The sequence below is a fragment of the Haliotis asinina genome, chromosome 11 (assembly GCF_037392515.1).
Source record: "Haliotis asinina isolate JCU_RB_2024 chromosome 11, JCU_Hal_asi_v2, whole genome shotgun sequence".
Lineage (NCBI taxonomy): Eukaryota > Metazoa > Mollusca > Gastropoda > Lepetellida > Haliotidae > Haliotis > Haliotis asinina.
Genome location: NC_090290.1, coordinates 13,757,311 through 14,045,668, shown reverse-complemented (window position 1 = coordinate 14,045,668; position 288,358 = coordinate 13,757,311). Strand labels below are relative to the sequence as shown.

Below are 288,358 nucleotides of genomic sequence, written 5' to 3'. Positions count from 1 at the left end.
TAAAGAAAGTAAATAATTTAAAGGTATGCTTGAATGGCCTGTGGTTACTGCTTTACTCAATGTCCAAATGTGAAAAGTAAACCACCGCCCCTGGTTTTACTTTATTTTTGGCAAAAAACAACAACAAAAAACGTTTTAGAGTCAGAATTTGACAGACGTTTCACAGATATTAGCAGCATTTAGGTCGGCCATAAACGTCAAGTAAGCAGCACTACCAGTACAGACAATCTTGGCATTTGAATTATTTGTTGGAATTTCAAGAAATCATCCATGGTAGACGTGTCGCTAATGCTAATGTTGCTATGCTGATGGCAAATGTATGTTATTTGCTTTTAATCATCATACAAATATTATTGCTACTGTCACATAACAGAACTAATTGATCAACGGCACTCACAATAAATTTCCTGAAATAAACATTATTTTTAGGAGTTATATTTATTTACAATAACAATCGTAAATGAAAACAAACTATAAGTAATATTTTTTTTTATTTTCGAATGATTTGCAAATTTCAAGTCTCACAAACAGCGACGTGCTATAAGTAATATATATCACCGGTAAATATTAGATGTTATGATATGATGTAAAGATGTGCTATAAGTAAACATCTAGCATTAATAAGAATAAGAAGTTTGGATAACATGTGGAGACATGATATAAGAAAACACATACCACTGATACATACAAAATGATGTGATAACACGTAAAGACATGCTATAAGTAGATATATATCCCTTGTAAATACAAAATGATGTGATAACACGTAAAGACATGCTATAAGTAGATATATATCCCTAGTAAATACTACATCTTGTGATAACATGTAAAGACATGTTGTAAGTAAACATATATCATCGGTAAATATTAGTACATATTAGATTAGTGACATGGATTTATTTTGAAAATCACAAGCTTATTGTGAGATTTACGTCTAATTTCGAAATGGAAATTCATATGTCATTGTAAAATCTGCACTCAAACAGGAACTGGTCTCATCAACACAATGACAGGAAGGATGGGGGTGGGGGTTGCTAGCATGTGTCATGCTGTGGTAAGTGCAACACCGGAGGTCGGTCAGAAGGTTCTTGTCAATTATCAGTTACTTGGATCTGGTCTGCTGTCCTTGACCAGCTTGTACGTTATGTTCCTCAACAATGCTGTTATGGTTTCGCAGTTATCTGAATCACTCTTCTTCCTCCAGTCCTTGCTGGGATGCAGTCATGTGATGCTGAGACGATGTATCTGTTACAATATTGTGAAGTTGTACACTGAGACTGATATCAGCAGGTGTCTGGGACAGGGAGTCCTGGGATAAACAGATGACTGGGACAGGGAGTCCTGGCATAAACAGATGTCTGGAAAGGAGACACGGAGGACTGGCAACAACCGGTGTCTGGGACAGGGAGACCTGACATCAACAGGTGTCTGGGACAGTGGACAGGGGTACTGACATCAACAGGTGTCTGGGACAGGGACGACTGACATAAACACATGTCTGGGACAAAGAGGGCTGACATCAACAGGTGTCTGAGACAGGGCCTGGCATGAACAGGAGTCTGGGACGGAGACAGAGAGGATTGATATCAACAGGTGTCTGGGACAGGGAGGACTGACATATACAGGTGTATATTGAAAGGGGACATCAACTATCTGGGACAGGAGACAGGGAGGACTGACATCAATAGGGACAGGGAGAATTGGCATCAACAGGTGTCTGGGACAGGGAGTCCTGACATAAACAGATGTCTGGAAAAGGGGACATCAAGTGTCTGGGACTGGAGACAGGGAAGACTGGAATAAACGGGTGCCTGGGACATTCGACGTGGTTAACTCCCAGACTGACGAATTCGTTTAGAAAGGACCTGTGTTAATTGCATGGTGGTCCATCTAGATACACCGCTGTTGTCAACATGATCACTACCACCACCGTCGTCATCATCATCATAATTATCACCACTGCTATGAGTAGTATTAAAATATATGCATCAACTCTGAATTATAAACACACTAAATGAGCCAGACACTTATCACCGACTCTAGCTGAGCTATCTCCCTCTCCGTGACAACCGACAAAGACCACAGCAGCTGCAAGGTACTCTGAAGGGTGTTACATCCTGGTCCCCTCTTTTCCACCACCCGGTGCAATGACACCTCAAACTGATTGACGTGACACCTTGACTACATTAGAGGGAACCCTGCGCTATTGCTACACAGCACGAGTTCAGCAAGGGTTCAAGTGCTTTCATTTTCCCATCGTTTTATTCATTTTGGCATGCAAATATTTACGAAATTATTAGTAAAACATGTTGAAATTCTAAACATGTCTAGGTTATGGTGATAACGTATTTAGATGACGCTTTAGCTGCGAGGCAATTGTTCGTTTCACGTGGTCAGATGATACACCGGTGCTGTTTTCACCTCGAGCTTCATGATGTACACATTTATAAAGCAAACGTTTACAGTTGCAGTTAATCCGACAGTGTGTATAGCATGGAAAGGAAACAAGACATTCAGTAATGTGAATTCGATTCTGTCATTTATTGTAACTTATGTTACATGATGGATAAGTCGGGATGGCTCTAAGAGTGTGGGTTCGAATCCCGGATGAAACTCAACTTAACATAAGTGCTAGCATCTGTGCTTTACTAGCAATGTGTAATCCCAAATATATCATATGTTACATTTGTAACTGTCTAAATGGAATAGTGTAATCACAATATATATATTTCATTACGAGAGTGTTATGCAGAAATTCTGCGTTCGAGTGAAATGGAGTGACTGAGTCACAGTCAGGATGATTTGGGTGAGGCTTTACAAATCTCCGTTCTCCAGACCATCATAACGTGAATGATGCAGATACTGGCACTCACGGTGGCCACGTCGGATTATTTGGTAACAGTTTGACCATACAGTGTATAGAGTCTGCGATGGACCTTTGATTGTAGGGAAAAGAATACATGGTACTACATATATAAAAAATCTCCGTTTCCTCTGTGCCACGATCTAGATCTTGTTTCTTCACTGAACGTCTGTTGTTACGTATTTTAAAAAGAAACACAGTTTAAGAAAACGTTCTTGTCTGGAAGAACTACACAGCCGAGTTTTATACCAATACACCCAGAACGTCACGCTCTGTGCATTGATGTGATTACAAACTTTAATGAAACAATACAATTTCCGAATTGAATTTTGTGAAACAAACCAACCGTTGGTCATCGCTTGATAAATAATGTCACGAATGTTTCAGGAATGCTTCAAGATTAACACATGCCCAAATATATCTTAATTACATGTCTATATATGTCTTGCCACATGTTGGGCAGCGGAGTAGTCTAATGGTTAAAGCGTTCAATCGTCACGCAGAAGACCTGGGTTCGATTCCTCACATGGCTGCAATGTGTGAAGGTCATTTCTAGCGTTCCATCGCCGTGATGTTGCTGGTATAGTGTTAAGGTGGCGTAAAACCATACTCACTCACTCACTCACTCACTCTTAACATATGTCTATATATTTTCTTAACACGTCGATATATATCTTAACACACACACACACACACACACACACACACACACACACACACATATATATATATATATATATATATATATATATATATATATATATATATATATATATATATATATATATATATATATATCTTAGTGGTATGTTTTTCTCATGCGCTCCCTGACAGTGTTTGTATACTCGCTGATAAAGTCGTCGAATAATACAACAAAACTGTTCTTCATCTTCTGTCGTTTAAAGAACTCCCTTTCTCTTCAGAGAAGAAATGGATCAAATGTGAGCCTATTAACTCCAGGAAAGCAGATATGTACTTCTAGCTTTACAACAACCTGAGTAAAAACATGTAGCCTCAGCTGTACATTCGGAAAGTCAACGTATATAAAACATACACTATATTATCCCACAGGTACAACTTAACAAGCTCCTTCTACCGTAGATGCGTCTCCGCTGCGGTATGTTAACCCCCTATGTGTTTATGAGTAACAGGCTGCGTTTGTTTGTCGGGCACTTGGTCTTTTCCCTCAGCTCTCCAGTCCACGTGCTCCCCGTGTAATCGATAGCTATGTTATTTGTTCGTCATTCAGCGCATCTCAGTATTGATCTGCAACATATTGTGCATTTATTAATATGAATAGGCTGTCAGTTTACAACCAAACCCAAATGTTCGCCTTTCCATGTAACTGCAGCCTCGATCAAGGTTTAAAAATCAATCCTGACGTCTACATGAAACCACACGGCGTGGACTGACGGAGGAGTCGAGCTGACAGCCGTGATGATGTCGACGACGTTCAGTTCACAAAATAAACAGCCAATCAGGATTCTTGACACATTCACGTGGGAGTTGTTTACTCTGAGGTCCGCGCGAGTGGCTTCAAGTACTACGGGATCCTTTGCAATTCATGTCGGTGGATTAATAAGGCAAGCTCTCCCAGGTTTAGTGCAATTACTATAGGAAACCTGGCCTGATTGTAATTCCGGGTCTTCTTTCTTAACAATTGCTGGGTCATCTTGGGTTTTGCACCAACGATGGCCTCATCCGTAGAGTACAATGAAAAGCGTGCCCGATCGTGCGCTGGTTTGTTTAAAACTCTTTGGATGTCCTCTTCCATTTTAGCGGAAAGATAGACACTTTGTGTATTAACAGACGTCGTAATATGAGAAGTCACGCCTTACAAGACACCATCATAAATTTGCACTTGTCTTCTTATGCAGCCAAGCTCTAGGTTTCAACTGAGCCCTTAACAGACTGCGAGTTCTTCACAATGGCTGATTTTTAATGTATTGGCAAAACCGAAAAAGAGAGCAATTCATATAAAACTCTTTTTATGACAGTTGGGTTTCACAATTAAACTCAATAAGGGAGGACAGAATCAAGATGGTGTAGGATCGATGGCCGCTGCGGCAACAGGTTTGCTGGCATATTCCATACGGCCCCACGAACAAAGGGTCACCCAGAGGCGAGGGGAAGGGGCGCCATGCTTTACATTATATTATTTATTAATTAAACTTCCTTTACAGAAAGACGTCAAATATCAGCTGAAATGAGTGATGGAATTGAATAATGGTATATATGAAGGCAGCATAGTAGTAGCAATGGTAGAAGTGGCAACAGCATCAACAGCGGTAGTAGTAGCGGCTTCAGTAGTGGTAGTAGTAGTAGTAGTAGTAGTAGTAGTAGTAGTAGCAGCAGCAGCAGTAATAGTGATGGTGGCACTAACTAGTAGTAACAGCAGTAGTGGTAGTCGCAGCAATAGTAGTAGTAGTAGCAGTAGTAGCAGCACGAGCAATAGCAGTTTTAGTAGTAGTGGTAGTAGTAGCAGCAGCAATTGTAGTAACGGCAGCAGCAGCAGCAGCAGCAGTAACAGTAGTAGTAGTAGTAGTAGTAGTAGTAGTAGTAGTAGTAGTAGTGGTGGTGGTAGTGGTGGTGGTGGTGGTGGTGGTGGTAGTAGTAGTAGTAGTAGTAGTAGTAGTAGTAGTAGTAGTAGTAGTAGTAAGGGGAGGAGCAGGGGAGACAAAAGGGGTGGGAATAGGGTAGGGGTATAGTTCAAGGGAATGTTCAAATTAAATCAAAACTTCAATATGACGCCTATTATATGATTCACAAGGGACCTAAAAACATTGAAAAACAATAAATTCACACAACAGGTTGCTCGTCAAGGTTTTTCTGCTTCAACTCCATTCAAAGAATACCCTCAATATTTCAGCCCACCTGTTCCAAAGATTGGCCTCGCGGGGAAGAACGTTGTGCTGTAATGAATGAACAATCAAACCGCATTCAAACTCCGGTGCTAAAAGGTGGAGAGCAGTACCGTACTTTCTCGGTGTAACGTAACATCTCGCAGCAATTTATGCATGTCATTTGTCAAGTCACAATGCCACCGTCAAGTTTACAAACCATAGCTGGAGAGGTTCAAAAGCATAAAAACTCCAGCAAAATAAATCTGGAATTTTGAAAGCGCTGTATTGTCCCCTCCGGCTCGGCAAATGTTGAATGCTTTCCACCACATCAGCTAGGTTTTTAAATGAAATACTTGAGATTTTCAACGCGTCCAAAGCTAGGGTCCCTCCTCGCATTTATTGCTACGTTGAAGGTGATAGACTAACGTTGAAGGGCGGAAGACAACAAAACATTCCTGTCTGGCGTAGTGAGCAGATAGCGCAGTCAATCATAATCACGCGTTACGGGGTTGTGTGCTCGAATCAGAATACCTCAATGTCGTTTATTACATTTGTAATAGCGCATTTTTTTACTTAATGCAATAGCATATGAAGAGACGGGTAACTGTCATATAAAGTCCCTGATTAGAACAATATGGTATTAAAGTTGTCCTGTACAGACATTACCTGATGGGTACGTATCTCCAGAAATAAGGGCGCCATGTGTAGGCCTTTGTCGTTTTTATCCTGCTTTCCGGTTTGTTTGGATATATTCAATGGATGGCAGTAAACCGTCCTTAATAAGGGATAAATATATCGGTACGTTCCAGCAAATCTGGCACTATGTCGTTGATTCCAAGTCACTACTACTTAAGAAACACAATGAAGCTACTTCAACCTGGGACACATCTTTCAATGTTATCTGACAGGACGTGGAGAAACACGATCATGTTACTACAACCTTAGAAACATCTTTCAGTGTTATCTGACAGAACGTGGAGAAACACGGTCAAGCTACTACAACCCGAGACACATGTTTCAATTTTATCTGACAGAACGTGGAGAACCACGGTCAAGCTACTTCAACCTGAGACACATCTTTCAATGTTATCTTACAGAACGTGGAGAAACATGATGAAGCCCCTACAGTCTTAGACACATCTTTCAATGTTATCTGACAGAACGTGGAGAAATACGGTGAAGCCCTTACAATCTTAGACACATCTCTCAGTGTTATATGACAGAACGTGGAGAAACACGATGAAGCCCCTACAATCTTAGACACATCTGTCAGTGTTATCTGACAGAACGTGGAGAAACAGGATAAAGCCCCTACAATCTTAGACACATCTCTCAGTGTCATCTGACAGAACGTGGAGTAAAAGGGTGAAGCTACTACAATCTTAGACACATCTCTCAGTGTCATCTGACAGAACGTGGAGAAACACGGTCAAGCTACTACAATCTTAGACACATCTTTCAATGGTATCTTGAGAGAGCGTGAAGAAATAATAGGTCTTAATTGAGGGGGTGTTATAAACTGTAAATGTTTTAAGCATGGCCCTGTACTGATCCATGGAGCTGTTTCCAGTCTGCTGTTGCAAAAAGTAAGACGAATTTCCCTTTCTGCTTCTCTGACGATACATTAATGATCAAATTATGTATCAAAAATATATCTGCCAGAAAATGTTGGCCTTTTCATGCAACTGCTGCCTCGATCATTGTTTGAAACTATTCGTGACGTCTCCAGGAAACCACGCGGTGCGGACTGACGGAGGAAAAAATTATGTCTGCCAGTAAAAGTTGTGCAATATACCAGGCTACAAATGTTCATACTATATAACTGTCCCTAACAATGGAGTTCTGTTGGAAGGTGTATCGCAATACAGTGGTCGGTACATGAAAACAGAAAACTTGGTGTTACAACGAGATACTGTGCTTGTGTTTTGTAAGCATGTAGTTACGCATCACGTCAGTACTACTTGTGTGTAAATGTCAGTGCTTGGTGAATACATATCAGTACTACTTGTGTGTAAATGTCAGTGCTTGGTGAATACATATCAGTACTACTTGTGTGTAAATGTCAGTGCTTGGTGAATACATATCAGTACTACTTGTGTGTAAATGTCAGTGCTTGGTGAATACATATCAATACTACTTGTGTGTAAATGTCAGTGCTTGGTGAATACATATCAGTACTACTTCTGTGTATATGTCAGTGCTTGGTGAATACACATCAGTACTACTTGTGTGTAAATGTCAGTGCTTGGTGAATACATATCAGTACTACATGTGTGTAAATGTCAGTGCTTGGTGAATACATATCAGTACTACTTGTGTGTAAATGTCAGTGCTTGGTGAATACATATCAGTACTACTTGTGTGTGAATGTCAGTGCTTGGTGAATACATATCAGTACTACTTGTTTGTAAATGTCAGTGCTTGGTGAATGCATATCAGTACTACTTGTGTGTAAATGTCAGTACTTGGTGAATACATATCAATACTACTTCTGTGTAAATGTCAGTGCTTGGTGAATACATATCAGTACTACTTGTGTGTAAATGTCAGTACTTGGTGAATGCATATCAGTACTACTTGTGTGTAAATGTCAGTGCTTGGTGAATACATATCAGTACTACATGTGTGTAAATGTCAGTACTTGGTGAATACATATCAGTACTACTTCTGTGTAAATGTCAGTGCTTGGTGAATACATATCAGTACTACTTGTGTGTAAATGTCAGTGCTTGGTGAATGCATATCAGTACTACTTGTGTGTAAATGTCAGTGCTTGGTGAATACATATCAGTACCACTTGTGTGTAAATGTCAGTACTTGGTGAATACATATCAGTACTACTTGTGTGTGAATGTCAGTACTTGGTGAATACATATCAGTACTACATGTGTGCAAATGTCAGTGCTTGGTGAATACATATCAGTACTACTTATGTGTAAATGTCAGTACTTGGTGAATACATATCAGTACTACATGTGTGTAAATGTCAGTGCTTGGTGAATACATATCAGTACTACTTGTGTGTGAATGTGAGTGCTTGGTGAATACATATCAGTACTACTTGTGTGTGAATGTCAGTACTTGGTGAATGCATATCAGTACTACATGTGTGTAAATGTCAGTGCTTGGTGAATACATATCAGTACTACTTGTGTGTAAATGTCAGTACTTGGTGAATACATATCAGTACTACATGTGTGTAAATGTCAGTGCTTGGTGAATACATATCAGTACTACTTGTGTGTAAATGTCAGTACTTGGTGAATACATATCAGTACTACATGTGTGTAAATGTCAGTGCTTGGTGAATACATATCAGTACTACTTCTGTGTAAATGTCAGTGCTTGGTGAATACATATCAGTACTACTTGTGTGTAAATGTCAGTGCTTGGTGAATGCATATCAGTACTACTTGTGTGTAAATGTCAGTGCTTGGTGAATACATATCAGTACTACTTGTGTGTAAATGTGAGTGCTTGGTGAATACATATCAGTACTACTTGTGTGTAAATGTCAGTACTTGGTGAATACATATCAGTACTACTTGTTTGCAAATGTCCGAACTACTCATCTGTAAATGCTAATACGACTTACCTGTAAATGTCAGTACCCGGTGTGTAAATGTCAGTAGCCAATGTGTAAATGTCAGGACTCGGTGTATAAATCTCAGTACTTGTTATGTAAATGTCAGTACTTGTGAGTAACGTCAGTACTTATCGTGAGTTAATGTCAGTACTTTTTGTGTGTAATGTCAGTACTTTTTATGTCAGTACTTTTTGTGAGTAATTTCAGTACTTTTTGTGTATAATGTCAGTACTTTCTATATGAAATGTCATTACTATTTGTGTGTAATGTCAGTACTTTGTGTTTTTAATATCAGTACTGTTTATGTGCGATGTCAGTACTGGTGCGTGTGTTACTGCCAGCATACTTTCTGTGTGTTTTGTTAGTCATTTTTCTGTGTAATGTCAGTACCTCTGTGCAAATGTCAGTACTTGGTGTTTGCAAATGTCAGTACTTGTGTGTAGATGTCAGCACGTCCTTTCTTGCCTTATGCACTTGGTTCGGTACATGGCAGTGAGGCCCCATTGCTCCTTTTAGAATACTACCTATTATACATAAATATATCGGTAAATCCAATTGATTTGAACAAGTAAATGAAATTCACAACAACCATGTCTAGATGCTAAACAAATCTTCGTCAGCACATATTATAAATAATGGCACAATGTGTTTAACGGTAGTCTGTCGTACAGACCCTGAAGTATATATATCAAAGAAAGCCCACGCAAGTCTAGAAAATGTGGCATGTCTAGCTTTCCTTAGCTTCAAAAATGAAGAAAGTCTCAGGGCTCCATTTCATTATATTATTTTTTTTCACTATGAACGTTTTTTCAGTAAAATATGTTCATTTCAGAGACTAGCTGTTAGTCTAGTTTAACGGTTAAAATGGTTATTGTGATATTCTCTTTAAATAGTTTATTTTATGCACACACAAAATGTTGACAAATTGGATGGCGCAATCAGTCTTAGTGTTGATTGTGTCAGACTTAATGTTTGATTGTGTCAGACTTATTGTGTGATTGTGTGAGACGCCATGTGTGATTGTGTCAGACATAGCGTGTGATTGTGTCAGACGTAGTGTGTGGTTGTGTCAGACTCAGTGTGTGATGGTATCAGACTTGATGTGTGATTATGTCAGACTCATCGTGTCAATGTGTCAGAATCGGTGTGTGATTTTGTCAGACTTAATGTATGATTGTGTCATATTACTGAAGTTATTAAATTTCATTGTAATGAATACGTTCCAAGGACGATTATACTTAAGACATGCTCTGCACGTCCGGACGCCATGCTCGTCACCATACGGCTCCAAAGTGACGTAAAATTTTAACTTACTCACTCACTCCAGTCGCCATGACAAAGTGTCAGCATCGTAAAAAGTGTAAAGTCGCTAGAACTGTGTCATGTTCTGGTTGATCTGTAGTGAGTGAAATAACATTTAACATTCAAAGACTCAAAATGTAAACGATAAGAATCATTACTAAAGAGAGAATCAATTATGTGTTGTTTGAACGAACTTTGGAAATATTAAATCGCAAGTTTCTCACAAAAGCTGTTTCATACATTACCATCGTCAAATTGCATTCGTTTGTGTACCTATTGCTTCATACATACTAACTACAGCTACTTAGATTTTGTTTGGATTTGTGAAAGAACAGCCATAGTACACAGAATATTAAACACAGTCGCAAAAATTAATCTTCTGAGTGTTGCAAATCGTTGCAAAATATCTGCTCCGGCTATTAGTTTTTTTCCAAAAAAATGCACGAACCGGTTTCGTTCGGGAAATATAATTATGGTAGTTAGACGCAATTACGTTGTCTAGAAAGTACTGTTTCATTCAAAAGTGGCCGAACCACTGCCTCTTAATTTTTGTGCATGGGCAGACAGACCGGGGATCTCGTCACATCGCTAAGCAAGCGGAACGATACATTTGTTAGAGGTAGAAATCATATAGTTCGCTTCGAACTCGTAAAAAGGGCTTGTAATAAGTAGTGGCACTGCTTTAAAAGAATTCATTTCCGATTTTAGTCAAGCTTAATCAAAACACCGGATACCGTCAATTAGTACGTGTAACCGCTCGCAATCCAGCTGCCTAGCAATGCTTTGCCCTGTACAAAACACTGCCTAGCACTGACGGCTCATTTCTACATGATGCCAGACCAACAGCTATTTAGAAACCGTTTAAGAAATTTTTACCCTTTTGCGAATGATGCGTTTTGCATCCAACCCTACCCCGTGCCACAAAGAAGACAAGCACAAAACCCGCTGGTGTCCCTTTCAAATTGTAAAGACTTCCAACTTTTTATTAGTTCTGACAAACGCCAGACCGACATAAGAAATGTGTCAACTACCCGGGTGGCGACCTCCGTGACCTTTCTACACAGGGTTTGCTTGTGGTATTAAAGCCCAATTAGCGTTGCCGTTCCACCAAACAAACAGCCACCAACGTTAAACACTTCGTATGGAAGTTCGGCCTATAATAAAGCCACGTATTTCATTAAGTTTTCTTTCGGTTCCGAGTTAAAGCGGTTTAAGACAAGGGGCAAATTTACTGCCTGACGCCTGATCCCTATGTACTTGTGTTAGGAGCGCGACCGTTCGTCAAACGCTGCTTCCGTAACTTACGCGTAATTTGAGTCACGTGCTTACGGTCAGAGAAGCCGAGATTAAAATGGCTCGGAAAAGACGAAACGGCGATTACGTCCACGTGCCGAGAAGAATGGCTGTCCTAAACGCTCCATGCATCGAACTCTCCGCAGATTAAAACTCAAGGTTTTCGTATTGTTTCTAAAGACTAGGGAAACATATTCTATTCCGACACGTCTGATGTTTTATTTGTGCTCGACGCTCAGAATACAGCGGATTGTTGGACAAAGCATTAAAAAGAAAAAAATATTGCCTGAGGTTCCCAATTATGCCGATCGACGCAGAATGACATAAAATCGGCTCCAGAAACGTCATGGAAGGTTTGGGATGCTGTCGAAATGCAAATCAACGCACTCACGATTTGAACCTAAATGTGCGCGCACATCCGTATACAATGTCTTGCATTAGAAGCAATGTTGAACTGTTCGCTTGGTCTTCTTGGATAGTTCACCTTACGCAGCACGAGGCGGAACACCTACCCCCGATATCCCGTGGGGCGGTGGTTGGCGAGGAACATTGTGCAGTCATGTCAGTCTGTAAAAACCCGTGCACTAATTCTAGATATACATAAAACGGCTGTAGAGCATACTGAAGCAGGAAAATTCAGTATTCACATTACGCACAAATAACTATCAAAATAATCTGGAATTCTATTAGCAAAACAGTAAAGTGCTGCAATAAGTGAGTTTACTTTATACCTCCGCTTGCAAAACACCATGTCTAGTCTTGAAGAATAGTGACTTTTTTATGAATATATAACATCTTTATTCTGTGTAGGCGACGTTTCCGTGTAGATTCTAATGTCGTTATTCGCCAATACAGAATTAAGAGGTTATATACCCATACAAATAATCCATTTACTCAGTTTCTGCAATGGCAATCAAAGAAGTCACGTTTAGTCTTTCCCAACACAGTACATTCCATCTAGATATATGATAAATTTCTGTTTACTATAGCTGAGACTTACGGAAAGCGAGTTCATTACTCCTTTTTTTGAAACAACGACTGGAAATGTTAATTTTTATAAAGTAGTCTCTAACAATGGCAATATTTCTAAAAATTACAATAAATTTGAGTGACAAAACTAGTATGTGTTCGACTTGTATGGTGTAGGAGACATCTTGAGTCACCAGTCGCCCATTCGCTGTTGAAACAATGACGTAATTAATAACCAATCAGCCTGCAGGTGCGATGAGGACCGACACCAGTTTATTACTTGAGCAATGCACGTGCAGAAACACGTGTTGCACGTGCGATAGCACCGTCTAACCACTAGCCAAATACGAAGTAAATAAGTTTGATTAACGCGAATCATTTTTCGGATGTATTTTATCTGTAACCATAAAATTCCCTTTAGTTTGTTAAGTCATTAGATATTTCAGTTTCTCTTATGTCAATTTACACATGAATTCGACACGCTGAGCAATGATCTTGATTTATCACTTCTGTGATGTCGGACAATGAAGTTATGTTTAATATCTGACCGCAAAATAATAACTTTTATGCGTCTCTTTACGCAGACTTGCTATTCTTGTTGACTCACCTGGCCCAAGCGCCACAGAACGCCAGTGTTGGTCGTTGTTGACAATCCTCTGTCCCCGCTCAACCGTAAAATATCTGCATCTTCGACTCCAAAACCCATTGAAGCACGTATATGTAATTATGCATGGGTCATCACCCTGATAATCTGCGTGAAGGTTTCTTCTAAAGACCCAAGCAATTTTTGACTGCGATCGCTTCAAACGAACACTAAGGTCAATTGTGGAAATTGTTAGACTTGGTGTCGGTCTTTATTTTGACTGCACATTTGTCAGTTTGATGCCCTGCGCTAGCCACAAGTGGAGTAGGGGCGTGTATGCAAGCTGCCTGACCACAAGAAAAATAGGCCAGTGTACAAATCTGTTTCTGTGTTCATTGTGGCTCTGTGTATACAACGCTACCCTTTCATTTGCATTTGCTATTGCTCCGTCCGTCGAAGCCCGTCAGGCTTTTCTTTATCTTCATTTCGTTTTTGTAATACTTCCTCTTTCATACACTGTGTCTAGTTTTGCTCCATTATTTCATTCATTTTTCTTGATACTGGTCGTTTTCATGCAAATCTTCATCTCACAGCATCTGATAATGTGTTATTTTGCTTTCGCTTGTTGCCTTAGCAACACAGAAGCTCAATTTCATAGTGCCCCAACGTTACCTCCATACAGTATATTGTAAAACGATATATTAATGTCAGTGTTTATACGAACGTGATTGATGTTAAAATCTGTATTATTTCACACGTCAGCTAGTGACCTGAATCGCTCGGATGTCTCCTATAAAGAAGATTCCTCCATAGGGGCTCCAGCGACTGCAAGCGCCTTCGGGTAACCCACATCTTCGTGAATGAAAAGTTCTAGTACTTGAAGCGCTTCAGGCAAGTCGTCATGGATCGGTTATCTCCCTTTGTCTCCCTGACAATGAAGTCGGAATGCCCGTATGTGCATGTGACCGCATTTCAATTACAGTTTTTGAAGGGTGGAATACAATTATTCAGTTTATAAATCCGAGCCTGTGACATCCCCGCTTTAAACGTTCCGCCGCAATGATTACCTGAAATATGTTTCGGAGGTTTAATTACGTAGTATTTTTTATTATTGTTCTGTCTTTGTAATTTCTTTGATAAATTCTGATAAACCTGCCCTTTGATAAATGGCGAACATTGATAATGACGTGACGCTGTGTAAAAAGAGCTCACAATGACCACATGGAAAGAAAAAACGCAGAACATCAAATGGCCAAAAAGCGGATGTGCATGCTGTTAAATACATTTGCCTGCCACGGTAGTGTCCATAGTTTTCCTATAATGGCTGGTGTGTTCCATTCAATGAGTTGAGAACATTAGAACATATAGTTCCGGTGAGCTGACAGTTCTATAAAACGCAAGCGAGGGAGAGACGAACCTTGTCGGAACCCTGACAGCAATGTTTAACAAGAGTCTATACAGTGTGTCGGTCACGGGTAGTTTCAGTCAGGTGTAATTAAGGCAGAAAGCTTGACGTTTTCGTGACTCATTCCCCTGATGAATTAAAGCAAACTCTTTCCTTACGCATTGGTATTGACACGCTATCAATAATTTTGCAATTATACTTATAAATGGCTCATTTGAATCGCGAACTTTATGACGTCTTACAAACTTGCACCTACAATGTTAGAACAAGCGTATCGTGACACCTTTTGTATCGCGAAGAGCAGAATTTGTTCAGCATGCAGGACTGAGGCCCAAATCATGCAAGTGCAAATGCACGTACAATCAGAGGGAATACACTGTGTACATAAATGCTTAAGTTCGCAACACTCACACACGCGCGCGCACACGCACACGCACGCACATTAGACAATCCTTTATAACCTATTCAATGTCTAACGGTTATTGTAGTCACATTCATTTGTTTTGTCAGATTGTGCAAGCCAGAATTTACATAGCATCTAGGGTTGTGGTCATTCTGGCTACCGTAAAACAATCTGTTAAAACACCCACTGATTTTGTTTTTAAAAAAACAGCGCTGTGGAGTCAAACAGTCAACTATACACCATACACGTCAACCACAGGACGAGTCGGTATTTATGAATCATTATCAAATAGTGTTGACACCAGCTGTTCGTAAAATGATGCAGTCACCGTTAGTGTTGACACGAGATGTTCATGAAATGATGCATTCACTGCCAGTATTGACACGATATGTTCGTTAAATGATTCATTCACCGTTAGTGTTGACATGTGATGTTCATGAAATGATGCATTCACTGTTAGTTTTGACACCAAGTGCTCGGGAAATGATGCATGCACCGTTAGTGTTGACACGAAACATTTTTGAAATGATGCATTCATCGTTAGTGTTGACACGTGATGTTCATGAAATGATGCATTCACTGTTAGTGTTGACAATAAGTGTTCGTGAAATGATCCATTCACCACTAGTGATGACACGAGATGTTCGTAAAATAATGCATTCACCGTTAGTGTTGACACGAAACGTTCTTGAAATGATGCATTCACAGTTAGTGGTGACACGAGATGTTCGTAAAATAATGCATTCACCGTTAGTGTTGACACGAAACGTTCTTGAAATGATGCATTCACAGTTAGTGTTGACACGATATGTTCGTCAAATAATGCATTCAGTGTTAGTGTGGACCACAAGTGTTCCTTAAATTATGCATTCACCGTTCGTGTTGACATCAGCTGTAGATATCTTGCCGCATTTTATAGACTTTTTTGGATATATTTGCTTCGGGTTCGACAGACTACCATGGCAGATGCTACAAGGTAATTCAATTGTTCACTTAAAACAAGAGCTCATATGGTATAAATCAGAACAGGGCACAGCCAAAGAGTGATGGTAAAAATACTCAAAATAATTTGTTCACATCTTTCTGCAAAGTTGTATCGAAACTTCCCAAAGTTACAAAATATGATTCTCGAAACATGTTTTCATGTGGTGTAATGTGCTTTTTCCTTTAACCCACATAATCCGACAAATACGGTTCAGCTCGGAAACATGCATGAATATAAAATATACATGAAAAAACGTTTGAAAACGCATTAATAGAACCATTAATAAAACCATTAATGTGTCATGAACGAACTCGACTGATTGTTTATCTGGCGTCCAATGTTCATTATAGAGTAAACATTCTAAAAATACGCTGGGCCTTGGATTAACAAAAGTCAACTGTAGCGGCAACAGCTCATAACAGAATTCGTTTTTAAAGAACGAAAAACATAAACATGCAACGAACCATGGAGAATGTCGTAATTAAAAGGCCCCCAAATCATGACGGTAAAACTCCACAATGATCAAGCTGACTGATTGGATTCGATGAACACATAAACTCCGTTGATTTTTAATAATGCGCGTGGTAACATATTTTGTATTGATGTATACCTCGCAGTGTCACATTTGGTTGGCCGGGCCGAGTGAAAATACCGTATTCACTCAGGGAAAGCATCGTCCGTCGAAGCCCGTCAGGCTTTACTTTATCTTCATTTCGTTTTTATAATACTTCCTCTTTCATACTATGTGGCTAGTTTTGCTCCATTGTTTTATTCATGTTTCTTGATACTGGTCGTTTTCATGCAAATCCTTTCATGCACTCCCTTTTGACAGCTGACTGTATTTTTTAATATGATGGCGATACCGTTAGCTTCACATCGCCCTCTTTGTGACTTGACATATGGCCTCTCTATAGCCGGGATATCGCTGAGTGCGGCGTAAAACTAAACTCACTCACTCTCTCAATTGACATATGTAGCATACTACTCTGTGTTGACGCATAAACATAAGAAAACACATGGGACCACCTTCACACCGCTGGCAGCGCTGTACGACAATACTGAAGTCAGATATATGGAAACATCGTCCAGGACACATAAGGCAGGGAATACTACTATATGCGAAAAAATTGAAATAGTAATAATACCATAGAGTAAATGATGTTCTGAGCCTCCCACACACATTCGCTGATTCGGACTGGGGGTCCTGTCCCTGTTGTCCATGCCCCGTCCATCCGTCAGTGACAACTGTATGTCCTTAAATGTTTTCTTGGAGCGAGAGAACTAAACCTATAATGCATTTGTAGCTGTTTCACTTCGGTAAATAATGATATGCCGATTTGAGCATTCATCATTATATTCACATTGTTTCCTAAACATTATCGGTGGTGATATTAGTAGTAGTAGTAGTAGAAGCAGTAGTAGGGGTAGTAGCAGGAGGAGGTGTAATAGTAGTAGTGGTAGTGGTAGCAGTAGTACTTGTATTAGTGGTAGTAGTAGTAGTAGTGGTGGTGGTGGTGGTGGCAGTAGTAGTAGTAGTAGTAGTAGTAGTAGTAGTAGTAGTAGTAGTAGTGGTGTGGTGGTGGTGGTAGTAGTAGTAGTAGTAGTAGTAGTAGTAGTAGTAGTAGTAGTAGTAGTAGTAGTAGTAGTAGTAGTAGTAGTAGTAGTAGTAGTAGTAGTAGTAGTAGTAGTAGTAGTAGTAGTAGTAGTAGTAGTAGTAGTAGTACCACCACCACCACCATCATCATACCAGTTGTCTTGTCACAGACGTCATAGCAAACGTTTAGTTTTGTCTCCCGTTGCAAAATAACAGTTGTTCAGCCTGGTTTATTAGGGGGGGTGCGGTACTGTACATACAGTTAGCAATCGATCTCATTTGAATTTAAGAATTCCGGCTGTCGCACGCAGATCAAGCTGACGTCACATATCGAAGCAACAGCTGTCTGCCATTGTTTTGATGTGTCCGCAGATCGACTGGCCTGCTACCGCCATACCGCTGTCTAGACAACACACTCTTGATTCAGCCTAGCCTGTTTATGGTTATTCAGTCCACTCTAACTTCATACTAATCGAAATTGTTGGAAAACCAGAGTCACTCTGAATCAGATACAGACATATCTGCGTTCGGTGTTGTACTGCACAGGCCCGGGTACAAATTACACTTGTCTTCTTATACGGGCCCGGGTACATATATCTACTTGTCTTCTTCCACGGACCAGGGTGCAGGTATACCGTTGCCTTCTTCCACGGGCCTGAGTATACATATACACTTGTATAGATATATATACTTGTCTTCTTCCACGGGCCTGAATATACATATACACTTGTATAGATATATATACTTGTCTTCTTCCAAGGGACTGAGTATACATATACACTTGTATAGATATATATACTTGTCTTCTTCCACGGGCCTGAATATACATATACACTTGTATAGATATATATACTTGTCTTCTTCCACGGGACTGAGTATACATATACACTTGTATAGATATATATACTTGTCTTCTTCCACGGGTCTGGATACATAGTACTACTTGTTTTCTTCCACGGTACAGGGTACATATATATACTTGTCTGTTTCCACGGGACAGGGTACAGAGCTACTTGTCTTCCTCCACGGGCCTTGCTACAGACATATACTTGTCTTCTTCCACGAGCCTGCGCACCGTGCACTTCTCTTCTTCAGCGGGCCTTGCTACAGATTTACACTCGTCTTCTTCCAAGAGCCTGGGCACAGTACATTTGTCTTCTTCCACGAGCTCGGGTACAAATACTTCTACTAATGTAAGATTTACTTCTACTAAAACAATCGCAGTTACTCCGTTTACTTCAAATAATGCAATATTTACTTCTACTTAAACAACATTTACTTCTGTTAAGGCAATATTTACTTCTGCCGATGGAATAATTACTTCTATTTACTTCTACAAGTGCAATATTTAATTCTATTTCCTTCATCTTCTATATACTAAAGCAATATTTATCTTTAGTACCACTAAACCAATCATTATTACTTCATTCACTTCAAATACTGGTTTAATTTGACCAGTAACTCATAAAAACGTTACTAACACTTCATGACTTCTTCTACTGCTATATTTAGTTCTACCAACAACATCAATTTCTACCAGTACAATTTCCTTCTGTAATAACATTAAGCTCTAATTTTTCAAAGATTTGTACCGTTTAAGAAAGCAATGCCAATTGAGAACACAATGCCGTTTGGACTCCACTGCCTTTGTGCGCTGGCGATTAGGTGTCTGACCCAGAGAGTGTGGGTTCGATTCCGGTCTGGGACCCAACCCAATAAACACTTCAATCACTTGAATACTAGTGATACTCCCTCGCCATCACTTTTCGTATATGTTGAGTTAGTTTCTACTCAGCACGCAGCTCGGTCAGAAGGACCTCTTTACCCAAACGCGAGTGAATTAGTTTGGACTAACTAACCTAAAAACGTCACTTTACAACAAAAGTTCCATTTAAAAAGTTGGAATTGTGTTAAGTCAACTGGACGTCCTCCGAGGCGTATATAGACGGATATATCACCTACAGAACAACTAGATTATTATCCGCGCTCCAATGTTCGGGACCAATCATAATGAGTAATTGCCTGTTGCGGGGAATTAACTAAACGTGTTGTTTTTACACGCGGATTCAACGTGGAAATAGAGGCAATTGTTCTGTGTAGGGAATGTGTAAACTCCGCACTTGGAGAGGTCGCCACAACCTGTTGCCGCCCAGGTTCAACACTAATTAGGCCTCCCCCGGGAACAAGCAGCCCTAATAAACAAAGCCGCTGGAGGGGAGATGGAGAGGAGTGGGGGAGGGCGTGGCAGAGCTGGAGGCAGGAGACATGGGCTGATGGGTTCGTCGGGGCGTTAACACTTCTCTGTAGATGCAGTTGTAGCCGAGTTGCTGCCGTAGTAGTACATCTGCACTATCAGGGGAGACAACCACGTCTCCGCCGCATCAATTGGTTTCAGTTGTATTGGGTTCAGCATGATGGCGCTAGTCGGAATTGTACAGTCCAGTCTGCTTCAGACTTTTATCTGGAACTATTGCATCTACAATTACATCTACATCTGCTTGTACACCGACACCTACTATTTCTTCTGCATCTAGTACATTTACATGTACTGTTACATCTACCACGACATCTACTTCTGCTGCCTCCCCTACATCTACCACGACATTTACTTCTGCTGCCTCCTCTACATCTACTGTCACATTTACTTCTACTACTTCCTCTACATCTACCACGACATTTACTTCTGCTGCCTCCTCTACATCTACTGTCACATTTACTTCTGCTGCCTCCTCTACATCTACTGTCACATTTACTTCTACTACTTCCTCTACATCTACCACGACATCTACTTCTGCTGCCTCCCCTACATCTACCACGACATCTACTTCTACTTCTTCCTCTACATCTACTGTCACATTTACTTCTACTACTTCCTCTACATCTACCACGACATTTACTTCTACTGCCTCCTCTACATCTACTGTCACATTTACATCTACTACTTCCTCTACATCTACCACGACATTTACTTCTACTGCCTCCTCTACATCTACTGTCACATTTACTTCTACTGCCTCCTCTACATCTACTGTCACATTTACTTCTACTACCTCCTCTACATCTACCACGACATTTTACATCTACAGCTTCCTCTACATCTACCACGACATTTACTTCTGCTGCCTCCTCTACATGTACCACGACATTTACTTCTGCTGCCTCCTCTACTACATCTACTGTCACATTTACTTCTGCTGCCTCCTCTACATCTACTGTCACATTTACTTCTACTACTTCCTCTACATGTACCACGACATTTACTTCTACTGCCTCCTCTACATCTACTGTCACATTTACTTCTGCTGCCTCCTCTACTACATCTACTGTCACATTTACTTCTACTACCTCCTCTACATCTACTGTCATATTTACTTCTGCTGCCTCCTCTACATGTACCACGACATTTACTTCTGCTGCCTCCTCTACTACATCTACTGTCACATTTACTTCTGCTGCCTCCTCTACATCTACTGTCACATTTACTTCTACTACTTCCTCTACATCTACCACAACATTTACTTCTGCTGCCTCCTCTACATGTACCACGACATTTACTTCTGCTGCCTCCTCTACTACATCTACTGTCACATTTACTTCTGCTGCCTCCTCTACATCTACTGTCACATTTACTTCTACTACTTCCTCTACATCTACCACAACATTTACTTCTACTTCTTCCTCTACATCTACTGTCACATTTACTTCTGCTGCCTCCCCTACATCTACCACGACATTTACTTCTGCTGCCTCCTCTACATCTACCACGACATTTACTTCTGCTGCCTCCTCTACATCTACCACGACATTTACTTCTGCTGCTTCCTCTACATCTACCACGACATCTACTTCTACTACCTCCCCTACATCTACTGTCACACTTAGTTCTACTAATTCCTCTACCCACTACTTCCTCGACATCTACTGTGACATTTACTTCTACTACTTCCTCTACATCTACTACGACATTTACTTCTACAGCTTCCTCTACATCTACTACGAAAATTACTTCTGCATATACCATATTTACATTAACTTCTCCATCTACATTTACATCTACCACGACATTTACTACTACTTCTGCATCTACTGCATTTACATCTACCACAACATTTATTACTACTTCTGCATCTACTGCATTTACATCTACCACGACATTTACTACTACTTCTGCATCTACTACATTTACATCTACCACGACATTCACTACTACTTCTGCATCTACTGCATTTACATCTACCACGACATTCACTACTACTTCTGCATCTACTACATTTACATCTACCACGACATTCACTACTACTTCTGCATCTACTACATTTACATCTACCACGACATTTACTACTACTTCTGCATCTACTACATTTACATCTACCACGACATTTACTACCACTTCTGCATCTACTGCATTTACATCTACCACGACATTCACTACTACTTCTGCATCTACTACATTTACATCTACCACGACATTTACTACCACTTCTGCATCTACTACATTTACATCTACCACGACATTCACTACTACTTCTGCATCTACTGCATTTACATCTACCACGACATTTACTACTACTTCTGCATCTACTGCATTTACATCTACCACGACATTTACTACTACTTCTGCATCTACTACATTTACATCTACCACGACATTTACTACCACTTCTTCATCTACTACATTTACATCTACCACGACATTTACTACCACTTCTGCATCTACTACATTTACATCTACCACGACATTTACTACTACTTCTGCATCTATTACATTAACATCTACCACGACATTTACTACTACTTCTGCATCTACTGCATTTACATCTACCACGACATTTACTACTACTTCTGCATCTACTACATTTACATCTACCACGACAATTACTACCACTTCTGCATCTACTACATTTACATCTACCACGACATTTACTACTACTACTGCATCTACTGCATTTACATCTACCACGACATTTACTACTACTTCTGCATCTACTACATTTACATCTACCACGACATTTACTACCACTTCTGCATCTACTACATTTACATCTACCACGACATTTACTACTACTTCTGCATCTACTACATTTACATCTACCACGACATTTACTACTACTTCTGCATCTACTACATTTACATTTACCACGACATTTACTACTACTTCTGCATCTACATTTACATCTACCACGACATTTACTACTACTTCTGCATCTACTACATTTACATCTACCACGACATTTACTACCACTTCTGCATCTACTACATTTACATCTACCACGACATTTACTACTACTTCTGCATCTACTACATTTACATCTACCACGACATTAACTACTACTTCTGCATCTACTACATTTACATCTACCACGACATTTACTACTACTTCTGCATCTACTACATTTACATCTACCACGACATTTACTACTACTTCTGCATCTACTGCATTTACATCTACCACGACATTTACTACTACTTCTGCATCTACTACATTTACATCTACCACGACATTTACTACCACTTCTGCATCTACTACATTTACATCTACCACGACATTTACTACTACTTCTGCATCTACTGCATTTACATCTACCACGACATTTACTACTACTTCTGCATCTACTACATTTACATCTACCACGACATTTACTACTACTTCTGCATCTACATTTACATCTACCACGACATTTACTACTACTTCTGCATCTACTACATTTACATCTACCACGACATTTACTACCACTTCTGCATCTACTACATTTACATCTACCACGACATTTACTACTACTTCTGCATCTACTGCATTTACATCTACCACGACATTTACTACTACTTCTGCATCTACTACATTTACATATACCACGACATTTACTACTACTTCTGCATCTACTACATTTACATCTACCACGACATTTACTACTACTACTGCATCTACTACATTTACATTTACCACGACATTTACTACTACTTCTGCATCTACTACATTTACATCTACCACGACATTTACTACTACTTCTGCATCTACTGCATTTACATCTACCACGATATTTACTACTACTTCTGCATCTACTACATTTACATCTACCACGACATTTACTACTACTTCTGCATCTACTGCATTTACATCTACCACGACATTTACTACTACTTCTGCATCTACTACATTTACATCTACCACGACATTTACTACTACTACTGCATCTACTGCATTTACATCTACCACGACATTTACTACTACTACTGCATCTACTGCATTTACATCTACCACGACATTTACTACTACTTCTGCATCTACTACATTTACATTTACCACGACATTTACTACTACTACTGCATCTACTACATTTACATCTACTACGACATTTACTACTACTTCTGCATCTACTGCATTTACATCTACCACGACATTTACTACTACTACTGCATCTACTACATTTACATTTACCACGACATTTACTACTACTTCTGCATCTACTACATTTACATCTACCACGACATTTACTACTACTACTGCATCTACTACATTTACATTTACCACGACATTTACTACTACTTCTGCATCTACTGCATTTACATCTACCACGACATTTACTACTACTACTGCATCTACTACATTTACATCTACTACGACATTTACTACTACTTCTGCATCTACTGCATTTACATCTACCACGACATTTACTACTACTACTGCATCTACTACATTTACATTTACCACGACATTTACTACCACTTCTGCATCTACTACATTTACATCTACTACGACATTTACTACTACTACTGCATCTACTACATTTACATCTACCACGACATTTACTACCACTTCTGCATCTACTACATTTACATCTACTACAACATTTACTACTACTTCTGCATCTACTGCATTTACATCTACCACGACATTTACTACTACTTCTGCATCTACTGCATTTACATCTACCACGACATTTACTACTACTACTGCATCTACTACATTTACATTTACCACGACATTCACTACCACTTCTGCATCTACTACATTTACATCTACCACGACATTTACTACTACTTCTGCATCTACTACATTTACATCTACCACGACATTTACTACTACTTCTGCATCTACTACATTTACATCTACCACGACATTTACTACTACTACTGCATCTACTACATTTACATCTACCACGACATTTACTACTACTTCTGCATCTACTACATTTACATCTACCACGACATTTACTACTACTTCTGCATCTACTACATTTACATCTACCACGACATTCACTACTACTTCTGCATCTACTACATGTACATCTACCACGACATTTACTACTACTTCTGCATCTACTACATTTACATTTACCACGACATTTACTACTACTACTGCATCTACTACATTTACATCTACCACGACATTTACTACTACTTCTGCATCTACTACATTTACATCTACCACGACATTCACTACTACTACTGCATCTACTACATTTACATCTACTACGACATTTACTACTACTTCTGCATCTACTGCATTTACATCTACCACGACATTCACTACTACTTCTGCATCTACTGCATTTACATCTACCACGACATTTACTACTACTTCTGCATCTACTACATTTACATCTACCACGACATTTACTACTACTTCTGCATCTACTACATTTACATCTACCACGACATTTACTACTACTTCTGCATCTACTACATTTACATCTACCACGACATTTACTACTACTTCTGCATCTACTACATTTACATCTACCACGACATTTACTACTACTACTGCATCTACTACATTTACATCTACCACGACATTTACTACTACTACTGCATCTACTACATTTACATCTACCACGACATTTACTACTACTTCTGCATCTACTGCATTTACATCTACCACGACATTTACTACTACTACTGCATCTACTGCATTTACATCTACCACGACATTTACTACTACTACTGCATCTACTACATTTACATCTACCACGACATTTACTACTACTTCTGCATCTATTACATTTACATCTACCACGACATTTACTACTACTACTGCATCTACTACATTTACATCTACCACGATATTTACTACTACTTCTGCATCTACTACATTTACATCTACCACGACATTTACTACTACTTCTGCATCTACTGCATTTACATCTACCACGACATTTACTACTACTTCTGCATCTACTACATTTACATCTACCACGACATTTACTACTACTACTGCATCTACTACATTTACATCTACCACGACATTTACTACTACTTCTGCATCTATTACATTTACATCTACCACGACATTTACTACTACTTCTGCATCTACTACATTTACATCTACCACGACATTTACTACTACTTCTGCATCTACTACATTTACATCTACCACGACATTTACTACTACTTCTGCATCTACTACATTTACATCTACCACGACATTTACTACTACTACTGCATCTACTACATTTACATCTACCACGACATTTACTACTACTTCTGCATCTACTACATTTACATCTACCACAACATTTACTACTACTTCTGCATCTACTACATTTACATCTACCACGACATTTACTACCACTTCTGCATCTACTACATTTACATCTACCACGACATTTACAACTACTTCTGCATCTACTACATTTACATCTACCACGACATTTACAACCACTTCTGCATCTACTACATTTACATTTACCACGACATTTACTACTACTTCTGCATCTACATTTACATCTACCACGACATTTACTACTACTTCTGCATCTACTACATTTACATCTACCACGACATTTACTACTACTTCTGCATCTACTACATTTACATCTACCACGACATTTACTACCACTTCTGCATCTACTACATTTACATCTACCACGACATTTACTACTACTTCTGCATCGACATTTACATCTACCACGACATTTACTACTACTTCTGCATCTACTACATTTACATCTACCACGACATTTACTACCACTTCTGCATCTACTACATTTACATCTACCACGACATTTACTACTACTTCTGCATCTACTGCATTTACATCTACCACGACATTTACTACTACTTCTGCATCTACTACATTTACATATACCACGACATTTACTACTACTTCTGCATCTACTACATTTACATCTACCACGACATTTACTACTACTACTGCATCTACTACATTTACATTTACCACGACATTTACTACTACTTCTGCATCTACTACATTTACATCTACCACGACATTTACTACTACTTCTGCATCTACTGCATTTACATCTACCACGACATTTACTACTACTTCTGCATCTACTACATTTACATCTACCACGACATTTACTACTACTTCTGCATCTACTGCATTTACATCTACCACGACATTTACTACTACTTCTGCATCTACTACATTTACATCTACCACGACATTTACTACTACTTCTGCATCTACTACATTTACATCTACCACGACATTTACTACTACTACTGCATCTACTGCATTTACATCTACCACGACATTTACTACTACTTCTGCATCTACTACATTTACATTTACCACGACATTTACTACTACTACTGCATCTACTACATTTACATCTACTACGACATTTACTACTACTTCTGCATCTACTGCATTTACATCTACCACGACATTTACTACTACTACTGCATCTACTACATTTACATTTACCACGACATTTACTACTACTACTGCATCTACTACATTTACATCTACCACGACATTTACTACTACTACTGCATCTACTACATTTACATTTACCACGACATTTACTACTACTTCTGCATCTACTACATTTACATCTACCACGACATTCACTACTACTTCTGCATCTACTGCATTTACATCTACCACGACATTTACTACTACTTCTGCATCTACTGCATTTACATCTACCACGACATTTACTACTACTTCTGCATCTACTGCATTTACATCTACCACGACATTTACTACTACTTCTGCATCTACTACATTTACATCTACCACGACATTTACTACCACTTCTGCATCTACTACATTTACATCTACCACGACATTCACTAATACTTCTGCATCTACTACATTTACATCTACCACGACATTTACTACTACTTCTGCATCTATTACATTAACATCTACCACGACATTTACTACTACTTCTGCATCTACTACATTTACATCTACCACGACATTTACTACTACTTCTGCATCTACTACATTTACATCTACTACGACATTTACTACTACTTCTGCATCTACTACATTTACATCTACTACGACATTTACTACTACTTCTGCATCTACTACATTTACATCTACCACGACATTTACTACTACTTCTGCATCTACTACATTTACATCTACCACGACATTTACTACTACTTCTGCATCTACTGCATTTACATCTACCACGACATTTACTACTACTTCTGCATTTACATCTACCACGACATTTACTACTACTTCTACATCTACTGCATTTACATTTACCACGACATTTACTACTACTACTGCATCTACTACATTTACATCTACCACGACATTTACTACTACTTCTGCATCTACTACATTTACATCTACCACGACATTTACTACTACTTCTGCATCTACTACATTTACATCTACCACGACATTTACTACTACTACTGCATCTACTACATTTACATCTACCACGACATTTACTACTACTTCTGCATCTATTACATTTACATCTACCACGACATTTACTACTACTACTGCATCTACTACATTTACATCTACCACGATATTTACTACTACTTCTGCATCTACTACATTTACATCTACCACGACATTTACTACTACTTCTGCATCTACTGCATTTACATCTACCACGACATTTACTACTACTTCTGCATCTACTACATTTACATCTACCACGACATTTACTACTACTTCTGCATCTACTACATTTACATCTACCACGACATTTACTACCACTTCTGCATCTACTGCATTTACATCTACCACGACATTTACTACTACTTCTGCATCTACTGCATTTACATCTACCACGACATTTACTACTACTTCTGCATCTACTGCATTTACATCTACCACGACATTTACTACTACTACTGCATCTACTACATTTACATCTACCACGACATTTACTACTACTACTGCATCTACTACATTTACATCTACCACGACATTTACTACTACTTCTGCATCTATTACATTTACATCTACCACGACATTTACTACTACTTCTGCATCTACTACATTTACATCTACCACGACATTTACTACTACTTCTGCATCTACTACATTTACATCTACCACGACATTTACTACTACTTCTGCATCTACATTTACATCTACCACGACATTTACTACTACTACTGCATCTACTACATTTACATCTACCACGACATTTACTACTACTTCTGCATCTACTACATTTACATCTACCACAACATTTACTACTACTTCTGCATCTACTACATTTACATCTACCACGACATTTACTACCACTTCTGCATCTACTACATTTACATCTACCACGACATTTACTACTACTTCTGCATCTACTACATTTACATCTACCACGACATTTACAACCACTTCTGCATCTACTACATTTACATTTACCACGACATTTACTACTACTTCTGCATCTACATTTACATCTACCACGACATTTACTACTACTTCTGCATCTACTACATTTACATCTACCACGACATTTACTACTACTTCTGCATCTACTACATTTACATCTACCACGACATTTACTACCACTTCTGCATCTACTACATTTACATCTACCACGACATTTACTACTACTTCTGCATCTACTACATTTACATCTACCACGACATTTACTACTACTTCTGCATCTACTACATTTACATCTACCACGACATTTACTACTACTTCTGCATCTACTACATTTACATCTACCACGACATTTACTACTACTTCTGCATCGACATTTACATCTACCACGACATTTACTACTACTTCTGCATCTACTACATTTACATCTACCACGACATTTACTACCACTTCTGCATCTACTACATTTACATCTACCACGACATTTACTACTACTTCTGCATCTACTGCATTTACATCTACCACGACATTTACTACTACTTCTGCATCTACTACATTTACATATACCACGACATTTACTACTACTTCTGCATCTACTACATTTACATCTACCACGACATTTACTACTACTACTGCATCTACTACATTTACATTTACCACGACATTTACTACTACTTCTGCATCTACTACATTTACATCTACCACGACATTTACTACTACTTCTGCATCTACTACATTTACATCTACCACGATATTTACTACTACTTCTGCATCTACTACATTTACATCTACCACGACATTTACTACTACTTCTGCATCTACTGCATTTACATCTACCACGACATTTACTACTACTTCTGCATCTACTACATTTACATCTACCACGACATTTACTACTACTTCTGCATCTACTACATTTACATCTACCACGACATTTACTACTACTACTGCATCTACTGCATTTACATCTACCACGACATTTACTACTACTTCTGCATCTACTACATTTACATTTACCACGACATTTACTACTACTACTGCATCTACTACATTTACATCTACCACGACATTTACTACTACTTCTGCATCTACTGCATTTACATCTACCACGACATTTACTACTACTACTGCATCTACTACATTTACATTTACCACGACATTTACTACTACTACTGCATCTACTACATTTACATCTACCACGACATTTACTACTACTACTGCATCTACTACATTTACATCTACCACGACATTTACTACTACTTCTGCATCTACTACATTTACATCTACCACGACATTCACTACTACTTCTGCATCTACTGCATTTACATCTACCACGACATTTACTACTACTTCTGCATCTACTGCATTTACATCTACCACGACATTTACTACTACTTCTGCATCTACTGCATTTACATCTACCACGACATTTACTACTACTTCTGCATCTACTACATTTACATCTACCACGACATTTACTACCACTTCTGCATCTACTACATTTACATCTACCACGACATTCACTAATACTTCTGCATCTACTACATTTACATCTACCACGACATTTACTACTACTTCTGCATCTATTACATTAACATCTACCACGACATTTACTACTACTTCTGCATCTACTACATTTACATCTACCACGACATTTACTACTACTTCTGCATCTACTACATTTACATCTACTACGACATTTACTACTACTTCTGCATCTACTACATTTACATCTACTACGACATTTACTACTACTTCTGCATCTACTACATTTACATCTACCACGACATTTACTACTACTTCTGCATCTACTACATTTACATCTACCACGACATTTACTACTACTTCAGCATCTACTGCATTTACATCTACCACGACATTTACTACTACTTCTGCATCTACTACATTTACATCTACCACGACAATTACTACTACTTCTACATCTACTGCATTTACATTTACCACGACATTTACTACTACTACTGCATCTACTACATTTACATCTACCACAACATTTACTACTACTTCTGCATCTACTACATTTACATCTACCACGACAATTACTACTACTTCTACATCTACTGCATTTACATTTACCACGACATTTACTACTACTTCTGCATCTACTGCATTTACATCTACCACGACATTTACTACTACTTCTGCATCTACTACATTTACATCTACCACGACAATTACTACTACTTCTACATCTACTGCATTTACATTTACCACGACATTTACTACTACTACTGCATCTACTACATTTACATCTACCACAACATTTACTACTACTTCTGCATCTACTACATTTACATCTACCACGACATTTACTACTACTACTGCATCTACTACATTTACATCTACCACGACATTTACTACTACTTCTGCATCTATTACATTTACATCTACCACGACATTTACTACTACTACTGCATCTACTACATTTACATCTACCACGATATTTACTACTACTTCTGCATCTACTACATTTACATCTACCACGACATTTACTACTACTTCTGCATCTACTGCATTTACATCTACCACGACATTTACTACTACTTCTGCATCTACTACATTTACATCTACCACGACATTTACTACTACTTCTGCATCGACATTTACATCTACCACGACATTTACTACTACTTCTGCATCTACTACATTTACATCTACCACGACATTTACTACCACTTCTGCATCTACTGCATTTACATCTACCACGACATTTACTACTACTTCTGCATCTACTGCATTTACATCTACCACGACATTTACTACTACTACTGCATCTACTACATTTACATCTACCACGACATTTACTACTACTACTGCATCTACTACATTTACATCTACCACGACATTTACTACTACTTCTGCATCTATTACATTTACATCTACCACGACATTTACTACTACTTCTGCATCTACTACATTTACATCTACCACGACATTTACTACTACTTCTGCATCTACTACATTTACATCTACCACGACATTTACTACTACTTCTGCATCTACATTTACATCTACCACGACATTTACTACTACTACTGCATCTACTACATTTACATCTACCACGACATTTACTACTACTTCTGCATCTACTACATTTACATCTACCACAACATTTACTACTACTTCTGCATCTACTACATTTACATCTACCACGACATTTACTACCACTTCTGCATCTACTACATTTACATCTACCACGACATTTACTACTACTTCTGCATCTACTACATTTACATCTACCACGACATTTACAACCACTTCTGCATCTACTACATTTACATTTACCACGACATTTACTACTACTTCTGCATCTACATTTACATCTACCACGACATTTACTACTACTTCTGCATCTACTACATTTACATCTACCACGACATTTACTACTACTTCTGCATCTACTACATTTACATCTACCACGACATTTACTACCACTTCTGCATCTACTACATTTACATCTACCACGACATTTACTACTACTTCTGCATCTACTACATTTACATCTACCACGACATTTACTACTACTTCTGCATCTACTACATTTACATCTACCACGACATTTACTACTACTTCTGCATCTACTACATTTACATCTACCACGACATTTACTACTACTTCTGCATCGACATTTACATCTACCACGACATTTACTACTACTTCTGCATCTACTACATTTACATCTACCACGACATTTACTACCACTTCTGCATCTACTACATTTACATCTACCACGACATTTACTACTACTTCTGCATCTACTGCATTTACATCTACCACGACATTTACTACTACTTCTGCATCTACTACATTTACATATACCACGACATTTACTACTACTTCTGCATCTACTACATTTACATCTACCACGACATTTACTACTACTACTGCATCTACTACATTTACATTTACCACGACATTTACTACTACTTCTGCATCTACTACATTTACATCTACCACGACATTTACTACTACTTCTGCATCTACTGCATTTACATCTACCACGATATTTACTACTACTTCTGCATCTACTACATTTACATCTACCACGACATTTACTACTACTTCTGCATCTACTGCATTTACATCTACCACGACATTTACTACTACTTCTGCATCTACTACATTTACATCTACCACGACATTTACTACTACTTCTGCATCTACTACATTTACATCTACCACGACATTTACTACTACTACTGCATCTACTGCATTTACATCTACCACGACATTTACTACTACTTCTGCATCTACTACATTTACATTTACCACGACATTTACTACTACTACTGCATCTACTACATTTACATCTACTACGACATTTACTACTACTTCTGCATCTACTGCATTTACATCTACCACGACATTTACTACTACTACTGCATCTACTACATTTACATTTACCACGACATTTACTACTACTACTGCATCTACTACATTTACATCTACCACGACATTTACTACTACTACTGCATCTACTACATTTACATTTACCACGACATTTACTACTACTTCTGCATCTACTGCATTTACATCTACCACGACATTTACTACTACTACTGCATCTACTACATTTACATCTACTACGACATTTACTACTACTTCTGCATCTACTGCATTTACATCTACCACGACATTTACTACTACTACTGCATCTACCACATTTACTTTTACCACGACATTTACTACCACTTCTGCATCTACTACATTTACATCTACTACGACATTTACTACTACTACTGCATCTACTACATTTACATCTACCACGACATTTACTACTACTTCTGCATCTACTGCATTTACATCTACTACAACATTTACTACTACTTCTGCATCTACTACATTTACATCTACCACGACATTTACTACTACTTCTGCATCTACTGCATTTACATCTACCACGACATTTACTACTACTACTGCATCTACTACATTTACATCTACCACGACATTTACTACTACTTCTGCATCTACTACATTTACATTTACCACGACATTTACTACTACTACTGCATCTACTACATTTACATCTACTACGACATTTACTACTACTTCTGCATCTACTGCATTTACATCTACCACGACATTTACTACTACTACTGCATCTACTACATTTACATTTACCACGACATTTACTACTACTACTGCATCTACTACATTTACATCTACCACGACATTTACTACTACTACTGCATCTACTACATTTACATTTACCACGACATTTACTACTACTTCTGCATCTACTGCATTTACATCTACCACGACATTTACTACTACTACTGCATCTACTACATTTACATCTACTACGACATTTACTACTACTTCTGCATCTACTGCATTTACATCTACCACGACATTTACTACTACTACTGCATCTACCACATTTACTTTTACCACGACATTTACTACCACTTCTGCATCTACTACATTTACATCTACTACGACATTTACTACTACTACTGCATCTACTACATTTACATCTACCACGACATTTACTACTACTTCTGCATCTACTGCATTTACATCTACTACAACATTTACTACTACTTCTGCATCTACTGCATTTACATCTACCACGACATTTACTACTACTTCTGCATCTACTGCATTTACATCTACCACGACATTTACTACTACTACTGCATCTACTACATTTACATTTACCACGACATTTACTACCACTTCTGCATCTACTACATTTACATCTACTACGACATTTACTACTACTACTGCATCTACTACATTTACATCTACCACGACATTTACTACTACTACTGCATCTACTACATTTACATCTACTACAACATTTACTACTACTTCTGCATCTACTGCATTTACATCTACCACGACATTTACTACTACTTCTGCATCTACTGCATTTACATCTACCACGACATTTACTACTACTTCTGCATCTACTACATTTACATCTACCACGACATTTACTACTACTTCTGCATCTACTGCATTTACATCTACCACGACATTTACTACTACTTCTGCATCTACTGCATTTACATCTACCACGACATTTACTACTACTTCTGCATCTACTACATTTACATCTACCACGACATTTACTACTACTTCTACATCTACTGCATTTACATTTACCACGACATTTACTACTACTACTGCATCTACTACATTTACATCTACCACAACATTTACTACTACTTCTGCATCTACTACATTTACATCTACCACGACATTTACTACCACTTCTGCATCTACTACATGTACATCTACCACGACATTTACTACTACTTCTGCATCTACTACATTTACATCTACCACGACATTTACAACCACTTCTGCATCTACTACATTTACATTTACCACGACATTTACTACTACTTCTGCATCTACATTTACATCTACCACGACATTTACTACTACTTCTGCATCTACTACATTTACATCTACCACGACATTTACTACTACTTCTACATCTACTACATTTACATCTACCACGACATTTACTACCACTTCTGCATCTACTACATTTACATCTACCACGACATTTACTACTACTTCTGCATCTACTACATTTACATCTACCACGACATTTACTACTACTTCTGCATCTACTACATTTACATCTACCACGACATTTACTACCACTTCTGCATCTACTACATTTACATCTACCACGACATTTACTACTACTTCTGCATCTACTGCATTTACATCTACCACGACATTTACTACTACTTCTGCATCTACTACATTTACATATACCACGACATTTACTACTACTTCTGCATCTACTACATTTACATCTACCACGACATTTACTACTACTACTGCATCTACTACATTTACATTTACCACGACATTTACTACTACTTCTGCATCTACTACATTTACATCTACCACGACATTTACTACTACTTCTGCATCTACTGCATTTACATCTACCACGATATTTACTACTACTTCTCAATCTACTACATTTACATCTACCACGACATTTACTACTACTTCTGCATCTACTGCATTTACATCTACCACGACATTTACTACTACTTCTGCATCTACTACATTTACATCTACCACGACATTTACTACTACTTCTGCATCTACTACATTTACATCTACCACGACATTTACTACTACTACTGCATCTACTGCATTTACATCTACCACGACATTTACTACTACTTCTGCATCTACTACATTTACATTTACCACGACATTTACTACTACTACTGCATCTACTGCATTTACATCTACTACGACATTTACTACTACTTCTGCATCTACTGCATTTACATCTACCACGACATTTACTACTACTACTGCATCTACTACATTTACATTTACCACGACATTTACTACTACTACTGCATCTACTACATTTACATCTACCACGACATTTACTACTACTACTGCATCTACTACATTTACATCTACCACGACATTTACTACTACTTCTGCATCTACTGCATTTACATCTACCACGACATTTACTACTACTACTGCATCTACCACATTTACATTTACCACGACATTTACTACCACTTCTGCATCTACTACATTTACATCTACTACGACATTTACTACTACTACTGCATCTACTACATTTACATCTACCACGACATTTACTACCACTTCTGCATCTACTACATTTACATCTACTACAACATTTACTACTACTTTTGCATCTACTGCATTTACATCTACCACGACATTTACTACTACTTCTGCATCTACTGCATTTACATCTACCACGACATTTACTACTACTACTGCATCTACTACATTTACATTTACCACGACATTTACTACCACTTCTGCATCTACTACATTTACATCTACTACGACATTTACTACTACTACTGCATCTACTACATTTACATCTACCACGACATTTACTACTACTACTGCATCTACTACATTTACATCTACTACAACATTTACTACTACTTCTGCATCTACTGCATTTACATCTACCACGACATTTACTACTACTTCTGCATCTACTGCATTTACATCTACCACGACATTTACTACTACTTCTGCATCTACTACATTTACATCTACCACGACATTTACTACTACTTCTGCATCTACTGCATTTACATTTACCACGACATTTACTACTACTACTGCATCTACTACATTTACATCTACCACGACATTTACTACTACTACTGCATCTACTACATTTACATCTACTACAACATTTACTACTACTTCTGCATCTACTGCATTTACATCTACCACGACATTTACTACTACTTCTGCATCTACTGCATTTACATCTACCACGACATTTACTACTACTTCTGCATCTACTACATTTACATCTACCACGACATTTACTACTACTTCTGCATCTACTGCATTTACATCTACCACGACATTTACTACTACTTCTGCATCTACTGCATTTACATCTACCACGACATTTACTACTACTTCTGCATCTACTACATTTACATCTACCACGACATTTACTACTACTTCTACATCTACTGCATTTACATTTACCACGACATTTACTACTACTACTGCATCTACTACATTTACATCTACCACAACATTTACTACTACTTCTGCATCTACTACATTTACATCTACCACGACATTTACTACCACTTCTGCATCTACTACATGTACATCTACCACGACATTTACTACTACTTCTGCATCTACTACATTTACATCTACCACGACATTTACAACCACTTCTGCATCTACTACATTTACATTTACCACGACATTTACTACTACTTCTGCATCTACATTTACATCTACCACGACATTTACTACTACTTCTGCATCTACTACATTTACATCTACCACGACATTTACTACTACTTCTACATCTACTACATTTACATCTACCACGACATTTACTACCACTTCTGCATCTACTACATTTACATCTACCACGACATTTACTACTACTTCTGCATCTACTACATTTACATCTACCACGACATTTACTACTACTTCTGCATCTACTACATTTACATCTACCACGACATTTACTACTACTTCTGCATCTACTACATTTACATCTACCACGACATTTACTACTACTTCTGCATCGACATTTACATCTACCACGACATTTACTACTACTTCTGCATCTACTACATTTACATCTACCACGACATTTACTACCACTTCTGCATCTACTACATTTACATCTACCACGACATTTACTACTACTTCTGCATCTACTGCATTTACATCTACCACGACATTTACTACTACTTCTGCATCTACTACATTTACATATACCACGACATTTACTACTACTTCTGCATCTACTACATTTACATCTACCACGACATTTACTACTACTACTGCATCTACTACATTTACATTTACCACGACATTTACTACTACTTCTGCATCTACTACATTTACATCTACCACGACATTTACTACTACTTCTGCATCTACTGCATTTACATCTACCACGATATTTACTACTACTTCTCAATCTACTACATTTACATCTACCACGACATTTACTACTACTTCTGCATCTACTGCATTTACATCTACCACGACATTTACTACTACTTCTGCATCTACTACATTTACATCTACCACGACATTTACTACTACTTCTGCATCTACTACATTTACATCTACCACGACATTTACTACTACTACTGCATCTACTGCATTTACATCTACCACGACATTTACTACTACTTCTGCATCTACTACATTTACATTTACCACGACATTTACTACTACTACTGCATCTACTGCATTTACATCTACTACGACATTTACTACTACTTCTGCATCTACTGCATTTACATCTACCACGACATTTACTACTACTACTGCATCTACTACATTTACATTTACCACGACATTTACTACTACTACTGCATCTACTACATTTACATCTACCACGACATTTACTACTACTACTGCATCTACTACATTTACATTTACCACGACATTTACTACTACTTCTGCATCTACTGCATTTACATCTACCACGACATTTACTACTACTACTGCATCTACCACATTTACATTTACCACGACATTTACTACCACTTCTGCATCTACTACATTTACATCTACTACGACATTTACTACTACTACTGCATCTACTACATTTACATCTACCACGACATTTACTACCACTTCTGCATCTACTACATTTACATCTACTACAACATTTACTACTACTTCTGCATCTACTGCATTTACATCTACCACGACATTTACTACTACTTCTGCATCTACTGCATTTACATCTACCACGACATTTACTACTACTACTGCATCTACTACATTTACATTTACCACGACATTTACTACCACTTCTGCATCTACTACATTTACATCTACCACGACATTTACTACTACTACTGCATCTACTACATTTACATTTACCACGACATTTACTACTACTACTGCATCTACTACATTTACATCTACCACGACATTTACTACTACTACTGCATCTACTACATTTACATTTACCACGACATTTACTACTACTTCTGCATCTACTGCATTTACATCTACCACGACATTTACTACTACTACTGCATCTACTACATTTACATCTACTACGACATTTACTACTACTTCTGCATCTACTGCATTTACATCTACCACGACATTTACTACTACTACTGCATCTACCACATTTACTTTTACCACGACATTTACTACCACTTCTGCATCTACTACATTTACATCTACTACGACATTTACTACTACTACTGCATCTACTACATTTACATCTACCACGACATTTACTACTACTTCTGCATCTACTGCATTTACATCTACTACAACATTTACTACTACTTCTGCATCTACTGCATTTACATCTACCACGACATTTACTACTACTTCTGCATCTACTGCATTTACATCTACCACGACATTTACTACTACTACTGCATCTACTACATTTACATTTACCACGACATTTACTACCACTTCTGCATCTACTACATTTACATCTACTACGACATTTACTACTACTACTGCATCTACTACATTTACATCTACCACGACATTTACTACTACTACTGCATCTACTACATTTACATCTACTACAACATTTACTACTACTTCTGCATCTACTGCATTTACATCTACCACGACATTTACTACTACTTCTGCATCTACTGCATTTACATCTACCACGACATTTACTACTACTTCTGCATCTACTACATTTACATCTACCACGACATTTACTACTACTTCTGCATCTACTGCATTTACATCTACCACGACATTTACTACTACTTCTGCATCTACTGCATTTACATCTACCACGACATTTACTACTACTTCTGCATCTACTACATTTACATCTACCACGACATTTACTACTACTTCTACATCTACTGCATTTACATTTACCACGACATTTACTACTACTACTGCATCTACTACATTTACATCTACCACAACATTTACTACTACTTCTGCATCTACTACATTTACATCTACCACGACATTTACTACCACTTCTGCATCTACTACATGTACATCTACCACGACATTTACTACTACTTCTGCATCTACTACATTTACATCTACCACGACATTTACAACCACTTCTGCATCTACTACATTTACATTTACCACGACATTTACTACTACTTCTGCATCTACATTTACATCTACCACGACATTTACTACTACTTCTGCATCTACTACATTTACATCTACCACGACATTTACTACTACTTCTACATCTACTACATTTACATCTACCACGACATTTACTACCACTTCTGCATCTACTACATTTACATCTACCACGACATTTACTACTACTTCTGCATCTACTACATTTACATCTACCACGACATTTACTACTACTTCTGCATCTACTACATTTACATCTACCACGACATTTACTACTACTTCTGCATCTACTACATTTACATCTACCACGACATTTACTACTACTTCTGCATCGACATTTACATCTACCACGACATTTACTACTACTTCTGCATCTACTACATTTACATCTACCACGACATTTACTACCACTTCTGCATCTACTACATTTACATCTACCACGACATTTACTACTACTTCTGCATCTACTGCATTTACATCTACCACGACATTTACTACTACTTCTGCATCTACTACATTTACATATACCACGACATTTACTACTACTTCTGCATCTACTACATTTACATCTACCACGACATTTACTACTACTACTGCATCTACTACATTTACATTTACCACGACATTTACTACTACTTCTGCATCTACTACATTTACATCTACCACGACATTTACTACTACTTCTGCATCTACTGCATTTACATCTACCACGATATTTACTACTACTTCTCAATCTACTACATTTACATCTACCACGACATTTACTACTACTTCTGCATCTACTGCATTTACATCTACCACGACATTTACTACTACTTCTGCATCTACTACATTTACATCTACCACGACATTTACTACTACTTCTGCATCTACTACATTTACATCTACCACGACATTTACTACTACTACTGCATCTACTGCATTTACATCTACCACGACATTTACTACTACTTCTGCATCTACTACATTTACATTTACCACGACATTTACTACTACTACTGCATCTACTGCATTTACATCTACTACGACATTTACTACTACTTCTGCATCTACTGCATTTACATCTACCACGACATTTACTACTACTACTGCATCTACTACATTTACATTTACCACGACATTTACTACTACTACTGCATCTACTACATTTACATCTACCACGACATTTACTACTACTACTGCATCTACTACATTTACATTTACCACGACATTTACTACTACTTCTGCATCTACTGCATTTACATCTACCACGACATTTACTACTACTACTGCATCTACCACATTTACATTTACCACGACATTTACTACCACTTCTGCATCTACTACATTTACATCTACTACGACATTTACTACTACTACTGCATCTACTACATTTACATCTACCACGACATTTACTACCACTTCTGCATCTACTACATTTACATCTACTACAACATTTACTACTACTTCTGCATCTACTGCATTTACATCTACCACGACATTTACTACTACTTCTGCATCTACTGCATTTACATCTACCACGACATTTACTACTACTACTGCATCTACTACATTTACATTTACCACGACATTTACTACCACTTCTGCATCTACTACATTTACATCTACTACGACATTTACTACTACTACTGCATCTACTACATTTACATCTACCACGACATTTACTACTACTACTGCATCTACTACATTTACATCTACTACAACATTTACTAGTACTTCTGCATCTACTGCATTTACATCTACCACGACATTTACTACTACTTCTGCATCTACTGCATTTACATCTACCACGACATTTACTACTACTTCTGCATCTACTACATTTACATCTACCACGACATTTACTACTACTTCTGCATCTACTGCATTTACATTTACCACGACATTTACTACTACTACTGCATCTACTACATTTACATCTACCACGACATTCACTACTACTTCTGCATCTACTACATTTACATCTACCACGACATTTACTACTACTTCTGCATCTACTGCATTTACATCTACCACGACATTTACTACTACTTCTGCATCTACTGCATTTACATCTACCACGACATTTACTACTACTACTGCATCTACTACATTTACATCTACTACGACATTTACTACTACTTCTGCATCTACTGCATTTACATCTACCACGACATTTACTACTACTTCTGCATCTACTACATTTACATCTACCACGACATTCACTACTACTTCTGCATCTACTACATTTACATCTACCACGACATTTACTACTACTTCTGCATCTACTACATTTACATCTACCACGACATTTACTACTACTTCTCAATCTACTACATTTACATCTACCACGACATTTACTACTACTACTGCATCTACTACATTTACATCTACCACGACATTTACTACTACTACTGCATCTACTACATTTACATCTACTACGACATTTACTACTACTTCTGCATCTACTGCATTTACATCTACCACGACATTTACTACTACTACTGCATCTACTACATTTACATCTACTACGACATTTACTACTACTTCTGCATCTACTGCATTTACATCTACCACGACATTTACTACTACTTCTGCATCTACTACATGTACATCTACCACGACATTTACTACTACTTCTGCATCTACTACATTTACATTTACCACGACATTTACTACTACTACTGCATCTACTACATTTACATCTACTACGACATTTACTACTACTTCTGCATCTACTACATTTACATCTACCACGACATTTACTACTACTTCTGCATCTACTACATTTACATCTACCACGACATTTACTACTACTTCTGCATCTACTGCATTTACATCTACCACGACATTTACTACTACTTCTGCATCTACTACATTTACATCTACCACGACATTCACTACTACTTCTGCATCTACTGCATTTACATCTACCACGACATTTACTACTACTTCTGCATCTACTACATTTACATCTACCACGACATTTACTACTACTTCTGCATCTACTACATTTACATCTACCACGACATTTACTACTACTTCTGCATCTACTACATTTACATCTACCACGACATTTACTACTACTTCTGCATCTACTACATTTACATCTACCACGACATTTACTACTACTACTGCATCTACTACATTTACATCTACCACGACATTTACTACTACTACTGCATCTACTACATTTACATCTACTACGACATTTACTACTACTTCTGCATCTACTACATTTACATCTACCACGACATTTACTACTACTACTGCATCTACTACATTTACATCTACCACGACATTTACTACTACTTCTGCATCTACTACATTTACATCTACCACGACATTTACTACTACTACTGCATCTACTACATTTACATCTACCACGACATTTACTACTACTACTGCATCTACTACATTTACATCTACTACGACATTTACTACTACTTCTGCATCTACTGCATTTACATCTACTACGACATTTACTACTACTTCTGCATCTACTACATTTACATCTACTACGACATTTACTACTACTTCTGCATGTACTGCATTTACATCTACTACGACATTTACTACTACTTCTGCATCTACTACATTTACATCTACTACGACATTTACTACTACTTCTGCATCTACTGCATTTACATTTACCACGACATTTACTACTACTTCTGCATCTACTACATTTACATCTACCACGACATTTACTACTACTACTGCATCTACTACATTTACATCTACTACGACATTTACTACTACTTCTGCATCTACTGCATTTACATTTACCACGACATTTACTACTACTTCTGCATCTACTACATTTACATTTACCACGACATTTACTACTACTTCTGCATCTACTGCATTTACATCTACCACGACATTTACTACTACTTCTGCATCTACTGCATTTACATTTACCACGACATTTACTACTACTTCTGCATCTACTATATTTACATTTACCACGACATTTACTACTACTTCTGCATCTACTGCATTTACATTTACCACGACATTTACTACTACTTCTGCATCTACTGCATTTACATTTACCACGACATTTACTACTACTTCTGCATCTACTACATTTACATCTACCACGACATTTACTACTACTTCTGCATCTACTACATTTACCTCTACCACGACATTTACTACTACTACTGCATCTACTGCATTTACATCTACCACGACATTTACTACTACTTCTGCATCTACTACATTTACATCTACCACGACATTTACTACTACTTCTGCATCTACTACATTTACATTTACCACGACATTTACTACTACTACTGCATCTACTGCATTTACATTTACCACGACATTTACTACTACTACTGCATCTACTGCATTTACATTTACCACGACATTTACTACTACTACTGCATCTACTGCATTTACATTTACCACGACATTTACTACTACTTCTGCATCTACTGCATTTACATTTACCACGACATTTACTACTACTTCTGCATCTACTACATTTACATTTACCACGACATTTACTACTACTACTGCATCTACTGCATTTACATCTACTACGACATTTACTACTACTTCTGCATCTACTGCATTTACATCTACCACGACATTTACTACTACTACTGCATCTACTACATTTACATTTACCACGACATTTACTACTACTACTGCATCTACTACATTTACATCTACCACGACATTTACTACTACTACTGCATCTACTACATTTACATTTACCACGACATTTACTACTACTTCTGCATCTACTGCATTTACATCTACCACGACATTTACTACTACTACTGCATCTACCACATTTACATTTACCACGACATTTACTACCACTTCTGCATCTACTACATTTACATCTACTACGACATTTACTACTACTACTGCATCTACTACATTTACATCTACCACGACATTTACTACCACTTCTGCATCTACTACATTTACATCTACTACAACATTTACTACTACTTCTGCATCTACTGCATTTACATCTACCACGACATTTACTACTACTTCTGCATCTACTGCATTTACATCTACCACGACATTTACTACTACTACTGCATCTACTGCATTTACATTTACCACGACATTTACTACCACTTCTGCATCTACTACATTTACATCTACTACGACATTTACTACTACTACTGCATCTACTACATTTACATCTACCACGACATTTACTACTACTACTGCATCTACTACATTTACATCTACTACAACATTTACTACTACTTCTGCATCTACTGCATTTACATCTACCACGACATTTACTACTACTTCTGCATCTACTGCATTTACATCTACCACGACATTTACTACTACTTCTGCATCTACTACATTTACATCTACCACGACATTTACTACTACTTCTGCATCTACTGCATTTACATTTACCACGACATTTACTACTACTACTGCATCTACTACATTTACATCTACCACGACATTCACTACTACTTCTGCATCTACTACATTTACATCTACCACGACATTTACTACTACTTCTGCATCTACTGCATTTACATCTACCACGACATTTACTACTACTTCTGCATCTACTGCATTTACATCTACCACGACATTTACTACTACTACTGCATCTACTACATTTACATCTACTACGACATTTACTACTACTTCTGCATCTACTGCATTTACATCTACCACGACATTTACTACTACTTCTGCATCTACTACATTTACATCTACCACGACATTCACTACTACTTCTGCATCTACTACATTTACATCTACCACGACATTTACTACTACTTCTGCATCTACTACATTTACATCTACCACGACATTTACTACTACTTCTCAATCTACTACATTTACATCTACCACGACATTTACTACTACTACTGCATCTACTACATTTACATCTACCACGACATTTACTACTACTACTGCATCTACTACATTTACATCTACTACGACATTTACTACTACTTCTGCATCTACTGCATTTACATCTACCACGACATTTACTACTACTACTGCATCTACTACATTTACATCTACTACGACATTTACTACTACTTCTGCATCTACTGCATTTACATCTACCACGACATTTACTACTACTTCTGCATCTACTACATGTACATCTACCACGACATTTACTACTACTTCTGCATCTACTACATTTACATTTACCACGACATTTACTACTACTACTGCATCTACTACATTTACATCTACTACGACATTTACTACTACTTCTGCATCTACTACATTTACATCTACCACGACATTTACTACTACTTCTGCATCTACTACATTTACATCTACCACGACATTTACTACTACTTCTGCATCTACTGCATTTACATCTACCACGACATTTACTACTACTTCTGCATCTACTACATTTACATCTACCACGACATTCACTACTACTTCTGCATCTACTGCATTTACATCTACCACGACATTTACTACTACTTCTGCATCTACTACATTTACATCTACCACGACATTTACTACTACTTCTGCATCTACTACATTTACATCTACCACGACATTTACTACTACTTCTGCATCTACTACATTTACATCTACCACGACATTTACTACTACTTCTGCATCTACTACATTTACATCTACCACGACGTTTACTACTACTACTGCATCTACTACATTTACATCTACCACGACATTTACTACTACTACTGCATCTACTACATTTACATCTACTACGACATTTACTACTACTTCTGCATCTACTACATTTACATCTACCACGACATTTACTACTACTACTGCATCTACTACATTTACATCTACCACGACATTTACTACTACTTCTGCATCTACTACATTTACATCTACCACGACATTTACTACTACTACTGCATCTACTACATTTACATCTACCACGACATTTACTACTACTACTGCATCTACTACATTTACATCTACTACGACATTTACTACTACTTCTGCATCTACTGCATTTACATCTACTACGACATTTACTACTACTTCTGCATCTACTACATTTACATCTACTACGACATTTACTACTACTTCTGCATGTACTGCATTTACATCTACTACGACATTTACTACTACTTCTGCATCTACTACATTTACATCTACTACGACACTTACTACTACTTCTGCATCTACTGCATTTACATTTACCACGACATTTACTACTACTTCTGCATCTACTACATTTACATCTACCACGACATTTACTACTACTACTGCATCTACTACATTTACATCTACTACGACATTTACTACTACTTCTGCATCTACTGCATTTACATTTACCACGACATTTACTACTACTTCTGCATCTACTACATTTACATTTACCACGACATTTACTACTACTTCTGCATCTACTGCATTTACATCTACCACGACATTTACTACTACTTCTGCATCTACTGCATTTACATTTACCACGACATTTACTACTACTTCTGCATCTACTATATTTACATTTACCACGACATTTACTACTACTTCTGCATCTACTGCATTTACATTTACCACGACAATTACTACTACTTCTGCATCTACTGCATTTACATTTACCACGACATTTACTACTACTTCTGCATCTACTACATTTACATCTACCACGACATTTACTACTACTTCTGCATCTACTACATTTACCTCTACCACGACATTTACTACTACTACTGCATCTACTGCATTTACATCTACCACGACATTTACTACTACTTCTGCATCTACTACATTTACATCTACCACGACATTTACTACTACTTCTGCTTCTACTACATTTACATCTACCACGACATTTACTACTACTACTGCATCTACTACATTTACATCTACTACGACATTTACTACTACTTCTGCATCTACTGCATTTACATCTACCACGACATTTACTACTACTTCTGCATCTACTACATGTACATCTACCACGACATTTACTACTACTTCTGCATCTACTACATTTACATTTACCACGACATTTACTACTACTACTGCATCTACTACATTTACATCTACTACGACATTTACTACTACTTCTGCATCTACTACATTTACATCTACCACGACATTCACTACTACTACTGCATCTACTACATTTACATCTACGACGACATTTACTACTACTTCTGCATCTACTGCATTTACATCTACCACGACATTTACTACTACTTCTGCATCTACTACATTTACATCTACCACGACATTCACTACTACTTCTGCATCTACTGCATTTACATCTACCACGACATTTACTACTACTTCTGCATCTACTACATTTACATCTACCACGACATTTACTACTACTTCTCCATCTACTACATTTACATCTACCACGACATTTACTACTACTTCTGCATCTACTACATTTACATCTACCACGACATTTACTACTACTTCTGCATCTACTACATTTACATCTACCACGACATTTACTTCTACTTCTGCATCTACTGCGTTTACATTTACCACGACATTTACTACTACTTCTGCATCTACTGCATTTACATTTACCACGACATTTACTACTACTTCTGCATCTACTACATTTACATCTACCACGACATTTACTACTACTTCTGCATCTACTACATTTACCTCTACCACGACATTTACTACTACTACTGCATCTACTGCATTTACATCTACCACGACATTTACTACTACTACTGCATCTACTACATTTACATCTACCACGACATTTACTACTACTTCTGCATCTACTACATTTACATCTACCACGACATTTACTACTACTACTGCATCTACTGCATTTACATCTACCACGACATTTACTACTACTTCTGCATCTACTACATTTACATTTACCACGACATTTACTACTACTTCTGCATCTACTACATTTACATTTACCACGACATTTACTACTACTTCTGCATCTACTACATTTACCTCTACCACGACATTTACTACTACTACTGCATCTACTGCATTTACATCTACCACGACATTTACTACTACTTCTGCATCTACTACATTTACATCTACCACGACATTTACTACTACTTCTGCATCTACTACATTTACCTCTACCACGACATTTACTACTACTTCTGCATCTACTGCATTTACATTTACCACGACATTTACTACTACTTCTGCATCTACTACATTTACATCTACCACGACATTTACTACTACTTCTGCATCTACTACATTTACATTTACCACGACATTTACTACTACTTCTGCATCTACTACATTTACATTTACCACGACATTTACTACTACTTCTGCATCTACTACATTTACCTCTACCACGACATTTACTACTACTACTGCATCTACTGCATTTACATCTACCACGACATTTACTACTACTTCTGCATCTACTACATTTACATCTACCACGACATTTACTACTACTTCTGCATCTACTACATTTACCTCTACCACGACATTTACTACTACTTCTGCATCTACTGCATTTACATTTACCACGACATTTACTACTACTTCTGCATCTACTGCATTTACATTTACCACGACATTTACTACTACTTCTGCATCTACTACATTTACATCTACCACGACATTTACTACTACTTCTGCATCTACTACATTTACATCTACCACGACATTTACTACTACTTCTGCATCTACTGCATTTACATTTACCACGACATTTACTACTACTTCTGCATCTACTACATTTACATCTACCACGACATTTACCACTACTTCTGCATCTACTACATTTACCTCTACCACGACATTTACTACTACTACTGCATCTACTGCATTTACATCTACCACGACATTTACTACTACTTCTGCATCTACTACATTTACATCTACCACGACATTTACTACTACTTCTGCATCTACTACATTTACATCTACCACGACATTTACTACTACTACTGCATCTACTGCATTTACATCTACCACGACATTTACTACTACTTCTGCATCTACTACATTTAAATCTACTACGACATTTACTACTACTACTGCATCTACTACATTTACATTTACCACGACATTTACTACTACTTCTGCGTCTACTACATTTACATCTACCACGACATTTACTACTACTTCTGCATCTACTGCATTTACATCTACCACGACATTTACTACTACTTCTGCATCTACTGCATTTACATCTACCACGACATTTACTACTACTTCTGCATCTACTACATTTACATCTACCACGACATTTACTACTACTACTGCATCTACTACATTTACATCTACCACGACATTTACTACTACTTCTGCATCTACTACATTTACATCTACCACGACATTTACTACTACTACTGCATCTACTACATTTACATCTACCACGACATTTACTACTACTACTGCATCTACTACATTTACATCTACCACGACATTTACTACTACTTCTGCATCTACTACATTTACATCTACCACGACATTTACTACTACTTCTGCATCTACTACATTTACATCTACCACGACATTTACTACTTCTTCTGCATCTACTACATTTACATCTACCACGACATTTACTACTACTTCTGCATCTACTACATTTACATCTACCACGACATTTACTACTACTTCTGCATCTACTACATTTACATCTACACTCACCGCTAATTCTACATCTGCTGCTACGACTTTTTCTTCATCTAATTTTCATTTATTTCTACATCTACTTTCATACTTTCTTCACCCTCTCCCACCTCTACTTCTAAACAGCTTAAAGTATCGGTGGTCTGACTTAGTTGACTATGTGATGACTCCTCGACATTGTGTATCCTCGCTCACAATATCAATCACCGGATTGACTGGTCCAGAAACTGTCGTAGAACTGAAATATTGTTCAGTACGGCATGGAGAATGATGTTCTTCATCGAAGTAACGTCTGCTTCCTTCAACCATATAGACTCAGGTCAAGTTTTGGTCCTAGTCCGAGGAATTTACTGCACTCGGCTTCGGTCCAGCTACACCAGTTGGTAGCCTAATGGTAACAACTCGTAATGCAAAAGACCTGGTTTCGACTCCAAGTGAATATGAACGTCAAAACGACGTAACTTTAAGTGCGACGTACCGTAACGACATACTTGCAGCATAAGCATTACGCCGTGTTTCTGAATCACTGTACCTTATTGCCAGGAACGCTGTGTTCATTGTCCACTATACGTAGTTACCACGTACATTGTGTTCGTGAGTTAGTGAGGATACCAGGCACATTGTGTTTAGAATCACAATAAGATAACGACGACACCAGGTACATTGTGTTTAGAATCACAATAAGATAATGACGACACCAGGTACATTGTGTTTAGAATCACAATAAGATAATGACGACACCAGGTACATTGTGTTTAGAATCACAATAAGGTAATGAGGACACCAGGCACATTGTGTTTAGAATCACAATAAGATAATGACGACACCAGGCACATTGTGTTTAGAATCACAATAAGTTAATGATGACACCAGGTACATTGTGTTTAGAATTACAAAAAGATAATGACGACACCAGGTACATTGTGTTTAGAATCACAATAAGATATTGACGACACCAGGCACATTGTGTTTAGAATCACAATCAGATAATGACGACACCAGGTACATTGTGTTTAGAATCACTATAAGATAATGACGACACCAGGTACATTGTGTTTAGAATCACAATAAGATAATGACGACACCAGGCACATTGTGTTTAGAATCACTATAGATAATGACGATACCAGGCACATTGTGTTTAGAATCACAATAAGATAATGACGACACCAGGCACATTGTGTTTAGAGTCACTGTCACATATTTCTGAACAAGAACCAATGTTATGGTACAGGAAAAGGTACAGTGAAAAAATGAGTATTTTACAAGATGTAAGATATATTGCACTAATTGACATTTTCCTAACAACATTTAAATAGAATCGGCACACACACATACAGTAACTCTGAGGGGTGGCTATATGGAATACCTACTGAATTACGTATGGTTCTTCATTTCTTTCTCATTTCTTGTACTCAACAATGTTTCGAATTTATGATATTAAGGAAATTTTGTAGATTCATTTGAGATCAGTTGGGATCCGGATTCCTAGAAAACTTAACAGAAAAAACTGGAAGTGGAATTCATCTGCTGTAGGTGGTGACAGGATGTGGAATTCACCTGCTGTATGTGGTGTCAGGAAGTGGAATTCATCTGCTATATGTGGCTGCAGGAGGTGGAATTCATCTGCTGTATGTGGTGACATACACTGTTTGCACTGTTTCTCTACACCAAGCCAACGGCCATCTTCTACGAGTTCTATATTTCTGGACAGGATATTACATTTGTTTAAATGAAAGAATAAAGTTTTCACATGTAGAGATAGCCTTAACATAATACACTTTGTGACTTTTTTCGAAGTCAGATTTCCAGTTTTGATAGAATTATATTTGGGTTCCCTTCTACCTGAGTAGTTAGTATTGGCTTGAAATACGTAAATCATACAATAGAATGGGTAGGCCAGAGAACTAAAGTAATTGCTTCACATTATATTTGTCCAGACATGTTGTTTTTAATTATAAGATACAAAATATAGATAAGAAAACTTACAGATAACTTGGGGAATCACTATTGTTATGAGAGTGAAATTTGTATTATCATGGATAATACTGTGATAGTTATCATTGGGTCGAAATGTTCAGAGTTTTGAGTGATGTTTATTATGGGTCACATCATATGTTTTCAGTGGCAACAGCATTTTAGCGGCACGCCTTTTCAGGTAGCGTTTTAGAGTTGCCGCCCTTTAGGAACTCATCCTTATGTGAGTGTATGTTCTGACTGTTGGTAAACACGAAGGCCGATCGCGAAGTTTCCATACTTCGCTGGAATGCTCAAGAATAAGTGACTGTGTATATACAGGCTGCAGCTGGTTGTTGAATAATGACACACTCACACACACGGACTTACGGAGTTGTGTTGAAATTGCGTCATCATTCGGCCTACCTACATCTGTCTGCCTCTTCGTCAACACTTGACCTACCTTCAAGACCGCTCGGTGTGAAACATTTAGTAGAACCGTTTCTCACTGAAAACCACGACAATGATGAGTTAATATTGTATTTGTGAGCCATTACTTTAGATTTTATTCAATCGCATTGTACTAGAAACCTCAATAGTGAATCGTTGTATCTTGCTATTTGTCTGTTCATTGTATATAATTGAATATTTCATTTTGCTGGTTCATAGGGGATTTCTGATACCGTTTTCTCACGGCAAATTATTAACCCTAACACTATACCGTAACGCTAGCAGGTATATTTTGTTTAGAATGGGCATATCGTGGTGCGAAAGGTGAGTGTGTCATGTATATGATCGTAGTACCCATTTAAATCTATCTATCCTAATCTCCCTCGCCTGCTCTGACAAGCCCGGAACAGCTACTGCTGTTTCAAGCATATACCGTTACCTCACACAGAAGACACACACCGTTACCTCTCACTGACGACATACACCATTACCTCATACAGAAGACACGCAACGTTACCTCATAGAGAAAACACACACCGTTACCTTACACAGAAAAACATACACCATTACCTCACACAGAGAACATGCACTGTTACCTGACACAGAAGACATACACCGTTACCTTACACCGAACAAACGTATGGACAACGAGAAATCCAGACGGTTATAGACTTACACGGTTGAATCACACCAAACAAACCCATGGACAACAACAAATCCAGGCGGTTATAGACTTACACGGTTGAATCACACCAAACAAACCCATGGACAAGAAATCCAGGCGGTTATAGACTTACACGGTTGAATCACACCAAACAAACCCATGGACAAGAAATCCAGGCGGTTATAGACTTAAACAGTTGAATCACACCAAACAAACCCGTGGACAACAAGAAATCCAGGCGGTTATAGACTTACACGGTTGAATCACACCAAACAAACCCATGGACAACAAGAAATCCAGGCGGTTATAGACTTACACGGTTGAATCACACCAAACAAACCCGTGGACAACAAGAAATCCAGGCGGTTATAGATTTACACGGCTGAATCACACCAAACAAACCCATGGACAATAAGAAATCCAGGCGGTTATAGACTTACACGGTTGAATCACACCAAACAAACCCGTGGACAACAAGAAATCCAGGCGGTTATAGACTTACACGGCTGAATCACACCAAACAAACCCATGGACAACAAGAAATCCAGGCGGTTATAGATTTACACGGTTGAATCACACCAAACAAACCCATGGACAACAAGAAATCCAGGCGGTTATAGACTTACACGGTTGAATCACACCAAACAAACCCGTGGACAACAAGAAATCCAGGCGGTTATAGACTTACACGGTTGAATCACACCAAACAAACCCGTGGACAACAAGAAATCCAGGCGGTTATAGACTTACACGGTTGAATCACACCAAACAAACCCATGGACAACAAGAAATCCAGGCGGTTATAGATTTACACGGTTGAATCACACCAAACAAACCCATGGACAACAAGAAATCCAGGCGGAAGTGCATGACTACAATAATAATCATCATCCCTGATACATCTGCTTGCTCTGAGATCAGTCACGTATTTGATATTTTCGTATATCCAACTGAATATTTTATCATTTTTCTTCAACAAACGAGTAGCTAGTCTTTTCTTTGAAGCCGTGAGCGTTAAACTGACTATTTTCACGAAGCACGGCGGTTGAGGGGCAAATACATGCAGTGGGGTAAATACATTGATTTGTTCGCGTCTGTATCCGTACTGCACTAAGATAAAATATACCTCTAAAATGTCTATTCAAAATTGAATAGATTACTACAAGGCGGGAACAAATACTTTAATAACAGTTTCTTATTTTTCAGCTTCATTTTACTAATTTAATTTAATTTTTTGCGATTTTCCATATGATTTTAGACATTTTTAATATATTTGTCCTTCATTTTGTATTCTAAGATGTTTTTTATTCGTTCCAATGGGTACGCTCTGAGGAATTTCTGGAGAATACAAATCAAAAGGTTACTGAACCCAACGTTGTAAATCTGCTAACTAATATATAAAGACAAGATAGGTCAAAGCACACTACCTTGGCCTATCAATGTTCATTTGAATGTCCATTGAATCATAACACAGTCCATATCAGTCCACCACTGGTGAACAAGACCATAATGATTTATTACACGCATATTTAATCTCTTTTTCACCTTGGGAATGAATTAGGTGGTGTCAGTATTTCTAACAGGGTCACAAAAGTATTTCATTCACCGCTGTCATCAACGACAAGAACTCCTCTGTCAGCCATGAACGATTTACGCTGGAAGATCGGGAACATTAATGACATAGTTCGACCACAACGTTCCATGTGAAATGTAACGAAAACAAACACATTTGAAAAGAAAGATCGATTGTGGGTGACTTGATCGCCACAGAAAGCAGATGCAGAGTGCTGAATATTATAAAACCCTCACAGTATATATCATAAGAGTACCCAAGGCCCCACAAGCATTCTGCCTCTAATCCTATTCATGAGAGGAGTTATTAAAGTGCACTGGAAGCCGACTAGTTCTAAAACCCATGTCGGATTCTCAAAATAAGGCACACAACGTGTCACAATGACATTGGACAACAAAGGGGAGATAATAAAGAGTTACTTCCTTTGAAGAATTCAACCAATGAAAACGTAGTTTACAAAAGACAAGCCGTAAAAAGTCAGCGTGCTAGTGAAAGGCCCCACGGGAGTCCTGCAGCGAGTTTAACGCGTTCCCAGTTTCTTCGTGTTTACTCCATTACAAGGCAAATTGCCACTTTTAACTGTCGGGAAACTAAGCCGGAATTAAACTGAGGAGTTTCACGCAAAGAAAATGACAGATTGTTAGATGTGAACCGAACGTAAGAATTGTTCTGACATTTGATGGCATTTCTGATCCTGGTGTGTAAGATCATAGCGAGGATCACAAATACGGTCTGTGGTCGTAATGTATGTAGGTAATTATTTTTGCGTACGCCTCGTTAAGGAGCATTTATGAGTAGTAACAACTTCTCATAGGTATCGTGTTGCCGCGAGCCACTGCTTCAGTCTCGCCATGGCGGGACACACATGTTGCCCTCTTGAATAATGGCCTTGAGGTGTGTAACTTTCAACGGTTTGTATGACCTTGGACAATATATCATTTGTATCTGCAGCCAGTTATGGTAAAGGGTTCATATTTATACCCAGCTGTTAATACTACTTATGGAAAGTTCATGAGTGGAATTTTAATTTACACATGCTTAATATTTTCATACGTCAGCGTAATAGTGGTAATTGTAACAGAAATAGTAGCGCACAATTCCCGTGTGTACAAATGGCAGGACAGGTTTCAAGGATTATCTTATACGTGGGACTGTATGACACAGTTCCCGTGTGTACAAATGACAGGACAGGTTTCAAGGATTATGTTATACATAGGACTGTATGACACAGTTCCCGTGTGTTCAAATGACAGGACAGGTTTCAAGGATTATGTTATACGTGGGACTGTATGACACAGTTCCCGTGTGTTCAAATGACAGGGAAGGTTTCAAGGATCATCTTATACATAGGACTGTATGACACAGTTCCCGTGTGTTCAAATGGCAGGACAGGTTTCAAGGATTATGTTATACAAAGGACTGTATGACACAGTTCCCGTGTGTACAAATGACAGGACAGGTTTCAAGGATTATGTTATACGTGGGACTGTATGACACAGTTCCCGTGTGTACAAATGACAGGACAGGTTTCAAGGATTATGTTATACATAGGACTGTATGACACAGTTCCCGTGTGTTCAAATGACAGGACAGGTTTCAAGGATTATGTTATACGTGGGACTGTATGACACAGTTTCCGTGTGTACAAATGGCAGGGAAGGTTTCAAGGATTATGTTATACATAGGACTGTATGACACAGTTCCCGTGTGTACAAATGACAGGACAGGTTTCAAGGATTATGTTATACATAGGACTGTATGACACAGTTCCCGTGTGTTCAAATGACAGGACAGGTTTCAAGGATTATGTTATACGTGGGACTGTATGACACAGTTCCCGTGTGTTCAAATGGCAGGGAAGGTTTCAAGGATCATCTTATACATAGGACTGTATGACACAGTTCCCGTGTGTACAAATGACAGGACAGGTTTCAAGGATTATGTTATACATAGGACTGTATGACACAGTTCCCGTGTGTTCAAATGACAGGACAGGTTTCAAGGATCATCTTATACATAGGACTGTATGACACAGTTCCCGTGTGTACAAATGACAGGACAGGTTTCAAGGATTATGTTATACATAGGACTGTATGACACAGTTCCCGTGTGTACAAATGACAGGGAAGGTTTCAAGGATCATCTTATACATAGGACTGTATGACACAGTTCCCGTGTGTACAAATGACAGGACAGGTTTCAAGGATCATCTTATACATAGGACTGTATGACACAGTTCCCGTGTGTACAAATGACAGGACAGGTTTCAAGGATTATGTTATACGTGGGACTGTATGACACAGTTCCCGTGTGTACAAATGACAGGGAAGGTTTCAAGGATCATCTTATACATAGGACTGTATGACACAGTTCCCGTGTGTACAAATGACAGGACAGGTTTCAAGGATTATGTTATACGTGGGACTGTATGACACAGTTCCCGTGTGTACAAATGACAGAACAGGTTTCAAGGATTATGTTATACATAGGACTGTATGACACAGTTCCCGTGTGTACAAATGACAGGACAGGTTTCAAGGATTATGTTATACATAGGACTGTATGACACAGTTCCCGTGTGTACAAATGACAGGACAGGTTTCAAGGATCATCTTATACATAGGACTGTATGACACAGTTCCCGTGTGTTGAAATGACAGGACAGGTTTCAAGGATTATGTTATACATAGGACTGTATGACACAGTTCCCGTGTGTACAAATGACAGGGAAGGTTTCAAGGATCATCTTATACATAGGACTGTATGACACAGTTCCCGTGTGTACAAATGACAGGACAGGTTTCAAGGATCATCTTATACATAGGACTGTATGACACAGTTCCCGTGTGTACAAATGACAGGACAGGTTTCAAGGATTATGTTATACGTGGGACTGTATGACACAGTTCCCGTGTGTACAAATGACAGGGAAGGTTTCAAGGATTATGTTATACATAGGACTGTATGACACAGTTCCCGTGTGTACAAATGACAGGACAGGTTTCAAGGATTATGTTATACGTGGGACTGTATGACACAGTTCCCGTGTGTACAAATGACAGAACAGGTTTCAAGGATTATGTTATACATAGGACTGTATGACACAGTTCCCGTGTGTACAAATGACAGGACAGGTTTCAAGGATTATGTTTTACATAGGACTGTATGACACAGTTCCCGTGTGTTCAAATGACAGGACAGGTTTCAAGGATTATGTTATACGTGGGACTGTATGACACAGTTCCCGTGTGTACAAATGGCAGGGAAGGTTTCAAGGATTATGTTATACATAGGACTGTATGACACAGTTCCCGTGTGTACAAATGACAGGACAGGTTTCAAGGATTATGTTACACATAGGACTGTATGACACAGTTCCCGTGTGTTCAAATGACAGGACAGGTTTCAAGGATTATGTTATACATAGGACTGTATGACACAGTTCCAGTGTGTACAAATGACAGGACAGGTTTCAAGGATCATCTTATACATAGGACTGTATGACACAGTTCCCGTGTGTTCAAATGACAGGACAGGTTTCAAGGATTATGTTATACGTGGGACTGTATGACACAGTTCCCGTGTGTTCAAATGGCAGGGAAGGTTTCAAGGATCATCTTATACATAGGACTGTATGACACAGTTCCCGTGTGTACAAATGACAGGACAGGTTTCAAGGATTATGTTATACGTGGGACTGTATGACACAGTTCCCGTGTGTTCAAATGACAGGACAGGTTTCAAGGATTATGTTATACGTGGGACTGTATGACACAGTTCCCGTGTGTTCAAATGGCAGGGAAGGTTTCAAGGATCATCTTATACATAGGACTGTATGACACAGTTCCCGTGTGTACAAATAACAGGACAGGTTTCAAGGATTATGTTATACATAGGACTGTATGACACAGTTCCCGTGTGTACAAATGACAGGACAGGTTTCAAGGATCATCTTATACATAGGACTGTATGACACAGTTCCCGTGTGTTCAAATGACAGGACAGGTTTCAAGGATTATGTTATACATAGGACTGTATGACACAGTTCCCGTGTGTACAAATGACAGGGAAGGTTTCAAGGATCATCTTATACATAGGACTGTATGACACAGTTCCCGTGTGTACAAATGACAGGACAGGTTTCAAGGATCATCTTATACATAGGACTGTATGACACAGTTCCCGTGTGTACAAATGACAGGACAGGTTTCAAGGATTATGTTATACGTGGGACTGTATGACACAGTTCCCGTGTGTTGAAATGACAGGACAGGTTTCAAGGATTATGTTATACATAGGACTGTATGACACAGTTCCCGTGTGTTCAAATGGCAGGGAAGGTTTCAAGGATCATCTTATACATAGGACTGTATGACACAGTTCCCGTGTGTACAAATGACAGGACAGGTTTCAAGGATTATGTTATACATAGGACTGTATGACACAGTTCCCGTGTGTACAAATGACAGGACAGGTTTCAAGGATTATGTTATACGTGGGACTGTATGACACAGTTCCCGTGTGTACAAATGGCAGGGAAGGTTTCAAGGATCATCTTATACATAGGACTGTATGACACAGTTCCCGTGTGTTCAAATGACAGGACAGGTTTCAAGGATTATGTTATACATAGGACTGTATGACACAGTTCCCGTGTGTACAAATGACAGGACAGGTTTCAAGGATTATGTTATACATAGGACTGTATGACACAGTTCCCGTGTGTACAAATGGCAGGGAAGGTTTCAAGGATCATCTTATACATAGGACTGTATGACACAGTTCCCGTGTGTTCAAATGGCAGGGAAGGTTTCAAGGATTATGTTATACATAGGACTGTATGACACAGTTCCCGTGTGTACAAATGACAGGACAGGTTTCAAGGATTATGTTATACAAAGGACTGTATGACACAGTTCCCGTGTGTACAAATGGCAGGGAAGGTTTCAAGGATCATCTTATACATAGGACTGTATGACACAGTTCCCGTGTGTACAAATGACAGGACAGGTTTCAAGGATTATGTTATACATAGGACTGTATGACACAGTTCCCGTGTGTACAAATGACAGGACAGGTTTCAAGGATTATGTTATACATAGGACTGTATGACACAGTTCCCGTGTGTACAAATGGCAGGGAAGATTTCAAGGATCATCTTATACATAGGACTGTATGACACAGTTCCCGTGTGTACAAATGACAGGACAGGTTTCAAGGATTATGTTATACATAGGACTGTATGACACAGTTCCCGTGTGTACAATTGACAGGACAGGTTTCAAGGATTATGTTATACATAGGACTGTATGACACAGTTCCCGTGTGTTCAAATGACAGGACAGGTTTCAAGGTTTATGTTATACATAGGACTGTATGACACAGTTCCCGTGTGTACAAATGGCAGGACAGGTTTCAAGGATCATCTTATACATAGGACTGTATGACACAGTTCCCGTGTGTACAAATGACAGGACAGGTTTCAAGGATCATCTTATACATAGGACTGTATGACACAGTTCCCGTGTGTTCAAATGACAGGACAGGTTTCAAGGATTATGTTATACATGAGACGGTGTGCCACAATTACTGTATGTACAAATGACAGGGTAGCTGTAAAGATTGACGTATTTCACCGTACGACAGAGTGAAGATGTACAGAGTGACGTATTTCACTGTACGACAAAGTGAAGATGTACAGAGTGACGTATTTCACTGTACGACAAAGTGAAGATGTACAGAGTAACGTATTTCACTTTAAAGTAGAGTGAAGATGTACAGAGTGACGTATATGGTTGTCACTGGCACGTCACGCTTGGTTTCAAGCTGTTACAATAGTTAATCGAAATTCTGTTTCAACTTCAACCAAGGGGTATTATATAATTACAAAACATATTAATCATATGACAAACTCCCCACTCGTGTAGACACTCGATAGCAGTAAGCGAACGATTTAACCAAAGACGATCGCCATTGCGAAAGGTTTATTTCTGACTGCGCTGCGAATTGGTGAAGCACGTGTCCGGTTCGCGAGCTGAGCACCGACAGCACAATGCGAGATCGGCAGTCGCAGCCTTGTTTCAGTTTTAGAAAAAAGACGAGAAAATGAATCGTTCATTTCTCCCATTTCATGATCGGTATTAAACGTTAATGGCCCTTCCGATGTTTGTATGAACAAAATGGCAGCCGGAGACCAAGGGCGACCAGACGACACTTTAAACTGGCCGCCGTATTTGCCACGTGGTTTGTTTTTACGAAACTCTGAGAGGGGAGAACAAAAAAAAACTACATACGCGATACCATGCGTATGCAAATTAGGAAGGTCATGCGTGTGCGAATCGTCGGTTTATTCGCCGCGGAGCTGCGGTCGGCACGTGTAGATTGGTAGTAATTTTCTATGCTGTGTCCGTAAAGGAGGCTGCAGATATCAGGTGCATTAGACTGCCGGCAAACCTTAAGTAAACACACGTGGTAGCGGGATAATTAGTCCTATACCTAGCGAAGCCCTTGCCAAAAAAATCTGGTACAGCAGACATTTTGTTAAACATAATCTAATCGTGTAGACTGAAGAACGGAGACATCATCTTCAAGCAGGAGCGGCAAGAGTCAACGAGAAGCCAGCCAGTGGAAGTTTGTTGGACATGGTTCTGACTTATGTTATGCCTCTTCTTCGCATTTCCTTGGGATTATTCACCTAGGAAAATAGATGGACAATTGAAGAAAATGGCCCAGTAATAGAGGCTTATCTGCATCCATCTGGACTTAAGTTCGAATCCCTTCAAAGAGAATATCACAAAGTTGTTTGAAGAAAGATTTAATAGTTATCCTTAAAATATTACAAAACCATGACGTGTCCTTGATTTTACAAAGTCACCTGTAAAAAGATGTTCTGTTGCAGTTAGTGAAGAAATATAAAATAATTAATAACAAAAAATGAAGAAAATGCTGATCGAACTCGTTGATTCTAGGCTTAGACGTCGTATTGGAGATTTTGAGTCTAAAGGACATTTAAACCTCATCTAGACGCCTATTAGACGTCTTGTGCCTGTTGCGGTAGCAAGCCAATCTTTTTCGTGTTAGCAGTGAGTGAGTGAATGAGTGAGTTTAGTTTTACGCCGCACCCAGCGATAGTCCAGCTATATGGCGGCGGTCTGTGAATAATCGAGTCTGAACCAGACAATCCAGTGATCAACAACATGACCATCGACCCGTGCAATTGGGAACCGATGACATGTGTCAACCAAGTCAGCGAGCCTGACCACCCGATCCCGTTAGTCGCCTCTTACGACAAGCATAGTTGCCTTTTATAGCAAGCATGGGTTGCTGAAGGCCTATTCTACCCCGGGACCATCACGGGTCATCGTGTAAGCAAAATAGGTTGGAAAGTTTTATTCTTAAAATAGCATCGAGGGCTTGACCAACCTTTTTAGCAACAATCATGTTTAATCATGTCCACACACGTAAAACAAGGTCAATTAGAACAGTCAAATATAGTCCTTCCTACAATATTATGTATACGACCGTGAATAAGAAGGGCCTAAGTATGTATCCCTGACGCACGTCTAGTGGGGAATCGATCAACATCGGACCGATCCGCCGAACAACGGTTCTTATTGTCCCGGTGGCGGTGGGGTAGCAAAGTGGTTAAAGTGTTAGCTCGTCACGCTGAAGACACTGGTTGATTTTCCTCATGGGTACAAAGTGTGAAGACCAGTTCTGGTGTCCCCCGCCGTGATATTGCTGGAATACTGCTAAAAACCCAACTCACTCACCCACTCGTAATGAGCCGATGTACGTTCATATACACATGCATGCTATCCATGCTATGCAATCCAGTTTGTACATTACATACTGACAGTTGTGAAATTTGTGGGGAAGTTTGGGGAGTCGCACGTTACACCTTTGATCCCATTTCGACGAAACCTCAGGAACCCGGATGTGTGCAACATATGTCGTATTGATCCCAAAAACTATTAAGAAACGTGAAATCACACAAATTGTATAAAGGTGACACAGGAATGTTATAAATACCACTTTTGATGTTCAACTACTCATTACATCCGTTTCCAGCTTAACATATCGGAACAAGTGTTCGATCAAATTTCATTTCAAATGTGTTTTCAAGCTTACACTGCTGGTGTTGTTGTTTTGTTGTTGTTTTTTGTTGTTTTTTTTACAGCGCTGATGGTATCATTGTGTTGGTAATCTGGTGGTTGCATGCAACCCAAACAAACATGTGTCACTTGAAGAGTACTTCAACCTAGCGTGTTATTTAAAAACGCATCGTGCAATGAATACGTGACTATTATTGAAGAGAGTAAGATACTTACTAATATCAATGAATAATTCTACAAAGTTATATAGTGCACACATCCATAACGGCACATCTTATTGTCAAACTCAACTCCCTGGGGAACATACATCTCACACTGCCACAAGGTTCACAGTGTTATTGCGGCTTTCCAAAACTTACGAGGTACCAATTCACAGCTGGATTATGTACTGTACACAAGAGGTTGTGGCAACACTGAAAGAGTCTGCACACACAGCTGACTCCAAGGTTTTTACAACCGGTCGCAGGTGGACTCGATCCCGGCACCTCATGCTCACTGGATCACTAGCCTGGCGCCTTAGACAGCCCGCCCAACACGTTCCTTCTTTTTTTCACATATTAATTAATAGCCATATATACTTCACTTGATGTAATCTGAAAACCCAGATGTATATCGGTGTGCTTTAGCCGTGTATAACATTTTCCTTTCCATGCACTTGACAATTATTTCATTTTTCATATATTTAACAAACAAAAATACTTTCTTAATCTCGTCACAACAATTTGTGTGCCGTGACGATATGTTTCAGTGATCAGGTTTATAAAGTAGTGCTCAAAAGAAAGTATACGATGTGCTTAACCGAGCCGAAAAGAAACCAAAAGCATACATAAATTCGATTTATTAACCTGTTTTGCCGCATGTTGCCTACGAGAATATCTATACGTATGACATTTAATTATGACAGTTGTTTCTCTCGTAACGACATCTGGCATCTTCATCTGGCAAAGGATTGGAATGCTGGTCAGATCAAAAGAGTATCCCCATAACACAGCCTACCCATTACTGCGATCCCGTTATTGTCCACCCATTATTGTCCCCTCGTTATTACTTAACGTTATTGCTTATTTAACGTATCGTTACTGCCTGCCCGTCATTACTTGCGGGAGCAGTATCAACCCGAAGATAACGTCGTGACCAAAACAGAAGTAGTGACAACATATGTGTGATGTCGTGACCAACACAGCAACGGTGACAACCTGTGTATGATGTCGTGACCAACACAGCAGCAGTGACAACCTGTGGATGATGTCATGACCAACACAGCATCAGTGTCAACATGTGGATGGTGTCGTGACCAACACAGCAGCAGTGTCAACCTGTAGATAATGTCATGACCAACACAGCATCAGTGTCAATCTGTGGGTGATGTCATGACCAACACGCAAGCAGTGACAACCTGTGGATGATGTCATGGCCAACACAGCAGCAGTGTCAACCTGTAGATAATGTCATGACCAACACAGCATCAGTGTCAATCTGTGGGTGATGTCATGACCAACACGCAAGCAGTGCCAACCTGTGGATGATGTCATGGCCAACACAGCAGCAGTGTCAACATGTGGGTGATGTCGTGACCAACCCAGCATTAGTGTCAACCTGTGGGTAATGTCGTGGCCAACACAGCATCAGTGTCAACGTGTGGGTGATGTCATGACCAACACGCAAACAGTGACAACCTGTGGGTGATGTCATGACCAACACATCATCATTGTCAACCCATAGATGATGTCACGACCAACTCAGCATCAGTGTCAACCTGTAGATGATGTCATGACTAACACTGCAGCAGTGACAATCTATGGATGCGGTCCTGTCGTGATAAAAAAAGGCAGCATTATCAACCTGCGGTTGCGGCCGTGTGTGTCATTATGCTATATGGAGTCTGTTCCGGCAGGTATCCCAGACTAACGAGCCCCTGACCATGACATTTTGATTCCTGATTATGAGCAGTTACAACCCTACTACATTCACGCTCTGTCGGGTCGAGTCGGGGAACCACTAAATCATTAACACGAAACCTCAGAGACCCTGACCTTGGGTTTATCATGGAACATCCTACCACCAGCAAACTCAGATTAAAATCAAATTATTACTCCCTGATTGAACACTGGGGCATCCGATACTTGCACAATAGTGAATTTCCAATGATATACTGACGTGACACCGCCATGGCGTTGTCAGCTACCTCCCACCTGAAGAGTGTTCAGAGTTTATCATGATGACTGCTTGACCCGCTTCCAGCAAAGATGGAGGAGTTTGCCCCGTCCAGATTCTAAACTCTTTCATGTGATGGATATCTCGAGGAGATGCGATGGCGTTATTGTCAGTTCACAGTTTTTATGTTAAATTAACTAGGTTCTCCCTTTGTCCTGCTTCTGCGCCAATAAGGGCGAGCGTGCGTCAATTGTTTCACAGAAGAGGGGTATTCAGTTAGGATATACGAACTGCTCTAGGCGATAAAAATCGCCGTGCTTTATTTAGGCGAACCAAAACCGGCATATAGCCATCTCGCGATATTCTCCATATTGACGATTAAGTGAAAAGTATCCCGCATGTTCATTGAAGCGGTTTCTGTGAATGTCTGGTGATCAAGTTCGCCTGCAGTGTTCGGCTGAACAATGGCACATCCACCTTATCTCTCCTCCAACAGACATTCAATATTAGGTAGGTTTCACCACAGCTCGCGCAAATCGTTTTATTGACACGTGACTGAAATAGACACTAGAGCCACACTTATGATAGATCAGTCATCTTCAAGGGCAGCACAATGACTAACTCCGGGGAACTCAGGATTTACATTCAGTAGACTAATTGTTGTTGTATTCAACTTCCCCATACACTTTTTTCTGGTGTAATTTCTGTTGCTTTTGTTAAACATTGAGAACACTTTGCCTGTCACTCTGGATGACTTTATAAGGTGAATGTCGACCTGCTCCTGAATGACGCCCTGCTGCTGTGTTGGTTTGTCAGATTCAGCGCGTTGACACTTTGTAAGTTGAAGATAGTTGTATATGTTTAGATTACAGTAGATATTCAGTGGAAGGGATATGAACAGTCATTGGCGACAGTTATTGTGTTTGTTTATTGTAACAGTTGGCGTGTGTTTCAGATCTGTGCGTGCGGACGGTTCGCAAAAACACATCTCACTACATGCTAAAGAACACAAGCATAAAAAAGTATGCGTTTTTACCGTCTGCAGGGTAATATGAGCAGTTGTTGTCATTTGGATTCCAGGTGGTAGTTAGGCAGCATCTTCAGTTGATTCAAGTAATTATCTTCTTTGAGTGGTATTTTAGAAGTTGGGAAGTGTAATATGGAACAAACTTCATGGAGAACACCTTCTTATTCGTGGGTGCAAAATGTCGATACAGATTCTTGTACCGTTGTATTGACTATAACACAAAGTTTGTTCTATATAGTAAGGTATTCCAATTATTAGTAAAACAGAAACTTAGGAATTTAAGAAGTTCTGAAGATAAATGAAGATAGTGAGTGAGTCAGTTTAGTTTACCTCGCGCTCAGCAATATTCAACCTGTAAGGCGGTAGAACCAAAGACAGACCAACTTGAAGTAAACAGAAACACCAAAGATGAATTAGACATTTCTCTTTCTTTAACACTAGTGCTGTTCCTTCTGACCAGCTCCAAACCATTTTAATACACACAGTGAAGAATGTACAATCAAAGCTGTCTAATCCGGCTCTCATCAGGAATGAAGAAATAGTCCGGTTTAGACAGTGCGCTGGATTGTAGAGCTGGTGATAAATGTACAAGCCATGGGTGGAGCTGAGATTTTATGCTGGTGTTGACAACTTGCCGGATTGGACAGATACCGGTTCTGACAGGTTCCACTGTATACGGCATGAACATTGGTGGCGTGACGATGCATCGATGGATGGACCTATTCAAAGTTTTACAGTGAATCGATCAAAAGTTTTGTATATCAGGATACGATACGTCAAATGAGCCACGACAACGCAGGCGGAATTTGGTCAAATTTCTTCAAAATTGGTTTCGTTTTGATGTCAAGGTGTTCATATGCATTGGGGTTAAAATTTCAGTATCAGTGTATTTTAAGTATCAGTGTATTTTAAGTATCAGTGTATTTTAAGTATCAGTGTATCAGTGTATTTTAAGTATCAGTGTATTTTAAGTATCAGTGTATTTTAAGTACCAATGTATTTTAAGTATTTTAAGTATCAGTGTATTTTAAGTATCAATGTATTTTAAGTATCAGTGTATTTTAAGTATCAGTGTATTTTAAGTATCAGTGTATTTTAAGTATCAATGTATAACACTTTGGCAATGTATCATTGTGGCCAAAATATTTCAGTATCGTGATATACCGTATCGCAGCTTCAAAACATAATACTTTGGCAATGTACCGTTGTGGCCAAAATATTTCAGTATCGTGATATATCGTATCGCAGCTTCAAAGCACAATACTTTGGCAATGTATCATTGTGGCCAAAATATTTCAGTATCGTGATATACCGTATCGCAGCTTCAAAACATAATACTTTGGCAATGTATCATTGTGGCCAAAATATTTCAGTATCGTGATATATCGTATCGCACGATGTATGATAATACTAGCACTATTGTGACATTTCATAAATCTTTACAAACAACTGAACATCCTGTTATCGTTACAGAGAGGATCCGGGATATATGTTTTAACAATTATACTGAAAGGGACACATTGCCGGATGATTACCGACAAGGGCGTGATACAGACGCGTGCCAGGGCGTGGTGGGTGTATGCTTGAGCCAATCAGTGCTGCCTACAATAGAGGACGAATACGTTTCGAGGACTTCCGTGTAAGAGAGATCTGAGCAGAATGACATGTATCAGCGTGTTGTATGACTTTGTCCATGAAAAATGATTTGCTAATTACAGCAGCTATCTCCACGTTGTGTTTTGTTGGCTAGTAAATATCCTCTTTCAGGAAAAAAATACTTGTAGACTAACCTAAGACACTTATCCTTTTGAGTAATATATCTATACATGCTGAACACGCCATGTTATTTCCTGCTGTTTTTTTTTGTTTTTTGTTTTTTTTTTATTACAGGATATTTATATAGCACACATGTCCATTCACCTAGTGCTTGCTCAAGGCGCTGGTATATGGTTCCCTCGATCACTGGATGTCAGTCTCAACGTCACATCGTATTATCAATCTCAACTCCCTGGGGTGTATACAACTCTTGCTGCCACTAGGCGCAGTTGTTGTGGCACTCTCATCCTAACGAGGTACCCACTCACAGCTGGGTGGACTGGGACACATACTCACAATACAGTTTACTGCACGTTGCTGTACCCGGAACTTGGTGTATGCACGTATTCATGTGGCCACCATCTGGCCATATACTAACGGATCCGTGGGTTCCTTTAAGTGCACAGGATTGAGTACTGTACACGAGGGGTTGTGGCAACACTGAAAGAGTCTGCACACATTGTTGACGCCAAGGTTTTTACACTCGGTCACAGGTGGGCTCGATCCCTTCGCCTCAATCTAGCTGGATCACTAGCCTGGCGCTTTAACCAGCCCGCCCACCTTGCCCACCTCGCCCACCTCGCCCACCTCGCCCCTCACTATTTCGTAGTGACTATAACACTCCATCGTGATAACCTCGGTATCACACCACGACGTTCTAATATGAAATTGTTGAAGACAGTATTGACTATATCACCGCAGCGTGATAACCTGGTATGACAGCACGACGCCCTAAGGTGTTATTGTTGAACACAGTATTGTCTATAACATCTGATGAACATCTGAACATTTCAACATCTGATGTCTCGTATAAATGTCTCGTTTTGTCTGCCAACATCACCTTCTACAATACCCCAGATCATCTCGATGGGGTTCAAGTCACAATGATAAGGGGAAAGACGAAGAATATCATGTCAATGTGCATGCAACAGTTTGTCCACGTTGTAGACAGGTTTGGTCTTATTCAGCTTGATGGCGTCGTAGAGTACAGGCTTTGTTGCTTTTGTTGAAGAGGGAACAGTGTTTGTCTGCAACCAAGTTATCATTTCTCCTTTCATTGAGTTTGACGTTGGCATCTTCGTGTTCAGATCCTGCACACTGTGGTAAGAGGCGTTGTCCATGACGATGAGGGACTTCTTTGGGAGAGCTGGAAGAAGCTGTTTCTTCTTCCACTCCAATACCACTGTGCCATTCATTTCTCTATGATAGTCCCTGTTGTCCTTGGATTTCGAGCGGAAGACCAATTCACATGCCGGCAGGAATCCTTCAATGCCACATCCGGCTTGTAAAATGATTAGTCTCTCTCCTTTGCCAAGAGGGAGTTCCCGTGACGTCTTGGTGTCAGAAACAACCCACTGGCGTTGTGCCGTATGACAGGTATTCATCCCGGTCTCATCAAGGTAGAAAATCTCGTATCCCTCTTCTCTCTTCTTTTTGATGGTGAAAAGGTAATTGGTTCTTAATGAGACGACATCATTTCTCTGGCAAAAAAAACAACATGTCTTGTCTCTCCTGAGATCTTCTTGGAGCAATGCTACAAGATGCTTCCAAGGACAACGTTTGGACACAACCAACGATGTTCTTTCTTTACGTATGATTTCAATACTCTTAATGAAATGAAAATGTTTTCTGCCAAACAGTCCTCTGGCATTTCTTAAAATGTCCTTTTGAAAACTGTCAAGTTTATTAACTGAAATTGTCCTTGAGACGACCCCTTTACTTGTTTTGTCCATTTCGCTTCTGCAAAATGTATATCAGTTTCCTTTCAGTAACACCAAGGGCCTTGGCGGATCTCTTCGGATATTTAGAAATTCTCATATTTATTATTACTTATGTTTTCGTTATAGTCGATTATTTCTGAATTATAGACCCGTAGAATAGGCCTTCAGCAACCCATGCTTGCTATAAAAGGCGACTATGTTTGTCGTAGGAGGCGACTAACGGGATCGGGTGGTCAGGCTCACTGACTTGGTTGACACATGTCATTGGTTCCCAATTGCGCAGATCGATGGTCATGTTGTTGATCACTGGATCGTCTGGTTCAGACTCGATTATTTACAGACCACCGCCATATAGCTGGAATATTGCTGAGTGTGGCGTAAAACTGAACTCACTCATTCCAAAAGCTGGCACATGCACGTCAGGGACGGAAATCATTCACGGGTCACATTTCCTCATCTGACGAGTTCCATTTGGTCACGGTGCCAGGCAATTCTGGACTGTCATACAAGACACTGAGAACAGATGACCTTCACCTTGATATGCAAATTTGAACGATGATCTGTTGACTATATGATTCATTACATTACTTTTGAAAACGTTTGTGCATTATTCACATTATCAACATACACATTATATATCATATACTATGGCCTTCAACAACCCATACTTGTCTGCTAGTGGAATCGAGTGGTCAGGCTTGCTGACTTGTCATCGTATCCTGATTGCGTTAATCGGTGCTCGTAGTGTTATCACTGGATTGTCTGGTCCACGCTCCAATTTTACAGACCGCTGCCATATATTGCTTTGTGACGCCTTAAACACCAACAAAACAAACCAAACCAGAAAATACATTATAATGTACACATTCTTTTATATATATTATATTGTTGTAAACATTATCTCATGTACATTGCATTGCTTTACACATTATTCATATACACTGTCTTGCTCTACACATTATTTCATATACATTGTTGTAAACATTATCTTAAGTACATTGCATTGCTGTACACATTATTCACACAATTGTTCTTATTGTACACACTATTTTATATACATTATATTGTTGTAAACATTATCTTATGTACATTGCATTGCTTTAAATATTATTCATACACATTTTCTTGTTGTACACATTATTTTATGTACATTGTATTGTTGTAAACATTATCTCATGTACATTGCATTGCTCTACACATTATTCATATACATTGTCTTGTTATAGACATTATTTTATTTACATTGTTGTAAACATTATCTTATGTACATTGCAGTACTGTACATATTATTCGTAAACATTGTCTTCTTGTACACATCATTTTATATACAATATATTGTTGTACACATCACAGTGTATGTATTGTATTATATACATAATTCTGTATGCATTATGTTACATACACTGTATTGTATTCACTATATTGCGTACAATATACTACCGCACACATTATTTTATGTGCGGCATTTACGTGCATTATATTTATAGCATACATTATAGTGTACACATTATTTTGTACATATTGTATTTATATACATTACATTGTTCACCTTATATTCTATACAATATAATTTACACATTATATATCATGCAATATATTTAGAAACATTACTTTTTATTGATTTTATTGTGCAAATTATGTTATGAGAGGTATATTGTATAGTTACATTTTTGTCGTTGTGAGTAAAACTTGGTCTGTGTGATGCCTTTACAGGTGAAAATATTGATAGTAAACTCCCTTAGTAGCGTCAGGATCCGTTTTAAATCCGCTTTCATCCTTGAAAGTAGTTTCATTTTGTCCTCTTCACGATATCCCTGCCACGCATTTCCTTGTCATGATGAAAGATAGGTACAGTCTGAAATTCTGTGATGTAGCGAAAATTCATTTTAAACTCAACTCACTCAATCTGAGACCAGAGAAAAAGAATTTCATTTTCTTTACGACAACATGCCTTTGCATCATTGTGTTATTTTAGCGATATGTGATGTAAGAAAGGGAAATAATCCTGATTGAAGAGGCCTCAGTTATCGTTGGACTACTGTTCATTGTAAGTGATGTTATACATCATTTGTTCCTTTGTGATAAAGAAATGCGATCACGTTTTGATATCAATAACAGTGCCTTTTATCGGAGGATGCATTGTATTTTTTCTATTTCCATGTAACGACTTTGTCAACACGCCCCTTTGGCCGTAGCGCACAAACAGTTGAATGGCGTGCTGCAAAGTATCATCAGTTATACATTTAAACATCTCACCGACACTGGTGGAATATTAACACCATTCGTTACGCTCAGATGTATAAAAAACGTTGACGATCCAGAACAAAGATAGATACACGATTACCAAGTTACATCGTCCAGTGACACCTTGTTTGATCTCCAGTCACGGACATAAATCACAGCGACCGAACTTACTGGTCGAAATGAAACTGACCCTGTCATTACGGCTGTAGGTTGGCGTTCAGCAGGTGTGAGAGATTGCCCGGGGAGTTTACGATCATCTGTTTACTTTAGTCCTGCTTTATGGCAATCTCGACCCCGGTGGTTTAAAAATCATTCATGAAAGCCAACTTGAATTGTAATCCAACGGAGGGGCTTAGCCATAGAATCAAGTTCGACTTGTGCCACGTGCCGGATTAACTTTCGTTTCGAAAGGTAGCCCAGTCCTTTTGTGAAATAGGTCTGAGGCAAGGTTGACTTCTCTCTTCGTATTTTTTAATGAATCACGCTTATTAACAGACCCACCGCGGTCTGCTGGGGTCACTTTAGTATCAGATTGAGCACGAATGACCAAATGAGTGGGGCGACGGTGTCCAATGGCGGGATCGGCTTGAGGTGTATGAATAATACATGTAGAGATTGCGCCTCGCAGGAAATCCGCGCTGCAAATAATACCATGGTCAACTTCTTGAATATGCAAAACAAACGCATGTTATTGGGTCAATTCTTCCAGTGCATGTGTTATTGTCCTACGCTGTGACTCCCTGTGACGCTGCTCAGCCATTCACCTTGGAGACTTAGTGACGACTAGAACCAGGGATAATCTACTACACTAGTTAGAGTCTCCCTGCTATAAGCTGTAGAAGTAATCACCAACTTGTTTACCGTACTCATTACCTCCGTGAGCTCATGCATCACGCTTAGATCAAGAAATTCCAAAGGTTACAAGTACGTGCATTTATTGAAAACACTTTTGAAATCTAATTTATCAATCGAGGTGATAAAGATCAAAGTCGATTCCAATCGCCAAAATCATGCACACGTTGCATTTTTGATAGAATTCATATTACCCTTGAATCAACGCCGCATTGTAGTGTAGTTATTCAATCAGCATGTTGTCATACCCAGATTGTTCCAGAGCTGTACAGGTAATGTATGCATATCTGACATTTTGAATGAAATCTTAATTGAATCAGCACTGAGAAGGACCCTGTAGTGTGTTTTCTTTTCAATTACTGAAACATTATTTCTGTTTACGGACTTGCGTGTAATCCTGAAAAGCTTAATGTGCTCTGTGCTGCGGATACAGTCACGAAGCTGTCCCATACGATTGTTTTCCTCAACAGCTGCAACCTCTCTCGGATATAATGGACCTTGTACTCACTCGGGAACCCAACCCTCGTTTGTAATCAGAATTCCTATTTTCGATAAAGCGAGCGATGTTGAAAGAATGCTCATGTATACATGGACTGTGTTGGAAACAAGTGGTTGTCAGACAGAGCAGCCTTCTGAGAGAAATATACTTGAGGGAAGATAGAAGTAAATCGTGGACAATGTAGCAGTTTAATGAAATGCAGTTTAATTTAATGAAAAACCGTTTGTTTAATAATGGATTATGCATTTTTGTTGTTGCTCTTGTTGTAGGGTTTGGGGGGGGGGGGGTTAGTTGGGTTGTTTTTATTATTATTATTATTGTTTTTATTTTTGTTTGTTTGTTTTGTTTTGTTTTGCTTCGTGGAGGGGGTGGGGTTATGGATGGGGTTTATTTGTTTTGGTCGGGGGGAGGGAGGCGGGGTCTGAAATATCTACACGTGTACAGATACTAGTACGTAGACAAACATATTTGTGTGGAACTTGTCATTGACATTCTGCTTTTTTCTGCGTTTTTAATAAGGACACTGAAAGAGTTACTAAATATAAACATGTTGTATGGAAATATGTAATGGTGCTCTTAATGCGTCAGTAAAACTTTATTGCAGATATTTCCAGCTGGCAACACCATTTGGTTTCCACGCTAAATGTCCCCAACAAAGCCAAGTGGCAGTATCGGATATCACCGACAGCATTTCCAAACTGGCTGCAACATTTAGTTGCCACACTCAATGTCCATAACAAAAGTTCAATAGAATATATCAAACGCATATCAAAGTCATAAATATAGCTTGTGACACTGTGCTATAGTTAGATGGCTGCTGGCCAGTTCACCGTGTCGACTATAAAGGCAGGCAGACCGGAACGTTATGTATCCCTGCATCACTGTCCACCAGGCTCACCATGTTAAACTACCATATATATGTGAGAGGTCTGTACATGTATTCCCTAAAGTCGCAACACAAGTTTGTATTTCTTGGGGTCGCAATGCACGTTTGTATTCCCTAAAGTCGCATCGCAAGTTTGTATTCCCTAGGGTCGCAACACAAGTTTGAACTACCTAAGGTCGTAGAACATGTTTGTATTTCCTAGGGTCGCAATACAAGTTTGTATTCCCTTGAGTCGCAGTACAAGTTTGCATTCCCTAGAGTTGCAATACAAGTTTGTATTTCAAGCGGTCGCAATACAAGTTTGTATTCCCAAGAGTCGCAATGCAAGTTTGTATTTTCTAGGTTCGCAATACAAGTTTGTATTTCCAAAGGTCGCAATACAAGTGACTGAGTAAGGTTTAATGACGGTTTTAGCAGTATTCCTACAATGTCACCACCACAATTATTCTTGGAAATTGTGTTCTACGACGTGACGTATGGGCGTTTGAATTCACAGGCTACACCATAAACCTTTAGATATTGCATAGTGAGCAGTTTGGGTTTATCACCGAATACAGGTTAGCTCTGGGTCTGTAACGGCGGTAACAGGACGTCTTATTAATTAACCGTATCTCTGTTGCTGAAATAGTTTCGTGGGGCTGTCACTATAGTCACATGGTCCTGGCCACTGACTAAACAATGAGATTAGTAAATTCGACGGTTTGACAACGTGCGTCGCTGGCAGTTGGCACCGCCAGGTAAAATGTCCTGAAACACTTACTGTCCGCCACAAGATACACATGCTCGATGATCGTGAGGTCAAACAAATTACGAGTACCTGTAATCTGATTCAAAGCAAACAGTTCTTTCCTTGACTCGATCCTGACAGTACTCTCAATCACACGTCGCCTCATTTCAATGCCTCCTTTCCCACTCTTCCTGTTACAGATACCCTCAGAAGGTAACAGGCGATCCACACCTAGAACCAACACCCCACCACACTCTACAAGACCTCCCCCGACGCGTGCATTCACCCTCCTACACCCTACCCCACCCATAACTACACCCCTCAATCCCACCCTACCATCAACTACACCCCAGTCTTCTCATCTCATCTATATCTCTCAACCCAGTCCCTACAACTATTCACACCCTCAACTCTGTTCCACGTCTATTCACATCGCTCACTGCTGCCCCCACATCTATTCACATCGCTCACTGCTGCCCCCACATCTATTCACATCGCTCACTGCTGCCCCCACATCTATTCACATCGCTCACTGCTGCCCCCACATCTATTCACATCGCTCACTGCTGCCCCCACATCTATTCACATCGCTTAATTCTGTCCTCCACACCTTCAATCCTGCCCTCAAATCTATTCAGAACCACAATCCTGTCCCACATATATTCACACCCCTCAATCCTGTCACACGTGTACAGCTATTCACGCCCCTCAATCCTGCCTAAGATCTATTCACACCCTCAGTCCTGTCCAACATCTATTCATACTCATCAATCCTGCACCCTCTTCTATTCACACCGCTCAGTAATGCCCCAACATATATAACACCCCTCCATCCTGTCCCCACATATATTCACATTGCTCAGTCCTGGCCCCACATATATTCACTCCCCTTAATCCTGCCCCATAGCCGAACACACACGCAAATATGATAGAGAGACGCGCCACAAAGTCCCAAGTGGTCGAGTTTATTCCTCTACAACCAGCTTCGTCAAGAGCCACTAAATTGCCCCCAAAAAGATCCCGTTTACTCCACAAAATCCGACCCAAAAATGAAAATCATGATCACCCATTGACTTAACTCAGGTGGCCGACCCAAGTCAATAACTCTGTGACTGAAGGGACAGAAACAAACATGCCGGATTATCATGGCCCCTTGTCTGGCCTTGGCTGTATGGCAACCGTGTACATGCCATTGGAGACAAGTGGCGCCCTACTCCAAATGCGAGCAGTCCAGCTTTTCTACAACACATGTTGTGCATTTAAATATCCGGTTTGTCCCAACTATATATTTTAGTCATTATCTTTCAATTTATTTCATTTCTATACTAACGATGTTAAAGTGCTTGGATCTTGCATGCTTGGAAGAGTGTCTGGTGATGTGCACAGTCATCGAGTCACAACCTACAATCCTTGTCCGATATCACCCTATCCACAACAATCCCCGACAGATATCACTCAATCGACCACAACAATCCCCGACAGATATCACCCAATTCACCACAACAATCCCCGACAGATATCACCCAATCGACCACAACAATCCCCGACAGATATCACTCAATCGACCACAACAATCCCCGACAGATATCACTCAATCAACCACAACAATCCCCGACAGACGTTACTCAATCCACCAAAACAATTCCCGACAGATATCGACTCGCCTACAGTCCGCGACAGATATTCCGCTTGTTTAACACTACGTCCGACATATCACGGCGGGTAATTCGGGGTTTTAACACTGCAGCCGCGATTGGAATCGAACCCGGTCCTTCAATGAAGCAATCAAAGGGTTTAACCACGAATTGTTCTATTTTGTTGATTTCCGTTATCGACCCAAAAGAAAAGATCATCTAAAGCGTCGTTATGAGGTTTGCTTACGACATCCAGCAGCACTATAGCTTACAATCGCAGTTATACAGAAAAGGTTGTATTTGCAGCAGGGATACAGTATGTTGTGTGGAGCGGTGCCTGCGCGCGCCAAGAGGAGGGACAGTGGGCGTGCAGGGGCGGACTGTTGCAGACGCCTGCTCCACGGAAGAGAATTAATGACTGATGATACAGAGGACTAAAGGTTGCAGGCAAAGTGACTGCCTCGTACCGAGAATGTTTACGTCATCACAATGTACATTCTTCATGTCTGAGGCAATTTGACTTTCTTCCCTAACTGGGAATTCTTCCCTGAACCCGTTCCTTGTGTATAGAGCGTCCGAGCACTTGTGTCCAACACACAGTCAGAAATGGATTTTCAATATGGATATGAATTCTTGCCGTTTTTCAACTATTCAAGTGGTATTTTTTTTCCCAATGGGCAGTCATATCCTTAATTTACTGCCGGCATCAGACGTCCAGTCACTTCACTCCCGGCATCAGTGTCCAGTCACTTTACTGCCAACATAACTTGTCCATTCACTTTACTGTCGGCATCAGTGGTCCAGTCACTTTACTGTCGACATCAGTGGTCCAGTCTCTTTACTGCCTACATCAGGTGTCCAGTCACTTTACTGCCGGCGTCAGTGATCCAGTCACTTCACTCCCGGCATCAGTGTCCAGTCTCTTTACTGCCACCATAACTTGTCCAGTCACTTTACTGTCGGCATCAGGTGTCCAGTTACTTTAGTGCCGGCATCAGTGGTCCAGTCACTTTACTCTCGGCATCAGCGGTCCAGTCTCTTTACTGCCGACATCACTTGTCCAGTAACTTCACTGCCGGCATCAGTGATCCAGTCACTTTACTGCCGGCATCAGTGATCCAGTCACTTCACTCCCGGCATCAGTGTCCAGTCTCTCTACTGTCACCATAACTTGTCCAGTCACTTTACTGTCGGCATCAGGTGTCCAGTCATTTTACTGCCGGCATCAGTGATCCAGTCACTTTACTGTCGACATCAATGGTCCAGTAACGCCACTGTCGGCATCAGTGGTCCAGTTACTTTAGTGCCGACATCAGTGCTCCAGTCACTTTACTCTCGGCATCAGTGGTCCAGTCTCTTTACTGCCGACATCACTTGTCCAGTAACTTCACTGCCGGCATCAGTGGTCCAGTCACTTTAGTGTCGACATCAGTGGTCCAGTCACTTAACTGCCGGCATCAATGGTCCAGTAACTTCACTGTCGGCATCAGTGGTCCAGTTACTTTAGTGCCGGTATCAGTGGTCCAGTCACTTTACTCTCGGCATCAGTGGTCCAGTCACTTTACTGTCGGCATTAGTGGTCCAGTCACTTTACTGTCGACATCAGTGGTCCAGTCACTTTACTGTCGACATCAGTGGTCCAATCACTTTACTGTCGACATCAGTGGTCCAGTCACTTTACTGTCGACATCAGTGGTCCAGTCACTTTATGTTTCGTTTGTTTGTTTGAAGAAACGGTTTCATCTGCTGAAGCATGGAGTTACAGGCGTCGGATATGTAGCAAGTTTATACACGTTTTACACTAATGTTTGATCGTTCAGCAATACAGGTGCATGGAAACTCGTTGTGACTGTTTTGACCTGGTTCATGCCCTGTCATGGTTATTCTTTAATATACCCTAGTATGATCAGATACAATCCCTCAGTGATACGTAGCAATATTCACCATGACGTATACTATGTGTGATAAAGCCTTTTAGAGGCCCTGTGTAGAGTTGTCTCCCTTCCATGGGCCCCAGTCCCTGTGTAGAGTTGTCTCCCTTCCACGCTGCCGGGTCCCTCTGTAGCGTTGTCTTTCATCCACTTGCCTAAGTCCCTTGTCTCCCTTAGGTGGGATCCAGTCCCCGGGTAGAGTTGTGTCACTTAGATGTGTTCCAATAGTCTTTCTGCCTTTTTGGTTGTTGTAAGCGACATTTTAACCGGAAGTCGCCATTTTACCGGACAAGCGTCCCTAGCAACATGCTTGTGAAACACTGGTGTTACGGCCTCTGTCGGTCTGATTCGCGGTATTTGAACTCGTCAAGCAGTGGCATCTTTTTCATACCATTCCCTAAACCGAGGAAGAATTTAGAAAAATGTAAAAAGTGGATTTCTCTTTGCGGACGGAAGAATTTTACCATCGAAAAAGTCAGGAAGGAGACTTATATTTGCAGCCAGCACTTCGTCGGAGGAAACGGACCAACTGAAGGTAATGATTCAAATGCACTTTCAAATATCGTATTTGCATTTTCAGATTAAATCTGACTCTATGTAATTCACGACGTGCTCATGTTTGGTTCATTGACGGAATATCCTGATCTTTTGTCAGCCTTGTCGCAAGATGTCCTACCACCGAAGGCACGAAATCCTAGGAAGAGACTGAGGCTTCAACCAGTAAATTATTACGCTATTTGCTCTCCAAAAACGTTCTCATCAATATTTACATAGTAACATCATCATTGATTACATTTTATTCACTGAATATTATCACACTGATACTCACTGAAGTGCAGTAGCTATTTTAAAATATGCTGCTGGGTTCAACCATTCATATAATTTTTGTAGAATATTCATGTATTGCCTGAGTATTCCATTTTGACAATTATCCAGCAATGTAAACTAGTAGAGGTCTAAATTATTTGAGTTTATCTTCTCTTTATTAAAAAGGGCCCACTGCATGAACTCCAACTAAATGTGCCTACCCCTGAGGAACAAGATGAACGGAACATAGTGCCAACATCACCATCTGACAACTTCCATGACTACTTTGAAGTTTTCAGTGAAGATCATCAAGGTAAGTAGTCAAAGTAACTTGTCCTGATAAATCACAAAGCTAATTATCATTCTTTCATGAAGTATAATAATTTGATATTGGTTCAAATGTAATACTGTACTGACCAAATTGAAACAGATATTTGGTAATAGTGTATGTCTAATAGGTGATACACGTCTGCAGTTTTCGTTGTATGGAAAGCCAAGCTGCACTGATGAGTCCTGGCGGGACGAAACGTGGTAAAGAGAACAGAATGCAATTTGAAGTAACTGATTCATTGTAACATTGATGAAGCGTTGATATTAAATATTACAAGTTCACTTGTTTCAGATGCAAGCACTACAGTGGATGCATGCACACTGACAGAAATTAACATGGATGATGTGCTTAGGTACAGTGATGCAGAAATAAAAGAGCCCAGAATTCTGAAAAGGAATGATTTCATACGGACCATACAAAGTGATGATGACACCTGCACATTCTACACTGGTACTTATTACAATATTAAATTCAATATAAGTTACCTTTTTTTGAAGTCTATCTTGTTAGTCCAAAATGGCGATCATAAATTTAACCAACATTTTTTAGACCTTTGGCATGGTAACCAAAAATCAACAGGGTCGTTGGTTGATGGTATTTGTTGAAAATGGTAATCAATGCTGTTATAAGTAATCATTTTGAAAATATATAAGAGAATAAATTATATATATTTACACAGGTCTGACTACATCTCTTTTTACCATCATCCTGAATCTGTTGATGCCGAAAGCCATGAAACTGAACTACTGGCGTGGATCGGGCACTGCTGGCTTAACAGTAATTACATTAAATTGTCCAATAGCTAAAATATCAAAAATGTAAGGCTGATGATGTTCATCACAGTGAAGGTTATCATAAGAAAGAAGCTCATTAGCTTGAGTGACTTGTTACAGTAGAGTGAAAAAACTGTATATCTAACAATCTAAAATGAATCACTTGGAAACCATTATTTCTGGTGAATGTTATTGAGTTTTAGACACATACTATGAATGATGTAACATCTGTTTCAGGAGGACCATGCTCAAACAACTGGGAGGAGAGGACGTCCTCGGGTCTTGACCCTTACAGAGGAGTTACTTCTCACCTTAGCGAGGCTCAGACGGGGATTTGACTCTGAAGTTTTAGCTTATCTATTTCAAATTGATAACTCGTCTGTCAGCAGAATTTTCACTACTTGGATTTCTTTTATGTACCATGAACTTCAATTCCTAGTATCTTGGCCAACTCGGTATCAAGTAAATTCATGCTTACCTAAGTGCTTTAAATATTTTCCTAAGACCAGAGTAATTATTGACTGCACAGAATTTTTCATTCAAAAAACCAAGTCTTGCTTCCTCTGAGAGTCACATGGTCCCAATACAAGCACCACAACACTGTAAAGTCATTGGTTGCTGTATCCCCATCTGGTACATTTGTTTTTCTCTCAAATCTGTATACAGGTTCAATATCAGACAGGAAGATTGTCCAACCGTCTGGTTTCCTGGACAAACTTGAGTACGGAGATGACATCATGGCTGACAGAGGGTTTTTAATACGTGATTTACTTACTAAAAGAATGTGCACTCTTAACATACCACCATTTTCTATGGGTAAGCAGTTGAAACCAAAAGCAGTAGCTAAGACAAGGAGAAGTGCCAGTTCACGCATTCACGTTGAACGTGCCATAGGAAGGCTTAAAAAGTTTCAGATCTTTCAAAGAGTTATTCCACTCAGACTTAAGAGTATTTTGGATCAAATGCAATTTGTATGTGCAGCACTGTGCAACCTCGACAAGAAACTTGTGAAATGATGTTAGGAAGCATTAAAAGGAACAAATCCCTTTAAGCAGATTATGTTTATGTAAACTGAATCCTATTATGTCAAATTTATGTAAGCTGTGTGAACAGATACTGTAAGACTTCTTTCTTATGAAACAGGTTTAGCTTGTTAATCATCTGGCTAAAAAATGTTTCATCAAATTCAGTTTTGACAACAACAATGCCTTGATTAGTCATAATCACCAATTCACCATACTTAAAACCATAAAGACCAAGGTGGCCCTGAGTCTGATGATAATATGGGCAGTCACTGGTCATCACCCAATCTTCACTGTCATCAACCTGCTTACAATATTTCATCTTAGCAACCTCTTTAGGATGTTTATTCCTCAGTGAGTATGGACACTCTATTTCCAATACTCTGTCAGCATGACATTTACATGTAAAAACACGATCAACACTGCATCCTAAAGCAGGATATGATGGGTAGCCGTCTGCTGTAAATGGGTCTGTCACCGAAGATGGAACTCCAAGGTTACGAAGCTTTTCGGTGAAATCATAGTGCGTGTGCAATAAGTCGGGATCTTCAGTTAAATTTAAGCATTTTGCAGCATTAGCTAACTGTAATAATCGGGACACCTGCAGTTTACGGGTCCCTGCCTTCGGCAGTCACCCGGAAGTAGAATGTATTCTATAGTAACGTGTACGCTCCGAGCGCGTCATATATATAAGAAAAGCACGCGAGAGCGGGCTGATCTCCGTTAGGAGGCATTTTAGACGAATTTAGAGGTCATTTTCGTGTTTACTGGCAAAAGTTTAGTTTAAAACTTCGTCTGAAAGACGAGAGTTTTAAACACGAATTTTAGTAATACTCCAAAACATTAAACGAGTCGTTAGTAATCAAAGGGAAATCCTCATGACGTTCCTTTTCTCTGATTGGTCAAATGTGGACGCACGTGTCGAATGTTCCAAATAAGGTAGTGGGTTACTAGGAATGCCACAACTTGAATGAGATGGGATATGTGCATGCGACAGTAAATCATGATAAGGAATTTGTGAAAGCAGACAATGGTGTGTGCACAAATAAAACTGAGAGTACGTCTAAAGTGGTGAAAGCGTCCCTGCCCAGGTATGGAACTGCGAAAGGATTGTTTGATAGTTCATCGTGAGGTAAAAATATTTACGTTGTTTTGATGATCCTTTTGTAACATTTCTTGCGTTTATCCGCCGTGCGTTTGACCCCCCCAAAAAACCATGCATACTTTAATGATTTAAATTCAAAATAAAGAAAATGGTGTTCAGGATTCGCATAAATTTAATGCAAGCGGAGGTTTGTTCTTGTAATGTAAGTGAAGCGTTTTGATATTAGACATCAAATAAACTTACCTCTTTTTGTTTATTAGGAATAGAAAAGAAATGATAAGTAATATGTAAAAATAATGTAGGGGGGCACCTGCCCCCCTAAAACCCCCCATTCTGTTGAAATATGAGATTGCAAAAAAATCATACAGTCGGTTAGCACTGGGAAATTGTATCGTTATCTTATAAAATGAATAAACACTGCAATTGGCAATACCATGACATAATACTGACCCTAAAATAATGTTGAGGAATGAAGGTCTTGAGCTGATTCTCGATTATAACCCAAAGGTAATTTAATAGGTCAAACAAGGCCATAAAAAAGCGGCAGTTACTCGCCTGAGTAAACAAAAAATGGCGTCAGCGTTAGTGCTCGCTTCGATGTAAATATGGCTTCTGCGCATGTCTGTCACGTACACTTCCGGGGACCCGTAAAGTGCAGTTTACCCTAATAATCCTTCTCTATTGTAGCCAGTGACTGAAATTCCGCTTTCGCGTAGATATTTCTGTAATTGAGCAACTGTCAAACAAGCAAACGATCGGCTGTCATCCATGTTTGTTTACCTTGGATACCGTAGATGTCCGGTCAAAAGGGAGGTAACTCTAGTTCGATCATTTTGGCAGAAGGTCTATTCTTGTGCAGAGATGTTTCCTTTAGATGGGCCATAGTTACTCAGTAGAGGTGTCTCCTTTCAATGTGCCAGAGTCAATATGTACAGTCATTTGCCTCAGACATGCCCCATTTTCGGAGTAGAGTCGTCTCCCTTACATGTGCCCTGATCCCTATGTAGAGTTGTCTCCCTTCCATGTGCGAAAGTCCTTGCGTAGAGTTCTCTCCCTTAGATCCCTGATCCGTTGGTCGTGGTTCGAATCACTGTTCTATGGTGTCCTTCCCATCTGTAGCAGATACGTCTGTATCTAAGGCACAGTTCAAAACAGTGACTAGTCCAGCTCACCCACTCACTGAGTCACTCACTCACATCTGTAGGCCATATGAAGAACTTTACACATATTACAACAATGGTTGAACTTGTTAGAATATGAAGATAAATTTCAATTTTCATGAAGTCTACTAGTTATACTTTTAACAGGTTTATAGTAAGGTCAGTTAAAACGTGGTTGAAATATGTTGAAATCAATGTTTCAGCGCGTCCAATTTGCGTAGATCGCTGTTCATATTGCCAATCACTAGATTCTGTCTGTAACTGTGTCTGAAACAACACCCACTCCACACCAACCAGGGGCCTTTACCGTCATACTACTTTGATTACAGAGAGGGAGAAGTAAAACAAACATTGACAACATTTAACAGCAATACAACCACCGCCACAACAACGGACACCACCCAACAGCAATACAACCACCGCCCCAACAACGGACACCACCCAACAGCAATACAACCACCGCCACAACAACGGACACCACCCAACAGCAATACAACCACTGCCACAACAACGGACACCACCCAACAGCAATGCATCCACCGCCACAACAACGGACACCACCCAACAGCAATGCAACCACCGCCACAACAACGGACACCACCCAACAGCAATGCAACCACCGCCACAACCACGTACAATATCCAAGAGCAATACAACCACCGCCACATAACTAACTGTCCTTGTATCTCATAGTTTATACAGAACTGACTGTCCTTGTATCTCACAGTTTATACAGAACTGACTGTCCTTGTATCTCACAGTTTATACAGAACTGACTGTCCTTGTATTTCATAGTTTATACAGAACTGACTGTCCTTGTAATTCATAGTTTATGCAAAACTGACTGTCCTTGTATTTCATAGTTTATGCAGAACTGACTGTCCTTGTATTTCATAGTTTATACAGAACTAACTGTCCTTGTATTTCATAGTTTATGCAGAACTGACTGTCCTTGTATTTCATAGTTTATGCAGAACTGACTGTCCTTGTATTTCATAGTTTATGCAGAACTGACTGTCCTTGTATTTCATAGTTTATGCAGAACTAACTGTCCTTGTATTTCATAGTTTATACATAACTGACTGTCCTTGTATTTTATAGTTTATACATAACTGACTGTCCTTCTATCTCACAGTTTATACAGCACTGACTGTCCTTGTATTTCATAGTTTATACAGAACTGACTGTCCTTGTATTTTAAAATTTATACAGAATTGACTGTCCTTGTATTTTATAGTTTATACAGAACCGACTGTCCTTGTATTTCATAGTTTACACAGAACTAACTGCTCTTTGTAGTCTTACAGAACTGTGTACCCTTGCATTTTGTATTTTATACAGAAATATGTACCCTTGTATTTCTTAGTTTATGCAGAATTGTGTACCCGTGTATTTCTAGTTTGTACAGAACTGTGTACCATTCAGCTTTGTAGTACTGTGTATCCTTGCATTTTGCAGTCTGAACCTCACCGTGTGTATTTTGTAATCTGTATAGCACAATATACACCTGTAGTTTGTAGTCTGTATAGCCACATGTACCCGTGTATTTTGAAGTCTATATAGCAGTACGTACAAGTGTAGTTTGAAGTCACTATTGCAGTATGTACCCATGTATTTTGTAGTCTGTATAGCAGTATGTACCCGTGTATTATGTCGTCTGTATAGCAGTATATACCCGTGTATTTTGTAATCTGTATAGCAGTATCTACCCGGGTATTTTGTAATCTGTAAAGCAGTATGTACCCGTGTATTTTGTAGTCTGTATAGCAGTATGTACCCGTGTATTTAGTAATCTGTATAGCAGTATGTACCTGTGTATTATGTAGTCTCTATAGCAGAATGTAACCGTGTATTTTGTAATCTGTAATCTCTATGTACCCGTGTATTTTGTAGTCTGTATAGCAGTATGTACCCGTGTATCATCTAATCTGTATACCAGTATGCACCCGTGTATTTTGTAATCTCTATAGCAGTGTGTACCCGTGTATTTTGTAATCTGTATAGCAGGATGTAACCATGCATCTTGTGATCTGTGTTGCAGTATGTACCCGTGTATTTTTTAATCTGTGTTGCAGTATGTACCCGTGTATTTTGTAGTTTCTACAGCAGTATGTACCGTGTATTTTATGGTTTCTATAGCATTATGTACCCGTGTATTATGTCGTCTCTACAGCAGTATGTAACCGTGTATTTTGTAGTCTGTATAGCACTATGTACCCGTGTATTTTGTAATCTGTATAGCAGTATGTACCCGTGTGTTTTGTAACCTGTATAGCAGTATGTACCCGTGTATTTTGTAATCTGTGTAGCAGTATGTAACCGTGTATTTTGTAGTCTCTACAGCAGTGTGTACCCGTGGATTTTGTAGTCTGTATAGCAGCATGTACCCGTGTATTTTGTAATCTGTAAAGCAGTATGTACCCTTGTATTATTTAGTCACTATAGCAGTATGTAACCGTGTATTTTCTAATCTGTATAGCAGTGTGTACCCGTGGATTTTGTAGTCTGTATAGCAGTATGTACCCGTGTATTTTGTAATCTGTAAAGCAGTATGTACCCGTGAATTTTGTAATCTGTACAGCAGTATGTACCCGTGTATTTTGTAGTCTCTATAACAGTATGTACCTGTGTAGTCTATATTAAATGTTCTACTTTGGCCACCGAGGAACCATTAAATGATACACGAAAAAACGAGCAGGTGCTTGCGTCTCTGTTTGCAGCCAGCATACTCCACTCCATCAATCATCAAGCAAAACAGAAAATACGATCAAACTAATTTCAAACGTTAAATTTCATATTCGACGGAAGATATGTTCTTTTCAAATTGTACAAGAAAAGTTAAAACGAAATTATTTACTGTTAATCTTCATCAGCTATGGTTTAATTGTTTGGTTTGTTGAGGGGTGATAATGTGTCTTTCTATCCCTGTAAAACGGAATGACGGCTTCCGATACAAAGTATCGACTCGGGCGACCCTGAACACCTACTGAACAACCTGTCAGCAAATAAATCGTCATAAAAGTGTTAAAACAGCGGTAAAGTTTCAAAATGAACCCTGAAAGTGATTGTTTCAAAATGAAACAGACTGAAACGTTTTCACCCAAGAATCCCAGTGTAAGTGGAATTCGGTAATGCTATATTGAACAATCGACAGTATCTACTGCTTTCCTCCTAACACCGTCTGAAGTTGTTGAGTGTGAGAAAGTGACACCTCACCATATTCCTATCCTGGCCTGAATTAGTGGCAACCTCCGACATTGCATCTCGTATAACAGTAATCTTCACTTCACGATGCTAATAGCTAACCTGATTTTACAGTTACAACGGTACGCGTTTAGCCCGAGTGCTGGAAACGCCCCGTTCCATGCCTAAAAGCAGCGCCAAAACGCTGCTAACAGCACTTCCCGCTTCAACCTGGCCTGGGCTCTATAGCCGGGCGGCAAATTCAAAACTTTGTCAAACTTCGGCCGTGCTCTGCAAGCTTGAAAGCTTCGCGTTGTATTTTGGCGGCTCTTTAAAAAGTGTAGGAAACTTTCAGTTGCTGTAAATTTGCCCAAAGATAATAGAATGGGCAGCTGAGGCTATTTTTTTCTCATTTCATTCAAACCGCTACAATTACCTTAAAACTCAACTCTCTGCAGGCAATTGATAATGCCGCGATTTCTGATATTAAACCCAAAAAAATACCCCTCTTTGAACACCTTGTCGAATACAACCCTATACTAACAAAGACTGCTTTGGAAGGGGAGTTAAAAGGTTGTTTTTACCGATTGTGAGGCGTAAAAAATGTCATGCATAAATTTATGAAAGGAAAAGATTTTACCATACTACCCAACATTTCTTTTAGCATGAAGAGGGCGTCACTCGCATTGGGACTACTTTTCATGGTATGATTTCGTCCAAAATGTTGTTTTTTATGTCTTCAACAGCTGAATTCTAATTGTATGCGTCTCACAACATCGTTAGATCAAATGACACGTCAAACAAACGATTATAATTTCCACATGAGAATGGAGATTAACCATTTCGCTTCGATGCTTGTCCAAGTTTTTCACAATAATTCCTGACTTTTTCCTCAGCTACAGCTGAGAATCGAATTTGACTAAATTGAAATATGCTAATAATATAATACGTCTACTCGTGGGCTACAAGCACCTTGACTGCCTTACAGAAATGACAGCTTTCGGAAACTCTTAGAGGTTAGTTAATGCATGGTCACGAGAACAGAAAATGCCTCTTTAAGAGAAAAACCATCTTGTTTCAGGATCACATCTGTCTGAGGACATGTGTGACTAGAAAATAAAACCACGTCCACCTAATCTGCAGATTGAACTGAGACAGCAGCATTTAACCGTTAGATCGGAGGACCACAGCAGCATCCCAGAATAATCCCAGAATACGTCATCGTCAGCCACCATCCTCTCAGACCCAAACATGCTTCCATAGAAAACTTTCTGTCTTTCTTATCGCATGTGAGCATATGTTTCTTTTCGTCCTTAGTTCCCCTTTTCTCAACTTCTAGACACCCATAATGCATGCTGCGCATGTGCATATCATACGCTCATTGCTTTGTTTCCGGAATTCTCCTGAACCATCAAGAACGGAAATGTACCGTGGAATAAAGAATGTTATGTAAATTGCTAATGTCAACTTTTACACAAGAAAAGTGATACTTACAGTGCACGTGAGTTGTCAGCAACAAAGGTGCGTTAGTGCTTCTACACTGTTAGACCCTTACATGAGATAATATTAGAGTTACGCCCCTTTACAAGAGGTACAGCTGGCGACCATTCTATAGGGCCATTAGGAAGTGTCGACCATATCAGCCAAATTGTCAGTACTACAACGGTTTTGAGAGATCGCCACTTGAAAACTAACAAAACGGTGTGAAATATATTTAATTTGAAACAGATTGAATGTTTGTTATGTTAATTTCAATATTTCATAATGATATTCATGGAATCACGGCAAACAAATGTTGCGATCGGTATGTTGATGTTGGAATAACTCGCATAGTTTTCTTTTCAATGACAAGCTGCATATTGTTTGTCAACGGCAATTAATGCAAGACAGACAAGTAGAACCACAACAACAGTCAGTCCTACTGCCAGCTTCTCTGTGTCGCCACTCAACGCTAGGTGGCGTGCAAAGTTTAAAAGCTTTTGGTCATATAATGACTCCCCTAGCGGGAACGTCATGCTTACAAGTTGGGTACCACCCAATCCTTTCATACTTTACAAGTTAGTCTGTCATTGGACAGATTAAGTACAGTAATATTAAAAAATCGAGTGATTTTAATTTTTTTTAAAAGCATACGTTTGTCACAGCTGTAGTGGTCACGTCATCACAGCCGCCGCAATTAGTTTTGAAGAGTTATTTCCCTTGAAGGCCATGCGGAGGTGGGACTAATAGTGCCCTGCTCCCTTGGCTTACCAGTGTGATGATGTGTGCTTTACAGGACGCGAAGAAATGGAAGCACAGTTATTTTCAAAGCCAACTCATTCGCCCATCATGACAGCCTATGGGCGTATGCCTGCAGGAGTTGTCGTCAAGAAGCTGTTTTCGTATTAGCGAGTGAGTGCGTATATCACGGCGGGGGACACCGGAAATAGGATTCACACACTGTGACCATGTAGAGAAACGAACCCGGGCCATCGTGAAAAGCGGATGCTTTAACCACTAGACGCACAGAACACGTACACATGTCGCTGCTAGAATAGAAGACAGGGAACCGGTTGGCCATTTTGAAAGCAAAGTCGGTTCCATGCGGACAGTCTGTGGAGGTGAGACAAACTGGTTCGAGTTGCTAACCAAGACGCATTCAATATATGCAGGCGCGACTGACCATGCGTCAAACGGCTGGACCTCGGGTTTGACTCGGTGACAGGGAATAGCCGCTGTTGATTTATTTGCCCGTGTCGTAATAGACGTGATAGTTGTAGCTGTGGAAGACGTGGGTAGTAGAAACAAGTAGAACTTGTAGCAGAGGCTGGTTGAAACTGTATGTGTGGGTGTTGTGGACGTGGTTGTAGGAGCTGTTGTAGACGTGGGTTTAGAAGGTGTATTAGACGTGGTTGTAGAAAACTGTAGGTGTGGGTGTTATGGACGTGGTTGTAGAAGCTGTTGTAGACGTGGGTTTAGAAGGTGTATTAGACGTGGTTGTAGAAAACTGTAGTAGACGAGTGTAGAAGGTGTATTAGACGTGGTTGTAGAAAACTGTAGGTGTGGGTGTTATGGACGTGGTTGTAGAAGCTGTTGTAGACGTGGGTTTAGAAGGTGTATTAGACGTGGTTGTAGAAAACTGTAGTAGACGAGTGTAGAAGGTGTATTAGACGTGGTTGTAGAAAACTGTAGGTGTGGGTGTTATGGACGTGGTTGTAGAAGCTGTTGTAGACGTGGGTTTAGAAGGTGTATTAGACGTGGTTGTAGAAAACTGTAGTAGACGAGTGTAGAAGGTGTATTAGACATGGTTGTAGAAAACTGTAGGTGTGGGTGTTATGGACGTGGTTGTAGAAGCTGTTGTAGACGTGGGTTTAGAAGGTGTATTAGACGTAGTTGTAGAAAACTGTAGTAGACGAGTGTAGAAGGTGTATTAGACGTGGTTGTAGAAAACTGTAGGTGTGGGTGTTATGGACGTGGTTGTAGAAGCTGTTGTAGACGTGGGTTTAGAAGGTGTATTAGACGTAGTTGTAGAAAACTGTAGTAGACGAGTGTAGAAGGTGTATTAGACGTGGTTGTAGAAAACTGTAGGTGTGGGTGTTATGGACGTGGTTGTAGGAGCTGTTGTAGACGTGGGTTTAGAAGGTGTATTAGACGTGGTTGTAGAAAACTGTAGTAGACGAGTGTAGAAGGTGTATTAGACATGGTTGTAGAAGCTTTGGTAGACGACTGTAGAAGGTGTATTAGACATGGTTGTAGGAGCTGTTGTAGACGTGGGCGTAGAAGGTGTATTAGACGTGGTTGTAGAAACTGTAGTAGACGAGTGTACAAGGTGTATTAGACATGGTTGTAGAAGCCGTGGTAGACGGGTGTAGAAGGTGTATAAGACGTGGTTGTAGAAGTTGTAGTAGACGAGTGTAGAAGGTGTATTAACCATGGTTGTAGAAGCTGTGGGAGACGAGTGTAGAAGGTGTATTAGACGTGGTTGTAGAAGCTGTGGGAGACGAGTGTAGAAGATGTATTAGACGTGGTTGTAGAAACTGTGGGAGACGACTGTAGAAGGTGTAATAGACGTGGTTGTAGAAACTGTAGTAGACGAGAGTAGAAGGTGTATTAGACGTGGTTGTAGAAGCTGTAGTAGACGGGTGTAGAGGGTGTATTACACGTGGTTGTAGAAACTGTAGTAGACGAGTGTAGAAAGTGTATTAGACGTGGTTGTGGAAACTGTAGTAGGCGAGTGTAGAAGGTGTAATAGACGTGGTTGTAGAAACTGTGGTAGACGAGTGTAGAAGGTGTATTAGACGTGGTTGTAGAAGCTGTAGTAGACGGGTGTAGAAAGTGTATTAGACGTGGTTGTAGAAGCTGTAGTAGACGAGTGTAGAAGCTGTATTAGACGTGGTTGTAGAAACTCTAGTAGACGAGTGTAGAAAGTGTATTAGACATGGTTGTAGAAGCTGTGGCAGACGAGCGTAGAAGGTGTATTAGACGTGGTTGTAGAAGCTGTGGGAGACGAGTGTAGAAGATGTATTAGACGTGGTCGTAGAAACTGTGGGAGACGACTGTAGAAGGTGTATTAGACGTGGTTGTAGAAACTTTAGTAGACGAGAGTAGAAGGTGTAATAGATGTGGTTGTAGAAGATGTAGTAGACGTGTGTAGAGGGTGTATTAGACGTGGTTGTAAAATCTGTAGTAGACGGGTGTAGAAAGTGTATTAACCATGGTTGTAGAAGCTGTGGCAGACGAGTGTAGAAAGTGTATTAGACGTGGTTGTAGAAGCTGTGGGAGACGAGTGTAGAAGATGTATTAGACGTGGTCGTAGAAACTGTGGGAGACGACTGTAGAAGGTGTATTAGACGTGGTCGTAGAAGCTGTAGTAGACGAGAGTAGAAGGTGTATTAGACGTGGTTGTAGAAGCTGTAGTAGTCGAGTGTAGAGGGTGGATTAGATGTGGTTGTAGAAGCTGTAGTAGTCGAGTGTCGAAAGTGTATTAGACGTGGTTGTGGAAACTAGTAGGCGAGTGTAGAAGGTGTATTAGACGTGTTTGTAGAAGCTGTGGGAGACGAGTGTAGAAGATGTATTAGACGTGGTCGTAGAAATTGTGGGAGACGACTGTAGAAGGTGTATTAGACGTGGTTGTAGAAACTGTAGTAGACGAGAGTAGAAGGTGTATTAGACATGGTTGTAGAAGCTGTAGTAGACGAGTGTAGAGGGTGTATTAGACGTGGTTGTAGAAACAGTAGTAGGCGAGTGTAGAAGGTGTATTAGACGTGGTTGTAGAAACTGTAGTAGACGAGTGTAGAAAGTGTATTAGACGTGGTTGTAGAAACTGTAGTAGGCGAGTGTAGAAAGTGTATTAGACGTGGTTGTGGAAACTGTAGTAGGCGAGTGTAGAGGGTGTATTAGACGTGGTTGTAGAAACTGTAGTAGGCGAGTGTAGAAAGTGTATTAGACGTGGTTGTAGAAACTGTAGTAGACGAGTGTAGAAGGTGTATTAGACGTGGTTGTAAAATATGTAGTAGACGGGTGTAGAAGGTGTATTAACCATGGTTGTAGAAGCTGTGGCAGACGAGTGTAGAAAGTGTATTAGACGTGGTTGTAGAAGCTGTGGGAGACGAGTGTAGAAGATGTATTAGACGTGGTCGTAGAAACTGTGGGAGACGACTGTAGAAGGTGTATTAGACGTGGGTGTAGAAGCTGTGGGAGACGAGAGTAGAAGGTGTATTAGACGTGGTTGTAGAAGCTGTAGTAGACGAGTGTAGAGGGTGTATTAGACGTGGTTGTAGAAGCTGTAGTAGTCAAGTGTCGAAAGTGTATTAGACGTGGTTGTGGAAACTAGTAGGCGAGTGTAGAAGGTGTATTAGACGTGGTTGTAGAATCTGTAGTAGACGAGTGTAGAAAGTGTATTAGACGTGGTTGTAGAAGCTGTGGGAGACGAGTGTAGAAGATGTATTAGACGTGGTCGTAGAAATTGTGGGAGACGACTATAGAAGGTGTATTAGACGTGGTTGTAGAAACTGTAGTAGACGAGAGTAGAAGGTGTATTAGACGTGGTTGTAGAAGCTGTAGTAGACGAGTGTAGAGGCTGTATTAGACGTGGTTGTAGAAACAGTAGTAGGCGAGTGTAGAAGGTGTATTAGACGTGGTTGTAGAAACTGTAGTAGACGAGTGTAGAAGGTGTATTAGACGTGGTTGTAAAATCTGTAGTAGACGGGTGTAGAAGGTGTATTAGACATGGTTGTAGAAGCTGTGGCAGACGAGCGTAGAAGGTGTATTAGACGTGGTTGTAGAAGCTGTGGGAGACGAGTGTAGAAGATGTATTAGACGTGGTTGTAGAAACTGTAGTAGACGAGAGTAGAAGGTGTATTAGACGTGGTTGTAGAAGCTGTAGTAGACGAGTGTAGAGGCTGTATTAGACGTGGTTGTAGAAGCTGTAGTAGTCGAGTGTCGAAAGTGTATTAGACGTGGTTGTGGAAACTAGTAGGTGAGTGGTTGTAGAAGTTACCAAATACTTGTAATAGTAGGTGTAAATAGTGTAAGAGGTGTGGGTGTAATATTTGAAATTACCCAGTACTTGTTAAAGTAGGAGTAGAGAGAGCAGTGGACATGGGTGAAATACCTGAAGTTACCAAATACTTGTAATAGTAGGTGTAGATAGTGTAAGAGGCTTTGGTGTAATATAGAAGTTACCAAATACTTGTAATAGTAGGTGTAAATAGTGTAAGAGGTGTGGATGTAATATTTGAAATTACCCAGTACTTGTTAAAGTAGGAGTAGAGAGAGCAGTGGACATGGGTGAAATACCTGAAGTTACCAAATACTTGTAATAGTAGGTGTAGATAGTGTAAGAGGCTTGGGTGTAATATAGAAGTTACCAAATACTTGTAATAGTAGGTGTAAATAGTGTAAGAGGTGTGGATGTAATATTTGAAATTACCCAGTACTTGTTAAAGTAGGAGTAGAGAGAGCAGTGGACATGGGTGAAATACCTGAAGTTACCAAATACTTGTAATAGTAGGTGTAGATAGTGTAAGAGGCTTGGGTGTAATATAGAAGTTACCAAATACTTGTAATAGTAGGTGTAGATAGTGTAAGAGGCTTGGGTGTAATATAGAAGTTACCAAATACTTGTAATAGTAGGTGTAGATAGTGTAAGAGGCTTGGGTGAAATACCTGAAGTTACCAAATACTTGTAATAGTAGGTGTAGATAGTGTAAGAGGCTTGGGTGTAATATAGAAGTTACCAAATACTTGTAGTAGTAGGTGTAGATAGTGTAAGAGGCTTGGGTGTAATATAGAAGTTACCAAATACTTGTAGTAGTAGGTGTAGATAGTGTAAGAGGCTTTGGTGTAATATAGAAGTTACCAAATACTTGTAGTAGTAGGTGTAGATAGTGTAAGAGGCTTGGGTGTAATATAGAAGTTACCAAATACTTGTAATAGTAGGTGTATATAGTGTAAGAGGCTTGGGTGTAATATAGAAGTTACCAAGTAATTGTTATAGAAGCTGTAGAAACTGTAGGATCTACCCGGTAATCGTTATTGTGGGGGTACACGAACACTTCAGAAAGAGCTGCACATTGACGAAAACGATAATGAAAACGTGATTGAAATTTAGGTATTGGGTACACTCGGTGTACTGGTACTAGCAGTAGTAGTAGTAGTAGTAGTAGTAGTAGTAGTAGCAGCAGCAGCTGGAGTAGTAGTAGTAGTAGTAGCAGCAGCAGCAGCAGCAGCAGCAGCAGCAGCAGCAGCAGTAGTAGTAGTAGTAGTAGTAGTAGTAGTAGTAGGCGGAAGCAGCAGGAGATAACTGTCAAGACTAGCATGCTTAGTTAATCCCAAGGCACACATACTTAAGTAATCTCAAGACCCACGTCGTTTGATAACTATGAGGGCACGCATGCCTAGATACCTCTCAAGATCACACATGTTAAAATAAGTCAAAACACACAAGGTTAGATAACCCTAAAGGCACACATGCTTAGATAACTCTCAAGATACACATCTCAAGACAACACTGTTTAGGTCAAGAGACAGAAGTTGTTTGTTACCATAAGAAATCTGGGACAAAAAAACCTCGACACGGCTGTTAGTGCAAGAAAGATATAAGACATATTATGTGTGTCTCACAGCGACGCTACTAACATCCGTCAGCGACCGATGTGTCTGGCGACCACGGTGACAGCTAACAACGTTATGAACTACAGCTTGTCATAACACTACAAAGAGTACCAACTTACAACACAATTTACCAGATGTTTGGGTGTTCGCGTGTTGCGTTCAGCGTAACCGAACACAAAAAGCATTTTCTTCTGCTGCACCTTGCCCGTTACAATCAAAACACCCACCCCCGCGTTCACTGAGTGTTGTGACGTGTACAATGGGGTTTGTACTACCCCTGCTAATAGCCTACACACTAGCGCACGACTTCAGACCTCGGTGTTTCCTGGAAACTCCTTGCGAGTGTAGGCGATTGTACGGGTGCAAGTCACGGCCGCTACTCCAACATCAGCTGATGTCAACAACCATACCGCTTCTTTCACAAACATGTTAAGGTGTAAAGTGTAACATTGTGAGTAACTTGAACGAAACTTAAATTTTGAAATGCCAAAGTGATTGTTCTATGCCAGACACGACATCAATGCAATTTAAAACATTCATTTTAACAAAACTATTGCAACGGGCTAGCCATGAAAACAGCGTTAGCTGCTTAGAAACGCATGTGTGTTGCATTCTCAAATACGTTTCTCGGAGGCATAGTTAGATGAAACGATGTACGCCCACACACACAGATACAAATCACTGCTGTACCCTCAGCAATAGAATGTCTTGTTCATAGACAGTGCCGCAGACACTAGAAATAGCTAGCAATCAGTCTATTTCAGGAAATGTAACACGTTATATTACAAAACTCTGTCTCTGCTTCTACTTCTTCTTCACTTCTCCTTCTGATCCAGCTTTTCTTCTTCTACTCTTCTATTTCTGCTTTTCTCCTTCTTCTTCCTCCTCCGTCCTTCTTCTTCCTCATCCTTTTCCTTCTGCCTCATCCTTCTTCACTTCACCTTCTGCCTCATTCTTCTTCTTCCTCGTCCTTTTGCCTCATCCTTCATCTTCCTCATCCTTTTCCTTCTGCGTCATCCTTCTTTTTCCTTCTACTTCTGTCTCATCTTTCTTCATCCTCAATCTTCTGCCTCACCCTTCTTCCTCACTCTTCTGTCTCATCCTTCTTCCTCACTCTTCTGTCTCACCCTTCTTCCTCACTCTTCTGCCTCACCCTTCTTCCTTTACCTGCGTCATCCTTCTTCCTAATCTTTCTCCTTCCTTCCCCTTTTGCCCCACCCTTCTTCTTCCGTTTCCTTCTGCCTCATCCTTCTTCTACATCTTCTGTTCTTCTATTTTTCCAGATCTCCTTCTCAACCCATTATACTCCTTCATCCTCTTTCAACTTTTTCTTTCTCTGTCATCCCTTTTTGTTCCCCTCCCCCTTCCCCATTTGCCTTCTTCTTTATCCTCTTTTTCTTTCATCCTCCTACTCTCATCTTCATCCGTGTTTTCATACAACATGAAGGACCAAACCAGCCACAGATTGATATTATCAACCAAGTGACAGCTTGATACTCAGATCCTGCCCCACCCCACCCCCACCCCCACCCCCACCCCCACCCCCATGTGTTGCTGAGGACATCTTCAAGAACTGACTCCCCACGCGCTTACAAGTAACCTACCCGTGACAGATACAATGACTCGGGACCAACTGCGTCATAATGTATAAAAGTACAAAACCTCCGCGTTGTTGTACTAAACACCATGGCCAGATGTACAACATACAGGCAGAGAGAGCCACCAAAGAAGACCATTTCTAAAAAACAATATTTTTTCACTTTGTGAAATTTCCTTTTCAGAGAGCCCATTGATCCCAAATTCAAAGTCGTTAGTATGATGTGATTAAAGTCACTTATTAGTTTGAATTTATCCGAATTTAGTAGTATTTTGCAACCTACTGCGTCGTGCTTTATGCAGATGAAGATGTGTTGCTGCGCGCCGTCAATAGATGGCGCTGCCTTATGACGATTTCATTTGGCCAGATCTGCGAAGGGTGAAAGGCCCTTTCGGGAAAGTACTTCTCTTTTGGAATCGCTTGAATGAAAATGGGATTTAAGTTGTTACCTTTTAGTTGTTTTGTATTATGGGCGTTTATGTTGGACTAATTCAGAGGCACCATGGTGTGGTAATCGGGGAAATTAAAACTTCCCGACCAGTCGACCATAAGTGCAGAGTTACAGTTGGAGCATAGCCACTGGTAAACCCAGCCTTTCAACCCTGACGGAGGTCACGGCATCATGTGAACACTGGCTTTTGTCATGAAATACTAAACTGCCAGATCTTACCTGTGACGTTGTATGGTCGGTGGATGAGTCGATCTCTGTCACTTTGTTTAGTGTTGAAGGTGATGGGATGTCACGTAGTATACCCTCCAACACGTATAGCCTGTAACAGCAAGGAGAATATACTCTCTAACAACAAGGAGAGTATACCCAATAACAACAAGGGAAGTATAATCACTAACAACAAGGGATGTCACGCAGTATACCCTCTAACACGTATAGCCTCTAACAACAAGGAGAATATACTCTCCAACAACAAGGAGAGTATGCCCAATAACAAGGGAAGTATAATCACTAACAACAAGGAGAGTATACTCTCCAACAACAAGGTGAGTATACTCTCTAACAACAAGGGGAATGTAAACTCTAACAACAAGGTGAGTATACTCTCCAACAAGGTGAGTATACTCTCTAACAACAAGGTGAGTATACTCTCTAACAACAAGGTGAGTATACCCTCTAACAACAAGAGAAGTATACTCTCTAACAACAAGGGGAATATAAACTCTAACAACAAGGAGAGTATACTCTCCAACAACAAGGTGAGTATACTCTCCAACAACAAGGGGAGTATACTCTCCAACAACAAGGAGAGTATACTCTCTAACAACAAGAGGAGTATACTCTCCAACAACAAGGTGAGTATACTCTCTAACAACAATGTGAGTATACTCTCCAACAACAAGGTGAGTATACTCTCTAACAACAATGTGAGTATACTCTCCAACAACAAGGTGAGTATACTCTCTAACAACAAGGAGAGTATACTCTCCAACAACAAGGGAAGTATACTCTCTAACAACAAGGTGAGTATACTCTCTAACAACAAGGTGAGTATACTCCCTAACAACAAGGTGAGTATACCCTCTAACAACAAGGGAAGTATACTCTCTAACAACAAGGGGAATATAAACTCTAACAACAAGGGGAGTATACGCTCCAACAACAAGGAGAGTATACTCTCCAACAAGAAGGTGAGTATACTCTCCAACAACAAGGTGAGTATACTCTCTAACAACAAGGGGAGTATACTCTCCAACAACAAGGTGAGTATACTCTCCAACAAGGTGAGTATACTCTCTAACAACAAGGTGAGTATACTCTCCAACAACAAGGTGAGTGTAATCTTTATCAACAAGGGGAGTATAATCTCTAACAACAAAGGGAGAATAGTCTGTAACAACAAGAGAAGTATACTGACAACAAGGTGAGTATACTCTCTAACAACAAGGGGAGTATCCTAAGTAACAGCAATGGGAGTACACCCTCTAACAACAAGGGGAGTATACTCTCTACCAACAAGGGGAGTATACTCTCTACCAACCAGGGGAGTATACTCTCTACCAACAAGGGGAGTATACTCTCTACCAACAAGGGAAGTATAGTCTCTAACAGCACCTCGAGTTCACCCTCTAAAAACAAGGTAAGTACACCCTCAAGCAAAAAGGCGAGTATACTCTCTAACAGCAAGGAGAGTAAACCCTCTTACAACAAGGGGAGTACACTGTCTAACAACAAGGGATGTACACTGTCTAGCAACAAGGAGAATATAATCTCTAACAACAAGGGGAATACACCCTCTAACAAAAAGAGGAGTACACTCTCTAACAACAAGGGGAGCATACCCTGTTACCACAAGGAGAGTATACCCTCTAACAACAAGGGGAGTATACTCTCTAACAACAAGGGGAGTATACTCTCTAACAACAAGCTGAGCATGCTCTCCAACAACAAGGAATTTCGAACAAGGCACGCTTGTGATTCAGCTGTTTTCTATGGTTTCTTTAAAAAAAAACTTAATGATCTTTCACTTGTTGAAAAGAACATTTGCACATTCAGCACAATTTTCCATCTGATTGTAGCTCACCTGGCCCAAAGCCAAATATTGGTTTTAACACTGATTACGCAAAATCAGATGTGGATTGGGAACATTATTTTTTTCCAAAACCTATGGTTAAAAAATATTCCATCCACGCATTCAGCCCTAAGTATTTTTTTGTCACTGTGAAGTGCTTGTATGTTTGGTTTAAGGCCGAACGCGCCCACACTTCTCTGTTGCCGCGCCAGTCATCCGGACATCTCTACTAAATGCATACAAAGGCTCCCCACTGAAACACCTTCCACCTTGAAGAGCTGTCTGTCAAGCGACGAATACATCGCCAAAGAAACAACAACTCCAATGAAAGTGGTCCTTTGTATGCACGCACGGTCTTTAATACACACAACAAAAACTTTCATAAACCGTTTTCAAAATGGCCGCCATGGCAGATATGACATAGCGAACAATGTCCTCGAATCATGGGTCCTGAAAGGGGTTTGTTTGTAGAAGGTAAAGGAAAAAACAAGATGAAAACTTCACAAGGCCATAACTAAGTAATTATGTGTTGTTTGTGTTCCTTGGGTGAAATCTTAGGTACTACACTCCCTAACGGTTAGGGAATATAAGTTACTTCTGTATTTACTTAAATAACGGTTAGGGAATATAAGTTACTTCTGTATTTACTTAAATAACGGTTAGGAAATACAAGTTATTTCAGTATATGTTTAAATAACGGTTATAACAGGTTGTGAAGTAGAGACAATTGATTCATAAAAATCACACTTCCGAATCGACGTGGTAAAAAACAAATCCAAACCGACTTAGAAAACTGACATGTGATTGGTTGATTTAGACTGAGAGGTCAAAGGGTGCTGTTGATTCACACGACTCATGACATGGAAAGGCAGAAAGGTATTGCGTCAAGAAAGGTCGGAGTTTAATGAAACTATCAGTTGACGTCGTCCTCGAAATGGATGGGTTACTGCATCTCATTTACACCAGTATATGTCAGGACGAAGGAAACAAGACAAAAATGCAGCTCATGGGAAGATAATGATACAGAAAAGGATTGTTTGAATAATCCAGAAAATTCATGGAAAATATGTTAGATGTCAGGGTTTCAACGTCATGAGTCCAGAATGTGATGGTTTTCCTTAGGCATTGCATCTCCACTTTACCCAGTCCCTAGAGTTATATATGACCCGTCTTTACATAGATATCTCCGTCCTACATTATCTGATATACACTTACTGATTGAATGCATTTTTTGCAAAGTAAAAATGACATGGCTAGTGTTTAGTTGAGCCATGGCTAAAGAAGGTTATAAAGGAATAGTTTGGGCATTCTAGCTTGGAACTATGACGGAAAGCAAGTGGATGCTCTAGGCACGGGTCTGTCAAGTAATGGGGATCCTATGCTTCCTGGTGATTCAGTAAAACGCGACTGGCACTCGCTCACTCACCCATTCACTCGTTAGCTCACTCACTCACTTGTTAGCTCACCCACTGATTCACTCACTCACTCGTTAGCTCACCCACTCCCTCATTCACTCGTTAGATCACTTACTCGATAGCTCACCCACTCACTCGATGGCTCAACCACTGACCCGGTCACTGACTCGTTAGCTAAACCACTCACTCGATCACTCACTCCTTACCTCACCCACTCACTCAATCGTTACCTCACCCACTCACTCACTCGATAGCTCACCCACTCACTCGCTCACTCGTTACCTCACCCACTCACTCGATAGCTCAACCACCCACTCATTCACTCGTTACCTCACCCGCTCACTCGCTCACTCTTTAGCTCACCCACTCATTCATTCACTCGTTACCTCACCCACTCACTTACTCGACTGCTTAACCACTCACTCGCTCGCTCACTCGTTAGCTCACCAACTCACCCACTCATTCACTCACCCACCCACTCATTCATTCACTCGTAAACTCATCCACTCTCTCTCATTCACTCGTTACCTCACCCACTCACTCACTCGATAGCTCAACCATTCACTCGCTCACCCGTTAGCTCACCCACTCATTCATTCACCCGTTACCTCACCCACTCACTCACTCGACTGTTTAACCACTCACTCGCTCACTCACTCGTTAGGTCACCCACTCACCCATTCACCCACCCACCCTCTCATTCATTCACTCGTAAACTCATCAACTCACTCACTCCCTCTCTCACTCATTCACTCGTTACCTCACCCACTCACTCGATAGCTCAACCACCCACTCGCTCACTCGTTAGCTCACCCACTCATTCATTCACCCGTTACCTCACCCACTCACTTACTCGACTGCTTAACCACTCACTCGCTCACTCAATCGTTAGGTCTCCCACTCACCCACTCACTCATTCACCCACCCACCCTCTCATTCATTCACTCGTAAACTCATCCACTCACTCACTCCCTCTCTCACTCATTCACTCGTTACCTCACCCACTCACTCGATAGCTCAACCACTCACTCGTTAGCTCACCCACTTATTCATTAACTCGTTACCTCACCCACTCACTTACTCGACTGCTTAACCACTCACTCGCTCACTCACTCGTTAGGTCACCCACACACCCTCTCATTCATTCACTCGTAAACTCATCCACTCACTCACTCCCTCTCTCACTCATTCACTCGTTACCTCACCCACTCACTCGATAGCTCACCCACTCACTCGCTCACTCGTTACCTCACCCACTCATTCGATAGCTCAACCACCCACTCATTCACTCGTTACTTCACCCGCTCACTCGTTAGCTCACCCACTCATTCATTCACTCGTTACCTCACCCACTCACTTACTCGACTGCTTAACCACTCACTCGCTCACTCACTCGTTAGCTCACCAACTCACCCACTCATTCACTCACCTATCCAATCATTCATTCACTCGTAAACTCATCCGCTCTCTCACTCATTCACTCGTTACCTCACCCACTCACTCACTCGATAGCTCAACCACTCACTCGCTCACTCGTTAGCTCACCCACTCATTCGTTACCTCACCCACTCACTCGACTGCTTAACCACTCTCACTCGTTAGGTCACCCACTCACTCACCCATCCACTCATTCATTCACTCGTAAACTCATCCACTCACTCACTCCCTCTCACTCATTCACTCGTTACCTCACCCACTCGATAGCTCAACCACTCACTCGCTCACTCGTTAGCTCACCCACTCATTCATTCACTCGTTACCTCACCTACTCACTCGACTGCTTAACCACCCACTCACCCACTCATTCACTCACCCACCCACTCATTCATTCATTAACTCATCCACTCACTCACTCACTCACTCCCTCACTCATTCACTCGTTACCTCACCCACTCACTTGATCGCTCATTCACTCGTGTCATTTGCATTGCGTAGAAATAGACACAATCATCATCGCATGGGCGATAGTTATCTATCTCACGTTCTCTCATCAGAAACAAAGCAAACAGCGGCCTGCAGCCTCAAGTCACAAATACGATCAACCACAGGAAAGCCAATATTTGGAGATGATGTGATAAGATGTCTCGCCGAATCCGCCAACGGTCATGTCGTCACTCGGCTTAATTTCTCAGCGACGTTAGTCCACGCGATCGAAAAGGAAGTACACCCCAAGGTCACCGCGCACGCGTCAAACGCATCTGATATCGCCGTTGTCTGTCTCATTTTACGGATTGCTTGTATAACGGTCGCACTTCCTCGTCTCATGTATTAACAGGACTGGCACACTAACAGTGTTCATGGTGTTTGCACGTGGTCGCGTGCTAGCCGTTTATGTGGTGAGAGGGCGGGGTAGAGGGGCCTGTAGGGGGGTATGAGGTAGTGTTGTGGGGCTCGTGACTGTCTCGCGCGGCGCACGCGCTGGTGGACGTGGCTGCAGTCACTGTCACCCTGACATCGCTGGTTTGATAATTTGTGTCGTGTAGGGATTGTTTTGGGGTGGGGAGCAGGGATGTTACTGTCACCCTGACATCGCTGGGTAGATCGTCTGTATCGTGTAGGGGTTGTTTTCGGTGGGGAGCAGGGGTGTCACTATCACCCTGAAATCGCTGGGTAGATCGTCTGTATCGTGTAGGGGTTGTTTTCGGTGGGGAGCAGGGGTGTCACTATCACCCTGAAAGTGCTGGGTAGATTGTCTGTATTGTGTAGGGGTTGTTTTCGGTGGGGAGCAGGGGTGTCACTATCACCCTGAAATCGCTGGATAGATCGTCTGTATCGTGTAGGGGTTGTTTTCGGTGGGGAGCAGGGGTGTCACTATCACCCTGACATCGCTGGGTAGATCGTCTGTATCGTGTAGGGGTTGTTTTCGGTGGGGAGCAGGGGTGTCACTATCACCCTGAAATCGCTGGGTAGATCGTCTGTATCGTGTAGGGAGTGTTTTGGGGTGTGGAGAAGTGACCCTTCGGTAACGATTGTCAGGACAAGGAAAGTATGCCGAGTTGTAGTCGAGGTCGGTGGGGTGAGGAGGGGTTGGGGGAATGGGGTGGATGTTGAGGTGTCATGTGTAACAAACCGAAAACAACGTCATCCAGGTCCTGTTAGTAAATCACCTCACGATTAGCATGTTGTCACTGTGAGGTTAAAGTGAGTGAGTGAGTGAGTGAGTGAGTGAGTGAGTGAGTGAGTGAGTGAGTGAGTGAGTGAGTGAGTGAGTGAGTGAGTGAGTGAGTGAGTGAGTGAGTGAGTGAGTTTAGTTTTACGACAAGCACAATCACTTTTTACCTTTTATGGCAAGCGTTGGTTGCTGAAGTCCAATTCTACCCGTATCGTATCTGAAGTTAATGAATCAGCCAGGTTTTATAGTTTATAGTCTGTAGCAGATTTATATTTCCCTTTAGAAGTTTAAACTTACTCATGTTAGCCATGGTATCGTGTTTTTAAATATTCTAACTTTGGTCTAAAGCGGTTCAAAAGGCAGGTATATAGTTCCTTATTCCCCAATATGGTATCAGCTTTTGAGACATTAAAAGACTGATAAAATTGCTTTATGTTCAGTGTACGGGCTATCACGGCTCTTTTCACCAATTCATACATGAATAATTAGTCTTTCGAAGAGCCATTTGTTTAGATTTGGCAGAGATCGGAATGGATGGTTTACCTTAGGTAATGGGAATAACATAAAAACCACATTTCTTCCGTATCGGGACCAAATGTTCAACGAGTTTTTCGTTGTAGTTTATACAACTATATTATCAAGATCAATATCGAAATGTATTCCCAGAAGAGTCAAATCTGTTTGTGACCAGTCGAAATTCCATTCTTTACACATCTTATATCGAGATCTCTGTTTGGAGATATTAGTTTGTTTTATCTACGTTGACTTTCAATCCTGAAAACACGTGAAAATAAAGCATTCAAGCTGCAAAGAGGCTTTCTCTGATCCATCTGATGTAAGAGATGTATCATTTGCGAAATGTGCTACATGTGCTACATTTCCAAGTTCAGTCCCATATTTGTTTCTTTGTCTTGTTTCTGTTTTTTTTTTTGTTTTTTTTTTTTGTTTTTTTTTTTTTTGTTGTTTTTTTCTTGGTGGGTGGGTGTGTGTGTGTGTTGGGGGGGGGGGGGGTGTTGGTGTTTTTGTTTGTTTGTTTGTTCGTTTGTTTGTTTTGGGGTTTTTTTTGTTCTTGTTGTTGTTTCACTTAATAATTCTCAGGAATTCTACACACAACAGAAAGGTGTATGGCGCTAGTGGGTCCCAGTCGCGGCATCCCCGATCTATTTTAAAAGGAGTTAATAAAAGGATGGAACACTAACACCGAGCCGCCATATAGCTGTAATATGGCTGTGCTAACAATCAAACAAACAAACACAAGTCACGTTATTACGTTTTCACGTGTTCTCTTGAACGCGGTATCGCGAAGTTAGAACACTTCACTATCAAGACTATACCAACGACAACCCCGTGTATTCTCTTCCTGTGTGTCCTCCTCAGTTCCCCCTCCCCAGACATACAAATAGCCACCTGTTCTGATAGGCCTCATATGTCACATTCCAAACCGGATAAAAGGCAATACAATCATTACGCCTAAATAGCAATAATGAACGACTTGACCGGAAGTAGTCATCAAGTGTACCACGTGGTCGCGTGGAGATACCTTAATCAGTTTGAAATGGACATGGTTTCTTAATTTTTAAATTCCTTTCATCTTCGATAAGACCTGGTAGTAAACTTGCTTATATCGCCACGGGGGAAGTCGTAAAACAACCCAACTGAAGCCGGCCATGCGACGGGTACATTAAAACCACTCATTCGTATCTCGGACCATTTCAGTTTTCTATGTCGAGATAATGTCTGCCATGGAGGAGGGCCAAGCGGCGGAAAGTCGTTTAGAAAAATGCTAAAGTACAGTTTGAATATGCCCGTTGGCTTTATGTCTATGAACACATCAACACGATCTGACAAATTGGTAAATTGGCCCTCCTTTCATTGCTGTGGGTTGGAGCCTTTGGGCGCTCGGAGCATGTTCGCTGTGATTCAGCTTCCCGAAACTGTTGAATTAGATCTACGAGAAGATATCCAAATTCACTGGCGTACATCGGCCATGCCACGTTAAGTTTTAGGTTCCACTAATCGGGTGGATCAAACGGAGCAATAACCGGAAATGCTGGTTTTGTTGTGGTTTGGGTTGTTTTTATGTAATTAAGAGTTAAGTGTTGATGTTAAGGTAAACCCGGTTATGATACAGCGCGAACACCGCTTTGATGTACTATATATTTAATCACTCGGATTTACTCGGTGACCTGTGATCATGCGATGTTCCGATAGGTTTAGCTGTACTGGGTGTTGCGTGTGAGACGTACCTCATAGCCAGATCCAGAACTACAGTTCAAAGAGACGGCAGAACAAACTACCCAGTTCCCTCATTACCTTATTCCAGGGAAGAATGCAGGTCCACAACAACCTGTGCTGGTTGCTAGATGCAACTAAGCGAATAAGGTGGTCAGGCTTGATGATCAACGTGTTCGACTGCATATCACAGTTTGATTCGGTGCTCTTGACGTCAGCCACTGGTTTGTCACCGAGTCGGTTAGTTACAGTTAGTTCATAATGACTCGGGTAGTTACATTTACTTGATGCTTACTCCGGTAGTTACAGTTCATGCAAACTCGTGTGGTTATAGTTAGTTCATACAGACTCGGGTAGTTACAGTTCATACAGACTCGGGTAGTTACAGTTCATGCAGACTCGGGTAGTTACAGTTCATACAGACAGGGGTAGTTACAGTTCATACAGACTCGGGTAGTTACAGTTCATGCAGACTCGGGTACTTACAGTTAGTTCATAAAGACTGGAGTAGTTACAGTTCATACAGACTCGGGTAGTTACAGTTCATGCAGACTCGGGTACTTACAGTTAGTTCATAAAGACTGGAGTAGTTACAGTTCATACAGACTCGGGTACTTACAGTTAGTTCATAAAGACTGGAGTAGTTACAATTCATACAGACTCGGGTAGTTACAGTTCATGCAGACTCGGGTACTTACAGTTAGTTCATAAAGACTGGAGTAGTTACAGTTCATACAGACTCGGGTAGTTACAGATCATGCAGACTCGGGTACTTACAGTTAGTTCATAAAGACTGGGGTAGTTACAGTTCATACAGACTCGGGTAGTTACACACTCTCTTCACACAGCTAGATTATTAGTGCTGAGTGCGGCGTTCACAAAGTACAAACACGCAGCTTCTGAATCGCTTACACACTGGACAAAATAAGTTAAAAATATTGTTGTGTTTATGACTGACATTTCATCAGCATGTCAATGAATAAATACATCATCACTGGTAATTTCAAAATTGCGTGTGGGTTTGGGTGGGGTCCCGTATGATAGAGGAGGCAGAACATGCAGCTCTCGATAACCTTGTCTAACTCACTTTGTATCTACGTTCTGCAGTATATTCTTCCCTCACGATGTGGGAGTATTGTAGCGTTTCCATGTTATGTAAATGTTAGTTCCGTCGATGTTACCAGCGAATGCAGTTTTAGATGTAAACGCCAGTGTCGAGTCGTCATGTAGCACAATAAAGAGTGTATAGGGGACACCGTTTCGGTGTATCTCACAGAACACCGCGCCAGGCGACAGCAAGTAACGCGATATCAGGAACCGTACACAATGATAATGAATTACAATTAATTTTGTTTTTTGATATATCTTCACATCAAATGTAAATCCAAACCAGTTCGTTTTTATAGCTAAATGCACCTGCGTACAATTAGATGGGACACATCAACGACCAAGTCGTAAATCTACTTTTTCAGCCCGTGTTGATAAATTTGACCCGAAAATAGGACCTGGTCATCGATAGTGTAGGTGGACCTGATGCAGGTGGGTGGGGTGAGGTTACATACATTAATCTAACTGAGATGTACTGGACCCTTTGATGTCGCCGACACCCATTGTCACCCCGCCAAGGATCGCCACTACCCTCGCAATAAAACGATTTGTCGCGCAGTGAATCCGTACCGGTTCAGATCTCATTATGTCAAAATTAAGCCGTGGTTTAGCCCTAAAATGATTTCATTATCAACAATAAAGTGTTCCTGCTGGTCGCCCGTTGTACTGTGAACCTATACTTCCCTATAACACAAGTCCTAATTAACCTCTCTGCGAGTCTTTTGTTTGACCACATTGGGTTTTGCTTTTTTGATCACAGATAGAAAAAAATGTTTTCAATCAGTGTACCGTTTAAGATCTTCTATCTTCGATAGATGGCGTCCATATAGCTTTAGGGGAGATAACTCTTTTATGTTCTGGACTAACGAGAGGTTTTTGGCGCTATGTAACTACCGTTAATGAGCTGTTCAGTAGATACGTAGATGAACCGCGTTTAACCAGACACTTCGCTGTCTCCTTCAACCTATCTGTCCAGATATCTGTGAGTGTTAATCTAGTTTCATCCTTAAATTTAGAAAGTAAATAGGAACAAGAAACAGATGTCTCCTGACGTTCTTTGTTTTCGCAAAGAGACGATTGCTTCTTGTGCCGATTTTCCATCATGTGAAACGCGTTTATAATACCACTGATACAGCAAGGATTTAACGCCAAGTGGCAAATTCGGCCAGAACTGATACAGCGATTGTACTCGTGGTGGCAGTCAGTGCGATATACACGTTTCAAAAACAGAAAAAGAGACTCATAGGAGTTAGAATATCGGGTTCATGTATATGCTGCCAAAACAGTACAAATACACAATTTCTTTCCAAAATATCATTTTTGTATGACCGTACACAGCTTCAGTGCCCAACGTTTTCCCTTGTTATAGAAGCGATTGAAGACTATATGCCAAAACGTCATGAAGAAAACATGGAAAGCTTAAAAAGGTGCAAGTAAGAGAAAAAGCCTGCGGTATCGATCACTATAAAAAGGCAAAGGTAGTGGTTTAATTCGTCATTCATTTTCGCCACAGGCCGCCTCCAAGCTAGAGAGTCGTGGTGTACAGTTACACGACATTTCAGTGTTCATCAGAGCACCATATCTCGCCTTTGGGATCGTTTCCTACTGTCCAATTCAGCGCAAGATCGCCCAAAGAAACGGTCGTTCAAGAGTTACCACCAATCCAGGAGCGTTAAATCCGGGTTCTTCATCCTCTTCTTGCCAAAGCCGTCCGTGGTTTGAGAACCATTTCCGACCAAATCGTCAGGAATCGACTGCCTGAAGTGTGAATTCGACCAAGGACAGTTGCCTCCCCTATGTCGGGAGACTACCATCGCTGTAATCTCTTTAGCCTGACGAACAAACCCTGAAGCAAATATATCCAAGAAATCCAAGAAAATGTGGCAGGACTAAATTCCCTTAGCTCCTTTTCATTATATTACCTTTTTAAACTATAAACCTTTTTTTTCAATTAAATATGTTCATTTCAGAGTATAGTTGTTAGTCTAGAATCTCTTGAACTGGTGATGAGTACGGAACTTGCACAATAAAAACTGGAGACGATTCTGGTTCAGTTTTAGCTCTCTAAATCTATCTATATTTGATACAATGGGGTTTCAGCTCTGTAAATATATCTATATTTGATATGAGGAGGTTTCCGCTCTGTAAATATATCTATATTTGATATGAAGAGGTTTTAGCTCTCAAAATATGTCTACATTTGATGCAAGGAGGTTTTAGCTCTCTAAATATATCTATATTTGATGCAAGGAGGTTATTGATATAAGGAGGTTTCAGCTCTTTAAATATATCTGTATTTAATATGAGGAGGTTTCCGCTCTGTAAATATATCTATATTTGATATGAAGAGGTTTTAGCTCTCAAAATATTTCTATATTTGATACAAGGAGGTTTCTCCTCTGTAAATATATCTATATTTGATAGGAGGAGGTTTTAGTTCTCTAAATACATCTATATTTGAAACAAGGAAGTTTCAGCTCTTTAAATGTATCTATATTTCATATGAGGTTTTAGCTCTCTAAATATATCAATTTTTGATGTGAGGAGGTTTTGATTCTGGAAAGATACATGTATCTATATTTGATATAAGGAGGTTCCAGATGTGTGTGTGTGTGTGTGTGTGTGTGTGTGTGTGTGTGTGTGTGTGTGTGTGTGTGTGTGTGTGTGTGTGTGTGTGTGTGTGTGTGTGTGTGTGTGTGTGTTTGATACAAGGAGGTTTTAGCTCTGTACGTGCGAAATAGGGAGGTTTTAGCTCTTTAATTGCAACTGTTTTTGATACAGGGTGGTTTCAGCTCACATAAATATGATACATACTTGGCAGACAGAGTAGTTTTGTCTATACTCTGCTTTTTTGGATATGAAACACATTCTGGTAAATATTGCTGCCACCTTTAATACACCTAAACCTCTACATACCGCAACCTAACTAAGAGATATATGCACACTGTGACATATATATCTACTGACACTGTGTATTGCAGGGTGGGGAAAGGGTGGAGATATTGCGGGGGCAGGGTGGAGATAGGGTGGAGACAGGTCAGGAACAGGGTGGGGAAAGGGTGTAGACAGTGGTGGATACATGGTGGGGATAGGGTGGAGACAGGTCAGGAACAGGGTGGGGAAAGGGTGTAGACAGTGGGTGGATACATGGTGGGGATAGGGTGGGGAAAGGGTGGAGACAGGACCCTGACAGGGTGGAGACAGTATGGGGACAGGGTCCAGTCAGGTGAGGAAAGGGTTGAGATAGGATGGAGACAAGGTGGGAAAAGGGTATAGACAGGTGGGGAAAGGGTTGACAGTGTGGAGATAGGGTGGGACAGGGTGGAGACAGGTGGGGAAAGGGTTGACAGTGTGGAGATAGGGTGGGACAGGGTGGAGACAGGTGGGGAGAGGGTTGACAGTGTCGAGATAGGGTGGGACAGGGTGGAGACAGGTGGGGAAAGGGTTGACAGTGTGGAGATAGGGTGGGACAGGGTGGAGACAGGACCCTGACAGGGTGGAGATAGGGTGGGACAGGGTGGAGACAGGACCCTGACAGGTTGGAGATGGGGTGGGGACAGGGTTCAGTCAGGTGAGGAAAGGGTTGAGATAGGATGGAGACAGGGTGGGGAAAGGGTATAGACAGGTGGGGAAAGGGTTGACAGTGTGGAGATAGGGTGGGGTCAGGGTGGAGGCAGGTGGGGAAAGGATTGACACAATGTGGAGATAGGGTGGGGTCAGGGTGGAGGCAGGTGGGGGGAGGTTGGAGACAGGGCGGAGATAGGGTTGGGACAGGTGAGAAAGGCTGGAGTGGGGACAGGATGGAGAGGCACAGACAGCATACGGGAATTCACTGAGCTAGTCTATATCTGTAACGCTTGTTGGCTGAGTGTTTTTGTTTGTTAAAGTTCGTTACATAATTTCATTGCTTATTTTTCTGTATTACCAAAACTCTTCCCCCAAACCCTCTCGAAGGTCCAACCGGCCTTATTCATCACAAACAAAATCAGATGTCGAAAAAAAATTCGCGTTTGAAATAGGAAACCTTCGCTACGATAAAATCAATCTCATTTCTCTCGCCATACAAAGCGTCTCAACTGGTCATAATGAATTCAGGTCAAGGGTCATCACGCCCCGGATGTTATCAAGAGTAGTGGAAAATTGTCCGTTAACTGACAAAAAACAATGGAGGCCAGGTGTGAAGATTCGTCAATCCTCTTTCAGCTAGAGACTGAGACGGCCTTGTATCTCCCTGCACGGGAGTCGCAGAATTAATTAAATTTGTCGATATGGTTTTTGCTAATTAGTTGAAAGAGCGTGAGTTTTGCACGCGTGCTGACAGGAGAGCGAAACAATCCCCGAATAGCTAGAAGCAGGTGACACTCATAGAAAACACCACCAAAACGTGGACGCCGGTGAAGACATTCAGTGTCCTCTGAAATAAAAAAATGTCCGTAGGACGTCCAAACTTAAATGAAAGGTCCGTTTGTGGCTGATGCGGGCTGCACTTCAGCCTGGGAATGAGGGGATACAACTGGATTCAATAATCAACATCGATTCATCACTGATGTAAATTGGCCTGTCAAACAATATTCTTCAACGCGCGTCTATTATCTCCCTGCCAGGTAAATATCGTTGTAACACACTCATCGCAATCGCATGATCGGACAAAGGAATTTCATTTTGTGATCTTCTCAATAGTGCCGAATCGTGAGTGGGTGGTCCGAATCAGTTAGATCTGTGACGTCATCAAGACTTCCTTGTCCTAGCACGATCCACTCAATAGCTTTATGAGATACTATGTCATGTTTTTTACCTTTGAAAATATGGAGCGACGGCGTCAGCCAGCCGTGCTTGCAAAGCGTTATTCGACTCAAAGCAGGTGTTGCACATATCAGGATGCGACTGACGTCATAAATAACGGTGGTTTGAACGACGTCAACGTAGACCCGTTACAACATTCGAAACACTTTTGTGTTTAATGGTTATGGTGGGGGCTACTGCGCCGTAAAGTGAAAAGAATTGTGGAGAGATTATCCCTTTTTTTATGTTACACCATTTCTAAATGGAACGCTCCATTTTCATTGGTTAGTGTCTGGTATCCCTGACATAATCTTCCACACTACAACTGTGTCCTACATTACCGCATCTCCCACACTACAACTGTCTCCTACATTACCGTATCTCCCACACTACAACTGTCTCCTACCATACCGTATCTCCCACTATACAGACAGCTGTCTCCTACATTACCGCATCTCCCACACTAAAACTGTCTCCTACATTACCGTATCTCCCACACTACAACTGTCTCCTACATTACCGTATCTCCCACACTGCATCTGTCTCCTAAATTACTGTATCTCCCACAGTGCAACTGTCTCTTACAATACCGTATCTCCCACACTACAACTGTCTCTTACATTACCGTATCTCCCACACTACAACTGTCACCTACATTGCCGTATCTCCTACACTACAACTGTCTCCTACATTACTGTATGTCCCACACTACAACTGTCTCCCACATTACTCTATCTCCCACACTACAGACAGCTGTCTCCAACATTACCGTATCTCCCACACTACAACTGTCTCCTACATTACTGTATGTCCCACACTACAACTGTCTCCCACATTACTCTATCTCCCACACTACAGAGAGCTGTCTCCTACATTACCGTATCTCCCACACTACAACTGTCTCCTACATTACTGTATGTCCCACACTACAACTGTCTCCCACATTACTCTATCTCCCACACTACAGAGAGCTGTCTCCTACATTACCGTATCTCCCACACTACAGACAGCTGTCTCCTACATTACCGTATCTCCCACACTACAGACAGCTGTCTCCTACATTACCGTATCTCCAATTCTAACCTATCTACAACACTAGCCTATCTCCAACATTTACCTCTCTCTAACACTAACAGAAACGTTGACATTTCCTTCAGCTTGGAGACTAAAACTTCGAGTTTTCAAGATCTTAACCCTGTATACTGTGACTGTAAATTAGGTCTAAATCTTCAAAGACAATGCAACGTTATAATCATAAAAGAATAACACATAACATTGTTTAATCTGTCGGTAACATAATCATAACGGATCCGGGTACTGACACGGGTATTCGGGTCCAGTTTATTACCCACACGTCCCGGGTATCTGTGCTACCCGTCCCAGCCCAAGACTATGTCGCTATATCAGTGTATTATTCACCTGAAGAAGAGACTAGAATCTGTCTCGAAACGTTGTGATCTTGTATAATAAAGAAGTTGAACCATGAAGCACTTTTAGTTTGATTCATCCAACTTCTTAATGCCTTTGAAACAAGCTATATCAGTGGGTAACAATTTTAACAAAGATATGACGTATAGTTCGTCCGACTACATAGCTCATGCCTGCCCGTGCACACAGGCCACAGCTGACTGAACAGTCGAAGGGAGGTAACTGCAAATATTGCAGATTTCCACCATTCCATGATGCCTTGTATGACCATGCCGTATGTGTTCACCTATTAATATATAGAGAGAACTTGCTTACTGTCACTGCGCGATACCAGTATGTCACGCCCAAAACGTATAAGTGGAATATCTAATTTGCTGTGGTGGGAATGTGGCCGAATGAAAAAACTGGCTCACACACTAACTCATCTCTATCAGTTGATACTGTATATATAGTTTGACGCCGCATTCAGCAGTGTTCGAACTATAATGCCGGCAGTCTGTAAATAATCGACTCTGGACCAGACAATCCACTGATCAACATCATGAGCATCGATATGCACAAATGGGGACCAATGTCAACCAAGTCAGCGAGTCTGACCACCAGATCCCGTTAGTCTTATGAAAAGCATGGGTTACTGAAGATACATTCTACCCCGGGTCTTCTCGGGTTAGGTCGTATACTCTAGACACTAATGTGGACGTTCCGCATCAGGTTCAGGGACAGGCATTGTATGGATACACCACTGATGTGTGATTTCCTGTTTGGAATATTGTTATCCCTCTATGGTGTCCAATACACCTTTCCACAAAACTCTGGTAAGCCTAAGATCTCGTAACTTTTCTCGTAGCATTTGCACCTCCTATGTTACAGTATGCCAGGTACAAATGCTACGAGAAAAGTTACAAGATCTTTGGCTTACCAGAGTTTTGTGAAACGGGCCCCTGGTTGGCATTAATATAAACCATCACTTAGCTGTACATTCATAGTGTGTGTGAGTTTAGTATTACACTTCTTTCAGCAATATTCCAGCAAAATCATCCCAAGGGATACCAGAAATGCGATTCACACATTGTACCCATATGTAAAATTGAACCCAGATCTTCAGCATGACAAGCAAACAATTTAACCACTAGGCTACCCTACTGCCTCACACCCATTGAGAGACAATGGGTTAACCTGATGGTGTTTGCTCCTCACACCAATGATCCAGGTTCCACTCCCCACATGGGTACAATGAGTGACACCCATATCTGGAGTCCCCCCAGTGATATTGCTGGAATATTGCTAAAAAAGGTGTAAAACTAACCTCACTCCCTACACATCCACCACTGAACTACTGGCCTTGTGTAATAAATGACTGTCTGTACATGTGAGTACCCTGTTTATTCATGAAGGGCAATGTTTATTGTTTATGGAAGGAAGAAACATTTGTTGTTGTTTATCTATGAACTTTATGTTGTTAATTCAGAACAGTGACACTGAAAGTACATGTATGAGAGAATCTCAAAAACAATATCCACGTTGATCGTTATTGACTTCAAATACACAAGAAATACCTTGCTAAGTTAGTTATTGTAATGAGTAAATAATACTGTAACATCACAGTGGCCACTTGTGTTTCCACTTATATCAACTTGAGTGAGTGAGCTTAGTTTTATGCAGCACTCAGCAATACCCCAGCTATATAGCAGTGGCCTGAAGAAAAATCGAGTCTGGACCAGACATTCCAGTGATCAACAGCATGAGCATTGATCTGTGCAATTGAGAGTGGATGGCATGTGTCAACCAAGTCAGCAAGCTTGACCACCTGATATTAGTCACCTCTTATGACAAGCATGAGTTACTGAAGATCAAGTTTCTACCCCGGATCTTCAGGGGTCCTGCAGTGGAGGATGTGACCCAAGTCTGCATCACAACAGCAGGGAGATAAAATACCCAGACCATGGAAGATGAACAACAGAACTATTTGTAACTGTGAAAATAATAGTTTATTTAATAGGCATGTTATGTACTATACAAGAAATGCCATTTCACATACGAGAACCAGGTCCTCCAGTGAATCAGAAGCTATGGCGGATGAATACAAGGTACAGTGGGCATATAACACATATCACAGAAAGTAGTGCGACGGATTGGACTGAAGTTTGTGAATACACTGTCTTTGTGATGAAAATGACATATATAAATTGTCAATTATCATCAAAAGCAGCTCAAATTCCTTATACATTGGAAGGAAATGACAAGCTACTCCTGAATATCATCTGAAACTACTAATATTCCATACAAAGATATTTCTTTCTGAAACTATGTCTGTGAAGCATGCCTTGGGGTAGGTATTGCAGTGGCACATTTCCTTATTTCTAAACAACAGCTAAATAAATACATATGTAAATCAAAATCAACAGAATCAACATTTTCAGGCAGAATACAGTATGACCCTTTAACGCATTCACTAAGACATGTCTTCTCCCATAGCATACACTATTTTCAATTTTACTTATATCGAGTTTAGTTCAGTTCAGATCCACTTAGAAAATAGATCATGACATATAAGTCTGAAACTGGACACATTTTTTTTTTTATAAAAAGACAAGTCAGGGTCTGTCATATCACTAAAACATGCATAAAGCTTACTCACATGTACAGGCACTTACCCCTAATCTTACAGCTGCTCCATTTACTTACAGCTGCTTCATTTCAATACCAGATGCGTATCTATAATTGTACTAGGAGTTACTTGGGATTTGGCCACGTAACAGAAACTGACTTGAGTCTGGCGAGGACGATACAGTATTTACTCAGTGTATGAAATAAAGCCCATCCGGCTGCCCGAGATGGGCTAGATTTCTGGCAGAAGGTCTAAATTTACAGCTAGCCAGCCTAATGGTCTGGTAAATTTTGTAGATGTTCCATATACCTGAGTAAATTCAACATATCCTGGTGTCTGGTTTTGTTGAACCCTCTTTGGGCTGGTTACATTTTTAAGTTACCACGCCTGATGTCTTGCTGGGTTTTTGGCTTATTCCAAGCACAGATGTACCTGTAGTATTCCTAATGGTGAGTACTATGTCCAACTACAAAAATATCCATATCCAAACTTCTAAAAATATCAACCCAATCAGAAATGCTCTACATTTTGGCTTCCATTCACCGTTTTTGGCACAAACAAACATGGACTTCCATGGAGGTCCAAACTAAACTGTTTCTCATAAAACTGTTGAATACTTGTCACCGAACACAACATTAAAATGCATTTCTACTTATCAACAAAATAAATTAAAATACATATTTTTACAAGGACATCAACAAAAACTATGGCATTTATTATGAAATATACAACAAAAATTATCAAATATAAATATTTGTATGTTTTGAAAACTTTCCTCAGTACTAAAAACAGGTGACTTGACAAATCTGTCTAAACATGCACACCTTAAACAGGTTTCCAGATGACAGTACCCACTGTTAAATAAGATGCAGAACAGCTAAGAGTAGAATGGTACAGGTACAATGTACGTAAAAGCAAGAGTCTCCTGTTTAAAACATCAGATTAACACATGAATCGGACAAAGTCAAGTCTCATTAATCTGACACTATCTGTTGCACAACAAATTGTCGCATTTACAAGGATGTCAGACTAAATAAATGAGACTAAGTTACGTTTATTGAATTTGTAACCAACACATGAGTCGGATAAAGCCGACTGTCAGAAAAACAGAGGTCAGATTAATGGGACTTGGCTGTATTTAATATAAAATCTGTAAATCTCTTAAGACTTTAACCTTCCACTTAAAACTCAGTTCAAACTGAATCTGCAAATTTTCAACATACTTACTGTTGATTTGTTGTCAACAAAACCATAACAAATACATCCTGAATGTACATTAAAAGAACATTGTTGGTGAATTAACTCAGCTACAACAGTCTTGATTATAACAATGTAACTCACCTTATTAACACATTACATTTCTCACTGTAAACATATCTCTGATTTTATAGAACCAGTTATCAGTTTTCCAGTCATTTGTAGTGATAACTCCTGTATTTCAGCACTCATCTTAATAATAATGACACAGAAAGGAAGAAGTAGTACGGGCAACAGAACACATGCAGCCTCAACATATTTTGGGAAGGGTCTGGTTTGGTAGAGTATCTCTCCTGCCATAAACATCTCACATTTCTGCCAGTAACGTCTTGTTGGATCATTGTCTAACTCCATATATTTCACTTCGACACAATTCAGAAACTGAATCCTGCTCAGATTGCCCTACACTGGGAGCTGACACTGCTGGTGTCTTGATGGAGCCATCACTGAGCATGATGATGTATTGGAGGTGATGTATACAGGATTCAGTTGTAGTCTACGATGTCTCCGAGTTGGTGCTGGTGTTGTGCATGTTGCTGCTGTTATCTCCATGCTGTCGTTCTGCTTGGGCTGGAACCTGGGGAGATGTCAAGTCATTGTCAATCCTTAAATATTAAAGCAAAGATCCCATACAGTATATCCAAACCAAGATTATACACTGGTTATTCAAGCAAAGATTTGGCACATTCTAGACATGTTTCCATTTCCTAGACAAACATGGTTGGAAATGGTCAATCAAAAACTCAACTAAGTATTACGTAATCAGGGTGACCTTCGTGTTGTAAAAAACAAAAACATTTCTGTGTTCAGACGAACTAAGTCTCACACGATCAAATCTATGAAACTTGTTCTTTGAAATCTACTGCTGAGCAATCAAGAGTCTAACTTTCTAGGGCATTCCAGCCAAGAAATAATTCCAATTCATGGAATTGGATGATGCCAGCACTGGATATGGTACCTACCACTGTTGTAACTTCCAAGGCGGGATTGAAGATTCTCTAATCGGTGAAGGAAGTCATCCGTCGATTCGTCTGCAGTTGTGGCCCGCGTCATGGGGTGACTTCGATATGTGCTTAAGGTAACACTGGTATTATTTTGAAGCAGACGTCTGCAGGACAAAAATTTCCTTTTATTACACCGTAAATGGGGTCAACATGAAACCTGAAACTATGCTCCACATATCCTAGCCTTGCAAAGGTACATAAGTCTGTGAGCACAGCCAATAACAGTCTCATGATGACATTATAAAAGAAAACTGTCGACAAAGACAATGATGATTGAGTTTTGATGAACAAGATCTCATACAAATGTTACTTAACAATAGCATAGCAACACACCACCCTATCCAAACTACTCGTAACTTTTGCCCTATTCAGCCCCCCAAGCCCTGCCCAATCAATCCACCTCACACACACACGACCTGTAACTTCTCACCTTCAAGCATTGGTATCCTGGTGGGCGGTGTTGAAAACTGGTGTCTAGTGTCTCCCATCCCTGCCCCACCCAACTAACCCACCTCACACACACGACCTGCAATTATTTACATTCTAGCATTGATATCTCCGGTGCATGGTGTTGAAAACTGGCATCTAGCATCTTCCACCCCTGCCCCGCCCAACCAACCAAACCCACATACATGGCAGGTAACTTCTTACCTTCTAGCACTGGAGGAAGGAGATCTGTCGTAAGTAGTCTGACTAGCACTGGTATCTTTAGTGGGTGGTGTTGTAAACTGGCGTCTAGTAGCACCTGCACTGGAGGACTGGCGGTATGGGTTAGCTACATCACCATTTAACACCAATAGAGGTTCAGTTGATGATCTCGGTAGATCAGGAATTCTTGACATTGAGGGAAAGTACCTCGGTGAGGCAGCTGGCTGGGGTGATGTGTATGTCGATGATGTGTAACCTGAAATTTACTTCAATAATTATTCTGTTTTCCAACTTATGATACCTTGCACGATAATTGTGACAATGCACAAAATCAGCTGGTATCAACTGAACAAAGCATGACAGTATGAGTTCACCACAAGATGACAATCATAACACATTGTGTTAACTTTTCTCATATGTGACGAAGACATCCATGAATCATAGCCCGTCTGACAAAGCCTCAGTAAGTTATGGTCATCTCAGAGCAACAGGTTCATATTTCGAAAGAATGCAACTCCAAAACTTCTCAGTATTATATCTACACCAGTAAATTATTTACTTTAATTTTACACATTAGTGATTATACTCAGGATTTGAAAGTTTCGATTTGGGGAGGACAAAAACTTTCCTTTCCATTACTGGACTGTATGATATTTCAGTGTATCAGAGACATGGCATGTTGTCAAGCTGTTGCTTCCTAGCTGCTTCAACTTACCAACATTCATGTTGACACGCCCACTCACAACAGGGGAACCCACTCTGATTGCACGTCGCCACTTGCGGACCATGAATCTCATTCTGAAACACAAAACAATGAGCACATCCATCACTTGATTCATCCCCACACCTTGGTTCTGTCACTGGTGAACTGGCCTCTAAAAGTTTTCGAGATATAGATACTATCATCCTTGATTTCTCCTGGATATATGTTCTGATAAATCATCACTAAGCCCTGGATGCATCTACCTCCCTTTACACTCTCACAGCAGCCAATCAGCTAAGCTGCTGTTACAAACGAGCTTGCCAGTGTGAAAAATGATGGCAGTCACAGCTGGAAGGTTTGTTTGAGAGTGACTCAGATTTTGAGGGAAAATCATACAGACAAATCGACAGGTCTGAAACATCAAAAACATATACAGTTGACTAATTCAGACCAGCTTGGGACCAAGTTAAATGTCTGAATTAGACAGCAGTCCGATTTACACAGAAATTTCCTACAAAGAATGATTCCGTCAGGACCAAAAGTTCAGTCTGGTATATACAGCAATCCGAGAATGACAGAATCCAGTTTGGACAGAAAGCACTGTAAGCATGAACTCCTATCTCTTTCAGAGAACCACTGCATTGTTTGTGTTGCCAACTTAAATTGGTCAGATAATTTAAGAAGTGAAAGTGAGTTGTGACTGGTCTAACTTTCCACTGTAGACACCTGATTGGATAAAAAGCCAGTCAAGGGAGGTAATGAAGTTATCAGGTTGAAACAGATGCATCAAGGATATAGAGGAGGCTTATCGGAAATTATTCCCTGGAGACATCCATCATGTACACGTACTAATAAGTAACTAAGACACTTGTGTCAATTATGTATGCACGTCGAAAACTATATTTGACTTAATACATAAAGAACAGAAGGTGGCAGAGTGTTTTCTGACCTTGATTGGAAAGTGCTGTTATTAAAGAGTTTGGAAACCTTTGTGCGCATACCATATGCGACGGATGTGTCAGTAGAAGCATGTATCTGTTACATTTTAAGCAGTTATTTCCCTTTACCTTGCTTCTAATCATACTTCATGACATTTTGGACACACAATCATCCTTGGGTAACCCCTAGCAAGAGTTATCTCCCTTATCAAATTTAATTTGTGTGCTGTTTTAAACGAAATAATGTTGATACCCTCTGGAAAGATATTGTTTGCTACTATTTTTGAGCTTAAATCTAGAGTGAATTCATAAAAATTCACTTTGTGAATAAATCTTGTTATTATAACTATAAAAAAAATCCATCAATGAAGCAATATTTTTTTTTAATTTCCTGCTATTTTAGAAGTTAATCAAGGTGACAAATCCTAGATACTGCCTTGAAAATTGATTTTTCTGCTTTATTTAATATCAATACTAAAGTAACCACACATCAAAGAACTAAAGTAAACAATTTACTATCAAGAGAACTCTTATTGACATATTGCTTTTTACAGACAGATCCACAAGCCACCTGTTGTGGTGACTAGGTATTTTTATTACATAAATGGATTATGGACATATTCTTCTACAAAATTATACCAAAATTAGCAATTCCTTGAATTTTTTATATTTTGTATCCAAACTCATTAAAACTGTGGAGCTTCAGTAATCTGACTGTACAGACAGTAACAGCAATAAAGACAAGAACAACATGTACCTTGCTATAGCAATGATGACACGGGCAGCACTTCGGAAGAGACTAAAAAGGCGGGAGTGTCTGCTGCGTCGCCGTGCGTCGATGTCAGAGGGGTAGCCGCCCATCTGGGCTATCAGCATCAATGTCTCCTGCTCACAGTCCTGGTAGCCCCCAAGCAACATCAGCAGGTAGCGCTTCTGATACACCAGAGCCTTGCGGAAACTCTCCGATCTCAGGAACTTGCCATACAATCGCTGCATCTGTCATTGAAACCACAAGGGTATATGTAAGAAAATCTTACCAAATGGTGTGTGAAATGAAAATGGAAGGTAACACACTTGTTTGAATTGCAAAGGTGACACTGATCCTCACCTTGTCTCTATCTGCTTCCGTGAGATATCCATCGGAGTCGAGCTGACTTCTGACAAGACGAATTTCAGACTGCAGTCTTCCCACCTCCCGCTCTGCAGTGTCCAAGGACATCTGCAGAGACAACCTCTCATTGGCCCAGGACATCCGGTCCTGGAGGTACCGCTCCTCTTCCTCCTCCTCAGTCCTCCTCACCTGAGACATAGGAACATCAGTCTTCATTACACCAGTGGCACTGGCTCACATGACTCATATCTGTATAGGCTGACAAAATTTTATCTCTAATCTGTAATGTAGATCCCAACCTTGACCAGTCTCTTAGTCCTGACCAATGACCCAACTAAACACTGATATCACATATCTGTGATTGACACTTAAATTCTAACCTTGACCCAGACATAGGATTCAGTTTCAAGACCCTAGTATCCAGATCAGCAGGTACACCAAGACCCAGGATTCACTTACAAGACCTCATACCCACATATCCATGAAGGCTTAGATTGACCCATATTCCCATGCAGACCCAGATCTAGGATTCAACTACAAGACCCAGTACCCTATTTCTGCACACATCCAGATGCAGGTTCCAGTTGTAAGACCCTTGTACCCAGATCTCCATGTAGACCAAGATCCAGCTACTAGGCCATCAGACCCAGACACAGGATGTGCACCGGTCACCGGAGTTAGCAACGAGACCCTCAGATTCAGATCTCCACAGAGACCCAGATACAGAATCCAGCTACAAGACCCTCAGACCAAGATCTCCACATACATCATGACACAAGGCCCTTGGACTCAGATCTCCGTGTAGACCAAGATCCAGCTACTAGGCCATCAGACCCAGACACAGGATGTACACTGGACACCGGACACCGGACACTTGAGTTAGCAACGAGACCCTCAGATTCAGATCTCCACAGAGACCCAGATACAGAATCCAGCTACAAGACCCTCAGACCAAGATCTCCACATACACCATGACACAGGATTCAGCTACAAGACCCTTGGACTCAGATCTCCATATGTACATCCAGATACAGGACTCAGCTTTAAGACCCTGGTATCCAAATCCCCACTAGACATAAACCAAACAGTTGGTTACCTGTGTCTGTCTGCCCTGTCTCCGCAGGCGGGCAATGTCCTCTTCCATGGCATCCAGGGTCACTCGGAGCTCTTCCTTCTCCTGACACACCCGCTTGAGGAACAGCGTCAACTCTGCATTGTGCTGCACTATCCGCTCATTGGCCAGCTGACCGGCTGAAGCACTGGCTCGGACCTGCATCACACAACATACATGATCATCACTGGTACTGATCAAGGATGGCACCAACAGACCAACACATCACAGAATTAAACTGGCAGAAGAATACATCTATTTAATATTTCATACGTTCATGCTAACACGTAGTATCCAATATAGACATAGCATCACACCAAAGCCACAAGCAAACCAGGATCTGCCTGCTGTTACCATTTACTCAAAGAAACAAACAGTTCTGCGACACATGTGATCAAAATGGACAAACACTTTTTTTAAAAATAGAAATGGATGTTGGTATAGGTGATATGTGATTGCGTGAAGAAACATGAAACATTTAGTAATTCCATCAAGTTGGCTGGCCTGTGTCAGAGGTAGAGTGTAGACCACAGGGTAGATTCCATGAAAGACTAGCTAATCCTGGAACTCACCTCGCTAGACTCCAGTGGCTGCTGCAGTTGTTTCATATCCTCCAGTACTTCCTGGATGTCGGCCACATAGTTTGATGTTGTATCCACAATGGCGTCCACTTCATCCCCTCCTTGACGGCGACGTGGTGTCAGGTTGGCATCATCTTGCATGCGCAGGGCCAGGAACTCTAGTCGTTGCACCAGGTTATCAAAGTTGTCTTTCCTCAATGTCTGGGAGCCATCAACACTGCCCCTACCATTGGCTGCAGCAGCTGACAGCTTAGGAAGAGTGAAGAGGATGCTCAGTAATGATGAAATGCTCAGAGAAAATATCAATGGCTTAGTCTGGTTTTCAAATTTTAACAAAATTCAAGCAATATCATGGCAAGGGACATCAGAACTGGGCTTCACATACTGTATTCATGAGGAGCATCAAAACCTGGTCTAATGATGACTGAGCACTTTCACAGTACACTATTTACATTCTCCAAATCAGCTCTTTTTGCACGTAACCTACAGCTTCACGTTATAAGTACTTTTGAGGGTGGTATGTACAGGTACACCGGTACTGGTGACTTAACTCTTAAGGGACTAATAGGGATCACAACATGCATCCAAGACTTCATGACTGTCATAAAAATATTCCTACCAGCTGAAACCCATAGCCACATCAGCACAAACTGTTTGTAAGGTAACTTAAAAGATGGATCCACTGTAACATTACCCAGGAAAATCCAACATGCCTTCAGATGGCTAAGGCAGTGGCTAGCATTTCTTACTGCATCCACCCAACTCCACACCACCGCTGCCCTAGTGAAAGATTAGTACCGAAACATTCAAAATGCACTCTCCTTACCCTGTCACTATGGTCTGTGGTTTGACGAGCTGTTGCAGTGAGTCTCAGTCTGTCCAGCTCGTGCCTGGTCTGGAGCTCTTTGCTACGGACATCGTCCAGCTGCAGCTGGGTGTCCTGCACCTTGTCTGTCAGTCGGTCAGTCTCCAGCTCCAGCTCATGCTGAAACAGTCACTCAAGTAGCCAGGCTGGATTCTAATGGTAGAGACGTGCAAACTGCATGGTAATTTATCACAAAAACAATGACCCTTTTAATAATGACATTGTCATGCAACCCATGAGAAGAAAATGTCTGACAACATTCCGGACAAATAAGTCAACACCTTCTTACCAATTTAATCTTCAGTTCATCCCTCTCACGTTCCAGATCTCGGACAGTTTTGCGTGATGCTGCCTGTTGTCCATCTGAACGCAATAGGTTCTCATTTTCTCTCTGTTTGAGGACCTTCACCTCCTCGTGGAGTTGTTCCATCTGGTTCTGGAACGTCTTTATTGTCTCGTTCTCAAACTCAACTTGTCTTTTCAGCTCTGTCTTCTCAACCTTTGTGAAAATAATGATACATTTAAAACCAGCTATTTCTTTGCAATTTCCAGTCTCATCTCACCAACTGATAACTTTTCTAACATTGGTGTCATTACATTCTGAACAAACATTATTTCATGAGGTCTGTTAGTAATTCATTCTCACTCTAATCATCCATCAGCTTATCTCCACATTTCATCCCGCAACCCACCTGTAAATCATCAGCATCCCTTTTCAGCTGTCGGTTTACAGCTCTCTCGTGCTCCAGTGTCTGTCTCATGTTCTCCCGCTCTGTCTCTAGCATCTCACTCACACTCATCAGCTTCTGTCTCTCTCGGGACAGCGAGCGATGGAGGTCCTCCACCTTTTCCTGCTCTGACCTCAGACGTGCTTCCATGTCCTCAATCACACCTCGGTCCTGACTGCTGGCCTCCTTGTGATTTTTTCTCTCTGACTCTAGCGTTGTCCTTAGTCGAGTTGAAGCTTGTCGTTCCTCTTCCAAGTTTCTAATCAGGCAACAAAATTACTTTCTTTACACCCAAACAACATACAAAGAGATAAATCTTTAAATATAATCATTTAACACACACCTGCTTTGTGCGTTATATCATCATTTGTAGGTGTCAAGATTGTTTAGTTAAGAGTCAAAATCAGGTTTTAATTGATTAGCAGAAATAACAATAAAGGACTGGTGTCATGAGTAGTGCTTGATAGTTCAATCACCTATGATTATGTTTATATTACGTTTTAATCAACTGCATGCGATGGTAGCGTAACCGTAGGCAAAGCAGGCGGGTGGGATACACACACCAGCTTTGTCATGATATATTGTACTGTGAAGTATATTGAGTAGGGATTATCTCGAAAACAATATTTTTTAAATCTTCAATCCTCGTAAAGACACGAGGGCTGGTGGTAGTGAGAGTCAGCAACTTTGTACATAAAACTATTTAAAAAATCTTTGGGGGAGGCAGCCTTGATTTTATACATGACATGTAGATAGCTCACTCACATTGTACAGGTACATACTGAACATGCTTCTCCATGATACAAATCATTATCAATTCTGATAGTCAAAAGATAGAGAGGATTGATACCACACATCTACATGACAGCTTCAGCACTGCAGCACATTCTGGTCCTAAACTGTCAAACAGTGAGATGAACAATCTGAAACAAACCTACCGACTCAGATCATCAACTTTTCCTCTCTCAGCCTCAAGAGACAACTTGAGTTGAGCCACCTGTGCATCAGACTCAGTCTGCACAGAACGTATCTTCCGGCGCTCTCCCTCCAGTTCCTGCTGGACAGCATGTTTGGCGGAACGCTCCTGTTCTGTCTGTCGTGAACACTCAACACGTTTCTCTCTCTCACGCTCCAGTTCAATACGCAGTTGCTGAAACAAGGAAAAAGTGAGGATGAGTTTGGTGCATACAGTTGTAGGCTATAGAGAACAGAGATCACTACCTCCACAAATCAGCTCAACATGTAAGTTGTAGATATTACTATACAAGTGGCACATCAGAGATCACTACCTTACCAAATCACCTCTTCATATAAGTTGTAGGTATTACCAAACAAGTGGAAAATCAGAGATCACTACCTCCACAAATCGGCTCTCCTTCTCCAGGTAGTCCTTGTTGTGTGATCGGAGGTCGGTGACCTGCGAGTTGAGCAGGACACACTTCCTCCTCTCAGATTCCAGGAGTTCTGACAGACGACTGTTCTTGGTCCTCTCCTCTTCAAGAGCATCTCTGCAAACATAGAGAGACATATGCAAATACAGGTCGAAATATGCTAACATAGGTCGACAAACACAACTACAGGTCGATATATGCAAATACACAACATGTTATTCATGACATACTTCTGAAAACATCATTTTCTTCAAAAGCAGCTTCATTAACAATTTTCAGGAAATCATCAAAAGTATTTAACCTCAGACATCACAGAGCTAACACTCCTTACCACAGAATCCGGAGCTATATCATGCAGTATAAGATATAAACTGTAACATAACCTTCCTACGCAGTGTTGTAATATCAGCTACCACTGATCCATACCTGACCACAAACACTGGCACATACTTAATATCATCCTGGGGACATGTTACCCAGCATTCCATATTTCCTGGCATCTCCTGACCGATATTGCATCCAGCTGCATCACAACTGCATCAATCTTGAATAAATATCATCTAACTCACACACATTCACTGGTAATATACCACACAAAACCCCTGGTAAACAATCTGAAATATAGCCTCATGACACTCGATAAATACAAGTTGAAAAAAGTATTCACAACATCAGAACTTCATGCTTCACACTCCAGATCATGACATACACACATGACATATGTCCATGCAACATGGCAATAATGTCATGACATGACAAAAACCTCAAAACCATACTTGAACATGTCCACAAAGACAACTAAAACTTGAGATTGTATCTACAACAAAACACTCTTATTAGCTGAAACACAAATGTCACAAATATTCCCCAGAGGAATACATAAACAAAGAAATGATAAAACAGTATAAACCTTTTAACATGCTTGTTATATGATAGAAAAGGGGTTATAGGGGAAATATGGACATCCAAGAAGAATCCACTTGGCATAAAAGGGCTGGCTGATTAACACTTCTGATGTTATGAGCTAATGGTCAAACCAGGATGTACTGAGGACTTTCATGACCAGCTGACTAATGGCCGGACCACAAAGTACCGAGGACATTTATGCCTAGCTGACAAGTGGCTCAACCATGAGGTACTGAGAACCTTTATGACTAGCTGACTAGTGGCCAAACTGAGAGGTGCTGAGAATATTCAGGCTTACCAGTGGCCGAACCACAAAAGCCAAAAGACGAAGTAGACACGACCTTTATGACTAGCTGACTAGTGGCCAAAAGACAAAGTAGACATGACCTTTATGACTAGCTGACTAGTGGCCAAACCACGAAGTAGACACCACTTTTATGACTAGCTGACTAGTGGCCAAAAGACAAAGTAGACGCAACCTTTATGACTAGCTGACCAGTGGCCGAACAACAACGTACTGAGGATTTCATGAGCAGCTGTACCATGAAGAACTGAGGACTACATGACCAGCTGACTAGTGGCTAAACCATGAGGCACTGAGAACCTTCATGACTAGCTGACTAGTGGCCAAACTGAGAGGTATTGAGAACCTTTATGACTAGCTGACTAGTGACCAAACCACAAAGTACCAAGGATCTTCATGACTACAGCTGCCCTTAGGGATATAATACACATAAACCTCATGACCAGGGGCCCGTTTCACAAAACTCTCGTAAGCCTAAGATCTCGTAAGTTTTCTCATAGCCATTGTACCTCCTATACTGAAACACGGGAGCTACGGATGCTACGAGAAAAGTTACGAGATCTTAGGCTTACGAGAGTTTCGTGAAACAGGCCCCAGGTTACAACCCATGCATAAACAGTCTGTTGAGTACAGAGTTATAAAGAGCCTGTTGAGTATGGAGCTATAAAGAGCCTATTCAGTATGGAGCAATAATGAGCCTGTTGAGTACGAAGCCATACACAGCCTCCTGGATACAGGGCTATGCAGGGCATGTTGAGTACGAAGCCTGTTCAGTAGAGCTATACAGAGCCTGTTGAGTACGGAGCTATAAAGAGTCTGTTGAGTATGGAGCTTTAGAGAGCCTGTTGAGTATGAAGCCATACACAGCCTCCTGGATACAGGGCTATGCAGGGCATGTTGAGTATGAAGCCTGTTCAGTAGAGCTATACACAGCCTGTTGAGTACGGAGCTATAAAGAGCCTGTTGAGTATGGAGCTATAGACAGCCTGTTGAGTACGAAGCCATACACAGCCTGGTGGATACAGGGCTATGCAGGGCATGTTGAGTACAAAGCCTGTTGGGTAGAGCTATACAGAGCCTGTTCAGTACAGAACCATACAACCTCCGTTGACCCCATCAGCCATCAATATGGACATCTTGTTAAAGTATTCAACCCTGGTGTAGGTCAGTGTGCAAGAGCACCCGCTCCCAATGAATGCTAGGTCAAGTTTGTTAATAACAACAGGTTTGTGTTAATAACATAACCAGGAATAACAGTGTTAAACATAACTAAGTCATGTGCTTCATGTGATTGGTTGGGGTTAGGTGGGGGGAGAGTTACTGTTGACCTTACACAATGTCTGAGAGAGTGTCTACCATCCATAGGAGTAACGCATTTGGTATTTCTTTCACATTTCTACCAGAATACAACAGCTGTTTAAGATGATATATAAACTGTATTCCATTGAACAGCTTAAACTATATCAAGTCAAAGCAATTCCCTTGGCCAGATTTCTCTGTTGTGCTACTTGAAGTACATGACAACAGCCTTCATCTAACCCACATCAGATTCTCCAATGACCGACACAATGAGCATCAATCCATGATGTCGAGGTGACATTTAGACCCAACATGTAGGGTAATTCATCTACTCCCACAAGGATTACAATATTCCCAATGATGAATTCCAACCAGTGAAGCTCATTTCTGGTGTTTCCTGCCGTGATATTGCTGAAATATTGCTAAACGCACCACAAACCCAAACCTTCAGACTATTTCAAAGTACATATAGTCATATACAGCTCCACTGTGGACAACAATCAGTCTGACGGAAGTATTACACCACTACAGCTATTCCCCTGCAACACTAGGTACATCAGTGGCACGTCCAACAAGGACTGATAAACACAAGACACCTGGGGGCATGCAAGGTTGAAAGGCAGGCAACTTACATCACTGTGTTCCATATCTCCCTGTGTGGAGAAGATGGGTTAGGAGAATAAGTAAACACAACAGAAAAAGCATAGAGAAATACAATACTGAGACCACTTCACCATAATAATGGTCTCGTTTGTTACAAATTGCACTTTTATTTGGTCTTATTTTTACGGGCAGCAACTTCAAGCAGTCTCCCCCCACCCACAACTTCCCATCCCTCATCCCACACTAAATCCATGACACCCAGAACACTTAACCCCTGACTATGTATGTAGACAAAGGACACAAGGTATGTACATACGTGACAGAGATGAATCGGTTGTGTTCTCGCTCCAGGGCGTCCCTGGCTTTAGACAGTTGTATCTGCACAGTGGACAGTTCCCCCTGAATCTCCAGACTGGTGTTTTTCTCCCGGGACAGCTCTGTGGACACCTCCCGGACCCGCTGCCTCTCCAGGTCCAAACTGGTCTTCAGGTCATCCTGAATCACCTTCTCCTGCTGAAGCTTGTACTCCAGGACTTGGACTGTGTGGGACAGAGCAAGATAGCAGATGGATAATCAGACAGTTTATCAATGTTACATGGAAACACAAGGACCAAGATTAAAAACACACATTCGTGTCATTCAGTGGTTCTATACAGAGTTTTCTGGAATAGCAAAAGTCAAACATTTCATCTGAAACTTGCATGACATGTATTAATACCAGCACCTTGAGCAAGCAATAGTTGCATGGATATGTGCGCTATATAAATATCCAATAATAAATAAATAAATAAACCTGCAGCCTCTCCTGATCACCTAAGTCACAAAGTCACCAAGAATCCCTCAGTCACCAAGACTCTTGCTCAAACTCCATTCTCAAAAGAAACAATCGACTATTGTTTTGTGGAACCACCAGCTAACTTTTACCACTAGGTTCACACTTTATCCAAGACACCCTTAAGTGTTTACATGGAAAACATACTTTCTCGCTGCTGTTGCCGCTCCCTTTTGGCACTCTGGTCCTCCAGGGAGGAGATGGTGGCATTGTATTCCTGCTGCTGGATGTCAGTCCGTTGCCGCGTCTCACTCGCCTTCTTCCGCAACGCCTCGATCTCTGTCAGCATGGACTGCCGGTCGGCGTGGTGAAGTTGGTCGAGCGCTGACCGATGGAGAGCCTCCTGGAATATACAATACAAAAACGTGAATACAGAGGTCAAGACGGCGTACCAATGTTGCAATGATGACAGAAATTATCATACCACTGGCATGTGGCATGTGGTCCTGTGCATACAGCTCAGGTCATAACTAAGTTGAAGGTAAGCAATGATGAGCACAGATGGTTTTTGGATGGGTGACAGTGTTTGTCATCTTGATTTCTGACAGTGTCTAAGACTTCAGTCCTGCCTTACAACAAAGTACATGTGACACAGGTGGTCTCAAGTGAGGTTGTTCAAAATTGCCTCTGTTCCCCAAACAGAAAGTGGGTACCTGGTGGGGCAAGTCATGTGACAAATAACCTTCTAGTGCATCACAGGCAGCTTTGATCATCCGGGGTAATAACGCATTTGTGCTTTGAGCACATCACTGACAGTCAGTATCACTTTGTCAGTCACTACTGCAGTACCAATACTTTCAGGTTTGCCAATCATAAACTGAGGACAGACAAATTTCATTGTTTCAAGAATATTGCTGCACACTGTATTTCAAACAAGCTTGAAACTAAAGCAGTAATTACATACGGCCAACCATCAAGAAAACACTGCCGCAGGAAAGCAACAATGGTACCATCTTTCATTGAAAAAAAATGGTTAGGAATGCAGTTCTGGAAGTGCATGATCATTACAGTAAAGACAGACGGCCAATAATTAATGGAGTGAGGACAGTTTGTTTGGGTATTTTGGGATTGTTTTCATAAAATCCTGAATCCCAAAACAATCAGTAACTTCAAATAAGCGGCTTGACATAAAGATGTGACTACCTGATCAGAGATTCTCTGCTCGAGTCTCCTGGTGCTGGGATCAGCGTCAGGGGCGTGAGTCACCACGTATGTCCGCAGTTCAGCCAGGACCGCCTCACGCTCCTTGTCAAACAGTCCACACACTGCTGCCAGCAGGTCCCCTCGCCAGTCTTCTTCAGCCTCACACTACAACATAAGCAGTCTCCTAACATGGGAGATACAGTCAAAGTTTTCCCAGGTCAGCAATGGTCACTCTATTAAGTTCAGGTAGTTTGTTTTTCACTTTGTAGTCAGGTGCTGTATCCCCATGTCAAGCAAACACTCCTACACAATTAATGTGTCATGCTGATATCTATACCATCAAATACCCTGTTCATGTGACACACAGACACCTTCCCTGTCTATAAGTCATGCTGACATGTACCCTGTCCTTGTGACACAAAGACACCTACTCTGTCCATGTGACACAAAGACACCTACCCTTTCTATCATGCTGACATCTACCCTGTCCATGTGACTCACACACCTACCCTGTCTCTACATCATGCTGACACTTACCCTGTCCATGTGATGCAAAGACACCTACCCTGTCTGTGTGACACACAGACACATAACTGTTCATGTAACACCTACTCTGTCCTGGTGACATGGAGACACCTTTCCTGTAAATGTGATACCGGGACACCTATCCTGTCCATCATCACAAACACACCTACTTTCAATGTATATCAAAGACACTTACCCTGTCAACATTGTTGACTTTATGCACCCTGGCCAGAAGGTCCTTTAAAGAGTTGATGGTGGCTAGCAATGTCTCACGTTCTCTTTCCCAGGCTTGTCGTACAGCATCAATATCGATGTCACCCCTCAGGTGGTCATGTGACATGTGTCGCTGAAGAAACTGGAGTTCGGAAAGAGTCAGCACATGGACACCTTTCTTGTGCAGGCGGCTCAGCAGCACCTGAAACAACAGCCATGTGGACAGCGCTGTTACAGATGTTGCTGTACAGATGGCAGCATGTACAGTTCAGTGCTGTAGGCCAAGGACAGAGTCACACCAGCAAAGACTCATGAGGGGAATTTGTTATTTTGTTTACACTGAATTGTGCATTCAGCAATATGACAGCAGTTTCCTACCAGTCCGAGTGTAACATTCACGTTCATCCTACCTGTAGTTTAGTGGATATAGCACCAGGTGGAGCTGTGTCGATGCTAGCGGTGTCGGTGACGCTGGTGGTGTCTGAGTCGTCTCCAGCCGGTCCATCCAGCTGTTCCACGAGACGGTTGTCCATCAGTTCCGTCTGCTGGATGTCAGAGATCAGACTCTGCCTCAGTTCGGTCACAGATGCATCATCTCGCACTGGAAGGTAACAATATTCCACATCATGACATGATGTGAAAGACTATTTACACAGCAGTGGAAATTATGCTACTCTGGATAATAGACACCTAACATATTAACTTGTAGTCATTTCTTTAGTTGTGTTCAATATGCCTTATAAAAGCAACACATCCCTTCATCTGCCTCCCATTTCAAACAGTTTCTCTCCATCCCTCCTTTTGTGCCATCCATCAGTTTACTCTCAATAACCCTCTATCACACTCTCCTCTGCTCCACATCATACTTCCTTCAGCCTACTCACCAATGCCTTCATCCCGAACAAGGTCCATCTCCTGCTTGTGTTCAGCTATCAGTCGGTTGATCTCTGTCTTGTGCTGTTTCTCCAGGTTCTGCTTCTGCTCAGCAAGGACGGCCTGCATCTTGCGATCATGGAGCTGACGGAGTTGCTTGATCTCATCCTCATGTCGGAGCTGCAGTGTGGTGAGCTGTGACTCTGCGTCCATCTTGAGTCGCTCCTGGACATCCCGGATGTGGTTCTTGTGTTCCTCGGACAGCTCCTCTCTGAGCTCCATCACTTTCTGCAGGAGAGGAAAAACAGTGAGTTGTGATGCTGTTTTAAGTCTTGCAGTCATATCATGGCATGTTCAACAGGTGAAGAATGTTTGAGACATTTACAATGTTAGAAAAACAACAACATGTATTAATGTATTAACACATTCAGAGTTTCTGGGACAGACGGTGCAACTAGGTCAGTAAATGACAGTACCCAGATAACTGCAGCACCTAAGATGACGGCAGCAACTGCAGCATCTAAGATGACTGAAGCACCTAAGATGACTGAAGCATCTAAGATGACTGAAGCACCTAAGATGACTGAAGCATCTAAGATGACTGAAGCAACTGCAGCCTCTAAGATGACTGCAGCACCTAAGATGACTGCAGCACCTAAGATGACTGCAGCACCTAAGATGACTGAGGCACCTAAGATGACTGCAGCACCTAAGATGACTGAAGCATCTAAGATGACTGCAGCACCTAAGATGACTGAAGCGCCTAAGATGACTGAAGCATCTAAGATGACTGAAGCACCTAAGATGACTGAAGCATCTAAGATGACTGAAGCAACTGCAGCCTCTAAGATGACTGCAGCACCTAAGATGACTGCAGCACCTAAGATGACTGCAGCACCTAAGATGACTGAGGCACCTAAGATGACTGAAGCATCTAAGATGACTGCAGCACCTAAGATGACTGAAGCACCTAAGATGACTGAAGCATCTAAGATGACTGAAGCACCTAAGATGACTGCAGCACCTAAGATGACTGAGGCACCTAAGATGACTGAAGCATCTAAGATGACTGCAGCACCTAAGATGACTGAAGCACCTAAGATGACTGAAGCATCTAAGATGACTGAAGCACCTAAGATGACTGAAGCATCTAAGATGACTGAAGCAACTGCAGCCTCTAAGATGACTGCAGCACCTAAGATGACTGCAGCACCTAAGATGACTGCAGCACCTAAGATGACTGAGGCACCTAAGATGACTGCAGCACCTAAGATGACTGAAGCATCTAAGATGACTGCAGCACCTAAGATGACTGAAGCACCTAAGATGACTGAAGCATCTAAGATGACTGAAGCATCTAAGATGACTGCAGCACCTAAGATGACTGAGGCACCTAAGATGACTGCAGCACCTAAGATGACTGAGGCACCTAAGATGACTGCAGCACCTAAGATGACTGAAGCATCTAAGATGACTGCAGCACCTAAGATGACTGAAGCACCTAAGATGACTGAAGCATCTAAGATGACTGAAGCACCTAAGATGACTGCAGCACCTAAGATGACTGAGGCACCTAAGATGACTGAAGCATCTAAGATGACTGCAGCACCTAAGATGACTGAAGCACCTAAGATGACTGAAGCATCTAAGATGACTGAAGCACCTAAGATGACTGAAGCATCTAAGATGACTGAAGCAACTGCAGCCTCTAAGATGACTGCAGCACCTAAGATGACTGCAGCACCTAAGATGACTGCAGCACCTAAGATGACTGAGGCACCTAAGATGACTGCAGCACCTAAGATGACTGAAGCATCTAAGATGACTGCAGCACCTAAGATGACTGAAGCGCCTAAGATGACTGAAGCAACTGCAGCACCTAAGATGACTGAAGCGCCTAAGATGACTGCAGCACCTAAGATGACTGAAGCACCTAAGATGACTGAAAGAGAGATTGATTACACAAAGGCTTCAAGGAACTACATTCAGGGTGAACTGCAAACCCTCTAGATCACTAGGCTACCTTTGGCCACAGGTTAGTGCATCGTTATAGAGTGCTACTTCATATGTCAAACAGATCCTGACAGTGAACTAAAAACTAGCAACACTATTTCCCTTTTACTTTACTCTGAAGCTTCTTACCTTAACAAAATCTCTCGATGACATAGAAGCCGTTGTCTTAAATAGCTGAAGCTCTTCTTTCAAGTGGGCTACCTCCCGCCGAAGATTACGAGCATCTTCCCCAAGTCTCAAAGGCGATTGGTCGTCCTCCGTAGCACTGCCCTCTGGTGTTCGATCAAGGAAATCACCGCTGTGATGGATTTCTGCAAGTGCTGATTTCGCTTTCCGTAGTTCGTGCCTCAGATGACGTATCTGTTGCTCACTTTCAGGAGGAGTTGCCTCCCTTGCACTGGAATACCGCTGAGATTCAGTTGTACGAACTGCATGTATTTCAGTATCCCTTTGAAGGAGAGTTTCGTTTAATTCATCAATTTCAGCTTGTAGAAGTTGGTTCTTCTTGTCACGTTCCTAAATGTTAAGAAAAAAAAGAAACATGATTTAGATGAGAAAGACAAAACATATGACATTAGATACTTGTATGCTTCGCTACTGAATATTTGAACACCCTATATTACTGGCAAACAAGGATAAGTTGACAGAGGCCCATATAAGCTGCATATCCAGGTAAAATATGCTAAGAAAATTTCAAATGACACAATGAAAAATACTTGCTGCCTACCAATTACACATTTAAAAATAAATTTATTTAAAATAAATAAAGGATTAGAATATATTTATTAAAATAGCTACCCTGATTAAAAGGACACTGATTGCTATCAAGTTGTACTGATAGTACAGGACTAGTGTTGTACTGTCAGTATAGGATGAGTAATTTTTACAAAATCATTTCCATTACATTTAAGTGGGTTTTGATTAGGTATGACATAAGGTAGTACATACCTGCTTAGCAAACGTACTCAGTGACATATACGCAGGAGAGAAAAATGACTGAAATACCCACATATTTGAATGTAGTGGGTAACGGAAAATGAAATACCCACTCAACATTCATGATAGCCACTCCAAAGAAATACAGCAGGTACAGTACCCATACGAGCTAAATCTTACCTGGAGCTCTGAGATTAGCATGACCTGACAAAGGACCTATATTAGCATGTATGAGTGCCCCCTACTGGTGCTCGCCATTTGAGCAAAAGGATCCAAGGTTGTACGCCGACCACGTGAAGGTCTTATGAGCAAGGAGTGTGCAGCTACACTGCACATACACTAACTTACATCTGATCGACCTTTCACAAACCAAATGGTTTGCTCATTGCTGCGCACTGCCTTCTTCTTGTAAATGTGTTCTGTGTCGGACCAACTTATCCTTGTTTGACAGTTGATCTGTATACTACATGCCTGTGACATTACATTACAACACTACTCCAGTGAGGGACTTACTGCCTGTGTGAGCAGCACCTCAGAGAGAGCAGGGAAATTAACCAACCAGGTGAAACTTACCTGTATAGGTGTGCGTATGTATCTGACTTTTAAATGAAGCTAAATACAGAATGAAGTAGATTCTGGAAACTTCTTCAGTGTTCATAACAATGAATCATTGCTATTTCTTATCCCTGAATCTTCCTAGCCCTTTGACTGACAGGATACAAGATAACCCCATAGTTGATACAGTAATGCATGCGGGATAATACTTCAAATACTAGGTAACTGAAGACTTGATACAGCATAAGATACCGAGGAATGCTTAAGTATTGGACACCTAGTACTTGGTACGAAACTGACCTGAATCTCTTGCTGCAGTGATGTTATTAGTGTTTTCACATCTCCATCCCCTCGGTCCTGGGACAACCATTGCTCTAGCTGCTTGCGAACTACTGACAACTCCTTGTTCTTGGAGTTCAGTTCCTGCTTCTGTTGGCGGACAAGACTCTCCACTTCGTGTAGACGTGACCTGATAAACAGGAAGATAGAGGTGAGGTGAGGCGAGGCGAGGTGAGGCAAGGTGAGGTAAGGTGAGGTGAGGTGAGGTAGGGGTGAGGTAAGGTGAGGTGAGGAGATGTGATGTGATATGACATAAGGTGAAACAGAGTCATCAAGATTGAACTAAAATAGTTACATGCATGAACACGAGTGAACACTAGTTGTGGCTAATGATGGTTTGTTGACATACCAGCCTGCAGTGTGACACTGATTACACACCCTGATACAGAGTAAAACAGTCCTTGTGTTGCCCCTTTAATACAAGTGCCAAGGCAGGGCAACATACAATACCATGTTTGTGAAATATCCCAGGGATCAACCCACAAATTGCATCACTTTAACCATAAATGATCATTCCAATATATAAACTGTCATTATCAACATCAATGTCTGTACTTCCAGTACATCAGGAACAAGATGGTTGTCAGCAGTGTCTGGAATAGTGTCACCCTGCATTCACTGATATCAACACTACTGTTCTTATCTTCAAACTTGTACATTCCATTTTTCATTTCATTAAAAACAGGAAAGGACATGACCCTCTCACACTTAACCTCAGACACATCCTCATGTACAAATCACTGTAATGATTGTGACCACAATATGAAGCTAATGGTGAAGCTAATGCTTTCTCGTCTTCTTGCGTAAAAGGAGAGGTGGCTTAGTGGGCTAGATCTCTGCTTTTGTGCTCGGTGTTGAGGTGCCTGACCCTGAGAGAGTTGGTTTGAAGCAGAATGTGTACTTTACTAAGAAAGAGCTATCCCAAACATAGCATATGTTACATCAGACAACTTCCTAAATGGCATTTTGTATTGATGCTACAGGAGAATAAAAAATGGACTTCACACTGAGTGCATTAGCCACTGAGTCTATCACTTCACAAGTGTTTGATCCTCATTCAACAGTCTTTTCAAACATTTGTAAAATGTCTGAATTCAAAAAAGTAGGATGTTAAACAGATATTAATGAAACAATAATAATGAATTTCAGAAATGTACAAAGGAATTGAGCAACTGCTCGTGACTTGAGGATGATCACCTGAACAAATGACTCTCTCGCCTCCAGTTGTTCAATGCTGGTTCCGACTCTGATCGAGTCATCAACTGATGATCCTCGTCAAAGTCCAATGGCAGAGAGCTTGACAGCTGATCTCGCTGCGTATTGGTCAGTTCAAATGAAGTCTGCTTCAGCTTCTCCTCCGTCTCACGTAAGTCCTTCAATGCCTTCTCATGTTCTGCTTCAACAGTCCGAAGCTGAGATGACTTGACCTCGAGCTCCTCTTCCGTTGCTGTTAAAGCTGTTGAAAGACGCTCAAGATCCTCATCTTTCTCCCGTAACTCTAGTGACAGTTCATACACTTCCTGCTGCGTGTCCTCTAGGGCTCGGTTCACTTCCTCTTGTGACTGGCTACTGGTGTCAGGCCGAGGCTGTGCAAATTTAAATATGGACTTGTTACTTGTTACAAAACTATACTTCTAAACTGAGTTTGATATGAATCATAGTTATTACTGTTTGTCAAAGTTGGTTTTCTTCAGAAGCTCTCAGGTAATGTTCACATCATGTATAAAACCCAACTAAAATTGTTTTTGCAAATTCTTTTAGTCATCTCTTACTAAAAAATGTGATTTACAGAATCATTTAATGAATAGCTAGATGGTTCATCACTAAATCAATTATCATAAAATCTGTACTTGCAGAAAATTCCCAACGTAAATGCTCTGAACCAAAGTTGGAATTCCAATGAGATTCTGATTTTAACTAGAAAATATCTTGGCCAATATTACAGTTTATAGTCTGTCATAACAACTTTCGGGACACCCTTTCGGTCAAATATCTACCAAATGCCATATACATACATCTTAATGACACCCTTTGATGTAATAAGAAAACAGGAGTTTTAAAATTGTTGGTCACTTGGAGGAAAAGGTAATTAGTTTTGTGTGGTTTGGTGTTAAGAGACAAGTGGTATGCGCAGTAAATGCAAAGCAAAATAAAAAAAGTGAAATTTTTCTCAGGCATCAGTGCGTCACTTTTATTTGTGCGCATAATATTTTTTTATTGTCATCTAAAAATAATAATTTTGAATCCTGATCATCCATTAGTCCAGCATAAGAATGAGACTCAGTAAGAAAGAGTGACTGAATCTCATTAATACGTGCTAAACTTCCCAAAGCTGTATTTCTGAGAAAAAATAAAAATAAAAATGTGTCCCCCCACATCACTTTTTTTTCTAGTAAAAATTATTTAAAAAGTCTTCCTGCCCTAATCACTTTTGAAAAACATGCCCAAGAAACATTTACTTTTTTTATGCAGCCCAACAGCTTACAGGTTAGGTGAGCGCACAGTTCACATGCATGACCTCAGGGTAACAGTTACAGGTTCACATGTCTACATCAAGGGAACGTCTCAAAAGCAATGATAACAAAAAGAATTACTTAGTCACTGTTTCACAACCCTGCTTCAAAATCAGAGCTACCAATGTCAGTGTCATCAGCAGAGTCTAGATTCATCAAGATGGGTTGGGTTTGATTTTGGGATGGTCCCTAAAAGACTACTGTCAATTACCTGATCAAGGGAGATAATATAAAGTGTTGACCGCTTCATTTGTAATACAGATACTGTTCTTTCTGTAAAATTGGTGATAGACTGTAAAGTATATCCTCTTCATTCTTGAAAAACTATACACATTCATGATCAGATCAAAGTTTGCATATATCTTTGCTTAGCATGGGGAAATTGTTCTGAGGATCATGCATATGAATTGTGGTCTGACATAACCCATGGGTGGTTACGTTTACTGCAACTACACCCTGTGTCTTTACATAAGAACATACACAAATTTTAATAATAGTTACTTAAGTAACATCTTCCCCCAATAAACCAATAAAGTTAAAACTATTTTCTCTTATTAACTCAAAGGGGATAATTCGGATCTACATTAATGGCATTTGGTCAGCTGGCAACAGGACACAAACTCAAGCTATTAGTCATAACATAATACAGATGTTTGAACATTTCTAAAGTGCCTAATAAGTCATGGCCTTGCTCTTTATAAAGAAAAGAAAAACTCATTTCCTTAACTCTGTGGCAAATGGCTGAAGGATTACTAGCAATCCATGTTCATAAACATCCAAAAAGAATAGAGTGATCTCCCCTGTACAGGTACAGTGTGACATGGAAACATTCACAAAAACACCAAAACTGTGTATCCCTAAATGCACAATGATATATCGCTTGTGCTGATATCAGGTGAATGAGCAGATTCCACAAATACAGTTATGCAACATACTCAATATTTTACAACACAACATATTATACACCAAAACTGTGTATCCCTAAATGCACAATGATATATTGCTTGTGCTGATATCAGGTGAATGAGCAGATTCCATAAATACAGTTATGCAACATACTCAATATTTTATGACACAACATATTATCAACAGTATCTGAAAGATTAAAATACACAAAAATCAGCAAATGGCACCTGACTTGTATGATAACATGAATCTTTGTCAAGCAAATCTTTTATCTGCAATCTTATCTTAACCACCCTATCATCTCTATGCTGTGAAACCCCAACCACCACCAACCACCACCAACCACTGCTTACACGTCAACCTCAAATCCCAACCTCACCCAACTCACTGCAGATTCCATCATCCACACAAACAAACATGAACACAAAGTCAACTGAAATCTTTTTAACTCAATCAGAAAATATGTGTTTCACACAACTTTGAACAGACACCTCAAATTATCTAAAAAACAAACATTAAACACACACAAAATAACCCACCCAGCACACACTTGTGAAGTGAAAACATTCCAATATTCATATACAAGACACACTGGTCCAGCAACTGAGGACTGACAGGCGACCAGCCACTAGTTTCTGCCATACCACAGCCTCAGTGGTTGTCTGCCTCAGAGTATGCAGTAACTCTACAGCTATGTCTGGCTGACCTACAATGTGGATGTTGTGTCTCCTAAGCAGCTATTTATATACACTGCCTCTGAATCACACCTCACTGTAAAGCAGCAATGGCAGAATGCCACCACTGCCTCAACATAAGACATGTGAAATGTCAAACGTGATGAGGAAAATATTCCCAAATAATTGATCAAATTGTCAGTTGGATTATGAATATGAAATTAAACATTTGAATTTTTGAAATAAGGTTGGGGCACTATTATTACTTAGTGTTATTATGAAACTTTATGTTATGAAATATTAATTCTATGAAACAAATGTTGATAACAGTCCAGAAACAGTTACATAACATTTTTCAGCCATACTAATATAACCATCACCTTTAGCAGATGAATATTCAACGATCTTATAAATCTGTTAGGAAGTAATAAATAAGACCACAAACTATTCATTAGTGTGTTATAATGACATAAACATACAGAGCAAGGCCACATTCCTCAAAGCGATCGCAAAACTAAGATGACCATAACACCCTTACTTCACCATGACTGTCGTATGCAAAGACCGTATTGAGGAATGTGGTCCAGGGCTAATATATCAAAGACGCCCAGCATCGCTAACACTGCCAAGGCAAGTTATGAGTTTTTGGTTCTTCTTCCATGTTAACAAGACATAACAGTGTTTTCCTGCCAAGGTAAAGAAATAACTTGCCACAGACAGCAGCAGGTGCTTGACTTCTCAATGAAAGACTTAAAGATGCAGCTCACTCAATCAGCCATCCACCCAACCCACTCAATCAGCCATCCACCCATCTGCTCATCCACCAATCCATTCACCCACACGTTCCACTTGACGATATCTCAAGACAGCTAAGTCTAGACCACCACATGCATCTCAATCCATATCCCCATTTCCTAATAAACCATTTACATATTTTTCTCAAAATAAGTAACTTCTTAAAAGATTTAGGCTTCATTTTGTGAAACATTACATATGCAATATAAACTCAGCCCGACACTAATGTCTTCCTTACCATAATGACTACAACTACAACTACTGTCGAACCCCTGACGTCCCGGGGTAGAATAGGCCTTCAGCAACCCATGCTTGCCATAAATAGGTGACTATGCTTGTTGTAAGAGGTGACTATCAGGATCGGGTGGTCAGACTCGCTGACTTGGTTGACACATCATCGGTTCCCAATTGCCCAGGTCGATGCTCATGCTGTTGATCACTGGATTGTCTGGTCTGGACTCGATTATTTACAGACTGCCACGATATAGCTGGAATATTGCTGAGTGCAGCGTAAAACTAAATTCACTCACTCACTCACTCACTCAGACCATTGGAGTTAGGACAGTCATAGCATTAAAACTGTGCTCACTCATTTCAATCTTCTGCAGTTGTAACATAATGAGACTACTGCTACACTTCCCCATTGAAGGCTTACTTGTGGGCAAATAAGTTACCATTGATGTTTAAAAAATGTGTCTTTTGTTGTGGACCATCGTTGGATGTCCCCTCTGTTTCTACATTATGTTAAAAAAAAATTACATTTTTCATGTATTTTTCTTGAATTTTAATTTATGTAGAAAAAGGTCCCAGTGGCCACAATCCCATAGGTAGAAATTAGTAGATAGATAATTAGGTCTGCGCATGAGGAAGCTGGAGTTGACATTATGAGCCCCATAACTTTGGGATACAGCATAAAACAAGGCACCATACATCAGTACCTGTTCCAAGTTAGTCAAGAAAAGACCATCCTCGATATCTCCTGGGTATATGTTCCGATAAGTCTCCACTATACTCTGGATGCATCTACGGCTCTGCCCAATAAATTTATTACCTCCCTTTGCTGGCTCCGCTTCCCACAGTAGCCAATCAGCTAGGCCGCCATTATAACCGAGCTTGCCAGTGTCAACAAAGATAGCGGTCGCTAAGGTCTGCACGCAGTGCGACGCAGGTTTTAGGGAGCTCACACAAACAAATTGACAGGTCTGAAACTTTAAAACAACATACGCAAGAACTCCTTCTACCTCTTCCAGAGATCCTCTGCATAATTACTGTTGCCAAGTACAATCAGTTAGATAATTTAAAAAACGAAAGTGACTTGTGATTGGTTCGCTCAACTTCCCAGCATAGACACCTGATTGGATCAAAAGACAGCCAAGGGAGGTAATAAATTTATCAGGCAGAGCCGTAGATGCGTCCAGGGTATAGTGGAGACATATCGAAACGTATACAGTGGAGATATTGAGGATGAGAAAAGACATGCTGATGACCTATCCTAACAAAGGGGGCACTCACAGAAAGAGATGTTAAAACTCTGCTTCACTACAGGGGTTACAATCATCTCAGCACTGAGATTGCTTTGAGGTTTTCAAAATTCAGGTCAGCAAAACTAAGATACTCACTCAGTTTAAATAGAACTCAAACTTGTCTTACCTTTCCCTTATCAAAGAGAGCTTTGAGTTGTTCGTCTCTTTCGGTCAGCTGCACCAGTGTCTGCTCCAGACTTGTTTCAGCAGCCAGAAGCTTCTCCTTCGTCTTGTCCAACTCAGCCGAGATCTCCCTCACCTTCTGCTGTGTCTCGGCCAAGACTCCCATGTCCGGCTGACTCTCCTGGATCTGGTGGATCCTAAGGATCTCCTCCTCCAACTTTCCAGCCTCCTCCCTCATCTGCTGTTTCAGGTCCTCGTACTTGGCCTCCAGTTCTTCAATCCTCAGGTCCTTCACCTGGACCTGCTGCTGTAGGATGGCCAGACCTTCTGTCTCCAGCTGCTGTTTCAGTTCTGTACACAGAGATTCTAGTTCTGTCATCCTTTGTTCCTTTTCTTCAATCTCCTTCTGAAGGTCTCTCAAATGCACACTTTCCTCTGAATCAATCTTTCTTGAACTTATGTCTGTTTCCTTATCTTTGAGTTCTTGTTTCAGTTTTGCAATGAGTTCTTCCTTCTCTGATAGTTCATTCTTATCATAATCTAACTTCTCCAAATATTCTTGCTTTTCCTCCAACTTTGTCTCTAGATCTATGACAGTCTGTTCCAACATGATCTTATCAGTAAGAAGTTGGTCATAGAGTTCTGTCTTCTCACTCAACAGTTTCCTAAGATCTGACTTTGCTGGAGTGGCTTCAGAATTTTCTAAACTCAATCTTGCCAACAACTGTTCTTTCTCTTGTAGCGCTTCTTCAAGTTCATTTATCTTCATATTCAAATCTTCCACAATATTCCGCGTTTCATTGGCACTGTCCACATCACCTTCTATGCTGCAGTCTCTTTCAGCAGGGACACCTTCAACATCATCAGCAAGAGTAACAACTATTGCATCTTCTTCCACAGCCTCACCGCCATCAATTCCAGAAGCATCTCTCCCTCTCAGTCTTGACTCAAGGTCTTCAACCTTCAGCCTCAGTTCTTCAACTTGTCTTCCTTCAATGCTCTTCTTCTCCTCCTCCAGCTCAGCAATTCTACTCTGAAGTCTCTCCACCTGTCCTGCTTCCTCCTGACCAGCCTTCTGCTCCTCAATCTGGTCCTCCTTCTCCTGTAGTTTGCCCCGGGCATCATTCAACTCCTTTTGCTGCTCACTCAGTCTCTCTTTCAGCTCCTCTACTTCAGCTTGAACACTGTCCAGCTTCTCTTCTTTCTGGGAGAGTTCTTCCTGGAGCTGACTAACGCTGACCGAGCTAGACTCCTTCTCCTGTCCATCTCCATGACTGAATTCTGCAGACTGACTCTCAAACTTCTGTTGAAGAAGTCTGAACTCTTCTTCTAAGTTCTGTTTAGCAAGTTGTACTCCATCCAGGGCTGCTTCACTATCAGCTAGCTGTTGACGAACTGTGGACAGCTCAGCACCTATGGCATCCTGTTTAAAGACAAAAAATCTCTCTAAAGATGTGAAACAAATTTGCATACCAGTAACAGATTATACAGTGTGTTACCTGTAACTAATGTTATGTGTTAATTGTAACTGATGTTATGATGAGTTATCTGTAACTGATGCTATGTGATAATTGGAACTGATGTTACGATGTGTGCTACCTGTAACTCATGTTATGATATGTGTTACCTATAACTGATGTCCAGACCTGTGTTACCTGTAACTTAAGTTCAGTCATGTGTTACCTGTAACTAACGTTCAGACATATGTTACCCATAACTGAAGTTTAGATATGTGTTACCAGTAACTGATGTTCAGATGTGTTACCTGTAACTTATGTTCAGACATGTGTTACGCATAACTAAAGTTTAGATATGTGTTACCTGTAACTAATGTTCAGACATGTGTTACCCGTAACTGAAGTTTAGATATGTGTTACCTGTAACTAATGTTCAGACATGTGTTACCCGTAATTTAAGTTCAGATATGAGTTACCTTTAACTAATGTTCAGACATGTGTTACTCGTAACTTAAGTTCAGATATGTATTACCTGTAACTAATGTTCAGACGTGTTACTCGTAACTTAAGTTCAGATATGTATTACCTGTAACTAATGTTCAGACATGTGTTACCCGTAACTTAAGTTCAGGTCTATATTACCTGTAACTAATGTTCAGACTTGTGTTACTCGTAACTTAAGTTCTGATATGTGTTACCTGAAAATGATGTTCAGATGTCTTACCTGTAACTCAAGTTTCTCGTTCAGGACATAAAGCTCTTCTTCCTTCTCCTCGATGATGTTCACCTTCGCCTGAACTGTCTTCCTGAGACTAACAAGCTCAGCCTCATATTTATCCTGGAAAACACACAACCATATTCTTTCATACTTTACACTGCTTAGTTTAGTCTGTCAATCAAATCACTTGAACACAGGTTTTATTTCAGGCAATCAGCCAGATTCCTTCAAAATAGCCCTGATTTGATTTTCTTGTTCTTCTATTATCTTTTAAACAGGTTGTAGTGTAAGACACACCTGGAAAGACATGTATGAACCTACTCATGAACACAGATAATCTAAAGGTGAGTGAGTGATTATGTTTTTACACCACCTTTAGCAACATTCCAGCCATATGACAACAGGTGACAACAGGTGACACCAGAGACGAGTTTCAATCATTACACCCATGTGGTGAATCACAGGTCTTCAGCATGTGACATAGCTAGGTCACCCACCTCCCCTTATTATATTATAAAGAAGGTAGGTAAATACTTCTACCCAGCACACCTGTAAATCAGAGGTGGCTCCCTCTGGTGGTACACGGGACTCTGTCAGTTCTCGTGTGAGTGTCTCAATCTCTTTCTCTTTCTCTTCTAGCATGGACTGGACAGTGTCAAAGTCTTTCTGCAGCTCAGTCTGAAAGTGTTATTTTGCATACATGCATCAATCTGTGTGTTATAATAAAAAAGTAGACGAAATTACAAGTGTAAAACACGCACAATTTTCAGTTTTCAGAAGATATTTTAGGAATGAATCATTTAGGCCAACTTTTAAATGGGTCAAGATGTGCATAAGCAGAAAAAAATTAATAAGATTCTTAGAAGGATAGGACATAAAGTATCAACATACATTTAAAAAGCAGTGTAAGATAAAGTCATGTGTCAAACCATCAGTGCGACTGGCACAGATATAACATCAATGGGGTAACTGTAAACTTTCAAGGCAATCATCGGGAGAATGTCATATCAAGTTAGAGACATTTTGTCACCAGAAGGTAAGCAGAATTAAAAACATGATATACGGTGATAATAAACAAAATAGCTGGCAGAAGCAGTGTTGCAAAAGAGTTACTCATTACGCATAATTGTCCATTAACACAACACCTGGCTCAGCCTACTTACAATGTACTACACCAGTGAATAAATCAGTGTGCACTAAGTTAAATTCTCAAGCCACTGGGGAGTATACCACCCACTCCAAAAATCTTTAGCTCGACTAGTTTCATATCCTGGTCTACTACTGCTGTGACCTGAGTAACTGTACATGCAGGCTACAGAATACATTGGATTATTCCAAGCAAGCTTCAGTCTATGTTAACAGTGCAAGGAGAGGTACTAACACTAGTGGTGGGAATTGGTTGAAATCTCGTAAGTGATGATTTGGCACAAACAGGATTAAAAAAAAATAGAATTAACTTTTCTTATTACTTTCTAATATGGCTTCACACATTGTACTCATGTGTGGAATCAAACCTGGGTCTTCAGCATGACAAGTTAACAATTTCACCAACAGACTACCCCACTGTCCCCCAAAACACTGCCATCAAGTACATCAAGTACATTTTCACATTACTCACTGTACTCAAACTTTACCAAGTGCTCCATACACACAAAGGGAAATCCATAATTGAAAGTTTTCCAGAAAGCATGTCCATACATTTCCAGAAAGTCTCTCAGTGATTTGAAGACAGATCATGGCTGGGATTTTATTCAGATTCAAACAGAGCCCCAATCACGTCTCCCACCCTCAACACAGGGAAGTCCTGACAATGGCTTCCTCAGATCTGATTTTTGGAGCTCTCTTAACACTAAGATGGTCATAAGTTACTGCTAATGTATGGCACTTATGGCTATCTCTGCAGTAAGAGAGCCCAGAAAATCTAAGCCCTGATGACCACTGCTTGTTTATGAGCTTCCATCTGACAGATTCATCTCAAATTCAACCAGGCCGCAAAACGTCATGCCATACAAACATTTACTCTATCCTACAAAAGTGGTTTATTCAGACACTTGAAAATACACCTTCGCACCAATACTGAATGAGTCAAGTTCCAATCTTCCAAATGCATTAACTCTTCGGACATATCTTCCCAGCATATGAATCATAATTTGCAGATCATTCTCAAAAATCATGCAAAAACAGATTCAATTTAAGCAACATACCTCACAAGACCTCAGCTTTCTAACTTCCCAAGTTGAACGAAATAATTGCCAAGGAATACTCCAAGAGGCCATCCTCAGAGAGAACTGGCACCAGCATGCAGACAGTTGGGAGAGAGAAGCAAACAGTGGGGGACAGAGATAGAGGGACTACAAAGGCTGACCAGCAGATGACCATACCACCCCCTGGGGGGCACCTTGCATGCAGTGCTAGCTACAGGCTTGCTACACATCTATACAGTGGCCATGTCTGGCTTCTCATTCAACTGAATGCATCTTAGATATATCATCAGGTAATAAATCTCTGTCAGCGATTCACACGAAATTTGAGTCACATCACTTGAAAATATTATTTATCCCCCCGACTGAAGACTACCGAGATTAAACGAATCTCAACCTCATATTTTACTTCATATGTACCTATTTTGAAAAAATAATTTGGTAAGTAATTAATCAATGATTGTATGCACTGAAATATGATGGAACCTTTGACAATAATTTCTGTGATATTTATCATAACACGCATCATCAATAGCACAGGTCAGATCATGGGTCACTTTAAAATACACGTTCGTTTTGTTTGATTTTTCAACAAATATTTTTGGTGTAAATAACATGATATTTTCTATACGTAATGTCAAAGGATTTCATAATTATATTTTTATGGCGAAGCTTATCATTTTTTCAGTTTTGTTGATTTTTTAATATGTTGATTTCTGACATTTTCCTGACAAATCTATAGCCTTGAAAGAAAAGCATTGAGCGCCCAGAAGCCACGATGAAAATGAAAGCTCAATGTGGGAAGCACCTCCAACCCAACTGTTGTACATACTTCCTGAACATCTGAGAGGATATATGCTTGTACTTAACTCTGCACAACCTTGATAGAGATTACTGATTGGCTACATCTGGCTTGTACATTGCCTGTCTATTTACCTGCCTGTGATATGTACCCCATGGGATGGTGATAATCACTGTAGCACACAGATGTTGTATAACCAGCTGATACAACAGAGGCTGTGGTTACACAGATTAATGTCAGTTCTATCTGGGGGTAACAGTGTGTTAATGTGATGGGGCTTGAAGTAATGATTGAATCATGAATGGTGGTTCCAGTAATTCTGTTGAAAAAATTCTCATCGCTTCACAAACATGTTGTTTCACTTCATAAAATTATCTTTCAGGAAATGTTTCCGGAATGTATAAGTAAAGCTTCATATCCAAACGCTTAGGGCCACTGAATTGGAAGTTTCAAAGTTTATTCAGTTAATTCTTAACTCAAATATAAAAATATGACACCTTAATATTTTAGCAACATATATTTTAACACATTGTGTTTCATATTTCTTCTTTATTAATATCTGTATGAGACTCAAGTTCTGTCACTTATTTACACTTTATCAGAATGAATGTTATAAATCCTCATAAACCATTGATCCAAACAAATATGTACTTATATCCCAGCAGCAGATATGCACCATAATCAAACATTCACATACATGAAGTAGACCCATTCATCAGATACGAAACTCAAAGTTTTCGTATTCATTATTCATAGAAGTTTAAATACAACCAATATTTCCATATTACAGTTTTGCTATTCAATCAGTCAGTCTGTCATGATGTAAGATTACCTTCAGTCTATTACAACATCACAAAAGAATCGCGTGGTCCTTGACTTCTTTTTATTAGCATATTTTTCCATGTGTCAAGGAAACTCTAAATATTCACTTGCCAAATATTCCTATTGCTTGACCAACCAACACACTTGTCTCAGGGAAAAATCTACTCTGAGGCTTGCAAAAGAACAGAACAGAACATATTAAAATTTGCTTTTATGGACAAAATGAAGAGCATTTGTCATCCTAAAACTGAATCAGCCAATTATAAAGGTTCAAACTAATAGCATGCTGGAAGTGACCCTAGTTCTACTTTCACTAATGATCAGCTACCTTAGACTTACGCAACCTTAGTGCAGTGTTAAAGAATGGGAGTTACAGTTCACCTTAGTAAACTTTGCTTTGTGAAAGGAGCCCCAGATGGGGAATACAACAGCATGTTAATTCACTTAGCATCAGAGGCAAGCCAGAGCACTTTAAGTCTTAGATATTTACCACTTCAGCAAATTCTACAAGCAAGGCCACATGGTGTCCACTGACCACGAAATCATATTGGGGAAATTTGAGATTCAAACTACCTGCCTGTTGTCACGTGAGACCCAATCATAATCTGGATAAAACAGTTGTGGACTAACACAGACAATACTCTGGTGGACAAACTGATCTAGAGTTTTTGAAATGACATCCTTTCTGTAGTACAAAGTTCCCCTGAATGAGAAACAGACCTACTATGATGCAAAACATCCAACAGTGTTGTTATGCCCTACAGTGGAAGAATGGACAGACATCCACATAGACACCAGTACCTGGAAGCTGCTGAGGGACTTGATCTCATCCTGGAATGCATCTACTTGGATGTTCACCTGCTCCAGAGCAAGCTGTTTGTGATCTCGTTCCTCTTGAAGGTGGAGAAGCTCTGACTCTAGCTCATTGAAATGAGCCGCCAGAGTCTCCCTGGCCTCATTTGCCTCATTCAGAGCAGCCTGAACTTCCTCAAGTTGCCTCTGCAGTTCTTCACTGTTCTTGTCACTTTGAAGGTTAAGTTTTTCTTCTGCCTCTATCAAGGATTCCGGAACCTCATCTGGAGCAGCCACCAGAGCTTCTGGTGCTTCCTTCAATTGTGTCTGCTCATCAGTGCCAGGTTTCAGCTGTAACTTCTCATTAGCATCATTTAAAGCTTGCTGAACCTCCTGAAGCTTCTGTTCATTATCTCTGTCCTGAGCAATAGTCTTTTCTATAGATTCTTGCAAAGAAACCCTTGTTTCTTCCAGCTCTTTCTGAAGCATTGCCAGTTCCTCACTGTGCTCAGCATGTACCTTGTCCAGAGCATCTTTCACAGCTTGCTGATTTTCCTCAACTGTCTGCTGAAGTTCAATGTCTTGAGTTGCAAGCTTCTCTTCAGCTGCTTTTAATGAATTGTGGGCTTCTTCCAGTTCTTTCTGAAGCTCAGAGTGCTTGTCATTATTCTCAGCTGTTAAGTGCTCCTGAGCATATCTCAGAGCTTGTTGAGCCTCTTCAAGTTCTTCCCTGAGCTCATCAACATCACCCTTCTCAGTTAATTTTTCTTCTGCTTCCCTCAAAGCCTCCTTTGATTCCTTTAAGTCTTTCAGGAGTTCACTATTCTGAGCACTGGTGTTTTCCAAAGCCTCCTGCGCCTTCTGTAGGTCTGTCTGCAACTCATCAATCTGTGCATTGGATCTCAGTTGGTCCTGAGCCTCCTTGAGATCCAGCTTAGTCTGTTCCAGCTCCCTCTGGAGACTCTCCAACTGGTCCTTCTCCCGAGACTCCTCAACTTTGCCCTCAAGACCCTGATCCTGGTTCTTATGGGCATCCTTAAGAGCTGTCTGAGCTGATTCCAGTTCTTTCTCAAGCTGTTTCACTTTTTCCCCCATTTCACTCTTTAAACTGATTTTCTCTGCCTCAATTTCTGTGAGAGCTAACTGTGATGTTTCAAGCTCCTTCCTCAAATCGGACATTTCATCCTCTTTCTGAGCTATGGTTTCCTCCAATTCCTGCTGGAAGTTGGTCTGAAATCAAGTCAGTTGTTGACCAAAATATACCTCTAATTGAATGTTACTCAGTAGCAAAAAACTTTCATTTAGATCTCCTTCATTATCTCTTATTCCTAAACTCCTTTGACAAAAGTGATAACCAAACATTTAATACTTCTAAAGTGAGTATTCACAGTTTCAGACAAAAATCTGCTAACATTCATTTCTAAAACCAAGCTCAACCAAACACCCAAAGGGAGATGATTCTAAAATAAACCATTAAAGACTAAGTTAACCCACACACCAAACTAGAGGGTGAATATTCTATGCTGAATTAGAACAGGCAACCACCACCACAGCCAAAGAGAAAAGCCTCACCTTCTCTGTGAAGGATGACTCAAGTAGACTTCTGTCTGCATCTGTCAGGGACATGTCCCCAAGGAACTGACTGCCTTGGTTGGCTGATGACAGTCTCTCCTGCAACTCAGTTATTGTGTCAGACTTCTGGCGTAACTCTTCTCGAAGCAGTTCCATTTCATCATTCTGAATGAAATTTGATCAATGAAAATATTAAATTCAACCAACAATAAATAAACTAATTGGAACTCATTGTGTTTCACTTCCAGTTTTTGTGTATATCACTGACAGCACTCTTCTTGATTATAACATTCACAACAAACTGAGATCCAAGTAGTTAATCAACACATATACTGTTCTGATCAATTTAACTGCAATCAATGCAGTTGTTGCCTTCTTTTCCATATTCTCTCCCTTCAGAAGCCTGCATTCATCCATTAATGTACACACTCCTCACTCCTTCCTTCCTTCCCTCCCTCCCACACACCCTGCACCTAGGACGTCTTTCACCAAGTCACCAACCTCTCTAACACTGTCATCAATGATGGAGGTCGCCTCCAGCGCCATCTGAAGCTGACCGATCTGCTCCGTTAAGTCATCGATCTCCCGGTTCTTCTCGTCCAGCAGGTCTTGTGCTAGGCGTGGCAGTCCAATGTCAACTGAATCCTCCTGATGACCGAGGAGCTTCTCCACCTCCGCCTGCACACAATAAGAGAGTGAGTCCCTGAATCTGAGTTAACCTGTGTGATGCCTTGCTTTCCACATTAAGAGAACACGTCTGTTTCTCATTCACTTCAACTAGTGAATATGTTCAGTAGTTAACTATTGTTCTACAGTGATCACACAGACATACCTTGAGATGAGCATTCTCCTCTCTGGCCTTGGTTGCTGGGTCTGCAGTGCGGTGTGGTGTGCTCTCGTTAAGCTCAGCCCGGAGTCGCTGGACTTCCGTCTCCTTCTCCTGTAGCTTCTGCTTCAGTCCGTCCTTCTGCTCCTGGAGACTAGTCACCTGCATCATCATCATCATCATCATCATCATCATCATCACCATCATCATCATCATCATCATCATCACTACTGTAGAGTACTAGTACAAAATTGCTCTCAGTGCAGTACTATACACACCCCATCAGTACTCATAACACACCTGTGCACATTTGGATCACAGCTGTGAACTCCAGAACACATCCTATCACTTCATAGCACATCCAATCACAGCAGTACACATCCTATCACAGCAGTACACATCCTATCACAGCAGTACACATCCCATTACAGCAGTACACATCCAATCACAGCAGTACACATTCTATCACAGCAATTCACATGCTTGTTGTATGAGGCAACAAAGGGATCGAGTGGTCAGGCTCACTGACTTGGTTGACATCAGTTCCCAATTGTGCAGATTGATGCTCATGCTGTTGATCACTGGATTGTCTGGTCCAGATTTGATTATTTACAGACCGCTGCCATATAGCTGGAATATTGCTGTGTGTGGCGTAAAACTGAACTCACTCACACATCCTATCAGTACATCTCCCCTTCACCAACCTCCTCCTCCTTCATCTCCAGTGACTCTCTCTCCACCGCAAGCCTCTCCCTCAACTGTGACGTGTGCGTTGCTGTGGGTGCCTCTCCTCCATAGTGCCGCATGTCATCCAGCTGGTTCCTGAGAGCTGAGATCTGCAGGAGCTGCTCCCTCACCTGCTGCTGGAGGACATCCTTCTCCAGGACAAGTTCCTGCAGGCAGACAGAACCAGTTTCACACAGCACATCACTTATATTGATGCTTGTTAGGAACATTGTGTAGATTGATTTCTGCATTCTGCCAATAGAGCCTTGTATCACAGCATTACATCAGAAGTGGTGTTCAAATTGACTTCAAAACAAAAATATATCATTTTCCAATCATATCACTGCCATAGATATCAGTTTGTGGGAATCCAACCAGGCCTATGACATAGTTTACGTATGTGAATAGTTTTTACTGACATGGCAAGCATATTCTTCCACTATTTGGCCATGTACCTCAATCATAACAAAACATCATGTCCTTGACATCTCATTTCTTTACAAAATCATCTTTGAAAGTACAATACCAATCCCACACAAATGACAGTCGTACTTACCTCTTGAGTCTTCTTTGTCTTCTCCAGTTCTTCCTCCAGGGTTATCTGTCTCCTCAATGGACTGCGCCGGTCTGGAGACATCACAGCAGGTTTATTGAGAGGCTGCTCGGCAGTAGAGTTCAATGAGCTGTCCGACGTTTCATCTGTCACTGACCGGAATGACAACTGGTTCTCCAATCTCACTATTTTCTATAAACATCAAAAGTGATGTTAGTGTGAGATAAAACATATGCACATCATACCAGTCAATGTTTAATGGGAACACGTTTATCAGAGATGCTCCAGTCAACATGTTTATCAGAGATGCTCCAGTCAATGTCTAATGGGAACATGTTTATCAGAGATGATCAAGTAAATGTTGGGACTGTATGTTACACAGCAGTCAGCTGTATTCCAGCTCTATCACAGCAGTCTGTCACCTCTTGTAAACAGTCTGTCACTGAATGACTCAGAGGCTCAGAGCTGGGGATGGATCCAAGAAAGCAGATTAATGAAGCAGAGAACCCGATAGGGTTTTCACTACCACAGAGCTCTATTTTGTGCTCTACTGGTGCAACCCAATACTAGAAAGTGCAACTCTGTTATTAGCCAAACTTGCACCTAGTGCAAGTCAGTTTTTGAGAAAAATGAACAATCAGTCTAACAAGCATAAGCATGTCAGCTCATTTTCTTTTAAACTACTGAACCGAAACATTGCTATTTAATGACACGTCACGGCTATGACACCTCTTGTAAACAGGGATCAGCTGCGTTTGTGTTGCTATGGTTTCATGAGTACTACATCACAGAAGTATGTTTAAGTGCACCGAAACCTCTGATGTTCTAACACACTATGTTGCAACTGGACTTTGGCTGATGCAGCTTGGTTTTGATCTCAGGTTGCACCTGGTGCAAGCAGGTTAACATCTATTAAATCAAGCCCTGCACAATCTGAGTAAGTTGATATTAGTAGTAATATCCACGAAGAAGACGGTGAGATAATATTTAATATTCATCAGACACTATGTTAAACACAATAAATTAGTTCAATACTACACAAGCACATATTATCTTTTATAGGCACAGTAATTTCACACTAACCCTTAGCCATTCTATCAACAGATAATCAGATATCATTTCCTTTCACACAAGAAATATTTTCTATGAAAGATCTATCCATTCTGGATAATAACTGAGTATTTATTCAAAATTATCTTCAAGATGAGGACCCACCTGCTTCAGCTCATGCTCCAAGGCAGCTCTCTCATCCACTTCCTTCTCGAGTTGCGTCACCCACTCCTTCAGTTCAGAGGCTGTCAGCTCCTTGTCTTGAAGTACAAGACGTAATCTGCGGGTCTGCTCATCTAGCTCCCCTTCCACAGCCAGACGATCTTGAAGCTGCTCAGACAAATCCTGCACCTGCAAGACAGAGCTTCAGTCAGACACAACACATCCCTGGTCAGACACCTTACAGCTTGAGACAGACCACACCACACCTCTGGTAAGACACCACATACCCCTGTCAGACACCACACATCCTGGTCAGACACCTTACAGGTTTGGCAAGACACCACACATCTGGTCAGACACGACACAACTCTGGTCAAACATCACAAAACACAGATTTTCTTCTTTTCCAAATTGATGGAAGTCGTGACAGATGGAGAAGTACAGGTCCCTACCTCCCTCTGAAGCCTGCCCTGGGCACTCGTCTTCTTGTCATGGTCCTGCAGCATCTCCTGGAGCCGCTCCACCTCCCGCTGGTACTCCTCCCGCTCCTGTTCCCGCTCCCCAGACTGTTCCTGTACAACACAATGAGTTCACCATCAGGGAGAAACCAAGCTGGAATATGTCCACAGCACAACAGTCTTAACTGTCAGATACTGAAACCTCCCTACAATCAAACTGAATGGATGTGCCACATTAATGATTATTGCAATAAGGATATACAGTCAAGAATTTGTACTAGCCTGGGCCTATGGCGGTTTTATGTAGCATGTGCAATGTGACACACTGATGCAGTTTATAATGGACACCACACTTTGTCACAGTATACAAATTACAGTCACTTCATATCTTCTGAATGACAAGCATCAGGTTGACCAGCAAGAAGTGTCATGATTTAAAGTCTCCAGGTGAGAACCATGCAGAAATCAAACCATTCTCCAGGCAGACACTTCAGTCTCTTGTCAACAGAGATGGTGTTACACAAACAAAACCAATAACAGCGACAACTCAGACAGGGTATTCGTAAGAGTGTCTGAGAGAAGATATCCAGGTGATAACAGTAACAATCACAAGACGTTAATGTCCACCTACCGCCAGGAACTGTTTGGATGCTTTCAGCTGCCTCTCCACATTGTCCAACTGGAGACGGAGGTCCTCAATCTCCTCCCTCTTGCGCTCCATGTCTTGTTCATGGATCCGCTCCATCTCCTCCAGACCAAGCTCCAACTCCTGGATCCGTGACTGGCTCCGGTCAAACTGGTGCCTGGTCTGTTTCTCCAGCTCCTGCCTCTGCACAGTCAAACTGGTCACCTCCCGGAGCAGGGCTAGTAGCAGACATGACAATCACAACCATGTTCATGGACAAGCAAGAGAGTCCACAGTCATCATCAGAATGTTGTCTCAAAGCACATCCATGTTCACAGCTTAAAAGTATTTCTACATGTAAGTCAGAAGTCTATATCATACTAACTGTGTTTTGTCATCATCAGATTGTGAGTCTGAAAGCACACCCACAATCACAGCTTTGGAGTAATTCTGGAAGTAAGTCAGAAGTCTGTATCATACTAAATGCGTTTGAGTCACTACCAGAAAGTCAACCTCATAAAAACATCCTGATTCACAAAGACAGTTTTGAAGTCAAAGAGTCTGAAATCTACATCACATTAAACATCACTGCAGCCTTTGTACCTAGAGATCTGCAGAATAGTGGCTACATTGTTAACTGTCATGTCAAAAGACCCCAGTTTGAGTCAACATTTAGTGGTGTCTCTAGCCCTTTTGAGTTCTTGTCATTGTCAGGATGTCAACGTTTGGAGCAGGACCGTATTCATGAAGACAACTTAACCTCCAGCCTGTCATAAGCTTATACTCAACTAAAAAAGTTTCTGTAATTGTCAGAATGTCAACTGAAGCAGGACCACTATCACAAAACCATATGTGCTTGAAGAATGTCCTAATCGACAATAAGGTATACAAGTTCTGACTATCATATGTATGGTCACCTCATGGAAGAAAACGAAATTCACAGTCACCTTTGCTCCAAGGCTGTTGTGTATCAAAGCATACATGAGTTACTGCCTTTTATATTGCTGTTTATTAATCATACCCAATGAGGAACGCCGGACAATATCTGACAGCCTAGTCTGGTCATGTGGAGACAGTGTCTGTTATCAATGTGAAAGCATCTACAACTTCAATGAGTGTCCAAGAAAATAATATCTAAAGGGAGGTGTACTCCACACGAAGTTGAGAATGGAAATTTGTGCTTTGACAAGTGTAATGATGTGCATAAGCAATTACTGAATGGTACTTGGTGCATTACAGATTGGCCGATGAGTATGACAGAATGATGGTGGTGTCTGGTTGAAACACAAAGTAGGTTGGAGACAAAACATGCTGTGTTTACACTGATGGAAAACTTAGAGTGAAGTCACAATGGGTGTGAAGTTTGGGCTGTGGGTGTGTTCAGGATCTTTCAGACTGAGGGTATGTATATATTACTTTCCTCATGCTAACATACATATGGATGACAGAAGTGGATTGTACTGATGATGCATATCTGCCAAACAACATAATGGAGATGTAGTTTATCTTCTTGAAGCAGTGAAGGTCATATGACAGTCTGAAACTGTCCACTCACAATTCCTGCTGACAGAAGGACACAAAACACATGAGTCAAACGGTGCACTGAAAATAAACTTGTCCACTCTGTCATGTCTAATGTCACAACAGCCCTGTCAACTCTGTCATGTCTAATGTCACAACAGTCCTGTCCACTCTCTCATGTCCAATGTCACAACTGCCCTGTCCACTCTGTCATGTCTAATGTCACAACAGCCCTGTCCGCTCTGTCATGTCTAATGTCACAACAGCCCCGTCAACTCTGTCAGGTCTAATGCCACAACAGTCCTGTCCACTCTCCCATATCTAATGTCACAACAGCCCTGTCCGCTCTGTCATGTCTAATGTCACAACAGCCCTGTCAACTCTGTCATGTCTTATGTCACAATAGCCCTGTCAACTCTGTCATGTCTAATGTCACAACAGCCCCGTCAACTCTGTCATGTCTAATGTCACAACAGCCCTGTCCACTCTGTCATGTCTAATGTCACAACAGCCCCATCAACTCTCTCATGTCTAATACCACAACAGTCCTGTCTAGTTTTTCATGTCTAATGTCACAACAGCGCTGTCAACTCATGCATGTCTAATGTCACAATATTAACCCTGTCCATTCGCACCTGTTAATGTCACAACAGCCCTATCTACCCTCTCATGTCTAATGTCTCATGCCCCATCAACTCTCTCCTGTTATTGTCACAATAACTATGTTAAGTCTAGTCCTTTCGAAGAGGATTCTATTGTTCACTTCAAATCTGTGGAATGAGATACATAATCGACACAGATTTAATGGCAATGTGCAGATGGGTGTGGGTGCAAAATGGGACATAACACAACACAGCAAGCACAACACAGCACATGGGCAGCATGCAATATTACCACCCTCCCTCCTGTATGCTCTATCTCTAGATCTACATACTGTATACTGATATTAGGGTACAATCATTACTGCAGCTGTGCAGAACAAGATGTATGTGCTACTATATTCATACAAAAGTTGACATTACAAATACATGTGTGAGTAACACCTGATAAGCCTAGTTTAATGTCCTTTTTTTCGATACAATCTACCGAGAATATTCTTCTATACAAATTTGATACACTGATATCAACAAAACTGGCATAGTATTATGTGTGGTACCTGGTCAGTCCAATATTGTGTCCAATAGTCACGCCTAGATATGCTCCCATAGATAAATGTACTCGAGTTTACTACAGCACCTGACCTACCCATCTATCGGTGAATGGACAAGATCTACAGCACCTGATCTATGCATCTACAGATGAATGTACAAGACACTGTTGCACCTGATTCACCTGTCTATAGATCAATGTACAAGAGTCATAGCACCTGATCTACCTGTCTACAGATAAAGGTACAAGAACCATAGCACCTATAGATGAATGTACAAGAGCTATAGAACCATATCTATCTGTCTATGGATGAATGTACCAGAGCTACAGCACCTCATAGGTAGTCTATACAAATCGGTTATAAAGCCAAATGCAGGTGTTAAAAGCTTGCTTGGACTTACATGCTGGCAGACAATGGAGACAGAACATGGATGGATGGATGGATGGATGGATGGATGGATGGATGGATGGATGAATGGATGGATGTACATGAGACCTAGGACCATAAGGCCAAATAGTGGGTGATGATCACATTTACATGTTTCATCCTACACTCTATACAAACCCAAACAAGAAATTCCTAGAAATTACCAACCTGTTTTTTTTCTTTTCTGTTTGTTTCTTGTTTTCAAAATTTGTTTTAATCATTTAAAAGCTACATGGAGAGCAATGAATACCTCCACCACCAATAACATCAATTGCCGAATGATATTCATCTACTATTATTGTTAAGGCTCTCGGTGTTTCATCACCCAAATCCTAATCTGAACCCCTCTACTCCTGACTACAAACTCCTCCCAATTTCTTACGAGACCATTTCTAAAATATTCCCCTTGAAATGACGTCTTCTTCATTGAAAGATTTCTGTGTTAAGTACATTTAGTTCATAATTTATATGTCCTGCTTATCTCTTACCAATTATATCTGTTAACATGTTGGTTACGTGAAACACAAAAATAAAAACTGTTTTCCTAACAACAACTGCCTGTGTGAACCCACCTGCTGGAGTGTCGGACAACTCGGTGGGCATCGAGACTGTCGCTGTATTTGAAAAGCAATCATGCATGAAGACAATGAGAAACAAACTGTGCTACTAATGATACAACAGAAGTGATCAAACTAATAATCCCTTAATGAGTTTTACTGATGCTATCCCTTAAGGAGTTTTACTGAAACTATCCCCCTTCATGTTGAAAATCTGGAGATACCAGAAGGACCACCAATTCCATGACACCAAAGTTAAAACTGATTACAACTTTGAACATTAGATGAGGGTTACTCAAAATAACTCTGTGACATAAAAGTTCCAGCATACTCAGTTCTCACAGAATATTTAAGAAAAGTATATTTCAGCATTCATTGAAAAGTATAAAATTTGTAACATACAAAGATTACCATCACATTGATTACTGATTTGATCACTTCGTAGAAACAGATCATACCTACAATAAATACAACAAACTAAATACCAAATCTATACAGACAAACACTGTTGTGTAGAGCTTTAGAACTTGGATATGTCGAGGTCGCTTGTGTGGAAGTAACAGCTTTATTTCAGCAATAGTCATCATTTGTGTCCCTTCAACTTCGACGCAACAGTGATGATCTGTATGTCACTAAAATACTTTACTTCAGAATATTAGTATTTCTCTATTATGAATGACATGTAAAATTAGTACTTGATAGAAATTCCAAGTAAAGTACTGACTATATGATTCATACTTCCAACCAAGCATGGATACAATATACGTCATGCAGCAGGGTTAGAGATAATATCAACAAGCATTACATGCCAACAAAAGCTGATTCATGCAAAGCAAGCAGAACTATTAATGCTGAGGGGCCAATACGTGAGTTAAACAAGGGTATGTACTAAGTCCATATTTATTAAAATTAAATGCAGCTACTCTGAGTTCAAGCATGCAGATGCCATAGATAGTCTATGGTATTATATAACTGTGTGCTAGTGCTTTAGTGAAAAGGGCGGGAAGTTCAGTGAATATTCATATCTGGCATAAGGAACACAGGACAGGCATTATAGTTATCACTGGTTCCAACATGCAACGTCTTAGGAGGATATATGCCACAGGTTATTGAGAGGAATATATGGGAAAAAATACTAGCTTCGCATAACATATAACATAATACCATCACAATAAAATTACAGTTTACCCAATCAATGTTTGGATAGTATAAAACTTAGTTTGAATTTTCAATTTAGATCACATCTTATTACTCAATGTCAATTTCTAACATAAAAATAAAAACCAAAGTGGAACTCTTTACTACAAGCAACCAGAAACTGCTCAGTCATACTGCCCCTTTCCAAAATTGTTCAAATGTTATTTTCCAAACCATTCAAGATTACTACTTATAATTGCAAAAATATTAACAGCATCTCCATGCTAAATTTTAACAAATTCAAAATAACAATGTACATATATAAAATGTATACATAACAAAAAATACAATCCTTTATAAATGTTGGTGCTTACCCCTTGAGTGATACATTTTAACAAGTTAACAAGAACAAACACTCTAGCACTGTGTGAGAAGTCGGATTAACTAAAGGTGCACTGTAACAGAACCCATTACCATAACACATTGAACAGTCCTCACTGGACTGACAATACTACACTAAACCATCCAAAGGTCAAGAGCTGTTACTCTGGAAGAAAATCCAAAACACCTTAATACACTCACAAAATCACAAAATGTACAGTATATACTTGACACAATATTTTAAATAAGATGCAAGAATTTCCACAAATGATATCTAACAATAAGTGAGACAAATAAACACACTTGGCCTACAACTGCCCAGCTCATACAAGCTAAAGGAACATGTTGTAAGTCTAAAAACACTGTGATCTCCACTGTCTACCAGGACTTCCTACATACCAGACAGTCTGAAGAAAATGACCTACTTTCAAGGTGTTTAACAACAGACAAGATTTGAAGAGCTCAAGATAATCCCAAGGAAAAAATGCATACTCAACAACCACAGCCATTGTATCAAGTTTATCCTCCAAAGAACACTGACAAATCAAGCTGAAGATGAACTACTGAACATTCTTCTAATTTCCAGATTCCCAACATCCTGGTTCCTGAAAGGGGGATAACTCTAACAACATTTCAGCTGTATTGAATATCTTGAATATCTTGACAGTTCAACGTCTCTTCAGAAGTAAACTAAATGGAAATACAAAGCAGTTATATGTAAATCCCAAAATGATATGGACATTCTGACGAGCCCGGAAAGTCTTATATGGGATGTTGTCAAGTGTACCATCACCAGAGGGCAGGTATAAGGATGAAAGGGTACAAGGCAAGAAGCTGACTACACTGACCATCTACAGGTGAAATAATGTCATCAGTAAATCAGTTACAAACTTCAATTATAAACAACACGATCTATTAAAAAAACATCTTGTTCTGTTTTACTGTGCAAGAGACTGAACTGTTATTTCAAGTTCTACGATTACTGAAAAGTTAATTAAGGGTCTGCATGAAAATGAAGGTGCAATTTACGAGTGAAGTAAGACGTAAAAACAGGATTTTGTTGATGGACATGAACCAAAAGAGCAACTAAAAGCAAATTCTACGTTTGGAGCAGCTAGTGCAGCAGCTTATTGCCTTATAAGCAGCATATATAAACCTGCATAGTGACTCCAAGTCAAACCTTTCACCAACTCTCTCTCCAAACAGGAACCTCAAATTTATTCAAATGAGTCACCACTTGAGAATATGCTCAGAAAATTAAAGAATTTCGTTGATTTGCCAGTGAGACTTTGTTTCCAAAACTGGGCAACAATAGTAAACTAGAACAATTGTGCAGATTCATCACTGAGTGTGCTCAGAGAGATTAGTCAGGTTGCTGCTCAGATGGTGGTTCTCCAATGACCAAATGTAACCTGAGTTAGTAAAACATGCAAACCTTTGAGTCACACCAGCCTTAGAGAATATAACCCAATAAATCCTGATGAACATCTGGAGAGAAAGGAGGAAAGATTTGTCTTAGCCATGCCATACAGTGACCTTGAAATGACCCTCAACCCTTACCTCTGACCTTTGATCCTGTCATCACCACAGCAGCCAATGAACTTGACTGAAAATTTCTAAAATTCTAAAAACAGAAGTCTACAAACTGAATAACAAGACAGTAGCTATTACATTTGTCTTTCACCAGTACCTATAGACGATCTGAACAAGCTTGGCAGACACTGAAAAGCTTCAGATCTCATCTAATGGGCAGGTTTGGTTATCATGTGGCCACGTGAGTGCATATGGTCATAAGCACTGCCAGCAAGTGAAGTATGAGAGAACCACATACTCCTGAATGACAATATTTCAGGTCTGCTGGTAGTTCTGAAATGCAGCTGTATGTGGTGCTTAGCTAAGCTCTCAGTCTATGTCACAACCAAACAGTTGGTGCTACAGCAACAGTGTATTGGCTGGTAAGCTTTCATCAGTTCAAGTGATGCTACTTTGCTTCTTGCCCAGACAACAGTGAAGCCACCAGGCAAAGCTCTCATATAGACAGCTACGACAAGCTGTGTAACCATCTTGTCCACATGTCAATTACTGATCTTGGAACAGTTGTGATATTTCAGAATTCTTTGGGTCTGACCTGAAATACTGATCACCTTGTAAAAGACACATTATTGTCACAGTGTTGCCCAATTCATTGTCATGTGAAAGTAACGCCTATATATATCCACGAGAACTGTCCCCTTGTTACTGACTCTGCAGCTTTACTACTAATATATTCACTATACAAGGCTGTGGTTTCATTTCAAGTGACATTATTGTCCGGATCAAACCTATCTCTTTCTTCCCTTCAGAAATCACACAAATTGTTTGTCATTTTAATCTTTATTGACCTCTCCAACACCACGAAAGTGAACTTCTACAGTTACCATGGAAATGGGAATATGGATCTGTTGTAAGTTAACTCAAAACGATCTCTATTTTGATTGTTAAATATCACTGACTTGCAGACTATGCAATACGAGGAACAAAATAACAAGTATTAACATTGTAAATAGACGCTGTGTAAAGCTTTCCAACATTAAATATTGTCAACAGTAGTAAATGATAAATAGTCATCAAAAATATAACACATATTGCAATAAAATGTCATAAAATAGAAGTCACAAACAACCATCTGTGTGCAACAAATGCTTCAATATTGACCAATGTGGGAGCGGACAGTAAAATCCCAGTCAACTAAAACCCGCAAACAGTGTATATCTACATGAACAACTATTATGAACAAGGATATTCTCAGCAATAAAACTAGTACACGTGCACCTTTAGCTTCCAAGTACTCAGTGATAACGTAAAACAAAAAGAAAATTAAAAATGATCCGTTTTGGCCATTATGGCAAGTCAACCACATTTCTGTGACAATAGATCCAGAATGATATATTATGTACAAACATGAATATAAATGCCTTATCATCAGGCATCATCACACCAAAAGTTCAAAGTTCATAAGTTCAAAAGTCACTGGCCATTTGCAGCCAATCACGTAAGAGGTAAGCACCAACAAAGACACCAAAGGGCAGAAGAAGGAATTTGTAGTCACGGAAACCTTGAGTCTCCTGGCCAACGTTTTCTCGCAGGATCTGTTCCTGTCGATCAACAGACTCTTGTCGGGACTGGATCTCATGGTGGGAGTTTTGGAATTCATGCAGCTTGTTTCGCGTGGTCTCAAGGTCAAGGGCAAGTCCTTGTCGTTGTTCCTCCAGAGACTCTAGCTTCTGCTCCAGTGCGTCCCTCTCCGTGGCGTATCCTGATATCAAGCCTGAACAAAAGAATCTCACATGTACAACAACACGGTGTTAGTAGCGGAAGAGTTTAGCCACTGGTCATAACAGTTAGACGCCATCCCTTGCACATTTTGGAACTGTTGTCACCCACCCTACTATTTATCATAAAGGTCCATCCAATGCTACACATGCCTGGAAGTTTGATGATACTAAAGTGCCCACTCGAAATCATCCCATCCCTTCTTCATACATCCAACCCTACACTTGTGCTGCTATAGGAACCATGAACAACATCCTCACCAAATAATCCATTACCTATCGTCCCCAATATTCTCAACAAACACCACACATTAACAACTACCAAAACATCTACCCCTACCTCTACCCTAACCAATTTCTACTTCCTCCAAACCCATATTTGTGCCTTTGAACATGTTCAGTCCCAGAGATTGATACCTTTCCCAACATCAAATTCCCTCCCTAGCGAAGTACTCCATGTTAACATCATACCAACATTACACATACTCATTAACACTGAACCAACAGATAACTCACACCCAGCATTAACATCCCACAACAAGGCAGGCAGGCAGCCATCCAACTTACACCAAAGATTATCCTACAACTGATCCCCAACTCCATCCATTCTCCCAACTCAAAGCTAGCCCCTCCAATCCCGCACCTTCTGCCTTGTGTAGCTCCAGTGACAGGTACTCCTTGGCAGCGACCTCCTCACGAAGTCGGTCATCAATGTCAGTGCAGCGAGCCTGCAGGACCTCGGCCTCAGTGCTGCGAGTGGCCAGAGTGTCAACCAGCTCCTGCTGGGTATGCTTAGCCTCCATCAACTGCTGAGTCGTCTTCTCGATCATCTCCAGCAGGTTGTTCACAGAGGTCTGCAACCTCCCACGGGCATCTGGAAGAAAGGAACAATGTTGTTCAGGGGTAAGAGCTTCGTGGCTTCTGCATCTCTGATTGAATGAATAGTAGTTACAGTCAGGATCAAAGCATTTGAAACTATGAGGCCAAACTTGACTCTTGGATCCATTCTAAGTACAATCAAGGTGAAGATTTGTTACAGTAAGCAGAAGCACTTGACTTCTAGCAAGTGGTTAAAGACTCAGACTGTAGTTAACTGATGTTTTAGCAATATTCCAACTATGTCAATTTGGAGAAACTATTATTTACTCCAGTGTGGTGGAAAAAGACCTTCAAGATGACCACATTCTCCTTAACACGGCAGCCTTCCATTTTAATGTAAGCAAGATAAATATTCATTAACAAGTCTCCACAACACAAGACAGCATAGATCTAAGTTCCAAAACATTTCCAACCTGAGAGAATCTCCTCTCCCTCCGCATCAAGTTCCGGTCCTGTGAAGATGCTCTCGGTGAGTCTCTGGGACAGATCCAGCCCCTCGTCTGTGTTGCTGGACAGAATGCTCGTCTCCTCCAGAGCGGTGCTGTCCTGGCTCGTGTCAGCTGAACAAGATTACCAGTGTGTTAACAACAACATGGGGCAGAATGCTGGTGTAGTTCAACTAACAATACAAAGTCTGAGCTGAACCAAACCATGTGGCCAATGACATTTCAGATATATTTCAGATGACTGTACAGAAAAGAATTGTTGAGTCTGTGGAGTTTAAGAAAGTGCAATGATCACACTGAAAAAAAACAAGACTACAAAGATGACCTTGAGAAAAATCCAGGCAACACAAGCACAACCTTACGTTGGGACTGTGAGACTCACCTCTGTCGCCTCTAGGTGATGAAGCTCTGGCTCCAAATTCATGTCCTCGACTTTCTCGATGCACATCAGCATCAGAGCCCCGTCTGTCTTCCCGAGGTGTTCCACTGGACGGCCTTGACCTTGTTCCTGACTGGTTGACCAGTCGTGTCAGTTTCTTGTTGATGATGTCTTCAACTGACACATAGTTCTTGACAGAATCTGTCAGTACTTGGAGGAGACGGTCATTGGCATTTTGCACTGCATCCCTGAAGTGAATCATCACAATGTTCATATACAACAAGTGAGGACAGCTGGCTGTGTGTCAGTGTCAGATGATAGAAGCCCCTAAAGCAGCCAATTCTACAGTAGTGGATTTCAAGTGATCAATGACTATGTTCAACAACTGGAAAACTTCAGAACATTAACTGCAGTCAGAACAGGACAGTTTCAGTTGCATGTGTCTGATGAAGAAACTGCAAACCTTTCAGCACTAATCCTGTCCAAGTCACCCCGGAGCATCATGACTAAGTTGCCCTCCTCCTCCGCCTCCCGAGCTCTCCTTCCTGTCAGCGTCTGCTCCTCACTCTCCACAGTCTCCAGCCGAGCCTGCAACTCCTTCACCTTCTTCTCCAGCTGAAGCAGTACAATAAACACCCTGATCCTTTGCACAACCTCTTGGTGATCCAAGACTAGCCATTATGCTAATGCTTGTTGCAAGACTGACTTCATGGTTCTGCCAGACACGGTCTGCACTAACTAGCTTCAGACTAACAGGGTGTTTGTTCAGACGAACAGCGTCTACACTAACTACCTTCACACTAATAGGGTGTAAACAACTTTGTTCAGACGAACAGGGTCTGCACTAACGAGCTTCAGACTAACAGGTCTTCACTAACTAGCTTCAGACTAACAGGGTCTACACTAACTACCCTCAGACAAACAAGGTCTGCGGTCAGCACTAACTAGCTTCAGACTAACAGGGCCTGCACTAACTACCTTCAGACTAACAGGCCTGCACTAACTACCTTCAGACTAACAGGGCCTGCACTAACTACCTTCAGACTAACAGGCCTGCACTAACTACCTTCAGACTAACAGGTCTGCATTAACTAGCTTCAGACTAACAGGGTCTGCACTAACTACCCTCAGACAAACAAGGTCTGCGGTCAGCACTAACTACCTTCAGACTAACAGGGTCTGCACTAATTACCTTCAGACTGACAGGGTCTGCACTAACTACCTTCAGACTAACAGGTCTGCACTAACTACCTTCAGACTAACAGGTCTGCACTAACTAGCTTCAGACAGAATCTGCACAAAGAAGGTTTAGACGAAAAGTGTCTGCTTGACTAGCTTCAGACTAAGAGGGTCTGTACAACCTACATTCAGACACACAGGGTTCAGACTAACTTGGCTCAGACAACAAAGGCCTGTACTGTATACTGATTTACCTGAAGGATCCTTTCCTCTTTTTCCTTCATCTCCTCAACAGACACAATCGGGGGAATACCTCGCACAACTTCAGCAAAGGACCGTGTTGCCAGCATCTCATCTGGGGTGCTGCCTCTGCTCACCTCGGCTTCAGAGGCTGGATCCCTCGGGGTGCTCTTCATCATGAAGTCCCCCTCAGTGCCAGACACCTCACTCTCCATGGTTGAGTCAAGATCTGTTGCACTCAGCTGTAGAAATGAAAGGCACGGTGTTAAAAATATAATCTCTCCAAACCCCCTGAAAGTCTAAACTTTTGTAATACTTGTTTCTAAAGATCTAAAAGTGTCTCAGGATTTATGCTGCTTTCAGCAATATTTCAGCAATATCAAAGTGGGGGGACACTAAAAATGGGCTTTACACAATTCACTTTAGTGAGGAATCAAACCAAGCCTTCCTGAGCTTTCAAAAAACTATTTCTGGTCATAGACAGAGCTGATAAGACTGACGCCCAAGCCATTAAACATGAAGTAAAAACATCCACTCACGAGTGGTGTTGTCTGTGTAGGTAGGACTACCTCCGACACTTCTCTCATTGCCTCTCTCAGTCCCTCATTCTGGTCGTCCTGGTCATGGGATTCCTGGCGCTGAACAGAGCTCTGGAAAGTCTGAAGGAAAACAGGACATGAGTGACACTCAGACCCACTTTAACAAGTCTGCAGTATTTTCAATTTCAAATTGTTATATCTGTTGAGTGTGTGAGAGTTTTACTCCGCTTTTACCCATATTTTAGCACTATCATGGCGTAGGACACCATACCTGGACTTCACACATTGTATCCGTGTTGTTAATCGAACCTGGGTCTTCGGTGTGACGAGCGAACGCTTTAACAACAAGGCTACCCCACAGCCCCAGTAGCTGTTGAATATCAACATTTACTTACTTATCCCTGCATTGCAGTACTTAGGGTACTCTTTAGGTCATTGTTCCTTATTAATAAACACAAACACATTACCTGCTGTTGTCTGACCAGTTGGTCAATCTGCTGTTGGAGCTTTTCTAACTCTGCCTGGTGTGACTCAGACAGACGTGTCTCTCGGTCTTGCAACTCCCTCTGGTGGGCAGTCTCCAACTCAGCCTTGACTGCCTCAGTATCCAGGACAGCAGCAGACAGCTCATCCTCATGGGTAGCCTTTAGCTCTGGAAGAAAATGACATTAGATAATGTACACTTCAACATTCCAAGTCAACATCAGACTTCAGACAATGGTTCATTCCTTGTGGAACACACGCTATGTTCCACTAGAAGGATAACAGTTCCATTACTATCACATACTACCAGGTACCCATTTACTGATGTGTGAACATACTGCGAACACAGTCACTTACCAAAATTCCCCCCATACCTTCTGCAGTTCCATTTGCCAATCAAGTAGGTCTCAGTGCAACATAGTACTACAGTGTGACAAGTAACTGGTAAATACTCAAGTACTGGCTAAATGAACCTGTGACTGATAGCATGAGCAATTATTAATTTAATCAGGCAAGATCCTTATTCAGATACTTTCAACAACTAACAAATGATATGGTTCCCATAAGAAATAAAGCATTCAAACATTAAGTCACCAACCAGAGATTACACAGTCAGTTCAAAGAACTGGCAAAGCAAAAATAGAAAACACTGTCACACACCTTCAAATTTCTTCCTCCACTGGTTTTCCATTTCCTCCAGCTCTTGTTTGTATCTGTCTGTCAGATCAGGATGTCCTGGCTTCCCATCTGAACCATCATTCTCTCCATCCTGTGTCTTCCTCTCACCATCACCATTCTTAGCATCAGATTCTGTGTTTAGCCGTGTGGCTTTCTCCAGTTCTTCTGCATGCTGTTGCTTGAGCTGTTGAACTTCAGCATCCCGTTGTGAGATGAGCTGGTCCTTCAGCTGCTGAAGTTCGCCCTCCTGCTTGGCCTTTAGCTCCTCGGCCTCCTGGGTCCGGTCAGCCATGAAATTGTCCATCATCTTACGGTGACGCTCCATGAACCGCGTCTGCAACAGAGTGAGCGAATGAGTGAGTTAAATTTAAGTTGAATGTCATTTATCTCCCTTACCTTGCTGTAAAAGGAAAGTCCAGAGTGATGCAGAAAAGCTTGGTAAAACTAAAGGACATAATTCAGCAGAGTGAGCTATGGCACCTTATTGACCTTGCGACCTCATCATTCAATACTGGAATCCCACTGACATGACACATACAGAGAATTCAACTGAGCGTTAATCTGCCTCGGTGATAATCTGTCCTTCCTTGTCACAAGTACTTTCACGCTATAATTACCCATCATGATATTTAAATATAAGAATCTAAAATGATTCTGACATTTACCCTTTTATATGAGGGAGAGAGGTTGGATCTTGTCTGTTTCAAGTCCAGAATTCAGGGAATTTACCACAAGGCACAATCCAACTACATACTGATTCCACGATAGTAAAAAGGTTGGACAGAAATGGATTTCCTGTAAGGAATATGAAATGAACCATTCCAAAATTAAGCATTAATAATCATTTCAGATTCATTTTTATCAAATCAAGTATACTTCCTATCAAAAGTTTTCACTCACTAGAGAAAATGTAGCCACTTAATACAGGCAACTGTTCTGAACTTAATTTCGTAAACTATTCAATACTGTTTAAAGATACTGTTTACACATAAACTGATGCATTGTAAAACAAACTTGTAAGGTTGAAAAGATCAGATAGAGTTTAATAAATGATAAAAATTAGTGAAAATTGGAAAATTCTAACAAAACTTCACATCAAAATGCTGCTGTTCACATGCACGATATTTGGAATTGCTTTTCAGCAATTTGGTGCAACATATCTGCATAAAGTTTACAGTTGGTTTCCCCAAGTTAGTGGAGAAATCAATCTTTTATGTAACCATATATATACATGACATATAGTGAACGTTTTAAGTGAGTTTAAACTTTTGATGGGAAGTATATCATAAAGCAAATGATACAAGATATCTGACAAGTAGTTTGGCAATGGGACAAGGAGTTCCCAGAGGTGCGGTCTGTTCTGGGATACTTTGATGCTTGAAATGAGTTGTGTTTATTTCCACACAGGAATGACTTTCAAATGTTTATTTTCACTGGACTGGAAAAGAGAATGACGCTAATATCTGGATTTGTGTTTTGTGAATTGGATGACAAAACTATTTCATGTTTTTGTGCCAATGAATGGATGAAGTTACAAGGAGCAATGGAGAATTCAGCAGCAAATCACAATGGACACCAGCTATCCAGCTTGAAAGAGAAGCCACATTTCCATGCCGGTTGGGTGTAACCCTGAGATCAGAGATAGTCACACAACTGTCACACTTGTATACCATATAAACACTGGCCATTAAATATGATCAGACTCATACAAAACAGTCATGGTGGGCGTGGAGATTTATGTCTCTGAGATAAGTAAACTTGTCAACAGACATAACTGTCAACCATAAGGGCTAGTCCACAGCCTTGTTCTGTTTATTGCTTTATTGCAAAAACAACCCTATTCAAGCTGATTACACTCAATGCCAGCAACATTCCAAGAGCATTGATCTTATAACACTGTAGACTTCACGACTGCACATTAACAGAAATGTCTAATAAATTATTGAGTTTAATTCTATACTGCGTTCAGCATTATTCAAGCCAAATTGTCATTTGTAATTCTGATAAGATAAGTATGACTCAAAATAAATGCTGACTTCTCATGAAATTCTAAAAATGTCACACTGTGTTAAAGTTTCACACATGCTTTTTTAACAGAGTTAAATGTTTCAACCATTTAATTCATGCATTTCCTGGTGCTGTCAGTTTCACCAAGGTTAGCTTGATGTTGGACAATGGAAATCCGATTTGAACAGCCCCTTAACTAACCCTATCTCTAAACCTAACCCTAACCTAATCCTAACCCAGACAGAAAGACCTTATAGAACTGTTCCTGGAGTCTATTTGGTCAGCCCAATCAGTAACCTTATACCCCTAAATATAGAAAATGATTGCTACATTTTAAAGATCATTGTGGAAAAAAGGTATGTCACTGTGACTGACGTAATTTAACATTGATATTTTTATGAAGCCAATAGTTCAAACAAAGAAACTGAAAATCAATGAATGAACATTCTAGATAACTGAATGCATTTGTGTGTCTCTTCTGTATCAGATCTGTTTAAGTTCTGTATTAGTTATGCATAAGTTGAACCAAGTTATAAGTCTTCATGTTACGGGTGACCACTGAATAATTGATCTGTCAACTAGCAACACCTGGCTTAGCTCTACTGATATAACGGATGATACTAGGAATAATCCAGCATCGTTACACTTAGTACATACAGGTAAAACCTCATTACATGCAGATAAAACCTCACAACATACAAATAAAACCTCACTTACTACATACAGGTAAAACTTCACTACATACAGATAAACCTTCACTACATACAGGTAAAAACTTAGTACATACAGGTAAAAGCTCACTATGCACAGGTAAAACCAGGATTAACTTCTGCACTGAGAAACCTTGAGCATATCTGTCATCACTGTGATCATTACTGCAACCATCATCATTATCACCATCAACAGCAGCAGCAGATACCCTCATGTTAGAAGTATTCATGTTTTCATTTTGAATCGTAAGGGTTTGACGGGAAAATCTACTAATCGTGTGTTGTGGCATATTATAATCATTACATGAATTGCATCCCAGGTTTCATGACAATCGCGTGGTGATTGGAAAAAAGGTCAGAGAAAAAATGTCATGGAAAAAGGTCATGCAGATGATAGTGTTGCGATCTGTGCATTTTATGATGTCATGCATTTTACTTGAATAATTACTTTAATTTTGTTAGGTTCAAATGTGGTTCAGACAAATTTATGTACTGCTATTGACAATATTATGATGACTTTTAAATAGCTTATTAATTTTGCCCTTTTTTGAGTTTTTCACTATTTTCCTACCCAAATCTATTACTTTTTTCCTATACATTTTCTACAACCTGACAAGTATCCTCCAAACACCATATACATGTATCTAACACTAACCTGCCATCTCCAAGTCCAGTGTGTATGTACAACCCTCCAGCCCTGACCACTGACCACTGAATGTCACAGTGACCTGATCGTGACAACACTTGTCCCAATTAACAGTTAACTCATAGGGCTAATTATCATAGAGCCTTGTTTATCACAATCACTCAATTGGTAGTAATTACAACAAGATGCTAATCCCTGGAGGACAATGTGACAAGTACTGTAAGCCACAAACGAGCAAACTGTGCCATACTTCATTACACGGGAGCTAATCCTAGTCAGGTGACCTGGGCATGATAAGCCTTGATCCAGTGACCATACCATCATGCTGTAATTAGCTCTGCCGGAAGTGGTCATTAAGACACACAGCAATGAGGTCTAACCAGCTTACTGTGGGATTACAGACAGGGCAACAACAAGTAGCATCAATTGGAGTGACAAAAACCGAGGATCAAACAAACAACTGCAAGCTCTCTAGGAAGATACTGAGGGCACCGGACAACTGGCCGTCATCATATTATACTAGAATGTTAGATGGGGTTGTCTCTGAGGGGGAATAACTTGGTGTGTCACAGCATCAACACCCACACCCACACCCACACCCACACCCACACCCACACCCACACCCACACCCACACCCACACCCACACCCACACCCACACCCACACCCACACCCACACCCACCATCAGCTAACTGTTCACACAGTGCTTCTTAAACAAATCTACCAGATTATAACCTGTGTGATGCTTACACTGCAATACTACATGAACAATGTAAGTAAACGATGCTAATAATGTTTTTTAGCGGCATTCAGTTGTTATACATGACCTAGATCTGTTCTGGATGAATCTTCTTTCAATTCTTTGACAGAATACATTTCACCAGATTCTGATTTTCACCTGATACAGGTTTTCCTATCCAGGTTGTTATTGCAGATATACACAACATGATGCAACTTGCTCCAGTTCACCTCATGAAGGGGTCTGCAAGGACCCTGAAACATTGTGTGCCAAAGACTTAAAAGAAGATTTATCCATAACAGATCTTGGTGATGCTAATGTGGTTATCATGAATGCATGTATATATTTGAGCACTATTATGTACAGTGTTTACTAATCCTCTAACTTACCTTCAGTGACTATCTCCATTTGAACCATTTCATGATGAATCCCAGCACTGACCCAACTGACTACTCCCAGTGACCAACAGACACAAACATCAATAACATTGTCAATACAACACAAGAAACCATTATGACATTCCTCCTAAATCCACGGGGTAATCAGATCTGTTTGTCTGTCCCACACAAAACCTGCCCTGTCGTGTGACCTCTCCACAGTGCTACACTCAAGCAGCTTGTTTGTAAGTACTGCTACTACACTGGTCATAATCTAGGATCTCTCCACACAGGGTCTGCCTGCAGTTGGTGGGGGATAGTAGTGGTGGGGCATGGTGGTGGGGGATAGTAGTGGTGGGGTCTGGTGGTGGGGGATAGTAGTGGTGGGGTCCGGTGGTGGGGGACAGTAGTGGTGGGGCATGGTGGTGGGGCATAGTTCCAAAAATTATTTGTGTTCGATCATGAGGAAATGTGATCGATTGCTTGGTCATTTGGTCACTGCAACCAACCTTCCATTATTTCAATAAATCGGAACACCTTTAGTGGGGGGCCAGTAGTGGTGGGGCCAGTGGTAGGGGCCAGTAGTGGTGGGACATCAGTTGTGACGATACAGAAATTTCACAATACAATGGGTATCACGCTATCTTGGAACTGTATGTTTTGATTAGATGCATATCATGATGCTAGTGCTTTTCTTTGAAAGATTTACTTTGATAGCAAGCAACAGGGTCCATCTTGACATTAACATCAATTTCCAAATGGAACTTAACAATTTTAAGGTGAACAATGCATACCACAGTACAAAAAAAGTATTAATATAGTTATCATCAGATAAAGTATCACAATTGTCGATACTACGATATATCGTCACAGCTCTAGCAGTGTTGTGGTTCTTGCATGTGGTTGTGCTCCAGACCAGACTAATGCCATCCAGTGGAGTCTTGTCCACCATAAATCGGCAAAGTACCTAACACTCACCAAAATGATTGACAGTTCTTTTCACCTTGGAATATTTCCCATACTGATCTAAATTTGAAATTATTTTGAAATAATTACAAAGAATTATTCAAATTAATTCAAAGCTATTTGATATTACTTTATTCTCAGATTCACAAAACCTCATAATACATTAATGTCAACTTGGTAACCAAAAACGGTTTCCAAAACTGCCGGAACACTGAGTAATATCAGGTCAGTGGGACGGACACAAACACGCTTCATTCTTAGGCTGTCCTCCTCAAAGTGTCAGTGATACAATTACACCACATAACAGTTTCTATATTGACTAACACTGATTACAGTCGTCTTCAAGTGAGTCTTCCATTTACCTTCAATGTGACTGACACTTGGAATTATGGGAAATCAATGATACGAGGCCAGACTTGGATCGGGTGATAAGTCAACGATAAGTACTGAGGTTAACAAGTTTGTATTTCAGAGTTTGTGTGAAGATCAGGTTTCTTGTACTCAGTAGATATAATTGTGTTCTTTGCTTTACAGTTCAGTGCTGTAGGTGTGAGAAGATAAGCTTGACTTCAGACAGCAGTAAAACTGTTTGTTGTGATTGAGTATTTAACATGGCACTCACAATATTCCTGGTACATGAGCATGGTTTGAAAACAATTAGTTCCACCTGAGTATGGTTTGTAAACGATAAAGTCTCCCTGAGCATGGTCTGTAAACAATAAGGTCTACATGAGCATGGTCTGTAAACAATAAGGTCTCCCTGAGCATGGTCTGTAAGGAATCAGGGCTACATGAGCTGTAAACAATCAGGTCTTCATGAGCTGTAAAAACTCAGGTCTACATGAACATGGTCCATAAACAATCAGGTCTACATGAGCTGTAAACAGGTCTACATGAGCTGTAAAATGCTAGGTCTACATGAGCATGGTCTGTAAACAATCAGGTCTACATGAGCATGGTCTGTAAACAATCAGGTCTACATGAGCATGTTCCATAAACAATCAGGTCTACATGAGCATGGTCTGTAAACAATCAGGTCTACATGAGCATGGTCTGTAAACAATCAAGTCTACATGAGCATGGTCTGTAAACAATCAGGTCTACATGAGCATGGTCCGTAAACAATCAGGTCTACATGAGCTGTAAACAGGTCTACATGAGCTGTAAAATGTTAGGTCCACATGAGCATTGTCTGTAAACAATCAAGTCTACATGAGCATGGTCTGTAAACAATAAGGTCTACATGAACATGATCTGTAAACAATCAGGTCTACATGAGCATGGTTTGTAAACAATCAGGTCTACATGAGCATGGTCTGTAAACAATCAGGTCTACATGAACAAGGTCTGTAAACAATCAAGTCTACATGAGCATGGTCTGTAAACAATCAGGTCTACATGAACATGGTCTGTAAACAATCAGGTCTACATGAGCATTGTGTGTAAAGAGTCAGGTCTACATGAGCTGTAAACAATAAGGTCTACATCACATGAACCAGTGATAGATAGTAGGAGCACAAGCCTACATAAGGAGTGGAGCCTCACTGTCACTCTTAGAAAGACAAACACAGGTTGATAAAGATCTTTCATTCAGATATGACTACCAGTCATAAGGTCATAAAGTAGGTGAGTGTAATTCTGTAATAATATCCTCTATTTCTCTGTAATGAGAATCAAATATAAGCCTTCAGTAATATGGGGACTACTCAGGATCAGTGAAGACTTCACGTGGTAACCACTCTCCTACCCAGAGTTTAATGCCATAATTTGTCACATGGTACAAAATCAAATCAAGATCTGGCAACATAGATGATGTGTAAATATGCATGCATTCTAAGAATCACACTGCCCAAGTTCTGGTAGACAGTCTACATAACTACACAAAACAATATGATCAGAGCAGCAACAACATATCTGTTTACAAACAAGATAAATATCTGGCCTTGTGACAGGCAAACTAGCATCAGGATAGGTCAGGAGGAGGTTATATACCCTGCCATCCGTTACTTTCTAAATTAAAAGTGGGTCTGTGAATAAACTAAAAGACCATTTGCTATCCAACTATGGGTCAGTGAACAAGCCATGCAACTGTCTGTTATCGACTGTGGGTCTGTGAACAAGCTTCACAAAGATCTGGTATCTGACTGTGGATCTGTGAACAAGCTACACAACAATCTGGTATCTGTGCGTCATGAACAAGCTACACAACTATCTGTTCTCCAACTGTGGGTCTGTGAACAAGCCACACAACGATCTGGTATGTGACGGCATGTCAGTGAACAAGCTACGCAACAATATCTGACTGTGGGTCCGTGAACAAGTGTCACTCTCTCTCTCTCTAGCTCACACGCTCACTCGCACGCACACACGCACCTGTTATCTGACTATGGTGTGTGAACAAGTTATACAACATTTTGGTATCTCACTGTGGGTCTATAAGCTACATGACTGACTCACCCTCTCTGACTCCAGCGTCTCAGTGAACTCTTGCTGCATCAACTGCTTGGACAGCTCGAGCTGCTGGTCGTACTTCTCCTTCAGCAGCTCCTCGTCATCCATTTCTACAACAGTGAGTCACATAGTGATGTTGTACAGTCAGCAGAATCCAGGCACATCACAACAACTTGACAGCAAACTCTCGGTCAGACAAACCAGTGGTCAACAGATTGTGCAACAATGTGCATCAGAGTATAATAAGAGAGTGAGCTGAGATTAACACAAACAGAATTTCTGTTTGACATCAACTGGACATTCAGTGAAACCCAAAGTGATGTAGATCTTCAATGTTTACAAATTTACGAACACCAACCAGCATGGGTTTAGTAAATACACCTAGAAATATATAAGGGTGAATCTGAGATTTGAACAGGGGTGGTAAACATCAGTCTGGTCCAGCACTGTGTCCACCATCTCATCAGCTTCTACAAGCATTGAGGATGAGGAACATGATCAGCATTGATATCTACGAACGATCAAATTTTATTTGGCTCAACATACAAGAGCAAAATATCACTCACCAGAAACAAATTTGTCATTTCTTTCCCTTTCTTCATCTAACTGCAGCTGAAGATTCTCTATGTCCTGATGATGCTTCTTGGAAAGTTCATCTCGCTCAGATTGTAATTTCTCTAACTCTGCCTCCAAAGACCTAATCCTTGATTCTAGCTGTATTGTAACATCAGTGTTAGAATCGGCTGTAGCTTCACTCACGTCAGGAATAGCATCAACACCATCCTCAACAACATCCACAGCAACAGCCGTGGTGGCACTTGAAATTCCACCTGAGGAACTCAAGTCACTGTCACATGTGTTTACTGGGGCTGACTGCTGAACGATTGTCTCAACAGTAGTTACTTCCCTTGACACTATATCACCACTGACTTGTTGATTAAATTCCAAGTTCTTCACGTTTTCTTCATGTATTGTCTGTAATTCCGCAGCTTGCCGTTTAAGTTCAATTTCCAGCTGAACTTTGAACTCTGACTGTAGAGTTTCGATTTCCACTTTGTTTTCATGTTCAAGATCATGTCGAAGCGACTCCAGCTCCTGTTTGTGGGAGTGTTCAAGCTCTTCCAGCTTCGTGATGAGCTCATGCTTGTCTTGGGAGTAATCCACACTACTGGAGTCATCACTCCTGATATCCTTCTCTTGCAACTCATTCAAATATTTCTCCTTTTCATCCTCAATGTTCTGAAGCATTTTCTCCTTTTCTGCAACAACCATCTGAAGATCCTCGATAACTTTCTCCTTGTCAGAAACAACCATCTTGATGTCCTCAACATCCTTCTCCCGATCAGTCACAACACTCTGGAGCTCCAAAATCGTATTCACTTTTTCAGAGAGTTCAGAATTCAAATCACTAATTCTCTTTTCTTGTTCATTTAACTGATCTTTCAGAAGTTTCACTTCCTCAGTTGAATCTCTTGATCGTATTTTCTCCTCCTCAAGCAATCTTTCTAAGTCACTGATCTTGACATCCCGTTCTTGAACCAGCTTCTCCATATCTGACAGTCTTGAAACAGACTTGGTGGCTCCACGTGGTGATTCAGCAGCAGACGACTCATCACTGTCAGTGATAACAGTCAACATGGTTGTCCGCTGCACGTACGCTCGCTCTTTAGCAAGTTTCTCAGACTCTCTTGAATCCGACAAGTTTTCAGAATCTCTATCAGTGCTGGCTAACATATTGCTGAGCTGTGTTTCATACTTAGTCCTCAAATCAGCGATTTCATCAGAGTATGTTTTCTCTATTTCTTGCACATGTTTCTCATAATACATCCTCAAGTTTTCAAGCTCTTTGGTTTGCTCTTCTTGAGTTCGAATCTTTTCCTTGTCAGACTCTACAGACAAAAACAGTAAAGATAATACTATTCCTGCACTTTCACAACCAAGTCAGGACCAGACAACCCAGTGGTTGATATCAAGAGCACTATGACAGGTCATTAAGTCTGAACAACGCATGCTAAAACTGTGACAAAACATTTTACAACCTTTGTTTACATAATCTAAATCAAGAATTTATAATTATGTAATAGAGATCATTACCTAATATTATTTTCACTAAGTCCTACGGCCTCGAGGTAATATCAATAGCACTTCACAGCATTTAAATATTTATTTAACAACACAGCACTGAACAATACAGGAACAAAGGTTAGTTTAGTATCTTAAAATATAAAAACAGCACAAACTGACAAGAAACAGAAACAAGGCTGAGGTTTTTCATTTATCTCCCCTGTATCCATGACAACAAAATGGCTGCAACTGAGTATGCTAACGTTAACACTGACTTCAATAAATAGAAAACAAGGTGTTATGTACGATCAATGCCTCATCCCTTATCCCCTAGTATACTACAATACAATGTTTAGGTGACCCCCCAATATTACACACCTGTTGTCAGTGCTAGTTTCTCCTGGAACGTCCGGACTTGGTTTTCATATTGCGCCTGCAGTGTCTCCATCTCCTGCTGCAACAGCGCCACCTGCTCTGACTGTGATGTGACACCCTGTGTTCGTGACTGCAACATCGTCTCATACTCTGATAACATCTGACTTCTCAGCTGCGAGATCTCTTCTCGCTGACTCTCAAGAAGATTTCGTATTGCTGAAACCAAGTCAAAGGGACATAACTCATGGTAAGAGGCTTGAGCAACTTGGAATACACTTCTAAGAGTAAATGTGCTTCCTTCAGTTTGATATTGCACAGAAATCAAATTGAGAGGGTTCAAACTGGGAACTGCTATGAAACAGCAACCAATCAAACATATTAACTCCTGAAGATCAGGGTCTCCTTTCGCAAAGCACTAAGGTGATCATACGTCACTAAGGTAACCTTAGTCAAATGTTAAGAATGGGAGTTTAACCTTAGTAAGGGTGCTTCATGAAAGGCACCCCATGGAGACAAACATACTCAGAGATGACTAGTGTGAAAGTGTGATCAGGCCACGGTAGAAAAATAGTCAGGGTCCAGACTTAAATGATCAGAGACTCTCATCGTACAGCATGAGTTAGTGAGTTTAGTTTGACGCTGCACCCAGTAATATTCCAGCCATATGGCGGTGGTCTGTAAATAACCAAGACCGGACCCGACAATCAAGTGATCAACAGCACAGATGTTTTTGGTGGCAAACATGGGCTGCTGAAGACCATCATCACGTCTCTTACAGCTGGAAGAATGCAGAGTGTGGAACACAACAAATAAACAAAACATATATTAAATGCATCCAACTAAGAAGAATCTTACATCATGTTTCGAATCATAACATCTTATATCTGACCACTGAAGTTACCTTCTGAAGTAGTGGGGATAGTAAGGTCACTTGGGTCACCACCAGGGGGCGTTTCAAGGTCACGGAGTACCTGCAGTTCCAACTGCTCATTGATCCTCTGAAAGACAAACCAAGAAATCCAAGTTATCGTCAAACATTATTGTCTTCAATCCATAATCATTATCCTGGACATATTGATCACCTTGACATCGTTAACATGATGCTAAAACACATCTTACACTATCAATGACTTAACAAGCAGAAATACAACCAGCGTATTTTAATCCCATGATGCCAAAACTAGAAGTTAAATCTTTAGTACCTAGCTGCTGCCATAATCAACTATCACTGGGATGCACATTTACACAGCTGGAAATATCAACAGAAATCTGATTACTATTACCCTACCCCAAATTAATCAACAGTGTAATCACACAAACAGACAACATATCAATAAGTTAACTATCTAAGAAGTAAATGCAGGTTCAGGAAACTGGAAATTCCTCACTGACAGTATCTCTGTGGTCTGACACATGCTGCACACTCACCTGAACCAGCTGTTGGTATCTGTGAGTGAGTCTCTCATCCACTGGACCTATCCCTGACATAGCACCTGGGGCTGGACACAAAAACATTGGGTGAATTACATGCTAGGAACACAGGGCATGATTTAGTGATTTCCACTTATGGTTTCAAACTGCAAATAGACTTGGCTTTCATTTTATATCTGCTCATAACGTAGCTATTAAATTTCACAGTGATAGTAAAGTAGAGCTATTGTTCTTTGAAATTTATCACTCTTCCATAAACAGTCCAGTAAACATTAACATGAAACATTTTGTCAAAAAATCAGGGCACGTGGAAAATCAGTCAGGACAAGTTACTTTCTTAAAGTCACTTGCCCTGTGTTAAGTGGCTTTCAAAAAGATTTTTGAACTCATGAGAAGCTATACCACATCATGACAACACCTACTAGTATCTGACTGGCTGTGGGACGTTGTTTCCACATTAGTCAGTCGTTCTTTGGTAAGTGTTTGATGAAGATCGGCGATGTGGGCAGCGTGCTCCGCCTCCAGCTCTGACCGCACCAGGTTCAGCTGACTTGTGTGGATCTGCTCCATCGCCACCTTCATCGCTTTCACCTGCAGGTCCACTTCATCCTGGAGAACAAGGGAGGTAGGAAGATGGTGAGGTAGGGAGATGGTGAGTCAGGGTGGGTGGGTGAGTTGAGTGGTAAGTGAGAGGATCAATGGATGAGAAAGATGGTGGGTGAGTTGGTCAGTGGATGAGTGGGTTAGTGGTTGCGTGACAGGTAGGTTAGTGGGTATGTGAGAGGGAAAATGTACACAAAGAGTTTTCTTTTTCTTATGTGAACCACTCATTTTTCATACAATGAACGTATAACCCACATAATAAGTGCTGAAATACTATGCCATTATGAAGCCACTGTTTGCGGATGTAAACAAGTCACAGTCAACACCCTTTGATTCTGACGTAATTGCTGCCAGACTGGTCTCCTGTCTAGTCCCAAAGTCAAAAGACGTAAATACTGACACTAATCACGTGAAAACACAGATGTAAAAATATGAACGAAGCATTACAACTGAAAGTGTAAGCAGCAAGATAGAAATGATCATTGGTATTTTCATTCATAACCTCACCTCAATGAAATTGTAAAATGTGTCTAAAAATGTTGACGTTCATATGACGTCACTATCGGGAAGCGACTTTCTCAAAATGGCATGTTCATCAACATGGGTGCGAAGGATGTTTGGAAAGAAATTTTCATTGGTTTAAGCAACGTATATGCATAAATGTGACATGTAAGCAGTCCGACACATTCTAACAATCTGCTGATTGTTATTTTCGTTTTGTTTTCTTTGTGATCAGGGGCAATAGGGAGAAGTGCCCACATCTTTGTGTGTGAGTTTACATCAGTCATGGCGTAACACTTACGGAATCTAAGATACATTGTGCTGAATGGTGGAAATAATTGGAATACACACGTTTTTATTTCACTATCTCTACCATGCTTTTCCGATGTATGTTCTAAAATGTATAAGCAAGTTCATGCAACGAGGAGGCAAACAGATCAATCGCAGTATGAGAAAAACAATACACAGTGTACAATCTGAGATGGCTGATACATTTGTCTAGATTTCACTGAGACACTTGGTTTTGGTGACAAAGACCATGTGTCATTTCATTTTGAACTGTATGAGGAATTCAAGGATTCATAGAAGGAAGATGGTTTTGAATTATAGTTGTGAAGTAATGGCAAAACATAATGGACATACGTGTGACGTGATTTTGTAAACACACATGCTGAAAGTCCACTTTGACGTTTGTGCAGGTGCAGAAACATTCTTAGTGATTCTCGGTTCTTAAACGATGCTTCAGAACGATCATTGGTGATTTGGCCAGACAATAAAAATGATAGTGTTTTCTCTGTTATTCATGGTGTTTCACTGTGGTCATAGAACTCTCGGTTCATCATAATGTAGACACTCTGAATCAATATAACGCAACAAGAGTCATCCCCATGGCCCCCACATATTTGAAAGAACATATCATCTGACAGTTACTTGATGCATTTTTGGACTAAGTTTGAATCATTCCCTTGGAAATCAAGAAAATAAATATGACACATCTGTAAATAGCAAGAGGCAACACTCTGGGGTCTACCTCACATATCTACCAAGTTTTGAAGAAAGATATTAAGAATTTTCAAGTTGTGCTCTGGAAACGAAGCCCATCCTTCCTTTTTGAGACTACATAAAAATCATTTCCATGGAAGCCGAGAAAAATAAAAATGACAAAAATCTGTAAAGAGCAAAAGGCACCATGTCAAGATCTGTCATATATCTGTCAAGTTTTGCATAAAGATATTAAGAAGTTTTCACGTTGTGCTTCCAGAAACAAAGGTCACTCCTTCCCTTCAGACTAAGTCTGTATCTTTTCCACAGAAACCAAGAAAAATAAAAGTGACAAAAATATGCAAATAGCAAAAGGCACCACTTTAACTTATGTTTGATATATCAACCAAATTTTGTTGAAAGATATCGAATGTTTTTTCAGTTGAAAACGAAGAACCAAGGATAAAAATCAGTCAGAATTTAAGAACTCAGCATCAAACAAATATAGCAAGACTAAGTCTGATGTGGATATCAAACACACCAAGAGAAGATGGCAGATGAAGGTACTGACCCTGTTATCATGTTTGGCCTTTTGGATCTGTCGGTGAGTGAGCTCAGAGATCTGTGTCAACACAGTATCCAACAAAGCCGCCTTCTCCTCCGCCAACTCTTCTCGCAGCCGGGCAACACTCTGTGCCAACATTTGCAAATATCATAGTGAGAAATAAATAATCTGTTCATTGCCTTGCTGTCATAATTTAAATACTTAACTGTTCATTTTGCTGGACAAAAGAAGAAACTACAAAGAAAATCTCTTATGTGTTTTCAAGCAGATTTAACAGGACACTGTGGACCTACTCCACTCAGTGACACCATCAACACTGTTACCTGTTGGTGTTGTTCCTGTAGCTGCAAGTCCTGCTGGGAGTTGCGGTCCCGCTCTGCATCCAGTTCACCTTGTAAAGCCGCCATCTGAGATTCATGCTGAACCCGTAGTGACTCCAGCTGGAACAGAACACCAGTTTATTAAAGTTATTAAATGACCATTGGAACTGTTGTGTACACTCCCCTCCTCCCGCTTTATCAAATAGCTGTATCCTGTATAACTGCCTCCCCATCACTGCACTACCTTCTACACTGTGCCATCCACTGAAGTGGTAACAGTCACCACCAATACCTTTGTGTACGTCCACAGTAGAGATGTTTAATAGCAGCTGATCAGGCATGTATGAGTGTTGGTGTCTACCTGTAGTCAATCAATACATGTCAGTATCCTTCACCTCTGTAACTTACCCCAGCTCAATGGTGTTTCACCAGACATGACATGAAGGTAACATAGTCTATACATCTAGAAGCTCATCATATTGTAATGGTAACTTATCCCATCTCAACAGTGTCCCATTTGACACAACACGTTGGTAACAGTCCGTTCAACCAAAAGCTTATCACTTATCCATCCTCAACGGTTCCCCCCTGGACACAACACGTCAGTAACAGTCCGTACATCAAGAAGCTCATCATTGTCACAGTAACTTATCCATCCTCAATGGTGCCCCCCAAACACAACACGTTATTAACAATCCGGACATCGAAAAGCTAATCATTTGGTGCATCAAAGACAACATCACCAAACAAATCACTTATTTTCTATGAGTGCCCTGTTTTCTGCGTGCTTTCTCCTCCTTTACACAGACAATGGTGACCCTCCTGATTGTATGAATATATGGATCTCTAAATGTGCAATCAGATTCCTATTCATAATTGTTGGGAAAATGTTGACATATATTTGAAGCTTATTTCAAGGTATCACCATGCGATGTGTAACAGACCTTATTTTAAGCACAGGTTAGTGATACGAAACTATGACAAGTAGCAAACTACTTCTGATGTGAAAGGATCTGAGGTCCACTCATGCCAAACCTAGTTCCAAGTTTGTTGTAAAAATATGTACCATATTTCAAACATATTTAATCTCAAGAAAATATAATATGAGTTTCAAAACAAGAAATGACAAGGACAGAAACCAGGAAAGTGAAAAACAATTATCACCAAAAATGACAGACCCTCTATCTAAAGTTCAAGGTCATGAGTTGAATAGTTGCGTGCTGGTATGATTACCATCATTTTAACTTATCTGTGCTCTGCTGACCTCTAAACTATGGCAACTCATGTTTTATCAAATCAGGCTGTTTAAGACGAAGACATTGTTATCTTTTATTGGAAAGCATTAAACTACGACACTACTACTACTATTCTTCAGTGAACAGCTGAACACAGCAGCCAACTTGTTGAGAAACTCTGGTGGGCACACACAAACCTATGTCTGAAACAAAACCAGAGCTATAACTGCAAGAAAGGACACGATGTATGTTTAAAGCCACAACGTCATAAGATAAATAAACCAGTTTGTCCATACAAAACCCAACAGTGCACCACCTGAGTCCAGTCTAGTACAAGAAGCAACATATGGACTATGATATCGCAAGATTTCACCCAGAGCATTTCTATAAGACTCTATGTGCCACATTTCCTTCTGAAAAGCCTTAAATTTCAATTTCTGACTTGTTACGCGCAGTGAGTAAAGTATGACCAGGAATACATTCCTATAACAGAACAAAACAAATCAATTAACTTTCAGTGTCTGGCAAGGTAAAACATTATCGTAATTTAAGTCTGTTTCATTCACATACTTTGCATGATAAGCCAAACCAAATGAAATTATTTAAAATACAAGCCTCTGTTAAGTCAATGACAGCTGATGTAATGGGTCTCTACAGGAAACTATTGTTTTTTAGGGCATTACTTCCTGCCCGACAGGAAGTCAATATCAACATTCCTGATGACATGTATCATTATAACACTTCGACTAGCAATCTCACAACAGTCATTTCTATTTGGTCATGCACTGTCACTTTCTCATTTTCATTGTTATGATTATAACACACAGGCTGATTGTTGATATCACAATTACTGTTGCACATATTACATGCATATTGTACAAACTGCATGTAAACAATATTGCCTTGTTAGTATTACTATCACTTATCCAACATTATCACTTACATACAATTTTCAAAGATATTAAATCTGCATATTGCAAAATATACTTTTCTCCCATTTATTTAATATTTTCCTTGAATATGTATGTGGTACATTAAGAGATATACATCAACTAAAATTATTTAGTCAAGTTCTATCAACAAATCATACACAATTAATGTCAACATGTTTACATGCATTATTTTCAATGCAGAAAAACAAAAAATCTAAAATCAAAACAACTCTACCACAGCTGACATTCAAGTGACAATCACACAAACAGTACTGAAGTCACCCACAGGAATATTTCTTTATAATGCCATGTGTGCAGTATATATCATGGGGCTGTTTCTGTAGACGTGGGTACCTTTGTGTTGACAGTGTAAGTGTGTGTCAGAGTGTGTGAGAGTAGAGAGCCCCCACTCCCACATTGCAGCCAGACAGGTGCTATTTACATGCAAACTGCCAATCAAACAGTGTGTGGGACCACTGTCATTCCCAGATATACATGCAATGTACATGAAGGCAATCTCTTCAGTGCCATATCATGGCTTGGTGGTCACAGGCATGCAATCAATATGTGATTCTACATGGACAAACCACACACTTCTCCAACCATTTCACCGACTGTTTCTTTGTTGGGCAAAATTAGGCATATATTTCAAAGGCATCATCCATTCCTGACAACATAAAATATCACTGTCTTGCACGTCTAAAAAATGAGGCCTGTTTACCTGCAAGCGACATGTTTAAATAACACCTTCCACTCAGTCTCCCGCTCAACTTGAAATACATGCTTGAATGGCCGACCTCAGTGACGTTTCCAAACAAACCCCTTTATAACGCGTCTCTATTCGTCACAGCTATTACACCACTCAACGCACACAGTCAGGATCCGACAAGCATGTAAACTTGAGGGTTGATATCTCTGTATTCCTTTCCACACGTCAAGATAAGAATCTCTACATGTCAGGCATGATACTAATATTGGTGTTATAATGAGGTATTGTCAATAGTCGCTACTGGAGATCTAGATTACGAAGGATCTAATTTGCAGCCAACTAAATTATTCAGGTGTAGTCCGTTTTCTCCCAGGTAAGCCACTGTGTGCCATTGCAAGGTACGTCTATTACCTAATTAAACTGGACACTAGAACGCGACTTCCTCCTGTCTACTGAGATGTACGTAACAACACATTTCCATACACAAGGGACTTTCTAACAATAATTACAGACTATCATGCAGAAATGATTACGAACACTAATGAAGATATGGGCCTTGATATGTGTACTCTATACATATCCTATAATAATATGTTTATATTGAAATTTAATATCTTTAATGAATACACTTGATGACTGAAGATCCCAATGAAATGAAACTTATTCATTCCCAGCCGAGTTGGTCAATAGCACGGTAGCTGAATGGTTCAAGTTTCAGTGTCTACCTACGGTATGATTGTCACAATGTCAGTGAATATCCCATCTAAATACAGCAGGGACTTCAAAGTGACTTCAAGAAAGTGACTTGTCCTGACTAATTTTCCACTTGCCTGGGTTTCCATGACATAATGATCATGATGAAATTATGACAGAATAAATCAACACAGTATTTGCTGTTAATGTTTACTGGACTATTTATCAAAAAGTGATCAGTAGCAAAGAAAGATAACCCTACATTATTATCATTGCAAAATTTAATAGATACATTTTGAGCAGAAATGAAATGAAATCCAAGATTATTTGCTGTCTGAAACTCTCAGCAGAAATAATCAAGTAGTCCATGGACAAGTCAGACACCATTATCTGATTGCCCAAAATGCAAACTGACTTGTAATGGGCATCAGGCATGGGATTTTGAGCACCTGAAATATTTAGTGATTCTATCGAAACTAACAAAGTTACAAAACTGTTTTACTAAAATAAACTAACAAGTTGGAATTATCACCGTCTGTTCTTCTTACCTGATCTTATCACAAGCATTCAAAGATTTGTCACTTCCACTACTTTTCTAACTTCGTTTAAATCATTTTAGGAAAATCTAGTAGCTACCTGACTAAATACTACATGTACCTTTTGTTCAGACGCCTCCACGACCAGCCCCTCTGGTATCCATCGCACAAAAAATCCTTCATTTTGACTCAATGAAATTGACAATAATTCATCCATTGTCAATATCAGAAGTACATTTCACATAATCGACAGCCACAGATCAACAAAACTTGCCATGCTGATGTACACCACTGCTGGTCCTAGGCAGGGACCTCAAATGTTGCATTTGGGGCTTGGCTGAAGTACCATAGTGAACAATCAATTATTGATCTGTGGATAATCAATAAATCGTGCCCTCTGAACTGTATCAGTCAGTCTTCTGACAGTTCACATACTGAAACTGACCATGGAAGGAAGTTTGTCACCAGCTAGGAGAAAAGTGAAATCACAGGAGGGTAAATCTTTCTCCAAGTCTTCACAAATAAATCCAGATATGCTGGTCAGTTGTATCAACAGGTCGTTCTAAATAAACATAAATGTAATACTAACATCAAATATGTGAAACCAAACTAAACCTTTCAAACAGCATGTGGTTGGGAGTCATTTCCTTGTCCAATCAATGCAAGTTTTACACACTGATTAAAAACAGGCATGACATCCTTATCTACTGACTCTGTACGGGGGTGAACTCAGTACCTGCAGCCTGGCTTCTATACTACATGGCCACACCATGACACTGCTCCTCTACAAAATGGCTTCTCTTCGACAAGGCTTCCCCAAAAACATGCATCTCTACATCCTTGCCTTTCTACGACATGGCTTCATCTCCAAAATAAGGACTAAGGCTGATGCTGGTATGAAGACTTTCTCTCCAAACAAAGATGCTAATATCTCAGCATAAATACATTCAAACTATTTACACCATAATCAACAATTCCATTACATGCATGAAGAAATACCAATGGTCTTTTTTTTTTTTAAATCTCATCAATTTCTTGTGAATGACTGAGAATATGTTATTAATAGTTAAATGCATCTGCCTATTCAGGCAATAACATACTATCAGTTGATGAATCAGAGAACATATATGGCCAATAAATAAGCATTTGATTATTAAGACCATAGTCAGTCATTAATTACATTGTATCTATGCAGAGACATTCACCTTTTTTCACAAATCTTGCCTATTTCCTGCAAGCTCAGCTGATGAGAGGGAAGATCATTTTCCTTCCCTAGATCATTAGTTATGATTTCCTTATGTGACACTGAAGACAGAGAGTGTCTTGCCAGATGAGGCCTGTGCTATTTATCAACCACAAATACCAGTATTTCAAGATATTATGTGACTGATGTACTCATGCGTCCATCCTCAAAACACTACTTCCCACCTTAGCCAAAAAATAGGGGGCAGAAATTCTGACTGTCCAAACTTCAAACTTTAAAATAACACCTTCAGTAATTCACAAGTGTCAGACATAATTTGATAAGAACAATGACAATAGATAAATATTATTTACTATATTGTAACATACGTTGCTGGAGTTGATACATCGTACAGTCATACCATCATCTGGAAGGAATAGGACAGTATACTCATTTCTAAAATATGTCCTCATGTATAACAAAACTCTTTGAATTTCACAGATACCAGAATCAGAACCTGTGTCCCTGTCACAGGACTTTTGTTGCTATCAGTCAAATAACATAAACTCCATACATGGTCTCCAAGAATTGTGCACATTCCAACTACTCCATGAATCTTGCTTGACCACAGCATTGGTCTGAGGCACTGCCCAGTCATAACCTCCCCATCAACTGGACACCAACCACCTCGTTGACCAGTTCACGTAATAATGCGTCTACATTGTATGTGGGGGATTATTGATTTGGCTAGACCGGAACTCTTCATTTGAATGAGGCAGAAAATGTAGGATGCGTGCGTACTCACAAAAACTTGCCAATCAATATTTTTGACTAGGGAGGTGCCACAACACCAATTCCACCAAAGTCCCTTGTCGACAAATTGAGGTTTACGAAAATAGTTACATCTTTCTTCAAGGCAAGTTTCAGAACTTGTAAACTAAGTTGATAATCTCAATTCTTCACTTAAGTCGTGGCACATATTGATTTTTCATAATTTTTTTAACACTGCCACCAATGTGTCACAGAAGCAGGAGGTTGCCATCTCCTTGAAGAAGGAATATTATTAGATGAGACCCAAGACAGGCATTGTCAGGGTTGAGAGGTCAAGTGTGTATCAGGGATGCTGCATGTATTTCCAGACAATTGCTCCACACGAGAGAAGCTGGATCCATAGAAGACAGTGATCCCGTCACCATCATCATCACAACAAAGGACAGGTCAACATGACATTGCTTCGAAATGCTCACAAAACTTTTTAACTATCAAAACTATATGGAAATTACTCAAAGCAATCCAATTTCTTACAAACCATAAGTTTTCATGAGGCAAATAAATCAAGATACTAGGGCTTTTCAATGGGACGTTTTTAGAACCCTGAAGCCAACTATTAAATTAACAATATTTATGTCTAACAATTTCAAAATGATTTCATTATGGAAATCTGAAGATGACAATGGAAGATATGAAGCCACATGACATTATTTCCTGAGTTAAGCAAATCATGATGATGCAAACCAATAAATTCCTCCTCTTGTCGAAACTCCAAAGGTCAAGGTCAATACCCTGATTCACATATGTAGGAACTTGATGTCAAATCCCGTTACAATCAATATTTGTTTCCCCAACCTTAAAAGCTAACACATAAACTGCAGCGAATTATGTCAGGATGATTCAATATTTCAAAGTAAAATGAATCCAGACAATGAATTCTTCAAAGTACCAAAGCATTTCAGTTCAATGCACTACTCCTGGGGTTCTGGTCAACTACTGACCACTGACCACTGACCACCAGCAGCTAACAACATTATGCAGAGATTTATTTCAATTCTTACTCAATGGCACCAATGGCAACGACAACCAAAAGACTCTACAGCAGACGCCAACAAGAACGGCCATGTTATATCATCTCTGCTCTACGGATTCGTTATTAAATATTCAGCAAATTACCAGTAGTGGGCTACCTTGGTCTCTGAAGCCAAACCAACAGAACAGGTGGGGTTTAATTAAGGCTGAAATTAACATGCACACCTCTTGATGCGCTGACAGCAACAAACTAATGACATTCTTTGCCCAATAAGTGTCATGAATCATGGATGTGAAGGAATAATCAGATCTAAGTACATCTCCACCAACCAGGACCAGATCTGACATATTCTGATGTAGTCATCATACGAAAGAACTGAATGCACTATTTTTTCGTTATATGATCAATGAGTCCTAACATTGAGACATAACAACATTGCTGCCTAAAATTTGTGAGGATTCAAACATGGGATTGTGGACTAATGCTTAGTTTGAATATATGTCATTTTGAATTGAAAAGCAGCCCCAGGGAGAGATTCAGCACCTAAGAAAGATCTAGATGTGCCTCATATAGGGCTTAACAATGGGGAAAGGGCTGGGCAGAAAGGAAAAAAATGCAGTTCACTGACTCCAGGGGTTTCTGCATGATGAACAAACACTTGTACTATCCCAGTTCTGTAGTCTGCTTGGGCACAGGACCCTGCACCACAGTCCTAAATGTCTTCACATCATGACTGTTACCAATCTTCATCATGTGAGTCGCGAACAGTTAAGCTCAAAGACCTTGATGTAACTGTGATGTTGTTAGAGGCGGCAAACATAACCCCCCATACTCCTTCAGTTCGGGCATCCTGTCCACCATGCTGGTCAGTCCCTACATGTACCATCTGTATTATGGGACTCCTGGTACTTACCATACAATGCTGGATGAAAGTTAATCATTTCTGTGCTCATAAATATTCTGTCAACACACCTGTCCACACAGTCACATTAATTACCCACAATGCCCAGCAGCACTAAACCAGTATAGCAGACAGAGGTAGATTTGCCAAAGAACAAATCCTAATATTTCTGACCATCATTATCATGGCGTGTATGCTGTAACATTATTATCACAGAAATAAAACTGCATTCACTCAATCAGTGATTCAGGACACCAAAGACTCACAGTATGGAAATGAATAAAACTGACAGCAAACTCCCCTAAGTATGCAACTTGAGGTGTCACAATACCACAAGTAGCATCTTGTATACCTTAGTACATTAGGCCAGACCAATTTTAGTTCTTGTTTTACTGATCCATCTACCGTATTTTTTCAAAAGTAAAAACAAAATATAAATTACTTTTATTTGCTCAAAAAATAAAATCCTAATGTTTTTATTTACTAAAAACGTAAACTCACTAGGAAATACTTTTTAGGTTGTTTTTTTAGCCATATTCACTTCATATATTGTCAAAAATAAAATGCTTTCAGCATTCAGAAGGAATACTGCATGTAGTTTGGAAATTTTATTTTTATTTTTTTCCCGGCCTGCCATTAGGTTTTCAAAGGACAAAAATCCGTAAAACAAGAAATAGAATTGGTCTGGCCTTACATACATCTGACAAACTCATGAAGATGATGTCAAGACTCCAATTCAGACTAAAACATCAACTGGTTCCAAGACTGGCAGTTACACAAAAAAATGGTCCAGCTCTGTACCAGACACAGACACAGATACACAGCTACTCATTACAAATGCAAGTATGCAAATGTATTTACCTTCAGCATTTGTTTTGACAGAAAACATGAACAACATACTGCTCTGCTTACGTTCCTATACCAACAAGAGTATTTTTACTTCACAAACAAATGTCCACCTATTTGCTATTTATTTCCAAGGCCACAAGGATCAGAATGTCGTGCTTATTATCACCCAATCACAGCCCAAGGCAAAAACGTCTACCACGGTAACCTACAGCAGGTAGACAGGGCAACACCATTGTCAGTATTAGCCTCCGAGACCTGACAGAATATACAGGATTCCTACTGAAGTCTAGAATCATTTAAAGTTTGGATTGCCTAAAAACTACTAATTGCTTGATCAGCATTCTAGAAGTTTGTGAGTTAAATATGAAACACAAAACTTTATGGGTATCATCCATATAAGGGTATGTTTCATTTATGGATTGCCTCAGCTCTAGAAAAAAAATTGTTCTGTGACCCTTTTGTTTTGTGGTTTATTTCTGGGAATCAATGTCAGTTCCCTTTCATCATCATCATCATCATCATCATCATCATCATCATCATCATCAGTCCACAGTCCAAGTCCATCACACATACATACAAAGTATTTGTAAACATGCAAAACACCACTGTTTCCATCAATCTGTGTTTGTTATAGACGTTTCTATTAGGAAAGGGATGGATTAGGAAAGGGATGATTGGATTGGATCCAAATTACTGTATGTAGGAAAAAGAATTTGTCTACAAGAATAATACATTTCCAGCCTTAAATAGAAAGGATGAGGTGATTTACCATCACATTTAGCCCCAGCTGGAACCACAAGCACCATGTCCTAAGGAACAATGAGTGGTGTAATTACCAACCCAAGCTTCTCATGACGTCATGAGGTGACATGGCCAAGAGCATGACATGTTCATTAAAGGAGCATGTTTTGTGGCCCCCAGGGTATGTTAAGATATGACTAACAAACAAGTTACAAGTGCAGCATGATATGGCCCACAGATATAGTGGCATGACCTGCATCCTACCCAGAGGGGGCATGCTGAGTGAGAGAGAGTGAGTTCAATATGCTGGCGGAACACTTTCACTTGCTAATCTACCTATGCAAAGAACTTGAGTTGGATTTTTACCTGACACCATCCTTGATAATCTCCTTGGTATATGTTCCAACAAATCTCCAATACTGCCCTGGATGCATCTACAGCCCAATAAGTTTATTACCTCCCTTGGCTCCTGCACATTCTCACAGTAGGCAATCAGCTATGCCACGGTACAACTGAGTTCACCAGTGTCATCAAAGATAGAGGTCACAATCATGAAGGTTTGTTTGCAGTCCGACTCAGATTTGGGACAAAATGATACAAACACATTGACAGGTCTGAAACTAAAAAAATATATACAAGTACTCCTTCCACCCCTATCAGAGTACCTCTGTATCAATTGTTTCCAAGTTTAATTGGTTAGATGATTTAAGAAGCGACATTGGCCTGTGATTGGTTCGCTCAACTTCCCAGCACAGACACGATTGGATAAAAAAACAGCCAAAGTGAGGTAATAAAATCATCAGGCCGAGCCGGCTAGATGCAACCAGGGTATATAGTGGAAACATATCAGAACATAAACCCTGGAGATTATCAAGGATGACCTGACTCTGACAATACACTTTCTTTACAATCAGATGAACATATTTTTGACTCGTATAATTACTTTATAAAGAAAACTAACCATCACTGTGATAATCCATGCTGTCAAACATAAATGTATCCATGAGACTCACTACAGTATGCACAATAAGGACACAACATGGTCTTTCATAACTTCCAAACTTATTTGTTAGTTGAAAATGTTATGAAGGTTTGACTGTCAATGAATAAATAAGTAAACAAAAGACTTATATTTCAAGTACTTCATCATGAGACTATTTCTTCATTCACGTATGCACAATGCAAGACAAATATCAACCTGCACAAATAAACACTGGATATTTCTCTGTCCAAACCTTGTTTGATTTCCAAAATATTTCGCAGGTTACAAAATGTTTAGAACACAACCACCCAGATCACTTATCAAGCTTATGACAAGAGATGTATTGCACCTTGTCCAAACACAAGCACATGACCCACCCTCAACCCAGGTTCCAACTGAAAGAAGCCCTACATTCTCATAATGACAAGTAACACCTGACCTTTGACCCCAATACTTTCAATCCATTGCCATACATAAGTCAAGTCACTCAGCTCCAACTGTGAAATGTGCATTGATCTTGTGAGTGATATGCCATGATTGAAATGTATATTGACAGGCTAAGATTGACATGTTTGGGCGTGTGACAGGCCAGGTACACACTTAGTGAGCATGATTTGTTTGCATTGATAAACATGGCACCAAGCCTGCTGCACTAAGGCATCACAGACTAAAATATGGCTCATGAATGACATCACCTCCAGTCCTAGTCTCCCAACTAGCAAGTTACCTCCACTCAGTGTCTATTGTTAAGTTTACAGTACTGATCTGACTGATATATGAGGAAACAGTCAGTGTGTCGGTGACAAGTTGGATGTGTTAATTCAAGAGTGTCTCCATATAAACTGCACACAAAATTGCAGCTTCTGGGTGTGTAAAACATTCTGCCTAGACCTGCAAATAATCAATGTATAAATAAATATCAACAAATTTTTAAGCGTCAACGTCAGAGGATCCTGTCATGAATAAGGGATGTAACTCTAGACCCTATGATGTAGCATGGCATGAAAGAACCAGAGATCAGTCAGCACCTCAAACAACCAAATCACATTATCATTGAACATTTCAAAAATTCTCCTATTCTTGTAGCGTTACTGCACTGTTATCTGACTAACTGTAACCTGCCTAGGATCATATCAAGACCAGTAACGATACACATTCTGGACAATCATGAAACACAGTATGTAATTCACAAATCTACTTACTTGTTCCATGTGCAATCAGCTGACAGTAACCAGATTGCCTTGCAGTTGTAAGCAGTTCTGGACTTACTGTTTATCTCTATTAACAACAGGGCATTTGCGTCACTCTTTCCTGGTAAGGTCATTACTTATAATGAATTACATCTTGATATTACTGCACCACATAAGCCTATCAAATCCATTTGATGGCCTCACATGTGTGGATCAATAATAAAGTACTGTTTGAAATAAAAAAAAAGCAACTCTTTCCTTTTCACATTCATCTCTACAGTTATTGTAGTGATATGTGAAAGTGTTAAATATGCGAGTCACGTTACATTTGGTGAAACTACAGTCTCAGTGGTAGGGAGACAGGAAATGCAAAAGATGGACCTGACTAAGGACAGATTAGTGTAGAAATGTACTTTGTATAAAGGGGTTAACACAGACCTCTGTACAAATGAGCAAACACAGACCTCTGTACATGTAGGGTAATGCAGACATCTGTACCAGCTGGCTAACACAGATCTCTGTATAAGTGGGTTAATGCAGACCTTTGTACAAGTGTGCTAACACACACCTCTGTACAAGTGGGCAAACACAGATCTCTGTACAGGTGGGCAAACACAGACCTCTGTAAAAGTAGGCTAACACAGACCTCAGGTCAAGCAGGCTAACACAGACCTCTGTAAAAGTAGGCTAACACAGACTTCAGGCCAAGCAGGCTAACACAGACCTCAGGTCAAGCAGGCTAACACAGACCTCAGGTCAAGCAGGCTAACACAGACCTCAGGTCAAGCAGGCTAACAGACCTCTGTACAAGAAAGCTTACCCAGTCCTCTTTACAAGCAGGTTATGAAACACAGGGGCATGGTGTGGCACCTGTATGTACAGATTGCATCTCTGTCACTTGTGTATCACGAATATTGTGACATTTATAATTCTCAGTATGGCTCAGAATCAAGTCTTCAGCTGGCACAAGAGTTTTCAGCTGGCACCAGTATTTCTTTGTGCCATATTATCAAATGACAATTATACAAATTAAAACATGCAGGTAGCTTAAACTGACATGCACAGTATTTTTCAACAAGTTTCAAAAATTATTTTTCTTACAGGTCTGTAATCATAATGTTCATTATTAGATAAAAGACAACCAATTTAATTCTGAGTGTTTATTTCATGTTTCAGGTTCATCAGCTGAGCCCAGCACAGTATGGGAGGAGACTGATGCAGGCATAGAGACATTTACCTGTTGGTGACACCCAAGCCCTGAGCAATGTTCTGGCAAACCAGTGAACATATTATAATCATAACAGCTCTGGGCTTATGTAGCAGATGCAGTAAATGAGGATGGTTTAAACAGCTTCAAGTAGCGAAACAGATATAGATGCTCTGAAAGAGTTATCTGCACCTGTGTGCCAAATAGCAAATGGTTCGCTAGTCCGTTGCTAGTAAATATCCAGTTAAGCCAAAAAAAATCTGGCTACTGAATTTTCATGTAGGCATTTTGTAAATATATTACTCTCTATAACTTGTTTGTGTAATCTTTTGCTACATTCAAATGCTAGGCTTGTGAATTACTTTCTGGGCTAGTAACTTCATGCATAGCTAGCCCAGCTGACTGGCAAAAGTAGGAAACTATTTCGCACACTGATCTAAACACATGTGACACTGAAATGCAGATGATGTAAAACACACTTAAGTCACGGTCTGTTGTCCACATACAACCTTGAGTCTAGCAACATGATATAAACATCCATATTACACCCAATATCATGAAATCATGATGTAACAAAGTGTCATATCACCCACTGGAGCCATACGACAAATGACAGTTGTCAAGATCAACCGTGGTTGCTACATGTGTACACATTCATCTCTCACAATCCTGTCCAGCAATCAATGAAAGCAGTGATGTCACGACAATAGCAAATCGGATAGATTACACAAACTGCATCGAAACACTTACATTACAGAAATATGACCAAAACCCTGTGTAATGACGCCAGAGGTGAAAGTGTCCAAGCATGCTACCGCATGCTGGCAAACTATCGAGGTCGACGTCAGGTAGGTGTGGAATAGGTAAAGTGGATAACAGATTGATCTCTCCCTCTCAACGCTTCAATGACCTACAGTCACACCAACTTGGAGGAACAGTTTCTTTGATAGGGGCTAGTCAGTAACACTTAGTAGCCCTAACTGTGGATGAGTCATTGCAATTAGATCTGTTTCTGTCATTGGTCTACAGTTGATCCAGCTTGCAAACATTGGGAATATGCATGGTCAGGGCCAGTCAGTAATTTACAGCAGCCACTACAAGGGATAGTGATCAGGTGCACTGTGTGAGTGAGGCAACTTTGATTGTATCTTTCAAACAATCCAACTGAACTGAAAGCAGCAAAGAAATCAATTGTATGTGGTTTAAAATGTTTTAGTGTTATCTACAGTGATAATGAACAGTGCAACAAATCTCATCACTAAAATAAGTTCTATAACAAACACTAATGATCAAATATATTAGACACATCCCCATATGTCCCCCTAAAACCCAAATACTATATTAGATGGAGATGAAATAAGTTTTCATCAAAGACACAGATATGTATAAACCTTTGTCATCAATTCAAACCCTGAAAGATTCCTACACCAGGATGTGAAGCTGTCATATGGGCCACCTCACTTAAAATCTCACTTACAATGTTACAGTAACTTTATTTACTACTGTATCCATGGTAACAGAAATCAAACATAATTCAATCACAGTAAGCTCAAGTGCAAACACAAGCAAGTCAAATGCAGGGCATTTCCATCCCATCTTGATGTGACTGTAGACCACAAACATGAGTTACGTGAGGTAAGCTTGGTGGACACAAATTCACAATAACATGTGGGTAGCGTACATTATTCACACGCCCCTTCACAATACCCAGTCCACTGTGAGGTTGTTGTAGGGTTTCTCTACATACAAGATTAGTTGTACGACAAATAACTTCAATTTAGTACATCTGAAACCCAAGATTTATACACTGCATGCTATTCTATTCTTTATGTTTACATCACATGCGACATCTTGATCTGCTTTGAAATGTACATGTCAATGTTGACACAATACACCACAAACAAAACACTCAGAATAAAGAACTCTTCTTGACACTGGACATCCATACACGACACATGTCAAGTACCCATTCATCTTGCATACATTCAGACTATAACATCTATCAAACCAGATCAAAACTAACCAGAAGATCAGTTATTGTTTTGAAAGGGAATTGACAATTTCCATGACCATGCGTTAGTCAATCATGTCACCATTTAACATCCTTCACATTACTGCCATTTCATTGTCAATACTATAAATTATTTGTACCATGTAAGTCCTCTCTATAACAACGTCGCAGTATTAGAAGTGTGTCAACCAAGTATCATTCTCGAGCAGATTTTGAAGGGAGAAGGTGGCACGGCAAGATGGGGCCAATGTAGTTTCTGGTCGGTTAACACATCGATACAGCAAGGCCACAAATATGCAGTGGAGCTTTGAGGATTAATTGACATAATCAAAGAATCTATCATAATTTCTTCTGATAAAATTTCTCAAATACAAAAACTTGTACCACTGTTACCCATTGTTAATCGTCCTAAGCATGACGCTGTGCAAATTATCCACCTGAGGGGGCCAATTATAATCTGTCCATTAAGTACACAGGTTTCCGTGTCCCTAACTTATTCAATTGATTACCTACTGAACTCTTTAGAAAAAATACACACACACATGCAATAGTATGGCCTGAACGAAATGCCATATTCAACATAATGAGAGTCTTATCGGTGTTGAACACATTGACAAAGTGGAGGTGCAAATTCAAACCATAATAGATCTGACAACAATGAACAAACTCTGTCTAAACATGAAACTGTAGTTTGACAATAGTAACTATACAAATATATACCAAATCTTTGATGAGCATTTAGAAGTGGAATGCATAAGAAATGCAAGACTTATCAATGTGATCTTCTTTATTGTCAATAACACTATTGTGGTATTCAAAATAACAAATGTATGAGTCAGTTTAGTTTCAGGCCACTTTTAGCAATATTCCTGCAAAATCACAGCAGGGAACACCAGAAATGGGTTTCACTATTGTACACATGTGGGGAATCGAACCCAGATTTTTGGCGTGATGAGCAAACACTTGGCTACCCTACCAACCCTATATTCACAATACAGAAATAGACATCATTAAATCCATAAATATTGCTTCTGTTTCTAAGTGTCCTCAGTCTAGACCACATAATGACTGCTCTGGAGCCCTAGGGAACTCAATGGGGCTGCTGAGACATTCACTGAAAAGTGCTTGTTGGTGCATTCATTGTATGTAACTTGAAATATACCGTGTTTTTATCACTTTCCAAATCAAAACAAAAACAAAACCTTTCTTGAGGTGCACAGTTACACTGAACTGTCTGTACATGCTGCCAACTTTAATGTGTGATACTACTAACTTTCATCATTTCAGAAAGCAGACGTCACAAATCAACGTTTTGCAAAGAATTCAGAAAACATGGGAACACAATCTTTAGTTTTAAAAACTTGGTTTAACTCAGGTCTGTTTAAAATACAGTGCATGGCCTATTTTAATTTGGCTTGAAATTAGAAACATATTTTGAAGAAACCTAATTTACAGGTTAAGTACATACACTACCATTACTGTGTATCCCAAAAATAGAAAAACAGACATATCTACTATATGCCTCTCAAAACCTTATCAGGTGTATCTTTACATCAGGCAAAAATGAGAGCTATCAAACTACCCTTGCAACAGAACCCATGAAGACATGTGGCACTGCCTTGGATACACCTACAAATCAGCAAGGTAAGCAGGTACTGAGTATGCAGTATCAATACTGTCACAATATTGTCACATCTGTTGCAATAGTATGTTTGAACAACAGAGATACTACTGCAAAAGATGTAAAAACCCCAGCTAGTCACATGACATATACAAGCACGCTCATCAAACATAACACAGATGTACATGTAAGTATAGCAAATTAAAACATGTTACCTGAGTTAATGATCACATTCAATGCACATCCAGTCATACTAAGAAAGTGAACTACCTTCCACTTACACCAGTAACTTGTGGAACAAATCCTCACCACGTAGATAAATCAGAAATGTCAACCCAGCCTATCATAGCTGCAGACCTCTCGTCAATTTCTCCATTTAGCCTATCACCATGAAGTGTGACTGTTGTCAATCAGGAATCTATTGCAAACAATCTACAGCCATTTGCCCATTGTGACAGCCAAACAAACCCAGGAGCTGTAGCACCAGATCCCCCGGTAGAAAGGCCCCCATGTAACACAAGCCTTTATCCCCCGTCACACCTTTCAGTGAAATACACACTGATCATTCACTCGTCAATAACTTGTCAATAGATCATTTGTACAAAGTAAGGACCCCTGGGTAGTGGCTCCACTGAGAAATGCCTCGCTGGTCTACAGATCTGTGATACAGACCCAGCAGATTTACCTGGGGAATATATGACTGGCTGATCTACAGATCTGCACTACAGACCCAGCAGAATATACTGAAGAAAAAATGCCTGAATGGCCTACAATTCCACTCTAAAGACCCAGCAGAACATAGGGTAGAATAAATGTCTGAATGATCTACAAATCCATTCTACAGACCCAGCAGAATATAGAGTAGAATAAATGGTTGAATGATCTACAGATCTGCTCTACAGACCCAGCAGAATATACTGAAGAAAAAATGCCTGAATGGCCTACAATTCCACTCTAAAGACCCAGCAGAATATAGAGTAGAATAAATGGTTGAATGATCTACAAATCCATTCTACAGACCCAGCAGAATATAGAGTAGAATAAATGGTTGAATGATCTACAAATCTGCTCTAAAGACCCAGCAGAATATAGAGTAGAATAAATGGTTGAATGATCTACAAATCCATTCTACAGACCCAGCAGAATATAGAGTAGAATAAATGGTTGAATGATCTACAGATCTGCTCTACAGACCCAGCAGAATATACTGAAGAAAAAATGCCTGAATGGCCTACAATTCCACTCTAAAGACCCAGCAGAATATAGAGTAGAATAAATGGTTGAATGATCTACAAATCCATTCTACAGACCCAGCAGAATATAGAGTAGAATAAATGGTTGAATGATCTACAAATCTGCTCTAAAGACCCAGCAGAATATAGAGTAGAATAAATGGTTGAATGATCTACAAATCCATTCTACAGACCCAGCAGAATATAGAGTAGAATAAATGGTTGAATGATCTACAAATCTGCTCTACAGTGTGAGTGAGTGAGTGAGTTTAGTTTTACGTCGCACTTAGCAATATTCCAGCTATATGGCGACGGTCTGTAAATAATCGAGTCTGGACCAGACAATCCAGTGATCAACAACATGAGCATCGATCTGCGCAATTGGGAACCGATGACATGTGTCAACCAAGTCAGCTAGTCTGACCACCCGATCCCGTTAGTCGCCTCTTACGACAAGCATAGTCACCTGTTATGGCAAGCATGGGTTGCTGAAGGCCTATTCTACCCCGGGACCTTCACGGGTCCTGCTCTACAGACCCAGCAGAATATAGAGTAGAATAAATGGTTGAATGATCTACAAATCTGCTCTACAGACCCAGCAGAATATAGAGTAGAATAAATGCCTGAATGATAGAGTAGAATAAATGGTTGAAAGGTCTACAAATCCACACTACAGTCTCAGCACAATGTACTTCAGAATGATTGGCTCACATTGTGTGAAATGGGGTTTTAAGTGAATTTCCAATGTTATTGTACAATTGTACAGTGTAACACGTGTGAACACTTGTCTTTCACTGCAAACCACCCTGTCCAACTTTTAACACTGACCTGCAACATTCTGGGCCAACGCCCTTTCCACAATTACATAAATACAGCCAACAAACCCATGACACAATCAAGTTTGAATTTATTTTTGTATTTCGCTTACAGTTTCTAGATTTCAGAGTGGCCAGGAATCTATACTCAAACCTAAGCAGAAATAGCAACAAACTTGTAAACTTATACTGTGTTCTAACTACACATACTAAAATTTCTTATGTTCAAAATTACCTTGGAATATTCCTTCTTTGTTTTAAATTTAATGTTCATAGTGCAATCAACTACGGATACACTGACAAATACTTTAACAGAAACAGTCTATAGTTGACAATAAAATAATTCTTCAGTTTCCACAGTAACAGTGGATGTGAAGAAAAAGACCTCATAGTTGACAATTCCAGTAATATTTGTACCATGTGTGTGATCAGAGACCATATAATAGATCTATCATATGGTCTCTGGTGTGATCAATTAAACTAGGTTCATAACTTTACATCAAACTGTAACTGGAGTTACCTCCCTTACTCCCTAATGCCTACAGACACTGTAGCTGTAAGTGAACAAATCAGTTGATCATAACAAGTACTCAAATTACTTTCACAAGTTTATATGGTTTCAACTGCTGCAATATCATCACGAAAGTTAATAACATGACAATGTGGCTTGCAAGATGTACCTAGTGAGTGAATACTGAAGCAGATGTCATGTATAGGACAACAATGAATCAGAATGCCTCTACTGGGAGACACTGAATCAGAATGCCTCTACTGGGGCACACTGAATCAGAATGCCCTCTACTGGGGGACACTGAATCAGAATGCCTCTACTGGGGGACACTGAATCAGAATGCCTCTACTGTGGGACACTGAATCAGAATGCCTCTACTGGGGGACACTGAATCAGAATGCCCTCTACTGGGGGACACTGAATCAGAATGCCCCTACTGGGAGACACTGAATCAGAATGCCTCTACTGGGGGACACTGAATCAGAATGCCTCTACTGGGAGACACTGAATCAGAATGCCCTCTACTGGGGGACACTGAATCAGAATGCCTCTACTGGGGCACACTGAATCAGAATGCCTCTACTGGGAGACACTGAATCAGAATGCCTCTACTGGGAGACACTGAATCAGAATGCCTCTACTGGGGGACACTGAATCAGAATGCCTCTACTGGGGGACACTGAATCAGAATGCCTCTACTGGGGGACACTGAATCAGAATGCCCTCTACTGGGAGACACTGAATCAGAATGCCTCTACTGGGAGACACTGAATCAGAATGCCTCTACTGGGAGACACTGAATCAGAATGCCCTCTACTGGGGCACACTGAATCAGAATGCCCTCTACTGGGGGACACTGAATCAGAATGCCCTCTACTGGGGGACACTGAATCAGAATGCCTCTACTGGGAGACACTGAATCAGAATGCCTCTACTGGGGCACACTGAATCAGAATGCCTCTACTGGGAGACACTGAATCAGAATGCCTCTACTGGGGGACACTGAATCAGAATGCCCTCTACTGGGAGACACTGAATCAGAATGCCTCTACTGGGAGACACTGAATCAGAATGCCCTCTACTGGGGGACACTGAATCAGAATGCCCTCTACTGGGGGACACTGAATCAGAATGCCCTCTACTGGGGGACACTGAATCAGAATGCCTCTACTGGGGGACACTGAATCAGAATGCCTCTACTGGGGGACACTGAATCAGAATGCCCTCTACTGGGAGACACTGAATCAGAATGCCTCTACTGGGGCACACTGAATCAGAATGCCCTCTACTGGGAGACACTGAATCAGAATGCCTCTACTGGGGGACACTGAATCAGAATGCCTCTACTGGGGGACACTGAATCAGAATGCCTCTACTGGGGGACACTGAATCAGAATGCCCTCTACTGGGGGACACTGAATCAGAATGCCCTCTACTGGGGCACACTGAATCAGAATGCCTCTACTGGGGCACACTGAATCAGAATGCCCTCTACTGGGAGACACTGAATCAGAATGCCTCTACTGGGGGACACTGAATCAGAATGCCCTCTACTGGGAGACACTGAATCAGAATGCCCTCTACTGGGGGACACTGAATCAGAATGCCCTCTACTGGGGGACACTGAATCAGAATGCCTCTACTGGGAGACACTGAATCAGAATGCCTCTACTGGGGGACACTGAATCAGAATGCCTCTACTGGGGCACACTGAATCAGAATGCCCTCTACTGGGGGACACTGAATCAGAATGCCTCTACTGGGGGACACTGAATCAGAATGCCTCTACTGGGGGACACTGAATCAGAATGCCTCTACTGGGAGACACTGAATCAGAATGCCTCTACTGGGGGACACTGAATCAGAATGCCCTCTACTGGGGGACACTGAATCAGAATGCCCTCTACTGGGAGACACTGAATCAGAATGCCTCTACTGGGGGACACTGAATCAGAATGCCTCTACTGGGAGACACTGAATCAGAATGCCTCTACTGGGGCACACTGAATCAGAATGCCTCTACTGGGAGACACTGAATCAGAATGCCTCTACTGGGGGACACTGAATCAGAATGCCTCTACTGGGAGACACTGAATCAGAATGCCCTCTACTGGGGGACACTGAATCAGAATGCCCTCTACTGGGGCACACTGAATCAGAATGCCTCTACTGGGGCACACTGAATCAGAATGCCCTCTACTGGGGGACACTGAATCAGAATGCCCTCTACTGGGGCACACTGAATCAGAATGCCTCTACTGGGAGACACTGAATCAGAATGCCTCTACTGGGGCACACTGAATCAGAATGCCTCTACTGGGGCACACTGAATCAGAATGCCCTCTACTGGGGCACACTGAATCAGAATGCCCTCTACTGGGGCACACTGAATCAGAATGCCTCTACTGGGAGACACTGAATCAGAATGCCTCTACTGGGGCACACTGAATCAGAATGCCTCTACTGGGGCACACTGAATCAGAATGCCTCTACTGGGGGACACTGAATCAGAATGCCTCTACTGGGGACACTGAATCAGAATGCCTCTACTGGGGGACACTGAATCAGAATGCCTCTACTGGGGGACACTGAATCAGAATGCCTCTACTGGGGGACACTGAATCAGAATGCCTCTACTGGGGGACACTGAATCAGAATGCCCTCTACTGGGAGACACTGAATCAGAATGCCTCTACTGGGGGACACTGAATCAGAATGCCTCTACTGGGGGACACTGAATCAGAATGCCTCTACTGGGGGACACTGAATCAGAATGCCTCTACTGGGGCACACTGAATCAGAATGCCTCTACTGGGGGACACTGAATCAGAATGCCTCTACTGGGGCACACTGAATCAGAATGCCTCTACTGGGGGACACTGAATCAGAATGCCCTCTACTGGGGGACACTGAATCAGAATGCCTCTACTGGGGCACACTGAATCAGAATGCCCTCTACTGGGAGACACTGAATCAGAATGCCTCTACTGGGGCACACTGAATCAGAATGCCTCTACTGGGGGACACTGAATCAGAATGCCTCTACTGGGGCACACTGAATCAGAATGCCTCTACTGGGGGACACTGAATCAGAATGCCCTCTACTGGGGGACACTGAATCAGAATGCCTCTACTGGGGCACACTGAATCAGAATGCCTCTACTGGGGGACACTGAATCAGAATGCCCTCTACTGGGGGACACTGAATCAGAATGCCTCTACTGGGGCACACTGAATCAGAATGCCCTCTACTGGGAGACACTGAATCAGAATGCCCTCTACTGGGGCACACTGAATCAGAATGCCTCTACTGGGGCACACTGAATCAGAATGCCTCTACTGGGGCACACTGAATCAGAATGCCTCTACTGGGGGACACTGAATCAGAATGCCCTCTACTGGGGGACACTGAATCAGAATGCCCTCTACTGGGGGACACTGAATCAGAATGCCTCTACTGGGGCACACTGAATCAGAATGCCCTCTACTGGGAGACACTGAATCAGAATGCCCTCTACTGGGGGACACTGAATCAGAATGCCCTCTACTGGGGGACACTGAATCAGAATGCCTCTACTGGGGGACACTGAATCAGAATGCCCTCTACTGGGAGACACTGAATCAGAATGCCCTCTACTGGGAGACACTGAATCAGAATGCCCTCTACTGGGAGACACTGAATCAGAATGCCTCTACTGGGGCACACTGAATCAGAATGCCCTCTACTGGGAGACACTGAATCAGAATGCCTCTACTGGGGCACACTGAATCAGAATGCCTCTACTGGGGGACACTGAATCAGAATGCCTCTACTGGGGGACACTGAATCAGAATGCCCTCTACTGGGAGACACTGAATCAGAATGCCCTCTACTGGGGCACACTGAATCAGAATGCCTCTACTGGGGCACACTGAATCAGAATGCCTCTACTGGGGCACACTGAATCAGAATGCCCTCTACTGGGGGACACTGAATCAGAATGCCTCTACTGGGGCACACTGAATCAGAATGCCTCTACTGGGGGACACTGAATCAGAATGCCCTCTACTGGGAGACACTGAATCAGAATGCCTCTACTGGGAGACACTGAATCAGAATGCCTCTACTGGGGTACACTGAATCAGAATGCCTCTACTGGGGCACACTGAATCAGAATGCCTCTACTGGGAGACACTGAATCAGAATGCCCTCTACTGGGAGACACTGAATCAGAATGCCTCTACTGGGAGACACTGAATCAGAATGCCTCTACTGGGGGACACTGAATCAGAATGCCTCTACTGGGGGACACTGAATCAGAATGCCTCTACTGGGGGACACTGAATCAGAATGCCTCTACTGGGGCACACTGAATCAGAATGCCTCTACTGGGGGACACTGAATCAGAATGCCCTCTACTGGGAGACACTGAATCAGAATGCCTCCACTGGGGAACACTGAATCAGAATGTCCTGAACAGAGGTACGCTGTAGCAGAATGCTCTGTACAGGGGAACACAGAAGTAGAATGCTCTGTACAGAGGATCACTGAAGCAGAATGCTCTGTACAGGGGAACACTAAAGCAGAATGCTCTGTACAGGGGAACACAGAAGTAGCCTTCTATAGAGGATTCTGCTTCAGTGTTCCTCTGTACAGGGCATTCTGATTCAGTGTTCAACCTTACTGGGCATTCTGCTCCAGTGTACCTCTGCTATGGTCATTCTGATTTAGTGTTCCCCAGCAACACAGAAGCAGAATGCCCTGTGCAAGGAAACACTGAAGCAGGACATACACACAGTTGAATCCAGTTCAAATGAAAGAATACCAAAGTTATTTTGGATACAAGTAGATTTTACGTAGACCTTGACTCTCAGTGTCATCCAATCAAATGTCAGAAAAACTGTCCAAGGACCATTGGAGGAATAGCTCACTTGAGGTTTCCAACATCTGTCATAAGCTTGTGACTGAGGAACTAATTGCAGCAGCAGCTAAACCCTAAATTAGCCCTGACTGACTTGTTATCCACTTCAGATCAGGGTTGTTTTCAGTCAAGATTTTCTGTACACATCTGCTTCTTGCTGGAGGAGTGTATCCATCCCCATTCATCCATCATGTGTGCGTGTTTGTATGTGTGTGTGTTAGTTTGTGTGTGTGTTAATTTGTGTCTGTGTATGTGTGCGTATATGTTCTGACTGACTGACTGACTGACTGACTTCGTCCCTTGATGTTTGAGTCAAAATATATTGTGTCCTGTTTGGCAAAAGGCACAAACTTCATGACATATAGCACTTGGACACTACTGACTTTTTACTGAACACCAACAAAGCTCTGCCTTGACATCACAACAAAAATGGTAACAGGTAGCACATGGTTTAAAAAGTCCTTCATGATTTTTACTTGTCCACGAAAAAAATCACTTTTTTTGCAGAGATACAATTTACATATTGACAAAGGAACTGACAAAATACTAATATGGCCATTGTAGCTGACACTCCTAGACTGCACTACATACAAAACGGGTACTGACTGCCCAGAAATTATTGAGTAAAATTCTGTGTTTTCTCATACTGACAATAATTTAAAAAATGTGTGTTACATTATGTAATAAGGTATTCAGTATGGGAGGCTTGTAGGCTTGTACTATTGTAGGCTTAGGAATGAAAACTATATGAACAGTTATCCCCCCTGGCATAGCAGACGGCTTCCTTTGTTGGCATGGCAGATTTGACAGCAGAAGAGAAAAGAAAGCAGGTTCTGGATGACTTTGAAAGGGTGTGACTTGGTAAATACAAAAGAGTTCCCTGGTAGACAGACATGACATTCCTGTCTACAGCATACAGAACAATATTTAGTCAGGTGATGGGATTGAGCAAAAGACAGATAAGATACAATGTCAGATTGTGAGTAGAGGAATACTGGAAAGCATTGAGAATATCAGCAATGAGAAGATTAATAGATAAACGCTTCAGGTATATAATGAAACCCTTGGACAAGAATTACAAAGACCTCACTGGGTGAAAATGCGATGAATTCACTCATTAATGATGAAAGATGCACAAGGAGAGAGACATTTAAACTGGTGTAGGGCTCACAAAAATCAAGACTGGGACAATATTTTCTGCTTCAATATTCATTCTGCCAATCAGACAATGAAATTGACTGTGACAACATATAAACAAGATGGACATTGTTGGAGAGGTTATGCCAAGTTCACAAAGATATAGCTTCACCGAAGGTCTTGTGACATGAAGACCCAACAGTAAAAAAGGCTTCAGATTAAAATACAACCCAGTTCTATGTTCAAAAAGAAATGTCCTCCAAGTCTTGTTCTTGGTTTCATACTCAACCCACAAACCAGATACATTTCCACTGACTTTGTGAAACTGGACTATTTCTCACCAGAAATGAGGGTTCTGGGGTTCTGACAAACAGAAGGAATTAAATGGACTCTCTATTCAATATTATTTGCATCTTTCTCAAATGCCTGACTACAGGACATGAACACCAGGTGTTAGCAACACTGACACGGATCCTGGTAAGACAACTGTGAATGACTCCCAACACTAACAAAAATCAACAGTTAAATATTACTTGCATCTACTATGACTTGATGCAACATGTGGTGTTTGAATAATTGCCATGGATCAGATCACTGCTTGATCACGCACAACACTAACAATCAACACAGATTAACAATTGTCACCTTCCACTTGGCTTAATGAGAGATTAGACTAATCTGCTTCAAGGATAATCCATGTAATGTTGTCCCTGAGACATTGAGGCTAATGACGGACACAGCCAACCAGAGCACTAAACATCTGGGGGTTTCAACCTCGGCTGTAACACTCTCTATTAAAAGTTACATGCTTGAATGAGGACTTATTTCATTCTTGAACTGAAACCAATCTTTCCATGTGGCCTTGGCTTCAGCTACAACTTCCTACAAGTCTCTGTGTTCCTGTGCATATCAATTTCCTACATTTTTACAGCAAACAACAATGTTTGAGAAGTTCTACTTAACCAGTAACCATTTTTTTCAAAAGTTTTTGTTTCTTTGACATCTTTCAATTCAACTTGTTCTTACCATTTCAGCCAACACCCTTATTAAGGTGAAAAAGGATATTACGATATAAAGTATCGCAGTGACAGAAACATCCCATCACAGTGGGCCCAAAGCAAGTGCTCCTTTATCAGGATTACTGTCTCAGGAATCTGACAGCAGTTAATTCCAGTCAGTCAGATCTGTCTGTCTTATAACAAGATTGATGCATGTTATTACAGTAGAAAATATGAGATATCATCCACAAAAACAGACAAAATAAATAATTATTACTCGCCCATTGAAGATACTGCAGTGTAATATTTTCACTTCAATATTACACTAGTGTAATACTGCTTGACGTATGACGTCAAAATGGTTCAAAGTTGTGACGTCACAATGCTGATGCCGATGTTGCAATTTTACAAGACCTTGCTTGCCTCTCGGAAAGCTGAGAATCCTCACACTGTAGGGAATTTTGCGACAGTTTCTGTCAATTTATGATGGCGAGTAATAAACAGAATACTAAACTCGCTTTCGTGAAATATCATTTTTATTAAACTCGTTAAAGATTAAGTATCAAACCCGCTTTCGCTCCTTTGATACCAAATCATTAACGTGTTTAATAAAAATGGTATTACACGGAAGGTTGTTTAGTATCCTCTATATATCCTGGGTTCAAACTATATTCCAAGCTTCCTCGGGAGAATGCATTGTTACATGACACCACAATGCCTATTTTGTTAAATGCACAAGCTTCATCTCAAATACATCTTCTATCATTTAGAGTAAATTATTATGCTAATATTTGTATAGCGCTGATAACCAGTTCTATTGCTCAAAGGTGCTTTCTTTTCCCCTTGATCATTTGACGCCCCTCACAACAGTAAAACCATGTTATTTTTCTTGATCTCAACTTCCTGGGGAGTATACAACTCATGCTGCCTACTAGGCGCAATAAGTTAATGTGGCTTTCCCATACTTATGATGTACCCATTCACAGCTGGGTGGGCTGGGACACATAATCAAAGTACTTTGCACAAGTTTACTGCATGCCCCTGTACCTACAACAAGGTGTTTGCACATATTCATGTGGCCACCATGGATGGAAACATGTATCCTCACCTAACCATTGCCCTTAAAATCTCTGATGCAGCTATTACACTTTGATACAGTCATCCCTCGCCATAACGCGAGTCTTGGGGTCCACAGATGACCCTTGCATTATTGGACATTTGGGTATAGTACCTATTACATAATGTGAAACAAAGGCCAAGTAAAATCATATTTTCCAAGGACATAACAAAACTGCCATTTCCTGTATTGTGTCCAGTCATAACTACATTGTATCGTTGAAGATGGAAATAACCAAACTTTGAAAATGAAAACATATATGCACAGGAAACTTGCAATCAAAAATCACTAGACATGATAATTTAATTGTTGTTCCTGTTATGCTACCTGTTATTCAACTAAGCCAGAAATAGCGATCACCTGTGCCCAGATGTTTTGGTTCAACGTACCAGTGATTCAGGTAAAAACGATTCGATGATACTACGTCAAAGAATTTCTATTCCATTATCAGAATATTTTATATATTAAGCAGTTATTGTAACAGATATACAGTCTAAGTAAACTTAGTCTCAGTGTATTTCGTTACACTCCACCACTGAGTCTAACAAAACCTAGTAGAAGGTCGCATAAGGTAACCTTTGCGTGACCAATGACCGTCCAATCAAACGCGAGACGGTTAAATAGATTTAACCAATCAGACAATGGCTACTATTTAGGGATTGGAGGGACTTTCAAAATATTCAGGTCACTGACATAGATCTCTCCACGAACAAAAATCCGCATATAACACAATTATTTGACCTGCAGTATACACGCTTTGGGGTTTCTGTTGATATGGTTACCATTAGCTAATATTTCCGCAAGATGACATCCATGAATATTGCCCAAAACACCATTTTCAGTGACTGTTCAGTGACTCACCATTGTCATGGTTGTACATACGCCGTGTGCATCACCTGAAAGCGAGCATACGCCAAATAGCATTCGGAATCGTTCGGGTACGAACCTTCTCATGATAAAAAGTTTACAAGGGATATGCGAATGTCCACTTTTGTGATTTGGTAAGCTGTGTTCTGTTTGGTCACTCTCAAAGGTTACCTGACGCGACCTCCCACGAGGTTTTGTTAGACTCAGAAGTGGAGTGTTACGAAAAGTACTGAGGATAAGTTTACTTAGATAGCACAGATATATAATACATGTGTATTACTAGCAGGATAGTATATAAGGCATATTTTCTGCAAACATATTTAACAAAACAATGAACCCAGACCTGTCTGGATACATTTTACGTAGGAGACAGTTTGACAAGTCACAGCTGACTTCCCGCGGTACTTGCATCTTTGATTGTTGGCCATTTAATTGTTGAAAATGACTTCAATGAGTCAATAACACGGGTCTTGGAATCCTTGGATTATGGGGCTGAAATCTGTTCGTAGTTGCTAAGAATAATGTGAAATTGGTTTAACGCAGTAGGCGCGAAAAACGGACCATCACGAATGTGGTAAGTGGAAGTTGTACGCGTATGGAATGGGGCAATGCCATTCTCTCACGGTGTCTCTGTTGTTTCTGTCAACAGTTTTAATGAATAAAAATGGGATTGCATTCTTGTGAATCAAATAAAAATGTGTTTTCTGACACCATATGATCTTGGTTGACTGTGTTTTACCGTGCTATAGTGCAGTGTGTTGCATCACAGCAAACATTGTAACTACTCGTCGTAACTCGACTGATGGCATGTCTTGTCTTTCTTAAGCTACTACTACAATGTTGGTATGATTATTATTGAGAAAACCCTGCATGTTTTAAGCATCTTGAACACAGTGGATATGTACAATAAACAGTGTCAGTTGCCATCCACACTGAATGTCACTAGGTTACGTTATTTACCATAGTGCAACAGCGCATTTGTTGATGAGCTATTTTTGATTTCATGAAGGGGTGTGATCGCAGTTCAACCTTTTTATAGGAGCCACAGATTACCCCACGGTTTAACCAAATCCATGGTATTGAGGGATCCAAGGGATGACTGTACTTACATTTTCTACATTTGGGATAATTCAAATGCCATCATGCTGTGGACAGTTTCATCAGGAGGCTGTTGCTGTGTTTGTATCAAGGAAGCATTAAGGAGTGTCTTGCATTGACTGTGGTGAATCTTGGTCTATTTCCAACAACCGATAGGTGAGGTGGTCAAGCTCATGACATCAATCACAGGCTTGAATTTTATGCTGCTTTTAGCAGTATTCCATTACTATTACGATGGGGAATACCAGAAATGGGCTTCACACATTGAACCCATGTCAGGAATCAAACCCAGGGCTTTGCCGAGTGAACACTTTAACCATTAGGTTATTTCACTGGCCCTCAGGCTAGTCTGTTTCAGAGTTTATCATTTATGCTGTCATACTGAAAGTGGCATTAAACAATGTACAACAGAAAACCCACCATTACAATGTCTATATATACTTGGTGTCACTACACAGTCTAAAAGATTTACCTTGTACAACAGAATTAACTCGTCAGGTGTAGAGTAGAATCAGCAACAATCAGATCAACTCCACATCTAAGACACTGAACTTCTTTCAACATTAGTCCATGTAGTATACAACAATCTCTACCTGTTCTATCAAAGTTCACAAGAAATGTCTCAAGCACATTGCAAACACAAACAGTCAAAATCTGAAAAACAAAATGAAATCATCAAAAATCTTCACACATCCATGAACTGTCACTACAATCCAGTAAAATGATAAAACTCCTCCTCCAATTCACACAAGTCCATCTAGAATTTAAACCACAACACACTGCCACACTGGTTGTGTACAAATCAGCGCTATTCACAGCTGTGATCCCCCGCTTTCCCTCCACTGTGAGCCTGCCTAAACATGACTCTGTAATACCGACCTAAGCCTCCAAGTCCTGGCTAATACTGTCAGTGTCTGCACACTGTGTAGCTGTCATCTGTGAGGGACAGCCATTAAAGGAGAAAGTGTCCTATTGTCATGTCCATGATGTTTCAATATATCCACCTAATGTCTGTGTGACTGATATTAGTTATCACTGAACTGTTGACAGACAACACATCAGCCATGTTGGTACAAGACTGTGAGTGGAAAAACAACATTGAATTAGTTTATCTTCTAAATGTGTTTTATACTTTTCCTTTATTTGACATGCCTCAGAGACCATACTTCTTGTGAATTAATTTAATATAGATGATCACTTTTAATAAAAGTGATATTAATATTTCCATATCTGAAATATATATTTTCACAAGGGAAAGTCATGAAGTTACTCATCTCATGATGGCTATGATCATGTTTTTTGTAAGGGAGTGAGGAAGTGAGACTAGTTTTATGCCACACTCAGCAATATTCAGCTATATCGCCGCGGTCTGTAAAGAAATCGAGTCGGAAACAGACAATCTATTTATTAACAGCAGGAGCCTCGATCTGCGCAACTGGGAAAAGATGACATGTCTTAACCAAGCCAGGGAGCCTGACCACCCAATCCCATTAGTCGCCTCTCACAACAAGCAGAACAGCCTTTGATGGCAAGCACAGGTTGTTGAAGTCCTTAATGATACTACCCCAGATCTTCATGGGTCCTTGCAAGGAAACAAGATATGAATTGTCTTCATCATGCTGCGTTATCAGGGTTATAAATGTTTAGTGACTGCCTATGTAATCTTTCACACACCAAAGCCAGAAACAGTCAAAATCAGTGACATTTACTCCATAATAGACCCCAGGCAAACAGGAGACACTGCAGCACCATAAGAAGGGGTCTATTTCATACTGGTAAAATTAGACAAACTTTCTAACTTGAGGTACAACAAAAGCACTATATCACTCAACATCAATGTGCATGACTTCATTAATTCTGTCTCTGTTCATATAGGAAAATGAATAAATAACTGATTTATAAGAATGCGAAAGTTTTCAAAAAACTGTGACCAGCATTCATCATAAGATTCACACAGTGTGCTCTGGGGAGAATCACTTCCATTCCTGTTCACCAAGAACAGCTCAATCACTGTCTGAACTTTGAATACAAATTGATGATTCCGCATAATCCTAATTTTCAAAACTAAAGTTCTGGGGATAGAGAGATCAAACTATCATTAATTACCTTACCTTTCCAAAACTCACCACATACACTCACCTCCACCTACACACACACCACCCAAGCCCATGTAGTGTATAAAACAGTCTCTACCCTGACTTTGATACCTTGGTTGTCGGTACTACATCAATGAACCTGCCTTACTCCGGTCATCCTCCCTCATAATAACACACCATGATGTGACTGGGCTACTGTCTAAGCATCTGGTTCAACTACACTACTACCACTGTCCACTATCATGTGTTCCAGCCTGAGAAACATCTTGGTTCTCACCACACAAACGCAGATTACACTCAATTAAACCAGAGTCACATGCTGGAGATATAGTTATACTGTAGTCAGATTACAACTCCATAACAACACTCAGTCTCCTTGAAATATATATGCTTGTGTTGTTTTAATAACTGACCCCCCGAACCTGGGTTGCTTACTTCTGGGGTTTACTGACCTATTGTCATTCAGTAAAGCTCTGAAGATATTTACACATTTTGCTAATGACATACGACTGTGGTTAGAGCCCTGACAAACATAGTCACACAGCATAATCACAGCCTTCAGTCAGTGTATTTACAAGACTGACCCCCACTTTGAAGTATGTTGGTTTTGTTTGGCTTCAGTACATAGACGTATGTCTTAGGCTTATACCACAGTAATTTCTCATACTGTCCCCTGATCGGTTACCCCTATCTCTACCACTCTACCTGCCCTCACCACTCCAGCATTACTCCTATCTCTACCCTTCTCTACAGGCCCTCACCCTCCAGTGTTATCCCTATCTTTACACCCCTACTGGCCCTCACCCTCCAGCGTTATCCCTATCTCTACCCCTCTACTAGTCCTCACCCTCCAGTGTTATCCCTATGTCTACCCCTCTACTAGCCCTCAATCTCCAGCGTTATGCCTATCTCTACCCTCTACTGCCCCCTACCCTCCAGTGTTATCCCTATCTCGACAGGCCTTCACCCTCCAAGCGTTATCCCTATCTCTACGCCTAATGGCCCTCACCCTCCAGCATATCCCTATCTCCACTGGCCCTCAACCTCCTGCGTTATCCCTATCTCTACCTCTCTACTGCCCCTCACCTTCCAGTGTTATCCCTATCAGTAACCCGCTACTGGCCCTCACCTTCCAGCATTATCCTATCTCTTCCCGCCTACTTTCTCCTCCACACAAGCATTACCCCTATCTCTACCCCTCCACTGGACCTCATCCTCCAGCATTATCCTATCTCTTCCGCCTACTTTCTCCTCCCCTCAAGCATTACCCCTATCTCTACCCCACCACTGGACCTCACCCTCCAGTGTTATCCTATCTCTTCCCGCCTACTTTCTCCTCCCCTCAACCATTACCCCTATCTCTACCCCTCCACTGGACCTCACCCTCCAGCATTATCCTATCTCTTCCCGCCTACTTTCTCCTCCCCCTCAAGCATTACCCTTATCTCTACTCCACTACCAACCCTGACCTTTCCATCAATTACTTCACTTCCTCATGAGCAGTGTTTGCAATACCTTAATTTGCCACTTGGTCATCAGGTCTGATGCTGCCTGCTGGTTTTGAAATCTACTGGCCCTAAATAAAATCTGCATGCCCACTTTGTTTAAGTTTCACAATATATCTACAAATCAATTAGTGAAGACTATGAGAAGAAAAGTTTGTATTGTAGTGAAGTTGTTGCCATTGATGAATCATGGATGGTTCTCGACCGTTAACAAAAAAAATATGGGAAAGATTCTGGTTGAAAAAAATTACCGATAATTCACTGAAGTTCATACGGGCCTGCAAATACTTGAATCCACCACTGCTGGACTTCCAGCGTCACAACCCTGGTCCCTCTTGTCTCCATCAGATGTTCCTACCCATACTTAGTCCATCCTCACACATCCTGTTTTCTAACCTGCAGTTTACCATCCATCCCACATTTCCCCACTCAGTCACGTGCCTTGTGATGTGCACACAGATAGTAATGAGTCTGAAAGGTCTACATGGTTGTTTTACAGGTTTTTCAGAGGATGCTTGAAAGTTCACACACTGAAAAACATGTTTGTCATCCTACTTGCCTGGCAAAGAATTCCCTTTGCTCATCGGAGAACATCACTGGGCAACTTTCAGTTGAGTGTCATTACTTGTTCATGTAATATTTCCACCTTGCGAGTTGAGGATGTCCCAGACAATGACTGACACTCACATTGTACAGTTGACACAGATGGAGAGGGGAGAAATACAAACAATATCTACAATCTATCCTGCTTCAATAGATCTAAACAGTGGTTTGCACATAATGTGGGTTTATTTTCAGACACAAGTAAAAACATTGATCAGTCCACAAAGTTGACTGTTGACTCAAACACTTATGGTCGTCCTCCACTTCAGAGCTCAATATCTGCAGTACAACATTGGCAGTCAAGTGGCTCTCGCACACATACAGGTGAATCAAAATATATATATGCAGTGTTTAATTTGTAATACAGTTTGTGTATGAAGCGCTTGGGTTAATGTCAACAAACATATATTTATGAACAGATGATTCAAGAATCTGCACAAGCTCATTGTTCCATTATTATCGGCCACTGACTTCATGTCACATGTGTCTTAACCAACAAAGGCGACAATGTTTGTCGTAAGAGGCAACTAACGAGATTGTGTGGTCAGGCTCGCTGACATGGTTGACACGTGCCATCAGTTCCCAACTGCATAGATCGATGTTTAAGCTGTTGATCAAAGGATGGTCTGGTCCAGACTCGATTTTTTTCTAAATCAAAACTCTTGCTATTTCCTTTTCCTGATGTAATAAAACGTGATCAGACATAGTTCACGCTATCAGCAAGTCACAAACATTTAATACAGACTGAATTACATCAACAATATTGCATGACTTGAAAAGTTTCATATTACACTTCAGCTATACCACTTAATCACATAACATAAAATATCTTTCACCAAATATTCATTTCCCATTCCCTGAAAAGATCACAGGAGATGCCTCCATTGTATAGCACTGTATATCACTTGACAATATCACAAGTAGTGTGACAGACTGTACATTGTAGGAGAAATCAATCATTCCAATCACCAATCAATACAGATCAATGACAAAGGGCACCTGCAAGCAGGTCAATGATATAGAGGGTGCTGGTGTCCATGTCATGTACAATCACGCATGAAGATAAGAGCAGACGTCAAGTCAGGTTTCTCAAAGCAAATGTTTTCACAAACTTTCAAAGAACCAAAAGTCCTTCAGTGGATCAATATTTTATATTCATTACATTCTCTACAGGAGATCTACCAATAAAAAAATTTCTTAGATTTCTAAAAAATTTCAAACTTATCTGTACTTCTGCCAGGTTGCTAAGTGATCAAGATAAATCTATGTAATATTCTCATTCAAACTAAGGCAAGGGAAATAAATATCGCCATCTGATCAACAGCATATGAAAGCTCTTACACATATTTATTTTGCTATATCATTTCAGACAGCCAAACATGCTTACATTTTACTGTTTGTTTACTTTGACAATCAAGCCTGATTAGTGGTAATGGAAAACCTCACACAAAGTGACAACATTAGATGCAACAAATACTACAAACTAAAACTTCCTGTCCAAACTGTAAAACTCTGTCCAAGGTTCAAGTCAGACACTGACAACAATTGAAGTTTCTTTCATACATTTATGACTCACATCTAAAGATTATTTAAAAACACTTGTGACCTCACACTGAGAAAATCTGATTTATTGCTGAGTAATGTCACATGATGTATGAATGCCTCTGTCACAGCTAAGTCAATATATCTGTTGGAACAAAGTGGACTTAAACATCAAAGCGTTCACCAAGACGCCTACAGTTGTTACAGGACAATATAATGAAATCACAAACATTAAAACTTTCAACAACAGACTGAGTTTGGTTTTACACCACTTTCAATATTCCAGCAATATCACAGCAGGAAGCACCAGAAATGGGCTTCACACACTGTACCCATGTGGGGAATCGGACCTGGGTGTCAGACATGACAAGCCAACATTTTAACTAATAACCACCCCACCGCCCCAACTATCAACCAATCTGAGAAGCAGCAGACAAGGGGATCCATACAAGACATTCTATCATGAGACACAGCCATCAACGTTTACACTAGTCCACCATACCCAGAATACTAAACTGTGCTGAGGACAAGTCACAAACCCATAATGGCTGTCCTCAGTAGTAACACCTGGGAGCCAGGGTCCACATCCACTTAGAATTCATAGCAATACGACATTCGTAAGCCTTTAATAAACTATAGAGATACGATAGGTTGTAACATTATGAACATTTTGTGGATTGGGACCCAGAACTCTGAGTCAGTTATCAATCCCTATAAAATGTTTTCTTGCTATTTGAACTAAACAGAACACACAGAAAGAGCAAACATTGTAACATTAATGTCACGTTGAAGAATGATCACAAAGAACTCTAACTACTACTGACCAGCACGTCAGTACAAAAAGATTTTTCAAGTAAGGTCAGTTGTTTTCAACTTTCATTGTTATGCTTTTCAGTATGTCTCTTGGTATTGTTTAGAGTGGGTGTCATGAACCTTCGACAAATAAAGTCAGTGAGTACATAAAAGTCTTACACCGTTTTTAGCAACATTCCAGCCATGTCATGGAGTGGCACACCAGAAATGGGCTACACATATTGTGGGGAATCGAATCTTCGCGTGACGAGTGAACGCCTTATCCACAAGACCCCTGGCAATGTGAAGGTCAACAGTTGACCATGAAGATGACCAGCTGGCACAACACCTGCAGGACTCGATTTAAAAGATGTTAACCTACTTACACCAGGTGCAACCTAAGATACAGACCAAGTTGCTCAAGCCAAATTCCAGTTGCAACATAGTATGTCAAAATGTCAGAGGTTTCAGTGGTGTAGAACCTATGAAACCATATGAACTCAGAAATGCAGCTGATTCCTTTATACAACAGCTGTCTTAGCCTAGAGTGTCTATGATCAATGTTTTGATGCCATTGCTATTCAAAGTTTAAAAAAGAAAAATGAGCTAACATACTCATGCTTATAATGGTAGACTTAATTTCTATTTCTCAAAATCTGACACACACCTTTTGCAAGTTAGACTCTTAACTAGATTGCACTTTGGAACAATGGGCTGCACCAGAGCAAGTAACAAAGCACTAAATCGAGCCCTGGCCTGTTTTTCGGTTTGATAGAATACCTTCATGATGTTTGATAAATACAGGACTTCTACATTTTGTGGTGTGAATCTGCACAGTGAACAAAACTAATGTGAACAATATTTACTTTATAAGCTGCAAAACACTACAAGCAGAAATGTAAACAAAATATCCAAAATGTGAGAAATCCAAGGGTGAAAAGTGGCCCCTCCTTACATATCAAATCTTTCAGTTCAGAAACCATCCCTTCCTCCTTGGTGTTAGATCTCAACTGAATAAGTAAAGTTGTAACCATGGTAATCGATCCTTAAATGTCAGTAAAAGCAAATGATGAAAGCTGATGAAGCCAGTAAAATAAAAACAAAAGAAAAGATTGTTTCATAATGTTTACTAACTCAGGTCACACTGCTTGCTAAAACAATGCTCTGATTCAATACAAAAACAAAACATATTTACACCAAAGTAGAAAACATACCTTTATGAAATGCACTGATAATAATATCAATAGTAACGAGTACTTGGAGAACATCAAATACAATATGATTTCACACCAAAGACACAAGACATGTACAGCTCAGCTTACAAACATCACAGGTTCTTACTCATTGCACTTACACAAACATATCAGATGGATCATATTTTTCTAATTCTGATTTATATATGAATAGAACAAACTAATTATTATGAATTTAGCGTAAGTGCACTACTCACAAAAAAGAATTCAGCAATATTGGTTAACAGATAGGTAACCTAATCTCAATAGTTTGTACAAATTCTGATTGTGACACTGTCTACAGGATATACATACTTGTTAAAAACATGCCACCAATAATATACCCCTGACCCAAGAGGATGGTACTGGTTAGTAGAATGCAGATTCACACTGGTAGTAAAGCCCTGAATACAGTCATGAAAGGTATTCTAAATTACAACTCAAGTATCATGCAAATTCCATGCAATTAATGACACAGCCAGTACTGTCCCTGTGAATATAAACATAAATCGTTGGGCAAACCAAGAAATTGTTGAACAACTACCCTCAGCATCTGATGACAATTAATTGGCAAGGACACACTTCCATACTGTGAGTCTGGATGATTACAACTCTAATACATTAAGACAGACTTCTAACCAAACTTTTGAAATCACCTATGCACATTATAGTCAATGAATGGGACATATCGAACAAAGAAACAATAGTCTGACTCAATCAATCTCAGAAGAATCACACCAAACACCACTGTGGACAAGCAACGGGACCTACTGACCAGAGAAACTGGAGTCTTACACATTCAACCTCAGTAGAATCACATCAAACACATGGATATTCCTATTTCATTAAACATGGACTGGACCCTACATGGAATGTGACTGGTAAGACGAGTGCCATGACCAGATAAGCATATCTTTACCCTGTGTCTAGACATAGTCTGGCTTTTCCAACCCACCTCCCTTCACAAAGCACTGAGGTGATCTTTAGTCGTAAGGGACCTTAGTGCAATGTTACAGAATGGGAGTTAAGGTGAACCTCACTAAAGGAGCCCCCGCAAGCTTAGTTCTAAGATGATTAGAAAACACTTACAACACTTAATGCAGTAATATTTCTTCCAACAAAGAGCAGGATTTCCAGGGAAACATTATGCCAGCAAGTAGGTGGCAGCTGCCTGATTGTATTCAAGCCTGCTAGTGACCAATGAGAAATGAAGAACACTGACGAGGTATGACATGCCACCAACCAAAGGAGGATCAAAACTTAAGATATTGAATGCCTCTCACGAGTATACTCGTAGTATGAATTCCGGTCAAATTTGCCACTACCAGTTACCTTGTATATATATAAACCTAAAGCGTGCTTCTCACTATATATTAGGTTATCTCTTGTTTTACCCAGAATAACCGCATTTGAGGTTTTTGTTTGGGAGGGACAGGTCTTACTTTTCGTTAGTAAGACCACTTTCCAGGTTTCACTTTTCCTATCTTTATATGAACATCAACATTCAAATGATACAAGAGTGTTTGAAATCTACTGAAAAATATTGTTCAAGATTAAGCTCAAAATACATATGTTTTCCCAAGCAGGCCGGGAACCGCAAGTCCAAGATTCGTAGACAGACTCTCTACTGCACAGCCACAGTGCCGACGAAGGTGGTGGGGTTTAAACTATCTACCTATAGTTACTGTCATGAAATTGACTTTATGTGCAATTCAGTTATTGTTATGTAACTTCATTAAATGATCATCTGTATTGTAATTATCCATCATTGACAGTATATATGTTAGAGAAAAACAATGTAGACAATGTAAAACCAACTACCAAAACCTCGAAGGTGTGTTTTGTTCTATACATAACAATTTCACATGTTGGCAAACAGGCACGAGAAACAAACATGTCCTGGCTTTATTATCACCTGGAGACGACTGCTTCTTGTGCCTTTTTGTCAACATGTGAAACTTGTTTTAAAATACCATTGATGTAGCTCTTAGTGGCAAACTGAGTCAGACACTGAGACTACGAATATACTCATGGTGGCAGTCAGCATCGTCTGTGAACACCTTTCTTTGGACACTAAGGACTAAATCAATTATCATCATTATTATGAATTATGCACACTATTCTGAGGATGTGTAGAACAGAAGATGAGGCTAATTCAAGACTTAACAAAAAAAAGCACTGTGTTCAGTGAGAACAGATAGCACCAAGACCAAAGACTATTGCACTGGCTGGTCTGTGAACAATGACCAAACATCATAATCTCATCACAACAAGGATTCTGAACCAGAATTTACTTCCACACTTTAACTAAATCCTACTTACTTGTCACAAACAACTAGTGAGATCATCGCAACGTAACTGCAGTCCACTATGAAGCCGAAGTTTGTGTCATTTCAGTAATGCTTGCACCTCACCATCAAGTGTTCAAAAATTTCACCCTGCCATGAACTTGAAGGTAACTGGGTCATTATCTGTATTAGCACAATAAACACCCCAAGCTAGATAGAATCATGATGATAAATAAACCAACTTCTGGCTTCGTAACATGTTCTAGCACAGACAAAATTTGCCATCAGTAGCTTTTAGTAAAGAAAAACATCTGCAAGGGAATTAGAAGGGATCCTGTCCATCTGTTCTGGCTTTAACTCTGGGTTCACTATATCTTAACTTTCTATGTTAATAGAGTTGAGCTACTGTGCTTCAGTAACTGCCATCAATATATCCTAATTGCCTTGGTCCAGCTTAAGGTGAGCTTCAGTACCTGCCACCAACTGACTATAATTACCTAGGACCAGCGTATACTGGGCTTTAGTACCTGCCACTAACTGACTATAATTACCTAGGACCAGGTTATGGTGAGTTTCAGTGCCTGCTATTAACTGTAATTACCAAGGACTATAAAATGATTTGCTTGAGTACCTGCCACCAACTGACTGCAATTACCTAGGACCAAGTTAAGGTGAGCTTCAGTACCTCCCAACCTCCCACTAACTGTAATTACCTAGGGCCGTGTTCAGGTGAATATGATGGCGCAAACACTCTGATAACAGTGCTAGAGGAAACAGACATTAGATGGTTATTCCTTGTGTACAGTTCACAGCTTTTGGATGTGGGATTTATGTTTGTCATAGGGGTACACAGAGTGCATGATGTAGACTTCCATTATTGTGTAAGCCGTGGTAGCTGACTGGGTTAGATCACTGACTTTGTCTGCTGGCGTTTAGATACCTGAGTGTGGGTTCCAATCTCAGCTGGGGCACAACCTAAAGGAGTATTTATACTTTTATATATATGTACATATATTAGTACAAATACAGTGGATAACTGATAAGTTAATAGAATTTTTGAGAATGTATTTTTCTCCTGAATGTAGTATCCAACGGAGAACTAGAATCTGTTCTCTACTAAGAAAGTGTAATTCCCAAACACATGATGTTACATTCAACCACTTGCTAAAAGATGTGTAGATTCACACACTGTTGAATATATTTAGCACAACTTAAATAATTTTCTCAGACTTAGGTATAATTAATTCTGTCCCTGAGAGCAGTCTTCAACAGGACTAAAGTGGCCTTCACAAGGCAAACTAAAGTTTAAACAAATGTTGTCAAACTTATGTGTCATTTGAGTGCCATGCCTCATGTAGGTCAAGTCCATCAGACGACCAAAACATCACATGATAGTTTTGCTGACTGTGATTGGTTGTTTCTGAACAACAAGGGTATGACAACACTTTACATGTCAACAACACTAAAAGTTTGAAGGAAAAATTGGTGAAAAGGGAGACCGATTTCTCGACAACAGCTTGACAACTCTGAGATTGGTGTCAGTGATTAGTTGTTGGAATGTTCACACACAACCTGTGCAATCAAAATACACAGTGCTGATAATCACTGTCTGGACAGCAGCACTTTAACACCTTTCTGACTAGTCTTTATAATCAGCAGAGGAGTCTACTTTCAAAACAGCAACTCCTACTCACATGACCGGAGTAGCAGTATTTCCAGGTATGCTCCAATAGGCAGAACTCATTAGTAAGAAGGAACGTTCAACAGTAAATAAATTAGTTCGGTATACTGTGGTAAAAAATTACTTCAATGATAATTTGATTGACATGTTAATGAAATTAACACATTAAGGCTACGTCAATGTATGAAAGGATGTGGTGTGTCCTCATCAAGGACTAAAACTGGGAAACGTTTCCTCTTCAGAAACGCCAACAAAATAAATTCTATAACATGATTTTGTGGTGCTTTGCGTTATTGTGTTACCATCCATGGAAAATGTCATGACGATTCCACTATTATTCCTTTCAGTGGTTTCAGTAGTAAGACATCTGGTCAGCATGTACCATCTGTTATTATTGGCACATGTCTATGTACAGTATTAACCAACTTTATCTTACCTCACATATGAATGTCGCTTTCTGATTGGCTAAGCGCTATTTTTTTTTTTTTTCCAATGTACCCCGCTTACAGGCGATGTATTATTTTCAATGTACACCGCTGGGAATTCCGAACTGTTCTGGTGCTTCATGGTAGTACTTCTTTGCCTCGAATATCATTGAATCTCACATGAAGCACGGAAATTACCAATGTTTTGCGATTGAAAATCGATGGAAGGGAGATAACTCTCAATCTGTTTACCTTGTGTCGTCTGCAAAAAGTCGATTCGCCTCGCATTCAACAGAAGTGCTTCAAACAGTTCCAAATTAAAATTCAGGTGTTCGGTAAGATAAATATGTTGTTCACTGGTCCCTCGGGGTCCCTGGGCTCATGTACCCTCGAGGTTTGCATATGTTCAAACAACAAACCTCAAGGGTACATGAGCCCATGGCCCCCTCGTGACCAGTGAACAACTTATAATGTACAGTATTAACTATGTACAACATTAACCCTATAGAACTTTAAAGGAAAAACATCTAGTATTAAAACTACACTGTACGCAGCTATCACAGCGAGCTTATAAAGTAAAATAAACCATATGAAAACACTCCTGTTAACTCTACAGTACTAAGGGACTAATGCAAACTGTGTTAAATATATATCGCAAAAATAACATTATAACCAAGAAAATATGTTCTGTTGGTGGTTACTGATTCATATGATGAAAATACGTTCCAAAATAAAAATCTCTATCAGAAATCATATGTTAGTAACTGACATATATCACCAGTACCAGTGTTATGTACAATAAATCCCGTACATCTATGCCAATATGTTTATATCATCCAAAAATATCTTCTCAATAAATATGTGCATAGACAATTTTTTTCAGCCCTTCCAAGCAAACAGTAGCACCATCTGAAACATTCAAAGAATGAAGACTGAAACTCTGATCTGACCAAGCAACCAGCTTAAAGGTGGAGTTTCAGTCTACAAGTCATAAGGAGGAAATGAAAACTATAAACCATAAAAAATTCCAAAATCCCACATGAACCAGGAAAGCTTGTTGCATAAACAGTGACAAATGTCTCAAATTATCACAGGATACATCAGGATAAAATCACAATTTCACATTAATAAATGACAACGAATATATTCCTATTAGTAGTGTGGGTTTTTTGAAAGTAAGATTTCAGCATGCATATATATCATGACTTTTCCCCCTTTTTAGGGGTGTCAGGTTTGTCATGTATATATGTTGCTTGTCCACTAGATACAACAAATAGGACATTATCGCCTTTCCTGGTTCACAAGTACGTCCCAAGCAAGACAGCGCTACCCTTGCAGAATTAATTCAAGATGGGTGTATGAATCACAGATAGATGAAGTTGGCATTATTTTTGTTCTGACCCATGACTTGAATTAACTCTGCAGTCTCCATACAACAACAGGAGCAGAACACTAAGGCACCTTCTTGTTCTGTTGCTGCCAGAAAGCTGCTGTTTGTCCAGCATGTTGTTCTTGCATCACTGCCTCCTTGACTTCATACTCCAGCTTCAGCTTCTCTCTCAGAATCTCAATCGCCTCATCATAAGGAGTCTCCACTGCTGTAGGACTTTCCCTCACACTTGGCCTGGTACTACTGGGCACATGTCCAGTGGAGGCTCGCCGAGCACCCTGTCTACTGGGACCTTCTTTTGATTCTCCAGTCATAGTCTCAAGCTTTAAGATTGTCAGGTTCTTTTCTTTCACCTCTCTCAGTAATCTGAGCTTCTCTTCTTCCAGGAATGCTTCCCTTTCTTTCAATCTGCCCTCAATATCGAACAACTCCTCCTCTAGGACACGTTTTTGTTTCTGCAACTGCTGCTCATTCTCATCTTTCAACAACAAAAGTTGTTCAAGTCTCCTCTGCTCACCCCGAACAAACTCAAGCTCTGAGTGCTTCTGTGTGGAGATGTTCTGAACATCTTCATGCTGGACCAGTTTCTCTAGCAGCATCTCCTTCTCACGTCTAAGGGTCTCCTCCATGACAGTTCGAGCATCCAGGACTGACAAAAGTCTCTCATGTTCAGAATGAAAGTCCTTCAGCTCCTCCAACAACTCATCTCTCTGCTTCTGCATCATCAGCAGCTGGGTGTCAGATCCATGAGAAAACTCCTCTAGCTCCATTGACTGCAGATCATACTTATCCCGGAATTGCATTAGCACACATTCTTTGTCTCTCACCTGCTCCATCAGTTTCTTGTTGTCATTCATAATCATCTTATTATTCTCCTTCAGCAAAGCCACTTCTTGGCGTAGTTCTATCACATCAGTCTGCAGAGGCAGTTCTTTAATGAGCTGGTCATCTGGAACTTTCTTTTCCAACCACAACAGTCGAGCTACCTTCTCCCTCTCAAGCTGTTCCTGAAGCAAGGCTAGCTCCCGTGCATACGTGGCCTTAGTTTCATGGAGATCTCTTCTTAGTCTTGAGATCTCTTCAACCAGTTCAGAATGATGAATTTCCAGTGCCACTTTAGCATAATCTTCTGGTACAATAGTTCCAGCAGAATTCACAGTGCCTGTAATCTCTATCTGTTCCTGGTTTACAGACACCCCTCCTTCTGTACTTTTCATAGAGACAACTGAAGTTGTGTTGAATGAGATTTCAATAGGGGACTCCTTCTTCTTCCTCACCCTGCCAGTCGGACTTAACGATTTCCTGGAATCTGAGAAAATCATTCTTTCCATGTGATCTACACTTGGCAGAAGGAAACTGTCTTCCGGTGAGGATACTGAAGTAATCTGAGACTGTTCAGATACTCCTGCATCACTTACTGTGAAGCTGAGCTCAGTTCGCACATTCTTCTTCTCACTCTTTGGTGTGCTCATTTTTGCATCTGGGTCTCCACTCTCATCTTCCTTCTTTGATGACAAAGTCTCTTCCAGTATCTCATCAGCTGAGTCATTACCCCCAATAAAGGTTCTCTGACTGGCCTCAGTCTGTTCATTCATTATCATCACAAAAGCATCTCCACTGACTTCAGTCTGTGTCTGAACAGAAGCTGTCCCAAAGACACAAGATGATTGATCAACAACTTCCTCGACTATTTCTTCATCAACACTTGACTTGAACTCAGTTCTAAGTTGAGATAGAGAGCTCTGCAGTATTTCATTCTGTTGCACTAGTTTGTCCTCAACTTCCTGGCGAGAAAATGCTGTGTTGTTCAAATTTACCTGAAGATGTTCGCATCTCTTCTCCAACTGATGTTTCTCCACACTGAACCTCTCAAGCTGGTCACACAACTTCTTCTCTAAAGCAATATTCTCTGCTTCCAGTTTCTGAATCCGATCCTTGAAGCTATCCTCAAAGTCCCCCTCACTGACGTCTTGTGATGTGTCCACCCCCTCCTGCCTTGGATAGCTAGAACCTGTGGTCTCACTGCCTTGCTCACTACTATTGACTCTGCTTCTCCTTCCAAGACTTGAGCTTGGGTTTCTCTCTGGACTTTGTTCAACAATGAAAACACTCTCAGTATCACCCTGAGCCCGTTGGTACAATTCAAATAGTCTTTGATATTTTTGTTTCATCTCAAGGCACTCATGTCTGGCACAGTATCCATCTCCATCAAGTTCTCTGTCAAACATGCCATCATCACTGGACATGGCTAGTTCCCACTCCAGGGGAAGTTCACTTCCAGATCTCAGAGACAAACTCTCCAGCTCTTCAAGGAATTTGTCCGATTGATGTCGATCAGAGCTGTCTCTCTGGGAGTCATCAGCTGAATGATCTGCTTTAGGCGAAGATGTTTTATGTTCAGGATTTGATTCCATGGTCTCCTGCTCTTCTTGAATCTGCTGGTTCTGTGAGATCTCTTGCAGCAGAGCATCTCTTGCCTCAGCAAGGTCCTGTTGAGCAATCAAAAACATTTCTGAACAACTTGATTATTAGGAACACTGGGAATTAAGGACTAAATGATGTCATCAGTCATGACATATATCATCACCATGTCACGCAAACAAGTCTTGATCTAATGTTTGTTGAAGTGACAAGTTTTAATTCGGACATTTCAAGTCCAAAATGGGTGAGCTATAAAATAATAGATCTTTTCAAAGGCTTTGAAAATTTGTCACAATGTGGGAGACTGATCACATACTCCAGCAGATTATTCACAGGCCTTCCATCAAAAGAAGTTTCCATACTGACTACAAATGAGCCTTAGAAAACTTTCTTTTCTTACTTCAAAAGGAATAATGCAAAGACCAAACAGATTAAGCCATTACCTGGTTCTCCTTGTGGAGCTGCTTGAGAAGGTCAGACTCAGACTGCTCCACAACTGCTGCCTCAAGTCTGGAGGACATCTCTTGTTTCACCTTCTCCACTTCCGCCTTGTGTTTGGCTTCCAGGTGTTTCCTTGCTTTCCTCAATTCCATGATGAATTCCTGATGTTTCTTCCGTGTCCTTATTGACAAGTCCTGCTGCATCTTATGATCAACAGATTTTTGGTACTCTTCCATGGCAGTCTGATGCTTGTGTTGGAGTTCCAGCTCAAGACTTTTCATTTTCCTCATATACTCTTCTTCTATTAGACCCTTTTCATGGTCATGCTGCCTCTTTAAAAGCTGGAGATCTTCAGACAAGGTTGAGTCATGAGATGTTAATGTTGGTCCCTGGGTCTCAGGTTCAACAGTACTTAGTGACTGTACATCAGAGACCTCAGTTTGTGTTCCAGTTGTAACGGTGGACAACGATGTATAAGTTGGAAGGGAAGTTAATTGTGTGCCAGCTGTAAGGGGAGACAGCTGAGGAATGGTGCTCAAAGTCAGGTGGCTCTGTGATTGTATGTGATCTGGTTTGAATTCACCTGCAGCTTCAGGTTGGAATGTGTCAGTTTTGGAATCATCCACCTCTGGCAAGAAGCCATCCCCACTAGTGAGGGTATCGTTGGGTTGGGCAGAATGTGACTCAGTTTGAACACTGGCTTTCTCTTCCTTTGTCAAATTTAATGTTAAGTTGTGACTCAATGGATGAACAGCCTCAGGAACAAAACCTTCATCATGACCTTCAACTTCTGGCTGGAATCCTTGCATTATTGGCACAACATTCTCCTTAGAAATGTGACTTTTATCTGAATGAAATCTTGGTTGACTTTGTAATACATCTGGTGTTAAAGGCTCAGGTTCAAAGGCATCTGTGAATGGTGGTTCGTCTATTGCATCAAAACCTTCACGTGGATCATTTGAACCATTGCGCTCAGCTGAAATAAAATCAAATTGCCTTGGGTCAATCTGATGCTGCTCAAGTTTGCGTGTGAGATCATCAACCTTTCTTTCATAATTCTTCACTAGTATCTCAAGCTCCGCTTGTCTCTTTGAACCTGAATCAGCCATTGCTCCCTCACTGTCCACCACAATTTGGTCCTGTTCTACAAACTTCCTCCTCTGGATGAGTTCCACCTCCCAGGCCTCCAGTCGCAACTTCAGAGACTGAATCTCCTGCTCAGATGATGTCTTCATGATTTGGGCTTCCTTTTTGCTTTTCTCAGATGCAAGTTTGGCTGCTTTCAGTTTTTGCTTTTCCTTTTTCAAGTCTTGTTTTGAAGATGCAACTTCCAATGTCAGTTTGTCTATTTCTAATCTCATTCTATCAATAGTCTCCTTAACCAATTCTGACTCTTCCCCTGAAGCCATACTTTCAATTTGCATTCTGTAATTATCAATCTCATTTTGGTGAATGGTTTTCAAATCATCAAGATTCTGTGTGACCTCTTTCAAGTGTTCACTCTCATTTTCTAGTTCTTTCTGAATATCCTCCTTCTCCTTTGTGAGTCTGTCTATCTCAAATTTGTATGCTTCAGTGTCTGTTCGTAGGCTCTGAATTTCTTTCTTTTCTAAGGAAGATGTTTCCACTTGCAGATTCTCTTGCGCCACCTGAACCACTGAAAACTGTTTCAAATTTTCCTCTAAAACTTCCATCTTCTTCTGATAATCAAACTTCAGCTGATCTACTTCTTCTTGGTGACTAGTCTGAGTCTGTTCAAAAACTTCCTTTAATGCTGAATACTCTGTTTCCAGTATGGTATAATGCTTCTGAACATCAGTGATTTGCGCAGACATTGATTCCTGAAGACTCTTCCTCTCTTGCTGGGCACTTTCACTCACTAATTCAAGTCTTTCTTGTACATCCAGTCTGCTTTTCTCAAGCTCTTCACACTTTTCTTCCAGTTCTTGAACCTTTATCTGATAAGTCAATTTTATATCATCAAAGTCTACGGAAATATCTGCCATATTTCGCTTTGATGTGTTGGCTGTGAGTTCACTCTGACTACATCTGTCCTCTAATTCAATAAGTTGCCTTTCATACATTCTCTCTATTTCCTCCTTTTCAGATTTGAAATCTCTGTCCATTTCATCCATCTGTCGCTTTAACTTTCCATTCTCCATCTCGAATATTCTACATCTGTCCTCCCATTCTGACAGCTGCATGTCAAAGGTCTTTTCCATGTCTTCCTTGTCTTGTTCATGAGCCTTAGCTGCATCAGACAACTGATCCTTCAGTCGGAACATAGCAGACTCCAATGCTTTACAGTTCTCTTCCAGCTCACTAATCTGTGACTCAAAAATGCTCTTGATCTCCTCCTTTTCTTGTTGAAAGTTTTCACTGGATTTGCACAGCTGGTCTTCCAGTTTTGTCCTCTCAAACTCTAAACGGCTGATGTTTTCCTCCATCTCAGAAACTTTGTTTTCATACGCATCCAGGACAGTGCTCCTCGTCTCTGTAGATTCTGAGATGATTTTCTTTGCCTGAGCCAGTTCAGTTTCAACTGCAAGCTGTTTTTCTTCCATTTGTGATATATGAGCTTCATACATCAACTTCGCCTCATTGCTATCTCTGTCTTTATCTTTAGCACTCTCAATCATCTCTCCTTGAAGCTTTCTCATCTTCATTTCCTGTTCAGACAATTTCTGCTGCATGTCTTCCATGCAAGAGTCAAAGTTAGCTTTCAGAATTTCTTTCTCCTCCTGAAGAGATTCCACCTTGTGCTGGCAGGACTTCACCTCAGCCAGTGCTGATGACCCCTGCAACTCAGCCTTCTCCAGCTGACCCTTCAAATCTTCCACAACTGACTTCAAGGCTTCTTCTGAACTTGATAGGGATGATATTCTCTGGTTCATTTCTGTGTTACTGGCTTCAAGACAAGTAACCTTTTCTGTCAAACCTTCCTGAGTTGCAGTCTGCTCTTCAATGTAAACCTTCATCCTGTTCATAGATTCCTCCAACAGACCCAATCCAGTTTCAATACTTGGTACATCTACATGTTGAAGGTCATTAGTTTTCAGGTCAGTCAACGCAATCAGCAACTCAATTCTTTGCACACAATTAACAAAGTCTTTCTTCAATTTCTTTTCACTTGCATTTACTCTGTCAAACTCTGAAGATATGCTATCATACTGAGACTGCAGTTCTATCCTAGCAGCCTGTTCAATGAATAAAGTCTCTTCCAAAGATTGGCTCTTGGCCTGAACACCATCCAGATGTTCCTTGCTAAACTTCACATCATCCTTCAGGTTCTTAATTTCTTCCACAGAATGCTCAACAAGCCGTTGCAGTTCCATCTTATTATCCTCTTCACACTGGGATTTTGTTTGCAAACGCTCAAATTCAATCTTACTTGCTCTATTCTCATTTTTGAGGTCCTCAACATGTCTTGCATATTGGTCTAACTGCATCTGGTAATCACATCTCAACTTCTGCATCTCACATCTTGTCTCTTCCACTTCCTTATTTGCATTGTCTAAAGCATTTTGCAGCTGACTACTTTCCTGTAAGGCAACATCAAGTTGGGACTTATATTCAGATCTGACATTTTGTTCCTCCGTAAGACGACTGCCATGTTCCAATTTCAGTTGCTGAAGCTCATTTTGAAGGCTTCCTACTTCCATCTCAAACTTCTCAATATCTGTCACAAGTGCAGCTCTGGTTGTTTCAGCCTCTGCAACAACTTTCTCTAGCTCCTCCATCATTCTCTCCTTCTCTAATCCAAGTCTTGAAATCTCTGCAGCTTGGTCTGCACACTTCAACTGCAGCTCTGCCTGGTTCTGCTCAGCTCCAAATGTCAGTTCCTGCAGCTTAGCTACAGTTTGATCCAGCTCACTTTGTCTGAGGAATAGTGCAGCTTTTGTGTCCTTTAGTTCAGAGGATACTTTTTCTGAAGTGTCTTGGGCACATGCAAGCTTCAGAGCTGTTTCATCAAATTCAACTTGATGCTTCTGAAGTTGTTCCTTTAACTGTGTTATCTGTAGTTGATGCTCTCTAACTTTGGACTCTGCCACCTCCTTCACAGAACGCAACTCCTCATCCCTTCGTTCCACTTCCCCTTGTAGGCTGGAGATCTGCAATTCCTTTTTATCCAGGTCAGTTTCCATTAATTCTTGTTTCTTCTTCAACTCAACAACCTGTTTCTCTAACTCATTTAAATGTTCATTCTCAGTCTGAAGAACTTGCACCGTATCTTCAGCTGATTTGCATTTGTCCTCAAGTTCTTGAAGTCTCTGTTTAGTCAGTTTATCATTTTGTTGCATTTTCAGGTTCATTTTTCCAATCTCAGATGAGGTGCTGTGGAGTCGTTGAGTGGTGGAGGCTACTTCTTCACAAAGAATGTCTCTCTGAGTTTCAGATTCTTTCCGATTCACTTCAGACAATGAATCATACTGTTCTCTTAATGATGTAATTTCCTGTTTATTCTTTGCCATAACTTCCGCGGCATCTTCCATTCCCTTTTTCAACCTGGAAACTTCACATTGAAGACTGCTTGAGTTTTCCTTTTCTTGCTGTAGCTCTGTTCCAGTTTGATCCAGTTTTTGTTTTAAAGAACAAATTTCATCGTCATATCTACCTCTCTCAGACTTCAAAATCTCAGACTGGCCTTGCTCTTTCACTAACGAATCTCTGATGTGACAAAGTTCAACATTTGTAGTCTTAAGCTCATGCTGCAATGATTCTCTTTCTGCAGCCATTTCTTTTAGTTCATGTTCACAAGCCACAATCTTCCCCTGACTCTGGGAACATTCTTTCTTGGCCTGCGATAGCTCTTCATTGACCTGAGATAGCTCTTCATTGGCCTGAGATAGCTCTGCTTGCAGTTTGGCAACCTCTGCTGTGTACCTATCACATTGATTCTGCAAAGCTTCAGAACTCTTTTCAGCACCAAGACTCACTTCTTCCAATCCAGCTTTTGCTTCTGCTAGCTCCATCTGGAGTCGCTTGATCTCAGTATCATCCTCCCTTGATGCTACAGATTCAGACACAACTTTATTCTCCCGAATTTCACTCAGTTGGTTCTCATACTCCGAACATTTGTCTTCAAGTTCTTCCTTGATCTGTTGCGATTCCATTTCAAGGGCTTTCAGCTTCATTTCAGATTCATCCAGTTTGGATTGGATGAGCTTAACTTCTTCTCCTGAGTGACTCAACCTAGCCACAAGAGAAGCATTTTCCTCAAGACAATCTGAGAGCTGTTTTGATATATGTTCATATTTGTGAATGCTGTCCTTCAGTTTATCACAAGTTATATGTAGCTCAGATGAAAGACTCTGTAACTGTAAATATAATTCTTCTTGTTGATTTACAAGGATACAATTCTGATGTTCCATGTCACCCACATTTGCCTCAGATGATGCTAACTGAGTTTTGAAATTACTGATTTCACTTTTAAATACATCATTATCATTCTGCAAATTTCTTACTTTGTTCTCCTGTTCCTTACACACATCCTCCAACATGGCAATCTCTTTGTTCAGAGTCATTATCTGGGAATCAGTCTCAGGAAGCCTTCTCACACTACCTCCATCTTCAGCAGAAGATGAGGTTAAACCCAAAGATTTCATATTTTCAGTTTTCACTACTTCCTCATCCAAAACCCTTTGAGAAACTTCAACTTGAAAGTTTGTTCTCACTTCACTTTCACTCAGAGTCACTGAATCTGTAACAAAACCTTTCAGTTCTACATTTGTCTCATCATTTGCAGAGATTCTTCGTACTTCCAGCTCTGACTCCACAGCAAACACATCAGACCCATCTACATCATCATCATCCCTATCTCCATCCACATTATCTCCAGAAACACTTTCAGGATCCTTCCCAGCTTTTATCAACTGACTTTTAAACCTATCTGCTAACGTCTTAAAAGATTGGGTCTCAGTCACTGATGCTGTAAGATCTGCCTGCAATGACAATATCTGTGAAGTCAGAGATTCAATATTGGACACATATGTGCTGTTTTCATCCTGCAGTTTCTTAATTTCTGTCTCTAACTGCAGAATGAAAGTGTTCTTCCTCTGTAGTTCAATCTCCTGATCCTGTTCTTTGTTCTCCAAGAGATCCCGAAGCACATCCAGTTCCTGGCTGCTCTGTTCCCCATCCTGGAGCAGTACCTCTACCTGAGATTTGAGAGCTAGAGTTTCACCCTGCTGGTCATTAATCTTGTTCCTCAGTTCATCATTCTCTGACTGTTTAAACACACATTCCTCCTGCAACTCAGCCAGCTGCTTACAAAGCTCCTCGAGCTCAACATTCCTGGTCTTCACCTGATCAAACTCAGAAACAAGCTTGACCTTTTCTTGGTTCAGGTTCTGCACCTGTAGTGTCAATGCAGTAATCTTTTGCTGCTCATTCTGATCCACAGATTCCAGAGAGGCAATAACAGCTTGCTTGTCACTAACTGCTGTCTCCAGCTGTGTTTCAAGTCTGCTGATGGTCTCCTTTAGAGTTGCTTCTTTGCATGAGTACTGCTGCAAAAGCTCTTTCTCCCTGACCTCATGTTGCTGCACACACAGAACCAACTCTTTCTCCCTCAATTCATACCTATCAACAAGCTCCTGTATCCTTATTTCATACTGACTAACTGAAGCTTCCAGTTCTTTGGTCTTTGCTTCATATCCGTGGACAGACAATTCCAGTTCCTTCTCCCTCAGCTCAAGTTTCTGTGGATCTTCCTTCTGATTTAGTAAGTCCTGACTGAGCTGGGCAAGGATGTGTTCCTTCTCCTGGAGGAGGGTTTGCAGAGCCATGATCTCAGCTTTAGCTTCCTGCAAGGCTTGTGCAGATGCATTGTGCTGGGTGAGCTGGCCCCGCAGGGTTTCACCAGCCTGGAAAGAAGAGGAATGTCTTCAGTTAAAGAGAAAGAATGTCTACAGCAAATTTTGAATGAAAGAAAAGGAACACTGTCACAACAACTTAATGGTAATTCACAAGATATTCCTTTATGCTGAAATTATTTGTACTTGTCTCACATTTTCAATTTTTCTGAAATGGCATCAGCAATGTTCTGAACTTTGACAAATCAGTGACTTAATCACCTCTAAATATCTGTTCTCCAAAATATACCATGCCAAAATTGAACTATGTATTTATGCACCTGCACATAATTATACAGCAATACTGATTACAAGTAAGATGACATATTTAATAGTCAGTCACATTCAGTCCCTGCCTAGACATGCCAAATACTCCCTATTCTAATCTTTAGTTGAGTAGTATGTGTTGCATTAACCAATGACTGACAGTGCACATGAACATAGACAGTGAGTGAGTTGTTTAATGCAGCTTAAGGGAGTAACTATTAAGATCAAATGCTTCTTGCAAGAGGCTGGCCACCTATTGGACGCAATCACCAAAGAGAAACATTAAAAACTTATTCTCTTTGTACCTATGGTGGCTGATAAATTACCAAACACAGGCCAAGAAATGAACTGGTATAATTCAGAATTCCCCAATCTTTACCTACAGTGTTCCTATTCTGCCTTGATGTCCCCGATGGCAGTTAAAGAGCGGAGATTCTCCTTTAGAATCCTTACTGAATGATATACTTCATTCACATTTAGGAATCCAGTTCTGTGTCCCAGTTATGCTTATGAATCCCCCTGGATGACCTACTGTGTTCCCATTGTGTTCATGAATCCCCACTGGATGGCCTACAGTGTTCTCAGTGTGTTCAGGAATCACAAAAGAATGACCTACAGTGTTCTTCTTGTGCTTAGGAATCCCCAGTGGATGACCTACAGTTTTCCTATTGTGCTTAGGAATCTCCAATGGAAAACCTACAATGTTCCTGTTGTGCTCAGGAATCTCAAATGGATGACCTTCAGTGTTCCTATTGTGCACAGGAATCCCCAGTTGATGACCTACAGTTTTCCTGTAGTGCTCAGGAATCCCAAATGGATGACCTACAGTGTCCCTATTGTGCTTAGGAATCTCCACAGGGTGACCTTGTGTTGCTATTACTTTCAGGAATCAGCACTGGATGAAATACTGAGCATATATTCTGATCCCATTCTGGTATTCAGTTCTGCAAAACCAATGTTCCTATGCCCGACTGGTGACCTAGTCTACCTCTGAACATCAAATGCAAGCTACACACAACAAGACTGGCAGATGGGCATAATGCCACATTCCCTCGTGTCTTTCCCCCGATTCAAGATGCTTCACAGTACAATAATATAATCACAAGGCTGGACAATTCATTGTGCATCACCTGCCTGCTTTCTTGATAACTACTGTACCATTACATGTAATCAATTAAAACACAATGTAAACATACTTATGGATGATTCGCCATGGGATCACAACCCATGGCACTTACAAATTCTTTATCATTACTTCTGTAAGTTTTTTGAAACACGATTTTGCCACTCATCTAAATGATCTTGGCGAATGGCTGACCAATCAGTGACAATATCCGCATATTACTAGGATGTGGTCGAAGCAAGCTCTCTGACTGGTCAACGCTTATAAATCTGCAAATTCTTTATGGATTCCTGCTTTCATCGAGACATACTTGGAAATGTAAGAATTGTTTTTCCAGCGATGGATTCTCAAAAGAAAGCATCAGTTGTAAAATGTCTTCTTTACCAGTATGAACCAACCAGAGGGCTTGCTTTGACCACACCTGTTTTATGCGGATATACTGTCATCCATTTGTGACAAGATCACTTAGATGAGGTTCAAAATCAGGTTTTAATTGACTTGAAGAAATAATAATAAAGAGGGAGTTGTTAGTGGTGATCGATAGGCCAATTATGCATAAGTATGTTTACAGTTAGCTTTAATTGAGTGTATGTGACAGCAGCATAGCAATCTGCAAAGCAGGCGGGTGAGGTACATCGAAGTGTCCTGCCTTGTCATTATGTATTGTACTGCGAAGCAATTGGAGTCGGGGATCATCTCAAACATTTTGTTTTTTTCTAAATCTTTAATCCTCCCGAAGACATAAGGGCATGTGCTTCATGCCCCTTAATCAGTGTTAATCCAGAAAATCCCAAACCTCTAACCAGCAGACCCTGGCACATCTGAGACAGACATGCATCTTCTTGGCAATGATAATACAGTGACAATTGGAGGAACCTATGGTTTAATGCCATGCGAAAACAATCTGAAGCCCATGTGAATGCCATGTGAACTCAGTGTGAAGGCCATGATGATAGCTGAACATAAATCAACTCACACACTGTTCATCTAAAGGATATTTGTAGAGGTGCATTCAGTCACTGACTGGAACATCATGAAGACGAGGTATTTGCACCCTTGCTAATCTCTAGGGTATATGCTCTGATAAATCTCCACAAGTACCCTTGATGCATCTATGGCACGGTAAGGTTATTAACTCCCTTGGCTGGCTTCACATTCTCACAACAGCCAATCAGCTAAGCCGCCATTATAACCGAGCTTGCAAGCGTCAACAAAGAAGGTGGTCACAGTTGCGAATGTTAGTTTGTAGTGCAACTCAGATTTTGCTGGACATCATACAGACAAAATGGCAAGTCTGAAATGTCAAAAATATATGCAAGAACTCCTTCTACCTCTTTCAGGCTGCCATATGGCTGGATTATTTCTGAGTACGATGTAAAACTAAGTTTATTCACTCACTCACTCTTTCAGAGTACCTCTGCATCATTTGCGTAGCCAAGTTTAATCAGTTGGACAATATCAGCAGAAGCAGAAGTGAGTTATGCTCAAATTCCCAGTGCAGACACCTGATTGGATAAAAAGCCAGCCAAGTGAGGTAATAAAATCATCAGGCCAAGACGTAGAAGTATTATGGGTATAGTGGAGATTTATTGTAACGCATACCCTGAAGATTACTGAAGACAGGGTATGTGTGGATGATGGACAAACAACACAACACATACTGACCAAAGATATAGCGGGAAATCTCATCACAACTTCCAACAGTGCTTGAAACCAAACTTGCACATGATCACACAAATACCATGCAAAGAAAGGACACAAACAACACAATAAAAAAGGAAACAAGTCAAAATACATGCAGTGAGTGAACAGACCAATGGTATTTTGAAATGGTCACTGACAGGATGATGACAAAACATGCAATATAGCAAGCAATGATTAGCAGAGATGCATGACTTTCAGAGCTTAGTAATCATGGCCAAGAGGACAGGAGTATGACCAGAAAATGCCTTCTGTAAATAGTGAACATTGTTCCTGTTTTGTTCACTAATTTTATTCCCAATTCCCATAATTTTACTTAAAATTGCAATTATTTTTAAAGAATAAAAGCAGCAGTTAGTAACTAGTAACCTGCAGACTTAGTTCTAAAGACTATGATAATCTGAAAATGTATTCATGTTTATCCATATATCAAAAAGATATTTACAAAAGACTCCTACACATTCATGTTGATTCCTCTCACTCATGTGGTCAGTGCCAATGTACATCAGTCTGTTCCAGCCCATACACATATATTGACAGTCAGGCTCTGAAGCCAGGGAGAATGAAGAAGTATGAGATGATGAGGAATAGCATGTAACTCCAGTTATCCAGCTGTGGACAAGTAGCAAGTAACCCAATGTATGTAACTGGGAGCTACTGAGGACAAGTGAAATTCAACCCCAGAAACTGGACATGGTCCTGGCCACAGCCATGTTACAGACTCGAGAGTCATCAAGTTTGGGTTTTGACAGCTATATTAATGTCACCCTGACAAACATGTCCCAGTTAGGCCTGTGGCTACATGCCTTCCCCTCATCACTTATGTTAGAATCCAAGCAAAGACTGGACTGAGCAACACTTTCTAAGCATAACAGTCACTGCAAAAGGGAATCTGTAGAGCATCTGATTGTGACAAACAAGGGGAAGTAACTGCAGAATTATTAGTAACAAGAATTATTTGAATGTCAACCCTTTGAAATCTCAACATTCTTGTAGAAACCAGATATGCATATCTACATGATGGGAATGATCTTTTTCTCCTATTTGGGATACACTATAAATCATTTTAAGGAGTCTTTGTGTGCATTCCCATTCTGAATGTTAACAATAAACGTTATGATCAATTGCTTTTTGCATTTCTTGTTAGATCTGCCAACACAGGAGGCAAATAGCAAATCAAGTTTGTCTTCGGATTACTTCAGATCTCTTACAGTTAAAACACATCTTAATATGAAAAAAGCAGCATGGATATTAATTCTGAATGTCATTTGTTTGTGATAACTTTTGGATTTGTTTGTTTTAGAAAAGCTAAAAAATTAAAACAAAGTCATGATTTGCAACAGGGTTGATATTCAAATGATGTAGAAATGCAAAATAGAACTAGACACAGTATACAAACCCAATCACCTTAATGTTCAAATAGCTCTGTAAGTCCATCTTTGCATTGGAAACAGCAGGGAAACAACTAAAATTTCACCCGACAAACATTCGCGAAAAGAGGAAAAAGATGAGATGTGATAACAACGTTCACCATGGCATAAGACAGGAATTTGTTTCTGTCTGAATTTGTTACGTTTATCTAATGGTGATAATGAGAAATGGCTGTCCCATGGGTATGATGGCAATTTGATGCTCCATGCGTAATGATTGGAACTTTTCAGCCCCATGGGTAGTGATGGGAATTTGTTGCCCTTGGGTAATGATGGGAATTTTTTTGCCCCATGGGTAGTGATGGGAATTCGTCGCCCCATGGGTAATCAATGGGAATTTGTTGCCCCATTGATAATGATGGAAACTTTATTGCCCCGTGGGTAATGATGGGAGTTAGTTGCCCCATGGGTAGTGATGGGAATTTAGTTCTCTCTGGGAAATGAGGGAATCTGTTGTCCCATGAGTAATGATGGGAATGTGCCTGGTGGCTAATTATGTGCCAGCATGCCATACAGAACCAATACAGTAAAAATAAACCACAGGACCACAGAACACTCAGCATTGGTGTTTTCTTATGAAAAACACCAAAGCCATTTCAGATGAGAATATGTTCACAGCTTATATCAGCATTTCATCAAATAGTATTCTTTCCTACAGAGGAAATATATTATATGCTTGTTTCAGCTGAAGCTTTTTTCCCCATAAAGGATTTAAGGACACATTAATGTAAGTCTCTACTGATAATCTTTCCTGATGATGCCATAGTTCCTACACCACCTGTGTTCTGACAGAAAGATGGAGACAAAATGTACTGTGCTGATCTGCGCATAGCATTCTTCCAACACCACTACCCAGTACCCTGTAACCATGACAATCAGCAGGTTGCGTTAAAGACTGAAGATGACTGACAGTTACATTAATGGTAAATCTATATCAAAGAACGTCACACTGTTTTCAGTACAAGACAACGCTGGTGCCATATCAATCAAAGGGCAGTGTCTGAGCGGGTTGTCTTAGAGTTGTGTCCCTTGACCGCCAGGTTCCAGTCTGTTTTAGCCCTATTAGTCATCCACTCGTCAGCCCCCAAAACCTCCTCCTAAAGCCAATATCCTGATCACATCAGTCGGTGGCGCTACCCTTTTCCTCACTCACATGAGCTGTAGTTGTTACTCTTCACAAGCCTTTCAGTTATTGAACTGAATGCTAATCCACAATGAAAGCATTAAGTATTAATAACCTGCTTGAAAGCACTAATCTAAATAATGACTGTGGCATAAAGATGGTGAGACAAGTATAAGATTTCCTCAGATGGAATGAAGCATTTGTTAAACAAGCCATTACTTCAAGCGAGTGCAGGACGTCTCAGAAGTAGGACTCTTGTATCTGGACTGAAGCAACGAACACAATCCATGACAGCACCAGATGACAGTCTGTGGTAGCTCTGTACCTTTGTACCACTGCACACCAAAAATATTATCATCTTACTGCCTAAACAAATAAACCTTGAGGCCTACCTGCTGAAGCTGTTGCTGAAGCAAAGACACTTGATGGGCGAGTGTTTGTGTTTCTTGTGTGTAGTCCTGTGCAGATTTCTCAGCTGTTGCTTTGAGTCGCGAGGTCAGCTGTTGAATGATGAGGTCCCTCTGAGCTAATGCTGAATGCAGATCACCAGAATGGATCTGAAAATGGATGTCATGCCAAATGAGTTTACTGAATAAAGGGTAATGGTTTCAGTTTGCCCCCACACAAACCTTGAAAGAAAACACTTAAGAAAAGGAAATTAACTTGTTACAATGCTGGACAGATTGCTGTGAGTTTTGTCTGTTATTTGCTCTAGTGAAATGTGGTGTGCTGTAATAAACTCCTGTGAGTTACGTCCCTTTACATAAACAAACATGGCAGGTTGGACTATTTCCCTTGAAGGATGAATTTAAAGCAACATGAGGGCCGTTCAAAGCTTCTGTGGGCAAAGTGCCAAAGGAACACTAAATTCAAGACAGCTTCCAAACCATTCAAGAACAGATGTGCCTATCACCAGACTTGTATTTAGCAAAAGTGAATGCTCACCCTCATTTCAGCAATGCCCATTCGGCCTTCTGCTATGTTGTTTTCACTGTCCACAGTTTCTGTTTTTTGCTGTTGATAAGAAGTTTACGAACAAGGTGAGATACAAACACGCATGGTTACTAAATAACATTAGGGCAGTTGATGTCGATTTCATTACAAGCATCATGCAACTCAGCCATAACAGTGAAACTATTTACATTTCTATCATCTACCAGATACTTCCTGAGGAAATTTAATTATGAAACACTCCCAAGTTACTAAAGTGTCAGCAATGTCACAGCTACAGCTCTGTAAACTGTAGGCAGGGTTGACATTTTCAATCCATTTCGGAAAATACCAATGTAATGGAAGCCTATTCTATTTAAGTTTCCTTGCTGGTGAGTCTCACCTGTTGTTTTGGTTGCTGTCGGAGCAGGTCATTCTCCTGCAACACTTTGTCCAGGGCTAGCTGCTTCCCTTCAATCATCTCCTCCAACTCAGCAACTCGACGTGTGGCGTCTACCAGCTTTGTCTGGTAGTACACGGAGGAGTGCAGGTCAGCCTCCTGCAACATGGAACACCATGGGTGGCAATGAGTGCCATAGAGGGTGACTTCAAATGGTAAGGACATGTCATCAGAACATTTTCTCAATTCAAACTTTTAAACAATATCTTGAAAATAATACTCTGCCTGGTGTGTATTCTACATATGACACACAATGTTACATCTAGTGGACATCAACATCTCTATTTGTCTCCTGCTATCTATAATCTCTGAGAAAACAGGACCCACAACTCTTAGTAATGTGACCATGATTGGTGGAATTCAAGATATTGTCCATTTACAAACACTTTGAAACATTCTTGCAGTTGTAAAGTTAGGTGTAAAAAATGCCATATTAACAGAGGGTGAGTGGCGGTTGCGCTGCTTTGAGTGTTGTTCCAGCAATATCATGGAAGGGGACACCAGAAATGAACTTCAAACATTACAAGGAATCAGACTCAGGTCTTCAGGGTGACGAGCAAACGCTGTAACCACTAGGCTACACCACCTCCCCTTCAGAGAAAAAAAACATCTGTTGGAATAAAACATTCAGTGCAATGCACTGAAACATCTAGTGGACCATCCTGATTGGACTTTCATAGTCCAGGTTTGTTCATCAGGAGTGGAATCTGGACTTGTATGGTCTGTTACCTCTCTTTCCCTGTCAATATGCTGTGGGATATGAAAAGCTGGAATTTACATAAAATCACTACCAACAAGATATTTTCCTAACCCTCAAGATACCAGATACACTGGACAAACAGAGAATATGTACATGTGCAATGTGAAATACAACAGCCAGTGCCTGGAGCAGGTGCCCCTCCTGACCTACCTCTGCTGACCACTCCTCCCCACTATAGCTGACCACTGAGCTCTGGTCACTCTGAAATAAACAACACTCAACATGCACATGCAAAACATGCAACAACATTTAAACAACAATGACACAACAGTGAGTGAGTTGGGGTGTCGTAACGGTTAGTGTCATCAGGAAGGAAAGTCAGAAAGTCAGGTCAAATGTTTTAACTGGTAAAATAAAATACAGTCGAGCACCATTATGTCCAACTCTGATAACTCAATATCTCTGTTTTGATCCCAGCAAAATCCTTCATAATTTATCATAGTTCAAGCTCGATATTCAGCTACCTTTCATGGGCAAGTATCTCTTTGAACTGAGAATGTTTTAGTCATTTACACACAGTGCACCATGAATCAAAAAGTGATGCAGCAGTGTACCAAAAAAAGCTGTCTGTAGAAGGCGGTCGTCTTATCTATGAGAGACAATTTCATGAAAGTATTTTTCTGGCCATCAGTGCCCTGTCAGGACTATCTTACAGGACAGCGGTACACCTGCTAGGAAGTTTACGACGATTACAGCCACTTTGTTTTAAATCATTAATAAAATACAAATCGAAGTATACAATTTTCATTATTTCAAACTATTTTGCCCTTAGTCATTATTAAGTTCCGTACCTACCTATTTACACACAATATTAATTTTGAAGAAGCTATAATCCTGTCTGGTCGCCATTTGCAAAATGATGTGCCAATCCAATCAGCTGTTTCCTGTCACTTCACATACGGCCACACAAGAGATACACTCAAGTACTGCTAATAGTGGGCCCGATTGCTATTGTTTTGTTGTTTGCACGAGCACTATCAAGAAGTGGGCGATTATTACAGTAGGACAGTCATTTGTACCATGTCATTATACATGCTACTAAATATCCCGTCATCCTTGTATATTTCATTTTTACGTTATCGGAAAACTATCATCGAAAGATTTCTCAAGATTTCTCGTCTTTTCCCCAATATCCGTGACTTTTTGCTCAGTACCTGGATACCTGGATACAACAGGGGTAAATACCTCCATTTTCAAAGCTCCATGTGAATAACATGAGGCGATTTGTTTGATGGCAGGTATCGTTCGAAAGCTCTGAACATCAACCTTGCTATGAACATTTTTACATATGCTCACTTAGCATACTTACGTTTTACATCCAAGACTGTAACTGCCAGGTGTCTGATGCAGGGGGGTCAGTTTATGCACGAAACATACTATTTTGACACTGATTTTACGGGTCAAGTTAGGGGGTTGGCTTATCTTTGGTGTTGGCTTATACACAGTAATATACGGTAAACTAATTGGGTCTACATCAGTTGAGGATGTCACTTGTTTGTTAATTAATTAGGATTAATTAAGAATAATTAATTAGGAAGGACTCACTGTTTCAAATCAAAACATACTCAGAATCCAGTGAGGGTTTTGTGTAATCACATGACCAGCATGTGACTGTGTGAGTTGTTTCTAAATGATATGTGATGATATGCCGTGGCTAGATGTCTTGAAGTTTGGATAACTCAAATTGTTTTTTTACGTCCCATGATTATCAAGACATCAATGCTCGACTGTATGTGGTTCATTGTATCATTACCACACAAATTCTCTGCTGAATTTCTTTCCCTAGAAGTTCACAACATACTGCCAAATCTCAATAATTTGTTCACATTAGTACTACACAAATGATCTTCCATTTTATTATGTCAGAACAACCTTCCATCCAGTCTACATAATCATTTATACCTCACTTGCCAAAGAACACACAGGTAATGATATTTAGTAGTCTAGGGGAAGGACAACCATACAGTATTACACATTTTCAAAATACAAACTTTCTTTTGTTCACTATTGACATTTTGACGACTGGACAAAGCATAGTCAGGATTAGCCTCCCACTCGATTTACACTGGTCTTAAACATCAACAGTAAACATAGCTTTATGACACTCTTAGAAGTGAGTGAGTAACTTTAGTTTTACGCCACACTCAGCAATATTCCAGTATGTGGCAGTGGTCTGTAAATAATCAAGTCTGGACCAGACAATCCAACGATCAACAGCTTGAGCATTGACCTGCGCAATTGGGAACCAATGTCATGTGTCTATCAAGTCAGAGAGCCTGACCACCCAATCCCATCAGTCGCCTCTGACAACAAGCATAGTCACCTTTTAAGCATGGGTTGGTAAAGGCCTATTCTACCCCAGGACCTTCACAGGTTGAAGCTCTTAGAAATATTCATGATATTTTAGCAGTATCATTACAGGGGCACCAGAAATGTGCTTCACACATTGTAACCATGTGTGAAGTCAGCATGATAAGTGAGTGTTTTCAACACAACTTTCTCTACGGCCCCAAGAAAATAGCCCTAAGAAGCTGTCGTGTGATAAGCTAATGTCAGTCTTTTGTTAATCTTTTCAATGGTCAGTTGAAGTTCCCAAAACCTGACAGAAAAAGAGATGTCTCCACATTTTCATACAGGAAATTGATTTTAGGAGAAGAGAAATCAGTTACTTATCACATTGTGGTGAAATATTCAAACAAAATAAACATAATCAAAGTAAATATTAAAGTCAAAGGAAATATTAACAGATTAAACACTGTGCACACACACACATGCACACACAACATGAACAGTGCACATGTAACAGCATACAAACAGCAGACACGCTCTTGCATTACTACACAAAACTGGTTGAGTGAAACCGTAGCAATACATACATCTCCTGTGAGGGACTGCACATCACTGCAGGATGATGCGTCTGCCACGCTGCCGCTTCGCTGGCTGCTCGCATCATCTTCAGTTGGCTTCCGTCTCTTCTTAGCTTTCTTCTTTCGGAATGCAGCCAACTGAAGCAAAGAGATGAACATCAGCTGCTACATTCACATCTATCTCTAATCTTAAACATTCAAACATATATTGCGTTACACTGACCCATAAAGTATAAAAGTAACACATTATCTCTTTGTTCTCAAGGCATGAAGAAATCTTCACAAGGGCAGACATTTGTTTTTCTGAGAGTAGTAGTGGTGGTCCAATGATCAAACATCAAAAATCAATCAAAAGAAGGATTAAAAATAAATATGTTTGACTTATCAAAATTTTGTTGATTTAGTATTTACTTTAGAAGAAGTAAACTATCCATCAAAACTGCCGAATATTCACAAACGAACTTGCACTCATCAGAGCTATGTGCATTGAATACAAGTAAAATTTAGACATGAAAATATTTGGAAAAAAAATGGGGAAAACCCTAAAAATTGCTGATTATTAAGAATGCATGCATATCTTTTATTATAATCGATCATTGTTCAACACAAGTCATCCATTTATCGATAGTGGATTTGCTTTCCAATTCTAAAACTACAGATCAGAGAAAGTCAAAGGGACTGGGTGTGGTGTGTCCATGCAATGTCTGGTTAGTTGACATAAACACCCATCTGAAACGAGCGGCAGAACAATGGTGTCTGCACCTGTACTGAAGACTCTATTACAGAAAATCTCCACAGTGCAGAGTATGTTTCAAACAATACATATTGCAACATCTATTTTTCTGTGTTCAAGTAAATTGAACACAAAATATAAAAAAGTCTTGTTATTATCAGCATCATCTACAATGCACACAGACATTTGTTCAGAAATGATGTTTCCTTCAAAACTGATTGGCAAAACTGTCAGAAATGCTAAAGTGATCATTCTTACATTGTCATCTCCCCATCTCCATGACTACACAGTATGTACAATCAGTATCAATCACAGGCAAACTGCTCAGAAAATATATACCACAAGACAAATCTCATGAAACATATCTGCATTGAAACATATCACAATGAAAGTGCTTTGCAAGTAGATGGCCCTAGACACTGCACACCAGGTTTTGTATTGTTTCATCAACAGTGTTATAACAAGGGTCCAGCTATCATATTAACTTCAACTTACTTGCCTCTGGTGCTCTCTATCAGTCAAGTGTCCTCTAATCCCTCTGGTGCTCTCTATCAGTCAAGTGCCTTCTAATCCCTCTGGTGATCTCTATCAGTCAAGTGTCCCCTAATCCCTCTGGTGATCTCTATCAGTCAAGTGTCCTATAATCCCTCTGGTGCTCTCTATCAGTCAAGTGCCCTCTAATCCCTCTGGCGCTCTCTATCAGTCAAGTGTCCTCTAATCCCTCTGGTGCTCTCTATCAGTCAAGTGTCCTCTAATCCCTCTGGTGCTCTCTATCTGTCAAGTGTCCTTTAATCCCTCTGGTGCTCTCTATCAGTCAAGTGTCCCCTAATCCCTCTGGTGATCTCTATCAGTCAAGTGCCTCCTAATCCCTCTGGTGCTCTCTATCAGTCAAATGTCCTCTAATCCCTCTGGTGCTCTCTATCAGTCAAGTGCCCTCTAATCCCTCTGGTCTTCTTTATCGGTTAAATGCCCAATAATCCCTCTGGTGTTCTGCATCAGTCAAGTTCCCTCTAATCCCTCTGCTGTTCTATATCAGTCAAATGCCCTATAATCCCTCTGATGTTCTATATCAATCAAGTGTCCTCTAATCCCTCTGGTATTCTGTATCTGTCAAGTGTCCTCTAATCCCTCTGGTGTTTTGTATCAGGTTCTCTAATCCATCTGGTGTTTTCTAATGCCACATCAGAATTATAAAAACTATGTTCACCTGCTGGCACATTAACTGGTCAATGTTTAACATAACAATATTGCAGCAATAGCCTGCATTTAACCAAATGTGGACCACACCAGTGATGGGTATCATGAGCAACTATATACCATGTGACAGTGAGTGACCACTCAATGTAATGAGTCAAGATACACAAGTGTTGGAAACATAGGACCAAAACTCATTCAGAAAGTGGGAAATGTTCCCTATATTCCTGACTATGCCCAAACAATATCCACAATATCATCAGGTGACAAGTGCAATCAATGAGCACTGGAACAGAATCCAGGAAAAAGTCAGGGGCACAGCCATACCAAGCCAGGGCTTACAGATGATTGTTGCTAAATAGGTAGCGCAAACCCTCAATGTTACCTTAATATATATAGCTTTGCAACCCATCGGGCTTGCACAGAAAAAAATTGGTTTGCTTCGCATTTGATAGCCACTGAAAGCTAGCGCACCACTAACCATACCATGTACAATACAGAAACAAACATCTACATCACCTCCAATCAGATGAAGAAATGGCTCCACAACAACCAATGACTGGCAACAAACCTGTGAAAACCTAGGGTCACATAATAAAATGATCAATATTCCTTTTGGATGCATCAGCAGTTTTACAGCAGTTTTGTGGTCTGAACGTGTCTTCTCGTCACGACAATAGGTCAAGGCAACTTATAATTCATGACTATCAAGAGGGACCAACACCAATGAGTCATGAGGGAGGTGACTTTTCTAATACTTCTGGGAAACAGAATCAGATAACGCTAAAGATCCACACAGTTTACAGCCAAAGATGGTTGGTTGGTGTGTTGTTTAATGTCACTGAGCAATATTCCAGCTTCATGGCAGCGGTCTGCAAATAATCAAGATTGGACCAAACAATCTAGTGATCAACAACCTGAGTTTTGATCAATGCAAATGGGAGACAATGATACAATGACACATGTCCACCAAATCAGCATACCTGACCACTCCATCCTGTTAATCACCCTTTACGACAAGCATGGGTTGATAAAATAAATTCCAACCCGGATCTTCACAAGTAGCCAAGAGCCTGACAACAACAAACCCATAACAAAAAAGTTCCCAAATCATCTTCCAAGATCAACAACCAAATTTACTGAGACTAAGCAGGACACATTACTTCTTCAAGTCCTTCTCAAAAGAACTACATATTACATATTTTTCCATAAGATCTCACTAGGATTATCATGCTTGTCACAAGAATCCCCTGACCTACATGTCTAAGTTCAGATACTTTAAATATATAAAAGAAATCTCCTACCATTTCCATGTTGTTATCTCAGTTCTCCTGGTAACAGGTCGAGGCCACACCGACACAACTCAACATATGTACATTGGGGCTACTGTAACTCTGTACCCTTCGTACTGCACACTGTACCCTACTGTAACTGGTGCATCCCACTGCACCCTGGGGTGCTACATGTAGCTACAAGCTCGGAGACAGCAGTAGCAACTCACGACGTCGATCACACAATCAGTGCAGTTGATGAAATGCTTTCCAACTTATTGACGTGAGTAACATGCTGGACGAGCACAAAGGACATGAATAACTGTCATTGATTTCTCCCTGTCATTGTTGATCAATACTCCAGTATTCCTTCATGTCAACACAACTCAGCATTATGTTTAAGGTGAAATGTTTACTAAAGTAACATTCTACACACTACAGCTTTTGGCACTGGTAAATCATGTGACAGTATGTAAGCAATGAGTTGATGATGTTTTCACCCATTCAACAAACACCCAGCAAGAGATCGATCTACCCAGTCTGTCATACAGACCCTGAAGCAACTCTATCCAAGAAAGCCCATGCAAGTATAGAAAATGTGGCAAGTCTAGATTTCCACAGTTGAAAATAAAGAGTTCGTTGGGCTCCTTTTTATTGTATTAATCATTTTAATTTACAAACTTTTATCTTCTATAACATACATTCATTTCAGAGACTAGCCATTTGTTTAAGATCTTCTGTTCAGTAAGTATAGTTTTATGCTGCACTCAATATTGTAGCTATAGGGGGGCCTCGCATTCAAAGCTCCATATAAAATCTGTTAAAAACAAGCAAAACATACCACAATTAATCAAATATTCAGTTGTTCTTAAAAAACAAATAATCATCAAAACTTGAAAGTCTCACATCATAACTAGTAACAGCAAAAACAGGTCAATGCCTGTGTTATACGTCACTGTAATTTTGATGGTGATTGTTGCTATAATTGTTATCCATTCTTAAACAATAGATTAGACTGTAACAAGACACCAAATGTACCCTTAATAACTGAAGCAATGTTTTACTTTCCAGATTTGAAAAAAATGCCCAAAAAAACTGCCAGAGCAGAGTAAATCTGTATTGATTACCCAAAGACTATCAGTACAATAGATGCCTCATGCAAATGATAAGTCAAGTAGAGACTAAACGACTTAAACAATGTCATCAGTAGTCTTGAGCTTTACATTCCTTCTAGCAAACAAGGATAAGTTGGACCGGCTCAGAGAACATGTTTACGAGAAGTAGGCAGTCCACAGCAATGAGCAAACCATTTGGTTTGTGAAAAGGAGAGCTGACGTAGGGTAGTGCACATGCAGTGCATGACTACGAAATTGATTCCACGCCTTGCTCATATTAAGACTCTTACATGATCACACTTCATCGTTGACGACCTGGTGCCGCTTCGCTCACAATGGCAAGTTCCAGTGGGCGGCACTCATGCATGATAATATCAGGGGTTCACAGTGACTGTAAGAAAGTAACTTGTCCTTGCTAATTTTCAACTTGCCCTGATTTTTATGACATAATCATGATGATGTATTTATAAAAGAATAACTCAAATGGTATTGATGTTAATGTTTACTTGACTATTTACTGAGAAGAGATAAATAGCAAAGAGGGATAACTCTACCCATCACTGCGAAATTTAATAGCTACATTTCGAGCAGATATGAAATAAAATCCAAGTTCATCTGCAGTTTGAAACCATAAGCAGACATTATCTAGTCGTCAGTGGACAAGTAAGATACCGTTATTTGATGGCCTGCAATGAAAACTGACTTGTCCTGGCATTGGGCAATGGGATTTTTGAACCCCTGATTAAATGGGTCAGTTGTCATGTCGGTGCTCAACTTATCCTTGTTTGCCAGTAGTCATGTTTGTTTGGCATTTTAGAAATATCTGAGTAAAAAATGACAGATCCTTCATTGGAATATGATGCGACGTTTTCATATAGTCTTATACTCTTCTTTGACAACTGTGTAAAAATTACAGCCTGTAATAGTCAGTATTTGCTTGTTGTTGAACACTTCACTCAGCAATATTCCACAGTGTTCTGTAAACAATCAAGTCTTGGCCAAACATTCCAGTTATTGACATTAAGAGCATCAACCAACAAAACTAGGTTACAAACACATGCATCAACGTATTATGGTGGGGACACCAGAAATGGGTTTCACACATTGTCCTCATGTGAGGCACAAAACCCGAGTCTTCAGTGTAACGAGCGGATGCTTTAACCATTAGACTAACCCACAGCCCCAAGTAAAATGTACAACTGCGACACAAAAACAGCTAAATTGGTTTGGATGATTAAGAAAAGCCATGCTATCTCTGCAGTCTGGGAAACTGCAGTAGAAGATTTGGAAAAATTGTGAATCTTGATTCAGAACTTGACAAGATGAAATTTGTGCAGAACTGAAGCAGAATTTTTAATCCTTGTCTCATGAAATCTCCAAATGATACCACAGCAATTTTCAATACACATCAAACAACAGATCTCAGTCAATAACAAGGTGCAGTTCAAATCTTAAATTGACAGTTTTGGTATTTCGGTGTTCGGAAACATTCAAGTAATTATCTTGAGGAATTCGTGTAGCTTTTGTATAAGACAAAAAATAGATTTTGAACTTCATGTCCATATTCTGCCTGCTTGCTCACTAATCATAGAGACATCTGTCCATAATAGGCTTAAATTTTAAAAAATGGCTTTAGACATGGCCGAACTTTCAGCAGAATGCATAAAAATTGGTAGTAGAAAATATATTAACTACATCAAATATTTCAGATTGGGATATGATAAGTGTAATGCAAGTTTACAACAAAGACTCCCTAATGTCAAGTACACAGGTAACTGAGATATAGGTAACAGGAGCAGACTTGAATCTGCTGCATGGTGCATGAATGTCAAGATACCATCATCTCTATACATTGTTCTCTTAGGCCGGGAGAATCCAGTTGTCATTACAACCCTGCCTGATTTATGATACTTGTCTCAGTCAAGAAAGGATGCATGGGATACCTCCCACCTCTGTTGTGCCCACCACTTGCTAGGCGTACATTCATTGTATGTACTTAAGCATGTGATGGCTTTTGTCTGTTCCCAAAGAAGCACAGGCACTTCCGTTTCAAAGTGTTTGTGTGCTGTTCATGCATATTGTAAATAATCAATCAGTCAATCAATCCTGGTTCGATACCATGGTATTGTAAATGGTAACCTTGACAACAGCCTCATTCATGTCATGAGTTTCCTTGTTTTTTCTCAATGAAGTATATTTTCCACCCTTTTTACTAAGTTTCAGAATGGTATGCACCATCTTGTTAGACATATTTTCAAACTTTGTACAGTTTGAGATGACTTGCTCAGTACACCTGACATGCCATCACAGTTAAAGTTTAGCATGTTGAACCAACCATGCTGCTTGCCTCACTACTAGGACCAACTGCACAGAACACATCACTCCAGCACTTAAGACTCTCCACTGGCTCCCCATCAAATACAGAATCATGTTTAAGATTCTCATCTTTGTGTTCAGCTCTCTCCACTTTCTAGCTCCAGTATACATCAGTGATTTGATCTCACTCTACAACCCAACTCCTTGTGAGTACTGGACAGACATTCCATTGACAAGGAAAAAAGAATTTCAGTGACAGAGCTTTTTCTGAAGCAGGGCTGTGTCTGTTGAATAACTGGCCACCAAACATTCAGAACACTAAAGACCTTGAACTATTCAAACATGTCTTGAAAACTCACTTTATTGACAGTAAAAGGTGCCATATAAATATTTATTATTATTATTATTTGCATCCAGTTATGCTGATGATGAAATACATAATCTTGGCATGATAAAAATCACAAGACAACCATTAATTCTTGCTCTCATGTTCAACCTTTCCTCAATCATCTGTTTTATGCTCTGAAGAGTATTTTTGCAATCAACAAGATACCTGAGTAATAGGATTCAGTACATCCAACATGACCAAATAGGAGAAAGTAAAATAATAAATAGTATATATCTGCTGGGTTACAAGCTGTTCACTGGTTTCTTTGTAATGCATCAACCGGGAATCTGTAACCTATTTATATGGCAAGACGTACACCTGTATCAACATTAGGAAGCACATCTGCTGTAACGCTGATAAGGGGTGTCAGGTTACAATCCGACAAGATAAGACTATGCGTCAAGGTTGTAGGGAGCCATCCCCATCTGGCAAACTGGTGGACAAAGTGAAAGTGAAAATAATAATTTCAAGATCGTCATCACCGTTAACAGGACAATGTCTAAGCTTTGAGTGCAGAAACTGGGATGCCGTGGTTGCACAAAGGCACGATGATCGAAGTCAAACATGAATAACGATGAAATGATGCATGACAGCCTGTCAATCAAAATCAACAGGCAAACCGGAAATGCACTTTCTTTTCGTTTCTAGGCAGATTTCGTAATATTACAGTCCGGATTTCGCAAAAATAAAAACAACACACCAAACAATAGCAAACCGGAGCACTTTTCTTTTTCCATAGCGTTCTTGTAAACTTTTACAGCAGGCATATGCCAAATCACATACCTTGACACGTTGGCCGTACCGGTGCCAACATGTCTTGAAAGCCACAAAACGAATACAACGCTAGTGAAACAAACCAAATAACTGGAAATTGTGCAGATATTAATCACCTTTTCTTTTCCTGCTTCTAATTTCTTCTTTCTTTGCTCTTCTTCCATCCTTATTTGTAGATTCTAGCGATTTTGTCAACAAAAACATCTGCGGCCATTTTCTTCCATCGCGTCGCTTAGAAATGCCACAAATATATAGAGTTATCCCCCTTGTATGCAAGACTGACTGAGTCTCTTTCTTGGCTAGACTGACTGTATATATCATTTTCGAAACAAATGATTCCTTTTAAACTGAAAGTAGGAAGGTGGAGGGAAAACAACGCCGTTCAGGGACTGCGAGACAGACTATTAGGTGTGGCTAATCATTATGTCTACAATTTAGTACTTGAGCTACCTAAATTATGCCACTTTTTGATGTCATTGTCAATATAAGTGAAACGTTCGCATTGCATGGTTTTGATCACGATATGTATTATGTACAGCTGATAGTTGAATATACAGATGTCACGGGAGTCAGGAATACGGACGCTGAACAAGATATATTTATGTGTTGTCACAATTACCTCTGATACCAAAAGTACAGTATCATGCATAAACTAGGCTATCTTAGTCTATGCTACCTTTGTTATAGCATTTATCCGAAGTGTATTGATATGAAGAGGAAAAAACAGTCTATGTCATTACTGAAACCAGAGATAATCTACAACACGGATAGGTCACTTTCTTGCTTTCTTTACCATTTGTATAATTAGCGTCTGTCACGTCATGCTCCAACGCACAGTGACTTGGTTCGCTCCCAGCGCAATTTCCGAAGGCTTCGTTTAACAGTACTACAGCCAGTTTATTGTATCAGTCGGAATTTTCCAATGAACGAATTATTGCAAGAATTAAGAGCAAGAATTATATGTGAATGGATTAAAGAAATAAAGGGGAAAAAAGCAAAAGAAAGAAATACATGTGAATAAATGAAAGAATAAATGATGCACCACGACCATTCCTCCCCAAATATCTTAAATAATGCTACACTATCGCTAGAACACATTAGTAATAAATTCAGATATCCTATTGCATGTGGGAAATGGCATGGATATTGACAGAATGTTAACTGACACTGTCACACACACCTCAAAACAGAAAGTTTTAAACTAAGACAAAGTTTTCTAAACACCTTTCCAGTTTCGTACAATACTATGATGAAGAAAGAAAGAAGTTTTAGTACTATAACACCCACGCATCAATGGCGGATCAGATCAGATCGGCGACATGTCACATTTTTCACACAATGTAGATCATAACATGAAGTATTTGTTTTTGAATTAGGAAACTATCACAATTACTTGCAAACACCTTTCACCTGGTGGTATATCCATCTCATAAAAATTAACGGTGTATGTGAAAGAAGTTTTAGATTTTTTACAATGTACGCCCCACAGTATTTCAATGGCGAATCAGATCAGATCGGCGATATGTCATACTTTTCACACACCTGAAATACACCCTAGCGAGTTATAAAACTATCACTATTAGTTGCAAACACGTTTCAACTAAAGGTATATTTCCCTTCTGAAAATTAAACGATTATATGAAAGAATGTTTTAGCGATAGAATTTAGGCTTTCTTTGCTGTGTACCGAGATTTGAAGCCAGTGAGCTTTAACATGCCCACTTGAAACTTGACTACTAATCTATTGTTCGAATACTGAGACCAGTAACATTTATCTTCTACGTGTAGGTGTTCAGTCGTCGCAACACTCAGCGAAAGTAATCAGCTGTCGAAAATAAACCGGGCTCAATCTTAAAAAATAAGCTGCCGCCATATCGGTTATACTGGTCACGTGGCGAGCCGAGGCATACGTTAAGGGGGCTTTTTCGAGGAGTGATCACTGCCCCTGCCACTTCAAATTATATATCCTGTCAGATATTTTATGCGTTTTTGGACAATTAAGGTCTTTATATAAACCATCCCCTAGATTTTCGAAGCATGCACTCCTTGTACGGTGGGATAGCCCAGTGGTTAACGTGTTCGTTCGAAGGTCCGGGTTCGATTTCCCACATGGGTACAATGTGTGAAGACCATTTCTGATGTCCCCCGCTGTGATATTGCTGGAATATTGCTAAAACCCAACTCACTCGGAGCGCTCCAAGTGCTTAGGTTGTCGTACTTTTAAGAGCCATTCACAAACATTAACTCACGACTATCTTAGCTGTAAGAGAGACTAAAAATCTTATTTCACTGAAAACAACAACCCATCAACCTACAAACGAAACTATGCACACAAGTAATCAGTCTGTCTCACTGTGCCCGAACCAGGGGCTGCTTTCACGAAGCAACCTTAATTAAGGTTAACCTTAAAGGTCACATGCAACCAAAAACATAATTAAAACACATTTATCACTTATTCATGACATGTAATATACATTGCTGCTTGTAATAAAACAAATAAACAAAATTATAACCGTACAATCGCGATTCAAAAGTGCAATATTTTGTACTTGCGCTTGCTTCAACCGAAACGAGGCCCTCGGGAGACCGAACCCAGTCATAGCGGGTGGATATGCACTCAAGTGTAACGACGGCTTCCGATTGGCTGTTTCATTTGCTGATATGCTGAGCTTTCATTGTGTGTACAGAAAGATGATCTGTTTGATGGGCATTTTAGAAGTATAGCCAGTCACAAGAAAGTAAGATTCTTTATGGATAACAACTTCTTTTTGTGTACTTGATGCGTCGTTTTCAGTATGGATTCATATACTGTTGTCAAACAAAATCATATACACGAAAAGAAATCGTTATCCATGAAGAATGTATATAGAGATGTTGGGTTTGGAAAATACATGTTCTCTGAATTTGCGCTCGATCCAATAAAAAATCATGTCAGTAGAGATGGTAAACTACTGCGTGGCTGGAATCTGCCATTCGTCCAAGTACAAAGCAGGACTTGAAACTGACAAGAGTTTGCACCAGTTTCCGTCAGATCCAGTCATCCGAAAAAAATGAATGTAGTTTGTTTGCAACCCACAGACATAAAAACATGTCATGTGTATTACATGTGCCTAGTTACATAATGTGGCAGACACGGGACTCGGATGCACGAGTCATAAATCAACTTATGTCGTATAGTCTGATAAGTGTTAAGTTCAAATTGCACGTGGTCAATGATTGTAGCTGTGTATTGCATGTCGTCTTTTGCAGACAGGCAGACAGACATATAGGTGTGAATAAATCAGACACTGAGCTTTCTCTGTGACAGAGACTGCTCAACAAGTTATTTTACGCAACGAGTAGATTATTTACTTGTTTGTGTACACAACCAAGATTAGACTACTGCTCACGACCTCAGACTCCGAGCATGCATACTGTTTCAAGCTCTGCGAACCTATTCACTGCGCATGCGTTATGGACGCAGCGCAGCACAGTTTTTGAAACCAGTGTTTTCCCCAGCGCTCCGATCACTCCGATTTCGCGGGCTTTTTTTTTCATCGCGTTTTTTTTTCAACTTTATAGGTTGAATTGGCATTTTTTATGATTTGTTTCGGTAAGTGCATACCGAAAGCTACCAGAATCTGCAAAGTTGTGTTTTACGTTGCATGTGACCTTTTAACTCACATTCTTTAACATTGCACTAAAGGTACCTTAGTGACTTACGATCACCATAGCGCTTTGTGGAAGGAGGCTTCAATTTTCTCTACTGCCAAGTTCCTCCCTTCTCCCCTATTTAATGCAGTTACCCCGACCTGCCATTTGTACTAATTGTCCTACCAGGTCATGGATATGTAGAATAGCTCAGGTCAAGTTGAACAAGCTGTAGGACATGAGACATTGTTGATCCTGCTTTCTTCTCCAAGAGCATCACTTCACTGTAGCTGGATGTTCTCCCGTACCTGCCTGGTGTTGCTCCCATCCAACCTGCCCCCAACGTGCACTCTTCACTGAGATGTTAAATACACGTCAATCAGAATCTCATCTCGCAGCTGCTCCACAAGTACTAGCAAGGAGTAGCAACCACAGCAAGGACTGATTTGTCCACCCTTGCTTTGTCCTGAAGGAAGAGCTTACAGTTTCTCAGATTCCCGCGCCCCTTTGACTTAATCTCATCTTGTAACTGCATCACAAGTTCAGCGCAATGTCCATTGTCCATTGCATGGCCTTTGGAAGCACCATCCTCTCAAGATGACGGCCCGGTGACTCTTGAACACAGAAGGGATGACATTAAATCCAAAGCTGATGGCTAAGTCTTTAACTTTGTGGTGTTGTGGAGTTATGTCACTGCTCAGAGTGAGTGAGTTTAGCTTAGTTTAACGCCGCACTCAGCAATATTCCAGCTATATGGCGGCGGTCTGTAAATAATCGAGTCTGGACCAGACAATCCAGTGACCAACAACATGAGCATCGACCTGCGCAATTTGGAACCGATGACATGTGTCAACCAAGTCAGCGAGCCTGACCACCCGATCCCTTTAGTCTCCTCTTACGACCACTGCTTAGATAGTTCTTGAGACTCACGATAGAAGATGCTGACCTTGGATATACCAATGGCCCAAAGTCGCTACAAAACCCGTTCTGTATCAGCTTCAAGGAGACCTGGATTGTCACAAGATGATAATGTGCTTAGCGGGGGCGTTTTATCAGATAACGGAGTCTTTGGAACTCACCGCCCTGATAGGCTTTCACTGTCAGCGTTTTTTTTGCTTAACAGTTTTTGTCCATCCTCGATAATCTGCAGGATATGCGTTCCGATAAATTTTCATTATTCCTCACAAATAAATTAAGCAACAAGTACTTTCAGTGTGATATCTTTCATTAGTCTCGGTAGCAATTTTCGCTGGCCTGTTACTAGAGGGTAAATATTCACAGAATAGTGACCATCAAACTGATTTATCTGATAACATTGATATCACCCAAACACAACCACCCCAAGAAACAACACGCAAAATGGGTGGCATGAATGTGGCACACTTGACACATGCCGTCTGATTGGTGTAAACCTTCCTGTAATCATTCCTCTGGGACAACAAGCAGGCCGTAACTTTTATGGATGATAATGGACGCCCATGGATGTTTAAGTGTAAGAAAGAATGATTAACGATTTTATTTAGATGAACATCACACATACAGTCCATGAGCAAGGTCGCTTGATCTCAGTTCCATTGAACATGCTTGGGACATTATTGGAAGTCGTGTTTCAGGTCATCATGTTCGCGCGGGCTCTGGATGACACTGACCTGGTATTACAGAGCGAATGAAGAACATTCCACAACGGCAACTTTAAAGGCTCCTCTGGCCAATGAAAAGGCCAGTAGAAGCTTGTATTTGGGCAATCATGAGACCAGTGAGCTGAACACGGGGCAATCGTGAGTAAACGTCAGGCGAATATAGGGTAAATGTTGGTCAAAGTGAGACGAGTAGAGGGCAATCATGAGTCAAAATGAACCGAACACAGGACAATCGTGAGTCAGATATAGAGTAAACAAGTCATCAAATACGGACGATGTGGTCATTCATATGCATATTTGATTATAGCGGGCATTACGGCTCACAAGAATCCTCAGAACAAGATACAGGTATTGTCTTGACTGTTTTGAGAGTTATCTACCCTTACAAAGTCTGAGTGAGAATTATGTTTTGCTTCGCTCTTAGCAATATTACAGCAATAAATTGTATGGAGAACCTGAATTGGGCTTCACACATGCAACTATGTGGCAAGCAAAGGTTCTATCCATAATTCAATCCTACCGCCCCTCATAATGTAGGAATATATTCAGAGGATCTTCTGAAATATGTGGGAAATAAAGGTGAAAATAAGACTTGGAATGTGTTTTTAATATTTCACTGGGCCAGACCAATTATATTTCTTGCATTTTTTTAAGAATAAGAAAAAAAAATAATTTGACCCCATCCAAATATATGTTTTTTATTGGCAAAAAGTGTAACCTTACTAGAAAAGGTTTGTTTTGCTCCATATACACTTCATAAATTGCCGGAGGTAAAATGATTTTAATATCATTAGGTACATTAATTTGACTGATTTTATTTTTTATTCCCTCCTACCTTTCGGTTTCCTGAGAACAAAAATCTGTAAAACAAGAAATAAAATTGGTCTGGTCTTAATATAAACAAATAACAGATCCATTGCAATAAATACTTTAATTTCGTAAAAGATTGTGGTAATAATTTACAAGTGGCTGCGTTAGAGAAACACACCTCAAAGTAGCAATATATTCAAGTCAAAAGTTGAAGAAGGCCCAGTACGTTCCGAACAAATACTACCCTTCATTTGTCATGGGTACTTGAAAAAAGGGATGTTCTTTAATAGCTTTTGACTAGTATATAATACTTACTTGCGTGCATGTGGGTGGAGATTACAAATTATCACATATATTATTTCACTCACAGCAGTGACTATGAATATTCTTGGAAATAATGCCCATGTTTTGAAACTGATGGAGGGATTTCCTCCAGGATGTTCTGAAACAGATGTCTATTTCAGCAAGATGTTGCTAATTTAGTCGATAACACAGACACGCGCTGTCAATAATGCTGCATGCAAAACCATTGGGGGATTTCCCTATCAAAAAGGATTCCCTGTGCCGGCATGGCTGAGTGTTCTGGTCATGCCCCGAGACAGAGACTGTATAGATGTCTCACACTCAGGACGGTCTGATGTTGGAGCGGTAACATTCACGCCTACAAGACAGGCACCCATTGTCCATTTAAATATTTGAGCACAACTACTGAGAACACAACCTGCTTGATAATATAATAAATAATAATAACATGGAACGAGTATTGACTTACATGAGTCAACACTGTTAAACCTACGCCATTGTAGGCAGTAAAACCAGCATTAGTAAACCATGGGTTGATATCAAGAGGATTGTCCTCAGTATAATGAAAGGCAGGCAGATCTCACATTAACCAATCCTAGGTTGTCTACTCCAACACCCAGTGTTGGGGATATTCTGCCAAGATAACCAAACAACCAAAGTTAAACAACACACATCATATTTCTTTTCTTAATCAATAACATTATTTAAAAAATATTGCAAAATGCTATGAGTATTTACAATGTATGATATATACATGTGTTCTATATACATGTGCTGTTGTCCTCAATGTACAAAACAAAAACTTAGATGTAAAACACAGGAATGACTGAAAATACAAATCATAGAAGAAAACAGGTCTACTTGTTGTTCAAGATCTTTGAGAATAATATTCTTATTATCATAAAGGGAAGGAACTGTTGGAGATATAATATGACATACAAAGAACACAAAAATCATTGGTTTGTTTAAGAACTGACTTCAATATGGTTTTGTTTTATGAAGGCATAAAAACATAAACATGTACTGATCTTTATTACCCTTCAGATACAATTAAATCAATATCAGTCAGGTTAGTGGAGCCTAGACGTGTTAAGTTCAGATCATGAGTGTCGAGGGGTACATATAGCAGTAGTGAGATTTATCCAACTCCGAAATGAAAAACACATTTATGGCCTTGCTTTCTTCTTTGAGCAAGCCAGTAAAACAAGTACCCAATCAGCTTGTTATTACAACTTAATCCACTTGTTTATTGGCTTCATCACCAGTGTCATTTGTTGTTGCTAGTCTCCAACAGTTGTTACTCAATTATCTTATATGTCGTTGTTAATGTTAATCCGCTGTTTGTCAGACCATACTATGTACATATACTTCTCATCATCTAGTTGTATTCAGTTTTAGCCTCATGACGATGTAAGAACCTACATCAACATGTCACTCTATGCAATAAACATGTTTGTCAAAACATACTATGTACATATACTTCTCATCATCTAGTTGTATTCAGTTTTAGCTTTATGACGATGTAAGAACCTACATCAACATGTCACTCTATGCAATAAACATGTTTGTCAAAACATACTATGTACATATACTTCTCATCATCTAGTTGTATTCAGTTTTAGCTTTATGACGATGTAAGAACCTACATTAACATGTCACTCTATGCAATAAATATGTTTGTCAAAACATACTATGTACATATACTTCTCATCATCTAGTTGTATTCAGTTTTAGCTTTATGACGATGTAAGAACCTACATCAACATGTCAGTCTATGCAATAAACATGATGTTGTCATCCATAAAGTGGCTTGTTTCATTCTCTGACGAAATTTTGAAAGTTATCCTCATATTAACTACTGCTCTATTTTTTATAGATTAAGAGTGAGTGGGTGAGTTCAGTTTAACGCCGCACTCATCAATATTCCAGCTATATGGTGGCGGTCTTTATAGATTAGAAACAAGAGTCATCAGATAATGACATATCCCCCCGGCCCCCACATGTTTGAAAGGACAAATCATCTGACAGTTACTTATTGTATTTTTAGACTAAGTTCGAATCTTTTCCATGGAATTCATGAAAAATATAAATGCCATTTGTAATCAGCAAAAGTCACCATTTCAAGATCTGTCTCATATATCTGCCAAGATCTGTTGAAAGATATGAAATGGTTATCGAGTTGTGCTCCGGAAACGAAACCCATGCATCCATTTTGCAACTAAGTCCGAATCGTTTCCATTAAAAACCCAGAAAATGATAAACCACAAAAAACTGTAAATAGCAAAAGGCACCACTTTGGGGTCTGCCACAAATACTACCAAGTTTTACTGACGGATATTAGGAAGTCTTTGAGTTGTACCCCGGAAATGAAACACACCTGTCAATTTGAGACTAAGTCCGAATTGTTTCCATTGAAACCGAGAAAATAAGAAATCACAAAAACCTGTACATACCAAAAGGCACCACTTCAGTTTCTGAATGATATATCTAACAAGTTTTGTAAAAGGATATTGAACGGTTTTGGAGTTCCGCTCCAGAAATGAAGCCCATCCCTCCATTTTGAGACTAAGTCAGAAATGTTTCCATGGAAACCGAGAAATTAAGAAATCACAATAACCTGTAAATACCAAAAGGCACCACTTTGGGTTCTGACTGATATATCTACCGAGTTTTGCAGAAAAATATTGAACAGTTTTTGAGTTCTGCTCAAACAAACCCACCCCACCATTTGACTAACACCAAAATGTTCCATGGAAAACAAACAAAACAAAAATGCCCCAAATCTGTAAATAGCAAAAGGCACAACCATAGGTTCAGATTACTGTATCTATCAACTTTGGTCTAAAAAATATTGAACGGTTTTTCAGTTATGTCCAGGAAACAAAATGATTATGGATGGAAGAATGAACGGGCGGACAGACAGACGAGGCGTCGACTATATACCCCCGCAGTACAACATTATATTAGATCAATTTTGCACATAAAACTGTTTAAAAGTTATGCGCAAAAAATATTGGTGGGTTTACCGATTTTGTACATGATGTGCAGGGGGGACACTCAGTTATATTTAGGTACTGAAGTTTTAGTGGAGTTAGTACATGCTTCTCCATAAATATCATCATCATCCCGCCGAGCCATAAATTATGTACAATCCCTCAAACAGCAAGACACCTCAATGCCAACAATAACTGACAAGTGACTGGTCAATGAACATACTTTTCTTATCAATTGGTTGTAGTCTTCATTACCTGGTTAAAGATAAGCCTTCAGAATGAATGTTCAGTGTTCTAAAAGGTCAATAAGACAGTGAAATGCTACCTCTAGATATCATACCACTGGTATTACACAAAGATATAATGGAAAATGTTTTGAAGGGGCGATACTTGTTACATATAGAGTTACCTCACTTTGTATGTTTCCATTCCGATGTCTAAACAATGCCATACATATATGAAAAAATACCAAATTATACTTTTTCTTCTGATTCAAGAAATCTTGTGTTGTTAAGCCTATAAGAATCTATGTGATGATATCTCACTTGATGTAGCAGAGAGTGTTATCAACAATACACTGTGTCAAAGTGTATCACTCTCACAGGCTAAAGGGAAGAAGGCTAAGATGACTACAGAGTCTAGATGAGTCAACAACAATTGACAAAGCAACATGGTGCCTCTTTTGCTGGACAACACTTGAGTTTCACTTATTTGTTCATGGGCCCAGATGACTTGTGTCTGGTAGCCCCAAACTCCCCAGTTATTTGTTGGCTGAATTCACATGGAGGCTCTCTGGATCACACCTCGGTGGCGTTAGAGCAGGAGACAGGTTGGAAAGTGGTCAGTGTTGTCTGCTCGATGTGGCCAAGGTAACTATAGTTAGCTGTTAATCTAGAAAAACAGGAAAAAAGAAATAAAAATACTGACGAACAGACAGACGAGGCATCAACTATATGTTTGATTCAGAAATCCAAATCTACCAAAAGGCACCATGTGGCAAGTTTGGTGAAGAAATAGTGAACAGTTTGATGAAGCCAGCATGTATGGTTTAGGAGATCTCCTCTGGACAAGAAAAATAAAGCAACAGCCTAAATCATGTTTCCATGGAAACCATGAAAAGTTAAATTCATATCTGGGCCAAAGCCCCAAAAGTCACATCTAGGGATCATGCTTGACAGATGAAGCTACCATGCATAGTTTGGCAGATCTGCTCCGGACAAGATGACATAGTCACAGTCTAAGTTATGTTTCCATGGAAACCACAAAAACTAAGATTCATATCTGGGTCTAATCCAGAAAAGGACTGTGCTTGACAAGTTTGGTTAAAAGTTTATGAGATATGCTTCAGACAAAGGATGGATGTACAGAAGGAACTTGTTTCTATATCCACCTTCAATACCCCTCAACTTCATTGTTGCAGGGGATAACAAACAACCATAGATTCAAATCACTATTATTGATTTGCAATACTTTGAAATCTAGAGGCAATGCAGGTTTTGATATTTTGTACACTTGGTCTAACTAGCCCAAGATGGCCTAAAGAGGCCATTACTAATTTATGTAACTCTCATCATATAATGGCCAAGGAAAGGGAAGTAACTCAGCATAGTAAATCATGTTTACTGTTCAACACAACGGTCTGCAACTTGCTAGCTGTATGCTGGCAAGGCCTGTAAATAATCAAGTCCAGATCAGAAAGTCCAGTATATGACCTCATGAGCATGAGTCACCTCTTATTATAAGCATGGGTTGCTGAAGACCAATTCTAAACCAAATCTTCAAGGGTACACAGCTACTTCATAGTTGTGATATCTTCCAAGGTGTTTGAGTTTAGTTTTATGCCACTTTTAGAAATATTCCAGCCATATTATGGTGGGGGACACCAGAAACAGGCTTCACACATTGTGTCCATGATGGGAATCAAACCTGGGTGTTCGACGTGACAAGTTACCACCTTAACTACAAGGGTACTTCACTGCTATCTATCTTTCAAGGTAACAACATCACCAAGCAGGTATCACACACTCTCACCAAATGTTCAGTGGAAAGGAAAACTAAACATAAACTCAGGAAATGAATACAGACATTTTGAAGATGTCAAGCAAGTGGAAGAGAACCTGTTTGGTTTCCATGACAACTTACTCAAACGTTATTGGGAGATTGTGCACCCATGGCCTTGCATCTTCACAGAAACGCCTGCAACATGAAATTATTTTTCATAATAATCTCAGTATATTCTTGCAACTTAAAATCCATGTGCAGATACAAGTTGATACCAAAGTTCATATCAAGTAATTAGTAGGATACAATCAGGAGTATACGCAATATATATGCTTTATACTTCAATAAAAATTGAAATATTGCTTGACAGACTAGAAAATACTCTAAATATGTATTATACACTAAAAATAACACCTAGACATGTAGAGTGACTGAGTGGGTTTAGTTTTATGCTGCTTTTAGCAATATTCCAGCAATATCACAACAGTAGACACCAAATTGGACACCACATTACACCAAAGGTCAAGATATGTACAAAGGATGTGGTGTAAGGTTAGACTGTCCATCACTGACACCATTTGTCTACAGATGTGATTTGGGTCCAGTGTTACTTGACAGATGTCTCTGTGACAACATGTTTCCTTGACTACAAAGTAAAAACAAACATAAGAAACTTACACCAGGAAATCCCAGTCATTTTCCTTTTCAAATATCAAATTCATAACAATGTCATATCTCCCTGTTCCACGAGTGGGGAGGTCGACACTGGTTTTGTTTTTGGCCATAGTGATCTGTTTGTTGTCGTACAGTGACACCATCTGCGCCCCCGTCACCTCGACAGGGAAATAGTTGTTGTTGGTGAAGTTGTAGGTGTTCTGAACAGACAAGAAATATGGGCTTAACATGTTGATAGTTCAGGCAGACTTAAGTCACGCACAGTCCATGTGACATGCGCAATCGATGAATCAGAGACTGAATCTGGATTATCAATCATGATGGTAACTTTAATCTGTAAAAGATGATGCCAGATTTAATATATCATTTAACGTATAAATCATGACACCAGATTCAATCTATGTATCATGATGCCAGGTTTAATCCATAAATATACTAGGAAACCATCCCACCCAATACTACGCCATCTACCATGCCCATCACTACAGGTTCCACTCACCTCCACCCTCACTACAGCAGGATCCATTCCTTCCCACTACAGGATCCACCTCACCCACCACACTACTGGATCCACCCCATCTACCACTACAGGATCCAAATCTCACCACTGCAGGACCCATCCCATATACCACAACAGGATCCACCCCATACACCACTACAGGATCTACCCCATCTACCACAACAGGATCCACCCCTACATACTACTACACCATTAACCACAGTTCGTGTGAACAGCAAGCTAAAATACTACTCACAACTATGGTGAGATTGGCAAAGACCTTCTTCTGGTCCACATATAAACTGATTGGACTGAGGAGATTTCGACTGCTGCCGACGTTCACGTCTCGTGGATACAGGAAGAACAGGATGAGTGCAGCGACGACAGCACATAGCACAATGGCCAGCACCACATACTGGACTCTGAAGTAGAAGGGACTACAGCGTGTCACTCAAGATTCTGGCTTTGAAATCTTTCTATGTTTACACTGAATAATACACATATCGGTGAACATAAACAGAGCATGCTATGCTACTGTCAAAGAGCTACATATATTGAGGTAATGGTGACATTTTATGCTATAGAGCTGTGACAATATATTGTAGTATCGATAATCATGATACTTTACCGGACGATAAATATATCAATAAGTTTTTCGTATCATGATGTGTATTGTTGACATTGAAATTGCTAATTTTCACTAGAAATTGCTAATTTTCACTAGAAATTGACAATTGTGACAAAATTTACACTGTTACTTGACATAAAAATATACATTATTAAAGAGAATAACTACTGCTAGACACATATTAGATGATCCTGCGTACTAAACGCCTTTGTGACAAGAGAGGCGGTACAACGAATTGGGCGAGTACACTTGGCTGCTACAGGTAGCTTGATGATTATGCATGTGCAATACATGCTAACTGTGACATTAAATCAACACCCCATATTCCTTCGAATGATAAGACTGCAATATCAGGCATAAGATACTGATATTCCACGCTAACCTTTAGTTAAGACGAAGACACACAGATGATAGGGGCATTGACAAGCATTTTAGATATTCAACAATTTTGTTTAAAAAAAAACAAGAAAATGTCATTTGCTTCGTGAAATGGATCGGTGGTCCTAAACATATTTGCTCAGTATATTGTGTTGATTCAATTCGTTGGGATTGTACCTGTTCCCAAATCGAGTGTGCTATAACAATTCATGCGTGAAACGCATAGGGAAAATGAACTTCTCGATATTTATCAAACAACCTCTTGTTTCAAGTGGATCATTCTGTGGGACGTTCCCAAGTATGCAAATTAGAGTCATTTGTCAGGTTGTGGATCATCTTATATGTGTTTACCAGTAGAGATAGTACATCATGATGTGCATCAAATCGTTTTGTATCGTTTCAAGATACCACAATACATAGCATATTGTGACTTTTCAGTAACGCCACATCTCTATCAGGAAACAATGCCTTGAAGTTTACTTTCAGGCTACCACACTGAGCATAAACTTCAAAGCTTCCACTCTGATCATAAATTTCTAAGCTACACACTGAACATAAACTTCAAGGCTACCACACTGAACATAAACTTCAAGGTTTCCACACTGAGCATAAACTTCAAGGCTACTCAGCATAAATTTCTAGGCACTGAGCATAAACTTTCAGGCTACCACACTGAGCATAAACTTCAGTGCCACAACACTGAAAGTAAACTTCAAGGCTACAACACTCTGAATAACCTTCCATGTTTGAGCACTTTGCATAAACTTCCAGGCTACTAAGAATAAACTTCCAGGTTAGAGCAATTAGCAGAAACTTCAAGGCTACTGAGAATAAACTTCCAGGTTAGAGCAATTAGCAGAAACTTCAAGGCTACTGAGAATAAACTTCCAGGTTAGAGCAATTAGCAGAAACTTCAAGGCTATTGGGCATAAACTTCAAGGCTACAGAGCATGAACTTCAAGGCTACAGAGCATGAACTTCAAGGCTACAGTGCATGAACTTCAAGGCTACAGAGCATGAACTTCAAGGCTACAGAGCATGAACTTCAAGGCTACAGTGCATGAACTTCAAGGCTACAGTGCATGAACTTCAAGGCTACAGTGCATGAACTTCAAGGCTACAGAGCATGAACTTCAAGGCTACAGAGCATGAACTTCAAGGCTACAGTGCATGAACTTCAAGGCTACAGAGCATGAACTTCAAGGCTACAGTGCATGAACTTCAAGGCTACAGAGCATGAACTTCAAGGCTACAGAGCATGAACTTCAAGGCTACAGTGCATGAACTTCAAGGCTACAGAGCATGAACTTCAAGGCTACAGAGCATGAACTTCAAGGCTACAGTGCATGAACTTCAAGGCTACAGAGCATGAACTTCAAGGCTACAGTGCTAAGCATAAACTTCAAAGTTACAACACTCAGCATACGCTTGAAGGTTTTATAAATATCAGGATACCCACAGAAGCAATGGCTACGGGCTGTTATCAGTCAGTAGACCATCTAATTCTCATTTCATTGCGATGGTACTAAACTACAATCAGAAACTGTAAATGACAAAAACATTCAACTTCAATACAGCCACTAACAGATGTTGGAGCCATATCACAGCAGATGCAATACATGGTACAAATATACACTCAGAAATCAATACCAATGTGAAAGAGCCCGATATTGATATGGAAACAATTAAAATTGATATCAAATTACCAGCTTGTGTTTGTTCACAGAATAAAAGCACATGACTGTGTAAAACATTACATGCCAGGGTGACTGAGGGCTGTTCCTGTGTCCTCAATCGAAAATCCCTGGACTTTGAATGATAGATCAACCCTATCAGTCTAAGTAAACTCTGGCTAAGTATTGTTTGCTACACTACCAAACTGAGTCCCTAGTAGAAGGTCCCGTCAGCTAACCTTTAAGCAATAATGACCATCCAATTTAACATGATCCTGTGCAAAGGATTTAACCAATCAGGCAATGACTAATGTTTAGAGTTTGGCAGAGCTTCTCTCTTCCCAGGTTGCTGACACTGATCTCTCAACAAATGAAAATTGCATACGACACTGATATTTGACCAGGAGTATATACACTTTGGAGTTACTATTAGGTTATATTTCTGCAAGACGGCATACTGGAATAATGACAAAATATGCTACTTCAGTAACTGTTTACGCGCTGTCGCGAAAATTGGCGTCCTCCACGTGTATGATCACTCAGACGCAATTGTATGGAAAAAAGCGTTTGGAATCGTTTGAGTACAAACGTTTTCGAGGTAAAAGTTCAAACAATACGTGCGAATGTTACCTTTTGCAATTTGGTAAGCTACTTTCTGATTCTTCAATTCAAAAGTTTAGCTAAGGTGACCTACTGGGGTTTGTTAGACTCAGTGTAGTAGTGTACTGTGTAATGATGAGCCTAAGCTTACGTAGACTGGAACCCTGCCTATGTCACCAACTACTCATCTGAAATCATTTCTCAGCTTCACTTTCAGTAGAGTTTATTACGTTTGTGTGGACAACAACAAATATCATTGTCAGTTGATCTGACTGTACCAAACAAAATTTACATGAACAACATGCTTGCCTCAATGGTACATTTGATCTGGGTTGATTAATTTGATAGAAAACATATTCTGCAACTCAAAGGAAATTTGCTTGCTTACGTTCGTCTTGGCTTCAGTCTTTTGTCCTTGAGGGGAATTAATGCCACAAGCTCACCCTTTTGCTCTGAAAAAATATAATCATCATAATCATCATCATCATCATCATCATCTATCAAGTCTTTGAATAGTATTTAGTAGCGATACACACAAAGGTGTACGTGTCTGAATGCCAACGCTATATTACAAAGAAGTCGACATCCATGTATTTTTCATTTGTCATCACGGTTGACTAACATACACAAGAAAGTTGATGATTTGCTGTATTTCTCACATCATCACAACAGAAGGTGTGAGCTTGTGTCTACTACGCTAGATATAGCTGTAATATTCACTGAATACCAACGTTTCAAGATAATCGATAACCTTTCACCACAAGTTCGACAGTCTATTTGGTTTCTGATTCCTGACACTAGTTTCAAGTGCAGCACACTGTACCTGTTGAATTACATTTTGCAGAAGACACAAGGAAAACAAATTCAGAGTTATCTCCCTTCCATTGATTTCCATTCGCAAAACATCAGTAATTTCTGTCATTTAATGTTATTCGAGTGAAAAAAGTAACTACCACAATGTACCAAACGTTTTGCTATTAACAGCGGTGCTATTATGCACCTTGCTTGTACACGGGGTACACTGAAAATTATTGAAGTGCACTCAGCCAATCGGACAGCGACATTTATGCATGAGTTAAGATAAAATATGTGCTTTGGTTGGTTCTCTATGAACACAGGTGACTTTATTCTATCAGACGTTTCTGAATGGGACATTTTCTTCAAGGCTGACTGCACCTAAAACAGAGACACATGCATCTTCTTGCCTGAACATACTGACTCCCTGGCAGTTTCTAACGTTTCTATATTCAGGAAACAGGTCTGAGTCAAGACATTCCGACATAATTCTGACATTTGAGAGTTCACTTGCATTGATTACGAAAGCTGCAAGACTACACTAATATACTTCAAACATAAGGCTGTCGCCACAACAAGCTTCTGGATCTAATCATAAAATTAGTTTAGTACAAGCCATATGACACTGTATCTTTATTATCCAGTATACATTGGTGCAGTAATACACGGCAACCAAGTGTGACGGCCCTCTTTATTGATGTCACATTCAGACACAACATATTCAGAGACAACAAAATACAGAAAAAATGGTTGCTTGGCAAAAGTGATATGCATGTGTTCACGTCCATGTGATATATATGATAGTGGTTATGTTTCACCATGTAGGTAATAATGTTGTATATTAGCACAGCATCCATTTCGCAAAGTTAATATGTTGCATGTCTTTCACATGACGTAATAGCATGAAACAAAATACAGGTCTATTTGATATGAACACAACCAAGCCTTATTTGGAAGCAGTATGGAAGGAAAATGGAGTTTATGAGATAATCTAAAGACTCGCTGAACAGAGCACTAGCTGACTCCCTCAACTGTGGAACTCAATGGTACTTTGTGATAACGATTTCTTATCTAGAATAACATTGAATCATGTATTATGTATGGAAATTACTGATGTTTTGTGATGGCAAATCAATGTAAGGGAGATAACTCTAAATCTGTTTTTCTTGCCCGCAAAATCTAGCAATGGCTGCAAAAAGATTTATAGATGTGCTTCATATAATTCAAAATTAACATTGAGGTGTTCAGTTAGATAAATACATAGTTCACTGGTCCCTATGGGCCCATGGGTTCATGTACACTCTATGTTAGTGTGTGTTCTCCTCACACTTTCTGCTCAAGGAAAATAAGCAAATATGAAGGATAGATCAACCCATGGGCCCCTTGTGACCAGAGAACAACTTGCTATGTGATCACAATGATGGAGGAACACAGTTCAAACGAGAAGCTTAGAAAACTGACCTTTAGTGACCCGTCCAAGACCTCGGCACGTGGGACAGGGCTCACTGTCCTTAAACAGCTCCTCGTAACTGGATGTGTCTCTTGAGTTGATGTTCCCATTACCCACAATTCCTGGGACATTCCTTGCTAAGGGTGTGTTTTCATCATCACTATACGCCATTCCTTGAAAACAACAGAAACACTCAATATCATGAAAAGAACAGAAACATTCAACATCATTCCGTTAGCTCAAGAACAGGGTGTGATAAAATCACAACTAGGCACACAACTAGTTCTGCAAACAGAACCCTGATATTCTGCAACCAGGCACCAAAATCAACTAAGATATGGTCAATCTGTCACTGATGTACCCCTAGACAAGGCAGCTGACATTCTGAGAATTAATGAACATACATCATCCTCTGAAAAGCCTCTGAACAACTAAGATCATTATCTTACTGGTACAATCCTTTATCAAGGAGAATTGTTAGACAACCAACTTCGCTTCCATCAAGAGCTGGTAGAGGGAGATGAAAACTACCTGCCACAGCATACTGCAAGGCAACTCACACAGGCTGGACCTTTGTTACACTTCCAAACATCTACCAAACGTCAAAAATCATTTCGGCTCGAGCATGATAGGCTTACATCATCTGATCCCCTAAACATCATCTTACATCTGTGTATATCCATAGAACTCTAATTGTGCTAACTTTTAAATGCCACTCAAAGAACTTATCTTACAAATAAGATAAACCACTTTAAACAAGTCGTCATTCGGAAAGAATTTGAAAGTCTCTGAGTTACCTTAGATCTTCTAGAGTGTATACTGAACAGGCCTCTCTGCTACTGTAAACACACTACTTCATATTTGTACATATGCCGCCTTACACTACCCTGTACATCACTTGCTTCAATCTATACCAGACCATCAATTTAATAAAGTAGTTCTTCATCCATATAGATCCGGGTTTGAATTGATTATCAGTAACCAATACTTGTTATAAGAATCATCAGTAAATTCAGGGCTCGGTTTTAGAGATGTTAACCTACTTGCACAAGGTGCAACCTAAGATAAAACCTTAATAGCACCAGTCAAATTCCAGATACACTGCTTTCATTACAATATGTAATGAAAGAAATTTAGATGGGTTTTTTTCTCAGCTGTTTACCCACTCAAACATTTACTTGCACTTGGTGCAAGTTAGACTAATGACTAGGTTGCACTTTGTAATATTAGGTTGCACCAGTGTAAATAAGGTTCGCTGACTTGGCTGAGACATGTATATGTCTCTCACAAGCATAGACTGATGCTTGTGCTGTTGATCACTGGATTGTCTGGTCTTAACACAAAAATTACAGATGTAAACAAGTGCTGCCATATACTATAGCTCAAATATAGTGCAGTGTTAAACAACAACCAAACCTCATGCTCACTTAAATGACTGCTGTTTCTGCCACAAGATTGTCAGATCAAATAGCTGGGTCACATCACAATACTAGACTGTCTCTCAAAGACATAAAAAAATTCTTTTGGGAGGCTGATATGAATCTGACAACAATGCATCTATGTTTAGAAACTGTGATGAAATGTCAGGGTTTCAAGACATTAACTAACAATAAAAGGATAGAAAAATAAATGTTTTACAAAGTGTTTTCATACTTTATAATAATCAACCACAAACAAATTTGGGACATTTGTTTGCATAAACGATATTTTTAAAGGCAAGAGTTTTATGGATGACAGCTTTTTATATTTTTCATATAGTTGGTTTAGTCTCTGTCTGCATTTAGTGTCTGCGGTCTGTAAAGAATCCAGTGTGGACCAGACAATCCAGTGATTAACAGCATGAGCATCGAAATGCAAACTGATGATGTGACAACCAAGTCACTGAGCCTGATTACTCGATCCTGTTAGTCGCCTCACGTTATGACAAGCATAGGTTAATGAGAGCAAATATTCTAACCTGGACCTTTACAGGTTATATATTTTGGTGCAACAATAAACAGAGCTCCAGATAAGTTGTGTATTTGGGTAAAATACACTGTAGAAAAGTTGCAATATGCAGGAAAAATAAATGCCAAGGTATGAAAAAAGAACTAAACATTTATGTTTACGCTTAGTTAAAATAACAATGTGTATTCTTCCAAAACATTAAATCATGTTGCGTATCACATCAGATCAAGCCAGTCAAACCTGAAGCTTTTCCATGTCTAAATAATCACAATTAAAAAATTCTTGAATAATTCTAAAGGCAATTTAATTGTGCAACAGAGATAGACTACCAAACATGTATTGGTTTGTTAACCCACCACTAATTGGCCCATCTATTAATATTGTAGAATCAAATAACTGCTTTCCGTAAGCAAATTGAAAATTGTAAGTAAGTGTCATTAGCTTCCAAATGCTCCTACAAACAGAATAAAATCCCTTAATTTAAGGACTGTTAGTTGAATTAATAAGCAAATGCTGTGTTTGAGCTATTTGAGGCGTGAAAGTGAAACAACATGATGAGAACAAGGTTTTAAATTAACCCAAACTAACAGAGTGAAGACATAGCTGTTATATCATTAAAAAACCATCTTAGTATCTTGTATTACACCAAAACGGATACAAACTAAGGTGCATAATATTTCTTACAGCACACATTGGTAACGATTGAGAGAGTTCAAGTTTAAAGTCACAACTGCAATATTTCAGCCATATTGTTACTTAAAAAATGCTTAAATTTTAAAAGCTTGTCTACAAAGGACAGTAATGCAACTAGTATATCACAGTAATAAGAAGTAAAACCAGCATATATCTCTAATATAGCATTTCAAATTAGGACAATACAACATAAAAATATGCTCAGGACCACCATGGACCCCAGCTGGATTTATACCATCCTTCAGGCATTTATGATTGTATAGATATCATATCCATATGTCCAAAAGCACACCTGGAGTTCTATATAAACATACCAGGAAACATGATAAATGATGCTAACCAATCATTATTTTCAATGATTGATGGGTTGTAATGACCCACTCATCAATCATGAGTAGTGGTGTTGTCATTAATTGAAATAACTGAAAAGTGGTCGCAAGGACTAAACAAATAAGCAGTCATGTTTTCTCATAATCGAACACAATTTTGGAACACTTGTTCACATTAACAATATTGTGTTTGTTTGTTAATTTTATAAGCACTACAAGCTCATTCCAAGTCATGACTGAATTTATCTGAAAAACTCCAGGAAATGTATGTTCCTAACATGCTAGTCACCACTTAAATCTGAAAATGCATTTTGTGCCCCAAAAAAGAAAGAACTATTAATTTTTGTGCATGAACAAACATAATCACGAAAAATTGACAAATGACACTAACCAATTATTTCTGCTGATTGATTCGTTAATTTAAATGAACCAATCATCAATTATGAGATTTTAACCAATTTCCAACACTATCTGTCAAGCCTATCAAGACCTATTGTCACAAGTTGCCATACAAAGTGAAGTAGCCTTGAACGTGGGGTAAACCCACATTATTCATCCCACCAACCACTATTCTGATATTCATATCAGAATTTCACTATTATGTAATGTACTGTTAGCCTGTCTCAGTGGCATTTGACCTCTGACTGAGACTATCCTCATAAGAACAAATTAGTGACAGTGCTGAATTCTAAAGGTGATTCAATCTGCTTTTCACAAAAGATGTTAAAACAACTTGAAAGATATTCTTAATAATGCTAATTTTGGCCACTTTCAAGTCAGCAGTAACACACATCAACAGTATATGAATATAAGTATGCGTAACTGTCTCAATGAATAGGTTCATGGCAGAAATCATATGTGTCGTCATTATTGTTTCTAAATGGTGATGTTTTACACTGACGATGTGTGTGTGTGTCTGTTTCAGCTTAACACCCTACGGTACTGGGATGAACTGCCTATCTGTGTGTGAAGACCTCACAGTTAAGTAACTGCATGATATATGCTACGGAAAAGGTGAAGACTCTTGTGGTATTTTTGGAACCTATTCCACAAATTTTAGCTCAATATTTAATTAGTCGCAAAAGAAAATGTGACTTTGTGCTGTACAGCGCTGCTGAAACAAACATGCACTCGTGATAAATTGTCGCTTCAATCAAATTGTATTTCAACAACACCTTGCTAACTGTCGCGGTGACATGGCACTCTTGTCACAATGACAACACTCGTAAATGGAATTTATCTCTAAATTCATTTCACAACACCAAAGAGTGGATTCTCCAACGACTTACCAAATCTCACGGAAAAACTCGTATCACAGAGTCAATGACGCGCCCATTCTAGTCAGCAATGCACATGACCCGATGACAGATGGGGATAACTATTCCACAGCAGCGCGTGTAACTATTACCTCCTCCGCAATATTTTTCTAGTGTTTGATAATCGCTGTTAGGAGCTTTCTTGTTAACCAATAAACATGCCGGTGTTCAACATGAATAGTTACCGTGGTATACTATGCAACCTTTCTTCGCGATAATTTGAAATAAAAAACCAACTGAACATGTAGCATTTATTTATCACGTAGTCAAGTTTCTGTTACCTTGTACTATACAGTTCGTAAATGGTCATTTTAGAGAGCATAGTTTTCCTGTGAGAGTAGTAATCCTCTCACGAAGTTCACAGTTATCTTTGCACCGGTTCTATTAGACTAGTTTCGTGACAGTGCGCTGAAGCAATCGGTTACCTCGTCGTGCACACTTCATTTTCACGCAAATTTCAATGGTCATTTAAAGAACATTCAAGACGAAATGGTCTAGACTAGACTGGCAATATTTCAGCCATATACGTCAAAAAAAAAAGCAGATGCACAGTCTGAACTCTTGCGTGTTGGTTGGGAGCGTGTGATACTCGAACAAACGATATTAGTTTTTGTTATGAACAGCTTACAGATATTGTTTTGACTTATTTTGATAGCAGGTGCCATTAAAAAACTCTACTGAACCATAAATATAAGGCTTACTCATTTCCATGACTTGATGAAATTCCACGTGTACGCCATCGATGTACTTCTAACAGGGACGCAAGAATTGACGTATATTGACAGGACAACTGATCTTTGTCAGAAATCTGTGTGTATCTCCTTGTTTAAAGTAACCAAGTCTGTACATAGACAGTGTGGCAGTCTCGTGCATGTGTAACATGAAGTTAAACATTCGGATGTGCTCCCGTGAATCAAAAGTGAATTGTTTAAGTGCCTAAGTCGTACACGTTCATGACGCCGTACTGGAGTCTGCATATTCTCTGTGAACTATCTTTTTATGTCCGCATAGCGAAGCAGTAGAGCGACGAGAGACCTTGAGATTTATATACTGAAATGCAAAAAAAAAAAACCCAAAAAAACCAAAAACACCCGTCATAATATTTGAAATGACATTAATGAAGTATTGAAACTATTTGTTTTAATATACAACAGAATTCAGCTTTGAGGAAAATATGAATATAGGCCGTATAGCCTGTTTTCACCCAATAAAGTATTTTTAAGATTGAGGTTAGAAATATTTTTGTTTGTGGAAAGGGAAGAGTTCGCACAAATGGACACAAGATGCATGTTCACCATGCATGCATGCATGCAGGCAGGCAGGCATAAATTGACGGCTTGTATGACGATCGGAATGCAGCAGCTTTGGCTGTTAACGAGAGATCAACGACAAGAAGCTATTGGACGTCTACACAAACACCAGCAACGTTTCTTTTGACTTTCAGTGTACATGTATATTTAAGCGAGAGTATGGCAACACCCCCGTGTTGGTGTAAAGTACTTAAGTATGTCAGTACCCGTGTTTTACACCAACATGCACACGCTTATCAGCACGATCCTCGAGCATTTCATTTGCATAAGGTTTGCAGTTCGTTCCCTCAAATTAGTGGAGTAATTTATCTTCATTGTAACCACATATTTATACATAACATATAGTGAATGCGAGAGTGTATGCTCCGAGGTGACATGCTTTGTTATGAGGGGTAGTCGAGGACGGCGCGTCACACAACGCTAACCCCTCTTCATCTCCCGAACACTGGTGCAGCGTTCTTCACGCCTGACCGCTCGGCCGAATGAACATTTCTTGAGTTCAAGAACTGTGCCAGCGTGTGTTTGTAAAAACGTATTCAACGTTTCGCAATATGGCGAAAACAATTTTGTTTGATTTAATTGCGTATATACATGGCATGTTTCTGTTGGTGCATATACAGATGTTGCACAATGTACTGTGACCAAGTGTGCCAGTCCACCCTGCTGGCAATAGGTACCTAGTAAGAGTTAGAAGTGAGTGAGTGAGTTCAGTTTTACGCCACACTCAGCAGTATTCCAGCTATATGGTGGCGGTCTGTAAATAATTGAGTCTGGACCAGACAATCCAGTGATCAACAGCATGAGCATCGATCTGCGCAACTGGGAACCGATGACATGTGTCAACCAAGTCAGCAAGCCTGACCACCCGATCCCGTTAGTCTCCACTTCCGACAAGCATAGTCGCCTTTCATGGCAAGCATAGGTTACTGAAGGCCTATTCTACCACTGACCTTCACGGGTCCCTAAGAATTAGAAAGCCAAAATAACTCTGGTGGCTGCAAGAGTTGTGTGCTCCCGGGGAGTTGAGACTGAAACCCAGTGTTCGAGGGGAAAATACCAGTGCATTGAGCATGTCTGCTAGATGCCTGGATATGTCCGCTATATAATTATCGTATATTAATAATAAATGATAGCGTCTGTGAAACGCATTCTTTGGACCGGTAGTTTATGTGTTTCTTTCAGGGTTATTACTGGTTTTTATTTTCGTTTTGAAACAACATATAAACAATATAAATCTCGTGTTTGATTTTTTTTAAGTTGATCAATATTATGAACATGGACAAAGTTGTTTTTACCACTATTTCATAAGGGTATGTGTTACTGAATACTGGATATTTACAGACCAACTGACCATATTCCACAATGTTAAACCTGTCAAGGGTCACAGTGATAAAGAGCATCGGACTTAATCCGTGACCAGTATCTCTAAAGCCAACGGAGCCAAGGTGCAATGCATGTATCTGTCTTTACGGCTGTTTGTAGTTCTCGCTGGTCAAATCACGTCCGTGCCACGTATAGCCTGGTCACGATCGACTGGCCATCGATTCCTTGGTCCATTTAAATGACATAATCTCAAGTTCACAACGTTATCGTAAGTTTTATCTGTAAATGCGATTATCTGCGATGGCTGAAATAGGTATGTAATCAAGGGGTGGCTTTTTTTCATCGCTTTTTTGTTTCACCGTTGTCGGTTGAAATGGCATTTTTGATGATTTGTTTCGGTAAGTGCATACCGAAGTATCAGAATCTGCCAAGTTGTGTTTTACGTTGCTTGTGGCCTTTAATATAAATATTACCTGTTTCTCTTTTCATGACATCAACGAATTTCATCGAGTGACTCAGCTAAAAGCGGTTTAAAACCCAACCCACTCACTCAAAACCAACCCCCTCGCTCGCTCACTCACTCACCCACTCACTCCAGTGCCAGTCAGCGTGTGTCAATCTCACCACTTTCCCCAGCTTGTCTGAGCATTGTAACCCAATTTGCATGACAAATGCATGATCATGCTATATACGACGTGACTAACAGATAGAGAATAACAGAATGTTTTCATAGACGTGACAACAGAAAGTATCAGTTACTCAACCATAACGCACTGCTTGTATGTATACAACTGCCGCACACAAGTGTTGTACCATACTTATCGTACAACTGGTCCAAGGACAAAGGTGCATGGTGAATGGTGTTGGCCTCTGACGGTACCCGGGGTCTTACATGTATTGATCTATATTTATCTAGTTTGGGGACAAAAGCTCTTATCTTCATGACGCCGTATAAAAATGTGACTGCTTCAACCAAGAGACAGACGGATTCCGGCGGTACACACTGTACCATGCATAGAGTCGAACCCTGCACCAGTTTCGCCAGTACACCCCACCATGCAGCAACGACGGACATTCTCGTTTTCGAACTTAACAGTAAACTACGGATATATCGAACCAAACGGACCACCAACTCTAATTCGGTATAGCAGTAGTTGGACAAGTCTCTTCCCACAGTGGTTACTTGTCATATCTTCCTTCGTAGGAAGATATGACAAGTAACCTCTGTGGGAAGAGAATGTAGCTGGATATATTTTTGTCAACAATCACTATGTAAATATTCTATATAATTCACACGCACATACACGCAGATACACGCACGCATGCGCATTCACACAGACGTCTTTTAGCGCCATTGTACAATATTATAGAAAGTACTATACACATTCCTAATGTTTACATGCAGAGAGTAATTCTTGCCAGGCGGTCTGGTTTTAAAAAAAAAAGCTATCTTAGGTGTTACACCTGTCATGACGGACCCTCTCTGTTTCCCCCAAGGTCGCCACGTGACAGGTTTATTCTCCAGTAGAACGCTCTGTACTATGGCCTGGCGTGCCTCCATGATCACGACATATTCACCTGCTCTCACAGTTTTATTATTTAGCTCAAGTGTTATTTAAAACCATTCTCATTTTCAAAACGTCCTAGTTTTAGGATCTTGTTTTAATGAGATTGATTAAATACCTAATGTGTGTAGGTGTTTGGAAGGGTTAGACATGAATATGTTTCCATGGAACCTTCAAACTATGTTAGCTCGGTGTAGTTAGAAGTCCAAACGAATTGTATATAATAAATATATTACAAAATGAATGGGTCATAATCATCGCTCTCGTATCCATGACGACACACGGCAGTAGTATCCACGACACGACGGGGCCCGGATGTATCCCTGGCGACCCCACCTTCCTGTGCGTTCATAGTAATAACACGTTAACAAAGTTAGCATAGAAAATATCGAGTCTTACTTGTACGTTTTCCTCGTGTGTGCAGTGGCTGTGCGACATTCCCCATGCTGCCAGCGTGTACAGTGTACGGCGACCTCGCTCGCCTGTGGTTATCGGAGAGTATATTACAGCTCAGATGTATTACACACGTGTTTAGTAGGTTATGTTTCTACAAAAATATAAATCTAAACATGTTCAGGGCGTTGCAGTTGTTACAATGTCCGTGTTTCATGATAATACATTGTTTGAGGATAATGCAATAGTAAATGATAATACAATATCTGATTATACTACCATGTTCGGTGATAATACAATGTTTGAGGATAGTACAATGGTTGGAAAAAGTGAGTGACTTTAGTTTTACGCGCCACTCAGCAATATTCCAATTATATGGCGGCTGAGGATGGTGCAATGTTCGTTGATAATAGAATATTTGACGATAATACAATGGTTGATGATAACACACTGTTTTATGAAAATAATACAATGTTTGAGTTCATTCAACAATGAAACAACCGTTCCTTGTTGATATTCGGAGATGATTAAACATGTTCTTACATTCTCGAGGCACATACTGAACAGTGTGTGTCCATCTTATCAGTCACGACACGAACCCAGAGACTCGGGGAGTCTCGTGGATACGGGAGATGATTAACGAGTCCAAGGCATTTTGGCCATTAATGTGGCGACAACACACGTGCACGCCCCATGAATTCTCTCCCTTGTTTAGCTCTCACTCAGTTGTCTCAACATGAAAATGCAGTCACCCGAAAACCGAATCCACATCATCTCCAGCTGAAAGAAGTGACACAGCAACACGTTTTCGATGTTTGGGGACCCTGGTTTTATTAAAGAGGTACCGTTTTTGTGGGTTTTGTTTTTCATTTTTGTTTCTGTACACCAGGGTCACATATATTGTACATGATTACATGTCGGTACTTATATACACGTTCATACTGTTCATACGGGGTAGTTATCCTAATGGACAACGTGTAATGTTTGCTTTCATAAAGAACAAGATGTTGTGGGCAAGTTATAATCCTATAGGTAGAATGCTGTATTTTCACAATTGTGTAGTTATGTAGTCGTGTGTCCTGTGAAGGTCCGGGGTGAAATATGCCTTCAGCAACCAATGCTTGCCATAAAAGGCGACTATGCTTGTCGTAAGAGGCGACTAACTGTATCGGATGGTCAGGCTCGCTGACTTGGTTGACTCGTCATCGGTTCCCAAAGGTGCAGCTTGATGCTCATGTTGTTGGTCACTGGATTGTCTGGCCCAGACTCGGTTACTTAGAGCCCTCCACCATATAGCGTGAATATTGCTGAGTGCGGCGCAAACTAAAACCCACTCACTCATGCACATACATATAGTCCACACACAATGATTTTCCAATACAGTGCTCTGGGTTGTCACCACGGACCCCTCTGCTGCGTGGGTTTGTGTTGTTGTCTGGTCTGCGTCTGTTGTCTGGCTTCTTCCAGCTAAAGCATCTGTTCGATGATACCTTATTTAGTACAGTCTCTGGCCATCTCCACCTTGACGATGACCCACTAGTGACTATATTAACTATAATGTATCACATCCGTACATATACTTCAGTAAGTAAAATAATCTAGTTGTTTCCGCTCGTGACGTGCGTGACTACAGTCATGGCAGTCTGACCCCCTCGATCGCGGGTTAGCTGTGTTACACTCGACCACTCCCAGTTACAAATGTCCCGAGGAGATTTCTCAGAACTGATTGTCATTACGCTCATAGACCTATCATTAGGTTTATGGTTATACATATACATACAATCATCAGTTAATAACAATCATTATTACAATTATACACCTGACTACTCCAGTCATACAGATGGGAAATTCTGTTCACAGTCAAGTGATTCACAGCCCGTATAGAGGCCAGGGTTAGTAATGATCTTCAGTAGCTTGACGAAAAGGATCGGGTGGTCAGGCTCGCTGGCTTGGTTGACACATGCCGTCGGTTCCCAACTGAACAGATCAATATTCATGTTGTTGATCAGTGGATTGTCTGCCCCAGACTCGATTATTTACAGACCGCAGTAGTATTGCCGGAATATTCCTGAGTGCGGTGTAAAACTAAACTTGCTCACAATTGATTCACGACGTTCACGTATTCGAGATGACTTATTTCTACCCTTATCTTGAATACTAGTTTTAGTCACGTGATATTCATTCGTATACTAGGGAAACCTCGTCTCATACTGTTTACAGGGAGGATGTACTCCCCCTTCTGTGAACAACCCATGCCCTCTGTCCCAGCTGTCGACACCTGTTGTCCCATGACCATCTTCCTTCTCTCTCCGTCCCGACGTAGTGGCAGAGAGCAAATGGTGTGTCTGTGGCCAGGCAAACTGTAGCGCTAATGGGTTGCGCAGCATAGAGAAAATGACAAGTCTTCTTATATGGGGGGAAAGACTGGCAACGTGCTTCCTTCGCTTCGGATCGAAAACTCATCGGATCAAAATAAAATCGCCACCATCAAAGGAACACCCTTATTTTCTCACTTGGTTGCGATCTCAGATTCCCTACCCCAAGTTTAATAATTACTCACGTGAAACATGTTTTATTCAACATTTGAAACGCCACTCACGCATCGTTCTTCGCCTCCATTACCCCTGCCAGCTTCCGGTTGAACGGAGTGACGAAACAAGAATAAACAGAAATTAAAAGGAAATAGTTTTGTCTAGTTTTATCATGAACCTGTTGGAGTTTATTTGTCTTATCTTTCGTCGCTATTGTTGGAATTTTCGTAACGTTTATTTCGTACATAATAACACTTCTGGCGCAATGGGCGAATGAAGCAGGGGAGTTAACTGTACATATTCCAGATGGAATACTCTCCTGTTCCTTCACACCGCTGAACCGGAAGCTGGAAGGGGGAATGGAGGCGAAGAACGGTCTGATATACCACGAGCTGTGCTTAAAATGTTGAATAAAAAATATTTCACGTGAGTAATTGTTCAACATGGGGATGGAAATGTGTGAGCACAGCCCAGTGATGAAGTGGGTGTATACCTTTAATGGCGGCGATATTTTATTTTGACATGAGAAACATATTGCGAACCGTAGCGAAGACAGTATGTTGCCAGCCTTTGCTCGCTTCTCTCGCAAGCAAGAAGACGGGTCGTTTTCTGTATGTTGCGCAACCTATTTGCGCTACAGTTTGCCTATGGTCGGTGGCCAGAAACCTCTCCCCTCCAGGTTGACCATTTTCTGAACTTTCTATAACCTGGGACTATTCCTACGGTGCTTAATGTGATCCATATTGGCAACATGACAAAAGGGCATTTGCTTTCTTACCTTCTTTGACTATATTCCACGCACCAATCTGTTCCATGAGCAACTGGTCCATAGGGACGATGCTTTCAGATTTTTGAACGGTCAGGTAATTTAGTTCCATTCGTCTTACTGGGGATAGAATGAAAGGTTCACATCATCTTAGACTGGGAACACACTGATTTAAGAGATCATATAGATGTTTGTACATATGAGGCCAATACTGTGTTTGCTTGGTGGAGTCTGTGACTATATGTGCATTGCCGTCATGGTATTGGTTAACTAATGGTTAACTGTTTTTGTTTAGAAACCCAGGGTATGCCATCATCGGGGTGATTGGGGTACACTATGTTGTGCATGATATCTTCCTTTGTTTTCAACTTTACCTGTCCGCCTCGTTTAGATCGCACTGTTTACTGCCGTCATTGTGGGGCTCCTGCATGTCTGTCATGTCCTTCAGTAACACAGCGCTGGCCTCAGTTTCTAGTTCCGCTAGAAGCCATCTGTTTCTGTAGTGGAAAGTTTTTAAATGATATTACTCTCAAACATCACTGATATTTCTCCTTTCTTGTTTAATCTGGCAATACAGTTTATCCTTTCTTGTGTTATCTAGCTATGGAGTTTCTCCTTTCATGTTTAATCTAGCTATGCTGTTTTTCATTTCATGTTTAATCAAACAATAGAGCGTATCTGTATTGCTTAGTCTGGCTATAGAGTTTGCCCTTTATTGTTTGATCTAGCTATAGAGTCCTCCTTTAAGAATTCTTGTTTAATCCAAATGTATATGACGTTTCTCCAGTCTTGCTCCATGCAGCTAGAGTTTCTCAGTTCGTCTTTAATCCAGTGTGAACAAGTGGGGGAGGTTCTACCAACATATCACACAAGAGAGTATCCAGTTCAAGTTTGTATTCTGTGAGTTTCTGAAACACATGGAGCAGCCTCACAGTTTAGCTTCTCTCTCTCTGTGCTCACACCCACACTCTCTCTGTCTTAAACTCTCACTCTCACTCTCGCTCACTCTCTCTCTGCGCTCATACCCACACTCTCTGTCTTAAACTCTCACTCTCGCCCCCTCTCTCTCTCTGCGCTCATACCCACACTCTCTCTGTCTTAAACTCTCACTCTCACTCTCGCTCCCTCTCTCTCTCTGCGCTCATACCCACACTCTCTCTGTCTTAAACTCTCACTCTCGCCCCCCCCCCCTCTCTGCGCTCATACCCACACTCTCTCTGTCTTAAACTCTCACTCTCACTCTCGCTCACTCTCTCTCTGCGGTCATACCCACACTCTCTCTGTCTTAAACTCTCACTCTCGCTCCCTCTCTCTCTCTCTGTGCTCATGCCCACACTCTCTGTCTTAAACTCTCACTCTCGCTCTCTCTCTCTGTGTGTGTGCTCACACCCACACTCTCTGTCTTAAACTCTCACTCTCGCCCCCCCCCTCTCTCTCTCTGCGCTCATACCCACACTCTCTGTCTTAAACTCTCACTCTCGCTCCCTCTCTCTCTCTCTCTCTCTCTGTGCTCATGCCCACACTCTCTCTGTCTTAAACTCTCACTCTCGCTCTCTTTCTGCGCTCACACCCACACTCTGTCTTAAACTGTCACGCTCCCTCTTTCTCTTTGTGCTCACACCCACACTCTCTCTGTCTTAAACTCTCCCTCTCGCTCCCTCTCTCTCTCTCTGTGCTCATACCCACACTCTCTCTGTCTTAAACTCTCGCTCGCTCCCTCTCTCTCTCTGTGCTCATACCCACACTCTCTCTGTCTTAAACTCTCACTCTCGCTCCCCCCCTCTCTCTCTCTGCGCTTATACCCACACTCTCTCTGTT

At 40.3% G+C, this 288,358-nt stretch overlaps 3 protein-coding genes and 1 pseudogene across 4 annotated transcripts; 2 read left to right on the top strand and 2 right to left on the bottom strand.

The window, feature by feature from the left end:
* The first annotated feature begins 20,958 nt into the window (after positions 1 to 20,958).
* LOC137255288 (ATP synthase subunit a-like) lies at positions 20,959 to 21,708 on the top strand. Its single transcript, XM_067792741.1, has one exon. It carries the CDS (start codon positions 20,959 to 20,961, stop codon positions 21,706 to 21,708), a length of 750 nt encoding a protein of 249 aa, XP_067648842.1.
* Positions 21,709 to 80,112: 58,404 nt separating this feature from the next.
* On the top strand, positions 80,113 to 82,733 carry LOC137255287 (uncharacterized; annotated as a pseudogene).
* Positions 82,734 to 116,441: 33,708 nt separating this feature from the next.
* Positions 116,442 to 256,544, bottom strand: LOC137256074 (muscle-specific protein 300 kDa-like). The gene is made up of 61 exons (XM_067793767.1): positions 256,410 to 256,544; positions 248,512 to 248,640; positions 245,786 to 245,836; positions 244,819 to 244,974; positions 244,431 to 244,499; positions 243,878 to 244,042; positions 230,990 to 237,853; positions 228,197 to 230,614; positions 185,305 to 185,421; positions 184,988 to 185,107; positions 182,754 to 182,940; positions 182,329 to 182,399; positions 181,802 to 181,898; positions 180,904 to 181,116; positions 179,028 to 180,350; positions 178,468 to 178,571; positions 170,549 to 170,900; positions 169,873 to 170,057; positions 169,406 to 169,525; positions 168,881 to 169,108; positions 167,911 to 168,062; positions 167,451 to 167,695; positions 167,036 to 167,182; positions 166,387 to 166,617; positions 165,527 to 165,739; positions 160,930 to 160,971; positions 157,267 to 157,499; positions 156,630 to 156,749; positions 156,181 to 156,366; positions 154,969 to 155,157; positions 154,391 to 154,579; positions 153,693 to 153,848; positions 153,362 to 153,538; positions 152,861 to 153,025; positions 151,298 to 152,518; positions 147,221 to 147,349; positions 146,678 to 146,791; positions 144,501 to 145,919; positions 139,160 to 139,548; positions 137,924 to 138,092; positions 136,262 to 136,648; positions 134,131 to 134,407; positions 133,657 to 133,847; positions 133,230 to 133,448; positions 132,509 to 132,673; positions 131,513 to 131,708; positions 130,850 to 131,072; positions 130,563 to 130,583; positions 127,388 to 127,538; positions 126,969 to 127,180; positions 125,995 to 126,289; positions 125,592 to 125,801; positions 125,264 to 125,422; positions 124,429 to 124,686; positions 123,842 to 124,015; positions 122,743 to 122,934; positions 122,392 to 122,630; positions 120,709 to 120,791; positions 119,997 to 120,249; positions 119,304 to 119,449; positions 116,442 to 118,918 (listed from the first exon to the last, which is right to left on the bottom strand). The coding sequence occupies exons 1-61, from the start codon at positions 256,455 to 256,457 to the stop codon at positions 118,884 to 118,886; spliced, it is 22,989 nt and encodes a 7,662-aa protein (XP_067649868.1). The 5' UTR covers positions 256,458 to 256,544; the 3' UTR covers positions 116,442 to 118,883.
* A 5,934-nt stretch (positions 256,545 to 262,478) lies between these two features.
* LOC137256292 (transmembrane protein 106B-like) lies at positions 262,479 to 283,409 on the bottom strand. Of its 2 annotated transcripts, none has more exons than XM_067794037.1 (7): positions 283,250 to 283,409; positions 274,379 to 274,540; positions 272,511 to 272,574; positions 269,100 to 269,265; positions 268,348 to 268,544; positions 267,811 to 267,864; positions 262,479 to 266,559 (listed from the first exon to the last, which is right to left on the bottom strand). In XM_067794037.1, the coding sequence occupies exons 1-7, from the start codon at positions 283,293 to 283,295 to the stop codon at positions 266,466 to 266,468; spliced, it is 783 nt and encodes a 260-aa protein (XP_067650138.1). In that variant the 5' UTR covers positions 283,296 to 283,409; the 3' UTR covers positions 262,479 to 266,465. The 2 variants fall into 2 exon arrangements, with proteins under 2 accessions (XP_067650138.1, XP_067650139.1); XM_067794038.1 differs by lacking the exon at positions 283,250 to 283,409 and adding an exon at positions 278,626 to 278,735.
* Positions 283,410 to 288,358: the final 4,949 nt, after the last annotated feature.

Bases quoted from the DNA above. Each gene is read 5' to 3' on its own strand.
- LOC137255288 (XM_067792741.1), top strand. From the start codon at position 20,959: ATGTACCACGACATTTACTTCTGCTGCCTCCTCTACTACATCTACTGT.
- LOC137256074 (XM_067793767.1), bottom strand. From the start codon at position 256,457: ATGGAAGAAGAGCAAAGAAAGAAGAAATTAGAAGCAGGAAAAGAAAAG. The intron at 244,975-245,785 runs GTAGGTCAGGAG...TCCATGTTGCAG, and splicing joins GGGAGGAGTGGTCAGCAGAG to GAGGCTGACCTGCACTCCTC. The intron at 125,802-125,994 runs GTGGGTTGCGGG...ATTTTCACAAAG, and splicing joins GGGATGCTGATGATTTACAG to GTTGAGAAGACAGAGCTGAA.
- LOC137256292 (XM_067794037.1), bottom strand. From the start codon at position 283,295: ATGGGGAATGTCGCACAGCCACTGCACACACGAGGAAAACGTACAA. The intron at 274,541-283,249 runs GTAAGACTCGAT...GTTGTTTTCAAG, and splicing joins CACACGAGGAAAACGTACAA to GAATGGCGTATAGTGATGAT. The intron at 272,575-274,378 runs GTCAGTTTTCTA...ATATTTTTTCAG, and splicing joins TCTTGGACGGGTCACTAAAG to AGCAAAAGGGTGAGCTTGTG.